Source organism: Schistocerca nitens, chromosome 1 (genome assembly GCF_023898315.1).
Source record: "Schistocerca nitens isolate TAMUIC-IGC-003100 chromosome 1, iqSchNite1.1, whole genome shotgun sequence".
In the NCBI taxonomy this organism is placed as follows: domain Eukaryota; kingdom Metazoa; phylum Arthropoda; class Insecta; order Orthoptera; family Acrididae; genus Schistocerca; species Schistocerca nitens.
The window spans coordinates 427,214,071-427,416,750 of NC_064614.1; the positions used below are offsets into that span (position 1 = coordinate 427,214,071).

Here is a 202,680-nt window from a genome sequence, read left to right on the forward strand (position 1 = left end):
GTACAATCTGTATTTCATCAAAATTGGATAATAGAAAAAAAGATATCAAGATTTGAGGTATTATACAAAACCATTGTGTCTGTCTGTTTGTCTATCTGAACATACTAATCTCAAAACTACAAGATGTATATTATTGGAGTTTTAACTGGTAATTTGAGCACAGCTTGGGGCACCGTATATGTGTTATTTCATCAAAATTGGATCATGGGAACGAAGATATAATGATTTAAATTCTTTTCTGAAACCATCTGCTCAGCTTAGTAGCTCTGATGTTTAGTCCTCAAGGTGTAGTGCATGAAAGAACCAATATGTGGTGCTGTTACTTTCATAGTACATCAATGAACCAATAGCTGGCGATGTTAATTTTGTAGTACATCAAAGAACCAATAATGCTGCTTTTAGCCTTTTTACCTGAGTGACAGATGTATTTTTGGAAGTTAATGTCAGTGACAGAATTAAGTGCCACAATCTTCCCTTCACATACACAAACTAACAGTGAATTTACCTGGCTAGGGTATACAGATTATGGATTTTGCTTTTTATATCATTAACAACATATCTGAATCTACTTGGCTAGCATGTACATTTTACTGACTTTGTTTTGTGTCTTAAAAACTTGGTAACATAGCTTTGCTTCCTTTGATAGGTACTTGTTTATATTCTTTGAGAGGAAAAATGAATTTATTAAGTTTCTTTGTGATTTGGGTACCTACCCATCACATTTGGATTTGGTTTTGTTTACAAATAAAAATCCCTAGAAAGTGGTCAATCCCCCTTATGAATACACCAGAATGAGTAAAGGACTGAGGTCCATGTGGCCTCAACAATTCAAAGAAGATTGTGAGGCAAGACAGGTTGTAGCTCAATAACATCAGTCTTTTAACTCTTTCTTTGTAAACTCCTTCTGTAAGTGAGGCACAGTGTAACTCTAATTTAGAGCACCATGTGTTATTTTGCTCCTCAGAATCTTTTTCTTACAGAGGCTTTAAGTCAGTTCTTTCCAAAGCAACAAGCAGAGCGGAAATTGTGATGGGAAGCAATGTAGGCAGACCAGTTTTAATACCCTGAATGCTGCTTGTTCCTAGCAATTTATCATTTCAATTTAAACATGTACATTTCTCAGTGAGCTTATGTTACATCTTAACCATAAATAAACACAATGCCAGGTAATGCCTGTTCCGAGAATGGACCTTCGTGTCAGTTGCTTTTTGCGTGGCCAGCCCTATGTGGTTCTTGCCTGTGTTACTGAAGCAAACAAGCTCTTCGTTCACGCCCCCAACTATGCTACTTTAAACAGTGTATACAAAGAAGCTTTGTAAAATTTTTGGAAAGTTGTGGTAAGGTCTTATGGGACCAAACTGCTGAGGTCACTGGTCCCTAAGCTTACACACTATTTAGTCTAACTTAAAATAACTTACGCTAAGGACGACACACACACCCATGCCCGAGGGAGGACTCAACTTCCGACGGGGGAGGTGCACGGACCGTGACAAGATGCCTCAGACTGCACGGCTACCCCAAGCGGCAAAACTTTGTAAGTCAAATACAAATTTTACAAATATGAAGTCTGAGGTACAGCTATAATTAAATATTGAGCAATGTCAAGTTTCTCACTAGTACAGAAATAAAAACAGGGTTCTTTGATAAGGTACAATGCTTCAGCACATAATTTTTAGAAACCCTTTGCTTACTTTGTCCATTTATGCTGACTTCATTGCACCTATCTTCTTTATAATAATGTACACTTATCTATCACTATATGTGGCCTCATTGCTCACTCTCTGTCTCTCTCTCTCTCTCTCTCTCTCTCTCTCTCTCTCTCTCTCTCTCATCGCCTCATTTTGCTATACAACTGTTTAAACCGTTTTTTGCCACCACCTGTATGTCCTGTGCCTGATGCAAATATTAGCTATTGTCTTTATTCTACCTTTCTGTCTTCTACTGTAATCAAACAGACTTAACCAACTCGGATATTAGATATGAATAAATTAAGTTTTAAGGCATACCAACAAACTCTGGTAACTAAACTCAATGTATTATTTGTAGCAATAAATAAGCTGAAGTCTCAAGTTCAGCTAGTTGTACAAAGAATATACAGGGTGGTCCATTGATAGTGACTGGAGCAAATATCTCACAAAATAACCATGAAAACGAAAAAACTACAAAGAACGAAACTCATCTAGCTTGAAGGGGGAAACCAGCTGGCACTATGGTTGGCCCGCTAGATGGTGCTGCCATAGGTCCAACGGATATCAACTGCATTTTTTAAAATAGGAACCCCCATTTTTATTACATATTCGTGTAGTACATAAAGAAATATGTTGGACCACTTTTTTCGCTTTGTGATATATGACGTTGTAATAGTCACAAATGTATACGTACGTGGTAACACGTAAAATTCCGCCAGTGCAGACGGTATTTGCTTTGTGATACATTACCCGTGTTAAAATGGACTGTTTACCAATTGTGGAAAAGGTCAATATTGTGTTGATGTATGGCTATCATGATCAAATTGCCCAACGGGCATGTGCTATGTATGCTGCTTGGTATCCTGGACAACATCATCCAAGTGTCTGGAGTTATGTTATTTAAGGAAACAGCAAGTGTTCAGCCACCACATGTGAAATGTCAACCACGACCTGCAACAAATGATGATGCCCAAGTAGGCGTTTTAGCTGCTGTAGCGGCTAATCCACACATCAGTAGCAGACAAATTGCGTGAGAATCGGGAATCTCAAAAACGTCGGTGTTGAGAATGCATCAACATCGATTGCACCCGTACCATATTTCTATGCATCAGGAATGCATGGCGACGACTTTGAACGTCATGTACAGTTCTGCCACTGGGCACAAGAGAAATTGCGAGACAATGATAGATTTTTTGCATGCGTTCTATTTAGCGACGAAGCGTCATTCACCAACAGCGGTAACATAAACTGACATAATATGCACTATTGGACAACGGAAAATCCAAAATGGCTGCAACAAGTGGAACATCAGTGGCCTTGGTGGGTTAATGTATGGTGCAGCATTAAGAGAGGGAGGATAATTGGTCCCCATTTTATCGGTGGCAATCTAAATGGAGCAATGTATGCTGATTTTGTACGTAATGTTCTACCGATGTTACTACAAGATGTTTCACTGCAAGACAGAATGGCGATGTACTTCCAACACGATGGATGTCCGGCACATTGCTCGCATGCAGTTGAAGTGGTATTGAATAGCATATTTAATGACAGGTGGATTGGTCATCGAAGCACGTTCACCGGATCTGAAGTCCCCGGATATCTTTCTGTGAGGAAAGTTGAAGGATATTTGCTATTGTGATCCACTGACAACACCTGATGACATGTGTCAGCGCATTGTCAATGCATGTGTGAACATTACAGAAGGCGCTACTCGCTGTTGAGAGGAATGTTGTTATACGTACTGCCAAATGCATTGAGGTTGACGGAAATCAGTTTGAGCATTTATTGCATTAATGTGGTACTTAGAGGTAATCACACTGTAACAGCATGCATTCTCAGAAACAATAAGTTCACAAAGGTACATGTAACACATTGGAACAACTGAAATCAAATGTTCAAATGTACCTACATTCTGTATTTTAATTTGAAAAACCTACCTGTTACCAACTATTTGTCTAAAATTGTGAGCCATATGTTTGTGACTATTACAGCACCATCTATCACAAAGTGAAAAAAGTGGTCCAACTAAAACATTCATATTTATTTACATACTAAACAAATATGTAATAAAAAATGGGGGTTCCTATCTCAAAAACCACAGTTGATATCTGTTTGACGTATGACAGCGCCATCTAGCGGGCCAACCATAGCGTCATCTGGTTTCCCCCTTCAAGCTAGACAAGTTTCGTTCTTTGTAGTTTTTTCATTTGACACTTATTTCATGAGATATTTGGCCCGGTCACGATCAATGGACCACTCTGCAGATACAGGGGGAATCGCTGAAAACTTGCAGCACTAATGTTGCAAAAACAGAAAGTGCTATCTGTTGTGACACTGCCACGACATTTAAAAGTGCCGCTACGTCAGTACGCGAACACAGCGATAGAGGCGCTCCGCAGCTCGGCCGAGCGCGGGAGCGCCACCTGGCTATGAATGGCGCCGGCCGCATGTCACGGCATGGCAGTCGAATGACGGATACGGAGTTAGTAGTATGTAACCCGCTAGAGTTTCTACTTTTGCAGATCCACGCAATTTATTAGTGATTAAAGGTTATAACATTTTGGCGACGAGGTCGGCTATTTTTTTTCCTGCGTTGTGGAATTGGGTGTTCATCTCGGGGCAGACATGGAACAGCTTTTGCAAGCGCTCATTGAACAACAAACACAGCTGACGGCTGCTATTCAGGCACAACAAACACAGCTGACGGCTGCTATTCAGGCACAACAAACACAGCTGACGGCTGCTATTCAGGCGTTGTCGACGTCGCTTACTCATCGTCTGTCTTCCTCTTCTCCGCCTCCGTTCCCTCCTTACGGCGAGGCCACTGAAGACTGGGAGGATTATGAGAAGCGTTTGCGGTAACACTTCTTGGCTTTCGGCGTTGTCGACGCTCCTATGTGTAAGTCGTTATTTCTATCTTGGATTTCCCCACGGATCTATCAGCTGCTATCTCAGTTAGCCCCTCTGCGGGAACTTGCCTCTCTGTCCTTCCAAGAAATGTGTGAATTATTGTCTAACTATTACCGAAAAAACACCCACGTCGTTGCCGCTCGCGTGGCGTTCTACCGGTGTCGTAAACAGCCCCATCAATCTTACCGGGCTTGGGCGGCGGAACTACACGGTCTGAGTAGGAAATGTCAGTTTGTCACGGACACTCATCATGAGTCTTATGCTGATTCAATGGTTCGGGACGCTATTCTACGGCTTGCTCCTGATAAAGAAGTTCGGCAACGTGCCTTACAACTGCCAAACCCGTCGTTGTCGGAAGTTCTCAGCATCGCTCAATCTTTTGAAGTGTCTCATGCTGCTGGTGCGCAAATAGACGCGTGGTGTGATGTGGGCGCTGTACAGACCACTTTCGACGCGGACAATTTGCCTGTTTCACAGGGGAACGACGATGTGGCGGCGGTTCACTCGCGTCAACAACGTCGCGTTGGGCCACCACGCTCGCAGCGAAAACAGCAACCACAGAAGCAGGTTCGTTCCGCACTTCCTTCTTGTCCATGTTGTTTCGTCCAGCATGACAGGGCTGCGTGTCCAAAACGTTGGGCCACGTGTAATTCATGTAGGAAAAAAGGCCACATTGCTTCTGTGTGTCAGTCCCCTAAAGTTCCTGTCGGCGAGGACGAGGCATCGGGCACGGATGTTAACTGTGTGCTTTCTCAAACAAATAAGTTGTTTGTTACTGTTCGTGTTCTGGATAAAGACATTCGCATGCAAGTGGACACTGGCTCTGCAGTAACTCTCATTAAATCTCACATGTATTTGGAGTTGGCTCCCCTCCCTTGTCTCCCCTTACGCGAAATCTGCGAACTTATAATAAGCAGAAAATTCCTATCGTTGGTCAGTTTGATGCTTCCACTGCCTACAAGTCTGTTGTTAGGCCCCTCACATTTTATGTGGTGGATCATGCGGGAACGGAAAACCTGTTCGGTTATGATGCTTTCCAGTTGTTCGGGTTCTCCATTGATGATGATGTGCACCTCATATCTGAGGATATTCCGTATCAACAACTGGATGGATTGTGTTCTGAATTCTCGTCCGTGTTCTCTGCTGGTCTGGGTCGGGCCAAGGATTTTGAAGCCCACATTACTCTTAAACCTACAGCTCGCCCTAAGTTTTTCCGGGCACGCCCTATTCCGATGGCATTGCGTGCGCCTGTCAAGGCTGAGATCGACAGGTTAACAGCTTCAGGGATTCTCCTTCCTGTTACCTCCAGCGAATGGGCATCGCCCATCGTGGTGGTTTCTAAGCCAAACGGGAGTCTGCGATTGTGCGGTGATTTTAAAGCCACTGTCAACGCTCAGATCCTCATTGACACTTATCCTCTTCCCCGTCCTGAGGAGTTATTTACCAAGCTCGCTGGGGGCCAGTTCTTTTCCAAACTTGACTTATCGGAGGCGTACCATCAGTTGCCATTGGATGCGTCTTCCAAGGAATTTCTCGTCATCAACACTCCTTGTGGGTTGTATCAGTACCAGCGGTTACCATTTGGCGTCGCTAGCGCGCCGGCCATTTTTCAGCGGTTTTTGGAACAGCTCACGGCTTCCGTTCCAGGCTGCATCAACTACCTGGATGACATTGTTGTCACGGGGGCCTCCACTGAGGAGCACCTTCGCAATTTGCGTTCACTGTTTCGGGTCCTGCATTCAGCTGGGTTAAAGTGCAATCTGGACAAGTCACAGTTTTTCCAACCCTCCATTGTGTATCTTGGTTTCCACTTGTCCCGTGAGGGTATACGTCCTCTACAACAGCACGTTGCGGCCATTACCGCTCTACCCCGGCCGTCTACGGTCAAAGAACTTCAGGAGTTTCTCGGCAAGGTTGCTTATTATCACAAATTCATTCCATCCGCGGCAGCAGTGGCTCATCCTCTGCATCAGCTGTTACGCAAAAACGTTCCTTTCTGTTGGTCCGACGAGTGTGAGCAGGCTTTTGTCCGCCTGAAGGCTCATTTGCAGTCGGCGCCTTGTCTTGCCACATTCTGTCCGGGTCAGCACTTGGTTCTGGTGACTGACGCGTCACAGTATGGCCTAGGGGCTGTTCTCGCCCATCGGTATGACGATGGGTCAGAACGACCCATCGCCTACGCTTCCAAGACCCTCAACGATGCCCAACGGCGTTACTCCCAAATCGAAAAGGAGGCGCTCGCTATCATTTATGCTCCAAAAAAGTTCAGTGTTTTTTTGTATGGTTCTAAGTTTCACCTCATCACCGACCACAAGCCGCTGGTCCTCTGTTCAGCCCCTCGGCGTCGCTTCCGGATAAGGCAGCTCACCGCCTGCAACGTTGGGCCTTATACTTGTCTCGTTTTCACTATGAGATTCACTATCGCCCCACGGCCCAGCACGCCAACGCTGACGCGTTGTCGCGTTTGCCGAGGGGCCCCGACCCGGTTTTCGATCGAGATGAACTACTCTGTTTCCACATTGATGAGGAAGAACGTCGTGCGGTCGAGGGTTTTCCACTTACAGGTTCGCAGGTCGCGTCGGCTACTGCGCGGGACCCGGTCCTGCGTCAGGTGCTCGGTTTTGTTCAACGGGGTTGGCCGGACAGGACCAAGGGCCGGGCATCAGATCCCCTTCACAACTACCATGCCTTGCGCCTTCGTCTGTCTGTTCGTGAGGGTGTTGTTCTTCTGGCCACGGATGGCGCATCTCCACGGGTCATGGTGCCAGCCTCTCTTCGCAAAGCTGTTCTAAAACTATTGCATGAGGGCCATTGGGGGATTTCTCGGACTAAGTCCCTGGCCCGCAGGCACATTTATTGGCCCGGTATTGATTCGGACATCGCCCACATGGTCGCTGCGTGTGATCAGTGTGTTCAACAACTGGCTGCGCCTCGTACTATGCCCTCTCTGTGGCCTGATCTGGCGCAGCCGTGGGAACGGGTGCACGCTGACTTTGCCGGCCCCTTCCTCGGCACTTATTGGCTACTGTTGATTGACGCCTTCTCGAAGTTTCCGTTTGTTGTTCGATGTCCGTTGCCCACCACTGCGGCGACGACGCTGGCTTTGTCAAAAATCTTTGCGCTAGAAGGTCTTCCATCCACGATTGTCACGGACAATGGCCCTCAGTTCTCTTCGCAAGCCTTCCGTGATTTTTGTACTGGACAAGGGATTCATCATGTTACAGCACTGCCCTTCCATCCGCAATCGAATGGGGAGGTCGAGTGCCTTGTCCGCACTTTCAAAAGCCAAATGAAAAAATTCCTTAGTGATTTTTCCACAGATGACGATCTGTTGCAATTTCTGAGTTCTTATCGCTTCACGCCTGTGGGTGATCGCAGCCCTGCTGAACTCTTGCATGGCTGCCAACCGCGCACTCTACTGCACCTGCTTCACCCTGTCAGGCCGTGTACTGTGCCCCCTCGTGCGGGAAAATACCCCGTGGGCACCGACGTGTGGGCACGGGGGTATGGATCTCGCCCTAAATGGATTCCAGGGGTGGTCCAGGCTCTTCGCGGCCGCCGGCTTTGTGAAATACGTACGGACGATGGCATGGTTGTTCGCCATTATGACCAGATGCGCCCACGAGTGGTGGCCACCGCCCCTTCTATCGTCTCCACCAGCCCGAGAAGCCAGTCCTGTCGCTGCTGCCGATCTTCCGGGCGTGTTGCTGCAGCCAACGTCGCTACCGCTTCCGAGTACGCCGGAACCGGCCCCAGTCGCGACGCTGCCTTCTCCGGGACCCATCTCGCTGGAGCACACCCCCAGGTCCACAACACCTATGGATGCTGCTCCGGAGTTTTCACCCATCATCTCGTCCAGGAGGCACGTTCCACGCGCAAGCTTCCGTCCTGGACATTTTCAACCATACTCTTGTGTTTCTCCGCGGGATCTTCTCGGGGCCTCTCAAGAGGCCATGGATGTCTCCGCACTGTCCGTGTCTCCAAGGAAGTGAGTGTTTCTTTTTTTTTTTCAAGAGGGGAAAAGTGTTGTGACAGTGCCACGGCATTTAAAAGTGCCGCTACGTCAGTACGCGAACACGGCGATCTCCGCAGCTCGGCCGAGCGCGGGAGCGCCACCTGGCTATGAACGGCGCAGGCCGCATGTCACGGCACGGCAGTCGAATGACGGATACGGAGTTAGTATTATGTAACCCGCTAGAGTTTCTACTTTTGCAGATCCACGCAATTTATTAGTGATTAAAGGTTATAACACTATCGATGTGCAGTTATCATAGAATGGATTGGTAGTCAAGTGCTCACATTGTCCACCAATAAATCATTGTAATAATATTTAAAAAGCGTTTTTTCTGTGAACACACAGTTTTTCAAATGGAACAACATCTATTTACATTAGAAAATTAAAAGTAGGGTAAATTAGAATTTCATTGGTGTTTGTTGTAGGATTCTAGTGCAAGCTGTTCACAAGATATCATATTCTGACAAATTTCTGCACAGACACTTGTTTGTGCCATTCAACCTGCATAGTTACTAGGTACAAAGTTGTTATGTTTGCTTATAGTGTAGTGTGTGTTTCCTGAGTGTGTTGCAACTTGCTAGTCGGTTAGTGTGTTACAGTCTAAGCAATATGTCATGAGTGGAGAATGGGGTTTGCCAATGCAGATAAAGCCAACATGCTCATGGTGTATGGATAATGCAGGAAGAATTCTGGTTTGGTGTATGTGGCAAGATATCCCAATAGACATCAACCATCTCGGCAATTGTTTATCAACCTCTACAGCCAGTTATGTGAAAGTAGTAAAGACCTACACAATGTAGCAGAAGAAAACAAGTGATGACAGAAGAGGGGAAAATGAATGTCCTTGCTGCTGTTGCAGTTGATCCGCACGTTAGCTCCTATGCATTTGCACAAGGAAGTGGCATCAATCAGGCAAGTGTCTTATGCATTCTCCATCAACAAATGTTCCAGCCCTATCATATCTCTCTCCATCAAGAGCTGCATGGAAATGATTGTGAGAATCATGTTAACCTCTGCACATGGACATTAAGAAAGGATAATTTTGATCTATGCATATCTTGTTTAGTCATGAAGCTATATTTACCAATCATGGCCAGTTAAACTGCCAAAACATACACTATTGTTCTGTTGACAATTACTATTGGCTTCATCAGGTGGAACATCAGCATCCATGGAATTTAAATGTATGGTTTGGGATAGTGAACCATCAGCTCATAGGTCCATTTTTCATAGACAGAACACCGAATGCGACTAGTATCGCAGCCTCCTAACAGACCATCTCTCATGGATGCTAGAAGTAGTTCCTCTGTAGCCTAGGAGGAGCCTTTGGCACCAATATGATGGCTGTGCATTAAGTACTATAGTATTTCTTCATTAATTGTTTCCAGATCATTGAATTGGATGCAGAGGATCTGTACCTTGCCTGGCCCATTCCCCAGATTTGATGCCTGTAGACTTTTTTCTGTCAGGAAAGCTGAAAGACAGTGTCTAAAAGGGCATAACATTTACAACCTGATGATGTGCAATAACTAATTACTGCAGACTGATTGGACATCCCCACTGAAATGCTAGCACATGTGCAGCAGTTGTTCAATACCAGTCTGGAAGTGTGTACTGCCTCTGCTGATGGTCATTTTGAACACAACCTGTGATAGTTCAGTGTCTTGTTACTGGTCAGAATCCACATAACTGTGGTATGCACTTGTGTTACCTTGTGGTGTGTCCTACCACAGGTATTGCACAAGTGCCGGTGTGGGAACTTTTCAAAATACAACGTCTCATTAATGACTTGCACTATAATCCTGCAGCAAACACCACTGATGTTCTAATTAATCCTACTTTTAGTTTGTTAATGTCAATAGATATTGTTCCATTTAAGAAGTGTAGGTTTGCACAAAAAACCGCTGAGCACCATTACAATCTGTTTATTGGTCAACTATGTGAGTTCCTGACTGCCAATTCATTTTGTAAAAACTGTGCATCAATAGCACTTTCCAAATCTGCAATGTCTGCGTGGCACAATTTAGGTGATTGATCTTGTATATGTAAAACACCTCATACAGAAAAAATTCATGAGACATTATGCTACCAAAATGATTCTATTGTACGAGGACATTTAGCATACAGAATATAATCTATATTACCAAATAAAACTCAAATCAATCAAGTAACTTAAAGTCAGATAGTGCCAACTGATATTTCTTCTCCTGATTATTCATAAGCTACATGTACAAGTCTGTAGGATTATTACTAGTAACATGTAAGTAGGAAAGCAGAAGTAAGTTTGTCACTAAATTATTACTAATATTGTCAGGGATACAAAGATAGTTGATTGTGTACTCTGAACTCATTAAGTTACATCAATGATTAGTATGAAGGAGTAGATAAAAACAGCAGCAGAACAATGTAAGAGTGCCAACTCTTACGTCTAGAATCTAGAAATAATCATCATGATTATTGCTGTGAATAGATTAGTATAAGTTGCAAGTGATTGTTGGTATACTTTCCAGAGATGAAGTGACTGATTGCAGTGGCCCATGCCTGTTGAGCATAGCATGACTTGTTATACATCCTTGAATGGCTTTGCTTCCAAGTGGAATTTATGGAACACAATGCGTGAATGAATGAACCAGTACATCTATGTTTAAATTATTTCAATTTGTATTTTTCTGTTTTCATTCTTAATTTTCTTTATCAAAATTGGTGTCAAATTCATTTTATACAACAGTTCCATTTCTTCAAAATAAATGAAAATCTTTGTGTTTCCTTGGTTTACTTTACAAATTTTGTATTCCAGTAATGTGACATATTGTACATACATATAGCTACACGAATCTTACAGTAATTTGAACAATCACATTTGTATTATTTGAAGTGTGTCAAATACAAAAAAGTCTTGCAAAAAAGGCTTCATTCAATATTAAACCTTTTAAAAAAGACCCGGTAGACATCAACTCTTATTTACTCATCCATATATTGTATAGCGGTGAAGTCTATGAGTCGCTCACTAACCTTGTGACACCCAGGAACTGAAATGTAAAAGAGTGAATATCAACACATCCAGAAAGCCTGAACATCCTTATTAATTTTAAATTTATGTTCCAAATAACTGTTATTGACTAAACAAATGAAACTGCAACACATTTTCAAATATTGTTCACCCTTGTAATAGAAACGTCTAATAAAAGGTGACAACATTTACCTGACATGTAGCTGAGGGGCTTACATAGCCAACCCAGCATTATCATAAGTTCTGAATATCTTTTCAATAGCATTGCAGTATGCTGCTGTCCTCAGGTCTAAGCACAACTGTAGTTCACTTGCTGTACGAAGTGTTTCCTGAAGAAAAGAAAACAAATTAAATATGAAATTAAATACCAAACAAAAAGTTTATTTGGATGTTTTTTCCCTTTAAGTTTTAGTAAATTCATTTCAATATACTTCATCTGGAGATTATACATGCTATCAATGTTGTCAAAGTTTGAACAAAGAAAATAACTTGGAAAACAGCAGACTAAAGAACAACAAAATTCAGAACAAAAATTTATTCTCAGTGTAAGGCTCTCTCTCTCTCTCTCTCTCTCTCTCTCTCTCTCTCTCTCTCTCCATTCCAGATGTAGTTCTCCACACTGCTCAATCATGTGCAAACGTCTTCATCTTTAAGTGATTACAGCAACTTTTAGATTACTGTCTTTGCCTCTTGGTCTCCCTCTACAATTTTTTCCTTTCATTCTTCCCTTTAACACTAAATTGATCCTCTCATGATGTCACAGAAAGTGTCCTATCAATAAATCCCTTCTTCTGGTCAATTTATGCCACAATGCTCTTTTCTCTCCAGTCCTATTCAGTACTTCCTCATTGGTTACATGAGCTACCCATCTAACCTTGAGCATTCTTGTGTAGGACTACATATCAAATTTTTTTAGTCTCTTCTTGTCTGAGCTGCTTATCATCCACATTTCCCTTCTGAACAAAACTCTGTTCCCAAAAAATACCTTCAGAAAAAACTTCCTAACATTTAAATTTATGTTCAACAGAAATGCTTTTCTTCCCATTGCCAGTGTACACTTTATGTCCTCTCTACTTCGGCCATCATAAGTTATTTTACTGCCCAAACAGCAAACCTTATCTACTACTTTTAGTGTGTCATTTCCTAATCTAATTCCCTCAGCATGAATTAGTTTAATATGTCTACATCCTACTACCATTCTTTTGTTTTTGCTGATGTTCATCTTATATCTTCCTTTCACGACATTGTCCATTTTAATCAAATGTATTTCCAAGGCTTTTGTTGTCACTGACATGTTTACAATGTCATCAGCAGACGTAAATGTTTTGCTTTCTTCTCCCTGAAATTTCATTTTTTCTCTAAATTTCTCTTTGGTTTCCTTCGCTACTTGCTCAGTGTACAGATTGATTAACATTGGGGATAGGTTACAGCCCTGTTCCACTTACTTTTCAACCACCACTTCCTTTGACTCTGGTTTCTGTATGAGTTGTCAATAACCAACATTTGAAGAGACTTTGTAACTTTTATTCAGTTCTGCCTTAGTAAATTTTGAGGCAACCATTCATTTGTTTTGTGATTGGTGAATGTAGTTATTGTCTGCCATTCACACCTGTTTCCTAAGTTCTAATTTATACTTCTGTTTTAGTTGAAGGGAATGGAGTCTATCTGCTTCAATGTTCTTTGATCTATCAAGAAGGACCATTACTAAAGTTTTGGATATTTAGAGATCAGGTGCAAAACTCCAAACTTCAACTGTTTTATGGTTTTTCTTTGTGGTATATTTCTGCTTCTGGGCAACACATCCTAAATATATGAGAAGGAAGTTTAACAAATCTGTTTACTCCTCATCAATAATTGTATTGAAAGCTGTGAACTATGGGCACTTAAATTTCTGCAGCTGTAACTTCAAAGCATAAGAAATCCTGATGTATTTGTATTGTTCACATTTGAATGCAACATATTTTGCCTGTGATTATTTATATTGGTAGTCTTTGTGCATCTAATTAAGCAGTACAGAAAAGCTGTGTTTCAGAGAGATTTATCTCTTAATTAAACAATGTAAAATCCAATGTAATAATATTATGAAAAGGATAGTTGCTACTCACCAAAAATAGACAAAACACACACACACACACACACACACACACACACACACACACACTTGACCACAGCCTCCGGCAAGCTGAAGCCAGACTACAATCAGCAGCACATGATGGTGGAGGCAACCAGATGGGGGCAGGAGGAGGGGATGGGGAGGATGAGGGATGGTAGAGTAGGGGTGCAGGAGAATAAAGTGCTGCTAGTGGTTACGTGCAGGGATGAGTTGGAATGAGGATAGAGCAGCTACATGCAGTCAAGAGGTTAGGTGATAGGTGGGGGAGGGGGGGGGGGTGCGTTGGTGGAATAGTGGGCTGTGTAGTGCTGGAATGGGAACAGGAAGGGGCTAGATGGTTAAGACAATGACTAACAAAGGTTGAAGCCAGGAGGGTTACAGGAATGTAGGGTATATTGCAGGTAGAGTTCCTACCTACACAATTAAGAAAAGCTAGTGTTGGTGGCAAGGTTCCCAATGGCACAGGCTGTGAAGCAGTCATTGAAATGAAGACTGTCATGCATGGTGGCACGCTCAGCAACAGGGTCGCAGTTTGTCGGTGGCCATTCATGTGGACAGACAACATGTTGGTTGTCATTCCCACATAGAATGCGGCACAGTGGTTGCAGTTCAGCTTGTAGATCACATGACTGGTTTCAGAAATAGCTCTGCCTTTGGTGGGATAACTGATATTTGTGAACAGACTGGAATAGGTGGTGATGGGTGGATGCATGGGACAGGTACTGGATCTAAGTCTATTAAAGGGATATGAGGCAAGGGGTTGGGAGCAGGGGTTGCATAGGGATGGATGAGGATACTGTGTAGGCTTGGTGGGTGGCAGAACACCGCTGTGCAGGGTAGGGGAAGTTGTGTAAGTCATTTCTCATTTCAGGGCACGATGATAGGTAGTCGAAACCCTGGTGAAGAATGTAATTCAGTTGCTCCAGTACTGGGTCGTGTGGCTGGATGGTGAGACTTTGGGTGGTGGTGAGTAACTGGAAAGATACGAAATAGAAGATTTCTGTCTGTGCAAGGTTGGGAGGGTAATTACGATCTGTAAAGACCTCAGTGAGACCCTTGGTATATTTTGAGAGAGACTGCTCATCAGTGCAGATGTGACCCCCACGGTTGTGCCTACCATTCCTTGCACTCCTAAATCTTGCATGCTTCCTAAAGTCCTTAAACCCTACAACCCAAGACACTCCATTGTGGCCGGTTGCAGTGCCACGAGAATTTCAGTGTAAATTCTAGAGACACTCAGCTTTCCACCGTCTTGAACACCCAATATTTTAAGTATGAGGGTGAGAGAGTGGAGATCTGTCGACCTTGCCGTTGGTTTCTGTGTGTGCAGGATGGATGTTGTAACGATACATATTAAAGGCTTTACTTTAATGAAGTATGCGATCCCTTCCAAATTCAACCAGTTTAATGAGTATTTATGATTATAGAAAAATTATTGTGTATGTTAACAATGATTGCACAACATGTCTCCATAAACAGTCAACCCATTAAATTATACTGAATAACTGACCCACACAAAAGTTAATATCACTTGATCACTGATACAGCAAATGTCATCATGTAAAAACACTAAGTTCATCTTAAATAATTAATATGAAGTACGAGAAATAGTGGCCAACTTACGTATTTTGGATCTCCTTAAATAAAAATCGCCCAGTGAAACCTATTTGTTCACTAGGAGCGTTTTCACTCAGTATTCACGTAATCAATCCTATTTTAGACGAAAACCTATGTAATTCTTCATAATTCATGTTACTTACTTATTTATGCAAATTAGAGAAGTCAATTGACAAACTTCTAAAAAACGACCTTTTTGTAACAAAGAATTATTCTGTCAAGTCAACAAATCTGTCTGTCATTTTAATAACATGTTAAATTATGTCACTCGATGCAAATTAATAACTTTTCTGCACAAATTATGATAACAGATGTACATGTGACTCATAAACTGTATCTCTTTTTAGTAGTTCTTTGACAATGTTATAAATACAAGCAGCTAGAAGGGTCAAAAAAAGACCAGTCGGAGGCAGTCAGGGCAGTCGGAATGTCACTTTGGTGAAGTGTGTTTCTGTGTTATTGTTTGGCAAAACAAGTCAAAGAACATGTAAAGGAAGTACTACTTTGTGTTGTGTTATGGTCTTTGGTGGACAGTGGAATTAATATGGCCACTAAAGGAATAAATGTTTGATGTTTACATATGTGTTGGTTTCGCTCGTTCTTTATCATCAAAAGCACATGAAAAACACGGAACCTCATGTGTTTACCCTAGACAACACAAATTTAGAGCCAGCATCAGCAACGAGACACCGCAGCGATCCAGCAAGCAGCAGCGATTACTACAATACAATATTTTGTAATGGCGCCAACCTAACATCAAGTGCTAACAAGCTCCGTAAATGGGAGTGAAATAGTGCGTTTATCAGCAATTAGCAAAAGATATCTACGACGACTTTTAGGCGGTCCATTTACAATGTGTATCAGGAGAATACAGCAATACTGATGTTCAATCGGTGCAGGCAAGTGTTTTCAGCATGCGCCTGAGAAGTTTCATGTCCAGTACAAAGAGCAAGCACGCTATATTCCTTGATGGTGTAGTGACTATTGTTGTGAACAAATGAATTAGGTATTGAACTAAAGACACTTACACTTGACTTTTGGGTGTTGGACTTGTGAGAAGCAAGAACTTGTTTCATAGAGGTTATTAAACCAAACACATTATAATTGCATCTGTTAGTTTCTAGTGGTCCAAAACGGGGTTGACTCGCGATATTAGAATGCTCGTGTGAATCTCGTGAAATTGTTTTATTGTGGAGATGAAAATATAACAGAGTTGAAAAAAAGTATCCTGGGAGTACAGAGTCACTTCAAGAATGGAAAAGAAGACTATTTTGAAATTCCCATAACCAACTATAGTCTTCGGAGAAGAAGAGTTTCTGAAGATCGATGCAGCCGTCTGACCTTAGAAGATCACTGCACACAATATGCGAGTCAGCTGTGAGAAACGTGAGAGTCTTGCACCCCAGTACCACACTGTCTCTCTTGTCATCCGAAGACCATTAGAACATGGTGACCTATGTGACAGGACCTGAATAAAACGGGAATTTAAAGACAGGAACGGAAATAAGATATTAGGCATTGCCATAGCAACCAAGCCTAACAACATACGAGAACTGTTTCCAGTAATCGGGTCGAGTCCAACGAACAAATGGAAGAAAGTTGCAAGTGCAGCACTGTAAAAGACTTGAGAAAGTAATAGCGAAGAAAACTGGAGAGATGACCTCAGTTTTTCGAATAAGATGATTGGGTGTCGAGAGTAAGCAGTCTCCACACACGTACATTGGGCCGACGCCGACACAGTAACCGGCCACCAACGCCAACTGCAGCAGCTGCTGCTCACCGGTTCTGACTCTACCTCTGCTCGCCACTCATGACTTTCAAACCAACATTTGATGCCACCAGTGTCAGTGCTGTCCACCAGAACCGATTACACTTTTGCTCACCTATGCAGCAAGAATTCTATGCTGGCTGAGCAGAAATAAAAATTTTATTATTCTTGTAAGACATGTTACAAAATACTGTGGGGTGAACTTTTACTGTGTAACTGGTATAATTTAAATTAGTATTAGATGCTCACAAGAGCTAAAGTCTATAGAAGCAGGGACAGTATACAACAAGTTGGAGAAACGTCAGAACCAGCCGTGGCTATGAGAATTGCTAAAGAAGGGGATGACAGGTCTGAAGTAGCGAATTTAATCAAAGCTCAAAATGCCCAAATGGCAACTTTGAGACAAAAACTAAATGCTAGATTAAATGACCCAAGTGCTAAGTTGGATGACCAGAAGGCTGATTCAGCCACTCTAAGTGGAAAATTAGATGCTGAGAGTGAAATTTTAAGTAATCAAAGTGAAACCTTTAACAGTCAAGCAACAAAAATAGCTTTATTAAAGACTGAATTTGAATCTTTAAATAATAAGGTAGAAAATCTGAAATTACATTTAAAGAGTGAACTCACTAGTTCTTTTAATACTCATGTTAATCAGCTATTTACTGAATCTAACCATATATAGTATGAGCGATTTCGGAATTTTACAAAGAAACTAGAATTTGATGCCAAAAGTAATAATAAAGAACCTGAACTTAATGAAAAATTAGAATCTTGTGAAAATGTATGTAATGTTATATTTAATTCTGTAAGACAGGAAATGAATATTTTGAAAGAGAACACAGATCGACATAAGGGTGTAATATCGATTATTCAATGGAAAATTCCAGGGGTGTTAGTATATGAGCTGTTACTACATAAGCTGTCAGTTCACAAGTAAATAATGTAGAATGGAATGTCAGGGAAAAATTAGCCAACTTTGACATGCTAAATGTAAGTAGTCTGGCAGAACCTTTTGAAATAATTATATATTGAGAAATTACTGAGAGTATAATCTCTGGACACATTTTAACTGTTGCTTTTTCCAAACTTAATGATAATAGAAATGTTAGAAATGATTCATGGAAAGAATTCAAACCTGTCCAGGACAGATTAGAACATAGAATAACCTTACTAAATGTCGTGCTTCCTAGTAAAATGGTAATTGTTTCTTGTCCAAGATATAATATTTGAAGTGACCTGGATAAAATAGGAGCAGAAACTGGGCACACGAATGTGGGGTTTGTGGAGGTCTTTCAGTGCCATGATCAGCCCTGGGTAAACACTGCTATAAGGCATGTTAACACTGAGCTGAACGCAATGCTCCAGACACCTGCAAAGTCTCACATGAGCGTTGTTCCAGTTCAGTTGATGCTATTGGTAGGTGGGGTTACACTACACATGGCCTGCACCTTAATAGGAAGGGGAAAGATAAGTTAGCTTCTCTGTTAGCAGGTACTGTAAGGGGGGCCACAGTCACACAAGGGGTGATCCCTGTGGTTATTGAGACCAGGCAGACAGGTTTTTTAGCTTAAAGCTAAATAGAAGAAAAGAAACTTCATGCACAGCAAATAGGGATAAAGCTAAGAGTGGTGTCAACTTACTTCACCAAAATATGAGGGGAATAAAAAATAAAGTAGATGAGCTGATAATGTGTTTAGATGATGTCACAAATAAGAATGAGATTGATATACTTTGTCTGTCTGAGCACCATATAACTGTGGGGATGGAAAATGTCGGTATAAATGAGTACAATTTAGCATCTTACACTTGTAGATGTACTATGGATAAAGGAGGAGTTGCCATTTTCATAAAACAAGCCTATAAATACAGAACTGTTGAAGTAAGAAAATTTTGTGTTGATCAGCACTTTGAGGTCTGTGCATGTGAATTTCAGTTAGATAATGTTGTGTTGATATTAGCAACAGTGTACAGGTCTCCACTAGGAGATTGGGAGCTATTCATAAAAAAGTTTGACTCCCTATTACGCTGTCTGTCACACAAAAAGAAGAAATTAATCTGTGGTGATTTCAATGTTAACTTTCTAAGCAATTCTGATAGGAAAAGTGAACTAGAAGTGTTGTTAACAACATATAACTTAGAATCAGTGATCAATTTCCCTACACGTATAGCTCAGGACAGTAGTACTCTAATAGATAATGTATTTGTACAGAAAGAGGATGTAAAACAAACACATGCTTTCCCTGTGGTAAATGGATTATCTGACCATGATGCACAACTGATTAACTTACAAAACCTAACAGGATGTACACTTCAGAAATCATTAAGTAAAAGTGTGAGGGTGCTCAACCCGGTATCTATAGATCACTTCAGAGAAAGTTTGCAAAATGTAAACTGGGAAGATGTAAATAATGAGCCAAATGATAATGATAAATGCAGCATATTTCTTGATAAATTTACATCTCTTTTTGAACAATGTTTTCCCAAGAAAATTACTAATTGTAACACAACAAACTTTTCAAAGAAACCTTGGATTACTACAGGTATTAAAGTGTCTTCAGAAAGAAAAAGAAAACTGTATGAGACAGCAAGAACTAGTAAAGATCCAGAAGTAGTTTTACACTATAAAAATTAGTGTAACATACTGAGAAAAGTTGTAAGGAAATCAAGAAATATGTATGTTAGAGACGAAATTAACAACTCCAGCAATAAAATCAAATCAATATGGAGTGTTGTTAGAAGGGAGACAGGAAAAGTAACCACTGGGGTAGGTAGTATTACTGTTAAAGAGAATGAAACCATCTTAAACAACATTACACAGGTAGCCAATGTATTTAACAATCTCTTCTTAAGTGTAGGAGAAAAAATTGGTGAGAATAGTCCAAAAGAAAAAGCCAGGCAGTACATGGAAGAGTCAGTTTTGAAAAATTTTACTTAGATTAAGTTTCATCTAACAACCTCTTGTGAAATAAGGAAAATTATTAAATCTTTGAAAAATAAATGTTCTGCTGGAGTATATGACATCCCTAACAAGTTATTAAAACAATGTTGAGCAATTACAGCTGATGTTTTGAATCACATATGTAATGCATCACTGACTCAGGGTATTTTTCGAGACAGGTTAAAATATGACATTGTTAGGCCTTTCTCCAAAAAGGGGGAAACCACAGATGTCAATAACTACGGGCGAGTATCCTTGCTTACAGCATTTTCAAAGATCTTTGAGAAAGTAATGTACACAAGAGTGGTTAGCCATCTCAACAGTAATGGGATACATACTAAATCACAGTTCAGATCCCAGAAATGCTTTTCCATTGAGACAGCAATATACAATTTCACTGTCCACATAATAGAGTCTTCAAATAGTAAAATGTCACCAGTAGGAATATTCTGTGACCTATCCAAAGCATTTGATTGTGTGAACCATGACATTATGTTAGAGAAATTACAATTCTGGAACAGCATATGAGTGGTTTAAGTCATATCTACAGAACAGGAAGCAAAAAGTCTCTCTATATGCTTCAAGTGATTCAAAGGAATTTACCACTTCATCTAACTGGGGTGAAATTACATTAGGTGTTCCACAAGATTCAATCATGGGTCTGCTCCTGTTCTTGATATATGTGAATGATGTCCCTTCCTATGTGAAACAAGATGCTGAACTCACACTGTTTGCTGATGATACAAGCATAATTATTAATCCAGTAAAAGAAAGTCTGATAGAAAGTGATACAAATAAGGCCTTTGGAAAAGTTATTATTGGTTTTCTGCGAATGGGCTTGCTCTGAACTTACATTTTTCTGCTGCAAAAACTATAATTCCTTCAATAAACATAATACATCAAAAGAAGTCAGTAGCCAGCGTAGAGCATACTAAGTTTTTGGGTGTACATACATATGAGAATCTTAATTGGAAAAGTCATATTTTGGATCTCCTAAAGGGACTAGGTTCAGCAACTTTTGCAATCAGAATAACTGCCAATTTTGAGGATGTAGAAATTAGTAAGCTAATATACTTTGCATACTTTGACTCTCTGATGTCATACGGAATAATATTCTGTGGCAACTCAACACTTAGGCCAAAGGTATTCACTGCTCAAAAGAAAGTAGTTAGAATAATGTGTGGGGTTCATAGTCACACATCTTGTAGGCATCTGTTTAAAAGGTTAGGAATTCTTACAACTGCTTCACAGTACATTTACTCAGTAATGAAATTTTTTCTCAACAACATGGACCAGTTTAAAATCAACAGCAACATTCATGATTACAATACCAGAAAAAGAAAGACCTACACTATCCTTTACTTAATCTATCTTTGGCAGAGAAAGGGGTATAAAACTTTTGATAAATTACCAGATGAAATAAAATGCCTGACAGCCAGCAGTAATAGTTTCAAAAACAAATTGAAATCATACCTCCTTGACAACTCCTTCTATACCATAGATGAATTTTTGAATATGAGTAAATAAATCTGGAGATATAATATATGTATTTTGTGACATTTAAGGGAATGGGATAGATAATAGAAATATTTAGTTATAACACTATAACATAAACAAAAAAAACAGAAAAAAATTGTTTCCTGTGTGCATTTCTTGTGCATTTGACACGTTCCACATCATAATGGTTTTTCCATGCTATTGATCAATGGAACACGTAACTAACTAACTAACAAACTGTGGGGAGACTTTCACATAAAATTTAACAAGAAGTATTTGTCCATAAGCAATCAAGTGAGGTTAATGTCAGATCCATGGGATCTGGGCGGAGTCACATCTGCCCCCAGGGACGTTAACGTTCTGTGTTAACGGGCGGAGTGACAACCGGGGGCTCCTGAGTTGTTTTCGGTGTTCCTTCCAAGATTAGTTTTCCTGCACCAAATTCCCTTCAATTCTTAAGCTATTCTGTAATCTATTCTTGAATTCTTAAACTATCCTATAATGTTAGTAATTAGGTAACCAGATATGGCTACAAGATGTCAGTACAAGCATGGGACCTACAAGCAAAGCTGCAACAAATGTGCTGCATTCTACATGGGCATGACAACCAAGTTGCCTGTCCACATGAATGGCCACTGACATCCGTAGCCAAGAAACAACTGGACCACCCTGTTGCTGGGCACATTACCCAGCATGACATTCTTCATTTCAATGACTGCTTCACAGGCTGTGCCATCGCTCCCACCAACACCAGCTTTCCTGAACTGTGCAGGTAGGAACTCTCCCTGCAATATATCCTACATTCCCACAATCCTCCTGGCCTCAACCTTCATTAGTCATTGTCCTTACCCATCTAGTCCTTTGCCTGTTCCCATTCCAGCTCTACACAGCTCACTATTCCACCAACGCACCCAGTCTTTTTACTTCTTTTCTCCTACCCCTCCTCTCCCCCCACCCTCCATTTAACCCCCCAACTTCACCTCACTGCCATACCATCTCCTCACCTCATCCTTGCATCCTCCCACCACCCCTATCCAGCAATCCCTCCCCCTCTCCCCTCTCTGCCTCAGCCGCCTTCTTACCCCTATATGATTGCCTCTCCCATCATGTGCTGCTGCTCATAGTCTTGCGTCAGCTGCCGGAGACTGTGATCACGTGTGTGTGTGAGCTAGTGCATGTATATCTGTGTGTGTGTGTTTATTTTTGACAACAACCTTGTTGGCTGAAAGCTTATTTTGTGACAGTCTTTTTGTTGTGCCTATCTGTGACTCAGCATGTCCATTATACGGTGAGTAGCAACTACCTTTGTCATGTTATCTCTTAATCAACTATAACATCGTCTAAATATGCTAACAGTTTTGTTAAATTATTATTTGCACAAAACATTTTTGTGTCCTATGGACATTTAGCAAACGTGTATATATTGTTATTTTAACCCTAAATATTTATATTGATATCTCATACTGTATACTTAAAATCATATCATGTCTGTATTTTCACTAGCAGGAAATATATTTGATGAGCTACAGACACTGTTGCTAGTTTCAAATCTGATAATGTTACAGGTGCTACATCAAATATACTTCCAATGGAAAAATTACAAATACCATGGATAGCACATTTTGTTGGAAGGTCATTACTGAGATATTTTGAGGAATCTCGATAACTGTCAGAACTCTCATGATTCCAGAAAACTGTGAGTAGTAGGATTTTGTGCATGAAGTGTGGAAACACATTAAATTTTTGATGTGGGAAAGAAGATCCATCATTGAATCGAAGGGATAAAACCATTAGGGAATAATGTAGATCAAAAACTAACAGGCCTATGATCAGAAACAGAGAAATGCCTTGATGTTGCATTAAAGCAGTTAATGAAACTTCCACATGCAGAACTGAAGCCAAGCACATGAAACTCAAAAACGTTCATATTGGAGTAAATGTTGACAAAATCAGAACTGGAAATGCCAGTGATGCATTTAGATCATCTAATAAGAGTTATTTTTGTAACTCTTGCACTATTGCCAAAAGAGATGGTATGGAACCTGCTGCTGAAATAAAGAAAATAAATACTGCTCTAAATGCAACAGAAAAAATTACAACAAGAAGTGTGGTTCAAGAAACATGGAGGAAAAATCATCACATATCAATTATACTCCACTCTGATAGCTTTGGAAGAGGAATGGCTACAGAAATGAAGACCTTGTCAATCTGAAGACCTTGTCAATACCAGAAAAAGTCCAAAATGAAGATATTGTGAATACCAGTACAAGATTCGACCAAAGCCTTATACGCAATGAAGATTCCAGAAATCTGTCAACCTATGACTTTCCAGTTCTCATAGGTGGGTTCAGTTGTGTGTTTCACAATGGAACAACTGCAGCAATGTCACTGTTGGAGACAGTGTTGAGGAACTTAACAAATACATGTGTTACAGTACTAAAAATACATAAACACTATGAGCTACAAGAATTATTGTGTGTAAACAGTGAAATATCTAATGCTAATAAATATTTTAATCAACCTGCAGACAATTTAAGAATGTAATATTTACTGATATTTAGGACTGTATTACTTGTAATCATCAACTGTGAGTAACTGTAATTCCCTAAACATTTGCCATAGAAGAATGGTCAAAGCCTAGGTGGGTTACAGAAAACTTTGTTGGCCCAGAAAAAATACTTAATTTGGTAAATAATAGTTTATTCTGTTCTTAAAAATCAGACAATATGCCCCAACACTCTGAATCCGATTAGGGAAATGTGTAAGTCTGACAAAGCCCAGGATATATTGGTTTTAATCAAAACAAAGAGCATCAGAATATAGTATAAAAATATACTAAAAATAAATAACTAAACTAGGCCAATTGTAAATAGTGTACCTACCAGCAGCAAAAACAAGCCGATTCTGTTACATATAAATGCAAGAATCCTTAAGAAGTAAAGTTACTGAATTCCAGCACTGGCAGAATGAAATTCAGTGCACCATTCTCTGTGTAAATGATCACTGGGTCAAAATATAGAAATAAATGTGTTCATACCATTTGTTGCCTTCCATACAGCCCAATGATCAGGAGGGTGGCACTTCTTTTCATAGCAGAACCACTTTGGTTGTGACCCATGGTATCCTTAGATTGCAGTGGTATTTCGACAATGTTCTATGCTTTGTTGCAGCACATGAAAAGAGTTTCTACTGCCTGTATTCACACTTGCCAAACCCTCCATGGGCAACAAGGTCACTGGATCCCTTCCCAGTTGAGAATATTTGACACATTATGCATAGGGCCATTTTTTCCTGTTGTGTTTATTGGTGTCTTTGATGGTCACAATGAGTTACTGCCTTCTGAATATTTTTGGCATTATATCTCATTTATTTTAATTTTAACAACATGTAATATTCTTAAAATATTAAGAAGTGTTCACCTGCTAAGACATTTGCATGGACAGCAGTCTATGTGTTTAACATCTGTCGTGCCAATAAGTTGGTTTTTAATATTTTCCTTGTTTTTTCATAGTTTTACTAAATCACAGTCGTGCCATCATTTTTAAGGAAATTTTTTATTATCTTTGTAGGCCAATCTGAAGATGCCTTAAATAGGGCGAAACATGTTTTTGGTGCACTATAAAATAATAAGGCTTGTTTTGCAACCCATATAGTTTCTCATTTCAAAACATATATCACTGGTTACTGTAATAAATCATCCCATTATGAATTGGAAAAAGTTCAATGTATTATTCACTTGCTCAATTTGTGAAGCTCTTTCTCTTGAACACACAATCCAATCTTTGTGAAATAGTAATTATTTGTTTTATCCATTTTGCTTGGTGAACTCTGCAACTGATCCCATCATCAGATGGTAGAGTTGATTGCTTTGTAAGTTTTACATTTCTGTCCTAAGGTAATGTTACCATCTGACAATGGACTCAGGCCAGAAACTAGTAATGGTATACCAAAATAATTTCAAGAAAACTTGTGGGAGCAGCACTTTACCATCCACCACCCCTACCCTGCTATCTCTCCCCATACCTGCCCCAGCCTCCTACTAACCCCCACCATCCAGTTGCTCCCATCATGTGCAGCTGCTCGTAGTATGGCCACAACAGCAGCCAGAGACTATGGTCATGTGTGTGTTGAGTTATGTTTGCACTGGTATGTGTGTGTGTGTGTGGGGGGGGGGGTGTTCTCTCTCCTATGAAGGCCTTGTTAGTCACAAGCTCATTTTCAGACAGTCTTTTTGTTGTGCCTATCTGAAACTCAGCATCTCTGCTACAAGGCTAGTAACAATTACCCTTTTCATGATATAGTTTCTATACTTTTCTGTACTCTTTCTGTCCATGTTCCCAATTTTATTTTTGTAGCTAGCAGAGATCACCAGTATTACACTTATTTTCAGCTGTTATGTCAACTGGTGAGTACCACAGTGTCAAGACAAGATAAAAGAAAAAAGGAAATCACTAACTTACGAAAAATAGTCATACAGTACCATAATCTGTGAACATCCACAACTACTAACAGATACGAGTGACTACATTATAAGTCAGAGTAAACTCTTAAGATACTCACAACACCAGCTCGTTCTATTGTGTATCTCAAGCCAGCATCAACTATATCCTTCTCAGAAGGTTCACAGAGTCTTTTCCTGAATGTTTCTGTTGGATTTATCTCACAGTCAATCTTACATTTTCTTAAAGACAGCTCTACTGACTCTGTAAAAAGATATAAGACAACTGTGTTTATTTTTAGAAATAGTACCTGATGTAAGGTTATGTTTTCCACACACCAACAAACAACAATTATGACTGCAACAACTAAATTTCTATGATATATGTATATAAAAAGCAGCATTAGTGAGTTTGTGGAATGCAATGACCAAATGTTAACAATGATGTTGACTAACTTCATTTAATTAATAGCACAAAGTAAAAGTCCACAATAAAAGATTCAAAAGCAACTATTCATATATCTAAAGATAAATTATGGAAAGAGTATCAAGACGAGAGTTACCACTTTATCAAACATATTTCTACAGCTCTCTTAGTCATGTTTCCACTTAAAACAAAGGGGTGTAAAAATACAGAAGTGTGAAATGGAAAGAACATATATGTAAATTAAAATACCCCATGCCAGCAACACAGCATTAAATTTAATTCAGAGGAAAGATCATAAATAAGAGTCAGAATTTCATTAATAGCAGTATTAGTGTCATCAAAAAGTGAAAAAATGTGTACCACAAATAAAAAGATAAAATCAATCAAATATAATCTAGTACATTAATAAAACTGAGACAGATAAACAATTCAGTGATTATTTTATGAAAGTAAGAACAAACATTGTGCCACCTGCTATTCAGTTGAATACACAAGCATTACATTTTCTTCAAATATGTGTTGGCACTCACACAAAAATACAAAAATCATAGATAATTAAAAAAGCAGTGGTATTTTTCATGAGTGTTTCTAGCGGAATTCTAAAATTTTATTCTGTCTTGCACTATTTTAATAAACTAACAAACTTAGGATGTCGTCCATCAAACTGAAAACTGGCTAATTACATCTAATTATTAACCCATTTCTTCCAATCTTTTCTAAACAAATTGAAAATTTGAACACAGGAACATACTTATTCATTTTTCTCATGACAGAACTTGGTACATGGCTCTCAATTCAGCATTTTCATGTATTCATCAAGAGAAAGCAACAAATGTTCTCACACATAAAATCATAAAGCTAAATAACTAAAAGTATTTTGCCTGGATAGCTCTGTTAGGAACAGCGTAGCCCAAGAAAGGGAACCTTCCAGGTTTTATTTCCTGTCTGCACATAGTATTGATCTGTCAGTAAGTTTCAAAAATCATCCTCTTGGTATTTTCTGTGACCCACCTCAGGTCTTTGACAGTATGGAGCATAATTAAAAATAAAGTGAGTTTGCACCTCTTCTTAAACTGCATGAAAGACCACCCTTACAGAATTTTTTATCTTTTCTGCTGACACAAATAAGCTAATCCATGGCACAAACACAGTCATACCAGAAAACTGTTCAGATGATAACTGAGCAGACATACAACTGATTCACAGGAGATATCTGAAGTCTTAAGCTCATCAAGACTTTTATTATGCAATGTGCAACAAGCAAAAGTAGCTTACTAAGAATAGTATTACCAATTAAAGACCAAGAGTAAAACTGCTTATAGAAATCCTTTGAGATGAGACAGATAATGTGCGTAAGTGATTTGATGAAATTTTATGGGGAAATTTGAGTCTATGAAAATGATCTGTTTTATGATAGATGTTGCCACTAGGGCATCATAAAGTAAAATGTCATGTATGTGAATGTGTTTTATAAAGTCATAAGGAATATTATATTCATTAATCAATCAAGTTCACAATTATGAAACTCAGAAAAGGAAAATTCTGCATGGGGAAGTATTTATTTATGTGCTTATTCATCTAGGCATCCAGATCATAGGATCTGTCATCACGATACAATGGAAATAAATACTATAACACAAATATACACACATCTATAACATATAAAGATGTTTTTTATGGGGAAAGGATAGGTAGTTGACTGTGGTAATCTTGAAGGATCCATGCTGACATTTGCCTGAAATGATTTGGCAAAATGATGTAGAATCAAAATGAGGATGGCCAAACAGAGGAAACTTACCCTCCCAAATTTGTGTTCAGTGCACTATTTCTCTCAGTTTGGCCTTTTTGTACAATGTTCTTTCAATTATACACAATTTTCTCAATGCAACTTATAATATCAGCTTTGCATTGTTTCTTCACACCTCTTTATTCAATCACTGCACACACTATAGACACCCACTATTTTCTCCAGGATCACAAAAATACTGTTATGTTCCTTGCACTCCCTTCAGTCTGTCCAGAAAACTAATGACTCTAGGCCCATAAATATGCTACTATGCCCCATGCACATCCCCATGACCTTCCTTCAGTCCTTCTGGAGAACTGAGTAAATGTACTGACTGCTATCATGAGTGAGATCTTGAGATCAGGACAATGCCAAAACATTAGTTTCTTTAATATACATCTCATCACATGACTGAAGGCATTACATTACGATCATGTATTGTGATGTGAAAGGGTGTGTCCCCTTTCATTATTAACCACTACTCTGAGTTCACCAAGTAATCTTTAGTTGTGTAGTGTACATTACTTATGAAATGTGTTTTAACTATCATTTTAAATAGATTCATTTTAGTAATCTTTTTCATTTGCTTGGGCAATTTAATACACAATTTTATTCCCTCATGGGAATACATTTTTGAATTACTTGTTTGTTTTTCCTTGGTAGAGTCCAAACTGGCTCTTGTTCCATGATTATATATAAACTATTAATGAGTCCCCAATATGTACAACAGATTGTTGGATGGATTCACTTAATGCAGGCAGAACACCAAGTTTTTCAAATAATTCCTTATAATGAGCCTGACTAGCACTTTATGTTAGTATTCTTACGGCCCATTTCTGCAGTAAGAAAATTGGGTCCTTCTTTTGTGCCTTCGATCCCAAGAAAATAATCCCTTGGCTAAAAACTGATTGTACATAGGAACAGTATGTCACCATAAGACATTGGTATTGCAAACTGACAACCCCAAGAGCCTAACTAACTGATATTATTCTTTTTGTCACTAACTTTTTGTGTTAATTGTATGTTAATTGAGAATTCATATTTATTCTTAAAACATTGCGTTCACTGTCAAAAGGTTTATCATCTATCCCTAATGCAACACTGTCACTTTACCTCTTTATGCTGATGTGCATGCTGTTCGTTTTCTTCAAGTTCAATGATAGTTTATTATATACTGCCCAGTTACGGACATCCTTGAGCTTTTCATTTGCCTTCTCTATAACATCTGGTTTATTACAAGGGAGTGATGTTGCTGCCATCAGTAGATATGTATCCAATGCAGAATACCGTCTGGGAAGTCACTGACATACAGTAAAACTCCACACAGTTTTCTTTGATGTTTTCATGATCTTTAACATTGATTCTCATACAAATTACTGCAAAAAGTGCACTATATTCCTGTCAAAGTCAGCCTTGGAAAGAAGCAGAAAATGCAGACTATATGCAAAGTTATTGATCATGTTACACAGTATTAGCATGGTAAGCAAGATTTTCAACGTCATCACGATGGGTCATGGCCTTCTGTATTATAAGTTTGCAGTGTTCGGAAGGGTGGGAAAGTACGCTGAGTGACTGCCTTAATGATAGTCACAATACAATGATAGTGGCTCTAGTAGACAATGATAGTGACTCTAGTAGCAACCTTCCTTCTGCTCACTGTGTTAAGTATTACAACAGCTTTAATTTAATTTCACAGTCATTTATATAAATAAACACCACTTTTGAAGACAGCTTTCTCTACAATGGGTTTTCATAAATTGTTGTTACTTCTACATGAAATACACTAATCTGTACAAGGTGCACAGTAAGGTTGGTAAAACCTGATGTCAGATGCAAAAATTCCTCCTCTGTAATATGATGACAATTTTCACCCTCTTTTTCACTCAGGACATTTGTATTTCTTTATTGGTCCTGTAAATCATGGTTAGGTACATATTTTGCACAAATGATGTAGGACAAGTCAGGTTGGTACAGTATATACATCATCATACACATTGTTATTTTTGAAAAGATAAGTAACTAAAAATTATTCAGTACGTGTTGAATATTGATGACAAAATTAATATAATGAAATAAAATGATAGATTGGTTGTGGATATTTGGGCAGTTACACTATACTTTTCTTATACTCTAAAAACTCGGAAACAGAATAGAAGCAATGATCAAGCAAGTACTTTTTCAGTTTCACTTTAAACTTTTGTAAATTTTGCATCTGTTTAAAATAGGATGGCATGTGATTGTACAGATTTATGCCAGTATGATACACTCCTCTCTTACAAATGTTTGAACTTACTGTATTGACATGCAAATAATGCTTCTGCCTAGTATCATGAGGGTGGAAATCACAGTTATACTTGAAGATTTTACCATCTTTTAAAATACTCCCTTTTGTGAAATTTAGTATTTCATACATATATAAGCAAGGAAGAGGCAGTATATTGAGTTTTTTAAATATTGGTCTACAGGAGTCTCTGTAATTAGCACGGTTTATTATTCTACACAAACTGAATTGAATTGAATTTTATTTGATCCTGTAAGATTACGTTGTGTACAGTAAATGTACGTGTAATATAGGACATGTCAAAGTATTAACATTCTTTTATAAAGATGTGAAACAAATACTAACAAAGAGATAGAGGGCTGGCCAGTACTTACCTCAGCTCAGTACAGCCGATACATACACAAAAAACAGAACCGAAAATTTACGTTCCTAGCTTTTGGAACAAATGTTCCTTCATCAGGGAGGAGAGAGGGGAAAGAAAGGGAAGAAGGGAAAGTGGATTCAGTTACTCATAACCCAGGTCATGAAGCAACAGGGAAAGGAAAACAGGGAGGGTAGCAAGGATGGAGGCATGGTTGTCAGAGGGAAGCCAAAGATATTCTACTGTAAGTACTGTGCCAGCTTCAAACCAAAGAGGATGCATACAGAAGTAAAGAGGTATACAGTATAAAGATAAACACAACTATGTAGGATGAAAAGATGCGTGAATGGCTAAAGAGGAAAGGGAATGAGGAGAAGACTGTAGAGTACATGGGAGTGAGGTTGTTTAACGTAGATTCAGTCCAGGGGGATGGTGGGATGAAAGGATGTGTTGGAGTGCAAGTTCCCATCTCCACAGTTCAGAGGGACTGGTGTTGGGTGGGAGAAGCCAAATGGCACATACGGTGTAGCAGGTTCCTAGGTCCCTACAATTATGCTGGAGGGCATGCTCCGCTACTGGGTATTGGACATCTCCTAGGCGGACAGTTCGTCTGTGTCCGTTCATGCACTCAGCTACTTTAGTTGTTGTCATACTGATGTAAAAGGCTGTGCAGTGCAGGCATGTCAGCTGATAAATGACATGTGTAGTTTCACACGTGGCCCTGCCTTGAATTGTGTATGTTTTACCAGTAGCGGGGCTGGAGTAGGTGGTTGTGGGGGGATGCATGGGGCAGGTTTTGCAGCGGGGTCGGTTACAGGGGTAGGAACCACTGGGTAGAGAAGGTAGTCTGGGAATATTGTAGATGTCCAATACCCAGTAGCGGAGCATGCCCTCCAGCATAATTCTAGGGACCTAGGAACCTGCTACACCGTATGTGCCATTTGGCTTCTCCCACCCAACACCAGTCCCTCTGAACTGCGGAGATGGGAACTTGCACTCCATCACATCCTTTCATCCCGCCATCCCCCTGGACTGAACCTACGTTAAACAACCTCACTCCCAGTTACTCTTCAGTCTTCTCCTCTTTCCCTTTCCTCTTTAGCCATTCACGCATCTTTTCATCCTACATAGTTATGTTTATCTTTATACTGTATACCTCTTTACTTCTGTATGCATCCTCTTTGGTTTGAAGCTGGCACAGTACTTACAGTAGAATATCTTTGGCTTCCCTCTGACAACCATGCCTCCATCCTTGCTACCCTCCCTGTTTTCCTTTCCCTGTTGCTTCATGACCTGAGTTATGAGTAACTGAATCCACTTTCCCTTCTTCCCTTTCTTTCCCCTCTCTCCTCCCTGATGAAGGAACATTTGTTCCAAAAGCTAGGAACGTAAATTTTTGGTTCTGTTTTTTGTGTATCTATCGGCTGTACTGAGCTGAGGTAAGTACTGGCCAGCCCCTCTATCTCTTTGTTAGTATTTATTAACATTCTTTATCACTTATTTTTCTACACCTTTAGCTTACATTTTTACATCACTGATAATGCATTCTTCCTACTTGTATTGTGGGTGTGTACACTAACATTTGTAATCCAGTCCTCACTACCTTTTGTGATGTACATTATTGTTTTGTATATATACATCGATGAAAAAGTTAAGATACCTAAATTCTTGAAACAGTTTCTGCATGTTTCAGAGGTCTTTCTTCTTAAAATGGTTCTAATTGCTTTTTTTTTTGTAATGTGAACACTCGTTTTGTCTCTTGTTTGTTTCAGTTTCTCCATACTGTATGTTTGGTTCGAAAAGTCCATGATACACTGTACACAGAAGGTTCTTGTCTGAATACTGTGATAGCTGCATCATTAAGAATATGACAGAGCTCAGTTTCTTACAGACATTATTAATATGTTTTTTCCATTTCAGTTCATTATCCACAAGAATACCTAAGAATCTAGCAGATTCTACTTCTTCCAGCCTTGTTCCATCAACCTCTAAATCCATGTCTACAGCCTTTTCCTTGTTTTTAAACACTGCATACATAGTCTTTTTTAGATTTATAACCAGTTCATTTTCCAACACCCATAGAGCTGTGAAATTTGCAGATATGTATGCTCTTCTCTCAAGCTGTTCCATATTTTGGTCACTATTTAGTATTGTCATGTCATCAGCATTCAATATTTTCTTTTCTTCCTCCTCAACACCTATATCATTAACAAACACATTAAATAACAATGGCCCCATTACCGAACCCTGTGTCACTATTTGATGGGTTTGGTTTCTGATTGGTACGAGTTTCCTAATGATACATACTGCTTGCAGTTGCACAAGTATGATTTTATCCATTCACCTGGTTGCCCCCGAATGCCATAGTTTCTTAATTTTTGTATCAGCATTTCATGGTCAATGGTGTCAAATGCCTTTGAAAGATCCAGAAACATTGCAGCGACAACCTTTTTCTCATCTAAGGACTGTAAAATGTATTCTGTTATACTGGCAATTGCTGATTCTGTAGATTTATCCTTTCTGAAACCATGTTGTGAGGGTATGAGAATGTTATGTTTGTCCAAATAGTTAACTAATCTGGTATACATAAGCATTTCTAGGATTTTTGAGAAACCTGATGTCAGTGAAACTGGTCTGTAGTTGTTGGGATCATCCTTATACCCTTTCTTGTACACTGGCACTACCTTCGTTATCTTCAGTTTTTCTGCAAAAATTGCATCTCTGAAAGAACAGTTTGCTATGTTCAGCAGTGGTGTTATTATCTCCTCACATACCAGCTTTATTACATGATTTGATATTTCATCATCACCAGCTGATTTCTTGGACTTCAGTTTCTGTATAGTTTTCTGCAATTCATCTTCCGTGATTGGTCTTAAGAACATAGTACTGCATGATCTTTTTGGTGCCTTAATACCCTTCTGTTTTTGACTATTTCTTTCCAATTTTAAGTTTTCTACTACACTGATATAGTTATTATTCAGTATGTATGCTCTTTCCATACCATCTGTGACCACTGTGTTGTCTATTTTAATTGACCTAATACCTTCTTCTTTGTTTGACCCATCTTTTTCCTTTCTTTCAGCATTGATTGCATTCCAAGCTGCCGTTGCCTTGTTTTTTGAGTTCGCTATAGTGGTGTCAATTGCTCTTGCTTTGGCTTCTCTTATTGTTTTTCTATACTTCTTTTTTAACATTTTACAGTTTTCAGTTTCGCCCATCCGTCTCACATCCTGAAGCTTCCTTCGCTGTTCTAGTATTTCACTGGTAATCCACTTGTCTTGTCTCTTTACTTTGGGAAATGCTACATTAAAATTGTACTTAATTTTTGAAATAAATGCATCATATTTTTCATTTACACTCTGGGCCTGTAGGGTTTAATTCCACGTTTCCTTACTTAACATTGTTCTAAGGATGTTGATATTTTGTTCACTGATGATCCTAATTTCTTTGGTTGTTTGTTTTGGTTCTGATACTGTGTCATTACTTCTGCAAAAGACGATTAGTTGTCCATGATGATCAGATATTTCTGTCTGAACTACTTGTAACACACAGTTACACATATTAGTAATTATGTTGTCAATAACTGTCTCACTTTGTGAAGTCACTCTTGTTGGTGCAGTTATTGTTACTTTCATGTTATGCTGTATTAACAATTCTTCCAAATCCTGTCTTATTTTTGTGTCTTTTCCCATGTCAATGTTGAAGTCTCCACATATAATAAGATATCTCTTCATATTCATTCTCAATAAGCTAGCAATTTTTTTCAGAAAGATGCTAATATTGCCACATGGTGACCTGTACACATAAAACACTCTAAAATCCTCTGCCACTATACCAGTAACTTCAAAGTCTTTTTCTCTAGCTATGGGCAATGTAGCAACTTCACTGTTTACATTCTTTGACAGAGTACCTGTTTTAATATATATACAAACGCCACCAGCCTTATATTTAAATCTGCAGAAGTAACTAGCTAGTTTGTAGTCCTTTATTGCAACTTTATGTATTTTACTTTCAGTTAGTCCATGTTCACTTATGCATAATATATCTGTTCTTACTTCACTCAGGAGTACTTCTGCTTCTAATTTTTTGTTACCAAAGTATTGAATATTTTGATGAAGTACTTTTATGTAATTTTCTTTTGTTGGTTTACATGTTGTGAGCTGTAATCTGGGGCAAATTCTTTAGTATCGTATTTTTTGTATGGTGCTTATATTTTTCTTTTCCAGCTGGAGTGTATGATTTTTCACCCCTTTCAGGCCATATTAGTTTCCCTTGCTTCTAATGATTTTGCAGACATCTGCAAACATTCTGCTGAACGTTACAGACCCCAGTCTATTTAAATGCAAGCCATCCTTCGCTAGTGAGTTTTCACATAGGAATTTGTATGGGTCTGTAAAAATTGCCCCAAGACGATCACATTGTTCTTTAAGAGCACAGTTTATTTTGTCGATATATTTTTCACTCACTGACCTCCTGTTTATGATTCCACTAAGTATCAGCCGGGATCCTGCTGTAGCCTAAATATTTTGTTTGTACCTATGGAGTTCCTCCAAAAGATAATGCCGTACATCAGCAGTGACTGAATACTGCCATGGTACATTGTGATCACTGACACACAGCTTGTATTTTATGAGAGGATTCTTACTGCATATGTGTGTTTAACTATTTATTTACATGATTAAGATGTGTCTCCCATTTTATGTTTTGCTGAATATGTATACCTAAAAATTTTGTGTCGCTCACAGATGTGAGAGTTTTTCCAACAATTTTAAAAATTGGTCTTGCAGGATGTTTTTTCATTATTTATTACTATATTGTTTGTTCTGAACCATTTGTGTTAAATTTTGTATTATACCTGTAGCTGTTTATTGTAGGCTTTCCTCAGCACATGATTTGATTAGGATATTTGTGTCCTCTGTAAAAAGTACTGTTGTCCCTTTAGTTATTTTATGTTATTCATTAACATAAAGAATGAAAAGAACTGGCCCAGGTACTGACCCTTGAGGAACTCCATGTGTAATGTTTTGTGTATTACTGTAAAAATTACAAATATTTGTGTTTTTATGTCTTTGTATTTTATTTGAGTGATCTGTTGACGGTCATGAAGTCAGGAATGTATCCACTTGTTTGGCAGTCCTCGTATTCCATAATTACCTAGATTCTGCAACAGAGTATTATGATAAATTACATCGAAGGCTTTACTAAGGTCAAGAAATATGCCAGAAACATTTTGCTTATTGTCTACTGCAGTTAGAATTTCATCTAAGAAGGTATAAATAGCTAACTGTGTTGATCTGTCAGTTCTGAATGACATCTCTGAACTGAGTGACCTTCCTGTTGAGAAGCTGTAGATTTTGTACCTATTATTGTCTGTTTACTAAGGCTGACAACTTTAGTGTTTTAAGCAATACTGGGTTACAATTTTAATTTTATAATGATTTTCAGTAATAAGCTCACAGTAGGACAAAAATATCTTTTTAATATGGTTTCATGAGAGACTATTGCTGCCATGTTTTATATACACCACTGGACATAATGGGAACAAAGAGGGAAACATGAGCAAGTGCAAGCACACGACGCTTTGTGTGTGTGTGTGTGTGTGTGTGTGTGTGTGTGTCAGCATTGAGCCACTACCTTTGTGTTTATCATTAAGGCAGTGGCTGCGAGCTAATACACACAATTGTGTTTCCTTCTTTGAACTGATCATGTCCAATGGTGTAAATGAAACACAGAAGCAAAACTCTTTCATGAAACCACATTAAAGAGATATTTGTGTTCTAATGTTAGGCTTATTATTGATAATTTTCGTAAAATTACAGTAAGCAAAATGTGTAACACAATACTTGTTAATACACTAAAGATGGCAGTCTTAGTAAACAAAGAACAATTTACACTTTTTTCGGACAGTCCACTGAAAAGTGTAGAAAGTATTATTGTTATTATTATTATTATTATTATTATTATTATTATTATTGATTAAAACTGTAACAGCAAAAGGGTCACAGGAATGTTTCAACTTTTATTTTCACAGAAAAATAATCGGTTTTTAATGTCTTTCTACCAAACTTATTGACTTTTCCTCATTTCTTCTGCTCCTGCCATTCGTGTACTGCCATTTTCTAAATTTCCATGAGTTCAGGATTTTTTCATGAAGTATACACAGAAGTTTTTCGGGTCAACAACTAATGCCTCAAATGATGTTAAATAACTTTATAGTTCCCAGAAGGTAGGAGACGAGATACTGGCAGAAGTGAAGCTATGAGGATGGGGCATGAGTCGTGCTTGGATAGCTTAGTTGGTAGAGCACTTGCCCATGAAAAGCAAAGGTCCCGAGTTTGAGTCTCAGTCCAGCACACAGTTCTATCCGGAAGTTTCAACTTTATAGTTGTATTTCGTCTGTAGCTCTTGTTATTCATCTCATAAGTGAGGGTTTCTATTTGTCCTGTAACAGGCATTTCAGTGTTGTCTTATTACAGAAGAGAGACGGTGTGTTTGGAGAACTCACATATTAGATTAGAAAGTTGATTATCAGATTCATGTGGTGAGTTTCTGCCAGAGACAACTGACAGTTATGATAGGAGTTATCATCAATAGATGAGTGCCAATCTCAATTCTTTCCAGAACAGTCTCAGGATTCAACTGTTGCAACAGTGAAGATGGCTGTTGTAACGGAACATATTAAAGGCTTTACTTTCCCGAAGTATGCGATACCCTCCAAATTCAACCAGTTTAACGAGTATTTATGATTATAGAAAAGTTATTGTGTATGTTAACAATGATTGCACAACATGTCTCCATAAACAGTCAACCCATTAAATTATACTGAATAACTGACCCACACAAAAGTTTATATCACTGTATCACTGATACAGCAAATGTCATCATGTAAAAACACTAAGTTTATCTTAAATAATTAATATGAAGTACGAAAAATAGTGGCCAACTTAGGTATTTTGGATCTCCTTAAATAAAAATCACCCAGTGAAACCTATTTGTTCACTAGGAGCGTTTTCACTCAGTATTCACGTAATCAATCCTATTTTAGACGAAAACCAATGTAATTCTTCATAATTCACGTTACTTACTTATTTATGCAAATTAGAGAAGTCAATTGACAAACTTCTAAAAAACGACCTTTTTGTAACAAAGAATTATTGTGTCAAGTCAACAAATCTGTCTGTCATTTTAATAACATGTTAAATTATGTCACTCGATGCAAATTAATAACTTTTCTGCACAAATTATGATAACAGATGTACATGTGACTTATAAACTATATCTCTTTTTAGTAGTTCTTTGACAATGTTATAAATACAAGCAGCGAGAAGGGTCGAGAGACAGTCGGAGGCAGTAGGGCAGTCGGAATGTCACTTTGGTGAAGTGTGTTTCTGTGTTATTGTTTGGGATGGAAAAACAATGCAAAGAACATGTAAAGGAAGTACTACTTTGTGTTGTGTTATGGTCTTTGGTGGACAGTGGAATTAAGATGGGCACCAAAGTAATAAATATTTGATGTTTACATATGTGTTGGTTTCGTTTGTTCTTTATCATCAAAAGCACATGAAAAACATGGGACCTCATGTGTTTACCCTAGACAACCAGATTTAGAGCCAGCATCAGCATCGAGACACAGCAGCGATCCAGCAAGCAGCAGCGATTACTACTATACTATACATTGTAATGGCGCCAACCTAACATCAAGTGCTAACAAGCTCCGTAAATGGGAGTGAAATAGTGCGTTTACAGCAATTAGCAAGATATCAACGACTTAGGCGGACCATTACAAAAGTGGGGGCTCAGCCGGGATCTTTAAGTGCATCGATGATAATAGTGCAGCGATAAATTTCGTAAGTGCTTAGCATTCCAAAAAATTTTTATTTGTGCATTGTGGCAACAGTGAAAATATGTCAAAAATAAATAAATAAAGTGTGTTTGTGCGACTACGAAAAAGTATCATCACACCGCTCGGAAGATTAACGTCTGGATTATGTCAATGGATTTCATCAATCAAGACTTCAGCTTCAATAAAACCGAATATAAGTGAAGAAAGCCAACAAGAACACCGACCACGACATCATAGCATAGACATAAAGCAAGGTATTTTGTTGTTGTTGTCATTTAAAATAATTAATTGTTAACATGTCTCTACCTAAGAGTGATGAGATCGTAGGAAATGTAAAAATTGAACCAGGGGGTGGTGAAAAATTAAACTTAACAGAGTGGCTAGCAGAGTTTGCAACTCAAATAAGCTCGCAACTCAAACAATCAAGTGAAGAAAGCACAGATAGAATGGATAAGTTACGTTTGGATTTTAAACAATCAAATGAACAAGTAAGTTTGAAACTTAAAGAAAACACAGATAGACTGGATAAGTTAAGTTTGGATTTTGATCTATTAAGTACTCATCTCAATGAGAAGTGTGAGGAAATTAAAACTACCCTCAGTAAGAACACTAGCGAACAGTTGATACACTTCAGAAAAGAATTTCAAGTTAAAGTTGAAAATTTAAATGAAAACATACAAGCGAACACAGACAGCATTGCTGTCATCTACAACAGAGTAGATACTGAAGTTGAAAGATTAGATCAGAGAATAGACAAAACATCAGAAAACCTTAAACAGGAATACAACCTGTACACCACTAATGTAGATACAAAAGTAGAAAATATACACACTAAATATACACAATTGGAAGATGCATTGATGTCAAAACAAATGTTTTACAATCAAAATACAATGTATGGACACATCCAAGTGAAATGCTTTCCTGGTGAAAATCTGCACCCTATTGACTTTATTCACCAATGTAAAGATATGTTTGTTGTAGGAATGTCAGATAACATAAAAATTAAGTTAGTAAAACGGTTTCTAGAAGGGGAGGCCCTATCCTGGGCAAATGAGAATAATGATTCTTGGAATACTTTTGAAGAGTTTGAAGCTAAATTTATTTGCAAATTTTGGTCACAATCCATACAAGCCAGATTAAAGTCAGAATTTCTAAATGGACCAGTGTATAGAGGGAAAGTAGGGGGAATGCAAAAATTTTGCAGAGATCAATTGAAAAAACTGGCTCATTTGAATAACTCTTTTGATATTATGACACAAATTGATGTTTTAAAAAGAAGGTTACCAGAGAGACTGCAGTGGGAATTGGTCCATGGACCAGACGATTCGATGGAAGAGTTCCTAAAATTTGTAGATAGATTAGATAGGGCCTTGGAAAGAGAAAATAACCAAAGTTTTGGCTCTGGCAACAACCAGTATGGGGGGTGGAACAGGAATGTAAATAGAGATTATTATGGGAGGAGAGACTTTGAAAATTCTGGAAATAATGCTCCAAATAGGGGAGATAGGAGATATGAAAATGATTTCAGAAACAATACACAGGAGGGAGGATGGAGGAGAGATAACAGGAATGATAGAAATAGGTATTGGGGAAGAGAACAAGAGAGAAGGGGGTTTGTTGAAACTAGTGAACAAAACGACAACTACAAACGGACAGACCGAGGAAACCAGCCGGGAAACGGTGGACAGTCCCACTAGATGTCCGTAGTTTTGGGGCTAGACAATATTATGACAGGACAACACATAACCGAAACTGGAAAAGGAGAGGATACAATGTAAAGAGTAATTACCATGAAAATACTGAAGTTGTTAGAATGAATAAATTAGAGTTTAATAAAAGGTTTTGGGATACTATGAGTAAAAGTGATACAGTTAATAAAAACTGTGTTCAAGCACAGGTAGTTAGTGAAAGTGCAGAAGTTGAAGGTATTGCAGAGTTCCATAGTTGGGCTGAAAAAGATACTGGTGTTAATAACAAGTCAGACACACCACAAGTAGAATCTATTTTGGGGGGTTTATTTGATAAGAAGGGGGATGACGAAGTGTTTAATGGAGCCAAAGACTCAATTGCTGAGATTCAGATACATAGGGGGGAAACTGCAGATGGGGTTGTTGTTGAGGAGGAGGAAGAAGTAATAGAGGGACATTTAAATAATGATCCTAAATCAAGTGATGTTATTGATGAGAGTGTGGAGGAAGAAATAAAAGTATTTGTAGAATTGAAAAGTGATGTGGTAAAGGTAAGTGATGTGACAAACATGGGTAATAATGAGGTTAATTTAAGTGAAATGCAGACTAGGGAATGTGTATCTGAGGACAAGCTATTGCCTATTGGGAACTATGAAACGCTAATCTATGAGAATGGTAATAATAATATTATTAAAGAAAATATAAAGGGATGGAATGTAAATGTGTGTTTTGAAGAAAAAGGGGAAAAGTTTTTAGAAGTTTTGTGGAACAACTATGGAAACTGTATAAACAAAGATGCCTTTTGGAAAGAATTAGCAAAGGTAAGTGCAACCTTGTATCCTATATGGTGGATAAGAATCCGTAGTGGACTTTATAAAAAATTGGGTGAAAACAATAATTTGTTGAGTGGCAACACAGTGTTAAGAGGAATAGATAAAAACAAAGGTTTATATTTAAATGTCAATGCTTTGCAAACAGAGAGGGATGTGTCTAAATGTAGGAAAGAGACATTATACTTAGGAACTAAAGAAATTGAAAATGATGTATTATATGTTAAAGTAAACATTGACATTTGTCCATTTGAAATAAAAAGAAAGCCCACATCCTAATGCGTATAGACTTATCTTTCCCAGATCAAGAAGGTTATTTGGATTAAGAAACATCACTGAATTGAAACCATATAACCATGATTAAGCACATTTCCCTGTTTGAATACAATTACTTCCCCAGTTTCCATAAAGCGTTTTACCAGCAAAGATTTTTACTGGGTGTGTCAAATAGCAACTACCACTACAGACCCTGGAAAAGTTCCAGATATCTGAGACAATGTTTTTATATTTTTATTGTCACTATTGAATATTAAATATTGTGATATCTTCTTTACTTGCAATGGGCAAGAAGGTGACAAACATTTATTACTTTCTTTTTGTATTGTTGAATATGGTACATACTTGCACCAAATATAAAAGACAATGAAAAAATTGTTGTGCAAGACCCATCATTTTGTTACTATTCTTTTTTAGGCATAAGATTTGTGTACAATTTTCTACAGCTAATCAGATGTTCACCAAGTTTGATGTTTGTGTTATGTTGTGACCAAATTAAGTGTGCAATTTTGGTATTAATATGTTCTTGTACTATCTTGACTATGTGTCTCAATGGGAGACAAGTTTTTTAAATATTTTCTTTTTTTTAAATGCATATTATATTCATACATGTGACTACTCTAGTGTTTCAATGTGACTCAATGAGAACTGACTTTGAAATAATTTACATATATTTTTTATATATCTTAACATCGCATGTGATACATTTGTGTCTGTTTTTGATCATTTTCCATTGTGGCTCACTGGGAGCAAAGATTAACAATTTTTTTTACTTTCATATATTACTAAATATTTTTATGATGCTGTCATACTGAGAGCCATAACACAAAGTGCATTTAAACAACACAACTAAAATATTTGCAGGAAAAAGTCATTTTGAAATGGTGTAACGGTTGTTGTATACATACACATTATGCATAGTAATTGACACATTTGTCCTAGTCGGCTAATATCATTAACATTCTGTAAATGATATTACCCGAGGGGGGTATTGTAACGGAACATATTAAAGGCTTTACTTTCCCGAAGTATGCGATACCCTCCAAATTCAACCAGTTTAACGAGTATTTATGATTATAGAAAAGTTATTGTGTATGTTAACAATGATTGCACAACATGTCTCCATAAACAGTCAACCCATTAAATTATACTGAATAACTGACCCACACAAAAGTTTATATCACTGTATCACTGATACAGCAAATGTCATCATGTAAAAACACTAAGTTTATCTTAAATAATTAATATGAAGTACGAAAAATAGTGGCCAACTTAGGTATTTTGGATCTCCTTAAATAAAAATCACCCAGTGAAACCTATTTGTTCACTAGGAGCGTTTTCACTCAGTATTCACGTAATCAATCCTATTTTAGACGAAAACCAATGTAATTCTTCATAATTCACGTTACTTACTTATTTATGCAAATTAGAGAAGTCAATTGACAAACTTCTAAAAAACGACCTTTTTGTAACAAAGAATTATTGTGTCAAGTCAACAAATCTGTCTGTCATTTTAATAACATGTTAAATTATGTCACTCGATGCAAATTAATAACTTTTCTGCACAAATTATGATAACAGATGTACATGTGACTTATAAACTATATCTCTTTTTAGTAGTTCTTTGACAATGTTATAAATACAAGCAGCGAGAAGGGTCGAGAGACAGTCGGAGGCAGTAGGGCAGTCGGAATGTCACTTTGGTGAAGTGTGTTTCTGTGTTATTGTTTGGGATGGAAAAACAATGCAAAGAACATGTAAAGGAAGTACTACTTTGTGTTGTGTTATGGTCTTTGGTGGACAGTGGAATTAAGATGGGCACCAAAGTAATAAATATTTGATGTTTACATATGTGTTGGTTTCGTTTGTTCTTTATCATCAAAAGCACATGAAAAACATGGGACCTCATGTGTTTACCCTAGACAACCAGATTTAGAGCCAGCATCAGCATCGAGACACAGCAGCGATCCAGCAAGCAGCAGCGATTACTACTATACTATACATTGTAATGGCGCCAACCTAACATCAAGTGCTAACAAGCTCCGTAAATGGGAGTGAAATAGTGCGTTTACAGCAATTAGCAAGATATCAACGACTTAGGCGGACCATTACACTGTGGAACAGAATGGAAGGTCACTGACATGCTGTTGCCTGCAGGGAGGAAAGCTTTGAATGTCCTGAAGGTGAGAGGACGATCCTTTGTACATGCCTACTACCAATTGGATGACTGTATCATCAGTGCTTGTGAGTTATTTTCGATTAATTGATGCTGCATATTATGTAAAACAACAGAATCAAATTCTTGGAATGAAATAAAAACAGCTCTTGGACCAAATCATTGTAGGAACTGGAAACAATGATTGGAGTCATGTATTCAAGAGGTGCTTCTTGTGACACAGGTATTCACTTGGGTGACTTTTACTCATGTTCTTTAGGCCATAATTTTATTGGGGATTAAATGACAATGGAAAGATTCTACAAACTTAGAAAAGTTTGTCCAAAACTGCCTACACTCCTACTACCATGGTGGAAATATAAGTGATGAGCAGTTACCTCCAAGCAAACCAAAGTGCAGCTTTACCCAGTTTATGCCAATGAACCTGACAAACAGAGACAGCTTCAGATGTGGCATCCAAGTAGATTTGCAATGGCGTAAAGTATCTTGATTAAAATGAATTCCAACCAGATGGCCACTATAGGGAGAGTATTTTGTTCCTTGCCTTCTTGAGTCATTTCTAAACCACAGAAGCATAATGACAACAAACAAGTCCTTTGCATCCCTTCAGCTTGTCAAGAAACTCCAACAGAAGAAAATAACTTTAGCAGGAACAATAAACATGATTTGCCCAAATCTCCTCAACTATCTAGAAAACAATTATGACTTACATTCCACCATCATCTTGAAGGAGAATGATAAGCCAGAGTGGAGCCAGACAGTGTACAAATGGAAGGAGAATAAGAATGTCATTATTCACAGCACACTTCTTCCTGAGTTAGGATTGAGTGAAGAAGTGAAAGTATGATGTGGAAATTGTTGATCAAATGATTCATAAACATCCAACTAAGTTGCTTGGAGGAGATGGTTGATGCAGGCCTTACAGTATCCTGGATGTGGCAGCAATAAATCTGTGGATCATCTGCAATTAAATAACCAAAAATAATCTGAAAGGAAGGCAGCTAATAAACGAATGCATGAACAGGAAACAATAAAGAGTGAACCAAAAGAAAGCAAGCTAACTGACTGAAGTCACAGCTGTAGAACCAGACAAATTAAAAAAGTGAAAGAAGTGTCAAATTGTGTGTGCAAAGGAAAGAAGACCAACAACTTCTGGGAGAAATGCAAAAAAGCCATCTGCATGAAATGTATATGAAAAGCACCAGTGTAATTTCAAAGTTCAAAACAAAGTGAAATAATGATGAAATGTCACGAACTTTAGAAATAGCTCATATTTGTGGATATCCTTTCATTCTCTCCATCTTATCTCAGACTCAATCTGACCCGATACTAATGTACAATCTGACTCCTCTATCTTTACCTTCATCTTCCTTCATCTGTTGTCAAACATAGTAGCTCTCAGTCTCAGTTTTGATTGGCCTGCCCCATTGTGATGAAGCAAGCTGGGATATTTTTTACTTCCCCTCTTGTTCTGCCATCTGCCTCCTTAATATTAATTTTTTCACTCTTAACTACCATTAACATATGTGAGTATAATCTGCATTTTCAAAAAAGAGAAAGGTTTGCCCTCAGCTTTAAAGAATATAACACCGGATCTAATTTTGTGCTTGGTTTTATGTAATTGATTTTCTAATTTATTTTGACTATTCCTAGTTAGTATCTTTTGTTATAGGGTGAAATCAGTAATTGTTTTCTAACTTCAATTCTATTGTTGACTTATAAACAAATATAAATTCTATAATAATTATAAACATTTGGAAGAACAGCTAATAGTATTCTTAAAGGATCAGTCTGGTTCTATTCAAAAACATGTCAGCAAAGCCAGCTCTTATTTAATTGCAAAGTAATTAACTGTTTTGTCAAAAGTATTGTTTGCATAATGATATTTGTTAATTTCATGATTTAAACAAATAATTCAGCCAAATTCTCTTAGTACAAGAAACTGTTAAAAAGAATCAATTTCTTGATGTATTCAGTTAATTTAATGAGTTAAGTTTTAATTGTAATTTCTGTAAATTAAACATCGAACTACATATATTTTCAGCACCTATTATTGTGAGGATATATAAGGGCCCAATTTTTGGTCCCAAGATAGTCAGTCCACTGCCAAGTTACAGACAAGAAACCTGTATTGGTTAGAACAACAACAACGCATCGACTTGACTGTGAAATAAGTGTAACACAATCAGGCTGTGTGTTAAAACAATGACATTGTCTGTTTCGTACGCACGAGTTATTATGAAAGAACTGAGAATTATGTAGTTATGTCTTTTACTGCTCATAGATATTCAACAGTAAACTATTGTGCACTGGCCATATAACTGTGTATAACTGTGTATTACTGTGAACAGTGAAAGTAAAGAACTGTGAAACACAACTGTGCATCTATTGGCTTCATCATTTACAGTAGACAGTACTTCACTTCCACCACCTATTTTTTCAGCCAGTATCACAGTGAAGTACGTTGACACAGAACAATCAACGAAGAAATAAAGCAGGAGAACGTCAACCGCCTCCTTAAAATTCATTTTTTCACTTTTAACTAACTAACATTAACATATGTAAGTATAATCCGCATTTTCAAAAAAAGAGAAAGATTGGCCCTCAGTTTTAAAGAATATAACACCAGTTCAATATCTAGATATTGAAGCAATAAAAATAGCATAGTTTGGGTTGGTGTATCCCCATCTATCTTATGGAATTGTATTGTGGGGCAGGTGTAGCCAATACAATATAAGAAGGGTATTTGTATTGCAGAAAAGAGTAATAAGAACTATGGCAAAAGTAAGACCCAGAACTTCATGCAAAAACCTGTTTATTAATTTTAATATTATGACTATCTATGCAGTATATATGTTTCAATCAATATTATTAGTGAAAAAAAACAACAAAAAAGTGACAAACAGGAATATGGAAATCCACGATTACGATACAAGACACAAATCAGACTTTCATATGGTGAGTAGAAGATTGAATCTAACAACAAATACCCCATTCATTAAGGGAGCAATACTTTATAATTCTCTGCCAAACAACCTGAAGCAACTTTCTGGTAGAATTTTTAAAAATGAGTTAAAAAAATGGCTTATATTGAAGTGCCCATACAGTATGGTGTTGACATGATTTGACCTCAGGAATGCTATGTTAAATATACTTAAATGATCTTTTACTTAATAGCATGTAATCTATATATATCGTGTATCAATAATCTAAATGTAATTATTGTAACATTTCCAATGCATGTTAAGTACATGTTTTGAGCTGTAAGATAAATAAATAAATCTAACTTTGTACTTAGTTTTACGTATGTAATTGATTTTCTAATTTATTTTGCCTATTCCTAGTTAGTATCTTTTGTTATAGGGTGAAATCAGTAATTGTTTCGTAACTTTAATTCTATTGTTGACTTATAAACAAATATAAATTCTATAATAATTATAAACATTTGGGGGAACAAATAATAATATTCTTAAAGAATCTATCTGGCTCTATTTGAAAACATGTTAGCAAAGCCAGCTCTTATTTAATTCCAAAGTAATTAACAGTTTTGTAAAAAGTATTGTTTGTATAATGATATTTGCTAGTTTCATGATTTTTGTAAAAGAAACTGTTAAAGAGAAGCAATTTTTGATGTAGTGTAGTTTCAGCATCTATTATTGTGAGAATATATAAGGGCCCAATTTTTGGTCCCGAGACAGTCAGTCTATGGCCGAGTTTCAGACGAACCTGTGTTGGTTAGAACAACACTGCATCAACTTAACTGTGAAATAAATGTAACACAATTAGGTCATGTGTTAAAACAATGACAGTGTCAGTTCCATACATACCTGATTATTCCAAAAGAACTGAGAATTATGTGGTTATGTTTTTTATTGATCATAGATATCCAACAGTAAACCATTGTAGCAGTATGTGGATGTTTGCCTGCAACCTATTAATGAGTTTTATTGAAAGTTAAACAATAGTGCACTGGCCATATAACTGTGTGTTATTGGGGGGCTGTGGACAGTGAAAGTAAAGAACTGTGAAATGCAACTGTGCACCTGTTGGCTACATCATTTACAGTAGACAATAGTGCACTTCCACGCCCTATTTTTTCAGGTAGTATCACAACAAAGTACGTCGACACTGACGACAATCAATGAAGAAATAAAGCAGGAGAATGTCACATCATGTTAAACTTCTTTCAACCAATGCTTCAATCTCCCATAAATATTAGCCCCTTTTCAAATATGATATGAATGAGGAAGTCAGTCAGTTAATATTAGGTGGTCAAGGTATCACCTCTGATTGCTATTACTGTATGATGCATTAGCTGAAAGGAACATCACAAGAGACACTTGATAGGAAGATTCCCATTTGCAGAACTGGTGTGCAGAAATCAAGAATTATATAAGCTAGTGATATGTTGTACACTTCATTAGATCATATTTTTCCAATTGATTGTCAGTAAAGAATGAGAGTAAATCATAGAAGTATTTATCAGAAATGAGAGTAAAACAGTTAAATTTTCTGGAAGAAAATGATGGTTTTTATTCAGCTTTTATGAAAATGTTATGCACTAGAATGTTACGGATTGAAGGTATGGTAAGTGAATATCATTATCACAGGAACTATGCTTAGATCATAAGCATGTTTGGTATGTACAAGCAATGAGGAAAAATGTTGAACCTTTAACAATTTAAATGTGTATTTTGATAAGATATGTACATCCTGTTATCTCAACAAAAAAGCATCTGAAACAAGAAGAGGTATGGCACATAAATGTGTTTCTCAGTTCATATATTAGATAAATAACATTTTACAATTCCATTGTCGAGTTCATGTCCTATCTTTACTACTGCAAAATGCTTGTTATGAGATTATATCATGCAACAGCTTTGTGAAAGATACATTTTTCCATCAGATATGACAAAATGCACATTTGAAGAGGGAAAGGAAATGAGTGATCTATAAAGATAAAGATAATAGATGTACAAATATACAAATGAAAATACTAAATCAACAGATATAACAGTTTTTTATGCAATCAAAATGAAGACAGTTATACATTGCTTGCTGCAACACCTATTCTTCAGAATCATGGTGCCTCTAAGTATCTTCATAGCAATACCTGAAAAGACAATGATCAGTGCAAAACCCACATACACTGAGAGAGCCTCAACAGAAAACATCAAAGGAAGAGAGGCGCAACCACAAAAGTTCTTGCAGAAGACTGAACAACAATATCCATTGGTAAAAGGCACACTGACAACTCCTACTTAATGTTGACACATTAAAAAGGCCTGTGAATGCCCTGCTCCCCTCCCCTTCTACCTCTGTCTCCTCATTAAAAAATATACGTTCAGTTCATTCTATTTTTATTAACAATACATCAGATACATTAAATAAAACAGCAGAAAATGAGTTTCACAGAAACTAACTTAAGAGAATACCAATCCACAATAAGAAGTACACATATATGATTGAAAAGAACAAAATAAATTTATTAAACACTTTAGCAGGAAATGTGAAACAAGGCTCAATGAGAAAGAAGGTTACCAAAATCAAAGATACCACTGTCAGCAGCTATATTTCAAGGTCACTAAAATGTCTTTACCACAAGACTACAAAGATATTTGCAGACATGAAGTGTTGCTTAGTTGGTGTAATAAATGGATTAGAATGTGTTGGTGGCAAGAGTGGAACTCTTGGGTAGGAAGAGAACGAATTATCCATATTATAGGTTATGCTGAGTAGGGAGCAATGATGTGGCACTACTATGGTCAATGTTACTCAGTTTTTGTATCGGGTAAAGCATTTTGGAGAAAATATGCTGAAGTACGCAGAAGTAAAACTGTTGCTCAAAAAGGGTCAAGAGAGGATATGGGGAATTATCGTCCCATCTCCCTCCTTCCAGTCCTATCAAAAATCTTTGAAAATGCTACTGCTATGCAGATTCAAAATTTTTGGGAGAAATATGATATTATTACGGAAAACCAATTTGGTTTCCAGCATGGCAAAATTACTATTGATGCAATTACAAGTTTATCGACAAGATCAGCACATCATTAGACAACCATAATAAAGTTTCAGGAATCTTTTGTGATCTCACAAAAGCCTTTGAATCTGTAAATCATGCACTGCTCATCTATAAGCTTGACAATTATGGGATCAAGGGTAATGTTCTAAATTGGCTTACTTCATACTTATCAAATAGGAAACAAAGAGTGATTGTCTCATCAAATGCAGCAAATCACTATTCAAAATGGAAAACAGTAGCGCAAGGTGTCCCTCAAGGCTCGAATCTAGGACCTATTTTCTTTTTGTTCTATGTTAATGATTTACTGAACAATATAAATGCTCCATCGATTTTATTTGAAGATGACACATCTGTATTAATTGAAAACCAGGAGCCAGAAAACATCCCTCTCTACATAATAAACACAATGAACAAACTAGAAACATGATTCCAACTGAATGGATTAAGATTGAACATCCCCAAAACCCACATGGTCCAATTCAGAACAAAACAGTCAAAGCCCCAAGAAATTAAAATAACTCACAAAAATCAGGATATAGAAGAGGTGGATTCTGTGAAGCTTTTAGGGTTAAACCTAGTTAAAAATTTAAATTGGAATAAACATGTTGACTACCTGTTAAACAAATTATGTAGCTTTGCATTTGCTATGCAAATATTAGCTGGTGCAACAGATATGAATACAAGGAAAATGAATACCATAGCTACTTTCAATCAGTTGTAATGTATGGTATTATTTTTTGGGGAAATTCAAGCAATATATTGTGCATACTAACGTTATAGAAAAGAATAATAAGGAACATGTGTACTGCCCATCCAAGGACATCATGTCGCCCATTATTTGAAAAACAACAGTTACTAACAGTTCCCTCCTTATACGTCTATGATATTATCATCTTTCTACAGAGCAATTTAGAGTTATTCGAGAAAAAGTGTTTCAATCATATGTATAACATGAGAAACATAGACAATTTCATGCTTCCCACTCATCACTTAAACCTATATGCGCAGTCTCATCAGTGTATGGCAATGAAAATTCATAACAAGCTAAAAGGAAAGAATGTTCTGAGTATGAACCTAGAGACACTGAAAACAAAGCTATATGATATACTTGTCAAACGCTGCTACTACACTGTTGAGTTCATGAGGGATGAACTGAATATTTGAGCAGGATAAATTTACATACATTCTTGTTTGTAAATGTAGCTGTCCTTCACAAAAAGGAGGAAAGAAAAAAAAGGTTTATATTAATGTTAAAATTTTTTGTACCAATTAGGCCTAAGTTGTGTTACCCATTTTTTGACAGGTCTCCTGCACACTAATCATATGATTAGAAATTGTATGTTATGAGAAGAATAAAACGCTATTCACTATTCACTATGGAAGTGTTGCTTCATGTAGATGAGGATTAGAGTGCAAATCCTGGGGTTGGTTTTCATAAATAACATCACAGAACAATTTATCTTTTGCAGCACACTGTCAAATTCAGAGAGACATTGTTCCACAAAGAGAGACTCCTACAAATGATATGCTATTGCAATGTTCTCCTTTCAAGAGGGTAGAACCAAATAAACTGCAAACACAATCATTAATACTCAGTTAGCATGATAAGAGTGCTGAATGGGTGAATATGTGTACCAACTTACCAAGTAATATGTACTGGTGGACAATGACAAACTGGATACTTCACCTTGTTTTATACAAAGAAGTGTGGCACAAACACAGGAAGTGGATGGAAGAAAACATGGTTTGGGTTAGTGTGGATAATTTTGGCACCAATGTGGTGGTTTTAGCAAAAGAGTAATTAACTGCCAGTGTAGATGCTCTGGATGAGAATGATTTGGACAGATGAAGTATGGACCTATACCATTAACAAACTGTCAAATACATCTGTATTAAGCAGGAAAATACAGCATTTGAAGGGAGAATGTAGGATAGCACTGGAGAAAATGTTAATAAAGTTCGCAGATTTTTCCGCTCCCAGAGGACCATTACTGGGGTTAGTCATTACACTACACAACAAGGGGGACAAACATACGGTTAATATGAAACTGTATAGAATTCCTCATCATTTGCAACCAATAATGGAAGTTTATCAATCAAGAGTTAAATGATGGCATTATTGAAAAAAGTAGCAGTCCCCGAGGAGCACCATTTATCGTTGTGCATAAGAAATCATTGGATGATATGAAGAAATAGAGGTTCTGTAGTGGCTGTTATTATTTCAATTGCAGAACAGCTACAGATGCATATCTTATACTGAATATAGAAGAAACATTAGATAATTTGGGATAACACAGGGTTTCTTCAGCAATGGATCTAGAAGGTGGTTAACAATAGTTGAAAGTAGTGCTGGAGGACCAGTGAAGACCACATTTACCATGGGGGGTGGAAGGAAGGGGGAGCGGGGGGAACTGGGGAACTATGACGTGCTGCATTTCTATGAGAATGCAGTCACATTGCCTATAACTTGGTTTCATATTTCATGAATTCAACAGAACTCATATTTTTCTTAACCTAAGTGGGCTTAGGGTAATGTATGGTATTTCTTGTCACAACCTGTCCCTTCCACAATGCAGTTTTCTTTTTAAATGCAGTCCCATAAAATCAGAAGTCAATTATTTCTGACCTTGCATTGTCTTACTCTGGACAGTGTGCAGTCAAGTCCACTGAAGATGCAAGACCTGCAATCCATTCCAAATGTTCCAATTTTCATTCCTGCATTCCTTTTTCTTTCATAAATTCAATAATAGCGAATTTTAAACTGAAAAATCATTGCCGGTATGCCCCTTGACCTAAAAAAAGTACTTTGCAGTAATATTCAAAGTCTCCACACTCTTTGTCCAGTTCCATCAAAATGTGTTGCAACTGACAGTACAGTAGTGCATACAATTGCAGAAAATTTGCTATTCATACCACAACTTCATTATGTGCTCCATGTCTGCAAATTTAACACAAAGTGCTTCTTCATGTACAGAAAAATGATTCATATCTGGTGACTGTTGTAACTTTTTGCTCGTTCACCATGAAATAAATATTCAAATATTCAAATTCTTTCTGCATAGTGATTTATTGTCATTCCACAGCAAATCTGCAGTACCATTTCTCATGTGACAGCATAGTAGACATTGAGAATACTCATCTTTCTCTTCGGTCATTCCCATTCACTTTTAAAGGCTTGTTGTGATGACAAATCACTAAACTGCCTCTTTTTGTGTAAATAGCCACTGAACCTGTCAACTTCCTTTATTCTGGTACCAAAAACAAATAGCGTAGGCTAAACAGCACTGACACCATGATTCTGCTAAACTTAAGTGTGTCATGATGACTGAAAAATGCTACACCGCAATGATAAATGAAATGTTGCCTGCACCAAGTACTTCCAAGAAGAACTGAGCAAAGCCCCAAGACATTCTGAGCCTCTACATCTTACTTGCTTACAGTTTTGCATGCTGTGGCCAACCCTGATCTAGGGCATGTGACCAGCTAAGATGGTACAAAGACAGGCCCAGTATTTTCAAGTGCAGTGCATGGTTTTTCAGTAACACAAACTAAAAACCAGCAACAGTCATTTTTAGGATAACAAAATTATCATACGGAATTTGTAAATTGATTTGCTGATATTGCCAGAGCATTGACACATTTATTAAAGAAGGATGTAAATTTCCAGAAGACAACTTGTGTCAAGACACATTTGAGAACTTAGAGGAGGCACTAATAACTAACCCTCTATTATTCCAAATTATGAACAAGCATTTATCCTGTCCTGTAACGCAAGTGACCAGGTGGTCAGATGCATTTGAAGTCAGTAAGTTAATGGGGAAAGACCACCTAGTAGCACAGTTAAATAAAGTTGGGTAGAATTACTTGACCACAGAGAAGGAAATGTTGAGTTTAATATATGGAATCACTTACTTTGGGTGTTACGCACATGGCACAAAATTAAAGAGTCATAACTGATCATGTGGCATTGAAGTGGCTGTTAGTGTTGGTAGAGCCTTCGAGCTGGTTGACTCAATGGGTATTGTAATTGAGTTAATCTGATATTGTGGTAGCTCACAAACAGGAAAAGAAGCATGACAATGAAGATAAGCTATGCTGAAAGACTGTGGTCATATGAGTGCTTGGCTGAAACCTTGCAGAATGGCAGAAACTACATACTGCTGGTGTAGACTGCCACCTGTTCAAGATAACCACAGTTTGTTATGCATGACGGAGTACTATATAGAATGACGATATTCAGATAACATATAGGGCCATTTCTGTCTTAGGCAAGACTAGGCAGCCATTTATAGCAACAAAATTTTAGGGGCAGTAAAGAGCAGAAAAAATTAATTTCAAACAGCAAAATACTGAACAAATTAGGGGAAAAAATGAAAAAGAGGAAAAACTAAAACACTGAACTGTTTTCAAGAGCATGGAATGGTTACTCCATAAGTCTTTACTCTTACGAAAGTAAACGCATTGCCTCCATCTACCTCAAAACTAAAGCAGAAATAAACATTACCTTGATTCATCTCTGTCAAGCACTGGAGTGGGGCACATGTTCTGGCTTGCAATAGTGTTGGAACTTGGTACCATACCTCCCTAAGTTCCTCTTTTTATTTTTGTCTCTGCAGATCATATGTCAAGTGTCAGCTGTATTCAGTGGTTCTGGATTATGGAGATTACCTAGTTTGATGCTTCGGCATGTCTCCAATCAGTATAGAATAATTTCTGAATTCAACGAAAAATTCATTTACGCCAGAAAATAACTACACATCTTTATGAAACTATTTTCTTGCAATTAAATAAAATTATTAAATTGATGCCAAATTTGATTGCACTGGTATATTCTGTTGAGTTATAGCTTAAAATGTTGGGTACACTCTTTCCTATTTCAATTACTTGGGGAAATTTCAGACACTTAAGACAAAAATTAAGAAACTCAGCAGATTTGTTGTCCTCGATCAGTTTTAAAGAAATTGAGGACAAAGCATGAAAACTGAGGATTTTCTCCAGAAAATGAGGACATATGGTCACCTTAGTTTGATGACTAAAAGTATAATAGGAGATCTGTGTTGTTGTGCCATTGGATGTTGTGGTGAGAAAATATTGCGGAGATCAATGATGGTAAAAAAGAGTGGATGACATTTTTCAGTTCTCATCTAGGGCGGAAAAACATCTAGCAATGGTATCATGGTAATGGCAGTGCTAAAGAAGATGTATTAAAAGCGGCTCACAATCACGTATTTAAAGTGGCTCACAATCACGTGTTATCAGGACACAGGACACAGGGGACAATGAATGATGAATCGTACGATAGGTGAATGATACTGCTGCAGGACACAAAGACAGGACGGTCACCATTATTTGAAGAATTGTGTTCCATGTGCATAAATGCACATTTGACCAAACACTAGTGCGCATGTGCTACATGATAACTATCACAGATCACTTTTCATATTAAGTTGTGATGATTGACAAAGGAAATAGGAAATTTGTGGTAAGTCACTGTGGGACCAAACTGCTGATGTCATTGGTCCCTAGACTTACACACTACTTAATCTATCTTAAACTAACTTACACTAAGGACAACACACACATCCCTGCCCAAGAGAGGAATCAAACCTCCGATGGGGGGAGCCACGTGAACAATGACAAGGCACCTCAGACCTCGCATCCATCATACACAGTGATGATTGGCATCTTAAATAAGCAACTGAGGACAGCAGTACAAGAAATGGTGAATACTTTGTTATCTCTTGTTCCTAACACAATAATTACAGATCAGAGCATCTATTTCTGTGCAAACTAGTTGAGTAACTATGTCAGCTGTTAGCAATCTAGAAACTATAAACTAAAGTGAAGGAGTGGACTGAGTGCTTTCACCACAGCAATGATAACATGATGAGCTATTATATCAGTAGTCACCACAGTGATTGACACTTTTATCTGTCCTATGCCGTGGCTGCATATATGATAACATTGACCTCTTGATGCATGAGGTGGTGATCAGCTGGAAGATGTCATCAGCTTTCAAAGTTATTAAACCTAAAATTTGGAAAAATGCTATTTGGTATAATTTTGTGAAAAAGTTGCGATGTATGTGGATGATATTTCAAAACTAGACACCTCCTTGTTTATGATAGTATACACAGCCAAATTATGCCCTACAGCATGGGTAGGGAACTTGTCGCCCAGAGGCCAGATATGGCCCACAATTGGTTTCAATCTGGCCTCTGGTAGAGATTGGTGGGACACAGAACAAGCACTCTCACTGTACTTTGTACTCCGCCCAGGATGCATTTTCAGATATTTCTACTGATGCTCATTTCACTTCTGGTTTGCACCTCATGACGCAGACCACTGAAAGTTTTGCTTACTCCACATATGTGCAATGTCATTTCACCACCGCTGGATTGGAACAACAAAGAGAAACATGTTTCCAGTCTGAGCATGAAGCTATGGCCAATGTGTGCATGTAGAGTGTGAGACAAACAGCTCACTACCTTGAAGGAGCACTGGCAAAAGTTTTTCTTCTCTGGATTGGTGCTGACAACACAAAAAGGTTTTTTAATACTTACTACCTATGTCTGTGCTACACACTGATAGATCGCAAATGTTAGCAGTAAGTGAAAATGAGATGAAATTACCAACTACTGGTAAAATGTGCTGGTCTGAATAACAGAATCACGGGCCATAACCTGTTGAATAAGTTAGTAACCTGTCATCAGTTCACGCATAAAGTTATGTGCATGTTGATTTTTAATTTAATGAAAATGTTTCTTTGCATCTTTCCTGAGTTTATCTGCAAACTGTCTGGCATTAAGCACAGAAAAGTACCTTCTTAATGTCACCAATTCCAGGTGAAACTGACAGATGATTATCTCTTTAACATGTACAAAGATAAAACTGCTTGCTTGTAGTGTAGTGAAACACTACCTGTTGTGTAGGAATAGAATATGAAAAGGCACTTTTGTACAAAATACATTGCTGAAAAACAGCTTATAGGGCAACTGCCGAAAGGAAATTAAAATACGAGGCATATTCCAAAACTAAAGTCTGTTTGGTCATAAAACACAAGCTCAAGAGAAAAGGTTTTTATTGACAGTAATATTTCACTATAGATCTACTTTACTTTTCCACATAACTGCCATTCATATCCATACACTTTCTGTAACAGTGCACCAGCTTCTTTAATCCCTTCACATAGAGGTCTGCTGCCTGGGAATTGATCCATTTGGTGATGGTAGTCTTGAGTTTGCCATCATTTTGAAATTGTTGTCCACCTAGCCAGTTTTTTAAATGCAAGAAGAGGAAATAGTAACTTGGTGTAAGGTTGGGATTGTACAGAGGGTGCTCAAAAAGTTCCCAATGAAAATCATGAATCTTTTCATCAGTTTTTGCAGCGGTGTGAGGGCATGCACTGGCGTGAAGGATGATTATGTCAGACGATAGTTTCCATAGCTTCGATTTTGGATCACATGTTAGAATTTGGCTTGGTTAGCATTTCACAGTATACATCAGCTGTAATTGTTGACTCATAGTGCATGAAATCCATCAAAAGGACACCCTTTTCGCCCCAAAAAATGGTAGCTATCATTCTTTGATTTGAGAAGGGAAACTACTTAAACTTTTTGGTTTGGGTAAACTCGAATGGTGCCACTGCATCGACCCTTGTTTCGCTTCTACATTGGTGCATATCAGCGTCACCCTTTACAATGGGGGAAAGCAAATCATATTCATCTTGCCTATAGCTCTCCACAAAGTGTCATGCACTATGCTTTATTTGCTCTTAGTGCTCCTCAGTGAACATTTTTATAACCTACTACACACACAGTTTGTTATATCCAAGCTGTTCAGTGACAGTCCTGTAAACTATTGTTCGAGCAGCATTTTGGAAATCATTATCCAGACCACTAATCATGGACTCAAATCACTTTGAAGTTTTTGGCTCACTTGATCAATGACATTGTCAGTCCAAATACTAGGCCTATCACTTCACTGTTCATGGTCAACATTTGTGGAGCCATTTTGAAATTCTCAAACTTCTTTGTCATTTATTATTTCAGGTCCACACACTAGGCATAACTCACGATGGATTTCAGCAGCTGAAGATCCTTTTTCCAGCAAACATCAGTGCACTTCACAACTGGTGGGATCTAAGATTGTCTTGGCGATTGCGATCTGCTCTCACTGACTGGTAAATGACTACTGAATCAAACCAACATAGCACTAGTTTCCTAAGGAGTCATCAGATGTGTTGCACGCATGAAACATCATTCAGGCCTATGATCAGTAAAATATTTGTCAACAGACCTTAGTTTTGGAAAATGCCTCATATTAATTTTTGATTTCAGGCAACCAAAGTGGGTTGCAATACCCGTTATCTGTACTGTAGCTCAGATAATTGGTGCTAGATTTGGAGGTTCTTTTTTTATTTTAAATCAAAAGGACAACTGCCATCTTCGGCAAGATCATTGCATCTGCCATATTAGATTTATGCAATGTTGCCATAATTCATAGTTTTCACTTTCATCTCATTGCTATCAATTTTACTGTTCTGTGGGTGAAAATTAAATAAATGAGCGCTCACAAACGCTTTTTTGTTGCTGAATTTGTTGGTGTAGCATTTCATTAAAAGGGAGCCATTCATATCCGTGCATTTCTTTGAACTTCAGGAGAGCTGCAGTTGTGTCACCCGATGAAGTGGCCCATGAGCTTCAGTAAGTATGTGTGTTGATCCGCAGATCACCGAAGGTTGACCAAGCCTGTCTTAAAGGATTGGTACTGCTTAATACTAGAGTGTCTTGTTGTGGCAGTATGCTGAAGATTTTCAAGCCAATACAAAATAACAGTTGAATAAAAGCAAACTTACGCATTAAGCTGATATAGGAATCTGTTTCATATTTAAAATGCAGCCTCCCAAATGAAACGTGGTTAATATTCTTCAGAAATTCAAAATATGATACAGTTACACCACCAGCACTGCAAAATATGTCCGGAAGAACTAAAATTTTGCGGTCTTGTAATATTTTGTCTGCAGCTGGTGTAACTGGCCCATTAGCACCCTCAGCTACAATCTGTCAGAACACAAAATGCATAATTGTATTAAACACTGGCCATATATATATATATATATATATATATATATATATATATATATATATATATATATATATTAAAACTGAAACTGATATATTATTTATGGAACTCTCTCACCTTAGCTCTAATTTCATTGGCATTTTTACATGTAATACACTTCTCTATTGCTGCAAGCACAAGAATATCACAATCTTTGAATGCAACATTTTCAGCTGCTTGTGCATTTGGATAACCTTTAATTGTACCGTGCTCTTCCAAATATTCTAGAAGATCCTGCAACAAATGCATGAACATGACACAGCTAGATGTGGCAAAGAAGTGACATGGAAAGTTCTGTATGTTCTCTTATCTTTTCCATGCAGCAGAACAACGTCTACAGAAATATTACATACATAATGTCATTCTAAAAGTCAGCAACTATTATGAAATAAGAATCTGCTCAGCAAAGCATCTAAAATAAATACAAAACTGCTAAACTGCATCCTCTTCCTAATAACATAATTAGATTTGCATGTGGAAGATCTGATATGGCCTGTCATAACTTCCTCTCTTCCCCCCTTCCTCCCTTCCCCTCTGAGTAGCAGAAACAATGTCTACAAATATGTTTTATGTATATTCCACTTTTAGCATTACTGTAGAGGAGTTGCCTTCTACATTTCCCTCTAGTTCCATGAAAATTGTTCGCTCATAATTCAACACATGTCCTATCAATCTGCACCCACACAGTGCATTATTATTACTACAACACATTGCTTAGTTATGTTACATAAAAGATGTACACCATGTTACATGTTGGTATATATTACATTTTTCACCTTAATTGTTGTGTTAAAAATTGATCTATATCAGTTAAAAAAGTGCAGTAAGCAATGAACAGTGGTGAAAACTGTCATAAATGAAATATTCAATGTGAGTAGTCTGAAAGATGTGAATACTGAAAACAATATGTATCATACTGCTTACACATAGAAAATGTTGTTTGATAAAATTATAATCAATACAAGTGATCTAACCACAATGTAGATTAAAATATGAGGATCAATCAGAAAGCCTCAAGTACTGAAGTGCTCACAGTCCTAAAAAGACTAAAACATTGCATTGGTAATGATAGCATATCAGATTAACTGTAGAGGAATCTGGAAATACAATGCAAAACCACTAACTTATATAGTTAATGCATCCTTTAGTGATGGAGTTTTCCCTGACCTCCTGCAGTTGCTAATGTTACCCCATGCCACAAACAGGGACTGAAAATGAAGTAGCTAATTACAGGCCAATAGCTCAATTCGGCATATCTTCAGAAATATAATCAGAAATTGTTTTATGCCAGATTGAGAAATTACAGCTTGGAAATGTGAACTGAACAAACTGACAAATTAGCCAAGCATAATGTAAACAGTGCAAATCTGCCCAATAAAAGTTGTGTTGAAGTGTTTTGTGGAACGACACAAAACGACTTCCAGACCATAAAGTACAATAGCAAAGTGACTGTGATTTCAGACAGCCATGGCCATGGTCTTGCAAATAAACTAAGAGAAAAACTAATATATATTCATGTGTAATAGAGAAAAAGGGAGTTCCACTTGGTGAAATTGAAAAGACAATTGCAGATACATAGGTAAAAAATCTAGATGATAGAAGACTTTGTCATACTTTTGGAGGTCTCAACGACGTGTAGAAAAACAAAATGGCGAGTGCTATGCATGATCTTAAACAGTGTCTGAAAAATATCACACATACAAATGTCTTAATTGTGAATATTCCGCATCGCCATGATCTTATGAGGCAGTTGTATGTTAATACACAGATAGAGGAAGTCAATCTATAATGACATATCCGGGTAAATTGGCATAGCAAGGCTAAGCATGAAACCAGTTGAATGGTGCCACCTGCATTAAGCTGTACAGAAAGGTCGATAGGCAACAGGCAACCCTTTTCCTACATACTTCGCAACGAGATGCCAGCTTTCATCTTGGTACTTTGAATGAAAACATTATAGGTAAGCCTCTGACTTTTTACTTTTATTCACATATATTTGTTCATTAGTATTGTATGTAATTAAATTTTTGAGAAAAGTATAAGTTACCTTGTAAAGCATACTTTTAGCTATATTTTGAGAGAGAGAAGGTTCTGCTAGAGAACGCAGTAGTTAAACATTTCTCGAACAAATCAAAGAAGGCTTTTCAGGCTACAATGACATACCGTACCATGTGTCAGGGTAAAATGACACAGTATGTCATTTTACGTCGTGGATTCTAGTTCTATTCTGTGTGATCTTTGATATTAATTAAGCTACTTATTTTATATATGTGTTTAAATTTAACAACAATAGCAGTAGGTCATTCTATAATAAATTAAATGAAACATTAAACATGAATTGATAGATGTCTGATGATACACAGATGCAAAGAATTTATGAAGGGCAAATATGAGAACATTAATTTCCCCTTTCATATGGTGTACAATAAAGGAAGGAAATCTTCAAAGAATTCTTGGGATGTGGTGAAGATGCAGCAGCCTATAAATGCTGTTACCAGTGGTGAGACGGGATAGCTGCGATCACTGAAAGCGTTCAGAATTCCCTAGGCCATGCTTGTAAGACGAGCTAGGAATGTGTATGCTATGGATGTGTATACTTTCTGAAAACTCACCAGGAATTTTCAACATTAAATAATCAGGTTCATAAGCATGAAACAAGGAACAGGGATGATTTTCACAGAGACACCCACAAAGGAGCACTCTACCAAAAAAGTGTAAACTACCAGCCCAAAATACTTTTTAGTGCATTGCCTTCTACAATAAAGAAAATTAAAGAATTTCAAAAATTCAAGCTAGATCTTAAACAATTTTTACTAACACATAGTTTTTATAGCATTGGAGAATACCTGAATATGGAAAAGTAATATTTATATATACTGATATAAAATATTTGTATTTATTATCCGAGTTTTTGAAACAAATTAAAGATGTTGCTGTTGTTGCGGTCTTCAGTCCTGAGACTGGCTTGATGCAGCTCTCCATGCTACCCTATCCTGTGCAAGTTTCTTCATCTTCCAGTAGCTACTGCAACCTACATCCTTCTGAATCTGCTTAGTGTATTCATCTCTTGGTCTCCCTCTACGATTTTTACCCTCCACACTGCCCTCCAATGCTAAATTTGTGATTCCTTGATGCCTCAGAACATGTCCTACCAACCGGTCCCTTCTTCTCGTCAAGTTGTGCCACAACTCCTCTTCTCCCCAATACTATTCAATACCTCCTCATTAGTTATGTGATCCACCCATCTAATCTTCAGCATTCTTCTGTAGCACCACATTTCAAAAGCTTCTATTCTCTTCTTGTCCACACTATTTATCGTCCATGTTTCACTTCCATACATGGCTACACTCCATACAAATACTTTCAGTAATGACATCCTGACACTTAAATCTATACTCGATGTTAATAAATTTCTCTTCTTCAGAAACACTTTCCTTGCCATTGCCAGTCTACATTTTATATCTTCTCTACTTCGACCATCATCAGTTATTTTGCTCCCCAAATAGCAAAACTCCTTTACTACTTTAAGTGTCTCATTTCCTAATCTAATTCCCTCAGTATCACCCGACTTAATTCTTAAGATAATTCTTAATTCTTAAAGATAAGAAACTATATTGTAATTGACTACATCCATACAATGTATATTGTTAACAGATGAATAAAGAGATTGATTGATTGATTGATTGAATACAAACAAAATATTCAGTGGTGTTGAAAAGGACTGGATAGATTCCAGCAATCTATCAACGCTGTATTCAAGCGTTATCTAGTACAACACCTAAAGCTGTTGGAGTTGTGCCTGGTTGGCATGACTATGAAGGAGGTGAGACAACGTGAATTCCAAATAGCCAAGAAAAGCAAAGAGCTAACTTAATTTTGCAAAAGAAATATTGTATGAAAAAGACCTTTTTGATGGCAATAGTTATGCTTCGAAAGATTGTCTTCGTAATACTTGGAACTGCACTTGCATTCGAAACCTGGAATATGCTGGTTAAGGTGTCAGCAGTGTAATTTGTGGGCACAGAACAAAAAACTCTATTTGCTATATCTTCAAATAGATATGATTGGTGAGAATTATTTTTTCAAAAAGAGAACTAATTTTGTTTCTTCGTGGATTCACATTCATAATTCTACTTTCAGTCTTCACTTTTTTCTACAACTGAACTGAGAAACCTTAATTGATACTGTTGAACAATTGTTTTAGGAGTAGCCTTTTATTTGTTAATTACAACTCTATTAAATATATCAGATATCTAATGGTTATCTGAATTTCTTACTTTTTCTTACTCCTGTCATTTTCCCTGACATCAGCCTAAAATGATATGTTGTTGTTGTTGTTGTGGTCTTCAGTCCTGAGACTGGTTTGATGCAGCTCTCCATGCTACTCTATCCTGTGCAAGCTTCTTCATCTCCCAGTACCTACTGCAACCTACATCCTTCTGTATCTGTTTGGTATATTCATCTCTTGGACGCTCTCTACGATTTTTACCCTCTACGATGCCCTCCAATACCAAATTGGTGATCCCTTGATGCCTCAGAACATGTCCTACCAACCAATCCCTTCTTCTAGTCAAGTTGTGCCACAAACTTTTCTTCTCCCCAATCCTATTCAGTACTTCCTCATTAGTTATGTGATCTACCCATCTAATCTTCAGCATTCTTCTGTAGCACCACATATCGAAAGCTTCTATTCTCTTCTTGTCCACACTATTTATTGTCCATGTTTCACTTCCATACATAGGTACACTCCATACAAATACTTTCAGAAACGACTTCCTGACACTTAAATCTATACTCGATGTTAACAAATTTCTCTTCTTCAGAAATGCTTTCCTTGCCATTGCCAGTCTGCATTTTATATCCTCTCTACTTCGACCATCATCAGTTATTTTGCTCCCCAAATAGCCAAACTCCTTTACTACTTTAAGTGTCTCATTTCCTAATCTAATTCCCTCAGCATCACCTGACTTAATTTGACTACATTGCATTATCCTCGTTTTGCTTCTGTTGATGTTCATCTTATACCCTCCTTTCAAGACACTGTCCATTCTGTTCAGCTGCTCTTCCAAGTCCTTTGCTGTCTCTGAAAGAATTACAATGTCATCGGCGAACCTCTTCTCCATGGATTTTAATACCTACTCCGAATTTTTATTTTGTTTCCTTTACTGCTTGCACAATATACAGATTGAATAACATCGGGGACAGGCTACAACCCTGTCTCACTCCCTTCCCAACCGCTGCTTCCCTTTCATGCCCGTCGACTCTTATAACTGCCATCTGGTTTCTGTACAAATTGTAAATAGCTTTTCGCTCCCTGTATTTTACCCCTGCCACCTTCAGAATTTGAAAGAGAGTGTTCCAGTCAACATTGTCAAAAGCTTTCTCTAAGTCTACAAATGCTAGAAATGTAGGTTTGCTTTTCCTGAATCTAGCTTCTAAGATAAGTCGTAGGGTCAGTATTGCCTCATGTGTTTTGATATTTCTACGGAATCCAAACTGATCTTCCCCGAGGTCAGCTTCTACTAGTTTTTCCATTCGTCTGTAAAGAATTCGTGTTAGTATCTTGCAGCTATGACTTATTAAACTGATAGTTCCATAATTTTCACATCTGTCAACACCTGCTTTCTTTGGGATTGGAATTATTATATTCTTCTTGAAGTCTGAGGGTATTTCACCTGTCTCATACATCTTGCTCACCAGATGGTAGAGTTTTGTCAGGACTGGCTCTCCCAAGGCTGTGAGTAGTTCTAATGGAATGTTGTCTACTCCCGGGGCTTTGTTTCGACTCAGGTCTTTCAGTGCTCTGTCAAACTCTTCACGCAGTATCATATCTCCCATGTCATCTTCATCTACATCCTCTTCCATATCCAAAATATTGTCCTCAAGTACATCGCCCTTGTATAGACCCTATATATACTCCTTCCACCTTTCTGCTTTCCCTTCTTTGCTTAGAACTGGGTTTCCATCTTAGCTCTTGATATTCATACAAGTGGTTCTCTTTTCTCCAAAAGTCTCTCTAATTTTCCTGTAGGCAGTATCTATCTTACCCCTAGTGAGATAAGCCCCTACATCCTTACATTTGTCCTCTAGCCATCCCTGCTTAGCCATTTTGCACTTCCTGTCGATCTCATTTTTGGGACGTTTGTATTCCTTTTTGCCTGCTTCATTTACTGCATTTTTATATTTTCTCCTTTCATCAATTAAATTCAATATTTCTTCTGTTACCCAAGGATTTCTACTAGCCCTCGTCTTTTTACCTACTTGATCCTCTGGTGCCTTCACTACTTCATCCCTCAAAGATACCCATTCTTCTTCTACTGTATTTATTTCCCCCATTCTTGTCATTGTTCCCTTATGCTCTCCATGAAACTCTGTACAACCTCAGGTTTAGTCAGTTTATCCAGGTCCCATCTCCTTAAATTACCACCTTTTTGTAGTTTCTTCAGTTTTAATCTACAGTTCATAGCCAACAGATTGTGGTCAGAGTCCACATCTGCCCCTGGGAATGTCTTACAATTTAAAACCTGGTTCCTAAATCTCTGTCTTACCATTATATAATCTATCTGAAACCTGTCTGTATCTCCAGGCTTCTTCCATGTATACAACCTTCTTTCATGATTCTTGAACCAAGTGTTAGCTATGATTAAGTTATGCTCTGTGCAAAATTCTACAAGGCGGCTTCCTCTTTCATTTCGTAGCCCCAATCCATATTCACCTACTACGTTTCCTTCTCTCCCTTTTCCTACTGACGAATTCCAGTCACCCATGACTATTAAATTTTCGTCTCCCTTCACTATCTGAATAATTTCTTTTATTTCATCATACATTTCTTCAATTCCTTCATCATCTGCAGAGCTAGTTGGCATATAAACTTGTACTACTGTTGTAGGCATGGGCTTCGTATCTATCTTGGCAACAATAATGCGTTCACTATGCTATTTGTAGTAGCTTACCCGCGTTCCTATTTTCCTATTCATTATTAAACCTACTCCTGCATTACCCCTATTTGATTTTGTATTTATAACCCTGTAATCACCTGACCAAAAGTCTTGTCCTTCCTGCCACTGAACTTCACTAATTCCCACTATATCTAACTTTAACCTATCCATTTCCCTTTTTAAATTTTCTAACCTATCTGCCCGATTAAGGGATCTGACATTCCACACTCCGATCCGTAGAACGCCAGTTTTCTTTCTCCTGATAACGACGTCCTCTTGAGTAGTCCCCACCCGGAGATCTGAATGGGGCACTATTTTACCTCCGGAATATTTTACCCAAGAGGACACCATCATCATTTAACCATACAGTAAAGCTGCATGCCCTCGGGAAAAATTACGGCCTTAGTTTCCCCTTGTTTTGAGCCGTTCGCAGTACCAGCACAGCAAGGCCGTTTTGGTTAGTGTTACAAGGCCAGATCAGTCAATCATCAAGACTGTTGCCCCTGCAACTACTGAAAAGGCTGCTGCCCCTGTTCAGGAACCACATGTTTGTCTGGCCTCTCAACAGATACCCCTCCGTTGTGGTTGCACCTACGGTACGACTATCTGTATCGCTGAGACACGCAAGCCTCCCCACCAATGGCAAGGTCCATGGTTCATGGGGGGAGGTAAAATGGTATATAAAATGATACATTATGCACTTTTTACAAGAATGTCAAAAACATATGGTTTATATTAATTTAAAACATGGCACCATGATGGTGAAACCGTGAATGAGGCACACTTCTGATACAAATTTTATTTAACATTGTGGTCTATGACAGTAATGTCCAAAAAACAAAATGGTATGTCATTTTAGCTGGACTTCCCCTACAAAGTGCCCATAATCAGTTTGTTAAGTTCTGGAGACATTTTAAAAACATGAAATGCATTGACACGAGTAATATGGGAAGTGGATTCCACACACAACATGGAATAAACCTGAACGGTTTGGGTGAAGAATATCTGTCAAACCTAATAACCAAGGAAATAAAAGACACCAAACTAACTTCAAAATCAAACCCATAGTCACAAAGCCATCACCAGACCCAATAGAAACAACAAAACACCTCAAAAAATGTAGAAATGATAGAACCATCAGCAGTAGCAGCAAAACATGCAAAAAAATGCGAGGAGTCAGCAGAAACAACAGTGGATAATGAAGTGAATGACAAGAAAACTATAGCTGCTCATCGTCCAAGTGATCTTTTAGGCGAAGACAAGAAAAACGAGAAGTCTTCAAGGCAAGAGATTCTCCGTGTTTCTCAGTTCTCCACAAAAATATTGAGTCCATAATAAATAAAGTGCAACAGTTAGCAGTGTTAACTGCAGGCTATTGATAGCTCACTTGTCTGCATAATAGAACATCGGTACAGGGGATCTAAAATGACACATGTAGCTCTAAGCTCATATAATCTAGCATGCCATTATAGAAGAACCACTATGAGAGGTTGTGGATCATGAATATATCTAAAGGAAGGGATTGTGTATAAGTCATAAATGATGTTATTTTATTAAGTGAATGAAAACATGTTGAAATATCAGCTACAGAGATAAGAAAGCCATCTATGTTCTCAAACTAACTATGTTATGTATTTACTGTTCTCTCAATGATGACAAAGATATATTTATAGCAAAACTAATCCAAGTATTGGACATGGTTACTAATCCTCAGGGCAAAATTCTTATTTGTGTACATTTAAACATTAACACATTGAACCCAGATGGGTTCTGAAACACGTTTTTGAACATTATCTACAGCTATGGAATATCACCACTAATTAACACAGCCACTAGGGTACTAAGCATCCAGCATAAATCATTGTCCAGTTGAAGAAAGAAAATTGTTATGTTGTTGTAAGTAAACTGGGCCTTTCATATTGTTCCAGACGGCTCTCAGAATTAAACACAGCTATCGAAACCAAAACTAAAATATTCACATATAGAAAGGTCTTCTCGAAGCAAAAAAGGGTTGAATTTACCATGCAAATGAACAATGAAACATAGGAAAAAGTGTACTTAGAGACTAGTACAGACAAAAAGCTTTCAAAATTACTATAAAAATTTAAATTGTTTCAAATAAGTGTTCTCAAAAGAACTACAAGTCACTAAAAGACAAAACAAAAGAAACTGAATGACCAACGGGATAAGGAAATCCTCTCTAACACTCAAAACGTTCAGCAGCATAAAAACAATCAAAATGACCCTGTATTTAAAAAATACTACCAACATCCAAAAACATATATACAAATGTTTTATTAACAGCAAAAAGGTCTTACAATGATAAGATTATATAAAAGTCGGCAAACAAAATAAAAACAGCCTGGACTGTGTGAAGACATCGCTAGCTGTGGCCAATACAAGAGGTTTTTTTTTCTGTTTTCTTTCATGCTTTCTTTCTCCTTTTGTAGTTGTACATGAATTTATGGTGATATAGCATAGAGTTTATTTTGTTCTATGGGGAGTTCAAAAAGTCTCTCCACAAAGTTGTATGATTAGCCACGCGTGTCGTATGCCGCAGTGAATATACTGAAATGAAACTCAGTGAAATACAAGTTATTAATTTATTGAATATTCATTTTTACTTACAAATTTTCACATTAAATGTTGAATGTGTCCCCCCTGTTGTTGAATACACAATTCAGTTCATCTACCCATGTCTCCAAACACACGCTGTAATATTTCTTCTGTAACAGAAGCAATGAAAGTGGATATTGCACTTTTCAATTCATGGTTGGATTTTGGACAGTTTTTATAGACAGTTGCGTTCACTGCACCCCAGAAGAAAAAGTCAGGTGGTGTTAGGTCAGGCGATTGTGGAGGCCAAAGTTGTGATCACCAAAAACATCAGCAAGCAGTGACATTGAAACAGGAGCTGTATGCGCAATTGCACTATCTTGTTGAAAATAACCATTCAGTATTTCACTTAACACAAGTTCACCTATGAATGGGTACAGAATATCACTGCAGTATCATTGTGCGTTCATTGTTTCATCGAAAAATATGGGACCCACAATAATACAGCACGCACGCCTAATAATCATAAGGCACTGCAGAGAGACTTTTTGAACACCCTGCATAATTTAATAAGTAATTCTTTATGGAAAATAATAATATGCAACTGATATTGTTTCCCTTTTGGACATCAGTAATTAGGTTTTCTTGTCTACGGAATATGAAAAGTATTTTGATTCTTTGTTTACCATTTACTGCACTAATTTGGATGGGAATGACTTTGTAAAGTTAAATGTATACTGAGATATTGTACAAGTAGAGCAGAGCGATCAGAATATCAAATGAGAGGGTCAATCAGTGTGAGTAGAGCATGTGTTGCACTCATGTTTGTACTGAGGAGACAGGAGGTTAAAAGTGTGCTGACTATGTCGTGTCTTGAAACAGTCTGTGCGAAATAAACTGATTAACAGTGAGATACATTCCTGCACCTTCCTGTAATGGAACGTAAGAAGTTAAAAGTGGACAGAGAAGTTGGACTGTGTAAAACCACCAAACGAACTGTGTCGTGTAACTTCGATGATATACCTATGGACAGATGACATTGTAGTTACCATGTTCTTGAAAGAACTGTGTTCGCTGTGACTGTGCCGTGTGCATTTTAAATACTTTATAATTTCAATGCATAACCACGCTGTCACTGATGACTGTGTGCATGAACTGTTAATTGTGTTACAGGCATATATAAACTGTGTATTATGAGGATGCATGTTAATGCCAACAGTGGTGAGTTTGCGGTCGCGTTATTAACATGGTAAATGAACAGACTTTAATTCCACAATCAAAATAACTTTAAGGCCCTTTACTGATCTGTGTTACTTCAGCGTTCTGACCCAGGAAGAGTGGTTGACTCAATATTCTTCTTGATATATAGCAATGATTTTCCCCAGAGTGTCAAACACAGTGAAACAATATTGTTCGCTGATGACAGTAACATTCTAATCAGTGAAACATGTTAGCAGAGCAAGGTTAGGCATTGAAAAAGATAAGTAACAGATTTTTCATAATACTTATATTCTGATAACAACACATTACATGTAGCACACTTAAGAGAGTGAACATCAAGTGCAAAGATAGTCTGCTCATCATACGCGACGTATACAAACGAAGGAACCAAGCAACCAGATTACCAACGTAACACTATCACTTAATATGGACATAACACTACCACTTAATCTGCTGACAATTTCAATATATGAACAAGATACATGTGTTGCTCTCTGGCAAGTGATTTAGTTAATACACCAGCAGGCACTTCCTTTGACTGCAAATACTTAACAAAAATCTCATTTCTTTTAACAAATTGTCTAATAAAATGTCCTTTAGCACAAATATGTTTTAATCTAGATTGCAACACAGGATTTTGTGACAGTCTAATAGAACTCTGGTTGTCATGGAAAATGATTATCATTTAACAATTCACTTATTAGCCGTCTCAAATAAAGTGCCTCTTTGGCTGCAGAATTCGAAGCTGCATATTCATCTTCGGTAGTTGAGGTTGCTACATCCTTCATTTTCTTGCTCTCCCATGAAATTATGTTTTTCCCCAAAAGAAAAACACTTCCATATTGTGACAACCCTGTTGTTAAATTATCTACAAAATTCGATTCAACAAAACCAGTTGTATTCAGATCCTTGAAACCTCCTTTGTCAAACACAATGCCATAATCTATAGTACACTTGAGATAATGAAGCACCCTTTTTGCTGCCTTCCAGTGAACACTAGTAAACTTACAATTATACTGGCTTAAAACAATTGCTGCATAAGATATGTCAGGTCTTGTATTAGTGCTGATATACAGTAAACAACCTATAAGTTCTTGATATGGCACTTGAACTTTATCACCCTGCATATCTGAAAGCTTTAATCCAGCTTCCATTGGTGTTCTAACAGGAGCACAATCGACCATATCAAAGTGTTTCAGCACATCTGCAATATAACCCTTCTGGTCAAGTTTTAAGTTACCTTCCTCCTAGTTTCTGGTTATACACATACCCAGGCAGGACTTTGCTATTCCTAGGTCTTTAACTTCAAAATTAGGTCTTTAACTTCAAAATTCTCAGACAATCCCTGATACAACTTGTCTATCATCACACTGTTGTTACACAAGATATAAAAATCATCTACATACAAAGCAATAATTGCAACATTTTTACCTGACCGTTTAATAAACACACAATCTTCATCGGTATTTGCAACACAACCTAGGTTTAAAAGCGTACATTTTGCTTTTTCAGTCCATTGTCTCACCAATTGTTTCAAACTGTAAATAGCCTTAGTTAGTTTATAGACTTTAACTTCACTCTCTTTTAAAAATAAACCAACTGGTTACTTCATGAGAATAATTTCCTCCAAGTCCCCATACATAAAAGCAGTCATAACATCAAAATGACATATCGTAAGATAAAGATTTACAGCTAAACTAATGAGAGCTGTAAGAGTACTACATCTCACAACAGGTGAAAAAGTCTGACAATAATCAATACCAAGTTTTTGTGTAAACCCTTTAGCAAAATGTCTAGCATGGTGGACTGCTGTACCATCCACATTCCTTTTCAGCTTAAATACCCACCTGTTACCTACAATACTTTTATTGCTCTTTGGTGGATCCACAAATTCCCAGACACCATTGTTCTGGAAACACTTAATTTCCTCTTTCAGGGCCTTTATACAGTCTTCTTTGTTACTCCTCCACATGGCATCCTCCAAGTTCGCAAGATCTTCTCCCAAACTAGAAAAATCACTTACCAAAGAGGTGACATAATCTGGGTACTCCTTTGGTTTGGGTACATGGGCTGACCTTCTGACTGGTTGGTCCTCTTCTAAAGCATCAGGGTTCATTGGCTGCACCTCAGTCTCTCCTGTGTCTGCCACAGACTGAGCATCTGGGATGTAGTGTGGGTCTTGATCTCTGTCGCTTCCAGCAATGCTGACTTCTTCTTCTTCCTCTGGCTCTTCCCATTCAGTATACTGTTTATTTGGCCAGAAAATACAGTAATCTTCATTATTAACAGCTGGTGTCCTGGTATTGTCAGTAATGCACTCATTCTCCAGAAAAACAACACTCCTTCCCTTGCACTATTTTCTTAGGGTTCTGTGAATCAATTAGTCTGTAACCTTTGGCCATTTCATCATAACCTACAAAATTAAGTTCCTTAGCTTTGGCATCCCACTTTCTTCTGTTTTGATCTGGTGTATGGAGAAGAGCTTGACAACCAAACACCTTTAAATGGTTCAAATGAGATACTTTTCCAGTCCATAATCCCTGTGGAGTCTTACCATTAAGTGCTCTGTGTGGAACATGGTTCTTTATGCAAACAGCTGTATTGCATACCTCTGTCCAATACTGCTTAGGCAGACCAGATTCTAATAGCATGCACCGTGTCATCTCACAAATTGATCTGTTGCTCCTCTCCAAAACCCCATTCTGTTCTGGGCTATAGGTCACACTAATCTGATGCTCTATTCCATTCTCTCTAAGCAATAAATCAAAATTTGAGTTCACAAATTCACTGTCATTGTCAGATCTAATTGATTTTATCTTTGCAGCAATTCTATTTTCTACCCAAGTTTTAAACTCACAGAAAAATTTAAATGTTTGATCTTTACTCTTGAGAAAATAACAGAATGTCCTTCTCGAATAATCATCCACTAGTACATACATTTTCTTACCCATACCATGTGACATTTGCTCCACGGGGCTACATAAATCCATATGCACACAGACGAGCAACTAACATGCACGTTGCCCTCCAGTCTTAGGAAATGGGAATTTCAACATCTTACCTAGTACACATGATTTGTACTTGTCAAAGAGTTTCAGAGTCACAATGCTCCAACTTTATGCCACCCCTCTGTAAACACAGCTTAAGTCCAGTGCCAATTCCAACATTACCAAGTCTATGGTGCCTAAGTCTTCCAGATTACTAAAATTTTTAACAGCGAGAGCATGCTCATCTGACAACACAGGTTCAACATTTTTTAGTTTACAAATGCCATTTGACTCCGATCCAGAAAAAAGTATCTCACCACTTCTGAGCATCTTACATCCATCTTTGTCAAAAACAACATTTATGCCTTTCTTGACTAAAGCAGAAACTGACAGCAAATTTGTCGCTAAGCCAGGGACAAGAATAACATTCTTCATTGAGGATATATCTGGTGAATTGACAATAGCATCACCTTTCCCTTCGCTCACTAATTCAACATTATCAGCACACTTCACAATTTTTTGTTTACTATTTTCTGTTTCAAAATCTTTAAGCCATTCCTTTCTTGATGTCACGTGTGATGATGCTCTGGAATCAATGATCCACTCATTCTGGTTGAAATCTGACATAACAAGTGCAAAAAACAACAACTTTTCTATCCCCTTTAATTCTTTCTTTGACAATTCTTGCTTCTGAGGACAAGTGACCATACTTCCAGCAACTGAAACATTTCACTTTCTTCTTTCTTACTTGTCTTTTGAGAAACCCTGTTGTGATTTCTTATAATTGTTTGTAAATAAGGCACTATCACTGCCATCTTTGTCCAACTTGAGGTATTCTTTCCACACTACTATTCAGCAACTTTGCTTTGATATTTTCTGATGTGAAATTCTCGTTGTACAGGACTCTATACCCATCCAGTATGGTAAACAAACTTTTGGTAAGCCTCTAAGCATAATCAGTGCAATTAGCCCATCATCAACTAGTTTGCCCATGCTCTGCAGTTTGTTGGCTACATCCAAAATGTGAATAACGTAATTTTGAATATTTCCTTCGCATTTGGATAATGTAGTATCCAGTATAATTCCCAGAGATACATCCATCTGGTTTTATTCTTACCAGCAAGCAGGTCTTCCAAAGTATCCCAAGCTTCCTTTGCTTTTGTTGTGTTTTCCACGTGTGCATACAGAGATTCATCCACATGCAAAAGAATAAGTGTCCACGCATCTATACCCATCTCTGCATTTGTAGCAGTACTTGCACCTATGGTATAATCCCATAATTTCATTAGAATGAGTTTCATTCCAAACTTCTACGTGTTATAATCATTCTTGTTTCTCAGCTTGTCTACCAGTGGAGTAGTGGTTTATGTCGAACTTACATTTGAAGCCATTTTCAGGCACTTGAATTCAAAGCACTAGAATACTTGACTGATTTCTTCTGAAAAACGGGAGTTCAAATCCTGATGAAGTTGACAAAACACAAATCAAAACAAGTATCACACACACATGGGCACATAACCTAACATGCTTCTTCAGTTATTTATCTTCCTACCCGCACAAAAAACATAGTGCACTGCACAGATTTACCATTCTGGGCCCATAACCTGTTAGCAGAGCAAGGTTAGGCATTGAGAAAGATAAGTAACAGATTGTTCATAGTACTTATATTCTGATAACAACACATTACATGTAGCACACTTAAGCGAGTGAACAATAAGTGCAAAGATATTCTGCTCATCATACTCAACACATAAAAACAAAAAACCAAGGAGCCATATTACCAACATAACAAAACATAGGGCAAAGCTGAAGAAACACTCATGAATGTATGCAGATGGGTAGTCAACAATAAATTAACTTTAAATGTAAAAAACCAGAAGTATTAGTTAGCATATAAGCAGAAAACTCAAAAATAACTCTTTAAAAGTGACAGATGGGCACATTGAATGTGTAGCACAAACAAAATTTCTAGGGATTCATGTTGTCGCACAACTAAAATGCACTGAGTGTGTTTCTGCCCTCGAGAAATGAATAGCTTCAGCATGGTTTGCACTTAGAATAATAAATTCTGGGTGTAGTAGCTCATGCACCAGAACAACATATTTTGCGTATGTTCATTCTGTCATGAATTCTGGGATAATACTGTGGGAAACAACTGAGCAGCACAGGCAAACAATCTTTAAGCTACACAAAAGGGCTGTACGAATTATGAAAAAAGTACCAAGAGAACTTACTGCACTGAGTTGTTTAAATCTGTGGGACTCTTGACTGTTCCATGTGGATACATTTTGCAAACAGTGATCCACATTTAAACAATGTTGATCGATACGCAGCAAATAGCTCTCTACATGAACATGGAAACAGATCCAGCCAGCACTTAAATCTCGATAGAAAAAACAAAACAAAAACCCAAAATAGTGTGCTATGTAATGGAATTAAACTATACAATAAACTACCACAATAGATCAAAAATAAAAGTGAAAAACATGCCTTCAGGAATACTCTAAACATTATTAATTAGAATGATCACCTAAAATGTGTAAATTTTGTAAACAATTGTGTTAATGAAGAGGCAATTTACAATATGGTCAATAAAACAATGAAATATAATATCCAAATGGGTAACCTGGTAAGGGATGTATCTATTTATGTGTGTAATTGAGTATGTTTATGAATCTGTGTCTATATTTCACATATTTATGTGTAGACAACATCCATACAGTTTACACTGTATATGGATGGATGGATAAATAAACACATAAAACAAACTGATCTTTAAAATCATCAGAAAATACACAAATTACTATAGGTTTTTTCTTACTCCTGTCAAAAGCCCTTGATGTTAAAGATCACAACCACACTCCTTAGGAAGTTAGCTACTAAAGACATGAAAGGAACTGAAGACCAGTGCTGAGAATCATATCTGTCAAACAGAGTACAAAAAGTTGAAAAGAAATTTGTGAAAAAGAATACTAATTTTCATCAGTGTGCTGTGCACTCCTCTGAGGTAGTGTCTGTTAGATATGGTGTACCATAAGCTTCAGTTCATGCGCCCATGCTGTTTCTGTTAAATATTTATGACACAAAGCTTTCTTCAAGGCATACTATACTACTTGCCAATGACACAAGTATTGTGTTAACAAGTACTTAAGAAAGTGACAATGACCAAAAGATTTAAGCAATTTTCCATCACTTAGTGAATGGTTCCATGAGAACAATCTCACTGTAAATGTATAAAAAATAGCTAACATGAGAATCAACCTCTCATGTCAAAAACAAGAAATCCCTGGCATACTCCCAAACAACGAAGTGCTGTGAAAGTAAGTACTGTTAACTTCCTTGTATATGGCTTGAAGAAAATCTTAAATGGCATACTCCTGTCAGTTACATATCAAATAAACTGTGAAAAGGTACTGAAAATTTGAAACTTAAAACCTCGAAATATCTGTGGATGATGTCACACTAAAATTTCTGCTCCCTAGATGTTGTGTATGAATGAGCAAATATATTGTGTTATGGCATTATTCTTCTATTGATTGATGTTATGTAAGACATTATTCTATGAACCCACAATTTATTTATATCTTGTACATGACACTTCTCTCTGCTACTATTTTTATATCTTCTGTTAGAGGAATTCACTGGGCTGCAAGTCACATTGGGACACTGTTGCCAATATTATGATGTCACGGCTGGTGCAATGTACATTCCTCATTGCCAACCACAGCTTAAAGGAATACATCAGACAGAAGATTCCATAAGCCTGAATGAACCATGGAGAACAAGAGAACATCAAGAAGTCCAGGCCACAAGATAATAAGTAACATCTGGAATTACTTATGATTCATGATAATCAAGAAATTATATGTCAAGATTAATATGACAACAGACTTTTATCACCAAGAATTAATATACAAGGAGAATATATGAGACCATTTAGAGGAAACAGTTGACAGCTGTAACTTGGCATGGCAGGGGGGCAACAGTTGAACAAAACATCATCAAGAGACATTACATAAAGTCAATAAAAGTGACATATACTAACTAAAGAAGAATTATACAGTTTATTTGATATTTTCAATTGATTTGAAGGTGAAACTGAGAGGTAGTTTAGCTTATCTGCATAATAAATGGAACATTACTACATGGATAAACACAGAGACTTACTGAAAGAAGTTTAACGTACAAGCAGATTTGGGGCCATTTGATACTAATCTCAGTGATTCAAAGAAGAATATATGAAGCAATAAACAAGCACATCACAGAGGAGTTTATGATGGAAGAGGAGGAGAAGAGTGTTTGACATTCCATTGACAGTGAGGTTGTTAGAGATGGAGCACGAGCTCAAATTAGGGAAGGACGAGGAAGGTAATTGTCTGTGCCCTTTCAAAAGACCTATCTCAGCATTTGCCTGATGTGATTTAGGGAAATCATGGAAAACCTAAATCAGGATGGCTGGATGCAGGTTTGAACCATCGTCCTCCAGAATGGGAGTCCAGTGTGCTAATCATAGCACCTAGCTTGGAGAGGTAATGCTACATCACTAGTAGTATGATCAAGGGTATCATGTACCAACATCACTATGATACAACACAGATTGCATCCAAACAACTGAGCACAAGCTGACAATGGGCAGCACAGTTGCAGTTCAATGAATTGCTATGAGGCGCTGCTTCGAACACACAGTTATGCTAGCTATGAGGGCTATGGTCAATGCCATTACACAGTAAGCATCTGTCAAATAGCTGTTATGCTTGTACCCAGCAATGCCAGCTGTGAGAACTATGGCTGACATCAGTACACAGAGAACATCCACTAATAGCAGTAGAATCTGTTGGATGTAAGTAAAATTTCATTAACAATGTTAAGTGTTGTAATCTTATGGACATATTGGCATTTGTGCACAAAATAAAAATTTTCAATCAATTATTAAGACAATGTCAGCTGCAATTACTTAACTTCAAGACAATCAATAATGGACAGGTAGACAGTTATGAGCTACATCTGTGCATTAGTATGTTCATTTATTTTCCACTGTTTAATCAAAGAACTGTGTAGACTGTGAATACGACCTTGACACAAGACAATATGAAAATGAAAGAATGTATGCAGACAGTATTAACCAACTTATCCAACACAGACAGCAGCTTCATTCACGTAGAAAACAACTTTTGTGCAATTAATAACAGAGTTTCACAAACTGAAACTAGGTTAGATAAAATTGAAAACAGGCTAAATAAAACGGGAATCAGACTAGACCAAGTAGACATTTGAATAAGTAGTTTTACATCCCAACTACATGGTACACTGGACAGATTGGAGAAATGGATAGATATAGTTTTCATCACAGCATAGAAACAGATGAACACCTTGAACTAGCAAAAGAAAAGGTAGTAGTAATGTAGAACACACACACATATTTAAACATGAGCATGGTAAGTTAACAACAAGAACTGAAGTTTTAAGGAAAGAGATCATGAAAACTAGGAATATTTCACAAATACAAATATAAATGGTCTTTCAGTAATTATTAACAAAATGAAACCAGATTAGAAAAACTAGGGTCTGAGAGAGAATTAGCAAGTGATTAGTCAAAGTATTTACTTGAAGATAAATCTTCATTATCAGTTAACTCAAAACCAATAGAGATAGAGTCCATTATTACATAGCAAGAAGAGTCATACGTGTACTGCAAAAGAACTCACAAATACTAATAGCTCAAACACAGAATACGCCAAAATAGAAATCAGAAAAGAATTTGAACAATTATTAGATAAAAATAAACCACAACATACTGGCAGTTATGTTAAAGATTGAACCACAAGTTTCCTTAATTCACACCTTCTGGAAACATATTTCCAGTATTATTTCTGAACTTACTCTCATATGCATGACAATGCAGTTCACTAGAGGATTTCATAAATATAAAGCCTTTGAGATAGTAAGTTCAGGTATTGAAGTGAGCATGCTAGTTGGAATTACTAGATTCCAAACCATACAATAGAGGCATCTGAAAGGGATACAGAGACTACATAGAATGGGATTGAAATAAAGGAAAATAGTTAGATGACCCCGTCAGGGAAAACACTTGCCGGCCACGGTGTCCAAGTGGTTCTAGGCACTTCAGTCTGGAACCGCGCGACTGCTACGGTTGCAGGTTCGAATCCGGCCTTGGGTGTGGATGTGTGTGATGTCCTTAGGTTAGATAGGTTTAAGTAGTTCTAAGTTCTAGGGGACTGATATCCTCAGATGTTAAGTCCCATAGTGCTCAGAGCCATTTGAAGCATTTTTTTTAAACACTTACTCACGGTACTTGTGGACCTCCAGTAAATAGTGATATGAATGATAGACGAGACAAGTGGTACGGAGTATACAACAAACTTCACTTTATAGAAACTTGATACATATAAGGACGCACAATATAACATGCTTGAATCAGAAGGAACTGGCCAGTTACCATCAACCATCAGAGATATGATTGCACATAGTTTTCTCTGGCCAGCGATGCTAACATTCCCAAAGATTACCCTCAACCCACCCTGCCCCCACCCCTCCTTGTAGTGCAGCACATGGTGTGGAGGCTACAATTGTGGGTGTGGGGCGAAAGTGCTAGAAAGGGTTTCTGGTGCAAGGTGTAGAGATGATTGTCATGGAAATGGGTGTGTATGTGGATGTCATGGCTTATGCTGTTGAACTTGAGACAGGGAGTTGGGAAAGATCTTTCCCACATTATGTCTGCGTTGGGTGGTTCTAGAGGAGCTCACTGTCCAGAGGAGATAGGTGAGCACTGGAGATGGCCAGGCAGCTGTTGTGTTCTCTATGTGGGCTTGAGAATTGGGCTGGAATGCTGTGTGGACAGTATCATCACTCAGCATGACATGGTGTCATGAGGCTAGGTCTTTGGAGATGAAAGTTTTATGAGGGATATGGGGGAAAGAGGTGGGAAACATGAAGACTGGCAATATGACACTAGATACTGTCAACACAGGGAGGAAGCAAGGTTGGTGTAGTGGGACATGCGGAAGATATGAAATCACTGGAGAAGGATAGTGTCTTTCCACACAAAATCTCAGATAGTGACGCACTGAGGTCTTATTTAAGCACTGTGTAGATGCCCAGCAGCCATGGAAGTGCTTTTGACAGGTCACCCCTGTGGCACAAATGAGCAAACTTTAGGGTGCAATGCCACGTCTCAACAAGCCCACTATCTTGACAATTGTACGTGGTGGTTATCCAATAGATAATACTGTATAGTTTATGGCATTTGGCAAACATCGAAGACTCAAACTCCCTATCTTGATACATAGTTATGAAGGCAGGGCAACCAAAATGTGTGAACCAGGCAGACACAACAGCTATGGCAACTGTTTCAGCTGTTATGTCTTCAATGGAGGTAGCCTCTACCTAGCATGTTACCCAGTCAACAATGCACAGAAGATGGTGAAAGCTGTTGGATGTGCAAAGGGGGCCGACCAGGTCCACTTGAATACATTGGAAGTGTCCCTTCAATATCTGGAATGTGCCTAGCAGAGTCTGAGTGTGCCGGGTGATTTTATAGCACTGCCTCAGTACACACGCCCACAACTTGCCATCTTACTTGACATGGGGCCAGACATATTTCTCAGTTATAAGGCAAGTAGTAAGTTTGACACCAAGTTGAATGAGGTAGTGAAACAATTAAAAAAAATCTATGGAATTGTTATGGGAAAAGTGTATGTGTGTCCCTGGGAAGCGTCACAGATGACACAGCAGTTTGAACTGCGGATAAACTTGGGCCTTATGATGAGGATGGAAGAGGCATTGTTTAAGAGGTCCTGTAGCTGACAGTCATCCTGCTGTGCCTGCGTGAGATTGTTAAGTCAATTATAGCTGAGATGGCGCCAACGCACGACAGGTAGTGAGCGACTAGGTTGTCTGTGCCTTTCACATGATGGGTGTCCATAGTGAGGTGACAGTAATGGCAGAGGAACTCATCCTTCGGTGGGCTGTGGATGCATTGACTGGGGCCTGGTGGTGCATGTAAATGACAAGGGGGCTTCCTTCAGTATCTTCTGTGAAATACCACATATCCTCATAAATAGCCAGAAGCTCCCAGTAGTAAGCCGACCATGTGCACTGCGCCTTAGTCAGCTTACAGCAGAAGAAGCATAAGTGTTTACTGGAGCCGTATTGCTGAAGAATGACTCCTATCACTACATTGCTAACATCAGTGGTGGTGGACAGGGGAGCTTCTGGAATCGCATGAGCTAAGGTGGCTGCCTCAACCAGATCATCCTTGATTGGTTGGAATGCATGATCCATGATCGTGGTCCATGTCAGCTTCCTGTGACTAGTTACATTTTTGCTTCTGAGGGCCTGGGGTAAGTGACAGGTATAGAAATTGACTGTCTCAAGGAAAGAGCACAGTTTGTGTTAGTTGAATGGTGGCGGTAGATTACGAATCAGCTCTGTGTGCTCTGGAATTGGGCAGATGCCAGAAACATTAACAATGTGGCTCCAGAAGGTGAGATGAACCTTACAATGTTGATATTTGTCACTGTTGATCACAACACAGTTGGCTTCGAAAGCCAAGAATTTGTTGGAGTTGGGTAGAGTGTGTGAAATGTCTGGTGAAAAAATGAGGATTCCATCCAGATACACGTAACAAGAAGAAAATTCGAAAAGCAGGCTGTATATAAAATGTTGCCATGTTTGTGCAGTGCTTTTTAGTCCAGAAGGCATAAAAAGGAACTCAAACAATCCAGAAGGTGTGGTTATACCAGTCATGTGAATGTCATCTTTGTATAATAGTATCTGCAGATACATCTTCTTACAATCAGTTACCCTGAACACTTTAGTACCGGAAGATAGTGAGTGAAGCCTTCGATGTTAGGGACTGAGTAATTGTCCATGATTGTGTGAGCATTCAAGGCACGATAGTCCTTGCAAAGTCTGATCAAGTTGTCCTAAGGGACGAGGCAGATGGGTGAAGCCCAGCTGCTGTCTGATGGATAAATGCCAGCTTGTAACAACTCATCCACTGCTGCCATCGCCATGCAGAGGAGATTAGGAGGTAGACATCTGGGGTGCTGACTAACCAACAGGCCGGGTGTAGGGTTAATTCGGTGCACCGTACGATTATTGATGGCTGACAAGATAAAAAGGTCACAAGGGATGGAGCCACTGGTTGAGAGATTGTCAGTGCGGGTCAGGTGGAGGTCAGTGTCTCAAGCAGCAGAAATGACATTGGATGTCAGCTGTAGGCTCCTCACGCACAGCACAGTCAGCGGGCAGCAGAGGTTTGGACATGGTGCAGGAGGCAGCACCTTGTGTAGGTGCTGGGACAGCCTGGAAGGTGGCAGCTTCAGATGGCAGCTGCAGATGGGAGCTGGGCTGTACTGGTGAAGCTGGTGTATCCACAAGAGTGGCGCAGTCAATGAGCTGCAAAGGTTCAGTTAACTGCATGAGGCAGTGCTGGGTGCAGCTGCTGGCTTGGCATGGACAGCAGTGTACTGCACAGGGACAGGTGTGATGCCTTTGAAGCGATTCTGTGCATGCATGGGTGCAGAGTGGGAGGCAGCATACTGCACAGGCACAGACTCGGCAAGGCAGCATCATCTGGCAGGGGCATTGGGGTGGGGAACGTGAGCAGCAGTAGCACAAATGCAGCATGGATGACAGGTGGCAAAGGAGTGTGCACTAGATGAAGTACTGACCTTGGTAAATGGTGAGTGGGGGGTTGGCTGGGGGAGGGGGAGCATTGGGGGGGGGGGGGGGGGGGGGATGGAAGCTCATGGGCAGGCAGCAACTTCATGTGTGTCAAGGAACCTTATGCACTCTTAATGGCTTGGGGAACCTCTAGTGGGCCTGCTTGCTGATGGCTGCCAATGTACAGGGAGGGACAGCTGGAGCCGAGTTTGTTTTGCAAACACAGTGGTGGTGGCCAGTGTATCAGTTTTTTCAGGAGGTCATGTTTGAGGCAGTGCAGTGTGTGTATCCATACCATTGTTGGGTGCTTTCCTGATGCTGTTCCCAAGATGAGAAACAGTGAAAATGCAGTCAGCCAAGCAAAGGCAGGTATCAGGAGACTGCGCACTAGTGATGAGTAAAGTCGTGTGCATCTGGGATAAGAGCTTGATGATCCAGATCTTCCACAGTGACTCATTGGGCATGATGCCCAGGTCTATTTGGATGTGAAATGCTGCCACAATTCTGATGGGATCCCATCCTGCAGATGTTTATTGTTAAGTTCCTTGTGCAGTTGGTCTTCAGGAGTCCAGGAGAGGTGTCGAAAGAGCACTGTTTTGGCGGTCCTGTACTTGTCCATAGATACTGGTTCCAATATGATGATGTAGATAACATCAGCATGGGTCCCAAGGTGGTTGAGTAGAGTGACACACTTCACATTGTCCATGACAATGGCGTTGGAGGTGAAAACACATTTGACAACTGCGAACCACAGGTGTGGGTTGTCTGTATGGAACAGCAGTAGTGCGAACTGTAAAGTAGTTGACTGTTTGGTTCGGTAATGTGGTTGTAAATCTGACACACCGAATGGAGAGAATTGCAGGTGGGTGTTGGCCAGTAACGCAGGTGGCTGCATGGATGAGAAGATGGACAGCCTGCTGCATCATGCGGATGAGATGGCATGCGTATTGATTGAACATGTGTTGGGTTTATATGATGATGATCGTGATGTGGTTGGCACGGATCGGTAGCCCAAGTCGTGAAAATGTAGGCAGAATGCAGGGGTAGATGCTATACTGGTAGAGCCCATAACAAAGTCAATAAGCAGATTATTAATTGCAGTGTGTTGTTGTGCACCTGCAATTTGCAGTGAGGCTGCAATGTGGAAAATATCTGTCACTTTTAATCACTTGGGCAACATAAGGGGCAAAAGAGTTCAATGAATTTTGAGGTTGGTGTAACACAATGAGGGTGTGATGGTCACATTGTCATGATGTGAATTTGCACTATTTCAGCAATCACTCGAAGATTGCAGTCACCAATCACACAGTGGTAGCAAACAACAGATGACACAGTGGTATTGAATACACAACACAGTTTATTTTATAGAAACTTGATACATACAAGGATACACAATATATCATACTTGGATCACAGAGCGAACAGGCCTGCTATTGTCAACCATCAGAGATAATAGTGCGAGTTGTTTTCTCTGGCCGGCAATGCTAATGTTCCCACATACTTAAAAAAATGTGAATCATTTTTTCAGAAATACCAAATATCAAGGTTGTATGGTTGAATGAACACAGGCTTACAAAGGATAGCATCAAAATCTTAAATAACCTTGATAATTTTTATGTTGCCACCAGCTTTTGTAGGAGCAATTTAACATGAGGAGGATCATGCGTACTTGTGAAAACATCAGTGGAATAAAAGGCAAGATTTCATTTTGATTCCCTTAATAGAGAATGTATATTTGGAAGCTGCTGTGTAGAGTTAGGGCAAAATACTGTAATTTTATCTTTGTACAGAATTCCAGGTGCAGAAATAATGAAACAATTTTTGTCTCAATTCCAGTGCTATTACAAAACCTTCAAAAACAAACCAAGAAAAACGTCATAATAACTGCTGTTTTCAAGGTAGATTTAGCCAGTAAAGCCAACAACTCAACAAAATTCAAAGATGTGATTCAATTATCAGGTTTCAGTGTTAATTTCACTCATTCTTCTCAAGCAGAGGTTGAAATTACTGCTTCAGTTGTAAATTACTTTATTTTCACATGACTGGTTTTGGACTGTTATAAGCCCATCCTCAGGTGCCGTACTGCAAAGAGCAAAAGATGGTAGATAATTTTCACACCCTACAACACACATAAAAAACAAAAAAGAGTGATTGCCCTTCCGCATAGGCAAAACTGGCCATTCCTTTAACATACAGTTCAGGGAGCATCGAGATCTTAGCAATTCCGAATCCACTCTCACTCACCACCTCAAGGATCATAACCATTCCATTTCAAATATAAACACAAATTGCAGGATTCTACATATTCAATGTAAGAGCTTGGTTTTAAACATTTTAGAATAAACAGAAATCATCCACAGCATATGCCGTGATCCATCTGGCATTTTGAATGAGCAAACTGCACTTAAGCACATAGTCCTGCTGAATAACTTTTCTTTTCTGAAGCAGCGTCCAGCCTCATGTCCTTCTCTTTCTGGTCCCTGTACTCCATACAAGTATATTATTTTTTATTGGGTCAGTGTTTTTTGTGGCCTTCAATAGGCTTGATGAATGTACAGCACATGCCTGTTTCATATAGTGAGGTCCACAAGGTCTACCCAGTTCATTTCACATAGCTGTAAAATTGTCCTCTCTTAATAAAAATTGCATGTTTTCATTTTATCCTATGACAACGGCACATTATAGCACTGTGGCATTATCTGTGCCCTCACTAATTAAAAATTTACTGCCTTTCATTATGTAAAGTGCATCTCACGTTTTATCTAATGTAAGCCTCAATTAGTTGTCAGCAGGTTTAAACTGACCCCAGTTTTAATGTGTATTCTTAATGCTACTGCTGCTAGCTATTAATTGGCATATTACTTTCTGACAGTATAGACTGTAAGGTTTTGCTATGTTCCTTGTTGATCAGTAATGAGAGCTTGTAAATAGGAGTGACACATGTGCGTGTTATTTTAACTGATGACTGTGGTGCATTGTTCCATGCTCCCACTTATATATCCCCACTAAATTTAAAACTTGTTAGCCACTCATGTAAAAGGAAAGTTTCATTGCCCTTGACGGTTTATATAATAATTTTATACTGCACCTTCCACTCAGTTTTACCACAGTTCTTGACCGACCTGTTCAATATGCTCCTTTACTATGCATTATGCACTTTTAACTTATATCGTGTATTTTTATGTAATTTTTTTGTTTTTTCTTCATTTTAAATGTAAATCACTAAATTCAAATTGTGAACGGCTGGGCTAGTGGACCCATGTTCTTCTCTCTGTCAATAGATGGCAGCACTTTTGCCACTCTGGTTTACCAATTTGCCTCCTCATTCACATCCGCTGCTCCCTGTTTTGCGCTCATAGGCAGCACACCGCTTCTGGTACATGCAGTGCTCACGTCCAACAGCACAGTGTATGTGTTGTGATATCATTTGTATATATTCCCTACCCAGGCAGTCGTCCTTAGTACTGTCTGGTGCCACTTGTGCATTGACATAAGCTCCATAGCACCTATCCCAACCGGTGGTTTCGGAATGTTTTTTAAAAGTTTTTAAAACTTCTTAGGAAAAATTTGTTTCTTATTTTTTATGTGTGTTGCAGCATGTGATAATTATCTCCTGTCTTTTGCTATTTCCAGTACAACACCTGAGGATGTGTTTTTAACAATCCGAAACCGGTTGTGTGAAAATAAAGTAATTTACAACTGAAGCGGTATTTTCAACATCTGCTATAATGCTCAGTTGTGGATGTTCTGCCAACAGATTTTTTGCATTTTACTCAAGTAAATCAAATGTCAGCAACACATATAGATGATACTTCATCCAATTATACTTATAATGAGGCAAAAATGTTTTGTTTAGATTTAGGAGTTTCTGATCATTGTGCTTTGTTTACGGAGCTACCAAAAACAATAAAATTGTGCTGGAAAAAAATCTATACAAAACAGCAGTTCAACAAAGAAAATATGAACTTATTCATTCACAGATTAAATAATGTGGATTGGGCTACAGACTGTAGAACTTCATGATCTGAAAATTTTGCTCATTCTCGGAAAACTTCCTACACATTTTTAACGAAACTTTCCCCTTTAGTGTGCATCATAAAAAAGTAGGAAATAAAGTAAAGTGGATTACTGAAGGAATAAAAATCTCTAGTTTAAGAAAAAGACAGCTACATAGGGAACCAAAACATAACGAAAGTCCCGATTTTGTTACCCATATAAAAATTTCAAAAATATTTTTAAGAAATTGTAAAGACAGCACAGGAACTGGCAAATAATAGATTTATTTTGGATAGTGGAAACAAATAAAAGGAATTATAGTCAGTAATCAGAGTTGAAACATGTGCCGCTGCTAGAGGCCATGATATTTCTGAAATCAAGATAGAGGACAAAACTATTGTAAATCCAGCTTGAATTTCTGAATTATTTAATGAATTCTTTATAACTGTAAACGAATCAAACATCAATGTAAAAAATCACGCAGATAAGGTCAATTTCTGTAACAGAGAGCAATCTGAAGATGAACATTTCAAAACATGTTCCAAAACTACTGTAAAAGACACAGAAAATGTGATACTATCACTAAAAAGTAAAATATCAGAAGGATGGGATGGGGTACTGATAAAAGTGTTAAAAACAGTCTCTAAAATAACTGCACAACCACCATCTACAATTGTTAACCAGTCCCTTCAAGAAGGTTACTTTCCAGGCACACCTAAGTACACAATATTTAAGCCACTACTCAATAAAGGCACAAAAGAACATATTGGAAACTATCACCCAATCTCTCTTCTTCCATCACTGTCAACAATATTTGAAAAGGTAGTCACCATACAAATTCAAAACTTCATAGAAAAATGTAAATAATCTCAAAAAATCAGAAGGCCTATGGATTTCATAAAGGAAAACTTCAGTATCTGCTATAAACTACTTTGTAGATAAAATATGCTCCTCTGTAGGCAATTCTGCATGACACAGGAATTTTTTGTGGCCTATCAAAAGCTTTTGTTAGTGTGTAAACTCCTTGCTTCTCTACAAAATGGGAAAGTATATAAATGAGGATACTGTGTCAGAATGATATAAGTCCTACCTAACCAACAGAAGACAAAGAGTGGTTATATCATCAGAGAAGAATTTCAAAATGGAAAGCCATTTCACAAACCGAGCATGGTGGTGCAGCAATTAGCAAACTGGACTCGCATTATGGAGGACAATGGTTCAAAACTGCATCCAGCCATCCTGATTTACATTTCCCGTGATTTCTCTAAATCACTTCAGGCAAATTCCGGGATGGTTCCCTTCAAAGGAAAAGGCCAACTTCCAGCGCCTTACTTCTCTAAACCAATGGGACCAATGACCTCGCTGTTTGGTCACCTCCCCTAAATCAACTAACCATTTCACAAGGAGTACCCCAAGGTTCTGTCTTAGGTCCCATTCTGTTTCTGCTTTACATACATTATCAACGACTTAATATTGAGTGTCACTCAGTTTTATTTGCAGATGATACATCTGTTATCACTGGAAGTCATACTACTGTCTAAATTCTTCAAACTGTATTAAATACTTTAGATAAATTAGATACCTGGTTTGACTTAAACATGTTAAAATTAAACATGGAAAAGACTCAGTTAATGCAGTTTAAAACAAAAAAAGCAAAATTAAATCATATTCAGATCAGTCATAGAAACTGAGATTTGTAGGAAGCTAACTGTGTGAAATTCCTAGGAATGCAACTGGATAAAATCTGTCATGAGGCTCACATACGCACTATGTTTCAAATAAATTAAATAGCCTAGTATTTGCAATGTGGATATTGCAGAATGCTACCAGTATGGACGTACAAGAAGTAGTATATCACAGCTACTTCATGTCGGTAATAAGGTAGTGAATTGTGTTTTGGGGTAATTCAAACCATATGTGTCGAATATTAAAACTCAGAAAACCACTATTAGAAATATGCATAATGTAGGGTGAAGAATAACATATCATCCACTCCTAAAAAATCTAATTACATTACGTGTTCTCCCACTATACATCTATGAACTGATTGTCTCTGTACCTAGTAACCCTGATTTATTTGTAGAAAATCTTTTTCAACTTGATTAAAACCCCAGAAATCAAAATAATTTTATGCTGCCCACCCGCCGTTTAGAACTTTATGCTCAAACTCTACAGTATATGAGTATGAAAATTTATAACAAAGTGAAAGGAAGAGAACTGCTCAGCATCAACTCAGAAACACTGAAAAGAATCTTACGTGAGACACTAGTGCAGAAATGTTACTATTCAATAGCAGAATTCATGAATGGCAATCTTAAAATTTGATCAGGCTAGAGCAAGTACTTAGGACGATTAATTTTTACAATTTTGTTACGTTCTATGAAGAATTACTAATTGCTAATACATTATCCAGTACCATATATTATATAAATGATATTATAAGGAAAATTGTAAACCAGTTTTTGAGTTTTGACAAGTCTCCTATATATTAAGCCAATGACTTGAAATTTTGTTACAAGACAATAAACAGCTCTTCAGACTACCTTCAAGCAAAGGATAAAATTCAGGGAAAAGATTGGGTGAAAGTTTTATCACTATTAGAACACTTAGAGCAAACCAGTATTCTTGGACAATTACCTGACAGATGGCAAAATAAAAAAAACAGTAATAATAATAATAATAATAATAACAATAACACAAACAACAATGGTAACAATAAATGGCCAAAACAAAGTACAAATAATAATAGACAACAAAGAGACAGAACGATACTAATGAATACTTTAATTTAGGATGTAGGTGGAGGAGTGCCATACTGAACAGAGATAACATAAATAACATAGTTCAAAATAGGGGCAACAACGTAAGAAAATCTCTTAGGCTAAGGGAGAGGTTTTGTCCCCCAGCAGTGGAAATAGACAAACCACAAGGAAACAATAGTATGTTCATTAGATTTAACGATAACAATAAGCTATCTGACGAATTTTTAGGGGCGAAAAAATACAAAACAAAAGCTTATTTTTAACCCAAATTTAATTGTTCTTTAAACAATGTAGGAGTCAACATTATATTAAACTCAGGGAGCAAGGTTTATGTCATTAATGAAAGATTTTTGGAATGTAATAATTTACTACACATTTTACCTCGATTGCCAGTTACAGGAGTAGAGTTCAGTATTACAGGAACAACTGCCAATTCTATTAAATAGGAAATACTTATTCAATTTTAACACTGAAGGTTATACTACTGAATATCCAATGTAATCAGTGTTGGGCTTGAATGTAGCAATCCCGTTAGGCATAGACTGGCTCACAGAAAACAAAGTCTCATTAAATTTTAAGGAGGATACAGTAACATTTACATATGGAAAATGAGAAGAGAAAGTTCATTTACAAACCGAACTTAGTACATTTCACTTACAAGCAATACCAATATAATACTGTTCTATTCCATTCTAGATTTTTCATTGTTTGAGCTTACAAGCAATAAGCTTGATACCTGAAGCTACATTACTAGATGATATTACAAACAATACAATAAATTTTGGAAACCAACATCGACCAAGACAAAACAAGTAATTCTGTTAACAAATCCACGTACTTGAAGGTAAGCAAAAAGAACACATTAATAAATATTTTAAAAAAGCATTAACATGTTTTTTCTTTATAACCAGGACTGATTACAAGTTATGAGTGTAAGCTAAGAGTAAAACAACATTAATTACTTTATCAATTTTTATCCTATTCCTACTGAGGTGAAACAAGCAGACAGGCAATAAATAATCCTCTGATCATAGAGAAGAACCAGATGGACCGGTATGATTAGTATTAGATGCAATAAATGTGAATAGAAAAATAGAAACAATTAGATAGCCACCTGTAATTGGTAAGTTAATGAGTAGATTTACTGGAGTTAAATACATAAATACTAAGGACATTACTGTAGGATACTGTGAAGAACCCCTAGCAAAAGGTTCTAGAAAGTATACAGCATTTCTTTTGATGTGAGGTCCTGCCAATCTGAGTACTACTGCTCAGTTTAAACATGTCTGTGCCTGTTTTTATATGACCACTAAATAAAACTACAAGGCAAGACTTCACATAAAAAGTGATAATGTATGTAAATGATATTGCAGTAATTTCTGAAACATGGAACCTTAGATCAACTGTTTACAAGATTAAAATTACTATGTCTTATCATTAAATTATCAAAATCTCAGTTTGGCATAGGGAAGGAAAGGCTTTTAAGACCTATTATTAATATACAGGACATAAATCCTGATTTATGCCAGTTGGATGCAATAAAACTATACCCTTGACAATGAACAAAACACAAAGTTATAGTTAGGGTGATAAGATTTTAGGTTAAGTTCACAGTGAATGCAAAATATGTCAAACTTGCTAGCATTGGTAAAACAAAATATGCCCTGGAAATGGACTCAACAATGTGAAACAAAATTCAATCTAACTAAAGGCAATTTACTACAAGCACAACTACTACACCATTCAGATGTTTCATCCTCAATTCACTTAGCAACATGTGCATCATATTATGATTTGAGTTTGCCAGATTTTCCAACAGATTGCAAATACCATTACAAATGAACAGAGGTCAATGGCACTGAAAGTAGAATATTAACACATCAAGAAAAGAATTATAGCATTACTAAAAAGGAAACATTAGCAATAGAATGATCTTTTACAACACTTACAATATTTATTAGCAGGAAACAAATACAATAATATAAAGTATCACAGTGCAATATCCTTTTTATTAAAAAGCATATTACTATAGAGTTCACTACAGAGTATGTAAAGGGTAGCAACAATATAGCATCACATATGTTATCAGAGTGCCAATAGGTATTGAAGCAGGTACAAATACAATGGAGAGAGGACAATTCGTGGTCTGCTTCCTACAAAGTAATAACATAACCTGGAAATAAAGCAATTGGCGAATAATGTAACAACCTAGAAAAAAGAATATACAGTCTTACAGTCTCATATTGACAAACTTGAAAATAGACGATCACAAGAAGATGACATAACTCTGAGACAGAAAAGAAAAAGATGCACCACAAAGGAATCATCTAAATGAGACAAAAATTGATAGATGTGATGTACATACATGGAAAAAAAGGATTATAATTTCAGAAAAATTGGGTGATTTATTCAAGAGAAAGAGCTTCACAAATTGAGTAACTCAGTAATGTGTTGGTTCTCAGCTGACCCTTCTGCAAACAATTATTTGGCTTGGAATTAATTGATATAGTTGTTGCATGTCCTCCCAAGGAATATCATGCCAAATTCTGTCCAATTTGCACATTAGATCATCAAGTTCCCGACCTGGTTGGAGGAACTAGCCCATAACACTCCATATGTTCTCAATTGGGGAGAGATCCAGCAATCTTACTGGCCAAGGTAGAGTAAGGCAAGCACAAAGACAAGCAGTAGAAACCCTCACCAAGTGTGGGCAGGCATTACCTTATTGAAATATAAGCTCAGAATGGATTGCCATGAAGGACAACACAATGGGTCATAGGATATTGTCAGTGTACTGCTGTGCTGTAAGGGTGCAGTGGATGACAACCAAAGGGGTCAAGCTATGAAAAGAAATGGCAATCCAGACCATCCAACCTGGTACTGGGCTGTGTGTCTGGTGACAGTCACACTGGCATGAGTCCCACTTCGAGCTGCACACCAGTGACCGGCGAAGATGCGTCTGGAGACGCCTCAGACAGCGGTGTGAGAAACAGAGTGAGTTAGTCGATCAGGATATTGTCTTTTATATATAGACATCATCAATTAAGTAAAGAGGTAAAGAAGAAAAAGGAAATGTAGGAACACCAGTGCAATCCAATGTAGGTGATCTAATGTTGATAAAAAGTTACAAACAAAGCTTAAAAAGTGATAGAGTGACAAAGAAGCTCTATCCTACAACACAGAGTATGCCTCACCCTGAGGTGGCTAGGCTCACTAATACAAATTTTCAGCAGCAAAAAGGAGTGTTCATGTGTGAGTAACTCAACATTCAAGTTGATTTACAAATTTCAAAACTTACGAAATAAAAATTTCAACTGAAACTTACAAATACATTTGGAACTCCAGTAATAATGCTAGCGAATGATACATACAAGGATACATGAAACACAGAGGGAACCTCCCTGCTAGTGCCAACCATGAGAGGTAAGACTGCAATTCATTTTCTCTTGCAAGCGATACTAACATTCCCAGAGAGACTCACCCCCCCCCCCCTTTCCCAGCCCACCTGCAGTAGTATGGAGCATGGTGTGGAAGCTGTGTTGTGTACTCTGTACCATGGCATGGTGTCATCTATCATTATCTATCACTATAGACTGGAGTCCCATATTGGTGCCTTGATCTTCAAGTGAATGCTAAAATAGTGCAAATTTGTGACACGGCAATGTGACTATCACATCCCCATTGCGTTATGCCAACTGCAAATTTTGTTGAACTCTTTCACCCCTCACTATTGTTGCCCAAGTGATTAAAAATGACAGTGACACTTCTCACATCACAGACTCGCTGCAGATCACAGAGGCACAAGAATGCAATGCAACTGACAGTCCACTTATTGATTTTGTTACATACTCTACCAGTGTAATGTCTACCCCTGTATTCCATCAACATTTTCATGACCTGGACTACTGATCTGTGCTGACCACATCGCTGACATTATCATATGCACCAGACATATGTCCACCCAATACGCTGCGATATCTGGCCTCCAGTTTCTACATCTACATTTATACCCCGCAAGACACCCAACGGTGTGTGGCAGAGGGCACTTTACATGCCACTGTCATTACCTCCCTTTCCTGTTCCAGTCGCGTATGGTTCGCAGGAAGAACGACTGTCTGAAAGCCTCCGTGCGCGCTCTAATCTCTCTAATTTTACATTTGTGATCTCCTCGGGAGGTATAAGTAGGGGCAAGCAATATATTCGATACCTCATCCAGAAACGCACCCTCTCAAAACCTGGCGAGCAAGCTACACCGCGATGCAGAGCGCCTCTCTTGCAGAGTCTGCCACTTGAGTTTATTAAACATCTCCGTAACGCTATCACGGTTACCAAATAACCCTGTGACGAAACGCGCCGCTCTTCTTTGGATCTTCTCTATCTCCTCCGTCAACCCGATCTGGTACGGATCCCACACTGATGAGCAATACTCAAGTATAGGTCGAATGAGTGTTTTGTAAGCCACCTCCTTTGTTGATGGACTACATTTTCTAAGCACTCTCTCAATGAATCTCAACCTGGTACCTGCCTTACCAACAATTAATTTTATATGATCATTCCACTTCAAATCGTTCCGCACGCATACTCCCAGAGATTTTACAGAAGTAACTGCTACCAGTGTTTGTTCTGCTATCATATAATCATACAATAAAGGATCCTTCTTTCTATGTATTCGCAATACATTACATTTGTCTATGTTAAGGGACAGTTGCCACTCCCTGCACCAAGTGCCTATCCGCTGCAGATCTTCCTGCATTTCGCTACAATTTTCTAATGCTGCAACTTCTCTGTATACTACAGCATCATCCGCGAAAAGCCGCATGGAACTTCCGACACTATCTACTAGGTCATTTATATATATTGTGAAAAGCAATGGTCCCATAACACTCCCCTGTGGCATGCCAGAGGTTACTTTAACGTCTGTAGACATCTCTCCATTGATAACAACATGCTGTGTTCTGTTTGCTAAAAACTCTTCAATCCAGCCACACAGGTGGTCTGATATTCCGTAGGCTCTTACTTTGTTTATCAGGTGACATTGCGGAACTGTATCGAATGCCTTCCGGAAGTCAAGAAAAATAGCATCTACCTGGGAGCCTGTATCTAATATTTTCTGGGTCTCATGAACAAATAAAGTGAGTTGGGTCTCACACGATCGCTGTTTCTGGAATCCATGTTGATTCCTACATAGTAGATTCTGGGTTTCCAAAAACAACATGATACTCGAGCAAAAAACATGTTCTAAAATTCTACAACAGATCAACGTCAGAGATATAGTTTTGCGCATCTGCTCAACGACCCTTCTTGAAGACTGGGACTACCTGTGCTCTTTTCCAATCATTTGGAACCTTCCGTTCCTCTAGAGACTTGCGGTACACGGCTGTCAGAAGGGGGGCAAGTTCTTTCGCGTACTGTGTGTAGAAACAATTTGGTATCCCGTCAGGTCCAGTGGACTTTCCTCTGTTGAGTGATTCCAGTTGCTTTTCTATTCCTTGGACAGTTATTTCGATGTCAGCCATTTTTTCGTTTGTGCGAGGATTTAGAGAAGGAACTGCAGTGCTGTCTTCCTCTGTGAAACAGCTTTGGAAAAAGGTGTTTAGTATTTCAGCTTCATGCGTGTCATCCTCTGTTTTAATGCCATCATCATCCCAGAGTGTCTGGATATGCTGTTTCGAGCCACTTACTGATTTAACGTAAAACCAGAACTTCCTAGGATTTTCTGTTAAGTCGGTACATAGAATTTTACTTTCGAATTCACTAAACGCTTCACCTTAACAGCTCATCAACCATACCATTCATGCGCATTGCACCGGCCTCACCAGGGCTGGCTGCCTAGAATGTTCTGGCTCCTGCAGCCACTATAGCTCAACTGATTCCAGAAGCTCCCCTGTCCATCACCACAGTTGCTAGCAATTTAGTGATAGGAGGAGCCATCCTCAACAATAGGTCCACAGGTCCAATCAACCCTTCCGCTTCCTCTCCCATAAGCTGACCAAGGAACAGCACATGTGGTTGGCTTATGAAAGGGAGCTGCTGGCTGTTTATGAGCCACACAGTATTTCAGAGAGGATACTGAAGGATGCCAATATGTCATTCATAAAGACCACCAGCCCCTAGCTGATGCCATCCATAGCCCACTCAAAGACTAGGGCCTCTGCCCTTACCTTGAATATCATGCAATTCACTATAAATGTCCATCACAAGAAAGGCACAGACAACATAGATGCTTACTACTTGTCACGCATTGGTGCGATCTAAGCCATGCTTGACTTTGACGGGCTCACACAGCCTCAGCAGGATGACCATCAATTACAGATCCTCTTAAACAATGCCTCTTCACCCTCATCATTGAGCCAGAGTTGACCCCCAGTTCAACCTGTCCTGTCCTCTGCGGCATGGCCCAGGGAAGCACACACCCATTTGTCCCACAACAATTCTGCAGAATTATTTTTGACCTGTTTCACAATCTTGTCCACCCCAGTGTCAAACCTGCTATGTGCCTTATAAATGAGCAATGCATTTGGCCCCATGTTAAGCGAAGCTGCAAGTTGTGGACGGGGGCCTGTGTACCATGCTAGCAATGTATAACCACCTGGCACACTCCGCTCCCTCTAAGCATCTTCCAGATACATGTGGATCTGGTCAGTCCCCTTGCCACCTCCTCTCCATTGTTTATTGGGTAAAATAATGGGTAGAGGCTACCTTTATTCAAGGCATAACTGCTAAACAATTACCTGAATTCTCATGCATCCCCAATTTGCTTGTTTTGGCTGTCCTGCCTCCATAACCAAGGTTCATGGTAGGCAACTCGAGACCTGTGCGGCATTACCTGCTACTTAACCACCACCTGCCACCCTCAAGCTAATGGGCTTGTCGAGAGATGGCTTTGCACCCTAAAAGCCGGTCTTATGTGACACAGCGGTGACTGGTCCAACACATTTCCACTTGCGCTGCTGGGTTCTCCGCACAGCACTACACAAGACCTCTGTTGTAATTTTGTGTTGGGAGATACTATCCCTGCCTAGTGATTTCATCTTTTCTGATGGCCCCCTGACCACAACTTTGCTTCCCAGCTTGGTTGACAGCTATTGGAATCACATTGCCTATCTCCATGTTCTGTCCCTCCATACCCATAGTTCATCTAACATTCTCAACATTTCACTCACGCATATGTTCAACATTATAATCATGAGAAATGAATAAGATGTAACCAAATACTCATTTGTGACAAATGTACCATGTCCACTACAGACCAAAACAAGTCTAAACAAGTGAATGATATTTGTCCTTCAGAGAGTAGCCAAATAGTGCACATTCTTTCCAGAAGATGGCAGAACACTCCAGCTGGCCCTAGTGCCTCAAAGGCCAATTTATACCTGAAGAAAGATAGCTGCAGTTTTTCTTGTTCCTCCCCAACACTCTCTCAGGTGCCATCTGCATGCTCCACAGCCAGTGCCCATGTGACACTCACACTCCATAATCAAAGTGTTAAACTCACACAAATCTGAACTAATCTGCTAGGTAATCCTGGGGGGAATACAAACAACTGAGTGGGTAACAATAAACATTCAAAGGAGGCTTTTGATGGTAGATACAACACATAATAGTGACTTAGTTCTAATTTTTTGTGCTTACAGTGAGATGCATTCACTACATCACGTGTGATTATCTTTAATTATTCCTTTATTTTTAATTAGTTTCTCTCTCCCTGCCAGGCTTCTTTTTAAAGACCTGGCTAAAATGTTTGTGTGTAAATAATAGATTGATATTGGATAGTGAAAACAAATCAAAGGCATTATTGTCAGTGATCAAAGCTGAAACAGGTGCCACAGGTAGAGGCCACGATATTTCTGAAATCAAGATGGAGGATAAAACTATTGTAAATCCTGCTCAGATTTCTGAACTGTTTAATGAATTCTTTCTAATGTAAACAAATATAGTGTCAATGTAGCAGAGTACCCAGACAAGGTAAATTTCTTCAACGGTGAGCAACTTGATGGTGAATTTTTCAGTACATTTACATAGAGTAAAGGGTATAGAAAATGTGATACTGTCACTAAAAAGTAAAACACCAGCAGGATGGGATGGGATACCAACAAAAGAGTTAAAAACAGTCTCTAAAATAATTGTTCAGCCACTAATTACAATAGTTAACCAGTACCTTCAAAAAGATTATTTTGCAGGCACACTGAAGTACGCAGTAGTTTAGCCACTATTCAAAAAAGGCACAAAAGAACACATGGGAAACTATCATCCAGTCTCTCTTCTTCCATCACTACCAAAAAAGATTTGAAAAGGTAGTCACCATACAAATTCAAAATTTCACTGAAAAAATTGAGATAATCTCAAAAAATCAGTATGGATTTCAAAATGGCAAAACCACAATATTTGCTATAAATAATTTTGTTGATAAAATTGGCTCATCTCAAGACAACTCACTGCATGCCACAGGAATTTTTTGTGACCTATCAAGGCCTCTGATAGTGTGAATCACTCCTTGCTACTCTGTAAACTGGAAAAATATGGAATTAGGGGCACTGTATTAGAATTTTTAAATCCTATCTAACCAACCGAAGACAAAGAGTGGTTATAACATCAGAGAGAGGAACTTATACTTCAAAATGGAAAACCATTTCACATGGAGTACCCCAGTGTTCTGTCTTAGGTCCCATTCCGTTTTTGTTTTACATAAATGATCTGCCACTTAATATTGAGTGTCATTCAGTTTTATTTGCAGATGACACATCTTTAATCATTGAAAGTAACATTACAAATCAAATTCCACAAACTATATTAAAAACTGTAGAAAAATTAGATACCTGGTTTGATTTAAATGTGTTAAAATTAAACATGGAAAATACTCAGTTATGCAATTTAAAACAATACAAGCAAAATTAAATTATATTCAGGTCAGTCAGAGGAACCAGGATTTGCAGGAAGCTAGCTGTGTGAAATTCCTACGAATGCAACTAGATAAAAATCTATCATGGGGGGGTCACACATGCAGTACCTTGCAAATAAATTAAATAGGCTAGCATATGCAATGAGAATATTGTACAATGCTACCAATATTTACATAAGAAACCTAGTATATCACAGCTACTTCAAGTCAGTAATAAGGTATGGAATTGTATTTTGGGGTAACTCAAGTCATATGTGTCGAATACTAAAACTTCAAAAAACCATCATTAGAAATATGCACAATGTAGGACAAAGAAAATCATGTCGACCACTCCTAAAAAATCTGAGCATACAAAGTGTTCACTCACTATACATATATGAGCTGATTATCTTTGTACACAGTAACCCTGACTTATTTGTAGCAAATCATTTTCAACATGATCACAACACCAGAAATCAAAATAATTTTATGCTGTCCACCCATTGTTTGAAACTTTATGCTCAAACTCCACATTATATGGGTATCAAAATTTATAACAAAGTGAAAGGAAGAGACTTGCTCAGCATAAATTTAGAAACACTGAAAAAAACCCTTATATGAGAAACTAGTGCAGAAGTCTGTGTAGCATTTCTTACATTCAACCTAACAATTACACATAATACATCAAATCAAAGATGATCTCCAACAGTTTTGTTTTTATACCTGTGCATGGAGTGTTACGTGTCTTCCATTAGAAAGCACTCGCAACAAATATTGTGGCTACTAGACAAAAAACTTTTTGTGTTTTACAGTTTTCAAGGATCAAATCTGTTGTTACAGTGCAATGTGTGTTCCATATTAAGTTCCATTGCAATCCTCCAGTTGATAACAGTGCAATGTGTGTTCCATATTAAGTTCCATTTCAATCCTCCAGTTGACAACATCATTCATAGATGGTATCATCAGTCTGAAGGTACCAGCTGTCTTTGCAAAAGGAAGAATATGGGATGGCCAAGAGTGACTGAAGAACATGTTGAACAAGTGAGGGATTCTTTCATGAATAGCCCTAGGAAACCAGTTTAGAAGGCTAGTTGTGCACTAACGATTCCAGTGACATCTGTGTGGAAACTTTTAAGGAGATGCTTGCAACTATATTCCTATCATTTGCAGTTACACAAGCTCTAGAGCCTACAGACTGCAATTTATGTCCCAACTTAGTAAACAAAATGTTATTCCATGAGGATGAAGGACTCTTGATTGTGTTGTCTTCGGTAGAAATGTGAACAAATCTGGGGTCAGCAAATCCCACAAGCTGGTACAATTGCAAGAAGACTCCCTTAAACTGAATGGTTTTGTGTCATATCCTAGCAGAAAGTTTATGAGCCTTACTCCTTTGGTGAAGGAAGTGTAACTGGTGTTTTTTATCTTGGTGCACTAGAACTACAGCTCTTTCCTCAATTGGAAGACGCTGAACCACAGAACTTTATCTGGCAGCAAAGATGGTGCACTACATCACTGTAATAATTGAGTACACATTTGGCTAAACAATGTTGTACCTGCCGCTAGCTTGGCCAGAAGGGGCCAGACGACGGAGCTCATTTTGCAAGGCCTCCACATTCACCCAGCCTGATGCCAAGCAATTTTTACGTTTGGGGATTCATAAAGGATCGTGTATATAAACCTCCACTACCAGCTGATCTACCTTACTTAACAGGATTGAAGCAATTATTGCAACAAGTACTCCACATACACTGATAGCAGTTTTGTGAAGAACTCACCTATCAACCTGATGTGTGCCAAGTGATAAATGCTGCTCATATTGAAATGAACTGTGTGAGTTGCTCTTTCATTTGATGTATTATTTATAATTGTAAGTTGAATGTAACAAACACCACAAAGTCTTCATGTTCATTTTCAAATACCTGGTTTATTACAACAAAATAAACTTTGAAATAGTGAACACATAAATGCAAAGAAAATTTTACATTACCTCTATATCAATTCCTTTCTCAGTATAAAGGCCGGTGTCCACTTCCTGAATGCCAATAACCTTTGCACCAGCAGCCACCACAGACAGAGCACAGTGCCTTCCAACATTTCCGAATCCCTTTAAAAAATAAATTACTTAGATAAATTTATTTCACAAAATTCTGCACTAATCAACAGCTTCTCATTTCAAATACATTTAAATAATATATATAGTTTCTATGAGCTTTACTCTTTTGGTGAAGCAAGTGTAATAATGATTGAACACTTCTTACACCACTGGAGGAAGTTAATATAACCACCATACATCCTAATGTAAATACTTTGGAGTAAGGAGACAACTCACCAAAAAGCAGATGTGTTGAGTCACCAACAGGCACAAACAAAAACTAAAGGAAATTTACTTGCTTCTGGGATAATCCTTTTTTGAGTTAAGAGTACAAAAACACACAACCCACACCTATACAATGTACATACAGCTGATACATTGTTGGGGAATAGACACATATATGTGCGCACCTCTGCTTGCTTGCTTGTGTGTGTGTGTGTGTGTGTGTGTGTACACAAACACACACAGGGTGTACATAAAGTCCGGGAACACTTTCAATTTTTTATTGCACAAGAATCAAACACTGTAAAGATATCATACATATGTCATTTTAAAGAGAAACCCTGATAGTTTCTTTTTAATTCATATTTACTGCCACTGTGTAGTTTGGTAACTTGCCAGTAGTCAGTACTAGTCACAAACACGGCGAGTTCAGGTGCGGAGTGAGCTTTCTGTGTGTTGGAGTTCCACAAAAACAAGTGTGTTACAGCTGTTCAATGGATGTTTAGAACCAAGTACAGAAAGAAGCCACCAACAAGGAAGGCCATTTACCATTGGCACAACAAATTCGTTATGACGGGTCGCTTGTGCCCAGCAAAGAGAAGCAGATGACCCAGTGTGAGTGAAGTGAATGCGGAGTGTGTATGAGAGACATTCATAATGAGTCCAAAGAAATCAGTGCATCGCGCATCCTGTGAACTTGAAATGGCTCGAATGACAGTGTGGAAAGTCCTGTGACAGAAGCTCTTTATGAAACCATTCAAATTAGAGGTAGTGCAGAAGCTCAATGATGACGACATAGATAAGAGTTTTGAGTTTTGTCCACAGTTGCAACAATTGAATGAGTATGGGGATGGCAGATTTTTAGCAAAGAAGCCACTTTTCACACTAATGGGGAAAACCAACAGGCGTAATTGTTGAATCTGGGGTACAAAGCACCCATACGAATGAATTGAATTTGAGCATGATTCCCCAACGATAAATGTTTTTTGTGCCTTGTCACATCAAAAACTGTACAGGCCACTCTTCTTTGCCGAGAGCACTGTCACTGGATATTCCTATTTGGATATGTTGCAACAAAGGCTGATGCCTCAAATGCATTCAGACTCTCCGTTCATCTTTCAGCAGGAGGGACTCCACCCCATTTTCATCATGAAGTTTGTGGGTACCTGAACACAGAGCTGCCGAATTGACGGATTGGCCGTGCTACAGAAGGGGACAGCTGTTTTGAAATGGCCTCCCCGATCACCAGATCTCACTCTGGGTGACTTTCTTTTGTGGGGACACATTAAAGATCTGGTGTTTGTACCGTCTCTACCACATGATGTAGCAGAGCTTCGGGAGATAATATGGGAAGTGGATGCCACAGTCGACAATGCCATGCTGGGATGGGTATGGCAAGAATTCGCTTACTGTATTAATGTCTTCCGGGTCACTCATGGTTCGCATATCAAATGTTTGTAAAAAAAAACTGTCAGAGTTTATTTTCAAAATGCAGTATGTATGACATTTGTACAAGGTTTAATTCTTGTGCAATAAATAATTGAAAGTGTTCCTGAACTTTAGGTATTCCCTATGTGTGTGTGTGTGATCTTTACTTATATATGAGTGGTCTTATGCCAGAATGAACTAAGCGACATTAAAAAAAAAAAAATTGAGTTCTTCACTATTTTAAAATGATAGGGTTTCATTTTATCTTATGACAAAACAAACTATCTGACAACTCGCCTCATTTCATTGCTATAGCAAGGGATTTCTTTGGCAGAAGGTTGGTACTATTCATTCTCTTATTCCAAAGTGAACCACACTGCATCACAAGATGGCTACGGCGGTATATAGCTCAGGTGCACATTCCCCCGCAATGGCAGAAAACAATGGTAATTGTGAAAATGAGTTATTTAGTTCTAGTTCTTCTGATGTATGGCAACAGCCTTGCTGCAGTGGATACACCAGTTCCTGTGAGATCACTGCAGTTAAGCACTGTCGGGTGTGGGCAGCACTTGGATGGGTGACCATCCAGGCCGCCATGCGCTGTTGCCATTTTTTGGGGTGCACTAAACCTCGTAATGCCAATTGAGGAGTTATTCGACCAAATAGTAGCGGCTCCAGTCAAAGAAAATTATCGAAACGACTGGGAGAGCAGTGTGCTGGCCACACGCCCCTCCTATCCGCATCCTCAACTGAGGATGACATGGTGGTCGGATGGTCCCAATGTGCCACTTGTGGCCTGAAGATGAAGTGCTGCTTTTTTTCTTCTGATGTATATGAACCTAGTGATGGTGCCTCTCAATCATCAAATGGTAAGTGGATTTTAATACCTAGTGATACTTTAGTATATAGAATAAACTCATTAATTGGAGGTTATGTTGTTTACCTCACATGCCAGAATGAACCATGACCACAAGTAGTAAATATAAAGTCACTGCAAAATCAATAGTGAGTGTATGTTGATATTTCGGCCAATGCTGCCATAAATAATGAGGGGAGAGAAAAATTGACCCTGTGGAAAAAAATACCTCTTTATTTTGGGCAGGAAATGCAATTTAATGTGGAGATGGTTCACTCTGGCAGAAGAGTTCCTGAAAGTATTGTATTTCGCATATTTGTCAGCTACCAAAGTAATGAAATGGAATATCATAACTTGGCCTCATGATTGGCATTCTCAATAAATCAGTTTTGAAAATGAATTTGTAGATATAAGTAATTTGTTTTTCAGATGAACATGAAATTTCTGGCAATAAAAGAAGAAAAGGAAACAGGGAACAGTGGAAGAAAACCCTAAGGAAGAAGAAGCGAAATAGCAGGGAAACTTACGTTAACAGTAAAGAGGAGACTGACCCAGGAAAGACATTTGTTGGTTTTAATTGTTCATGTAAACAAAAATGCTGGCAAAAAATCAATTGTAAGGAGAAAAGAAAGTTTTTTGGCACATGTTATGGAAGTGTGTCTTGGGATGTGCAGACATAAGTAATATATGGTTCAGTTACAAATATTCCCATCAAAAGGAAGCGTCCTAAAATTGACAAGAAGTAGTTTTCTAGGAACTGTTATATTCCTAGTGCGGATGGAAATGATGTGAAGGCATGCAAAGAAACATATCTAAAGGCACTACAGATTTCTGGCAGCAGGGTGCATCGACCATAGCCAAAGCAAAGACAAGCTCTTCATGTGACCAGCGTGGAAAACATGTACCTCAAAATAAAAGTGCTGACTCAGTTATTATTCACATCTATAATGATATTAATAGCTTTCCCAGTACATCGAGTCACTACAGCAGAAGAAATTTGTCAAAAAAGTACTTGGGCAGTAGACTTAATATTAGTTTGATGTACAGATTATTCATTGATAAGCTGAAGGAAGAAGATCCCAATGTTAAACCTCCCAGCCAATCACTGTACGAAAAAGTATTTAGATGAGACTTCAATCTCAGTTTCAATCCTCCTCAAAAGGATACATGTCAAACATGTGACAGGCTAAATACTCTAATTACAGCAGAGGAGACACTTAGAGCTGGTGAGGCAGACACTGAGAAGCTATGAAGATTAAGAAAAGAGCAGGAATTGCACCACAGGAAGGCTGAAGCTGCAAGAGATTGTCTGAAAAGGGATATGGAGAACTCCAAGACAGAAGATAATCTTACAGTTTTTTCATTTGATTTGCAGAAAGCATTACTGCTGCCAAAATTGACAACAGGTGTTGCATACTATAAACGTCAACTCTCCTGCTTTAATCTTGGAATTCATGACTTTAAAAGTGGAAAGCAGTAATGCATTGCTGGAATGAAAATATTGCTTCAAGGGGAGCTCAAGAGGTAGGCTCTTGTGTATTGAAGTATGTCAAATCTCATGATATTGGTTCAAGGATGGTAGTATGGTCGGATTTGTGTGGGGGGCAAAACAGGAATTTTTAAATTATGACAATTTGGATGTATTTGGTTCAGAGTGACAAAACTAACACTGAGGATATTACACACTAATTTGCTGAACCTGGTCACTCGTATCTTCCGAATGACAGTGATTTTGGGGATATAGAGAGGAAACTACAGCATTATCCAGATATATTTGCCCCAGAACAGCTTTATTGTATTATTGAGAATGCAATGAAGAAAGGTAAATTTGAAGTTGTAAAAATGTATTGTGGTGACTTCAAAAGTACTATGCTACTCGAAAAAGCAATGACTAATGGAAAAGTAAATCTTTCTGGAGAAAAGGTTGAGTGGCTTAGGATTAAGGAAATGAGATTTTCAAAAGAGAAGAAGATAATGGAGTACAAATGCAGCCACTATGACATGGAAGAATACTCTTCAGTGAATTTAAATAAACAATTAAAAGCTCACCACAGTTCTCTCAGTCAAATTACACTACCTACACTGTATCCATTAGGGCGCATTGAAACTGAAAGATATTCAGAGCCTCCTAATGTACGTACCCCCAAAATACCATGAATTCTATAAGTGTCTCAAAATGCCTGAAGTATCAGAAAGGAGCAGTGACAGTAATGAAGAAGATGAGTAATCGGGAAGCATAATCATCGCCTTAAGTATATTCCAATATTCTCTCCTAACTCCAAAAATTTCTTAGTAATGCTGTATCACATAAATGCTGAAATTATATATGTCTGTTTCAGTTGCCAAATAGATCTATATATGAATATAATACAAAAACAAGAAAACTTTACTTTATATTTCGTACTGAAGTGCATTAATGTGATGTGACAACAAAATAACCTGACGTACATGGATATTTTACATTGTTTCTCTGTAGTTTTAAGTTTCAACCTGTAATTAAATAATGCGCTGTGAGGCTCAAAATGCTTGTAAAAGTTTTTCACACCCATTATGCACCAGTCCACGTGTATATCCATAAATATTTTTGAATAAATAAGTTGCTGTAAACCCATAACTTCAATTTCTCAAAACTAACTAAATGTCACTTAGTTCATTCTGGCAAAAGACCTCTCATATATATATATATATATATGGATATATATCCTCCCGGGATTGGAATGACTCCTTATACTCTCCCTTAAAACCCACATCCTTTCGTCTTTCCCTCTCCTTCCCTCTTTCTTGATGCGGCAACAGATTGTTGCGAAAGCTTGAATTTCGTGTGTATGTTTGAGTGTCTATCGACCTGCCAGCGCTTTCGTTCGGTAAGTCACATCATCTTTGTTTTTAGACATATTTTCCCACGTGGAATGTTTCCCTCTGTTAGACGATGTGACTTACCGAACAAAAGTGCTGGCAGGTCGATAGACACACAAACAAACACAAACACACACACAAAATTCAAGCTTTCGCAACAAACTGTTGCCTCATCAGGAAAGAGGGAAGGAGAGGGAAAGACGAGAGGATGTGGGTTTTAAGGGAGAGGGTAAGGAGTCATTCCAATCCCGGGAGCGGAAAGACTTACCTTAGGGGGAAAAAAGGACGGGTATACACTCGCACACACACACATATCCATCCACACATATACAGACACAAGCAGACATATTTAAAGACAAAGAGTTTGGGCAAAGATGTCAGTCGAGGCGGAAGTGAAGAGGCAAAGATGATGTTGAATGACAGGTGAGGTATGAGTGGCGGCAACTTGAAATTAGCGGAGATTGAGGCCTGGTGGGTAACGGGAAGAGAGGATATATTGAAGAGCAAGTTCCCATCTCCGGAGTTCAGATGGGTTGGTGTTGGTGGGAAGTATCCAGATAACCCGGATGGTGTAACACTGTGCCAAGATGTGCTGGCCATGCACCGAGGCATGTTTAGCCACAGGGTGATCCTCATTACCAACAAACACTGTCTGCCTGTGTCCATTCATGCGAATGGACAGTTTGTTGCTGGTCATTCCCATATAGAATGCACCACAGTGTAGGCAGGTCAGTTGGTAAATCACGTGGGTGCTTTCACATGTGGCTCTGCCTTTGATCGTGTACACCTTCCGGGTTACAGGACTGGAGTAGGTGGTGGTGGGAGGGTGCATGGGACAGGTTTTACACCGGGGGCGGTTACAAGGATAGGAGCCAGAGGGTAGGGAAGGTGGTTTGGGGATTTCATAGGGATGAACTAACAGGTTACGAAGGTTAGGTGGACGGCGGAAAGACACTCTTGGTGGAGTAGGGAGGATTTCATGAAGGATGGATCTCATTTCAGGGCAGGATTTGAGGAAGTCGTATCCCTGCTGGAGAGCCACATTCAGAGTCTGGTCCAGTCCCGGAAAGTATCCTGTCGCAAGTGGGGTACTTTTGTGGTTCTTCTGTGGGGGATTCTGGGTTCGAGGGGATGAGGAAGTGTCTCTGGTTATTTGCTTCTGTACCAGGTCGGGAAGGTAGTTGCGAGATGCGAAAGCTGTTGTCAGGTTGTTGGTGTAATGGTTCAGGGATTCCGGACTGGAGCAGATTCGTTTGCCATGAAGTAGAACCAAAGGAGTTGAGGTTGGAGAGGAAATTCTGGAGTTCTTCTTCACTGTGAGTCCAGATCATGAAGATGTCATCAATAAATCTGTACCAAACTTTGGGTAGGCTGGCCTGGGTAACCAAGAAGGCTTCCTCTAAGCGACCCATGAATAGGTTGGCGTACGAAGGGGCCATCCTGGTACCCATGGCTGTTCCCTTTAATTGTTGGTATGTCTGGCCTTCAAAAGTGAAGAAGTTGTGGGTCAGGATGAAGCTGGCTAAGGTGATGAGGAAAGAGGTTTTAGGTAGGGTGGCAGGTGATCGGCGTGAAAGGAAATGCTCCATCGCAGCGCGGCCCTGGACGTGTGGAATATTTGTGTATAAGGAAGTGGCATCAATGGTTACAAGGATGGTTTCCGGGGGTAACAGATTGGGTAAGGATTCCAGGTGTTCAAGAAAGTGGTTGGTGTCTTTGATGAAGGATGGGAGACTGCATGTAATGGGTTGAAGGTGTTGATCTACGTAGGCAGAGATACGTTCTGTGGGGGCTTGGTGACCAGCTACAATGGGGCGGCCGGGATGATTGGGTTTGTGGATTTTAGGAAGAAGGTAGAAGGTAGGGGTGCGGGGTGTCAGTGGGGTCAGGAGGTTGATGGAGTCAGGTGAAAGGTTTTGCAGGGGGCCTAAGGTTCTGAGGATTCCTTGAAGCTCCGCCTGGACATCGGGAATTGGGTTACCTTGGCAAACTTTGTATGTGGTGTTGTCTGAAAGCTTACGCAGTCCCTCAGCCACATACTCCCGACGATCAAGTACCACGGTCGTGGAACCCATGTCCGCCGGAAGAATGACGATGGATCGGTCAGCCTTCAGATCACGGATAGCTTGGGCTTCAGCAGTGGTGATGTTGGGAGTAGGATTAAGGTTTTTTTCAGAAGGATTGAGGTGCAAGGCTGGAAGTCAGAAATTCCTGGAAGGTTTGGAGAGGGTGATTTTGAGGAAGAGGAGGTGGGTCCCGCTGCGATGGAGGACGGAACTGTTCCAGGCAGGGTTCAATTTGGATGGTGTCTTAGGGAGTTGGATGATTAGGAGTAGGATTAGGATCATTTTTCTTCATGGCAAAGTGATATTTCCAGCAGAGAGAACGAGTGTAGGACAGTAAATCTTTGACGAGGGCTGTTTGGTTGAATCTGGGAGTGGGGCTAAAGGTGAGGCCTTTGGATAGGACAGAGGTTTCGGATTGGGAGAGAGGTTTGGAGGAAAGGTTAACTACTGAATTAGGGTGTTGTGGTTCCAGATTGCGTTGATTGGAATTTTGAGGTTTTGGAGGGAGTGGAGATGGAAGTGGGAGATTGAGTAGATGGGAGAGACTGGGTTTGTGTGCAATGAGAGGAGGTTGAGGTTTGCTGGAAAGGTTGTGAAGGGTGAGTGAATTGCCTTTCCGGAGGTGGGAAACCAGTAGATTGGATAGTTTTTTGAGGTGGAGGGTGGCATGCTGTTCTAATTTACGGTTGGCCTGTAGGAGGATGCTCTGAACAGCCGGTGTGGATGTGGGAGAGGAAAGATTAAGGACTTTTATTAAGGATAGGAGTTGACGGGTGTGTTCATTGGCTGAGTTGATGTGTAGGTGAAGGATTAGGTGGGTGAGGGCAATGGATTGTTCAGTTTGGAACTGGTACAGGGACTGATGGAAAGAAGGGTTGCAGCCAGAGATGGGAACTTTTAAGTGTGAGGCCTTTGGGGGTAATGCCAATTGTCAGACAAGCCTGAGAAAATTGAATATGGGAGCGAAAACTGGCTAGGGCAAAGGCATGTTTGCGGAGGGAATGTAAATAAAACTTAATGGGGTCGTTGTGGGGGTGCTGTGAGGGTGACATGGTATTAGAAGGTGGAAAGTGTAACATGAGGCTGAAATGAAAATGAAAATAAAAATATATGGGGAGGGATAAAGGTGAACTGGAAAGTAACTGGAGATCTGGTGTGAAAAAAGGCGAAAAGGTGTTGGCTACAGCTGGGCTATGTTGGACTTGGGTTGGTAGACGACGATGTGCACAAAGGTTAGGTGTTTGTGTTGCCGCCAAAACACGTAAAAGGACGGAGAAATTCGGGAAAATTTAGAAAAAACTGCGTGTAATATATTAAAAGGAGTGGTTTTGTGGTGGCAGATTATGAAAATGAGGCTAACAATTGTCTGACGAAGAAATAATGACGTTAAAACCTGTGGGAAGCGGATAAAAATTATCAGTGATGTGGGAAAAACGGAAATGGAAATAAAGCGAAAGTTATTAGAACTAGCCGAAGTGGTTGTTTAAAAGGTGAAAGGAACTGTTTGTGAACTAGAAATGGTGGATTTTAGCGGCGGTAGTGTTGAAATTGGCAAAAAAAAATTTTTTTTTGGTTATGGTTCGGAAGTGGTTTACGTATTATTGAGTATACATAGGCGGGATAAAATTGTATAGCAGATTACGGTAAAAAGGAGAAGGTGAATACAAAGTGAAACTACTGGCAAAAACAGAAAGAGAAAATAAGACGACAGAAAAGATTTCGAAATGCATGTGCGGATGGATATGTGTGTGTGTGCGAGTGTATACCTGTCCTTTTTTCCTTTTTTCCCCCTAAGGTAAGTCTTTCCGCTCCTGGGATTGGAATGACTCCTTACCCTCTCCCTTAAAACCCACATCCTTTCGTCTTTCCCTCTCATTCCCTCTTTCCTGATGAGGCAACAGTTTGTTGCGAAAGCTTGAATTTTGTGTGTATGTTTGTGTGTCTATCGACCTGCCAGCACTTTCGTTCTGTAAGTCACATCATCTGTGTTTATATATATATATATATATATATATATATATATATATATATATATATATATATATATATATATTTGTTGTTTACTTATAAATCTACACTCCTGGAAATGGAAAAAAGAACACATTGACACCGGTGTGTCAGACCCACCATACTTGCTCCGGACACTGCGAGAGGGCTGTACAAGCAATGATCACACGCACGGCACAGCGGACACACCAGGAACCGCGGTGTTGGCCGTCGAATGGCGCTAGCTGCGCAGCATTTGTGCACCGCCGCCGTCAGTGTCAGCCAGTTTGCCGTGGCATACGGAGCTCCATCGCAGTCTTTAACACTGGTAGCATGCCGCGACAGCGTGGACGTGAACCGTATGTGCAGTTGACGGACTTTGAGCGAGGGCTTATAGTGGACATGCGGGAGGCCGGGTGGACGTACCGCCGAATTGCTCAACACGTGGGGCGTGAGGTCTCCACAGTACATCGATGTTGTCGCCAGTGGTCGGCGGAAGGTGCACATGCCCGTCGACCTGGGACCGGACCGCAGCGACGCACGGATGCACGCCAAGACCGTAGGATCCTACGCAGTGCCGTAGGGGACCGCACCGCCACTTCCCAGCAAATTAGGGACACTGTTGCTCCTGGGGTATCGGCGAGGACCATTCGCAACCGTCTCCATGAAGCTGTGCTACGGTCCCGCACACCGTTAGGCCGTCTTCCGCTCACGCCCCAACATCATGCAGCCCGCCTCCAGTGGTGTCGCGACAGGCGTGAATGGAGGGACGAATGGAGACGTGTTGTCTTCAGCGATGAGAGTCGCTTCTGCCTTGGTGCCAATGATGGTCGTATGCGTGTTTGGCGCCGTGCAGGTGAGCGCCACAATCAGGACTGCATACGACCGAGGCACACAGGGCCAACACCCGGCATCATGGTGTGGGGAGCGATCTCCTACACTGGCCGTACACCACTGGTGATCGTCGAGGGGACACTGAATAGTGCACGGTACATCCAAACCGTCATCGAACCCATCGTTCTACCATTCCTAGACCGGCAAGGGAACTTGCTGTTCCAACAGGACAATGCACGTCCGCATGTATCCCGTGCCACCCAACGTGCTCTAGAAGGTGTAAGTCAACTACCCTGGCCAGCAAGATCTCCGGATCTGTCCCCCATTGAGCATGTTTGGCACTGGATGAAGCGTCGTCTCACGCGGTCTGCACGTCCAGCACGAACGCTGGTCCAACTGAGGCGCCACGTGGAAATGGCATGGCAAGCCGTTCCACAGGACTACATCCAGCATCTCTACGATCGTCTCCATGGGAGAATAGCAGCCTGCATTGCTGCGAAAGGTGGATATACACTGTACTAGTGCCGACATTGTGCATGCTCTGTTGCCTGTGTCTATGTGCCTGTGGTTCTGTCAGTGTGATCATGTGATGTATCTGACCCCAGGAATGTGTCAATAAAGTTTCCCCTTCCTGGGACAATGAATTCACGGTGTTCTTATTTCAATTTCCAGGAGTGTATATTTATCTCGATATGGACTGACAGCTTGCAATAACCATTAGTGGCTTCAAACAAGGCGCGGCTACTGCAGGGTCAGTGCAATAATTCTTCATTAACAAATACTACTTATTACTAACATAAGATTAATATTTGTTTTTGACAGGTGAGAATCATGATGATAGTTGATATTTCAGTGTGTTGAAGTATGTCTAGAGCTAATTTAGACCAACACTGAATCTTGTTTAGTTGATTCAAGTTTAATGTTATACTACCAGTGGCAGATAAATATGGTGGGCACACAGGGTGTGCACCCCACCTTTGCGGGGCCGCCCGCAATGCACACCTCGACGCACCTGCCAGTCAGCCCGCATGCTATTCATTCATTTCTTTTGTCAGTCGTTTCGACTGAATCAAGTTATCGAGTAGTTGTACTTTCCTATGTAGCATGTGTGTCCGCTTTGTTGTATTTTATAAGTTTCTGTCTAGCACACAGATAGCTAACACATACTTATGAGAAAAGTTGCGGCCATTCTAGTGATCTCAGTACAGCATTCTGTCTGGCATTTGTTCAAGAAAAGTTGTGAATATTCTATTGTTTTGTGATTTAAAAAAGACTAATAGGAGATTCTTCAATACAAGCAAATGAGCACAAATGCACTTAATGATCGTTATTCTGTTATGAAAGCATTGCCTGTTTGTCCTAGGTCTGATATCCTACTTTGCACCCACTGTATAAAATATTTGCTTGTCTACCTGCATCTGTTGCTACGGCAGAAAGAAGTTTTTCAACATTGCAGCATACAAAGAAGTGGCTGAGATCAGCAATGAAGGACGATCAACTTAATGGCTTAACTCTGTTGAAAACTCACCCTGACATTGATTGTCCTACTGATGATGTAATTAACCAATTTTCCAGGAAGAACAGGTGCATAGAATTCATCATTTAAGGAAGAGAACCACAATTGTAACTTTTTTATATCATAAGATGGTATTGTCTTGTATGTGTGTATTATCAGTATAAATAAAAAATTTTAAACTTTGCACGTGACTTATTTTTTATTATGGTAAAAGTAAAGGTAGCTCAAGATATCTTTAGTGCCCCCTCCTTCAGATTTTTCTGAATCTGCCACTGTATACAACATACTGAATTTGGAAACTGGATCCTGTTTCTGTACAAAAAACAAAACTTATCTCCAGTTCATGATATTTAGATAAACTGCCACTTAATGAGTCTCAGGTGAGAAAGAGCACATTCAGAACAAGCTGCACAACAAACTGGAAAACTTGCGTCATCTTCTTTGCCTAAGCACTGATGCGTTCTGAAAGATGGAGTATAACTCTTCTTTATGAAGACTGGGACAAAAGTAGGCACTATCCAAATGGTCTATTAAATATTTTCAACACATCAGAAAATATTATAATCCCATCTGGCCATTGTATTTGCATAGTCTTGAGTACATCATTAACTGTCAATGTTTCAGTTTTGATATAACAGATGGATATTCCAAAAACAGAATCACTGGGTAAAAGGCATTTTTAACATGTTGACTGCTGTTTGGTCACTGGCAACCACATTAGAACCACATGCCTGATGCTGTGCCCTTGGCATGACCTGGCGGCAAAACATCCATCACTAAGTGTGTAGCAGTCAACATGTTAAGTGTAGTTAGTCCAGTGAAATGGACTGCAAAAATTGTTTCTCTTATGTGGTGCTCACTGTGCAGCAGTCCACTGTTTGTTTCAATAAAAAACCAAGGTCAAAAGAAGTACTTCTGAATATGCAAACATTACAAACATAAGCAATTTCCACAAGCTTCTGCAAATGAACACTAAATAACAAATAATTGCTGTTGTTGGGATCTGAACTGCAACCTGTGACATGCCAGCCAATAATGCTAACCATTACACCGCACTGCTTGCACCACAGGCCATGGCAAAAGAAGGTCTCTTCCACATACACAACCCTCCATGATTTTTAAAACAAGAGTTTGCAATGACTAAAATGGTGCTCTGTGCAAAATTCCACCAGACAGCTAACCATATCATTCCATTTATCTAGCCCATGTTCTGTTAATATTTTTCCTTCTCATAATTTTTCTACTATTGTATTTCACTTCCATCAAAATAAAACTACCTTCAGAACATCTGCACTTGGCTTGGTGTATCCAGTGGCAGAATACTGTGCCCCAGTGTGGCTCAACAGCAAACACACACACATGGTAGATAGCCAACTTAATGCAACAATGCATATAATATCAGGCACAATCAGGCCAACTCCTACAGTGGGGCTGCCCATTCTCAGTAACATAGCCCCTCCTAACCTGCGCCGAGAACATGCTCTGGCTAGAGAATTTCAAAAAATCATGACCAACCCTTAATTACAAATCCATGAAGATACTCACAACATCCAAGGAAACCAACTCCGGTCTAGGCATCCTCCACTAAAGACCGCACATGCTCTGCACCAAACCAACTTTAAAATAAATGACCGATGGAAAGAGGAATGGGAGAGCAGAAAAGCAGTAAACTGCCACAGTATGCCATGCATCTTTAGTAAAGCAAAAGGATTTGATTGCCATTGCAAAGTTTGGTCAGCTCTTAATCGCATCAGAACCAACAGTGGGAGATGTGCTGACTTCTTACACAGATGGGGTAAATTTCCTTCGGCCGCTTGCAACTGTGGCGCTGAGAGACAGATGGTCAAACACATCATGCAGGAATGCCCAATAAAGGCATATGAGGGTGACCCACAGGATTTCCTAATGGCGATCCAAGAGGCAATCTAGTATATATTATCTAAGCTGGACGTCTGCTTGTGATTGCTCTTCTGCGAGTGTAAATTTACAATTGGTAGTGTCCTTATATACAAACTGTTATTTATTGTTCTGTTTATACATATGTGATTTTTTTAAGTCGTGTTGTTTCTGTAATTTTTACTGTGATGTTATGAGCCATACACTAAATAAATAAATAAATATCTGAGAATTTCTTTTTAACTCCTCATGCAGACTTTTAGTCCCTTCATTATCCATAGGGCTAGTAGGCATTTAAACTTGTACTGTTCCAGTGGGTGTTGGCTTTGTGTCTATGCTGGCTACTGCAATTCATTCACAATACTGTCCGTAGTAGCTCACACACAGCCCACCCCCACCTCCTCATCCCTATTATGCGACCTAGTCTTGTTTTACCCCTATTTGATTTTGTGTTGATAAACCTGTACTTACCTATTCAGCAGCAGAATCATGCAGGATTACAGTAAGGATAGGACGCTGCCTATGGAAAAATTAAAGAGACTAAAAAGAGAAACAACTATATGATAAAGGGTGTATTCATGGACAAAGAGAAAAAAATTCACAAATTTTTCCCAGATTTCCCAGTTACAAATACACTTCTTCCCAGTGGAATACAAGTTTTTCCACATGAAAATACGCTTTCTCTATTTTAGGTAACAGTACACATTCCTCCTTGAATGTAAAACTTATCAATCCTTTGAATGGTAAAGGCTTTATACACCACCACAGATCTTTGTGGCACTTCAGGAAAAGAAACCCAACAAAAAAGTATCACATATTGGAAAAATCTTTGCTGCACAGTAATATGCACCTGGCTTATTTTTGTATTACAAAAGCATACATACAAATTCCACCAAACATATCATGTTAATATCTGAATCACCGAAAGTCTGTAATCGAGGTTGCAATGCAATTTTGTCGGCCATCATAGCTCACGTCATATTATATCACCAGCAAATGAGAACAGATATTAAAAGGATGAAACACATGATGCCATAGACCATGAATGAATAGGCAGTCAATAGCAACTTCACTATTAAGTAATGCAAACACACAATTAGGAAAAGTTTATGGTTTAAATTAATACAAATATAGTTCAGCTACAAGAAAAGCTAAGTTTTCATTAATATTATTTGCCCTTTTTGCTTGTGTTGCCCTTTAAGATATATCACACACAAATTTGCCAGAAAAATTTTAAATGATGATTTAAATGTCTGGTCTTTTGGGGCTGAAATTTTTCTTAGTGGCTCATCCTCAAAATTTTAAGCTTTGAATGACAGTCAAGCACTCTGTGATTTACAAAATTCATCACACATTCTCACATGTAACATAATTCATCTTTGTAAAAGGAAATTTAGTTTGGAAGAATGATTTCCAAACCACCATTCGCAAAATTTTCCCACAGTCTGCTCGAAATAGGTTTGTTTGGGCAGTTGCCACAGAGTGCCAGAAGACAGGTGTTACTGCCAATGGACAGCTACAGTAATATAAGATGCCTGTGCTTGATGTTTGGTCTCCTCATACACCTTTTGTCACATTTCTGTTTGGAATTGCCGCAGTGCGGCATGTTGTTTGGGTGGGACATGTGGAGTTACTATTGTACTTACAATTAGGGCAATTGTTTTATCATATCCTATCCAGATAAGGAACGCTAAATTAGAAAGCAACCCTTGGCACAATATTTGTTTCGATTTGATTTGTTTTTTATTCGTCCAGTTTTATCATATAGCACAAATTGTACAATTGATATTGGACAGGTCAAAGATAAGTTACAATAATACATAGTATTATCAATTAAAATTAGGTACCTACTACAATTAATTTTGTTACTTATTCAGAAATTCTCTGACAGAATAGAAACAGTGCTTTATTAGAAATGCCTTTAGTTTAGCTTTAAATATTGGATGAGTAGTATTTTTTATTTCCTCTGGTATCTTATTGTGTAGTATTACACCAATGTTAATTATGCTCCTCTGATAGGTGGTTGTTCAGTGATATTTTTGATGTATATTTGATTCCCTTCTGGTACTATAGTTGTGTACACTTTTGTTCTGTAGCAGTTTGCCTTTTTTCAGGAGGTAGTCCGTAGTGAACAAGATAGTTTCATAAATGAATAAACTTGGAACATTTAGAACACCAAGCTCAGTAAAATGGGATTTACAGGACTCCATCTTTTTAAGGCCACAAATTATTCTTAAAGCTCTTTTTTGCATTCTAAAAACCTTTACACTGTGAGTTGAGTATCCCCAGAAAATGATCCCATATCGGATTAGTGAGTGGAACTGTGCATAGTATGCCTGCAGTACTGTTGTTTTGCTTGTTGTAGCCTTTAAAATTCTTAGGCCATAGCACACAGAAGATAGTTTTCTACACAAGTTATTTATATGTGTGTCCCACTTTAAGTCTTGCTGAACCCAAAGACCCAAGAATTTTGTGACACTTACATTTTCTAGGGGATCATTTTTTAATTGGGCTTGAATAGACATCTGATTAGTTGGAGGAGTTAAATGAAAATCGACACTCACAGTTTTTTCAGTATTTATAACGAGTTTGTTTTTTGTGAACCACTCAGAGAGTCTTTTCATAGAACTTTCTGCTGTGGACCACAAAGTTTCTGGACTGGATCCAGTGAGCAATATGCTGGTGTCTTCGTCAAACAGGATAGTTTTTGTGGGACTCATATATTCAACTAAGTCATCCACATAAATCAAGAAGAGTAGTGGACCTAGGATTGAGCCCTGTGGTACACCATATTTTATTGGTAATTCCCTAGAAAGAAAGTAGTTTTTCGTTGTTTTATTCAATTTGTTGAATTCATACTGAAGTGATACTTTCTGCCTGCGGTTTTTTAGGTGTGAACACAACCAGCTATGTGCTACACCTCTTACTCCTCGTCTTTCTAATTTTTCGAGCAGAATGTTATGGTCCAGGACATCGAAGGCTTTTGATAGATCTAGAAAAATACCTGCAGCTAATTTATGTTGATCAAGGGATTTTAAAATGCAGTCTAAGAATTCGAAAATTGCTGTCTGTGTAGATTTAGACTTTCTAAAACCATGTTGTTGTACTGTAAGAGGTGCATATTTATTTATGAAACTTAAAAGCCTGTCATAGAAGAGTTTTTCTAGAATTTTTGAGAAGGAACTTAACTGTGACACGGGTCGGTAGTTTGATGTTTTTTCAGAAGAACCTTTTTTTAGCAGTGGTGAAACTTGTGCTATTTTAAAAATATCTGGGAATACACCAGTTTTTAAAGAGAGATTGAAAATTTTTGCCAAGGGGTTTGCTATGTGGTGAGCACATGCTTTTAATATGAAATCAGGTACTTATAATTTCATTGGGGTTTGTTTCATACACATACATAGAAGCATTGAAGGTCACTGACTTGCTGGAGAAACTTGGGACTGGTCCTTGACAGTGTACTTGAATGAGGTCTTCAGCTAGTGAGGTGAAGTATTCATTGAATTTTTCCACAACTGAATTTGGGTCTGTGACTTTTGAGCCTTCTAGTGTTAATGATACATTCTTTTTTTTTTTGGCACTGAACTACAAGTTTCTTTCTTTATAACTCTCCACGTTAGATGAGTTTCTTATCAAATTGTCATTCCACATAATTTTCGCCTCTTTGACTACTCTACCATAGATTCTTTTGTAGGCTTTTGAATAATCTGCGAATTCTTGGGTTACTGTATATTTCTTACAAGAGTACTGCAGAAATCTGTTTCTCTCACTGGAAATTTTTATGCCTTTAATTACCCATTGCTTATTATTGTTAGGTTTTACTGTTTTACTACTTTTGGAAATGCTACATTAAAATAGTGAACAAAGGTGCTCTGAAAACTCATGTACATGCTATCAACATTGTTCTGAGTGGCGATGCTTTCCCAGTTTTCCTTCGCCAGTAAGAGATTAAAAATTCTAATGTTATCTTCAGAAAAGGTTCTTTTTTTAACTACTTTTCCGGAAGTGATACTACTTGTTGGCATTTCTATACACAGCAGCTGTGCCTCATGATCACTATAACCCATGCTCAGTACTCTGCTTGTGAATCTGTAAGTTGTTTCTGAGATGAATATTTGGTCAATAATGGAATTTGTGCATTCTGTTAATCTTGCTGGACAGTGTATTGTGGGGATCATATTGAATGTGTTGGTCATATTTATCAAAGCATCTCTGCTGCTGCTGTCTTTTGAAAAATCAATATTGAAATCCCCACAAAGCACTATCTTCATATTTAGTGTACTGATCTTGTTCAACAGAACCTCTAGTTTATTCATGAAGACTGACAGGTTTCCACTTGGTGCTCTGTATATGTTAATAACTATGAAATTAAGCTCTGGCAGCTTGGTAATGGAAAGCTCAAAGTCTTTTTCAATTGAGTCAATATAACATTTACTGACATCACAGAACTTTATTTGTTCTTTCACAAAGATAGCAGAGCTACCATGTTTGGAAAACTCTCGGCTAAAATGATTTGCTAATCTATATCCTGAGATTGAGGTTAATTTTACTTCTTCATTTCGTAGCCAATGTTCAGTAATGCAAATTATATCTATGTTTAGTGCATACTGGAGTAGTGCTTCCAACATGGAAATTTTATTTGTGAGTGACTGAACGTTATGGTGTAGTATAGCAAAATTTGGGTACTTAGTAACTTTAGTTGAAACGGTTTCTGATTCTTTATCTAATGGCGTTTCTAATACAGCACTTACCCTAAAAAATTTTCTGTATGTTTCTTGTGTGTGGCTTCTGTTCGCTGGTGGCAATCAGCAGGTGAGTTAACTTCTGGAGCTTGTATAAGTTTTGCTTCATCCACATCTGTCCTCTTCGGTTTAAACCATTTCGTAATTTTCGTTTGGCTGACGACTTGATTGATTGTTTTTTGCCTAATCGGTTTGAACCACTTGGTAATTCGCGTTTGGCCGATGGCACAGCTTGTAACTCGTATAAAACACTTCTTAATGTCCGTTTGTTTGTCACTTATACTTTTTTCTTCACTCTTCTTCGAAATGCGAGTACATATTTTTTCGACTAGTAATTTCTTTCCTGGCGTATTTAAATGAAGTCCATGGACTGTATGGAACCTTCGCTCCAATCTGTTTATGTCTACAATATCGACATTCTTAAAGTTAGTGTATATTTCAGTGATACACTCGTTTGCAACATTAATTTCGCGGTTCACACACGACCAGGGTGGTAAATCATGACGATGCGGGATATTCACAATGAGTACAATTGTGTGGGTTAAATTACTTAGACATTTCTTCATTTCTGTAATCACCTTGTGTGTCTCTTTTCTATAGACGTCGTTTGATCCTCCTATTAACACGGCGAAATCGCCTTTATTCAAACTAGCTACGTCAGTTGATGTTGTTAGGTCCGTTATTTCACTCAATGGAGCCCCTGGCTTTATGCAACCAGATGCCTTGAATCTACATGTTCTCATCAACACTGCGGAAATTTCACGGCCGTGACTATCACCTAACACACAGATTGTTTTGTGTTTCGCACTTTTTGTAACCGGAGGTTTTAAGATTCTTCTTCTCACCTGACTAGTGTTGTTTTTTGGCCGCACGTGTTCTATATGTTCTTCAGTTTGCAGTTTCGCTGGAGATAACTTTTTTAACGTAGTTTCCTTTGTTGCATTGTAGTCTGTGGTAGTGTAGGTGGGCGCACTTATTTTAGGAGTTTTTAGAATATCTCCTGACGCAGTATTTTCATTGTTTGACCTACTTACAACGAGCAACGGTTTGCCTACTTTGTTTAACAATTTTTCAACCCTTTCCGACGTGTTCACTGAATCCACGGCAGAAAGCACTTCAAAAGAGTTTTTTTGCACTAAATTTTCACTGTCTTTCACATCTTTTACCTTATGAGTACAACTTCCTTCAGTCACTCTCTTCCATTTTTCCGAGACCGAGTCTTCTTTCTTCATTAGCGTCTCACGTTTTTCAGATTGTAGTTTACTTATTTCCACCTTGTGAGCGTCTATTGTAAACTGTAGACTGGATATCCGTTCGTTCAGCTTCTGTATTTCAGTCTTACAAGTTGCACACGTTTTCCTTTTACTACCGAAATTTACGTTTTTTTCGTGGAGGCACATTATACACTTTCAACTTGGCCGCCATCTTAGTGATATCAAAATTACAACTAACAGTTTCCTAATATTTTGCTATGTGGTAACATTAATGAAGAATCTTTTTTATTCGTACTCTGCAATACTCTTACGTAGCATTTCCTATCAAGTTTTCATCCACATAGCAGTGGTAGTAAGAAGAAATACAATTTTCTCGCAAAAACAAAAAACGGGTGTTTGTCTACACCGTAACTAAAAACAATAAGCTTTTCATTACGTTTTCAAACTGTATAAAACTTAACATAGTTACTTGTGAAGCCAGAAACTTTATAAGTGGCAGCTTTTATTCTACACCAAGAGTAAATATCAAGCCTCGTGAGGAGTTACAATGCTAAAAAATGGTGTGCTGCCAGTCTATAATACTGAAGAATGGTATTCTGTAAATTTAAGATGTAAACAATACAAATTAAGAAATAACGTCAGGCATACAGGAGGTACCAGGCAAGTTTTGAAACATGTCTTGTGATTGAAAAACATTGAGTTTCAGGGAAGGTAGATATTTTCAGGAAGCCAGTTTTCTTGCAGTATCATCACTGTATTACCTTATGCTTGGTTCTTTATTAAGATGGAAAAGTGCACTTGAAATTCAATGAACAGTTGGAACTATGTAAAATGAAACACTTTGTTTCAAATAAATTGACTTCTTCTGTGGAAAAGGTTAATAAAAGCAAAATTTCTTTAGCAAACTGAAAAAAATAACTTCACTGTTCCACAAAGCAATTAATGCTTGATTTTCAATAACAAGCAAATAAAACAAAATCTGAAAACTGAAACTAACAACATATTTTAATCTTCTGTAAGTATGTGAATATATTTTAATTCACTTGATAGCTCTAGTCACAGAGATCCATTTTGTTTTCATTGAAACAACAGCAAAATCATGAAACGTAAACACAGGTCACATGGACACTGCTCCCCATTACAACTCTGAACGGTATGTGCATGCACGAATCTGGCAGCTTGGGTATGCCAGAGAAAATTTTCTTGGTAGCATCTGGCTGCTTGCAGCTACTAATTATACATCCAACATCCACACTTCAAATAGTGAGAAACAGGATAAGGTGCTGCTCATACGCAATTTCAGGTCTGTGCACATGCTTAAGCCCACCAGCCTCAAACAGTTATGATGCCATGCTCATCAAAAGCAGTTTATTGTTATTAAGTATTGCTTAGTCTTTGTCCTAAAGCATTTGACACATTTTGCTGTTGGTAGAAGTTTGTATGCACGCTGTGTTTTGTTGTTGTAAATGGGCACATTTTCTCTGCAACTTAGTTTTATATTGGTGTTTTTCTCTCATTTGTTGTTTTATTGCTGCAGTATTATTCTGCAGTACCTGGCTAAAGTGAAATTCTCTGTTGAAGTATCAGTTATTACCAGTCAAAATAACAAAAATTCAACTCAAAACGAAAATTATGGAAAAATTCGTGGAATTCTAGAAGGTTCCCAGATTTTTCCTGGTTTTTCTTCTGGATGGAAAAATTCCCTGAGTTTTCCGAGATTTATCTTCTGGTAAACCTTCCGGGATGTAAGGTCGTGGTCCATGAAACTCTTCAGCTCCTAGCGTTTCGTCCAGAGCTGCGCTGTACATCTTCAGAGGGGTGTTTCTCCTCCGGTGAGTCTTGCCGACTGACGGGTCGGACGTCTGAGAGCGACTTATATATCGTAGAAAGTGGGCGTGGCCAGAGTTACACGTGATATGCAGAGATAAAACTTAACTATCGATCGTAATCTCGTCACGGATAAAACTGTCTAGCAATTCTGTAGTGCTACTGTCCAAATATCACTAAGTTTCATGGTCTCTTCTGTCCGATTAAAATTATCCCTATGTTTATATATTTCAATTGCTTCTCTACAAAGCCATGGGTAATAGTTCGTCGTCGTAGATAAAATTTTTGTTTCGGAAAACTTCAATTGATGATTTCCTGACTGAATCGGCTGTAGCAGAACATGCTTTTCAGTCAGGAAATCATCAAGTGAAGTTTTCCGAAACAAATCGGCTGTAGCAGAACACGCTCTGACCATCAGGGTATCTTGTTATGGCTTAATTTAGGGCAAACTAAAGACAAGTCATCATCTACTTTCATCTTAAGAAGGTACATCAAAGACCCTGGCAATATTAGAATGTTTAAAAATCTACTTCAGTCTCAGTCATGGGACATTGTTTACAAGGAAGATAATGTAGATAAGAAAACTTCAGCATTCCTTGACATACTGGGTGATCATTTCATTTCAATATGGCCTTTCCATTAAAACAAATTGAAGTAGAACATTCAGCCAGAAAAACTGATAACAGGTGGATCACGAAGGGTATAAGAATATCATGTAAGACTAAGAGATCACTCTATGATCAGAGCATTAAAACAAATGATACAAATTTCCACAATTATTTCAAATATTACAAGAAGATACTTCATAAAGTAATATCTGAAGCAAAACGATTAGCAAATAAAGCATATATAAATGAGTCTAATAACAAATGTAAAGCAATGTGTGATATTGTCAGAAAAACTTTATGAACTGACATCAAACAAAAAACACCGGAATATATTCAGCACAATGGCCAACAAGTAACGGACATCAAACATATCTGTGATAAATTCAACAAACACTTTTCAGGAATAGCTAACAGCCTATCATCTGCTTGCTCTTCACTAACAAAATCCTATCCTCCAGAATGTATAAGATCTGACAAATCAATTTTTCTAATACCTCTAACTTTGAAAGAGGTTCTACTAACTATTAGGAATATGGAAAGTTCCCTGTCATCTGGCCTTGATGGTCTACCTGCCTATGTAATAAAATAGGTTGCCAATGAAATAATACAACCACTCTGCAACATAATCAACTGCTCAATGAATACTGGCATTTTCCCTCAAACTCTCAAAACCTCCAAGACAGTTCTGTTACACAAGAAAGGGGACAAACATGAAGTCAACAACTACCAACCCATATCCCTTCTCCCAACTGTGTCCAAAATAATTGAAAAAATTCTATACACCCATATAATGTCCTGCCTTGTAAACAACTCCCTAATAACAGCACAGAAGTTTGGTTTTTGTAAAAATAAATCAATCAATGAGGCTCTCTTTTTCGTTTACTGATGAGATAAGAGAAGTATTTAATGAAAACCATTATGCTTCTGGACTTTTTATTGATCTGACAAAAGCATTTGATCTAGTCAACCACACAATACTACTCCGCAAACTGGATGCATATGGTATAAGAGGAGTCTGTAATGACAGGTTCCAGTCATATCTATCAAACAGAGGGCAGCTGGTAGAAATAGCAACAAATGACGGAAGAACAGCCCATTCAGATATAATACCAGTCACATCAGGAGTCCCACAGGGTTCAACCTTAGGCCCCCTCCTCTTCCTTATCTTCATTAATGACCTCCCAGAACACCTACCCACAACAGTACCTGTGTTATTTGCCAATGTTACAAACCTCCTCTCTTGCAACATTTCTCCACACCAGGTGAGAGCTGACCTAGTTGACAGCAGTGAAAGGCTCCTATACTGGCTCTATGAGAACAATCTCCTACTTATTATGGGAAAAACGACTCATATGGTCTTCTGCCCATCAAACAACCATACAACACATATGGAACCACTAATTATGGACAAGAAAGTTATTGAACAAGTCAGTGAGACTAAATTCTTAGGTCTCTGGATAGATAACACACTGCAGTGGAATATCCACAGAGAGAAACTACTGTGTAAATTGAGTAGCCTGTGCTATGCCTCCAGAATTCTTCGCCAAAGCTGTGATGTGACCACCATTAAAACTGTATACTTTGCACTAGTGAACTCAGTCCTCTCATATGGCATTCCATTCTGGGGGGGGGGGGGGGGGGGCAATAAATAGGAAAATACTCACTATGCAAAAGCGAATTGTCAAGGTCATGTTAAGATTGCCACTGCACACACCTACCAAACCAATCTTTAAAGAACTTGGAATATTACCTGTACCATGTATATACATCCTAGAGACTGTTTCATTTGTCAGTAAGAATCTTCATCTCTTCAAAACAAATAATGACATTCATTATCATGACACCCGCGGTGTAAGCAACATTCATCTAGATAATCAGAGACTCAGTAAATGCCATGATGGTGTGAGGCACATAGGCAGCATACTTTATAATAAATTACCTTGCTCAGTTAAGAATAATGAAAACTCTTTCAGGAAGAAAGTTAACAGTATATTGCTCCAGCATTGTTTTTATTCTGTTGCTGAATTTATGGAGACCAATTTATGTCACATGTAGCTTTAATTTAGTCTAATATGTCAATCTTGAATGACTGTAATGTAGATATGTATTTCATGTATTCTGTCAAATAGTCAATGTAAGAAAAAGTATTATGCTTCAACGATTCATTGCTGTAACTTGTATCCCATGTCATGAACATGATTTCATGGATAAATAAATAAATATGTTATCTTAGTTGGAGAGTTATTGACAGATGTAGAAGTAGCTTTTGATGTGCCCCAGGGAAGTGCAGTGGAATCCTTGCTGTTCATGCTGCATATTAATTACCTTGCAAACAATGTTAATAGTAACCTCAGGGTTTTTTCAGCTAAATTTTCTGTAATAAGTACCATATGGAAAAAAACCTGTACAAATATTCATTGAGATATTTATAAGATTTCAAAGTGGTACAAAGATTGGCAACACGCTTTAAATATTCAGAAACCTAAAATTACACATTTCACAAAATGAAAAAAAAATAAATGGTATCCTATCACTACAATATCATCACATCACAGTTGGAATTAGGTCACCTCATACAACTACCAGAGTGTAACACTTTGTAGAGACATGAAACTTAACAATCACCTAGGCTTGGATGTAGGAAAAGCAGATGGCTAGCTTCAGTTTATTGTTAGAATGCTAGGGAAATGCAACTAGCCCATAAAGGTGACTGCTTAAAAATCACTCGTATGACCCATTGCTCAACTATGTGGGACCTATACCAAATAGGGTACACAAAGAAGGGCAGTTTGAATGATAGATTTATTTAAAACAAGGCAAATATTAGTTTCAGTTGTGTCTACTCTCACCATGAAAGTGCAAGTAAATGTTTCTAAATCATATTTCTGAAGACTTTTGTATTATTTACTGGTTAGATAGATGCAATCTAGGCCTACATTTTCTGAGTTATGAACATTTGAAAACCTAACCAAACAAGTTTCAAATGAAATTCTCTCAAATGGAAGAAAATGTTGAGTCATTCTTCTATTATCATATCTCTAAACTACTACAAAAACAGTGGTAACAGCACAAAACATATTAGTGTTGGTTTTGTTTACATAGACCCGAATTTGCTCTTTGAGAAACTTAATGCTGTACATTCTTTCAAGTTAACCCTCATGCAGGTGTGACGATTTTTGTAACATGAGCGAGTGCATGGCGCACTTTGTACACATGTAGTCAAAAGCTGTCATTATGCTACCAAGGGAAACATGTATGATCTAAATCACAGTTTACTCTTAGTTAATTTAAACAACAATACAAGAAACGTATATTACATCACTAATTTACTATTCGATTAAACAAATAAGAATGTTTCATATCATTCTATTGCTGCAGCTGACATATCAATCTATTTCAACACATTTTTAAGTGCATACTGAACAAAAATACTCTTCCATTGCAATATAAAAGGACAAAGGTTTTATATATTGAAGGAGTATCAGTTATCACAAAGTTCCTTCCATCTATGCAGTTAATTGTCTTGCACATTTTCAGGAAATGCTTTAAATTTCTCACATGTGTGCACTGGTTTTACACATCCTCTGCAAACAAAGTTATGGCTTGAGTTACACCTTATGGTAGTAGATGTGTTTCTTGCTTGTCCACATGTCACAAACTGACCTCTTTTCTTGGTGGTAGGTTCCTCAGTTCTTTCAATACATTGATCTTTGTCTTTCATGAGGAGAGTTGCAATGTTGGCAGGAAGAGAAGGAATATTAACTCTTGAGGCTTCATAAGAGACAGTGTTAAATCTTTCAAGAAAATTCTCCTCTTGTTTTTTGGATTTGCCTCATTTGCATGAAAAATTATTTGAGCACTGATTCCTGCTATATCCATTAGAGCATAGAATACAACCAATGGCCATGTCCTTGTCACCCATGTGATGGAATACGCACCTACCAGTTGATCAACTGTGTCAAGTCCTCCCTTTGTTACATTGTAATCCAAAACTATCTGTGGTTTACCTGTAACTTCATCAATGGTTCCAAAATTGTAAATAGTTGAAAGTAATAAACTGCCTTGTTTTGTTTCAGCACATACATAACTAGCAACATGTTATTCCGAAAACCAAATAAAGAGGAGAGGATAGCCCTACATTTCCTAGGTAAAAATTCTTGTGGGATCTCGTGTTTAGTCTTTTCTCAACATGCCAATGCTTGTTACGGTAGTCACTTTTTCAAAAGGGAGTTGGCAAATGAATAACTAGTGTACCAATTATCCATTGTAAAGTTTCTTCCTGAGCCTTCAGTGTGAGTAACTAGTCTTCCTACAATATCACAGGGAGAATTAGAAACATTGTATGGTCCTTTAGGTTGTTTTCAACAATATACTTCAATATTACTAGTGAAGAATGTTTCAGCATCTACTAAAACAAACATCTTTATGCTGTACTTCACTGGTTTGTTTGGGATACACTGAATAATAGAACAGCACCCCAGAAATCTTGCAACTATTCATCTACTCTCACCAATTGTCCTACATCATAAGCTGTCTTGCAGTTCACCACAAAGGCATCCAATATTTGCCTTATTGCTTTAAGTTTATCAGTTACTCTTCCTTGCTGCCTTGCACTCTTGTCATCAAAATGGATACATCGTAAAAGGAACAGAAATCTTCTGTAGCTCATCACAGCTCTCTTAGTCTCCATACCAGAACCATCTGCTGTCCACAGTTCAATGACATTTGTAATTTGCTTTCTTAGTCCCAATGAGATGCAGCAATCCCAACAATGCCATTATTTCACACCTTGTAGTTTCTTTAGCATCCCCTTCTCTGAAATATTGTGCACATTTTTTCTCGGATTGAATGTATATATTCATGTATTTTACAATTTTATCAATAATTTCTGGTCTAAGTATTGTCTATAAAGTCTCTGTTTCACTTGTGAGCCCTCTGGCAACACATGTATGGCCTGTCAGAGTCTTCATCGTTTGCATTGTCTGGTACAGAGTTGAACTCTGGATCCTCGTTGAGTAACCAATCAAGCTCACTGTCTGTCAGCTTTGATTTCGCCCTGCACATCAAAATAGCTGCATGTTGCATGTTATCTTTTGATTAAATTAAAAAGGAACAAAATAAAAATGAAGGAAAAATTACCTAAATGACCAGACACGTGACATGCTTTGTACACTAAGATAACACACTCGCAGTATATTTTAAATTACTGTAGCTCACATGAACCTATGATAACATGACTTCTCACTGTGCTAACTGAAACAGTAATTCAGGAATAGGTAGGTGCTCGCTTTGTAAAACAACAATGGAACTCTGCAATGTTATTTGCAGTTGGCGCACTTTATACACAGGCGTGCCTGCTCGAAGGTTAAACTTAATTCTTCTTCCAAAAGTGGAATAAGAAATGTGTGAGCTGTTGTAGGGAAATGAGTACGGCAATTTGTTGCCAAACTTGTAAGAAATTATCCACTGTGGGGAAGGGGGGGTTAGTGAAGAGTACATTGAGGAAACAGAAGAGGCTCTCCCCAGAAACTGCAATCTGTGCAGCAGGTATATTGTAACTGAAGGAAGATAGAGGGAGCAAGTGTGGTTGCAGGTCTGGTTTAAGGCTCAAGCGACACAAATTACTGCTGGAGCACCAAGCAGAGAAAGGTGCCAGAGGTGTCACAGTTGTAAAATTTCTATACAGGACAAATCACAATTAGTAGCGACTGCTTGGTGTGCCAAGCTGAGAGAGGCACCAGGGGCACCCAAGGGCAAGATTTGTATATACAGTGTGTATCGCAATTAGTAGTGAAAACTGATTCTGGTGAAAATTTACCAGGGAAATGGTAGAAGGCACTGAATAGTAAGTTGGTTTTGTGGACTAATGTTCTTGACTGTCCCTGGATGGTTGGGAACTGTCAGTTCGTAGGAAATCAGGGAGAAAGAGAACACAATCTAATAGTTTCGTCAACAACACTGAAAACAGGTATCCACCACTGCTGGAGGAGAAGAGCCTCAGGTAGGACTAGGAGCAAGAAACATGCAGCACACTACTACTGAAATCAGGAAACCTAAGAACGTGCAAAGTGTTAGGAAGAAGAAAGAGTTACTAAAACTTCCTGGCAGATTAAAACTGTGTGCCCGACCGAGACTCGGTCGGGCACACAGTTTTAATCTGCCAGGAAGTTTCATATCAGTGCACACTCCGCTGCAGAGTGAATATTACTTTATAGTAGGCATGGGTAAAATGTAGTCCCTGAGTAGCAGGAAAGCTTAGATGCAGTGCACAAAGCCACCAGTATTTTTAAACAAACTGTAGGGCTAAGTCAAGTGGCAGATGATGCAGGCTTTTTATGTATGAAATTTTCGAAAGAGGACAATGTAGCGATAGTTGGTGGGGCAGAATACAGTTTACACAAAGATGCAGTGTGTGACAAGAGTACTTCTTTGACTCATGGCACAAATGTACCCTTGATCATGCTGATCCAGTGTCATGATCGGACACACCTTAATGGAGCTGTGAGGTGGGTTGATAGAGGGCTAGAGATGGCACTCATGCCAGCTGACTTTTTGCAGGTTGCTCTGATACTAGATATTACTATCAATAGATATGTTTTCACTAGACATGACATACATCTAAATAGGACTCAGAAAGTAAGACTCGTGTAGTTGATTCATTAGGGTACAGGACATGAATCTTGAGAAGTGAGTAGGTGAAGTAGGTCTTTCTAGAATAAATCCAGGCAACAAGTTCTCCTGCCTAAAGAGTATATGGAGCAGCACAAGAAGTTCTGAAATGGTCCCTCACAAGACAGATTCCATCACACCAAATCACACATGTGCTATATGTCATAAGGAAAAAGGAACCATTGGAAAATGAAAAATTAAGCATTTCACAGAATTAACCAACCTTCATCAAAATCTGCAGTCAATAAAAAATAAAATACAGCAATTTGAGGTTGGGTTTTAATCTTTGAATGGTAGAGTTGTTTGTGTTACTGAGAAATGCTGTAAAGACAAAGAAATCCAACATGTATAACTATTGTTCTATGAAAGAACAGAACTATAAGACTACAGGTAGAGGATCATGCATTTACATCACGAAAGGACCAAATTACAAAATGATTTAGAACAGATATCTGTATGATGCTAAAATTGGCAATTGAGCCTAAGCTATGAAAAGTGTGAGGTCATCCACATGGGCTCTAAAAGGAATCCATTTAACTTCGGTTACACAATAAAGCAGTAAAATCTAAAGGCCGTAAATTCAACTAAATGCCTAGGAATTTCAATCACAAACAACTTAAATTGGAAATAACACATGAAAAAATTTGGGGAGGAAGATGAGCCAGAGACTGTGTTTTACTGTCAAATGCACATCATGATATAGGACAGGTCATTTGATACATATTAGGCTTTTATAAGAGGAGGTACATGTCTATGAGTCTACAAATGATTTCATATTTATATCACATGTGTAATGTACTTAGGTCCTACATATATATTCTGTACCAGAATATAGCATTTATACTAATAAAACTTACATTCAGTTGTGTTACGTAAGGTCAATAGTTTGGGATCCATTATCTGATATTTTTGTTGAGCAGCTCCTTATAGCAGTTCGTTATAGCAGGTTGTTTTCAAGGAAATCCTGTATGCTGTAGAGGCAGTGTTTAATTAGGAGTGACCATAGTTTTATTTTAAAATCCTTCACTTGTGTAATGTTCTTCACTGCTATTGGGAGATGATTGTAGAGTTTTATTCCCATATATTTGACACCTTTACTGTATAGTTTTGTTGAATGGGTAATTACTCGTAGAGAATTCTTTGACTTTGTATCATGTTGGTGACAGTTTTAGTTTATATCTAAGTTGCTAATATTTTTCTTGGTGAAACATAGCAGGTCAATTATGTACTGAGATGGGAGGGGTAGTATGTTCAGATTCTGGAACAGTGGTTTACAGGATTCTTTCTGCCGTTTGAATAATATTATACTAACAACTTTTTTTTTTTGGAGTTTCAACAGCCTCACTGCTTCTGCACTGTGGCCCCCAAAAGATAATTCCGTAGCTTAGTACACAGTGGAAAAGAACATAGTACACTGATGTGAGGGTGCTGGTATTAACAATATTCCTTATTTGTCTAATCATGAAACATACTTTACTCAATTTGGTGCCGGTTATATCAAGATGACTTTTCCATGTAAGTGTGTAAGTAATGGTAACCCCAAAAAATTTGGTATCCTTTACAAAGTTGACTTTATCATCACTCAGTGATACGGTACTGGCGGGTTTTTATTTTGGACTGTGTGGAAAGTAATACCAGCTGTCTTTTTTATATTTAGGAGTAGTCAGTTTGAATTGAGCCATGAGTTTAGTTGTGCTGTGCTCCTGTTTATTGCATCTTGAAGATGTTCATTTGAATTGGATGTAATAATTGTGGTATCATTAGTAAAGGGGAAGGTTCTGTTATTGTGTAAATTTAAGGGGAGGTCATTTACATAAAGTAAGAATAATAAGGATCCCATCACCTAGCCTTGGGGAACTCCATGTTCTGTGATTTGGATAGATGATTGTACAGTATTAGCAATTCCTAGTTGATTGGTTGCATTCATTTGGGCGTATTGGTTTCTGTCTTTGAGGTAGCTTTTAAACCAGTCATGGTTCAAATGGCTCTGAGCACAATGGGACTTAACTTCTGAGGTCATCAGTCCCCTAGAACTTAGAACTACTTAAACCTAACTAACCTAAGGACATCACACACATCCAGGCCCGAGGCAGGATTTGAACCTGCGATTGTATTGGTCACGCGGCTCCAGACTGTAGCGCCTAGAACTGAACGGCCACTCTGGCCTGCACGAGTCATGGCCAGTGCCCCTTATTCCATAGGAATAATTTTTTTGCAGCAGTATATTATGATTGACCATATCGAATACCTTTGTTAGGTCAATAAAAATGCCTATGGCTGGAAGCTTCTTGTCTATTAGTGTTAAGGTGTAATCTAGGAGTTGCTGTATTGCGTCAGTTGTGTTTTTTCCTCCTTGGAAACCGAACTAAGCATGTGATACGGCATTTCTTTTTTTCAGAAATGAATTTAGTCTCTCTGTCATATTGTATTCAAATATTTTGCTGAATACTGAGAGTACTGCTATAGGCGTGTAATTGCTGGTAGGCAACAGATGTACTAAAGAGTCTTCCCACACTACAATTATCCATCCTCTTTTGGAGTACTGCTGTGTGGTGTAGGATTCTAACCAGATAGGGTTAATAGAGTACATCAAGAAAGTCCAAAGAAGAGTAGCACATTTTATATTATCGAGAAATAGGGGAACAAATGTCACAGACATGATGCAGGATTTGGGGTGGACACCATTAAAACAAAGGCATTTCTCGTTGTGGTGAGATCTTTTCATGAGATTCCAATCAGCAAATTTCTTCTCTGAATGTGAAAATATTTTTCTGACGCCAACCCACACATGAGAAAGTATCATCATAATAAAATAAGGTACATCAGAGCTTGAACAGAAAGACGTGGATGTCCATTTTTTCTGCACACTGTTTGAGAGTGAAATAATAAAGAATTATTGAGAAGGTGGTTTGATGAACCCTCTGCTAGACACTTAAGTGTGATTTACAGCATATCCACACAGGTGTAGATGTAAATTAAGATACAATCTTAGTACAGTTAGTGAGGACAAACACTCTGAAATAACAGATATAAAATTAATAGGTCCTGACATCAACAACATCAACAAATTAACGATTTTGTGTATGTCTCAAACACCCAGTGGTAGTGTGGACACTTTTGTCAATAATTACCAAAAGTTCTGGATAAAGTCCCAAGTACAAAACTTACTGTAATATTTTGTGGGGAAATAAACATAAATTCCAATATCTAAATGAAACTAGTGACACCCCCATACATGTCCTACAGAGTTTTGCAATGTCCCTGCTGGTCAACTGGGTTACTACAGTGAGTGCACCAGTAACAAATCACATGGTAATGAGTATGGACAGGGAAACATGCAATTTAGTTGTTAAAGATCATAGACTTTCAAGACCATTTCTGCCAAATAACAATAAATTTGAATGTGGAAAAAATTCTTAAATTTTAGCACTACAAAAGACATTTATCAGAAATCAAAATAATACAGGTTTTCCAAGAGAAATAAGAAATGTAGTTGGGATTACAACAAATCAAGATTATACTGTTGCTAAATTAATTGAAATTTCTGATTCCATCCTAAGTTACAGGGAATTTGCAACTCCATCTTATTTATCAGCAATGTTTATTCTGACTTCAGGTGTATGGTATGAAATTCACTGTCTTTTGACTTTAGGTGTATGGTATGAAATTCACTGTATTTTGCTGCACTATGAATTATTTACAAAATTATACTTTTTTCCAAATTGATTTATAACATTATTACAAATTATTGGTAATTATGTGAATGAATTACAGAGCAAAATTTTATCATCCTATAGACTTTACTTTGCAAAGATATTTTGTATCTATGAAAAATGTCATTTGTTTTAGCTGTCTTTATAACCAATGCCACATGGACTCTATTATTTTCCAAATTTAAATTATTAACTATCAAATTAGGAACCATTACTATATTTCAAACATACATTCAGTTTCTGTGAAAATAATTTATTATGCTATAAAATTTCAATGTAAGTAAACCTTGTTACACGGCATATTTTGAACTTTTACATTTTACAGCCATATCAAACACCTTTTGTTAACACTATTATTCTCAGATTTTTGTATGCATAAAAACACAAAAGCTTATTTAAGATTCTTACTGTTTGTAAAACCATATCTTATGGTAATCTTCAGTTTCAACCAATCACATATAGAACATAATGGAGAAACATGATTTGTTGTATGGCACTGAATGTGCACCAAATAAGTCAGACTGCTTTTGGTCTGTAATTGGACAGTCAGTAATTTGGATCTGCCTCTGTAAACGCTGGTATGGTTTGTGTAGTGTGTCTATTATCTAGAGGAATTATGCACAAATATTTTTCTTTGGTATGAAAAATGAATGTTGCGTGTTTGTAAACAAAAAGTGGTGAGAAAAAGAGTTAAAGCTCAACTGTGTTCTTCATCTTGTATAGCTAAAAACCTGGATGAGCATCATTATAATGAAAATTGCTATTTGTAATTGCCCACTAGTTGCAGATACCAAATGAAGATAAGTAACACCTTCTCTTGGAACATTGAGAGCATGAATGAAACATCAGTACTCTACCCAAGAGTAGTTACAGGATCGAGTGTATAGTTGAACCAATGTGAATGGAAGATTCACTAAATTCTCAACTTTGGAAAGACATTTCCAAAAGTACCTACATCAGTATCAATGTCTCACAAAAACAAATAGGTAACGCCAGATATTAGGAAGTCATCCCAAACACTTATGAACCTCATTCATACTAAGCTACAGCTCTTAAATTTCTGTGATAGGTTTAAAATAAAAATAATAAAAAAATAAAAAAAGTGTCAAAACAATATGCAGTGTAAAAAATAAAAATAAAGAAATCTGGGATATCATTAAAAAGTCACGAGGAAGAGACAAGCAAAAGCAGACATATAGATAAAGGAGGGGGATAAAGTAATAAATTATATATTATTCACACCACCCAGTAAACTATGTGAATGAGTATTTTTCTCAAGTATTGTGGAGAAACTACAACAAAAATTGCCAGAAATAAATATACGATCTGTAAATATAATGCACTAAGTACAGTTATGTTACTACAAACCACAGGACATTAAGTCTGAGTCAATAAAACAGTACAAAGCCTCGAAAATAATAAGTCATTAGGCTTAGATGAGGTACTGATGTGTGTGCTGAAGCACTGCATACAGACCTTCCAGAGTATTTAAAACTGGCAAGAGTTGTACCACCATTAAAAAAGATAAGTCAGTTGACATATAAAACTAGCAATCCGTTTTCCTGTTGTCATTATTCTAAAAAATAATAGTGTCTTTTATGAATGACACATTAATGAGTTACTTGAATAAATGCAACCTTCTAAGTGAATCACAGTTTGGTTTATGAAGTGGTAAGAGTATGGAAACAGTGATATTAGAATTGTGCATGAAGCTCTCAACACAGATGAGTGTCTCACAGACATATTTTTTAGATCTTTCTAGGGCTTTTGATACAGTTGGCCATAAATTCTACTAAAAATCCTAGAAGCATTAGGAATATGACATACAGCTAATGAGAGGTTCCAATTATACCTAGGAGGTAGGGTGCGAAGAGTAGGGATAGTATATACCTCACATAAGTTTAAAATTTTAGTAAACACTTATCAGAATGAAAATACATTAACATAGGAGTTCCTCAGGGTGTCATATTATGACAACCACTGTTCCTGATGTTACATACAATCTCTACATCCCACAGTATGGCGTGTTGCAAATCATACCTTGTACACTACAAGCCATTCCCTTTCCACTCGCAAATGGACTAATGGAAATATGTCTATCTATATGCCTCTGTATGACCAGTAAATTTTATCTTGTCACCCTTACACGAAACATACATTGGTAGAAGAACTGTTCCACAAATGCCAGTTATTTACATTTTCTCAATAGCATTTTATCAAAACAATCTTGTCTTCCATCCAGGGATTCCCATTTCAGCTTGTAATGCACCTCCGTAACACATGCTGATCAAATCTAATGGTAACACATTTACTATGTTTTATTCCACACAAAAAAGAAGTTACCAGAAGCAAAATGTACAGAAAATATTCATTTCTACAACATGAGAAAGAGCAGATGCATTTATACTCCTTACCATAGACTGTCAAAGTCACTTAACAGCTATGAATTGATGGGGTACAAATTATTTAATAAGCTTCCACAATATGTACAAGGACTACCTGAACAAGCATTCAAACAAAAACTGTATGAATGGATAGTTGCTCACCCATTCTATGACATAAATGATTATTTCAAATGTAATATAATTTTGTAGTATCAATGACATGCCTCTTGTTTTCTTTGAATTAACAGTTACATTGTACACTCCTGGAAATGGAAAAAAGAACACATTGACACCGGTGTGTCAGACCCACCATACTTGCTCCGGACACTGCGAGAGGGCTGTACAAGCAATGATCACACGCACGGCACAGCGGACACACCAGGAACCGCGGTGTTGGCCGTCGAATGGCGCTAGCTGCGCAGTATTTGTGCACCGCCGCCGTCAGTGTCAGCCAGTTTGCCGTGGCATACGGAGCTCCATCGCAGTCTTTAACACTGGTAGCATGCCGCGACAGCGTGGACGTGAACCGTATGTGCAGTTGACGGACTTTGAGCGAGGGCGTATAGTGGGCATGCGGGAGGCCGGGTGGACGTACCGCCGAATTGCTCAACACGTGGGGCGTGAGGTCTCCACAGTACATCGATGTTGTCGCCAGTGGTCGGCGGAAGGTGCACGTGCCCGTCGACCTGGGAACGGACCACAGCGATGCACGGATGCACGCCAAGACCATAGGATCCTACGCAGTGCCGTAGGGGACCACACCGCCACTTCCCAGCAAATTAGGGACACTGTTGCTCCTGGGGTATCGGCGAGGACCATTCGCAACCGTCTCCATGAAGCTGGGCTGCGGTCCCGCACACCGTTAGGCCGTCTTCCGCTCACGCCCCAACATCGTGCAGCCCGCCTCCAGTGGTGTCGCGACAGGCGTGAATGGAGGGACGAATGGAGACGTGTCGTCTTCAGCGATGAGAGTCGCTTCTGCCTTGGTGCCAATGATGGTCGTATGCGTGTTTGGCGCCGTGCAGGTGAGCGCCACAATCAGGACTGCATACGACCGAGGCACACAGGGCCAACACCCGGCATCATGGTGTGGGGAGCGATCTCCTACACTGGCCGTACACCACTGGTGGTCGTCGAGGGGACACTGAATAGTGCACGGTACATCCAAACCGTCATCGAACCCATCGTTCTACCATTCCTAGACCGGCAAGGGAACTTGCTGTTCCAACAGGACAATGCACGTCCGCATGTATCCCGTGCCACCCAATGTGCTCTAGAAGGTGTAAGTCAACTACCCTGGCCAGCAAGATCTCCGGATCTGTCCCCCATTGAGCATGTTTGGGACTGGATGAAGCGTCGTCTCACGCGGTCTGCATGTCCAGCACGAACGCTGGTCCAACTGAGGCGCCAGGTGGAAATGGCATGGCAAGCCGTTCCACAGGACTACATCCAGCATCTCTACGATCGTCTCCATGGGAGAATAGCAGCCTGCATTGCTGCGAAAGGTGGATATACACTGTACTAGTGCCGACATTGTGCATGCTCTGTTGCCTGTGTCTATGTGCCTGTGGTTCTGTCAGTGTGATCATGTGATGTATCTGACCCCAGGAATGTGTCAATAAAGTTTCCCCTTCCTGGGACAATGAATTCACGGTGTTCTTATTTCAATTTCCAGGAGTGTATTATATGCCTGACGTCTATTGCTGTAATGTCCGAATGACAATAAAATTACTATTGCTATTATTATTATTATTATAATTATCATCATCATCATCATATAGCAGCATATATCTGAATTACTTTGATGTGTTCCTTTAATCAAACTTGGTGGGGATTCTAAACTCTTGAGCAATACTCAAGAAAACTTTGCTGCAAAGTGCTACTCAAAGTCTTCTTTATAGATGAGCTACAATTTCCTAAATGTTTCCTAATAAACCAAAGCCAACATTTGCCTTCCCTGCTGCTGACCTTACATGCCCACTGCACTTCACATTGGTTTGCAATGTTGTATCCAAAATGAGCCATGTTATATGGTTTCCTATTTTTGGTCATGACTGAGGCATTTGAGTGGTGTTGCCAGAGACATTTACTGCTGTGTGCGTGAGATTATTAGTGTGCTGAGACTCGAACAGGGAGATAGGACAGTTGGCTTTGGTTGAAGAATGGTCTCTGATCACCGACAGCAAGTCCCTCTGTGCACACAATGAGACAAGAGATGTGTGCATTGTTAGCTGCAACAGGCAGAAGACATGCTGTACATTTTAGCTATTTTGATTGCAGTAAACTCATGATGCATTGTTCTTCCTTGGCACACCAGTGTAAGAAGTGTGCACAGAACCAGCTTATTGAAAAATCCATACAACATGCATTTTTATTTACCTATAAAAGCTGACTTAGGAATTTCCCTTTGTGTGACCCCGCACATACAAGATTGTGTGTCAGTTTAAAGTTCTAGATTCGTGTATTTTGCTGTTCATGTTATTTCTGGATAATCTTTCATTGATTGTATCAATACTCCTTTGTACTGTAATATATTGTAAATTTTGAAACATTCATGAGTGTTGTGATGAACTCATACCGTTATCATCAATTGCAGGCTTAAACTTAACTGTGTTCTTTTAAAATATTTGAGACCAGTAGGTTTATCCTCATTCAAAACAATCTTCTCTAATTTCATTGTATAATTACTTAAGAAATGAGTTACTTTGAGAATATTTGGATGCTTATGAAACTATAGTTTAATTTGTAAGTTAATGGCACGAGTGTTTTGGATACATAACTTATTTATTAGCAAATCAGCGTTTGTGGTTCACAGTTCTCCAAAGAATACATCTTCCCTGAATTTCATTGTATATCAGTGCATATAAACCTGCATCTTTGAGAATGCAGGAGCTACCATTGTCATCTACGAGTAATTTGTAGCATATCAGCGTTTGTGATTTAACTACTTTAGCAGATTTTCTGATTAACATATAGTGTCAAATCTAGTTTCCACTTAAAGAAGAATAGCCCCCCCCCCCCCCCCTCTACATATTATATGCATTCATCATAAATTAACTCTGTTTTCAAGTTTACTAACTACTATAACTAACCTTAAAATGTTTTAGGAAACTAGCAGTTTCTACCACAGGTTTTTGTGGTACGTTAGTAGAACTCTTGTTTTGTGTATTTCCCTCAATTCTTGTAGGTAATTGGCAACTTTTTAAACACAAGATGAGTTGGTTGACATTCAAAAGCAGCTGGAAATCGCCTGACTACTTTCAAACAATTGGCAGCTGCTGCGAATCGGTGTGCTGGAAGAGCTGCTGAAAGCCATGAACCTGCAATACCTGTAGCAGAAGTACCTCACGCACATTCTCTCCCATGAATCCTGTCTCCTTTGCAGAAAGTACAGGATCTGTCATCACTGGTCCACTTGACTGCTAGTGGCATGTCAATGGTAGATCTTGGCATATTGTGCAGGGTGGATGGGGACCTGGGAGGACTCAGGGCGTCGTACCGATCCCCCTAACCAACAAGTTTGATGTCTGTTTTTCACTGAAACTGAAACTTAGCCAGTGGGATTCACTTCACTTGTCTTCGGGAGCCTTGTGTTGCCCAGTGGCAGGAGGAGGCAAATGGAAAGAGTAGGGGGTCTATTAATCATCATCAGTTCAAACATACAGCAAATGATACTTTAGGGAAATGGCAGCAAGTGACAGGAAAGGACACCAGTGCACTCAGTTTGTATGACTGGGGCCTCATTCAATATGCTGAAGAGGCTATTCCAGCAGCCAATTGTGGGAACATGGTGCACGTTGGAGAAAATGATGCCTTTGGTCTGGGCTCTGAGGTTATACTTGGGTCATTCCAGTGACTGGCAGAGAAAATTGAGAAGATAGGCCCTACACATGGGACTTCAATGAAGCTCAAAATTTGCAGCATTGTCCCCAAAAGTGATCGTGGCCCATGGCTTCTCTGTCAAGTGGAAGGACTGAACCAGAAACTTTGACAGTTCTGTGACAATCTTGGCTGTGACTTCCTGGACTTGTTCCGTAAGGTTGAGAACTGTAACGTCCCCCTAAAAGGGTCAAATGTGCGCTATACATCAGAGGCTGCTACTCAGTAACTCACTGTGTATGGGGTGCACACAAGGGTTTTTTAGATTAGGTGACTCTGCATCCATTCCAAATACCGACAGCTGTAGGAAACCCAGAAGTATCAGTGTAAGATTGAAAGAAATGCCTCTTACAGGTGAGAGCATTAAAATCCTAATGGTAAACTGCCAAAGCATTCACAACCAAGTGCCAGAGTTTGAATCACTCATGCAAAGTAGTGAAGCTCACATAATACTAGGTACATGAAGATGGGTGAAACTTGACATTAAAACAGTGAGATTTTAGGTGAAAATTTATGTGTATATCGAAAGGATAGGCAAATGAGAAATGAAGGTGGTATATTTGTCACAGTCGACAAGAAATTCAAATCTACTACTGAGATAAAAACTGTATCTGCCTGTAAGATTGTTTGGGCAAGACTCAGTATCGGAGGTGGGCATAAAATGATAACTGGATCATTCTATGATCCACCAGACTACTCATCTCCTGATATAACCAAAAACTTTAGAGAAAACTTCAGTTTACTTGTACATAAGTTACCCTATCATACTGTAATCATTGCTGGAGACTTAAATCATCCAACAATTAACTGGGAAAATTACAGTTTTGTTAGTGGTGGGCGTTATAAGACATCCTGTGAAAGTTTACTAAATGCCTTCACTGAAAATGACCTAAAACAAATAGGAATCCCACACAAGATGGAAATACACTACTGGCCATTGAAATTGCTACATCACAAAGATGACATGCTACAGACACGAAATTTAACCGACAGGAAGAAGATGCTGTGATATGCAAATGATTAGCTTTTCACAGCATTCACACAAGGTTGGCGCCGGTGGCGGCACCTACAACGTGCTGACATTAGGAAAGTTTCCAACCGATTTCTCATACACAAACAGCAGTTGACCAGCGTTGCCTGGTGAAACGTTGTTGTGATGCCTCGTGTAAGGAGGAGAAATGCGTACCATCACGTTTCCAACTTTGATAAAGGTTGGATTGTAGCCTATCGCAATTGCGGTTTATCGTATTGCGACATTGCTGCTCGCATTGGTCTAGATCCAATGACTGTTAGCAGAATATGGAATCGGTGGGTTCAGGAGGGTAATACAGAACGCTGTGCTGGATCCCAACGGCCTTGTATCACTAGCAGTCGAGATGACAGGCATCTTATCCGCATGGCTGTAATGGATCGTGCAGCCACGTCTCGATCCCTGAGTCAACAGATGGGGACGTTTGCAAGACAACAACCATCTGAACGAACAGTTCGATGATGTTTGCAGCAGCATGGTCTATCAGCTCGGAGACCATGGCTGCGGTTACCCTTGACGCTGCATCACAGACAGGAGTGCCTACGATGATGTACTTAACGACAAACCAGGGTGCACGAATGGCAAAACATGATTTTTTTGGATGAATCCAGATTCTGTTTACAGCATCATGATGGTCGCATCCATGTTTGGCAACATCGCGGTGAACGCACGTTGGAAGCGTGTATTCGTCATCGCCATACTGGTGTATCACCTGGCGTGATGGTATGGGGTGCCACTGGTTACACATCTCGGTCACCTCTTGTTCGCATTGACGGCACTTTGAACAGTGGACATTACATTTCTGATGTGTTACGACCCGTGGCTCTACCGTTGATTCGATCCCTGCGAAACCATACATTTCAGCAGGATAATGCACAACCACATGTTGCAGGTCCTGTACGGGCCTTTCTGGATACAGAAAATGTTCCACTGCTGCCCTGGCCTGCACATTCTCCAGATCTCTCACCGATTGAAAACGTCTGGTCAATGGTGGCCAAGCAACTGGTTCGTCACAATACACCAGTCACTACTCTTGATGAACTGTGGTATCGTGTTGAAGGTGCATGGGCATGTACCTGTACACGCCATCCAAACTCTATTTGACTCAATGCCCAGGCATATCAAGGCCATTATTATGGCCAGAGGTGGTTGTTCTGGGTACTGATTTCTCTGGATCTATGCACCTAAGCTGCGTGAAAATGTAATCACGTGTCATTTCTAGTATAATATATTTTTCCAATGAATGCCCATTTATCATCTGCATTTCTTCTTGGTGTAGCAATTTTAATGGCCAGTAGTGTATCTTGTATCTAATGGCAACAAACAGACCTGACCTCTTTGAGGATGTCCACATCAAAACTGGTATCAGTGACCATAATACGGTTGTGGCAACAGTGACTACCAAAGTACTAATGACAACTAGTTGACCATGTGCTGTTTATATATGTACCCAGCAGAACAGTTCACAATGGGAGCAAATCCCCATGATATAGAGACATTGTAAGGAAACTTCTAAAGAAACAGAGATTACTGCATATTGGATGAAAACAAAGTGTAGGGCTAGAGAGAGATGCTGAATGAAATGTGTTTGGCTGTCAAGAGAGCAATGCATGATGCCTTCAATGTCTAACGCAGTAGAATACAGTCAAGTGATCTTTCACAGAACTCACAAAAATTCTGGTCATATGTGAAGGCTGTTAGTGGCACCAGAGTTAATGTTCGGTCCCAAGTGAATGAGACAGGAACCAAAATTGACGGTAGCAAAGCAAAAGCTGAAATGCTCAACTCCATTTTCAAATGTCCCTTTATAAAGCAAAACCCAGGAGAACTACCCCAATTTAATCCTTATACCACTGAAAAGATGAGTGAAATAAGTGATAGTACCAGTGATGCTGAGAAACAGCTGAAATAATCAAAACTTAACAGAGCACCAGGGCCCAGTGGAATCCCTGTCAGATTCTATACTGAATTTGAGTCCAAGGTAGCCCTTCTCCTAACTATAATCTATTGTAGATCCCTTGAACAAAAAACCATGCCCAGTTCTTGAAAAAAAAAAAGCACACATCACACAGGTTTACCAGAAGGGTAGTAGAGGTGATCCACAAGACTACCATCAAGTATCTGTGACAGCACTTTGTTGTAGAAGCTTAGAACGTATTCTGAGGTCAAACATAATGAGCTATCTTGAAAAGAATGACCTCCTCACTCCTCAATGCCAACCAACATGGAATTCAAAAACACCTCACTCCTCAATGCCAACCAACATGGAATTCAAATACATCAATCATGTGAAACCCAACTCACACAAGACATACTGAAAGCTTTGGCTCAAGCCAATCAGGTAGATGTGGTATTTCTTGATTTCCAAAAAGTATTTAGTATTTGACTCAGTACCACACCTACACTTATTGTCAAAAGTATGATCATATGGGGGTATCAAGTGAAGCTTGTGATGGATTGAGGATGTTTTGGTATGGAGAAAGCAAAATATTATGCTGGATGGAGAGTCATATTAGATGTAGAATTAATTTTGGGTGTGCCCCAGGGAAGGGTGTTGGGACCATTGCTGTTTGTATTATATATTAATGATCTTTCAGAGAATGTTAATAGTAAAATCAGGCTTTTTCATAGGATACAATTACCTATAATGAAGTGCTATCTGAATGAAGCTCTATAACTGTTCAGTCAGGTCTTGATAAGATTTCGAAGTGGTACAGAGATTGGCAACTTGGTTTAAATGTTCAGAAATTTAAAATTTGGCACTTAACAAAACGAAAAAACATAGTATCCTATAACTACAATATCAATGAACCACTGCTAGAATCAGCCAACTCATACAAATAGCTGTATGTAAGACTTTGTGGGGATATGAAATCGAATGATCACATAGGTTCACTCATAGCTAAAGTAGGTGGCAGACTTCAGCATATTGGTAGAATACTGGAGAAGTGCAGTCAATCTACAAATAAGATTGCTTACAAATCACTTGTGTGACTGGTTCTAGAATATGGCTTAAGTACCGGGTAGAATCAACAGGGGATATTGAACATATACAGAGATGGGCAGCACAAATGGTCACAGGTTTGTTTTGTCCATGGGAGAGTGTCACAGAGATACTGAAGAAACTGAACTGGAAATCTCTTGAAGATGGACAAACTATCCCAAGAAAGTCTATTAACAAAGTTTCAAGAAACAGTTTTAAATGATTACTCTATGAACATACTACAACCTCATCATATCACTCATATAGGGATCATTAAGTTAAGATTAGAATAATTACCGCATACACAGAGGCATTCTGTAACACCTCCGTTTATCTATCCCGACCTGATCTGATCGAATAGCAGCCCAATAATTATTATTAATGTTACCGTGTACCTAATGGGGCTGGCAATCGGAATTGACTGCTATGGAAGTTGTTACTTTCCAGTTCGTCCTTATCAATACTGTAATAATGAAATGTCTGGTAACAAGAAAAACACCAACACAGTTTCACTAATTACGAACCTATATTCGTCTCAAAAACACAAAAAGGTGGAGACAGCCACTGCCTTCGTCATACATATCTAATTACGACTAATCTCAGCACAGGCTTCTTCATTTTCCATTATCGTCACACGCTAATCCATCACTGCATCCAACACTGCAATCCAACACTGCAATCTAAGGTGATGCCGGCGCAGTAGACGCGAAACCAAATATCGGCCCTAGAAATGTCACTAATCACTATCGTAATAATACTTCTTCACCTTCCCGATATTATTCTAGTACAAAAGGGGTCTAACCACAGCGATGGCGACTCCCTTCACTGTTAAAGCCTTGCATTTCAACTACTGGCCTCCACACACCTCTACCCGCAACATGACACTGGCTCAACTCCACACTCACTCTCGCAACACGACACAATCGATTGTTCGCCCTATCGACTTGTGCCGAGTGCTAATTTATAGTAAGGGCCTACAGACCCCTTACATCCCTGCCCTCGAAAACTTCTTTGGAGCCTCTGGCGTAAAAGAATTGGCAAAGAAATTAAATATTATTACATCTGAACAAAACACACAGTGTAAATAATTAATGAAATTACAATTCACCAAATAATCCCTCGACTCCGGTAGTGGGCTGCCTCCACTATAATTTTCTACAAAAGGTTATTACATCTCACAAACATGGCATTGTCCAAATCACAATTTTTTTATCAAGCAGCAATAATCCTCTATAGTCAATATTGAATGTCACACACAACATACAATCAAAAATTATTACGTGAACACATGACATATGAGTTATTATATTACAAATTAGTTGTTACAGGTTTTACACCCATTCTCAGGTAATCGTCGATATGAAATATGAAGTTCTAGTTATAATACATCAGAAAATACAATGCAAATAAACATTCCCCTTTTTCAAATGTCCGTTTAACAACTAAATGTTCTAAACATGTCTTAGTAGGTTTATTCTGGTCCTTGTCGCTCTCACTCCTGACCGGCCCTCATCTGAAGTGTCATTCAGTTTTCCGGTCTCTCCGCCTCTTCTATATGCACTGTGTCATTCATTCGCCTATCCCTTCCTCTCTCATGATCTCTTGGTTCTTCACTACTTCTCCAATCATTTCTCCATTGCCGTTCACCACCATGGTTCCTATACCTATGGCCACCATCTCTTCCTCTATAATCAGACGAATTATTAAAATGATTCCTTCGGTCACTACTTCCCTCTTGGTTTTGATCATTAACTTGGTTGTGTTCCTGTGATCGAACAGATTCCAACTGTTCCAGTATCTCCATCAAAGCCTCCCTATCTTTAATTAGGCTCCCGGATACAGTTTCTTGCATTCTCCGGCTCAATCTTCTTTTTATCGCTGATATCATTATGGCATCACTCAGGGGTTGTTCCAAGGTCTCGTTCAATTCCCACAAATGTTCGGCAAACTCTCTCAATGTTCCTCTCCATGTATTAAGTGACTTGCGGTTTAGTAGGTCCTCAAGTGCTGCACACTGATGACTTTTGGACCAGTATTTCTTCAAGAATTCCCCTTCAAACTGATCATAACTAGTAGTCCCTTCCTTCTTCCTGACTCCCCAAGTGAAGGCCTCACCTTCCATCCTATCTATTGCAAATTGAATCTTGTCTGCGTCTTTGAAATGTGCTGGGAAAACTCCTTTTAACCATTTCATAAATATCATTGGGTGCAACCCTCCTTTCGGTTTAAACTTCTGCCCTGTATTATTCTGGACGTACCGATTATCACTGCTCACTCTACCTTCCCCAACGGTTAAAGTGGCATTGCTAATTCGTTTATCAATTTCTTCTGTCTTGCTCTCCAATTGTTGCACTCCCTGTTGTAATTGCCTGACCTCCATTGCAACCCTCTTGTTATCCTCTTCTCGTTGCACGGCTATAGCGTTTCTCAGATTGACAGCCAGTTGGTTTTGCCTATCTCCTATCCCCTTAACCGCATCATTACATTGTTTCTGCATCTGCGTCACCTCGGCGATTCAATGATTGCAATTTGTTTCCACTTCGGTGATCCTTTCTACTAATTCGGCTTTAGTTTCTTCAATATCGTCTTCTATCTTTTTTGTTAACTTTCCTTCCATCTTCTCCACGTCTCCCTGGACTTGGTCTATGCTCTTCTGTAGCTTACTCTCTCTCTTGTTGATGTCCATCTTCAGTCGATCTTGTAACTCCTGCATTTTCTTCTTCAGATTATATTCTATCTTCATTTGCGATGTTTTGATCTCTTGTGCTAGAGTTTCCTTAAATGATTTTTCTAAGCTTTCTTTGGTTTCTTCTAATTTCTCTTTTGTTGCCTTGGTTTCCTTTAGCAAGTCTGCTAACATCGACCGTATATCTGCACCCCCTGAAACTGGCTTATCTCTCGTCGTTTGTCCCGGTGTCTCGGGGTAACTAGTTGAATGTGCTAATGGGCTTTCTAATGACAATCCATAATCACCCTGATTCCTGAATCATCTCTGTCTTCCTGTCCTATCCCTTTCCTTTCAACTACTGCCTCACAAACCTGCTTATCTTCGGTAGACATGTTTGGTTTATTTTTAATGCACAGGCAAGTAATATAAAATAACCTCTTGTAACCCAAAACACTCCTAATTACCGCTAAACTAATCAAACTGCATTATCTTCAGTTAATCCCAAAATTGATACACTACGTATGAGTACTGAACATAACGACTCTCAAAACCTAATAAATTCAAATATCAATTATCACATACACAGTTTATGTAACATGTTTTAAATAAGACAAATCACACCATTCATTAAATCTATAAATGTAAAATCTCCAAAAACAATGAGCATATCTGTATAATCACCATTTAGACAGCGCAGTATGCATAAATAAGTATGCTATATTTCAGAGTATGTTTCGCAAACTTTTCGGAAATTACTGTAATTGGGCACTTGTCCTAAGTTAAAACACAGTTTAAAACTGTTTATTTATCGTGAAGACAGTATACTGCAATTTAATGTTATGCTAACCAGTTGTCTTCACTCACCAACTGACGTTACCATGAGTCGCGATGTTTTGACGTTTGAAGTGGGCGTGGCACTGTACTGCCGCCGGAGCCACGTGAAGTCGCGCTGAAGATCTGTGGCGAGTCGTCGTAGTTCTCAGTCGGCCGCTCCGTGGCGTTGCAGGCGGGTGTAGTTTGTAGTTCGGCCGCTAGATGCCGGGTTGGCGCTCGGTGTCTCAAAGTCACGCTGATCGCTGTCAGTGTAGTGCGTCTGCGCCTGACCTACTCCTTGCACAGGTAGTTGGGATGACGTGTGAAATCACCTCGCGGATCAAAGCTCTTTGGCGCAGCTGCTGCACCGGTCTGCGTGACGTCATTCAACAATTGCGTCGCCATATAAATTGTCGCCTGCATAACAGTTTATGGGTCCACATGAATTTGCTCGATTTTCATTATTCAAAAAGTAATTTCGATCATAACATTACTACTAAACACTTCTTTAAAGCTTTCGTGACGAATTCTTGGCTCATTTTGTTGTGGTAATGTTCACACGTGTCTTTCTTTGGTGTTTACTTTTCACAGTTTTTCGCGCGGATTTACGCGTTTGCACATTATACCACAGTTTATCGACGCTATTACTCTTATCTAATATGGCCAGAAAAAACAGTTTATTCACAATCGTAAGATGCTATTACTTCGTATTGTTCAAAATGCACTGTTTCTTGTCGTGATTTTAAAGTTTATGCTCTGTCTTGATCCGAAATTGGAAAATATTTTCTCGCGTTAAGCAAGATAAAATTACCTATTGTTCTTACTATTCGTCCGAAGATTGCACTTGTCCTTTCACGGTAAGGCAAGGTGTAACACCTCCATTTATCTATCCCGACCTGATCTGATCGAATAGCAGCCCAATAATTATTATTAATGTTACCGTGTACCTAATGGGGCTGGCAATCGGAATTGACTGCTATGGAAGTTGTTACTTTCCAGTTCGTCCTTCTCAATACTGTAATAATGAAATGTCTGGTAACAAGAAAAACACCAACACAGTTTCACTAATTACGAACCTATATTCATCTCAAAAACACAAAAAGGAGGAGACAGCCACTGCCTTCATCATACATATCTAATTACGACTAATCTCAGCACAGGCTTCTTCATTTTCCATTATCGTCACACGCTAATCCATCACTGCATCCAACACTGCAATCCAACACTGCAATCCAAGGTGATGCCGGCGCGGTAGTCACGAAACCAAATATCGGCCCTAGAAATGTCACTAATCACTTTCGTAATAATACTTCTTCGCCTTCCCGATATTATTTTAGTACAAAAGGGGACTAACCACGGCGATGGCGACTCCCCTTCACTGTTAAAGCCTTGCATTTCAACTACTGGCCTCCACACACCTCCACCCGCAACATGACACTGGCTCAACTCCACACTCGCTCTCGCAACACGACAGAATCGATTGGTCGCCCTATCGACCTGTGCCGAGTGCAAATTTATAGTAAGGGCCTACAGACCCCTTACAATTCGAACAATCACTCCTCCTGCACTCCTTAAGTGAATGGAGCAGGAAGATACCATAATAACTAGTACAATGGGATGTGCCCTCTGCCATGCATCTTACACTGATTTGCAGAGTGTAGATGTAAATGTAGATATAGAGTGGACCTACAATAGGCAAGATGGAAAAAGCAGTGTTTGTTCTCCATGTGGGTTTCACAGTAGGTCAGCAGTATGCCAAGGAAGGCACAGGGATTCTGTGTTGCCACCATGGATGAAGAAGATGAGACAAATGTATGGTATGTCAGCTTTTGGAACTTTTGAGGCATTGTGACCATTCAAACTGAGGGGTTCCAGATTTAAGTCCCACCAAGGGAAGTACTCATGTTGAAGAGTTTGTGACAAAGCAAGCTGGGATAATTTTTCTTCCCCTCCTCTTTTGCCATCTGCCTCCTTAAAACTTGTTTTTTCAATTTTAACTAATTACCATTAAAATAAATGAATATAATCTGCATTTCCATAAAAGAGAACGCTTGGCCCTCAGTTTTAAAGAATATGACACCATATCTAATTATGTGCTTAGTTTTATGTATGTAATTGATTTTCTAATTTATGACACCATATCTAATTTTGTGCTTAGTTTTATCTATATAATTGATTTTCTAATTTATTTTGATTTTCTAATTTATTCCTAGTTAGTATCTTTTGTTGTGGGATGATATTAATAGCTTCGTAACTTGAATTCTGTTGTTGACTTATAAGCGAATATAAATTCTGTAATAACTGAAAATATTTAGAAGACAAAATACTAGTAATCTTAAAGGATCTATTTGGCTCTATTCAAAAACATGTTAGCAAAGCCAATTCAAAAGTAATTAACAATTTTGTCAGAAGTATTGTTTGTGTATTTATCTTTGTTAATTTCGTGCTTTAAACAAATAATTTTGCATAAACTGTGTAGCAGAAGAAACTGTTTTTTGATGTATTCAGTTAATTTAATTAGTTAAGTTTTAATTGTAATTTGTGTAAATAAAACATCGAACAAGTTTCAGGGACTACTATTGTGATGATATATAAGGGCCCAATTTTTGGTCACGAAACAGTCAGTCCACGGCCGAGTTTCAGCCGAGGAACCTGTGTTGGTCAGAACGACAACAATGCATCAACTTAACAGTGAAATAAGTGTTACACCAATAGACCGTGTGTTAAAGCAATGACAGTGTCTGTTCCATACGTACCAGATTATTCCGAAAGAACTGTGTACTTTGTGGTTCTGTTTTTACTGCACACAGATATTCAACAGTAAACTATTGTAGCAGCATATGGATGTTCACCCACAAACTATTAATGAGGCTTATCGAAAGTTAAACAATAGTGCCCTGGCCATATAACTATGTAATATTGGTGGGTTGTGAAAATAGAAAGTAAAAGACTGTGAACCACAACTGTGCATCTGTTGGCTACATCATTTACAGTAGACAGTACCACATTTCCACCCCCTATTTTTTCAGCCGTACGTCGACACTGAGGACAACGAATGAAGAAACAAAGTAGGCAAACAGCTACAAGTTCAGTAAAAATTTGTTATGAATATGTTTCTGTTAGAAGTATGACAGGATGCTGAAAATGCCATTGACTAAAAGAGAGTTGGAAAAAGATGTACTAAGGAGCAGGTGCTTTCTTTTACATAACTTTTAATCTAATGATGTGTGACAAATTGACTTGCACTTTGTGGTGTATTGCAAGCACTTTCATGTATAAATACGTACTGCAACCTACATTCATCTTATTGTATTCATCTCTTGGTCTCCCTCTATGATTTCCCCCCCCCCCCCCCCCCCACACACACACACACACACCACCACCACCACTCCGCCACACTTCTCACTAATACTAAATTGACGATCCTCCCAACTAATTGCTTCTGTCACAAATTTCTTGTCTCCCCAATTTATTCATTACCTCCTCATTATTTACATGACCTTCCCAAATAATCTTCAACATTCTTCTGTAGCACCAGATTTCAAAAGCTTCTGTTCTCATCATGTCTGAACTACCTGTTGTCAACATTTCACTTCCATACAGGGTTCCATTCCAGACAAATACCTTCACAAAAGACTTCTTAACACTTAGATCTATATTTTATTTTAACAAATTTTTCTTCTTTAGGAACTCTTTGTTTCCCATTACTAGTTTACATTTTATATCCTCTCTACTTTGACCATTATCAGTTATTTTGCTGCCCAAATAGCATAACCCATCCACTACTTTTAGTGTCTCTTTTCTTAATGTATTTACCTCAGCACTGTCACATTTGGCTACATTCAATTATCCTCATTTTGCTTTTGGTGATGTTCATCTTAAGTCCTCCTTTCAACACAATGTTGATTGCAATCAACTGCTCTTCCAAATTTTTCAACAATGGCATTGGAAAACCTGAAAGTTTTTTATTTCTTCTTCCCGAATTTTAATCCCTACTCCAAATGCTTCTCAAGTACAGACTAAATAACATTACATATAGGCTACAATCCTGTCTCTCTCCCTTGTCAATCACTACTACCCTTTCATGCCCTTCGACTATTATATCTGCTGTCTGGTTTCTGTACAAGTTGTAAAAAACTTTTCACTCCCTGTATTTTACCCCTGCTACCTTCAGAATTTCAAAGAAAGTATTCCAATCAGCACTGCCAAACACTTCCTCTAAGTCTACAAATGCTATATATGTAGGTTTGCCTTTCCTTAACATATCTTCTAAGATAAGTTGATAGGTCAATATTGACTCGCATTTTCCCATTCTCCAGAATCCAAAGTGTCCTTTCTTGAGGTCAGCTTCTACAAGTTCTTTATTTCTCTTGTAAAGAATTTGTGTTAGCATTTTGCATCGAAGACTCATGAAACTGACAGTTCAGTAATATTCACACCTCTCTTCTTTGGAATTGGAAATATTACATTCTTCTTGAACTCTTAGGGCAATTCACTTGTTTCATACATCTTTTGCCATGGCTGGCTCTGCCAAGGCTATCAGTAGTTCTCACAAAGTGTTGTCTACTCCAGAGCCCTTGCTTTGACTTCAGTCTTTCAGTGCTCTGTCAAATTCTCTCACAGTATCACATCTCCCCTCTCACCTACATCTACATCCTCTTCCATTTTTATAACAGTGCCTTCGTTCATCTCCCTATATCATCTCTCTAGATACTCCTTCCACATGTGTGCTTTCCCTTCTTTGCTTAGTACTGGTTTTCCATCTGAGCTCTTGATATTCATGCAACTGCTTCTCTTTCCTCCAAAGACTCCTTTAATTTTCTTGTAGGCAGTATCTATATTTCATCTAGAAAATTGTGACTCTAAATCCTTACATTTGTCCTCTAGCCAGTCCCGCTTTGTCAGTTTGCACATCTTGTCAATCTCATTTTTAGCCATTTATATTCCCTTTTGCCATCTTCATTTGCTGTGTTTCTGTATTTCCTCCTTTCATCAATTAAATTTCTACTAAGCCTTGTATTTTTACCTGTGTGGACCTCTGCTGCCTTCAGTATTTCATTTCTCAAAGCAATCCTTTCATCTTCTACTGTATTTCTTTTCCCCGCTCTAGTCAATCAATCATCACCTAATGCACCCTCCAAGCTCACAAAAACGTCTCATTTTTTCAAGTTATCCAGGTCCCAGCTCCTTAATTTCCTACCTTTTCGCAATTTCTTCAGTTTAAATCTGCAGTTCATAAACAATAAATTGTGGTCAGAATCCCCATCTGCCCCCGGAAGTGTCTCACAATTTAAAATCTGGCTCTGAAATATCTGTCTAGCCATTACATAATCAAACTGAAAACTTCCACTGTCTCCAGGTATGTCCCCATGTCTAAAATCTTCTTTCACTGTTTTTAATCCAAATGTTACTGATGATTAAATTATGCTCTGTACAGGAATCTACCAGTTGACTTCCTCTTTCACTCCTTTCCCTCCAGTCGATATTCACCTACTATTTTCTTTCCCTTTATTTTCCTACTTCTGAGCTCCAATGACCCATAACAGATAAATGTTTCTTTCTGTTAACTATCTGAATAATGTCTTTTATCTCATCATACATTCCATCTGTCTCTTCATTAGCCATGGAACTGGTTGGCATACAAACGTGTTCTGCTGTGGTTGGTGCGATTTTAATGTCTCTCTTGGCTGTGGTAATGTCTTCATTATGCTGTTCATAGTAATTTACACGTATTCCTACTTTCTTATTCATTATTAAATCTACTACTGCATTACCTCTATTTGATTTTGTATTTGTGATGCTGTATTCACCTGATCAGAAGCCCTGTTCTTCCAGCCACCAAGTTGATGAACTACTCATTTGTATCGATGAAATGAATTCATCTAACCAAATTGACATAATCTGCCTCTCTGAACATCAAGTGACCACTGATATAGATATGTTAGACATTTCAGGATTTAAGCTTCCTACTTCTGCAGAGTAGATATGGATGGAGGAGGAGTTGCCACATTTATCAAAAACTGCCATAAATTCAAGAACATTGACATTAATAAATTCTGTTTAGAGCAGCATCTAGCAGCATGTGCAACAGAATTAGAGTTCCATAACAGATCCTATATAATATTAACTATTTACCGAGCACCTGCAGGAAATTATAATCTATTCTTAGATCATCTAGAAGCTCTTTTGGGTTATTTAACAGGAAGAAACAAAGAAATTTTGATTGCTGGTGACTTTAATACAGATTTTCTAATGCAATCTTCCAGTAAACATTCACTGCAGTTAGTAATGTTGTCTTTCAATCTAACTCACACTGTAAAGTTCCCAACTAGGATCACTAAATCCTCAAGGACAGCCATTGATAACATTTTTATAGACAAGCCAAAGGAACAAAATCATATCATAAAACCTGTTATAAATTGACTATCAGATCATGACATGCAGCTCCTTGTTTTAGATGTAAATTCTAAGCAGATTATCAAGACTGCTAAATCTGAGTACAGGAGAGTAGTCAATCAACCAAAAATTGAGTGTTTTAGAAAACTGCTCAAAGATATGAACTGGAAAGATATTTATTGTGCTCATGACATGAATGAAAAATATAACACATTCATGAACAATGTCAGTACCATGTTTGAAAACTGTTTTCCTCTAAAAGTTACTCAAATTAAACAGAAGTCTATAATAAAACCATGGATTATACAAGGAATAAAGATTTCCTGTAAGACAAAAAGGAAAATGTATCTGTCGACCAAGAATAGCTCCAATGCTGATGATTTAGCTAAATACAAGGAATACTGTAAAACATTAAAAAAAGTAATTCAGACGTCTAAACAAATGCACTACGAGAAGAAGATAGCAACGTCAGGGAACAAAATAAAAATAATATGGGATATAGTGAAAGAGCAGACTGGTAGAACCAGAAAGGAACAGGAGCAAATAGCACTAAGGGTAGATGACACATTAGTAACTGATGGGCATAGTGTGGCAAGTCTATTTAACAAGTACTTTATATCCGATACTGATAGAATGGGACTTTCAGGACCAGTAAATAATGCCCTTGAATATCTGAAACTAGCCTTCACAAATAGCTTCAAGTACATGAATATATCACTCACTTCACCAAAAGAAATAACGTCCATAATAAAATCTTTAAAAACAAAGCATTCTAGTGGGTACGATGAAATATCAACAAGTTAATTAAGGCATGTTCTTGTGATTTTAGTACAATTCTAAGTTACTTGTGTAACCAGTCAATTATAACTGGGACATTTCCTGACTGGCTAAAATATGCAGATGTTAAGCCTCTATTCAAGAAAGGGGATAAAGAGATACCATCAAACTACAGACCGATTTCACTTTTGCCAGCATTCTCAAAAATTTTAGAAAAAGTAATGTACAGGCAGCTGCTCAACCATCTGACCACAAATAACATATTATCAAGAACACAGTTTGGATTTCTGAAGGGTTCTGATATCGAGAAGGCTATTTACACCTACAGTGAAAATGTACTTAATTCATTAAATAACAAATTACAAGCAGCAGGTATTTTCTGTGATTTGTCAAAGGCATTTGATTGTGTGAACCACAACATCCTTTTACGTAAATTAGAATTCTATGGTGTCACGGGCGGTACTGCAAAATGGTTCAAGTCATACCTCACTAACAGGAAACAAAGGGTGTCAGTGCAAGGGACTAGTGAATTAAGTCATCAGTCATCATCAAAATGGGAAGAAACTACATGTGGTTTCCCACAAGGATCCATCTTAGGGCCATTGCTTTTTCTTGTGTACATTAATGATCTCTCATCAGTTACACTGCCAGAAGCAGAGTTCGTTTTGTTTGCAGATGACACAAGTATTGCAATAAATAGTATGTCAAGTGTAGTTCTAGAAAGATCTGCTAATGATATTTTCATGGATATTAATAACTGGTTTAAAGCCAACTCACCGACATTAAACTTCGAAAAGACTCACTATATGCAATTTAGAACCTGTAAGAGGTTTCCACCCAGCATATGCATAAAATACGAAGAAGAGCAGATAGAAGAGGTTGACAGTCTTAAATTCCTGGGATTACAACTTGATAATAAATTCAGTTGGGAAGAGCACACCACAGAACTGCGGAAACGCCTTAACAAATCTGTATTTACAATTCGAGTGTTAGCAGACATAGGCGACATAAAAATGAAAAAGCTTGCATACTTTGCCTACTTTCATTCCACAATGTCATATGGTATAATATTTTGGGGTAACTCTTCAAGTCAAACAAAAGTTTTCAGAGTCCAAAAGCGTGTAATACATATTATTTGTGGAGTAAATTCACGGACGTCCTGTAGAAACCTCTTCAAAGAACTGGGTATACTAACTACTGCCTCTCAGTATATTTACTCATTAATGAAATTTGTCCTAAATAATGTATCTCTTTTTCCAACAAACAGCTCAGTTCGTACATACAATACGAGGAACAAAAATGATCTGCACAAGGACTTAAAAGCACTTACTTTAGTTCAAAAAGGGGTCCACTATTCAGGAACACTCATCTTCAATAATTTGCCAGTAAACATAAAAAATTTAGTTACAAATAAAGATCAGTTTAAAAGGAGCCTGAAAGACTTACTAGTGGCCAACTCCTTCTACTCCATTGACGAATTTTTTAATAGAAACAAATGATGTATTGTCTATATTCATACTATTAGTATTGTTATTTCAGCTTAAAAAAAAAAAAAAAAAGGGAAGAAGGGACATGCTCCACATCCATGAGGATCTCCTCAACACGGATCTATGGAACGTAAACTAATCTAAGCTCCACCAATTCCCATTATATCCATTCGGTCTTTCAGTGCTCTGTCAAATTCTCTCACAGTATCATATCTCCCCTCTCACCTACTTATACATCCTCTATCCTATCCATTTCCTTTTTTTAAATTTTCTAGCCTAACTGCTTGATTGATGGATCTAAAATTACATGCTCTGACTCGTTGAATGCCAGGTTTGTTTCTCCCGATGATGACATACTTCCAATTACTCCCTGTCTGGAAATCTGAATGGGGTGCTATTTTACCTCTGGAATATTTTGCTCAAGAGGATGTCATCACCATACAACCATACAGTAGAGCTATATGCCCTTGGGAAAAATTATGGCTGCAGTTTCCCTTCGTTTCAGTACTTCACATTACCAGCTCAGAAAAGCCTCTTTGGTGTATGTAAGGTCAGTCAATCACTGGAGTGGCTGCTGCCCCTCTTCAGGAACCACACATTTAACTGGTATCTCAACCGATACCCCTCCATTGTGATTTCATCTATAATATGGATATCTTTATTGCTGAGGTACACAAACCACCCTACCACAGTACCAGCTCAGCAAGGCCTCTTTGGTGTATTTTGGATCAGTCAATCACTGGAATGGCTGCTGCCCCTCTTCAGGAACCACACATTTGTCTGGCATCTCAACCGATACCCTCCATTGTGGTTTCATCTATAATATGGATAGTTTGCTTGGTAGAGCACAGTTTGACCATTTAGCCAATGTTGTTTTCCTAAAACCATCTCTCTACCGTATTTAATCTACATGATTGTGTCAAGATGCACAGCACTAAATACTGTATTCAAATATTATATGATTGTTTTTTCTACTCACCTGCATTAACTTAATTTTTTCTACATTTCGAGCAAGCTGCCATTCATGACATCAAATGGAAATTCCATCTTAAATCATCCTGTATCTTCATATAGTCACTCAATGACAGTACTGTCCCATATACTACAGCATCATTTCAAACAGTCACAGAGTGCTCCTCACCCTATCCATCAGATCATTTATGTGTAAACAAAACAAGAATTGTCCTATCACTTCCCTGTGGCACTCATGATGAGTCTGTTGTTTCTGATGCACATTCTCTGTCCAAGGAAACGGACTGATTCCTATCACTTAAGAAGTCTTTGAGCCACTCACATATCTGGGACCCTATTTTGTATGCACAGATCTTCATTAAGAGTCTGCAGCGGCACACCATGTGAAATGCTATCTAGCAATATGGAATTTGCCTGTTGCCTTTCATCCATGGGTTACAAGATATCATGTGATAAAAGGCAAGCCGAGATTCACATGAGTGATGCTTTCTAAATCTGAGCTGTTTATGGATATAAGCTTTTCTGTCTCAAGGATGTTTATTATATTTGAACTTGGAATATGTTCAAAAAATCTACAGCAAACCAATGAGAAGGACAGTGGCCTGTAATTTTGTAGGTCTTTCCTTTCATCCTTCTAATATATAAGAGTCACCTGCACTTTTTTCTAGTTGCTTGGGACTCCGCACTGTGTAAGAGATTCATGATAAATGCAAGCTAAGTAGGAGGCCAATGCTAACGAGTATTACCTGTAAAACAGAATAGGGATTCCATCTGGGTCTAGTGACTTACTTATTTTCAACTCTTTCATTTGCTTCACAATGCCAGGGATGCATATTTCTATGTCCTCTATACATGAATCTGTGCAATAGTCAGATGACGATATGTCTGTATGATCCTTCTGTGTGAATGTTTTTTAATGCCAAATTTAAAGCTTCAGCTCTCTTTTTCCTGTTTTATATTGACACACCAGACTGGTCATAAAGTGACTGGGTAGAAACCTTCAACCTACTTAGTAATTATAGGTAGAATTTGAATTTTCTTTATCAGCAAGGCCTTCCTGTAAGGTGTGACAGTGAAAGTTTTGTATGCTTCGCATGTTGATATTTTTATGGATGCACAAATTTCTTCTAACTTTAGTCTTCCAACTTTCCACATTCTTCTTTGAACCATTACTGCAACAATCTCTGCTTCCTCAGCAATTTCTGAATTTTGACATTAAATCCCAGTGGATTATTTCGTCCTTAATTGACTTACTCAACTCATACTTATCACAGTGTGATATACAATCTGTTTAAAAATTTGTAAATAATTCTTACATATCCATTGTATTACAAACAAATGATGTCCATTAACTGTCTAAGTAGGATGCTAACAACAGCTTATCTGCTATTTCAAGCATAAATAATCTACTAGAATTCAGATGGGTTTTTTGGTAACCATCATCACTATGATGACATCATGGTCACTAATCCCTGTCTCTATACTGACACTGTCAATAAGGTCAGACCTGTTTGTAGCTGTTGTTGTTGTTGTGGTCTTCAGTCTGGACATGGGTCAAAAGCAGCTCTCCGTCCTATTCTATCCTGCATAAGCAGCTTCTAAAACAAAAAACTACTGCAGCCTACATCCAATTGAACCTGCTTATTGTATTCATCTATTGGTCTCCCTCTATAAAAGTTACCCTGCCCCCACACTTTCCCAAACACTAAATTGGTGATCCCTTGATGTCTCAAAATGTGTCCTATTGACTGATCCCTCCTTTTAGTCTAGTTGTTCCACAAATTTCTTGTCTCCTCTATTTTATTCAGTTCCTTCTCATTAGTTAAATGATCTACCCATCTAATCTTCAGCATCCTTCTGTAGCACCACATTTGAAAATCTTCTATTCTCATCATTTCTGAACTACTTATTGTCCACATTTCACTTCCATACAAGGTTCCATTCCAGTCCTTCAGAAAAGACTTCCTAACACTTGAATTTATATTCAATGTCAGCAAATTTCTGTTCTTCAGGAAAACTTCTCTTCCTACTGCCAGTCTACATTTTATATCTTCTCTACTTTCACCATCATTAGTTATTTTGCCACTCAAATAGTAAAAGTCATCTAGCACTTTTAGTGTCATTTCCAAATATATTTCCTTCAGTACTGACGCATTTAATTTGATTACATTCAATTACCTTTGTTTTGGGTTTGTTGATATTCATCTTATATCCTCCTTTCAAAACACCGGCAATTCCAACCACCTGTTCTTCCGAGTTCTCTGACATTGGTATTGCAAACCTCAAAGTTTTTATTTTTGCTTCCTGAACTTTGATCCCTACTCCAGATTCTTTTCTGGTTCCTTTTACTGCTTCTTCAATGTACAGGTTGAATAACATCAGGGATAGGCTACAATCCTGTCTCACTCCCTTACCAACCACTGCTTCCCTTTCATGTCCCTCAGTTCGTATAACTGCAGTAAAAGCTGTGAACAACCTTTTGCTCCCAGTATTACATGCCTGTTACCTTTTGAATTTCAAAGTAAGTATTCCAGTCAATATTGCTGAAAGCTTTTTCTAAGTCTTCCCGAGGGCATGCAGTTTTGCAGCTTTACTGTATGGTTAAATGATGATGGTGTCCTCTTGGGTAAAATATTCCGGAAGTAAAATAGTCCCCCATTCGGATCTCCGGGCGGGGACTACTCAAGAGGACGTCGTTATCAGGAGAAAGAAAACTGGCGTTCTATGCATCGGAGCATGGAATGTCAGATCCCTTAATCGGGCAGGTAGGTTAGAAAATTTAAAAAGGGAAATGGATAGGTTAAAGTTAGATATAGTGGGAATTAGTGAAGTTCGGTGGCAGGAGGAACAAGACTTTTGGTCAGGTGATTACAGGGTGGTGGTTGTTGTTGTTGTTGTTGTTGTGGTCTTCAGTCCTGAGACTGGTTTGATGCAGCTCTCCATGCTACTCTATCCTGTGCAAGCCTCTTCTCCCAGTACGTACTGCAGCCTACATCCTTCTGAATCTGCTTAATGTATTCATCTCTTGGTCTCCCTCTACTATTTTTACCCTCCATGCTGCCCTCCAAAAGTAAACTGGTGATTCCTTGATGCCTCAGAACATGTCCTACCAACCGATCCCTTCTTCTAGTCAAGTTGTGCCACAAACTCCTCTTCTCTCCAATTCTATGCAATACCTCCTCATTAGTTATGTGATCTACCCATCTAATCTTCAGCATTCTTCTGTAGCACCAATTTTGAAATCTTCTATTCTCCTCCTGTCTAAACTATTTATTGTCCATGTTTCACTTCCATACACGGCTACACTCCATACAAATACTTTCAGAAACGACTTCCTGACACTTAAATCTATACTCGATGTTAACAAATTTCTCTTCTTCAGAAACACTTTCCTTGCCATTGCCAGTCTACATTTTATTTCCTCTCTACTTCGACCATGATCAGTTATTTTGCTCCCCAAATAGCAAAACTCCTTTACTACTTTAAGTGTCTCATTTCCTAATCTAATTCCCGCAGCGTCACCCGACTTAATTCGACTACATTCCATTATCCTCGTTTTGCTTTTGTTGATGTTCATCTTATACCCTCCTCTTAAGACACTGTCCATTCCATTCAACTGCTCTTGCAAGTCCTTTGCTGTGTCTGACAGAATAACAATGTCATCGGTGAACCTCAAAGTTTTTATTTCTTCTCCATAGATTTTAATGCCTACTCCGAATTTTTGTTTTGTTTCCTTTACTGCTTGCTCAATATACAGATTGAATAACATCGGGGAGAGACTACAACCCTGTTCCACTCCCTTCCCAATCACTGCTTCCCTTTCATGTCCCTTGACTGCCGTCTGGTTTCTGTAAAAATTGTAAATAGCCTTTTGCTCCCTGTATTTTACCCCTGCCACCTTTAGAATTTGAAAGAGAGTATTCCAGTCAACATTGTCAAATGCTTTCTCTAAGTCTACAAATGCTAGATATGTAGGTTTGCCTTTCCTTAATCTTTCTTCTACGATAAGTCGTAAGGTCAGTATTGCCTCACGTGTTCCAACATTTCTACGGAATCCAAACTGATCTTCCCCGAAGTCGTCTTCTACCAGTTTTTCCATTCATCTGTAAAGAATTCGCGTTAGTATTTTGCAGCTGTGACTTATTAATCTGATAGTTCAGTAATTTTCACATCTGTCAACACCTGCTTTCTTTGGGATTGGAATTATTATATTCTTCTTGAAGTCTGATGGTATTTTGCATGTCTCATACATCTTGCTCACCAGATAGTAGAGTTTTGCCAGGACTTGCTCTCCCAAGGCCGTCAGAAGTTAACATCACCGTTGACAAATTGTTGTTGCTCTGGAAAGGACGGCTTGGATGGAAGCAATATATTACATCAAAGCGTAGCAGATTTGGCATCAAATTGTACAAAGTCAGTGAAAGCAGTTCCAGGTATGTATGGGACTTTATTGTTTACACTGGAAAGGACACTAATTATGGTAGCCACTATCCAGATGAAAAAATAACCTCTCAAATTGCTTTGGAACTTGCACATGATCTACTCAGGAAAGGCCACTGTATTTATCTTGACATCTGGTGGACAAACTAACCAGCAATAACACCGATGTTGTCGGCACAATGCGGCAAGACAGGAAGGAGTTCCCTGACTTCATAAAAAAGGAAAAACTGAAGAAAGGGGAGTACATAACAGGGTACAAGGGCAAGCAGATGGTAATGAAATGGAAAGACAAAAGAGACGTTGTTATGGTCAGCACCTCCCGTGACGATACATTTGCAAATGTACACTCGAAGAAGGGAATCGTTCAAAAGCCACAAGTTGTCGTTGACTAGAACAAGAATATGGGGGGGGGGGGGGGGGGGGGGCATGGATAGGTGCGATTTTCAGTTACAAAGCTACCAGATGGCCAGAAGCAGGCTGAAAAAATACTATCAGAAGCTTTTCCGCCACTTGTTGGACATTGCATGTTACAATGCATACATTCTGTACAAGAAGCATGGTGGCGGACAAAGTACAATGAGCTTCCTGATTAGTCTTGGTGAACAGTTGACCATATCTTCACCACATCAAGGGGCATCAGTAGGACGCCCACCTCGAACACCAAAGGCAACACGCCTTACAGTCGGGCATTTTCCAGACCTTCTGCCACCCACAATGAAGAAAAGACCAACAAGGAGGTGTTTGGTGTGTATGAGAAAAGACCTTCACAAAGAGACTTCATACTGGTGCGCAAGATGTGAAGTTTCCTTGTGTGCAGCATCTTGTTTTAAAATGTTTCACGCTGAAAACGATATGTAATATTGTAAAAATACAGTTTTGTTAACTTCTGCAATATATTTTATTCATTTCCACCCAATATCAATTTAAATTCAACAATGAAAATGTGAAGGAAAACGTGAGAACAGTGCGCAGCACCACCACTAACGGGCATGCTGGCGTATATTACCCACTGTGGAAGAGGCGCGCGTGCGCATACTACCCACTTAACAGGTTAATAATTCTTTATATACTTTAAAATAGACCACGATGCCTCTTATTACACTACTCACCCCTACTACAGAACCATTTACATACCTGCCGATATAGGAAGGGGAAGGTGAATGTGGATGTGGGGTAACATGGCCAGGGCAGAAAAAGTTGCTGTTACATATTTTCTGTCAGGAAAATTCCTGAACGAAATTTTCACTCTGCAGCAGAGTGTGCACTGATATGAAACTTCCTGGCAGATTAAAACTGTGTGCCAGACCAAGACTCGAACTCGGGACCTTTGCATTTCACGGGGAAGGCAAAGGTCCCAAGTTCGAGTCTCGGCTCGGCACACAGTTTTAATCTGCCAGGAACTTTCAGGAAAATTTCTGCCTGCTGAGAAGTGGCCAAACTAGTTGTTGTTGTCAGTGAGTTTGACAGAAACAGCTTGTTCCGTTGTTATTTAGTAAAAAACCTGTTTGATTTCCAGGAATCTGATATAAGTCATTTATATTATTCTTATCACCTCCCTTAACTGCAGGCTAATACTTTTTTTATGATATCAGTGTTTAAACAATGTACTTTGGCATATAAACTTGGTTTCTCATTGTTTCTTTTAGTTTGATAGTTTCATCTGTGAACCACAAATGCTGATGTGGCAACTAATTGGGAAAAGTGGCCACACTACTACTAGGAAAAAGCAGCTGAGGTGCTTACTATTATAGTGCTAGTTACCTCCATACATCACAGGTAATACCATAGATTAACTTTTAAATTATTTTGTATGCAATACCATCATCCATCAGTATATCACTTCGTGGCAGTTTTGAATTATTTACCATAATTAAAGAAGAGATCCAGGAAAAAATAGAGATTCTGTAGGTGACGAAAAGATTATGGGAAACTTATGGAGTGAATTCAACAAATAACAATAACAGCTAAACTTTGATTGCTTTTGAAGTGGAAAAGCGATTTTATGGATTTACAGTGAATGGCCTATAGAGATTAGCATTCCAACTGGCAGATCAGAACAAAATACTACACTGCTTTAACAAAGAGTCAGAGATGGCAGGCAAAAGCACTTATATTAGTCTTACGAACCCTGTCTCGAAGGCTAGAGGTTAACCTTTTTTATGAGGACCGCATATAAAAGTTTTTGGACATCCTTAAAACAGTGCAAAAAAACAGTTTCATTTCGCTTACCACATTTATAACGTGGATGAAACCATTGACGGCTCAGTCCAAGAAGGGAAAAGTGTTTGCAATTACAGGAAAACATGCCAGCAGTATTACTTCAGCTGAAAGAGAGTTGCTGTCCAATTTTGGAATATGTACATTCACACTGAGCACTTCACCCTGTTCATTTGGAAAAAGTGACCAATTTGAAATGCTTTAGAAAAATGGCTCTAGTCCTTACATATTTTTTTACCTGTAAATATTTAGTGTGATACCTGATAATATCTACACTCAAAATAATGTTGGTTTAATTTCCTTTTGTATTGTTGCTTTACCCCACCCCCACCTCTTCCTACTGAAAATATCAAGAGCTCTTTAACATAAATGTTACTGTTATGTGGAATTTGCAATGATGAGGCAAAATATTCTGACTGAATGTACACAGAGTGGCTAATCAAGTAGTCTTTAACTTTGTTTTTGAGTGATTATCAGTTTCCTGCCTGATGTCTTCTTGTAAACTTTACAGACTTTTGTACCAAAATACAGAACTTCATCCTGAGAACTAGATATGTATGCATACTTTGTATGACAATTATTTTTACTCTCTAGTATTTTGGTTGTGAATTGCACGTTTCATCCTAAATTTATTCCTGAAAAACATTTTTTTGCACAGTGGTCAGTCATCTATTTGTAGATTATGCCAGTATGCTAACAATCTTGCCGGCAGGTTAGCACAACAAATAAACTTCTAAGTACAAAGAAAGCAAAAATGATCTTTCTAATTAACTACATCATTATAGCTCTGTAAATGCAGATATGAAATATACAAAATGGTCCTGTAAAAATTTTAGCAAAGCTGACATGATAAAAGGGACTGAAAAAATTACTGCCGTGTTATTAACAGAGATACATATTTCAAAATACTGATCTGTCAATTCAACCAAGCAGTGCACAATGAACCATACAAAGAACTAACACCAGGTAGTATGACTTGTAGCAACATAACTTCTAGCAATAACATGTAGAAAGTGTGGGAGAGCAGCAAAAAGTAGGATCACATGCACTAAATCCATAACAATGTTCACTTTTGGCATGAAAAAGTGATAACTTGTTGAAAACAGATAAAAATTTGATGTTGCAGCAGAGGAAATGTATAGATGGAGGAACATGTTAAATCCAATTATTCAACGAAAACATAGATACAAGATACTCATTGAAATCAGTGGCTATAGTGCTTCAGCACATATTACAAACACACAGGTATTTCATGCAGATTTTGCTGTTCCCCTGAACATGAGTAAACGACTTCAACATCCAGTTGAATGGTGCGGTGGTGTGTGATGGGCCCACTGGAAACACTGTTGTCAGTGTGGCTTCAATACATTATGCAGTGAGCAACCACGCCTCTCTCGAGCCCTGGCTGGCACTGACATATTGTTGGCAGCTTCCACCCTCACTGCTGAGCAGATGCCCTGCATTTCTGATAGCAGTCCTGCAGTAAGGCAGCAACCTTTAGAGGTCATAGTCATTGACATCAACAGCATGCTACTTTCCTCAGCATGCTGGAGCCTGCACAGCCACACGCTCTGCTTGCCGCAGTGTTGCATAAAGATGGCTGTCGACAGAGTATGACTTGCTCTCTTACAGGAGTCAGATGGCAACTGGCACGTGGCACCAAGTCCCACTAGGAACTCAAGAGTTGGCATAAGCAGGCACAGATGGCAGGTCAGCAGAGATGCCATGTGATGGACTTAGCTCTGGCAGCACATGCAGCCCTGTCTTGAACCCATGGCTGCTGTTAGGAGCGCCCAGTCATCCTGCGGTCTGACATCGCTCTGGTATCATGAAGGTGCTGCTTGTTTCTGGCAATGAGAAGTGAGCCTCTGCTTCAAAATACAGACTTATTTATATGCCTCTAGTGCTCATTTGCTTCACTGAAACATGGTACCTAGTCACATTGCCCATAACAAGAGACTTGACCTTGTTTGGTGATATCATCCCACTGGCTACTGTTCGGTACAATTTACTGTTGCACTTGGCTAGCCTGGCTTCACAGTAACCTTGTGTATCTGTTACTGTGACACCCATCACCACACTGGTGGCTACAGACTTGCAGCTGTTAAAGCAGTACTCCACCCTTGCTTCCACACTACATCTCATTAGTTTTGCTACAGGCTCATAATTTTTGCTCAAAGACTGAGTAGTGGCACTGGACTGCCCCCGCCTTCCCCCCTTTCACATAGAAGACCCAGTCCCTGTTTCTTGCACTGGCCCAGGTCCCTACTGTAATTACTTCTACCTGTAATCTGTAAACAAGTGTGTAATACTAAATCAGTTCACATTTACTACTGTGCTAATTACTATATAAATTTCTGATTCTTTCATCCCTCACTCAGGGGATCCAGTCTATGGGAACTTGAATTACCCTAGTATTGGGTTCTCGTATGGCTCATTGTTTCAAATACCTAAAAGCTATAAAGAGCAAAATCGGTGTCACCATGCCACTAGGAACTGTGACACTCAATGTCAGTCATCTGGTGTCTACCATCCTGCTACTGTTCCACTCCTTATGCCTGGATTGTCTCTCCACTCCTGCCTTCTTTCTGATTAATCATGTGCATGTGGATGATGAGGGCATTTTTTCCCCATACACCACCTCAAATGGCGACAACCCTGTCTAGTGCATACTCTGGAGTTGTATGCACTCACTATGAAGTAGAGATACATGGCCAGTCCAAATGGTGGACATTCACGTAATAACTAGGCATCTTCCCAATTGTCTAATGAACTCATTACATCCTTCCAGTAGCTTGTGGGTCAAGTGGGTTAGTTCTCATTTTTTTAATACTTTTAGTGATAGACACAACTCTTTGATCAGGTCCAACATGAATTTCATCCATTGAACTGTATCTATTGTCCCTCGCGCCCCAAACTTCAATATCCACCAATCAACCAATGTGTGTGTGAATGTGATTGCTTGATGGTCCAGGATTGGCACCATTTTTATGTAACACAAAAATGGTATATTATCATCAGCACAGAATTATTACCTGCCGGTGTTTAATGGGTCTAACATGCCCTCTCCAATGAAACTAAATGGTTCTGTGGTTTCTGTCAAGTCTCTGTAACAGTACGTACTTCAAATTTGAAACTGCCTGCTAAGTACAATCCACATAGTTTCCTATGTACTGATCAGCATCATTCTTCTCTTCTATCAGCATTTTCCTGCCACTTTCTGATTTATCGTCCTGCGTCCCCATGGGCCGATAAGGTGTGATCATGCATTTCATATAACTCTTCTAACTTTAACTTGGCTGGTACATCACTCAGTCCCAATTTCAGTTCTCTACTCTTCTAACTTTAACTTGGCTGGTACATCACTCACAGTCCCAATTTCAGTTCTCTACATAATAATCTGTAATGTATTCTAAACCGCTGTTGACTGGTATACTGTCTACACTCCTCAATGGTGCTCTGTGCTGCTTGCCATTCCCCAGGGTCCTGACCTACTGCTTGTATTATTACTATCTTCCAGATCAGCCCATCATGTTCCTTCCCAGGTTTGTGGATTAGTTCATACTCAAGTCCACTGAGTTTCAATGCCCACCTTGTCAATCTACTGGACTGTAACATGGTCCATCTCTATCTTGAATTTTCTACAGTACAGGTAACACTGGAAATATGTTACTCCATACACAAAGCTAAGCATCTCTCTCTCCTTTGTGGAGTAATTGCTCTCCATTCTGTTCAACTGTCTCGATTTAAAGGCAACACAATATTCCTGATGACCCACCTCCTAACTTAAAACACACCTAAGAGCATGACTGAACATATCGCATGATGATATGTACTCCTTTTGAAACATCAACACTGGAATTGATGTTAACACATTTTTTTAATTCATCCAATGCTCCCTGACATACTTACAACCATACAAACTTAATACCCTGTTTCAATAATTACATAAGTGGTTTTGCAATATCCAAAAAACCCCTTCTTGAACTTACTATAATAATCTGGGAGTCCCCAAAAGGATTACAGCTCCCTGGCTGTTTCTGGTACTGGAAAATCTTACACTGCTTGCATTAACCTAGGATTAGCTCTTACACTGCCCTCAATAATGATATGGTCAAAATCCTCTTGGTTGTTTCTGGTACTGGAAAATCGTACACTGCTTGTAGTAACATAGGATCAGTTCTTACACTGGCCTTAGTAATGATATGGCCAAAAAAATCTTTTTCCTCCAGTGCAAAGAAACATTTTTCCATGCAGAGTGTCTATATTGTAATCTATTGAATATCTCCCTCAGACATTGTCTATGCTCTTGAATATGTCTTGAAAAGACAATTATGTCATCAAGATACACACTAGTCACTGACACAGTTTCAATCCTTTCAGCACTCTGCACAGTAAATACTGAAATGTTCCAAGGCATTTTCAGCCCAAAAGGAGACCTTTTATATTTTCTATATTGGTAATGTTCCCAGCACTCAGAAAATGCCATTTTCTGTCTATCCCTCGGACTCTCTTCTAATTGATCGTACCCACTCCTTAAGTCCATTTTCAAGGAGTACTGGCTTTGTCCTAGGTAGTCTATTGTCTCTGTGATATTCAGAACTGGGCAGTTATTTGTCACAGTCTTACTATTCAAGTGACGATAATTGCAACAGAAACAATACTTCTGTGAGCCATCTATAGACTTCTTGGGCATGATCACAACTCCTGCATCACAGGGACTACTACTCTCTTCTACTATCCCATCAGCCAATTGATGAGTTATAAAGTCCTCCACAAGTGGTTGCAATTGCCATTGTATTCTGTACAATCTTCAATGCACTGGTGCTTCATTCCCTGTCAGAATGCTGTGTGCATTACTGGTGTAGCAGGCAATGGCCTCAATGGAGAAAAAAACAGATCCTGAATTCTAGCAACAGGTTCTCCATCTGTGTCCTTTCTGTCCCCTTTAAATACTTCAATTTTTCACGAAAGCAGTCCCGGCAACATCATATGTCCTACACCATATGTGTGGCAATCCTCGCCACCTGGAATCTCCATTGTACCCCATACTGCTCCCTTTTAACAACTTAACCTCTTCAGCACCAAAATTATCCACACTAACAGTTACTACTTTCCCTCTATCTCTGTCTTGTATGTGTAAAATACTACGTTTCACCAAACAACATGCTTTATTGACTAATTCATTACCTTGGAGTGGTCTTACAACACATATCAACTGGTAAGAGAGGCTCCACATTCACCAATAGCAACTTTTGCTACTTCCTGACACAAAGTCATGCTAATCAAGCCTTAACATCATTTTTCATGGTCCACGCATATTGTCTCAGATACTAGACACTCCTTGTGGCAGATCAACATTGACAACAGTTTCCCCTAACTGGAATCTCTTCCCATTCCATTCCATCATACATTGTCGAAGACCAGTTATGGCATGATCTTGATGCAGAAAGTCTAACCTTAGGATCATGCTGTAGCCCCCACGTACATGAGACATGACCTCCATGAAACATCACTAAAACTTCAGCACCTCAAATGAAAAATTCATTACTACTGACTCCAGTGGTCACATATCAAGACAACTTCATATTCCCTATTCCCCACCATCTATCACACTCACTATGGGACACTCCAACCCAGTATTCATTTTTACTGAATTCATTTTTACTGTGTTCATCTTAACTGAGAACTCCTTCTGGCAGCTCTGGGGTTCTCTCTTGAGTTGAATGGGTGCTTCATTCCACCCAGACCATCTCACGTATTACCCCTATATCCCTGCTGTTGGTCCATACTGCTCCTACTATTATTTCCATTGAACCGTATGGAGTCCGTGCCATCCCTATTACCCTCTGTGACTGGTAGCACTGTCTTTGCATGTGCCCTCCATAACTACAATTAAAATATTGTACATTTGATGCAAACATACTTCTCCAATCCCTTACACCCACAGACACATCAATCTCTTCATACTCCGTATATAGAGACATATTGGCACCCTAGCGCGCACCCTCCGAGACAAGTCTGAAGCCAAACCTCTCAGAAGAAGTTGAAGCCCATGCTGCTCAGCTTCTTGTTACAGGTGGCAACCAGAGATGGGTGATTTCATGGTCTGGTCATTCAGGAAGATTCCAGGAGCTAGGCAACAGCACAAGAACATTATGTGGGACTGGGCTCTGGCAAGGGATAGAGAAACTTTTTGGTATTGGGTGCAGATGAAAGGACCATAGTGGAGGTTAAAGAAATGCATAAAAACATGTGAAGTACTTGATAGTCAACTAGTCACAAAAAGGTCTGAATGGATGAAGTAAGAGGGAAAAACTGGAACCTGATGGAATGGCTGACAGGAAACTGTGAAACAAAACTAAAATAAATGTGAAAACACTGTAAGATAAAAGAGAAAAGTAATCAGGCACTAACAATGGAATGCTGGTCAGTGGATGGGTATGTGGTATGAGAGGGACCATCAGTTCTAAATGGATAAGGTGATATTCGGAAGTCCATGTTGGAATAAGGGATGAGAGACAGGGCAGGGGGGGGGGGGTATTTGGTAAAGTCAATGTTCAAGTCCATGAGCACAGAAAATTATGGAAAATAACACATGAAAAATTTTGAGAGTGATGGCAGGGAATGAAGGTGAGGCAAGTTTCGAGGTTAAGACATTCTGAATTGTTAAAAGGGAGAGGTCTGGGAATGGTGGGGTAGGATCCTGGTCGTCTGAGGAGTGAACTGAGTCACATAGGGTTCAATATTGGCAAAAAAGTGTTTCCACTTTAGTGACCAGGAAATGGACTGCATGTCCTTAACAAGTCCAGCATGATTGAATTTGGTAGGGGGGCAAAAGATAAGGCCTTTGGAATGGGACAATATAAGGGGCATTCAAAAAGAAATGAGCCGGAGGCGCAATTATGGAAACCAGTACCTGTATGTTAGAAATATTGACCCTGGCTGTTGAGGCACTTGTCCCACTGTGACACAAGGCGGTGAATGGCTGTCTCATAAAATTCCCAGGGTTGTAATGTTAACCAGTTTCACATGTACAGCTGGACGTTGTCGTCCAAGATGAATCGTTTGCCCCTCAGAGCCTTTTTAAGGGGACCAAAAGTGGCATAAACACAGGGAGAGAGGTCCAAACTGCATGGAGGGTGGCCAGGAACCTCCCATTTAAATTTCTGCAGGAGTACCATGACTGTGTTGGCCGTATGAGACTTTGCGTTGTGGTGGAGTGGAATGACCCCAGGTGTTGACCCCAGGGGTGAGACTGCCTGGTCATTTTGATTTGATTGCTTGGTGAAGGGTGGCCAAGGTTTGCGAGTAACGCTGAGCATTCACTGTTGTCCCGTGCTGCAGGAAGTGAATCAGAAGGGGGCCATCTTGGTCAAAAAGTATGTCAGCATAACCTTTCCTGCACTCGTGTGGATGGTCTTGGCGTATTTTTGGTGGTGGTGACCCTGGATGCTTCCATTGGAGACTTTGTCATTTTGATCCTGGCTCAATGTGATGACACCATGACTCATCTCCAGCCACCACTCATGTCAGGAATGCATTTCCTTCCACAGCATAGTGCTGCAGATGAGCAAGACAGTCAGAAAATAAAGAATACCTCTTTGCTCTTCTGTTGACACCTCCATGTCACTGTTCGCAATGTGGCTGGCAGCGTTGGACGACTGGGCATGATGCTGCTAGCTCTTTATAGTCACATGAAGTGCACTAGTGCCCCCTAGCGATGGACTGTGAACTTCCACGCTCTGGTCGGAACCACACCTCATTACACACGCCACGATATTACCATCCTGCCACCGGTTTGCGCATTCCAGACTCTGGCTCATTTCTTTCTCAATGCGCCTTATACTTCTGTAGGACTAAATTTTTTTAAAGAAAGGTTTGTGGCTGTGTTTCAGTTCCATTTAGGTTCCAGATACTTTATGGTTAGTGGTGGGTGGGAGATACTTAGTGTGTGGTAAACGTAGTAGGTTTGTGAGGTACATTTTGTCAGGTATGAGGGTTTGCAGAGGAGTTATGGAGGCTCTTGTAGAGGTAGTGGATAGTGGTAGTCCAGGTCATGGTTACAAGTGAACAGGTTGTAGAGTTTTTTGATGTGGCTTTGTGAATGCTGCTCAAATACCTGGAGGGCAATAGCTTCAATGTCAGCAACAAGATGCATGAATTTTACATAAGAAGAGGAGGCACTGTAATGTGGTTTGGGACTGATTTACATGCTTTTGCAGGACTAGGTTAGAGGGTTATGAAATGGTGGATTTTGAACAGATGGAGGTCATTGTGGGAGGAGGGGTTGCTGCTGGAGATGGCTAATCTGAGGTCCAGCCAGTTCAGGGAATTCCATGAGCTGGGCAACAATGCAGGAACAGTAAATGGGATCAAGCTCTAGTTAGAGATAAGGAAACTTTTGTGTACTGCTGCAGAATGAAGGAGCAAGGAGCCATAGTGCAGGATAAAAACACATAAAATACATGTAAGATGTGAAAAAAGGTGAAATATGGGGGAAATGGGGAATCTGAGGGACAAGAGCCAAGAAAGAATGGTGAAAATACTAAAACCAATGTGGAAAAAAAAGAAAAAAAGATGATAAGGCACAATATAGGCTAGTGGGTGGACATATGATAATAGGGGCCAGCAGGTGTAAATGGATTAGATGACATTAGTGTGTTTGAGATGGAATAAAGAATGGGGCGGGTGAATGTGCATGCACTAGTAAGGTTGAGGTTCAAGTTCATACGGCACAGGAAGGTACGGGAAATAACACACAAAAATCATGAATTGGGGAGAAGAACGGGGGACATGAGATGCTGCACAACAATCCGCATGGTCAAGTAGCCATGTCATGGGTGTGGTCAAGACCATGCAGCTCAAAAGTGAGAGTGTGTGTAGTTTGAAAGGTGACAGACACAACACAGGAAAGAAGAGAAAGAAAAAGATGGGTACTGAGTAAAGTAATGTGTTACACAACAGTAACAAAGGAAAACAGCACTGGGTTGTGGGTGGGGGAAGTCATAGCACTGCTTGGGGGAAGTCATAGCACTGCTTGTGGTTGTCTGCAGAGACGTGGTGGGGACAGTGTAGGGCTGTTAAGTGCAGTGTTGTCAGGCCATGCTGGGGTGTGGAGAGGGGGGAGCAGAGAAGAGAGGAAAAGAGGAAAAGAGGAGGAAAGTAGAGAATGGCAAGACTAATGGATGCATTGGCAGAACAGAATGCCATTTAGTGGTCAGTGATTAGTGAAGATTGGGGACATAGGGGCTATGGCAACAAAGGATATATTGCAGGGAGAGTCATCAAAACTTCGTGGTAAGGTTCTATGGGGCCAAACTGCTGAGGTCATCGGTCCCTAGGCTTACACACTAATTAATGTAACTTACACTAAGGACAACACATACACCCATGCCCGAGGGAGGAACCAAACCTCCGGCGGAAGGAGCCGCACAAACCGTGACAAGGCGCCTCAGCCCTCGCAGCTGCCCACTGCGGTGAGAGTCCCCACCTGAATGATTCAGAAGTGGTAGTGTCGATAGGATGGATCCAAATGGCACAGGCTGTGTAGCAGTCACTGAAGTCGAGTATGCTGAGTGCCATGTTCAGCAGCTGGGTGGGTCCTGTTGTCTCTTGGCCACTGTTTATAAATGGCCATTCATGCATGCAGGCAGCTTGTTAGTTGTCATGCCCACATGGAAAGCAGCACAGTAGTTGCAACTTTGGCGATCACAAGGTTGCTTTCACAGTTATCCCTTCCGCTGATGGGATAGGAAATGCCTGTGGCTGGAGTTGAGTATCTGGTGGTGGGAGGATGCATCTATCTCTACTGCATGGATATAAGCAATAAGGTAAGGCTTAAGCGGCAGGGGTGGATTAGAGGTGGGAAAGGATATAGTGATTGTTGGTGGGCAGTGGAATTCCACTGTGGGAAGCATGGGAAGGTTCGTGGGAGGTGGTCGGTAGAATGTTAGGATGGGAATTTAAAGTTTGTGAAGGCCTCAGTATATTTAGAGATGGACTGCACATCACTACAGATGTGACAATCAGGTGCAGCTAGTGTGTATGGAATGTATTTCTTGAAATGGAGTGGGTGGCAGCTGTCAAAGTGCAGGTATTGCTAATGATTGGAAGGTTTGGTACAGAAGGAAGTAGTTGCTTATTCATCCTTGAGTAGAAGTCAACATCAAGGAAGGTGGCTTGTTGGCTTGAGGAGAACCATGTGAAGTGAATGGGGAAGAAGGTATTGAGGTTCCGGAGGAATGTAGATAGTAGATACGACAATGAAAAATGCACCACATTGTAGAACATCTCAAAGAATTTATTTATTTATCATCAATACACCTCTACATGTGTACCATTTGTAGCACAAAGAATATCGAGTCTATATTCAGTTTCTTGCCGAGTTCTTTTGGTCACATAAATGTGGTCCTTCACAAATCCCCACATGAAGAAATCAAACAGCATAATGTCAGGTGAATGTGGTAACCAGGCAATGGGTCCTCCCCATTCGATCCAATGATTGGGAAATTTCCTATACACCAATGTGCCCAATGCGGCAGAGCTCCATCTTGTTGAAAAATGATTATGTGTTGCAAGTCTTGTATCTGATGGTACACAAACTGCTCCAACATGTCCAGACACATTGACCCATTCACTGTTTGTTCTGCAAAGAAGAACGGTCCAACAATCCTGTCGTGCATTAGCTCAGACCAGACATTTAGTTTAGGGCTATCATGAACATGTTCAATGACAATGTGAGGATTTTGTGAGCCCCAAATTCGAACATTATGTCTATTAACCCTTCCTGGTAGATGAAAGGTTGCCTCATCTGAGAATAAACATCTTTTCAGGAAGCTGGCATCCATATCAATACGCTGCAGCATATCCACAGCAAATTGTTGTCATCATGGTTCGTCATTCGGCATCAAATGTTGCAGAATTTACTCTTTGTAAGCACACATATGAAGATGCTGGTGAACTAAACGATGCAATGTTGATCGAGGTGCATCAAGTTGCCTAGATGCTTGACGAATTGACTTACATGGGCTTCTAAGAAACATTTGTCTGATATCCTCCACTGTCTCTTCTGAAACTCCATAGCGTGCACCGCCAGAATGTTTCAGAACACTTCTTGTAGCCAGAAACTTCCTATAGCATTCCTTAACTGTTTTCACATCAGGTGATCAGGTGTATCACTTTCATACACACGACGATAATTTCCTTGCTCAGTAATCTGCGATTCTGTTTCTGCAAACCACACTACTGCCTGCACGCGCTGCTGTGGAGTCACCATTTTCACTTCATGTGACCATGCTGCACTCTGGCGATGTACTTGGTACTTCTGATGAGGGAATATAAATTCTTTGAGATGCTCTACAATGTGGTGCATTTTTCATTGTTGTATCCTCCTGCCTTCAACCTTTGCTAGTTCCTGTCCCCCACTTACCTATCCCCTTCCCTGCTCTGAGTCCAGCAGCCTTCATTTCCACCAACACACTCACTAGTCTTTTAGTAGTGGATCACTTACATAAGGATATTGGACATTTTAAGGTTATTACAGTTTAAGAACAACATAATTCACATTATTCATACAAACAGGGTAAAGATGTTTATGTACTTAAGATGCCTAGTTTGACAAGAATGGTACACACAGTTGGTCATGACCTTGTAGTAGAAACCATCTGGCATTTGCATGAAATAATTTAGGGGAACCATAGAAAACCAAAATCAGTGTGACTGGGTAAAGATCCCCCCTGAATGTATGGCCAATCAGTTTAAAGTGTTTGGTTTATCCCTGGTGTGAAATACGGTTCACAACGAAGTTCATTAACAATGTACAAGGCTAGTACTACACCATTCATTCATTTCTCACTAACAGTGACTGCACTCTTGTTATTTCATAATGTCATAGCTGACATGAAACTATAGCGCCAATGTTTGGTTTCCAATTGCTAGCATGTAAAATTGAGTCATCATGCCAACATTATGAGATGTTGAGCTAAGAAAGAGGCTAAGGTGTTTTTATTAAAAACTGCATAGATCTGAGAATAAAGTTTCCATAAAATAAGAAAGAAGAAACTAAAAACATAGTGTGGAAAGTAAAGTGAAATGATAGTTGTTTTATTATTAGTATCATCATCATTCACTTACGTTCCTGGTATATAATTTTATCAAACCCCAACTCTGTGTTATCTGATTAATCCTGCACTGTATAGAATGTATTCCTGAACAGCTGCTTTTTTAAACAAAGCAAGACTTGACATTGTCAGAAGAGGGAGCACAACAATATGCACTATTTATAAATTTTAATGATCTTACTCAGAATATAACATAATAACAACTAGATGATGACCAGTTTTCATTGGCTAACAGCAATCCTCAGATCAATGGCAACAATAAAAACCCTCTTAACATTTTTTAAAAACATTGTTTTTTAAAAGTACTGATAGAAAAACCTGGCACTGCCCAGGTATTTATTTATAACTGTGCATCCACACACATACCACACAGCATATGGTACTGTGTTAAATGTTTATGATGTATCTCCTAAACTAAGTGTCATATAATGATATACTATTGGAGGTATATTCAGCAGCAAATGTGGATACTGTCTATTAAATTTCTTGTGAGTAGGGTTAGTAGCAAACAAGTAATAAATTTAAACGTCATACTTGATAGGGCAGTTTTTCACACATATCATTTTTATGGCATCATACCTTCTGAATTATGTGTCATACAATGATATAATTTTGCGTTTACATGTTTAAAGGGTCACCCTTCTCTAAAATTACCTTTCTTCAACAGAAGTTATCAATACAAAAAATACTTTCTACCTTTTAAACAGGTTAATATTACTTCAGCTATGTAACTAAAAGAATTTTATATGATTTTGTACACAATGTATTATATTTCAGGCTACAATGTATAAAAAGAAATTACTTTATTTTCTTTGTTACAATTGATGTGTACTAATTCTGTATGTACAGTTAAAATTACTCTTCTTTTAAAAACATTTGAAATTACTAAATATTCAGCACACATAAAATTCCTATTATTAATTGCACAGACTGGTGCTAATTATTAAATTTATTTCTGGATTCATTTATTAAATAATAATAGAAATTAATCGAAAGTCATTTGTCAACTAAATTTGTGAACTCTCTGGAATATTGTTTGTACCGCAGAATGAGTTAGTAGTGGGCACGTCTCTGATGTGATCCAACGTGTTTTTAATATTATCTATAACAATGTAATTTTTTATTTTAAACTGGAAATTGTAAAGACAGTGTGCTACCAAAAAACGTAATAGAATAAAAAAAAATTCAGAAATAGAATTACGGAGCAGGCTTACTTCAGCATTATCATGTCATTGGAAACAACAATTTCAAAAATTTCAGCATCAAGAATTAACTCCTAGACGTGAAGAACTGGAGTCAACTACGAGAAAAGAAGATCAGTAAAAGAGCTTATTGTAAATCTTACTTCTCTCAAAGTTTATCAAATGCATCAGTTATGAAGAGAGTAAAAAATCAACAAAAGATGTGAAGGAGGGTAATATTACAATGCACATATTTCTTGTAAAATATTCGAGACTACAGTTAGTAATATAGGAGTAATAAATTATAACGCCATGCCCCATACAGTACTTTTACTGCACGAGCAACGGAAAAGTAGTAAGTGACAAAAATTTTTCCTTTCATCATTTTGTAGCAGTTACCAGCAAGAAAAGATTTTGTAAGGGTTTGAAATTATGTGAGAAGTTCACTGCAAAGTAGCTAAGTGCTCTCATTTTCAAATACTGGCAGATAAAGTCCGGGAATTCACATGTCACAACTACACTTCTTTTTCACCCCCACCTCTTTCATAGATAGGTTGTTGTTACACCCACAGTGATTGATGCGTGCCGCTAAGGGATATGTGAAAACCGTTTGGCCGAAATTGATCCAGTGGTTTACAAGGAGAAGTGGAACATACACACACGCTTACACACATACATTTTTATAATATGCATGGAGTAAAATATTGAGAAAGTAAAAGACCCATCACAGTAGGACACTAATTGCTGGTTGTGCTTGCCTGTGGCTTCCATGGTTTGCCACGTAGAGCATAAATGTACACAGCTACAACATTGAGAGACAAACAGAAAATACTAATTTTATGACGTCACTTGTAAAAATAAGGTGAAGTGTACGGAAGTTACACATGGCACTGATGTTAAGGTGATTAACAACTACCTGGTAAATGCACTCACAGAGTGTAGTTTAATATCCCCAGTCTTTTAAACAGATCTTTACAATGAGCTTCACTGCTGTTGTTGACTATCTTTCTTATGGTTATCTCTGTTCCACAGAAAACAATTTGTGGCGGTTATCGACTGCAAGAGTCGACCGCCTCATCTTTGAGAACGAACTTCTTTGAAAACTGTTGATCTCAGTGTGTGTTCCAAACTCTGTATTCGAGCGAATGTGTTTGTACCGACATGATCAAAATAAAGTTAATTCATTATAAACGAGTGAATACTTAATGTTGGGTTCGATATTACCGCATGTATCATCCCGATCCCCACACTGGTGACCCTGACGCTCACAAATGCTGCTTACGGTGCAAGAAATGTGTACTGGAACATCGCCATGAACAAACAATGTAGAAACCCTTTGTCAGATTTCTACGTCCATTGACTTTGCATCGCACTGCATCTGGATGCAGTGTACAGGAAGTGTAATTAGTGTGTAAATTCCCGACTCTTGTGTGAATCATGCTTTTTGGTAACTTTCATCACCTTCTCACACACTGACAATGTGACCGAGGCGCACACGTCGTCCATCGAAACCCGCTCAACGCGTCAGTAATTTCACTTCCGGACAGTGCAGTGCTCCTTCGCTGTTTAATTTGGACTATTTTGACTTGCTTTTGTGTAATGAATTAACTTGGTGCAGTGCTTTGATATCGGACAATCATGCCAAACAATGGACTGCAACAAACGGGGACTATGTTGCAAATCCCAGTTCGCACAAACTCCAAACTACGGCTAAATTGCAAGCCTGGTCGAATTCACAGGAACAATTTCATCAAGGACATCCTACCAATCAATGACAATGCACCAATTACACCAACAACAATGCCGGCTGTTTCTCAGTGCAACACTGGACGTGCCATGCCTCCCTCTACACAGCACCCGAGCCGCACCGACTCTGCTCTACCGCTACCAACAGCGACGTTGTGGCCGCCGCCTGCTGGTTCACTGACCACGACCCAGTCAAAACAAACAGCTGCGTGACATACAATCCTGCCACGGCTACCGCACCCGCATCTTGTCAACAACTCGCCGACACTATGCACGCTTACCGCCCGGCCGTTTACTACTCGATCGTGCCCGCAACTTGTTCACCCACCCCAGAAGACGATTTCAGCCGTATCAATGCTTCAAATAGCAGTGAACGTGTTCTCACTCCACCGCCGCAGAGTACTGAGTTTCAAATTCGCGATCGCACACACAATCTCTTCTACTCGAACTGTTACGTCAATACTGTGCTGCCAACCTTGTCCTGTACGCCATGTTACACTTTGATAGAGGCAGATTCTGATTTCGACCCCATCTTACTCAGTGATACACAGCAGACTGCTTCACGACACACATTTTCGCCTGAACAACTGCAATAGCTACATGACCAAATTGCGACATACAACTTGTTGGTACAAGATTAGTTACACATGCTGCAGCCAACACCGTCCGAGCATGACATGCAACGAGATGCTCCTGTCATTGTTCGGCCTCTGACTGCTGAAAATCCTTTGCCATTACATACATTTTCGCCTGAACAACTGCAACAGCTTTGTGAGCAAATTGCGACATACAACTTGTTGGTACAAGATCAATTACACATGCTGCAACCGACACCGACCGAGCACGACATGCAACGAGATGCTCCTGTCATTGTTCTGCCTCCGACTGCTGACGATCCTTTGCCGTTACTACCAGCTATAACTAATACCCTGACGATCACGCTACATGGATCTATGTCCCAGATGTCACAACTATCATCATCACGCCGCCTCAAGTGGAAATTCTACATTACTGTTGTGATACAATCAACTTCTTTACGTCGCTGCCGCCTTTCCTTGGTAGTTTCAGACACTTCGTTTCTGTGCCACGGCATAACCAACCGCATTCCAAGGCCACTTGCTTTGCCGCCCTCTTCACTACCTCTGCAATGTACGACCAACACATCTGCTATTTCTGCTTTGACGAGTGAGCATCTTTCCGCTCCGACAGACGACCACGCAGCAGTTCCGCGCAAGCCGTTTGCAGCCTTACGACTCGACCGCAGCGCCGACAGCGACAGCACACACGCAGCTCCAGTACCATTGAACTCTGTCGCCTCTCCGCCACAGACCAGTAGTTCATCCATGGGCTTCTTCACGTTCACATTACGTCTCATCGCCTTCCTGCTACGACCATGGTTTCGCCGACCATGTCCGCCTTCCACCACCTCTCGCCATCGCCATGCCTCATGCACAGGGCTCATTGCCGTGCCCCCAACCTTCGATCATGGCTGTTTTGCACATCAAAACACCGACACTGTCAACTCCGCTTGGAACATCCTGCCATCTACAGCTGTAACACACTCACCATCCACGGACTCTGAGGTGACGCTTCCGTCTACACCAATGTCATCCGCCACCAAGGTCAGTCATGTGCAGCTTGCTGTTTTCTCCCCTGCTGCGACATCAAGTGCCTCTATGACTCCATCATTACCGTAAGTGTTGCTCATCCGGCATCTCTTATGCAACCTGTTAAGCCACAGCATGCTTGCTCCCTTATGTCATACGGCCAATAACAAACTGTTACCGGACACGTTGCACTTACCGCAGCGCTCCCCGGCAAATCCTTTGACATTGCATCTTCGATGCACTCCACGCCTTTGATCGGATCAAAACCCCGCTGCGCCGCACGGCCTTGGCATGACGATGCTCTCCCCACCGACACGCCGCCGCCATCTGCTCCCACAGTGCCATCAGCAGCATGGCACGGCCAACCCGTGGATGCCTTCCACACCTCCTTCCCTCCGCTGGTCGTGCCTACCAAGACATCGAGAAACAGTTCGATCGCACCTCGCACTCGCGCGTGCCACGACATGATTGGTCACACGCACCTGCGCCATTAGCCAGCCGGGTGCACACACGCCTCTCATCATCCTTACCGTGCTCCGCACTACCGGCGGGAGCTCTGTGGCGGTTATCGACTGCAAGAGTCGACCACCTCATCTTTGAAAACGAACTTCTTTGAAAATTGTTGATCTCAGTGTGTGTTCCAAACTCTGTATTCCAGGTTACAGGACATTAATTTCACATGCCACTTTACAAAGGCCATATGCAGTATTTTACTCAGAAGATTAGAAAAAAAATACTAAAGAAATCATGGGTGCGGATCAGTTTGGATTCAGGAAAGGAAAAGGAGCTGGAGATTCTACTGGGTGTTTGAGGATGATATCATAAGGAACTCCAGAAATTACCATCTACATATATGTATGTTGTGCTGACAGAGCTGATTGGACTATCATCCTAAATGTCTTAAAAGATGATGGTGAAGACTGGAAGAACAGAAAACCTACATAGGTACACTACACAAGAAAGAAAGTAGTAGTAAATATTGGTGACAAGTAAACATATGAGATGGGTACTGGAAAAGTTGTTAGACAAGGATGTTGTTTGTTGGCATCATATTTCAACATTTATGCTGGGAAACTAACAGACAAATCATTAGACAAAGCAAGAGTCATAAAAATGAGAAAATTTTGTGGAATGAGAAGATATACAGGAAAGAACGAAGAGATGAAAATGAGCAAACATGAAAGTTCTGTCAAAATATTACTGGAAAGAAAATACTGGAATAAGTAAAAATCTTTTAGCTACGAACTTGGTGGCAGACAATGGGAGCAGTATGGATGAAATAAGAACTGGAATATTGATGATTTGAAAAGGTGAAAAGTCTATTGACAGTAAAAAGAATTCCAATAGAATTAAGAATAGGATATGCAAGTGTTTTGCCTAGAGCATACTATCGTGTGGCAGTAAATCACAGCCAGTTGAAAAGAAAGAGTACAAACACTTGGATAATTTTGAAATGATCTGTAGAGAAAGTGCTAGAAGTGAAATTAATTGAGAAAACAGCAAATGAAGAAGCAATTCTTAAGATCCGGAGAGGAAAGAAAACTAGAGGACATTGAGGAAAACGTGTTTGCTGAGACATACAGAGCAAAGAAAATTAATGTATTGAAAAGTCACTGAAGAAGAGTTTGCACAGAAGAAAGTGAGAGGAGGAAGATAATATAATCCTGGATGATATTAAAAAAGGAAAAAGTTTCCACCATATTGAAAAAGAAACACTCTGCAGAGAAAAATGAAGGGCATCCACTTCATACGTATTATGAGCTGAAGAAGAAGATACACCTACACTTAAACAGTCACATCTCTCCAGAATACCCATCATACATTAGACAATCCAGTGACATTATTTCAAGGTTGACTGATAAAAAATGGGTTAGATATCATCTTGCAGATCACAACTAGTAGTGTTTGCTAGCAAAATTAATGCAGCACCTTATCTACAGATGGACACTATATGGCATCACAATCTTAACTGTATGACTCCTGTCCTTGGACTAATCTATGACCAAGTAACATGGCATGCACATTTCATATATGATCTTCACAGAGGAAATGAAGATTAGCATTTTAATAACATGTTGATAATTAGGTCATCAGTCAGAGCACAAGCTTAAAAATGGAAATGATACAGATGGAAATCATCCACAACCGTTCAAAGGAACTATCCCAGCACTCGCTTCAAGTGATTTTGGGAAGGGAAATAATGGAAAACCTAAACCTGGATGTCTAGCCAGGAATTTGAACTATATCCTCCTGAATACGAGCCCATTATTACCATAGTGTAGTCATGCCTCATTTCTTCTGGGACTAGATGCTGTAACAGACAATAAACATTCTATATATTGGCCCACACTTCATAAGGTATATATCTAAACATTGTATCAAACCTGTAATGATTGCTGTTAGGGGCTTCAATTAGATGAGAACTTTTACCACAGTAGTATTAAGTTAGCACTCATAAAAACAGACAAATTCAGTACCACTGCTCTAGTATCTGCATCATTGCAATGATCTGACACTGCTTCAGACTCTGCTCTTGAAATATGATTGGCATGTCAGCTGATGACACAAGCATATTAAGTGAAGGTCCAAACTCAAGCTTCGAAGAGACATTTCTGATGACAGTTGAACAAGCCTACAACTGATTTCCAGAGACAGTTTAGTCATTCATAGAGACTGGATTACATGCATCATAAAAACCTTAAAATAAGCGTGAAAAATGCTTACAAAGGAATGAAAAGTGTCAAAATATGCAAGATCCAGTAATAAAAAGAAAACATGGTAGTTACTGCATGTTTTATATCTCAGAGTCGAACCTGTGCATATCAATTACGAGGAAGAGCGCCAGCCACGTGAAAAATCGGTGCATTTTGAATGCTGACATCTTTTCTGAAAACTTTCTGGTACAGGTTAGGAAGGGGGACTCTCTGGGATTATTTTCTACAAATTCGCAAAATGAGATGCAAACTATGTTTCAAGAATTGTTCCTTCTTTGCTATTGTTGTCAGATGCGATGCCAGTGAGTCGCAGTGAAACAATTGATATGTACGGGATGTAACGGAACATATTAAAGGCTTTACTTTAATTAAGTATGCGATCCCTTCCAAATTCAACCAGTTTAATGAGTATTTATGATTATAGAAAAGTTATTGTGTATGTTAACAATGATTGCATAACATGTCTCCATAAACAGTCAACCCATTAAATTATACTGAATAACTGACCCACACAAAAGTTAATATCACTTGATCACTGATACAGCAAATGTCATCATGTAAAAACACTAAGTTCATCTTAAATAATTAATATGAAGTATGAAAAATAGTGGCCAACATAGGTATTTTGGATCTCCTTAAATAAAAATCACCCAGTGAAACCTATTTGTTCACTAGGAGCGTTTTCACTCAGTATTCACGTAATCAATCCTATTTTAGACGAAAACCAATGTAATTCTTAATAATTCATGTTACTTACTTATTTATGCAAATTAGAGAAGTCAATTGACAAACTTCTAAAAAAAGACCTTTTTGTAACAAAGAATTATTCTGTCAAGTCAACAAATCTGTCTGTCATTTTAATAACATGTTAAATTATGTCACTCGATGCAAATTAATAACTTTCCTGCACAAATTATGATAACAGATGTACATGTGACTTATAAACTATATCTCTTTTTAGTAGTTCTTTGACAATGTTATAAATACAGGCAGTCGGAGGCAGTCAGAGGCAGTCGGAATGTCACTTTGGTGAAGTGTGTTTCTGTGTTATTGTTTGGGATGGAAAAACAATGCAAAGAACATGTAAAGGAAGTACTACTTTGTATTGTGTTATGGTCTTTGGTGGACAGTGGAATTAAGATGGCCACCAAAGTAATAAATATTTGATGTTTACATATGTGTTGGTTTCGTTTGTTCTTTATCATCAAAAGCACATGAAAAACACGGGATCTCATGTTTTTAACCCTAGACAACCAGATTTAGAGCCAGCATCAGCATCGAGACACAGCAGCGATCCAGCAAGCAGCAGCGATTACTACAATGCATTGTAATGGCGCCAACCTAACATCAAGTGCTAACAAGCTCCGTAAATGGGAGTGAAATAGTGCGATTACAGCAACTAGAGATATCAACGACTAGGCGGACCATTTACAAAAGTGGGGGCTCGTCCGGGATCTTTAAGTGCATCGATGATAATAGTGCAGCGATAAATTTCGTAAGTGCTTAGCATTCCAAAAAAGTTTATTTGTGCAGTGTGGCAACAGTGAAAATATGTCAAAAATAAATAAAGTGTGTTTGTGCGACTACGAAAAACTCATCACACTGCTCGGAAGATTAACGTCTGGATTATGTCAATGGAATTCATCAATCAAGACTTCAGCTTCAATAAAACCGAATATAAGTGAAGAAAGCAAACAAGAACACCGATCACGACATCATAGCATAGCTACATAAAGCAAGGTATTTTGTTGTTGTCATTTAAAATAATTAATTGTTAACATGTCTCTACCTGAGAGTGATGAGATCGTAGGAAATGTGAAAATTGAACCAGGGGATGGTGAACAATTAAACTTAACAGAGTGGCTAGCAGGGTTTGCAACTCAAATAAGCTCGCAACTTAAACAATCACGTGAACAAGTACGTTTGGATTTTAAACATTCAAGTGAACAAGTAAGTTTGAAACTTAAAGAAAACACAGATAGACTGGATAAGTTAAGTTCGGATTTTGATCTATTAAGTACTCATCTCAATGAGAAGTGTGAGGAAATTAAAACTACCCTCAGTAAGGACACTAGGGAGCAGCTGATATACTTCAGAAAAGAATTTCAAGATAAAGTTGAAAGCTTAAATGAAAACATACAAGCTAACACAGACAGCATTGCTGTCATCTACAACAGAGTAGATACTGATGCTAAAAGATTAGATCAGAGAATAGACAAAACATCAGAAAACCTTAAACAAGAATACAACCTGTATACCACTAATGTAGTCACAAAAGTAGAAAATATACACAATTGGAAGATGCATTGATGTCAAAACAAATGTTTTACAATCAAAATACAATGTATGGACACATCCAAGTGAAATGCTTTCCTGATGAAAATCTGCACCCTATTGACTTTATTCACCAATGTAAAGATATGTTTGTTGTATGAATGTCAGATAACATAAAAAATTAAGTTAGTTAAACGGTTTCTAGAAGGGGAGGCCCTATCCTGGGCAAATGAGAATAATGATTCTTGGAATACTTTTGAAGAGTTTGAAGCTAAATTTATTTGCAAATTTTGGTCACAATCCATACAAGCCAGATTAAAGTCAGAATTTCTAAATGGACCAGTGTATAGAGGGAAAGTAAGGGGAATGCAAAAATTTTGCAGAGATCAATTGAAAAAACTTGCTCGCTTGAATAACTCTTTTGATATTATGACACAAATTGATGTTTTAAAAAGAAGATTACCAGAGAGACTGCAGTGGGAATTGGTCCATGGACCAGACGATTCAATGGAAGAGTTCCTGAAATTTGTAGATAGATTAGATAGGGCCTTGGAAAGAGAAAATAACCAAAGTTTTGGTTCTGGCAACAACCAGTATGGGGGGTGGAACAGGAATGTAAATAGAGATTATTATGGGAGGAGAGACTTTGAAAATTCTGGAAATAATGCTCCAAATAGGGGAGATAGGAGATATGAAAATGATTTCAGAAACAATACACAGGAGGGAGGATGGAGGAGAGATAACAGGAATGATAGAAATAGGTATTGGGGAAGAGAACCAGATAGAAGGGGGTTTGTTGAAACTAGTGAACAAAATGACAACTACAAGCAGACAGACCGAGGGAACCAGCCGGGAAACGGTGGACAGTCCCACTAGATGTCCGTAGTTTTGGGGCTAGACAATATTATGACAGGACAACACATAACCGAAACTGGAAAAGGAGAGGATACAATGTAAAGAGTAAATACCATGAAAATACTGATGTAGTTAGAATGAATAAATTAGAATTTAATAAAAGGTTTTGGGATACTATGAGTAAAAGTGATACAGTTAATAAAAACAGTGTTCAAGCACAGGTAGTTAGTGAAAGTGCAGAAGTTGAAGGTATTGCAGAGTTCCATAGTTGGGCTGAAAAAGATACTGGTGTTAATAACAAGTCAGACACACCACAAATAGAATCTATTTTGGGGGGTTTATTTGATAAGAAGGGGGATGATGAAGTGTTTAATGGAGCCAAAGACTCAATTGCTGAGATTCAGATACATAGGGGGGAAACTGAAGATGAGGTTGTTGTGGAGGAGGAGGAAGAAGTAATAGAGGGACATTTAAATAATGATCCTAAATCAAGTGATGTTATTGATGAGAGTGTGAAGGAAGAAATAAAAGTATTTGCAGAATTGAAAAGTGATTATGTGGTAAAGGTAAGTGATGTGACAAACATGGGTAATAATGAGGTTAATTTAAGTGAAATGCAGACTAGGGAATGTGTATCTGAGGACAAGTTATTGCCTATTGGGAACTATGAAACACTAATCTATGAGAATGGTAATAATAATATTATTAAAGAAAATATAAAGGGATGGAATGTAAATGTGTGTTTTCAAGAAAAAGGGGAAAAGTTTTTAGAAGTTTTGTGGAACAACTATGGGAACTGTATAAAGAAAGATGCCTTTTGGAAAGAATTAGCAAAGGTAAGTGCAACCTTGTATCCTATATGGTGGATAAGAATCCGTAGTGGACTTTATAAAAAATGGGGTGAAAACAATAATTTGTTGAGTGGCAACACAGTGTTAAGAGGAACAGATAAAAACAAAGGTTTATATTTAAATGTCAATGCTTTGCAAACAGAGAGGGATGTGGCTAAATGTAGGAAAGAGAAATTAGACTTAGGAACTAAAGAAATTGAAAATGATCTATTGTTTAAAAATACTAAAACAGACAAAGATGTTGAGCTAGGTTGTCCATATGTTAAAGTAAACAATGACATTGGTCCATTTGAAATAAAAGAAAGCCCACATCCTAATGCGTATAGACTTATCTTTCCCAGATCAAGAAGGTTATTTGGATTAAGAAACATCACTGAATTGAAACCATATAAACATGATTAAGCACATTTCCCTGTTTGAATACAGTTACTTACCCAGTTTCCATAAAGCATGTTATCAGCAAAGTTTTTACTGGGTGTGTCAAATAGCAACTACCACTCATGCTACAGACCCTGGATAAGTTCCAGATCTCTGAGAGAATGTTTTTATATTTTTATTGTCACTATTGAATATTAAATTTTGAGACATCTTCTTTACTTGCAACGGGCAAGAAGGTGACAAACATTTATTACTTTCTTTTTGTATTGTTGAATATGGGACATACTTGCACCAAATAAAAGACAATGTAAAAAAAATTGTTGTGCAAGACTCATCATTTTGTTACTATTCTTTTCTTAGGCATAAGATTTGTGTACAATTTTCTACAGCTAATCAGATGTTCAGCAAGTTTGATGTTTGTGTTATGTTGTGACCAATTTAAGTGCCCAATTTTAGTATTAATATGTTATTGTACTGTCTTGACTATGTGTCTCAATGGGAGACAAGTTTTTTAAATATTTCCTTTTTTTTCAAATGCATTCATACATGTGACTTCTCTAGTGTTTGTGTTTATATATCATGTCCATACTTATAATTATGTTCTTTGTTTTCATTTCCTTTATGTGGCTCAAAACGAGCAGACAGTTGCAATATTTTCCTATGGACATCTGACCTGTCCATCTATGTAATATATTTATGTTCCTTCTATTATCTTGATTATTCTGTGACTCAATGAGAGCTGACTTTGAAATAATTTACATATATTTTTTACATATCTTAAAATCACATGTGATATATTTGTGTCTGTTTTTGATCATTTTCCATGTGGCTCACTGGGAGCAAAGATTAACTTTTTTTTTTACTTTCATATATTACTAAATATTTTTATGATGCTGTCATACTGAGAGCCATAACACAAAGTGCATTTGAAACAACACAACTAAAATATTTGCAGGAAAAAGTCATTTTGAAACGGTGTAACGGTTGTTGTATACATACACATTATACATAGTAATTGACACATTTGTCCTAGTCGGCTAATATCATTAACATTCTGTAAATGATATTACCCGAGGGGGGTATTGTAATGGAACATATTAAAGGCTTTACTTTAATTAAGTATGCGATCCCTTCCAAATTCAACCAGTTTAATGAGTATTTATGATTATAGAAAAGTTATTGTGTATGTTAACAATGATTGCATAACATGTCTCCATAAACAGTCAACCCATTAAATTATACTGAATAACTGACCCACACAAAAGTTAATATCACTTGATCACTGATACAGCAAATTTCATCATGTAAAAACACTAAGTTCATCTTAAATAATTAATATGAAGTACGAAAAATAGTGGCCAACATAGGTATTTTGGATCTCCTTAAATAAAAATCACCCAGTGAAACCTATTTGTTCACTAGGAGCGTTTTCACTCAGTATTCATGTAATCAATCCTATTTTAGACGAAAACCAATGTAATTCTTAATAATTCATGTTACTTACTTATTTATGCAAATTAGAGAAGTCAATTGACAAACTTCTAAAAAAAAGACCTTTTTGTAACAAAGAATTATTCTGTCAAGTCAACAAATCTGTCTGTCATTTTAATAACATGTTAAATTATGTCACTCGATGCAAATTAATAACTTTTCTGCACAAATTATGATAACAGATGTACATGTGACTTATAAACTATATCTCTTTTTAGTAGTTCTTTGACAATGTTATAAATACAGGCAGTCGGAGGCAGTCAGAGGCAGTCGGAATGTCACTTTGGTGAAGTGTGTTTCTGTGTTATTGTTTGGGATGGAAAAACAATGCAAAGAACATGTAAAGGAAGTACTACTTTGTGTTGTGTTATGGTCTTTGGTGGACACTGGAATTAAGATGGCCACCAAAGTAATAAATATTTGATGTTTACATATGTGTTGGTTTCGTTTGTTCTTTATCATCAAAAGCACATGAAAAACACGGGATCTCATGTTTTTAACCCTAGACAACCAGATTTAGAGCCAGCATCAGCATCGAGACACAGCAGCGATCCAGCAAGCAGCAGCGATTACTACAATGCATTGTAATGGCGCCAACCTAACATCAAGTGCTAACAAGCTCCGTAAATGGGAGTGAAATAGTGCGATTACAGCAACTAGAGATATCAACGACTAGGCGGACCATTTACAAGGACCAACTTCGAGATATATCGCATGCAGAGGGGCATGCTCAAAAACTCCACAATATTTTATTTACAAAACAATATACAATCATGAATTTTTTGAACAGCATTAAATTTAGTTTATACTATTAGACTAAAGCATCATTTTCAATTTATTTTACATTTTTCTACTACTGTAAACATAAACAAAAAAAAAATGGTTCAAATGGCTCTGAGCACTATGGGACTTAACATCTATGGTCATCAGTCCCCTAGAAGTTAGAACTACTTAAACCTAACTAACCTAAGGACATCACACAACACCCAGCCATCACGAGGCAGAGAAAATCCCTGACCCCGCCAGGAATCGAACCCGGGAACCCGGGCGCGGCAAGAGAGAACGCTACCGCACGACCACGAGATGCGGGCGTAAACATAAACGACCAGTCAAAACATTTTATAAGCAGAAAAGGACCGATCTATGTCAACTAAGGTAACTGGGCAGTATTTGAAGTTGGGTGCTGTGTTGGCACTTATTGTTTCTGGTAAGTGTTCGCCCGTCCCTTTAATAAAACTATCAATTTGGCACAAGGGTTCAAAGCCTGGATTACTGTTTAAGATGTATTCAAACTTTTCATTAAGTTTTCTTGGGAATACCTCCGGCAATGAGGAGTTCACTAGAATAATTTTATTCATTAACTGAATATATTAATTTAATGCCAAACCTTGAATTTCAAGCTTTTTAATACTTGCAAGTATATGGGAAAAACTAGTTCTGATCATAGCAATATCATTTTTAATCCCGGAATCATTAAAATCTTACTTGCACTGGCAAACTGCCAAAGCCTCTGTACTATCCAATTCATTTACTACCCCTCTAAAGGCGTCGAAATGTTCATTGTAAAACTACACAGTTTAGACCCACGTACACTAAAGAGTTAACATTGGTTGGAGAGGTAAAGGCACATTTGGTAGTTTTTCTTTGTAGGTCATGGTGTGAACAGTAGCCTTTAGAAACACTTCCTTAGTGGACGAAATCAGTTTATTTACAGTCATAAACGTGGAACCTACTTCTTCAGCATGGTGATGTACTCCATGAGCACAGCACATCACACTAATCAAATTGGGATAAAATACTTGAAGGGCTTTTCCTGCTTTGATCATACAGGGAGAAGCATCCGTAATAAATGCAAACAGCCTTTCATCTGCAGAATATTCTGTAGATATTTTTCTAATACTCATTCACAAATCTGGAGATGTAGAATGATTTACTTTTTCAAGTTCTTTGCAAGCCGCTAAATGGATTAGCCCGTGCTATATTTTTGCTACGGAAGGACACTTTTCTGTGAAATCTGGGTAAGAAACTTTAATTAGAAATAGAAAACCAGGGATTAACATATATCCTACAAACTGTTACAAGCAACAGGAATTTTTTATGCATTTAAATAGTAATATGTTTCTATATTTCCAATATTAATTATTTTACTGAGTGTTACGGAAGGACAAGAAAAGGCACAGCTTTTTTTGATACTTGAATATAAAAATTAATTCCTGCTCTGATGTTTATGTTTCACTTAGCAAATTTTTTAATTGGTTAACTGCATATGTTTAGTATATAAATAAGGGAATAGTAGATTTTTTTAGCTCTTAGATTAAATGCTGCATCCAAGAAAGTGAGTAGCTGCAGTGTCATGGAAGGATGTTAAGGAAGGACATTTTTTCCCAGCTATAGAAATTTGACTTTCAACACAAAATATATTGTTATTTATTGAATTTTATAACAATAAATGCTATCATACAAGTTACATATTAATTTATTAGTGAAATTAAAATTATGTAGCATAGGGAAGTGAAATTATTGTTAGTAAAATATAGACTTTGTACATACATAATTTAAAACACTGTTCTGAGAAAGTACCCTTTACATTTAATAAAGTAACACTGGAAAATGGTTTATAAACTTCAAAATAATTGAAAAATTATATACTTACGCATAACTACTTGCTTAAGAAAGCCTGAGTTTCTTTTTTTATTTTTTAATAAAGTACCAGAAAAAAAACTTTCATTTAGTTATTGTTCATAAACATCAACAGGATCTGAAAATCTATAAGTAAGTCTTTCAGAACTACCATTAATATGTGGTTCACTTAAAGCACTGTGTCTTCAGGCTACAAGTGGCCCATCGGGACCATCCGACCGCCGTGTCATCCTCAGTTGAGGATGCGGATAGGAGGGGCATGTGGTCAGCACACCGCTCTCCCGGTCGTTATGATGGTTGTCTTTGACCGGAGATGCTACTGTTCGGTTGAGTAGCTCCTCAATTGACATCACGAGGCTGAGTGCACCCCGGAAAATGACAACGGTGCATGGCAGCTGGATGGTCACCCATCCAAGTGCCGGCCACGCCCGACAGCGCTTAACTTCGGTGATCTCACGGGAACCGGTGTATCCACTGCGGCAAGGCTGTTGCCCATGTGGTTCACTTAACACAGAAATAATGTCAGCAGGAGAAACATTAAAGACATCATTCTGGACAATTTTAAATGTGTTTTTAGTATTGTCTGTTGACTTCATTCCCATCACTTCGTAAATGTCTTTATCAGCATGAAACTTCTGAATAATGCAGCATACCTGTATACAACAGCTGTACCACTAAACACCTTGCAAAGTAAAAATGACCCATTAGACAAGACTGAATCATTTGTTAACTTGCTTTGAACTACTTCGTTCTGCTGCTGCTTGAAAACATTTGTACTCTGAATAAGTTTGTAGGTCCTTCCACTACTATGCTGCCCAGAAAAAACAGAATTTTCCCAAAGTGCAAATTCTTCTGCATTATTTACTACTATTTTTTTCTGGAGTATGGAACGAAAAATGACTCTCTCCAGTTCTCCTCTGATACCATCATGTGGACCCTTTCCATGAGCTGTTTCGAAGTAACTTCGATCAACTTTTACACCAAAATCTTCTCAATGAAAAAGAAGATCACAAACAGAGAACCGGCTTTTGAATTGACTTGCAACTCCATCACTAAAGTAATGGACATGTGAAATTGGAAACCCAACTTTTGTTTTCAGATGTGCTAAAATTGCCTGATTGAAAGCAATGACACTGTCCTTACTATGTTCTAAAGAAGCAGATACAACACAGTAGTTTATATGCTTCAGTTCAGGACACTTGTAATATGCAATGGCTGTAAAAATACTGATTGTTTTGGTTTTACATTCCTAGCAGTAAAGCCAGCAACTTCAAAAAAAATTATTAAGTTTTTGAGGTGTAAAGGATTTGACAAGTTTTCCAGGAACTAAGGGATGCTTGGAAGGTGATTTTGGGAGACATCTCTTGATCCCAGCAGTAGCTTTACCCCAACGTGCTAGGTGACATTTTTAATGTTGGATCTACACTGGTTTGACGAGCAAGGGCACATTGCATCATTTTCTTTCTTTTTCACATTTTCGTAAATGACCTATCTTTCCCTCAGCTATTAACTTCTGTCGTTTTGCTTTCTTTCTCTCACGATCTTTTTGACGATACACTTCTGCTGTTCCTGGATCATTCATTTTTTCTTTTCTGCATTCCTTAGCATGCTCGGCACCAGTTTTGGCCCCCACACCTGCACATATATTCAAGAAACTTGTTAAGTCTATAACTGAACCAAAGAAGCAATTGAATTTACATTACATTTCCAAAAATTTCATAGTAAGCCATTGATGTACATTACAATTTATTTGCAAGCTCAAAGAGTGCACATATGCTCAGATCAAAGGAGATATACAATGTTTGTTTAGAGTATAAATTAAAAATTACAAAGCTAATAAATTGAGAAATTCTTTTTACATGTTTTTAACCCATTACTGGCCATTGTCCCTTTTTTTGGGTCATGTATATTTTACTTATTTCTACATAAGCAATGGATCTTTTAGCCTTTATTGTTGCACCTGTAGGTTCAACTAACTGCTATAATGCCTGTAAATGTAAAATAAATAACTTTTTCTAAGTACTTCACATCAGGAAAATTATAAATTTGCCGATTTTTTGTTCTCGCACTTGGCACCACAGTATGCCTGCTGGTATTTCCTGGACGACATTGAGCTGTGATTTAGTTGTCTGGGTGTGTTTGTTATGAACATATGGATGTCCGTGTAAGATTAAGTATACTTCAGATTTTTTCAAGTAAGTGCAATATCGATATATTTTACACGTTCCAATAATGGGACAATGGCATGTTACACTATTCTTGTACACACATATTATACAGAGAAGAATTGCATTTTACATTCTTTATATCTGCTTTTTTTCATATTCTATTCAAATTTTACGATTCCAACAGGATAAAGACATGCCGCGTGGACTTACACTTGAAGAAATTCTAGCAGAACTAGAGAACCATCAAGAGTGTGACGATGAAGATGACAACGTACAATTGGCGATTATTCCACCCGATGCAGATCTAATAACAGATGAAGAAGACATTGACGAAAGTGTACTGAAAAATGAGTCAGTTGTACAAGATGTAGCCGGTACTTTAGAGCTCATAACCAGCCAAGTTGAAGCTAATGTTACAGCTGTACCTCCAGAAGCCAAACGAAGGAAAGTGTTAGGAGATGGAGCAAAAAATATAAATGTAAGTGGTATAAATGTCAAACAACATACACAAACACTAGTGAACCAGGGAAGAGCAACGAACATTGTGTTGCGGAATGTCTAGCAAATAAGACAGTGCCCCAGGTGTTTGAGGATTTTTTTTCTGAGAAACTAATGGATACTATTATTGAACAAAGCGAAATCTATACTTGCCAACATAACAAAATAAATTTTCTGCTAACCAAAGAAGAACTAAAATCGTTTATTGGCATACTACTTCTGAGTGGTTATCATAAGCTTTCCCATGAGAATATGTACTGGGTACAGGCTCCTGATGTCAGTGTTCCTTTAGTCTTCAAATCCATGTCAAGAAATAGGTTTCAGGAAATAAAGAGATTCATTCATCTCAATGACAACTCCAAACTAGACAGAAACGACAAGATGTACAAACTGAGGTTGTACTTTGAAATGCTGAAAAAGGAATTTGGTAAATTTGGGGTATTTTCTTCAGAACTCTCAATTGATGAAATGATGGTACGTTACTATGGCAAACATTCAGCTAAAATGTTTCTGACGGTAAAGCCTATAAAATTTGGTGTCTTATAGGTTCCAATGACTTTCTTTATAATTGTTTGCCATACTGTGGCAAGATTGACAACAAACAGGAGCCTTTAGGTGCAAGGGTAATAAATGAACTAACCAGCATGATTCCAGAATCAGAGTATCTGAATTATAAGCTTTTCTTTGACAACTTGTTCAACAGTGATGACACACAGATCACACTCGGAACGAGTAAAATGAATGTTACAGGAACAATAAGAGAGGTCCGAACTAATGCATGTCCTTTGATTGACCTTGAAAAGAATGGCAAAAGAAAAGGAATGAGGATTCTATGACTACATGTTTGACAAAGAGAATGAAGTTCTGGTTGTGAAATGGAGTGACAACAAACCAGTATGTGTAGCGACAAATTGCAGTACTATTACTCCCTTGAGTTTTACTAAAAGATACTCATGGGCAAAGAAAAAGGAAATATCTGTTACAATGCCACATCTCATTGAAGAATACCATGACCATATGGGTACGTAGATCTACTGGACAAGCAGATATCACTTTGTAGGACGAGGATAAGGTCAAAGAAATGGTGGTGGCCATTATTCACACATATGATAGATATCTGCATAGTAAACACATGGTGTGCACACCAAATTGCTAACTCTAATGAGAAGCTCTCACTTTTGGATGTCCAACAGAGAATAGTGATGTTTTACCTATCAAAGAAAACAGGATCAGTACCAAAACGCAGAGGATCACAAGGAAGCAAATTCACAGGAGGACGGGTGAGCACAGATGTACGACTAGATCCAGGAAATCATTTCATTGTGACAAGTAAAACATAGAAGAGATGTGCTTACTGCAAGAAAACAACAACAAAAATTTGTGACAGGTGCAATGTTGGTGTACACGACAAGTGTTTTGCTTCATTTCATACTGAATAGACATTCAATAATATTAAAACATTCTTTATTTATTGTTTGTGTTGTTGCTTACAATATTATGCATGGAGAATAAGGTTGTGAATTTGGATAGCGCATTTGGCCAATGTCCCAAAAATGGGATGGTCTGTAGTTTTTGTTCTAATAAACTGAAAATTTTCAAAACAAATTTTTATTCAATTAATCACTCAATGTAGTTTGTTGTGGTCTTCAGTCCTGAGACTGGTTTGATGCAGCTCTCCATGCTACTCTATCCTGTGCAAGCTTCTTCATATCCCAGTACCTACTGCAACCTACATCCTTCTGAATCTGCTTAGTGTATTGATCTCTTAGTCTCCATCTACGATTTTTACCCTCCACGCTGCCCTCCAATGCTAAATTTGTGATCCCTTGATGCCTCAAAACATGTCATACCAACCGATCCCTTCTTCTAGTCAAGTTGTGCCACAAACTTCTCTTCTCCCCAATCCTATTCAATGTCTCCTCATTAGTTACGTGATCTACCCACCCTATCTTCAGCATTCTTCTGTAGCACCACATTTCAAACGCTTCTATTCTCTTCTTGTCCAAACTGGTTATTGTCCATGTTTCATTTCCATACATGGCTACACTCCATACAAATACTTTCAGAAACGACTTCCTGACACTTAAATCTATACTCGATATTAACAAATTTCTCTTCTTCAGAAACGATTTCCTTGCCATTGCCAGTCTACATTTTATATCCTCTCTACTTTGACCATCATCAGTTATTTTGCTCCCTAAATAGCAAAACTCCTTTACTACTTTAAGTGTCTCATTTCCTAATCTAGTCCCCTCAGCATCACCCGATTTAATTTGACTACATTCCATTATCCTCGTTTTGCTTTTGTTGATGTTCATCTTATATCCTCCTTTCAAGACACTGTCCATTCTGTTCAACTGCTCTTCCAAGTCCTTTGCTGTCTCTGACAGAATTACAATGTCATCGGCGAACCTCAAAGTATTTACTTCTTCTCCATGAATTTTAATGCCTACTCCGAATTTTTCTTTTGTTTCCTTTACTGCTTGCTCAATATACAGACTGAATAACATCGGGGAGAGGCTACAACCCTGTCTCACTCCTTTCCCAACCACTGCTTCCCTTTCATGCCCCTCGACACTTATAACTGCCATCTGGTTTCTGTACAAATTGTAAATAGCCTTTTGCTCCCTGTATTTTACCCCTGCCACCTTCAGAACTTGAAAGAGAGTATTCCATTTAATGTTGTCAAAAGCTTTCTCTAAGTCTACAAATGCTAGAAATGTAGGTTTGTCTTTTCTTAATCTTTCTTCTAAGATAAGTCGTAAGGTTAGTATTGCCTCACGTGTTCCAACATTTCTACGGAATCCAAACTGATCTTCCCCGAGGTCCGCTTCTACCAGTTTTTCCATTCGTCTGTAAAGAATTCGCGTTAGTATTTTGCAGCTGTGACTTATTAAACTGATAGTTCGGTAATTTTCACATCTGTCAACACCTGCTTTCTTTGGGATTGGAATTATTATATTCTTCTTGAAGTCTGTGGGTATTTCGCCTGTCTCATACATCTTGCTCACCAGATGGTAGAGTTTTGTCATGACTGGCTCTCCCAAGGCCATCAGTAGTTCTAATGGAATGTTGTCTACTCCCGGGGCCTTGTTTCGACTCAGGTCTTTCAGTGCTCTGTCAAACTCTTCACGCAGTATCTTATCTCCCATTTCATCTTCCTCTACATCCTCTTCCCCTTCCATTATATTGTCCTCAAGTACATCGCCCTTGTGTAAACCCTCTATATACTCCTTCCACCTTTCTGCCTTCCCTTCTTTGCTTAGAACTGGGTTTCCATCTGAGCTCTTGATATTCATACAGGTGGTTCTCTTCTCTCCAAAGTTCTCTTTAATTTTCCCTTTAGGCAGTATCTATCTTACCCCTAGTGAGACAAGCCTCTACATCCTTACATTTGTCCTCTAGCCATCCCTGCTTAGCCGTTTTGCACTTCCTGTCGATCTCATTTTTGAGACGTTTGTATTCCTTTTTGCCTGCTTCATTTACTGCATTTTTATATTTTCTCCTTTCATCAATTAAATTCAATATTTCTTCTGTTACCCAAGGATTTCTATTAGTCCTCGTCTTTTTACCTACTTGATCCTCTGCTGTCTTCACTACTTCATCCCTCAGAGCTACCCATTCTTCTTCTACTGTATTTCTTTCCCCCATTCCTGTCAATTGTTCCCTTATGCTCTCCCTGAATCTCTGTACAACCTCTGGTTCTTTCAGTTTATCCAGGTCCCATCTCCTTAAATTCCCACCTTTTTGCAGTTTCTTCAGTTTCAATCTGCAGTTCATAACCAATATATTGTGGTCAGAATCCACATCTGCCCCTGGAAATGTCTTACAATTTAAAACCTGGTTCCTTAATCTGTCTTACCATTATATAATCTATCTGATACCTTTTAGTATCTCCAGGATTCTTCCAGGTATACAACCTTCTTTTATGATTCTTGAACCAAGTGTTAGCTATGATTAAGTTATGCTCTGTGCAAAATTCTACAAGGCGGCTTCCTCTTTCATTTCTTCCCCCCAATCCATATTCACCTACTATGTTTCCTTCTCTCCCTTTTCCTACTGACGAATTCCAGTCACCCATGACTATTAAATTTTCGTCTCCCTTCACTACCTGAACAATTTCTTTTATCTCATCATACATTTCATCAATTTCTTCATCATCTGCAGAGCTAGTTGGCATATAAACTTGTACTACTGTAGTAGGCATGGGCTTTGTGTCTATCTTGGCCACAATAATGTGTTCGCTATGCTGTTTGTAGTAGCTAACCCGCACTCCTATTTTTTTATTCATTATTAAACCTACTCCTGCATTACCCCTATTTGATTTTGTATTTATAACCCTGTAATCACCTGACCAAAAGTCTTGTTCCTCCTGCCACCGAACTTCACTAATTCCCACTATATCTAACTTTAACCTATCCATTTCCCTTTTTAAATTTTCTAACCTACCTGCCCGATTAAGGGATCTGACATTCCACGCTCTGATCCGTAGAATGCCAGTTTTCTTTCTCCTGATAACGATGTCCTCTTGAGTAGCCCCCGCCCGGAGATCCGAATGGGGGACTATTTTACCCCCGGAAAATTTTACCCAAGAGGACGCCATCATCATTTAATCATACAGCAAAGCTGCATGTCCTCGGGAAAAATTATGGCTGTAGTTTCCCCTTGCTTTCAGCCGTTCGCAGTACCAGCACAGCAAGGCAGTTTTGGTTAATGTTACAAGGCCAGATCAGTCAATCATCCAGACTGTTGCCCCTGCAACTACTGAAAAGGCTGCTGCCCCTGTTCAGGAACCACATGTTTGTCTGGCCTCTCAACAGATACCCCTCCGTTGTGGTTGCACCTACGGTACGGCCATCTGTATCGCTGAGGCACGCAAGCCTCCCCACCAACAGCAAGGTCCATGGTTCATGTAGTATTTATGTATAAAAGCTTGCAAAAAATGATCTGATAGAGTTTTGGCCAGTAATGGGTTAAAAGCGTTGCACATAATAATGTCACCTAATCTTTGCAGAGTAGGCTACGATATTCCTCCACTGTTAATAATTATAAAAATATTTTGAAGTTGTCAGATAAATACTAACAATATTAAAAAGATTTGATACACTTGCTCATATAGCACATGGAATTATAGCCTACATTCTTCACTCAGGCTTTTGAAGTAATCAGGCTTATTCAAAAAAATGTTTCAGACTTATGCATAAATAAATAAACTTTGTTTACATTAAACTAATACTTACTTTCAAATTGTTTATAACCTTTATAACCAGCAAATTTACACTTCCAACATGAACAGCCACTTGAAACCTACACAACAATGGAGAGAGAGGACAGAAAACTGGAGGGAAAACATCTGACAGAATTGTTTCATTGGCTAGCTAGGTAAAGACATGCTGTGAGTGGCTGGTTTGATTTTTAGAGGGAAACTCAAAATAGACATTTATAACAAATGTCCTTCCGTAACAAGTTTTACAAAATTAATATTTATTAAATAGTTGTTTCTCATGTGGATTTATGGTACTGAAGACATCATAATACTCTTATATTAGGAAGTTATCAAAAACAAAATTTTATATTAACTGTTCATTAATTTTATATTGAAATTATGTCAACAGTTTGTTACGGAAGGGCATTTACAATTTCGGGGGAAATTTTATGTCTTTGATAAACATACCAAATTCCTTCTTTTAATTCCAATGTATTTCTGTTAGGCTAACTTAAGTGCCCACATAGATTTTGTCACAGGATCATCAATGTGTGTGATACAAATAATAAAAATGAAATGTCCTTCCGTAACAGAAAATATTTTATTTTTTCTAAATGTGTGAGAAAAAATCACACTAATAATTTTTTTAAAAAGGAAAATGACTATAGCTGGCCAGAGTGGCCGAGCAGTTCTAGGCGCTACAGTCTGGAACCACACGACCGTTACGGTCGCAGGTTCGAATCCTGCCTCGGGCATGGATGTGTGTGATGTCCTTAGGTCAGTTAGGTTTAAGTAGTTCTAAGTTCTAGGGGACTGATGACCTCAGAAGTTAAGTCCCATAGAGCTCAGAGCCATTTTGAAAATGACTACAGCATATGAAACTACATAATTTTCTGAACAAAATAGCACAAAGATTTATGGTGATTAAAAGGTTTTTGAATTTCAGTACTTGTGGCATACAATATCATGCCCTGACCCAAATACAAAGAAGATGGCTCTTGAATGAGATTCTCACTTTGCAGCAGAGTGTGCGCTGATATGAAACTTCCTGGCACATTAAAACTGTGTGCCGGACCGAGACTCGAACTCAGGACCTTTGTCTTTCGCGAGCAAGTGCTCTACCATCTGAGCTACTCGAGCACAACTCACAACCCGTCCTGACAGCTTTACTTCTGACAGTACCTCATCTCCTACCTACCAAACTTTACAGAAGCTCTCCTGCAAACCTTGCAGAACTAGCACTCCTGAAAGAAAGGATATTGCGGAGACATGGCTTAGACACAGCCTGGGGGATGTTTCCAGAATGAGATTTTCACTCTGCAGCGGAGTGTGGGCTGATATGGTAGAGCACTTGCCCGCGAAAGGCAAAGGTCCTGAGTTTGAGTCTCGGTGTGACACACAGTTTTAATCTGCCAAGGAGTTTCAAGAAGGCTCTTCTTTTAAAGCACCAACAATTAAATTTGCATGTAACGGCCACAAGTGTCTGTAGTTTCGATAACTGATTTCTAGATATTGCTGTCCTTGAGTTCACTGTGTATTTATTCCAGAACATTTATGTAAATTGTCGGTATGTAATTTTTACACAATGTTGATTCATCTGGTATATTTAAGCAATATTTGCGCAGGAAGCCTTTGAGAATAGCATTTGTAAGTTTGCAAAGAGAAGTATTGCTTGCAATGAATGCTGCACAAACATACATGTTAAACCGACTTTTTTGGTTACCTTTGGACATATCCCTGCTACTGCAACTTGCTGTTGTCAGAAGTTGTTGTCATGGTCCTTTCTTCTATGCTCTTGCTATATGAAGACTTGTCTTGACATGCCGGTCTACTTGGAACTATTTTTTGCATGACACGTTTTTCTTGCAATCGCGACAGTATAAAACAATTCCGTCATACATAAATGTTCCAGGATGCTCAGCTATCCATGAAACGACATTTCTTTTTTCGGATGGCATGGCACCCAACACGTTACACACACACGTAGTAAACACGTTCGACTGTGTACAAGTAAATAGAAAGCTAAACTGAAATGATGGACATACTATTAAAAGCTTGTGTAGTTTAATTGTTGCCGACGCATACAGTATGACAGTGGAGGGGATTAATTGGGGACATGGGTGCAGGAGCATTGACTCTTGTCTGCCAGTTCCTGTTCCTCTTCTGTAATGATTTCTCTAGGCAATGGCCTCTCAGTTAGCGATTGCACGAAGTTCTAGGTCTCAGTCAATCTGTGAGACATCAAAACTAAATCAAGCTAGAGACCACGTCAACATTTTAAAAATATTGTTAACGTAGAGCGAGAATAGGCATCATCACTAGTTTTTAGTTAAAATATGCAATAACTGGTGGAAGGAGCCAAATACGCAAATGTATATGCAACATGAAAATGCATGTAATTCAGTCTCAAGTCAATCTCACAAAGACTCAAATTATGTGATTTCAAACAAGTAAAAATAACTGGCCAACACCAGAGAAAGACATTAATCGCCAAACACTAAAAAAAGCATATAAAATCCCTTAGGGACCTCCTGGATGACAAGTTAAAATGGAGTTAACATGTAAACTAGTCAACAAGTTTTGTTCAGCGTAGTTTGCTGTTAGAAACATCAGTCCTTGTGACCTAAAAATAAAAGTGTTTGTTTATTTTCTACATTTCACTCCCCATTGTCTCATGGAATTATCTTCTGGGACAATGTACCTAAACTAAAGCAAGTAAAGCAGACTATTCTATAGGCCATTTTAAGACTCTTGGAATTCTTATCCTGCTGCCAAATACCAGTATGTTAACTCTGTAATGACGTATGTAGCTGACAATAAAAATTAGTTCCAGCTGAACTGTGATTGCATGGATATGAACAAAGAGTTTGCTTGCTTAGCTTGTTTAAGTTTGAAACTGGTATCTGAGACTGTATAGCCGTTGATGATTTCTCCAGCATTATGACATGAAATATTAGGCACAGAATCATACCTTGGCCCACAAAACAAAGTTCATGTAGGACATAAATACTGGCTATGAAAGCCTGCATTATATTGTTGAACAAGACAATCACGACAATCACACATATGTGGTAGCCATATGTGATTGAAATACTGATCAGGAGAAACTAACTGATTAACCAAGGCTGTTAGTGCTTCCTTTTTGTCCAGAACTCCAAACTGAAGCATCAAATTCCCCCACTCAGAACATCCCAATTTTTGTCATATCAACATTGTGCAAGCTCTTCAGTTCATCAGGTGACAATGACTGCACAGAATATCTGACTCAATAAGTGTACCACTAGAAATTCTTCAAATTTTAACAGTATATTTCAAAAATATTTATCCATTATTGAGAAACACATTGAAAACTTGGTTTTTGGGTACGGTACTTGTACATGTAAAATACGTGTATAAAATTAGGCATGAGGCAAAAATGCAGTTTATAAAGTGATGTAACATCGAGAAATATGGTGTAAAGTGTCTCCATTATCATCAAAAGGCTTCTGGGATCCTCATTTTATATTACTGAAGCACATGCAAAATATTTGTGCATGTAAAATCTGATCTGAGCTGTAAAACTGTCTTTGATTTATTTCAATTGCACACATGTAAACCATCAAAATTTTACTAACCCATAAAGTTCTTGAGTGACTTGCCATTGAAAAATGCATGTGTTTAAAAGACTCTGGCTGAAAAATCAGGTACCAGTTGCTTCATTCTACCTTCCTCAGAACCTTTAAAAATGTTTCCAAAAATTTTGGCATGCAAACATATTCACACATTTTATGTTGAGAGAGGAGACAGTGGCAGTGGGAATGAGACAGAAAAGTAAAAAAATACTAGAAGATAGTACACAGTGGTTGTGGTATAGATAGCGTGAAGGAGACAATGGCAATGTGAGAGGAAGACACAGTAGCAATGAAACATAGTTGACAATGGCGGATCAGTGCTAGAAAAAGAGTGAAGGAGAGTGCCAGTGGGAGAGGAATAAAGAGAATGAGTAGGAGAAAGTGGAAGTAGATGAGAGCCAGTTATAATGAGAGACTGGGGGTATGACAATGACAAAGAAAGAGATAGTGATAGTGAGAGGAGGCAGCACCAGTGGGAAGGAATGGATGCAACAGTATCAATAAGAGAAAATAAGATGGAGACAGTGACAGTGAAAACAGAGAGTAATAGGACAGGATGAAGGAGACTGTGGCTGTGAGACACATGACAGTGACAGTTAGAGAGACTCAAAGGGATCATGACATTGAGCTGGGCTGAATGAGTGAGTGAGAAAGGGAGTGAATCTGAATGAGCAACTTAAAGTGATAGGCTAGTGAGTTTGAATGAGTTACAGTTAGGGGCGCTGATGTGTGAGAAGTGAGTTGCACCTTATAAGGAGTGTGAATATGTTCATGTGCCAAAATTTTTGGGAACATTTTTAATGGTGCTGAAGAAGACAGAATGAAGCAGCCTGTACACCACTTTTCAGTCAGAGTCTTTTAAATAGGGGCACCTTTTTGTGCTCAGATAGGAGCATTTTTTCCATTGTGACACACTATGACTCATAATT

The 202,680-nt window shown here is 38.6% G+C and overlaps 2 protein-coding genes across 4 annotated transcripts; one reads left to right on the forward strand and one right to left on the reverse strand.

Moving 5' to 3' along the window:
• Positions 1–11,381: 11,381 nt before the first annotated feature.
• On the reverse strand, positions 11,382–147,438 carry LOC126250710 (glutamate dehydrogenase, mitochondrial-like). 3 transcript variants are annotated; one of them, XM_049951583.1, is made up of 7 exons: positions 146,172–147,438; positions 99,826–99,959; positions 58,889–59,044; positions 58,545–58,749; positions 26,117–26,259; positions 11,816–11,952; positions 11,382–11,642 (listed from the first exon to the last, which is right to left on the reverse strand). In XM_049951583.1, the coding sequence occupies exons 1-6, from the start codon at positions 146,185–146,187 to the stop codon at positions 11,836–11,838; spliced, it is 771 nt and encodes a 256-aa protein (XP_049807540.1). In that variant the 5' UTR covers positions 146,188–147,438; the 3' UTR covers positions 11,382–11,642; positions 11,816–11,835. The 3 variants fall into 3 exon arrangements, with proteins under 3 accessions (XP_049807540.1, XP_049807541.1, XP_049807539.1); XM_049951584.1 differs by lacking the exon at positions 146,172–147,438 and adding an exon at positions 145,989–146,054 and having other exon boundaries at positions 99,826–99,942; XM_049951582.1 differs by lacking the exon at positions 146,172–147,438 and adding an exon at positions 119,178–119,658 and having other exon boundaries at positions 99,826–99,942.
• Positions 147,439–193,048: 45,610 nt separating this feature from the next.
• LOC126251671 (piggyBac transposable element-derived protein 2-like) lies at positions 193,049–193,770 on the forward strand. Its single transcript, XM_049952287.1, has 2 exons — positions 193,049–193,450; positions 193,525–193,770. Exons 1-2 carry the CDS (start codon positions 193,049–193,051, stop codon positions 193,768–193,770), a joined length of 648 nt encoding a protein of 215 aa, XP_049808244.1.
• Positions 193,771–202,680: the final 8,910 nt, after the last annotated feature.

What these genes read in the sequence shown, in the direction of transcription:
- LOC126250710 (XM_049951582.1), bottom strand. Translation starts at nt 119,564, where the DNA reads ATGAAGAAAGAAGACTCGGTCTCGGAAAAATGGAAGAGAGTGACTGAA. An exon ending in TTCCTATATCAGCTTAATGC is followed by an intron (nt 26,260 to 58,544) that starts GTAAGTTTGCTT and finishes ATCTTTTTACAG; the next exon opens with AGTCAGTAGAGCTGTCTTTA. An exon ending in CAATAGAACGAGCTGGTGTT is followed by an intron (nt 11,953 to 26,116) that starts GTGAGTATCTTA and finishes TCTTTTCTTCAG; the next exon opens with GAAACACTTCGTACAGCAAG.
- LOC126251671 (XM_049952287.1), top strand. Translation starts at nt 193,049, where the DNA reads ATGGATACTATTATTGAACAAAGCGAAATCTATACTTGCCAACATAAC. An exon ending in CAGCTAAAATGTTTCTGACG is followed by an intron (nt 193,451 to 193,524) that starts GTAAAGCCTATA and finishes TACTGTGGCAAG; the next exon opens with ATTGACAACAAACAGGAGCC.